Here is a 238,364-nt window from a genome sequence, read left to right on the forward strand (position 1 = left end):
TTATTAAAAATAAAATCTTTAATAAATTAATATTTTATATAATAAATTTTAAAAGATTTTTTAAAATAAAAATTAATATATTAAATTATATAATTAAAAAATAATTAAATTAATAAAATAATAATAAGAAATTATACTTTATTATATTCTTTTTAAAAAAATTAAATAAATTAAAGTTTAATTATTAAATTTATAATAAAAAATTAATAATTAATATTAAAATTTTTAATAAATTAAAATATTATTTAAATAATATTATAAAATTAATAAAAATTTATATAAATTATACAAACTTTATTATATTTATTATTAATAAAAAATTAAATAAATAATAAATATAATAATTAAAATTCTTATTAAAATTTAATTTTATTATTATTTATTAAAAAAATTTTAAAAATAAAAAGGTTAATATTTTAAATTAATAATTAAATTATTAATAAAATATATTATTAAAAATATATATAATTTCTATATATAATAAAAATAGAAATTTAATCTTATTTTAATATATTTAAATTATTTATAAAATATAATTTTATAAAGAATAAATTAAGAAATTTAAGGAATATATTTTTAAAAATATAATTTTCTTAAATTAAAATAAATTTAAATATTATTATAAAAAAATTAATATTTTTAAATAATATTAAAATAAATTTATTAAAAAACTTTATATATATTTTATTTATAAATATTAAAGAATTTTTAAAATTTAAAAATAAATTAATAAATAATTTAATTATAAAAGTTTTAAAAAATAAATAATTAAAATAATTAATAAATATAATTTTTATAATAAAATTAAAGTTATATAATATTAATTATATAAAAAATTATAATTTATATTATTTTTAAATAAAATTTAAAAAATAATTATATAAAATTTTATTATTAAATTATTATTATTTAAAGAATTATTAATTAAAGTTAAATATAATAATATATTAATAATTATTAATAAATTTATTAAATATATTTATTTCTTATTTTATAAAAAAATAAATAATATAAATAATTTAATATATAATTTTTTTTAAAATTTTTATTAATTAATATAAATTATTAAAAATAATTATTTTTAATTAAAATAAATTATTTATTATTAAATTTTAGAAATTCTTTATAATATAATTTAAAATTAAATATAAATTATTTATAATTTATTATTTATAAATTAATAAATAAATTAAATATATAAATTAAATATTAAAATAATATTTATAATATTATATTAATTATAAATAAAATAATTAAATATAATTATTACTTTTAATATAATTTATATATAATAATATAAATAATAAGATTATATATATATTACCTTTTAAAACGAATTATAACTTTAATTTTAATATTATTTAAATATTATTAAAAGGAAAATTAATATTAATAATAATTATTTAAATTATAAAATTAAAATAATTTTAAATATTATTATAAAAAGATTTTATTTTTCTTTAAAATTAAATAAAGAAATATATTAATAAAAAAAATATAAAGAGATTTATTTTAAAAAAAGAGGAAAAAATTTATTTTTTATAATAAAATATTAAAATTAAATAATTTAATAATAAATTAAACTTTAAAAAAGTTAAATTATTTAAAATTATAAAAATTATTTTAAAAATTAATTATCGATTATTATTATTTAAAATAATATAAATATATTTTATTTTTTATATTTTATTATTTAAATTAATATTAATAAATATTATAATTAAAATATAATTAAAAGTTAAAATAAATTAATATAAATATAAAATTAAAAAGATTTTTAATAATTTAAGAAATAAATTTAAATTTAATTAATAATAAAGGCTTTAACGGAATATTTAAATATATATTATTTTAATTAAAAAGAAAGTTAAAAAGTAATATTAAAGCTTTTTTTAAAATCGATTTAATTATAACTTTATAATAAATTTCCTTTTTAATTTCTTTATATTTTATATATTTAAATTTTCTAATATTATTAATATTATAATAAATTATTTATATTATTTTTTTAAATTAAAATTTCTTTTATTTTTTAAAATAAAGAATCCTTTCTTTTATAATTTAAAATTTATTTTTTAATTTTTAATATTATTCGATAATTTTTTATAATTTAATAGGAATAATATTTTAAATATTATAATAAAAACGACTTTAATAAATATATTCTATATAATAAAATAAATTTAATATTAAAACTTTATAATAAAAATATAATAATATAATAATAAAATATTATAAAATAATAAATAAAAAAGCGTTATATTATTTAATTTTTTTAAAATATAATTTATATTTTTTAATATAATTAAATATAATAAATATATATTATAATAAAAATAAATAAAAAAGGAAAGAATATATAGAAAAGTTTAAAAACCTTAATAAGAATTTTCTAAAGTATTTATATTATTAAATTATTTTAAAAATAAAGTAAATAAAAAAAGGGAAATAATATTATAATTTAATTTAATTATATAATTAAAACTTTATTTATAATATAAATTTATAATACTTTAAAATATATTTAAATTTAATAATAATTAAATCTATTAATTAATATTAATACTTTATTTATAATAATAAATTTATTAATAATAATTATTATTAATTAATATATTTAAAATAAAATAATAATAATAATATTAAATAATTAATAATAAATAATTAATATAAAATAAATAAATTAAATGAAATAATTATTAAAGATTATATAAAAATAAAATATAAATATATTAAATTATAAATATTTAATATAATTTAAAAGAGATTAAATATATTAAATTATAAATATTTAATATAATTTAGAAATTAATAAAGAAAAGATTAAATATATAAATTATAAATTTTTCTTATATATTTTATATAAATATTCTTTATTTTAATAATTAATTTAAATATTAATTTAATTTATTAATAAAGTATATTACTTTAATAAATTTATTATATTTTTATATTAAATTTTATAATTAAATTAAAATATTATTATTATATTAAAAAACCGGGTTTTTTATATATTTAAATATTTTCTTATTTTAATTAATATAAATTTAATATATTTATAAGGTTTCTTTTAAACCTTAATAGCTATTTATTATATTAAATAAATATTAATTAATATATATAATAATTTATATTAAAGCGTTATATTAAACCTTTATAATATAATAAGTAAAGTTTATATAATATTAAAGCTAATAGGATGTAATTTAAAATTTATTATTAAGCGACGTAATTATAAGCTGCGAATTACGTTTTTATAAATAATATTATAAATTTAATATTAAAGTGCTTATATAAATAATAAATTTAAAATAAACTTAAATTTAAGGGATATATATTTCTTTAAATTAATACTTTATATTTATTACACTTTAACTTTATATAAATAGATAGGAAAGAAATTAACTTCTTCTTTAATAATAATAAAATAAGTTTTTTATTTAATCTATTTTCTACTTTAAAAAGGTATATAATAATAAAGCCTTAATTATTAACTATATATAATAAAAATATTTTTATTTAAAATAAAGTATTATATATAATAATAATTTATAATTAATTTAATAATAAATTAATAACTTAAGCTTTATATTTTTTTTAAACTAATCCTTTTTATATTATTTAAAAATTATATAACTTTATATTTATATAATTATATTATTTTTATTTATAAATATAAAGTTATAAAATTAAATATTTTTTACCTATTAAATAAAATATAAAAGGATAAAATTAAAACTTAATAATAATTAAATATATATAATTAAATATTTTATTAAAAAGGCTTTAATTTTTATTAAAATAATTATATAAAATTTTAACTTTAAAGAGTTAAAGATAATATTTAAATATAAATTAAGATATATTTATATATTTTACCTTATAAGCTTAAAAGCTAATAAAGCCTTTAAATAACCCGATTTAATAACCTTTTTCTATTAACTAAGTATTTTAAGTTACGCCTTATAAGTATATATTAATAATATAAAGTAATAGACTTAATTAAACCTTAATAGAGTCTCCTTCGACGTTATTACCTACTTAACTTAAAGTCCGCCTTTCTTTTATAACCGCGAGTATTAAATATTACCGTTAAACTACCTTTCGTAACTAGTCCTTTAATCTTATACAAGGTACCGCTTAAGGAAAAGGATAGACTAATCTAGCCTTCCCTTAACTTCATATTCATGTATTAACCTACGGTAAAATCGAGTGCTAGTTGAACGTTACCATAGGCATCGACTATCGATTCTAATCGCATTTCCTTACCGTCGATAGAAAGTCAGGAACTCCAAGGCGTCGCAAAAGGCGGGGCAACGCCGGGTCCCCTACCTTTCGTATACACCTTATTTGGCCTCGGACACGGAACTGCAATTGCAACCTGCTTGGAATGTCGCTTAGTTCAAAATAGAACAGAGCTGTGAAGAGGCGCTGGGCAAGTTCGTCTATTACACCTCGCAAACCTAAGTCTCGAAGAACAAGGGATCCCACCAACGGCATCGAAGTAGTAACATCAAGAGAAATAGAGCCTTGCAGTTTGATATCAAGTCGATAATATCCATTCTCCCGAGGCGCCCTTCTTACTAGGCATGTGACGTCATTCCAAGTTCTGTACTGCGTAGGAAAGACAGGTACGCATAGGCAAGCCGTGGCAGCTAACTCGTGCGCCAACAAAAGAAATCGTAGGCGAGTCTTGACAGCCGCCCACCGTGACAGTAACCCCGCGGCACCTCAGTAACCATGTCCGATTCAGATAGAGAACCCGTGCCTAGGTTGACGACGTATTCTGGTGCGGCATGCGCCGTAAGCCTCGAGAATTCGGCAAGACCTATGATAGTAGGGTTGTTTCGCACAATACCGCCATCTTGAAGTACACCGGCTTTTGGTACATGATAAAGCGGGATGCTGAATGTAGGCGAGTCGTCTCGTCTTCCGGGTCTTGCGTTTCGTGCTCATAACTGCCATGTCCCCAGGGATAGTGTTGCAACCAAAATCCGGCTGCCAGTTCGAGGAAGAGCCGATCGTGCTCTGCTCAGGGAATCTGGACGAACTCGTCGTCTCTCCCAAGGCCGTCTAGGCACGATTGGTGTTATTGGGGAGGACTTCAGTGGGATGGCTAAGGTGACCATCCATGTGATGTTGAGAAAGATGAGCAATGCTGGCCCGCGCCTTCCGACGCTCCGCAGCCGCCTTCATCCAAGGTTGGCTTCCCAAATACTCTCGTGCCCTTCAAGGACGAGGGAGCCAGGGCGTCAAGTGGCTTGGCAGCGGAAAGAGATCCCCGTGTAGACCGTGACGATGGTACCTTGGGTGCTATCACTTAGCTTGCCCTGGCTGGGGGCCTACCGATGAAAGACATGTTCTCCAAGCCCAGGGGCTTAGGAACAGGAGCGCCACTGATGAAAAAAAGCCGGCGGAGGAGGCAAGATAGGATCATTCTGTCTAGAACCGAAAGAAAGTTGCGTCCAGTGAATCTCTATGTCATTGTCACTGGCATTCGCCATCATCAGTAAGCAAGATTGGGTTCTTGAAGCTGGCTCCTCTTGCGCTGCCTGTTGATGCTTTTGGCTTCATTGGCGACTCCACAACAGAGGTCAGCAAAAGCTTAGTATCACCGCTCATCTTCGCTCTGCGAGGAGTATCTGCGGCCCGAGAGATTACCTGTTACCGAGAAGCACGCCTTCTTTGTAATAGAATTCCACCACCATTGGCGCAAGGAGCTCTTGAATTATTCAACCACGAGTGAACTATCCGCTGTTCCGGAAGGCCCCTTTCTAAGGCGCCAGGTTGTCCCGCGCATTGGAATCGGCAACGCTGGAGACGTCGGCAATCGTTTCGTATCGCGATACTACCGGAGCATCCTGTTGCTGTTGATCGCAGTCTGCAGCTCGATGCTGTCAGATTTATCGATACAGCAGGGATCGGCCCAAAAATATCGCGACCCGTTATTGTTCTGCTTGTTCGGCACAAATCTTGATTTTTCCATATCCGGCCTTGTGCTGTCAAGTAGCTGGTGTATTCGCTAGGTTCGCACAGATGACCTCGTCTGAGCCCCGTGTGTGGGAAAGGATCGTGTAAGGAGGCGCATCGTTGGGAACGAGGTTGTCGGTCAGGCTGTACCGGCCAGCGTCGTCCAGCGTCGTCGCGTTGGAGTAGCCGCATCGTAGGGCACGGGCGCTACGCGACTCGGCGCATCATTGATGAATGATCGAGAACTTGACGTGTCTCGATCTTGCTTCAACCGATATCAACTTTTCCATCGTTGCGAGGAGCACCGATCAACCGGGCCTGCATCAGGTGCAGGTGCGGGGTATAGCTCAGCTGCAAGACAGGAAGGGCAAGTAGATGAAGGGCTGAGGTTCGTGCACATCCGCCGCCGTTCCGCTCTAGTATCAGGAAAATAGCCAGGCTTGCTTCCCAGCTAGCCTGCGGTTCGGCCCGCGTATCGAGTAGGATGGATTCCGGGGGGGAACCTATAACTGCCATTTTCGAGAAAAGAAAATGGCATGCTGCGGAGTCATGCATGGGCCATGCGGTCTCGTGGGGCCGTGCTACTTACACTAGCCAACAAAAGCCGTAGTAAGCGACAACTCCCATGAATTCAAGTCAGATCAGGGAGATTGCCCCAGATCGTCAGGAAAGCTCCAATGAGCCAAAGCTAAAGAAACTTGTTAAATCTTCAACCTACAATGCCGTACAGGACTTGCACGAAGACTGGTACGCTTGTGCATATGCCCCGTCCTAACCACCCAATACCCAGAAGATGAGAGTGACTACCCCATGAGCAGCTTGCAAGAACGGGCATCCACCATGCCTGCCTGCACAATCTAGTACCACCCGTATTGCTGTGTCACAAAAAGAGTACGCAATATTTGCCGTGATTGGAGTGTCCTTGCTAACCACGAAATTCGCGATAACGAGCAAACTACTCAACATCGGCGCTACTGCCGCATTGTACGCTGGCTAAGGAATTATAAGGGAATAGTCGATTGGCGGTTTTCTATGAGCAGAAACCCATCGCGCGTAGTTAAAAACAACCCCAGTAGGCGTCCCGCCCTAACCTTCCCTAAAGATGATGTCTAACTAGCGCTACGCCAGGTTTTAAACCCCCCGAAAAACAAACGATCGGCCAACGCCTGAGGGCGCGACGTGGCACTGGACACGGACACAGTGAGCCGACGGAAAATGATTGGTGGGCAACTGTCGAGCACAAGACAAACAACACATCAGCAGGTAACCAACATTGAAAAGTAGGTCGTACACAACGCTGGGTCTTTTCCGGCCTTGTCGTTCTGGGCCATGTCAATGGCCTTGGAACTCGACCATTTATACCACCCATTACGTCGATGTCCCTGGCTCCTCCTTCGCGCGTACACTTCAGTGCTGGACTTGGTAGTAACATCCTCATGAGCGCGAGTCGCCGCTCCGGACCGCATGCGCTCGATGACAAACACCATTCACACATTACTGACGTCGATTGACGGTGACCCGACGATAGACCGACCAAACAAACAGCAAATTGAGGCCGCCCGGGCATCGAGAAGTTATGTAAGTGTGGTGAGTGTGTATATATACGGTATAGCACACCCACCCATTTGAGATTTGCGAATAGAAAACAGGCTGGGTCAAATCCTACAGGCTTTTGCTTTACTTACAAGGACGACCTATAGCATCTTGTTTTACCCCTGCGACCTCCGTATTTACGGTTATTAATTAAGTAAAGTATAGTTTAATATTATCGTTTTATTAAAGAGGTAAAAACTTTATTATCCCTTTTTAAGAGAATTATTTATAAACTTTATAGAAATATATTATTAACTTTAATTTTTAAAAAAAAATATTTAACAAGTACTTTATATTCTTTATTAAACTCTTATTATAATTAAATTTAAAAACTATTTATTATAAAAATATTATTAAGAGTTATAATAACCTTATTTAATAATATATTTAAATTAATAAATTAATTTTATATATATATATTAAAAAACCTCTTTATATAAAATAAAGAAATTTATAATAATAAGTAAAAAAGTTTTATATTTAATTTTAATAAAGGCTTACCCTTAACTTTTTTAAAAAACAAGTTTAATAATTATATTATAAAAAAAGCCTTATTTAAATATTTACTTTTATTTCTATTTTTTTTATTAAAGCTAGTCCTTTATTTTAAATAAGTCGCTTTAATAAACTTTATTTATATTAAATATAATATTTTTTATATAGGATTTATTAAATATAGAAAATTAATAGTTTTAAAAACCTTTATTAAACGTTTAAATAAAATAGAAAAGAAAATATATATTTTTACTTTAATTAATTATATTACTTTATAAATTAATAGGATTATTATATAAATATATATAAAATAAACGTTAAATTTTTAAAAAGAAATATTTAATAAATTTATAAAAAAGAAATTTAATAAAATTAATATATTAATTATTAATAAAATTAATATAGTTAAAAACTTATATTTTAAAAGGTTAAATAAAATAATATAAAAGGTATATTATAATTTAAGCTTAATTATTTAAAAGGTATTTAAAGGTATTTAAATTATTATAATTAGAAACTTTTATTAATTATTATTAATTTAACCCTTTTAATATTATATAAAATATAATAAAAAACTTATTTAAAGTTATTATAAAAAGGAATTATTATATTTATACCTAATTGTTTATTATTTTATTTAATATAATAAGGATAAATAGGTATTTATTAATAATATATAAGAATAATACGATTTTATTTATATTAATTTTAAAATAATTTATTATTAAAATAATTTTATATTTATTTATATATTAAATAAATATTAAATCGATAAAGTATTTATTAAAAATAATATATAATTTTTAATAAATTACTTTTATAAAATATATTATATAATTAAACTTTTTATTATTTATAATAAAATTATATTAATAAATTAATAATAATTTAAAAAACTTAAAAGTATTAAATATATTTATTAAATTTATAATATATTTATATAATAAAAAAAGAAATATTTATTTTTAAATTATAAAGTTATTTAAAAAGTTATTAAATTTAATAGTTATTAACCCCTTTTAATTTTAAATAATTATTAATTTAATTAATATATTAAATTTAAAAAAAATATATTAATAATACTTTTAATAAATTTTAATTTACTTTTTAAATTTTATAATAATAATTAAAATATTATTTATAACTTTATAATATATAAAGAAAATAAATTACTTATTATATATAATAAATATAATTATATAAAAAAAAAAAAGATTAAATTTTATATTAAAAAATTTAATATTAAATTTAAAATATAACTTATTATTAAATTTTATAATAATATTTAATAAGTTATTTATATTAAATATTTTATAAATAAATTAAATAATAAAAAGTTATATTTATTATTATTATAAATATAAATTCCTTTAATATTAATTTAAATTATAATAATTTATTAAAAGTTTTTAAAATTAATTAAATTTATATAATATTATTTTAAATTAAAAGGCTTAAAGGGTTTAAAATTAAAGGAGATATTATAAGGTTAAAAATAAAAATAAAAAGGGATAAAAAGGTTTAATAGTTTTTAAAGAAATATTTTAATAATTAAATAAAATAAATAAATTAATTATTTTTTTCTTTATTTTTTTTATTTTTTTTAAATTTTTTTAATTTTTTTTTTATATTTTTAATTATAAAAATATATATATATAATTTTATTAAAATTTAATAATAAAGTTAAAAGAATAATTATTTTTAATTTAAAGTTTATTTTTATATCGCTTTTATATTAATAAAAAGCTTTATATTATATAAAAAAGGAATAAAAATTAATTTATATAAAAGTTAATTAAACTTTTATATTTAAATTAATTTTAATATATTAAATATTATAAAAGGGTTTATAAAATTATTCTTTTATTTTAAGATTTATTAAATTTATAATTAAATTATAATAATTATTAATTTAATATTTTAAATTAAAGTCTTTATATAATATATATTATAAATATTTTTTATTATATATAATTAAGTAATTTAAATATATTATTAAGGTATTAATAATATTTTTAATAATTTAAATATATTAATTATATAATAATTAATCGATTAAATTTAATATATAACGGTTATTATACTTTAAAAAAGTTATAAAGATTAATTATTATTAAATTTTAACGAGGAAATTTATATTAAATAATAAATATAATTAAATAGTTTATATAATAACGGTTATATCTTATTAATTAACGTTATATAATTAATATAAATTTTTATATTTATTTATAACTTAAATAATATATTATATTATTTATTATTAATATTAAATTAAATAAAATAATATAAATTTTTATTAATTAAAAAATAAAATAATATTATTTAAAAGTATATTATAATAAAGAAATTAAATTTAATTATTAATTTATAAATAATTAATTATTTAAAGTTTTAAATAATATAAAATATATTATATTATAACTTTATATTAATTATTAATTTATTAATAACTATATATATTTATTATAATTTTTTTTATTTTTTAATTTAATAATATTAATATTTACTTTAATAACTTAATTTATTACTTAATCCTTTTAATTTTAAATTAAAAAGAAAGTAAATTCTTTTTAAAGTTATTATTATTTTTATATTTATTATAATTAAATAACTATTTAAATAATATATTTAATTTAAAATAATATATAATTAAAAGAATATTTTAATAATATATATTTAATTAATAATATATAAAGTATATATAAAAAGAATTATAATATTAAATTTATATTATAATACTAGAATAAACCTAAATTCGAAAAGTTTTCAAAGCCTTTTTAAAGCTATATAATACTTATAGCTTACCCTTTTTAATTAAAAAAAAATAAATATAAATTTTATCCTATATAACTATTTAATAATAAACTTAATACTTAAACTATATTAAATAATCCTTATAATTCTTATACTTTTATTAATAATTTATTTATTAAAAATATTATTTTAAACTAAATTATCGATAAAAAAAAAAAAGAAAATAACCTATAATAAAACGTAAAATAACTTTAAAACTAATATTAAATTTATAAAAAAAAAATAATAAAACTTTATTAAATCCTTTTAAAAACTATTTTAAAAAAAAAATTATTAAATTAACTATTTTAAAATTTAATAAGAATAAAACGGCGATATAAAACCGTAATATTACTTAAATAATTAACGATTAATTAAAAGGAATATAAACGCTATTTAAATAAATTAAATAATTAAAAATATCTAACTTTATATTAACTACGAAAATATTATAACTAATTCCTCGATATATAAAACGTAAAAAAAATAATAAATATATAATATAAAAAGTTTTATAAAATCTTAAAAAAAATTCGCTAAATTTTAAAAATATAATCCTATTTATATTTAATTTATAATTAAACCCGATTTCTTTTAACGATTAATTAAAATTTATAAATAAAAATTTAAACTTAATTAAATTTATTAAATTTAATTATAAAATATTTAATATATATTTTATTTATATTAAATAAAATAATTAAATAAAAAAATTAAAAATAATTTTTAATAATTTTAAAAAATATTTCTAAAATATATATATAAAAATATTATATATATATAATTAAATAAATTACGATATTAAATAATAATATCGTTTAAAAAAAAATTTCGATATAAAAAAAGAAATAAACTTTAAAAAATTTATTAAAAATAAATAAAATTCGTTATTTATAAAATTATAAATAAAAAAATTATAATTATTACTTAATTAAAATATATTTAATAACGACCGAAATAAAACCTTATATATTTCTATTAATATTTAATTTCTTTAAAAGTTTAAATAAATCGATAAATCGATAAATAATAAGTTATATTTTTTTATAAAAAGTTATTAAAACTTTTATATAAAAAAATTATAAATTATTATAATTAATTATTAAAATATTATAATAATATAATTAATTTAATAATTTAATATTAAAAAATTTTATTTAAATTTTAATAAAAAAAAAAATAATTTTTAAAACCTTATAAATATTTAATTAAACGATAACGTAATAATTTTAATATAAATAAATTAAAATAATAATATAAATAAAAAAAAGATAAAAATTTTCGATATTATAAATATTAAAGAAATAAAAAAAAAAAAAAATTTAATAATAAATAAATAAAAAAAAGGTATAAATTTTTAAAAATTTTATTAAATTTCTTTAATATTATTTATTATAAATATTAAAAAAAAGGATATTATATAATTAATTATATAAAATCGACGTTTATATAATATATTATAAGAAAAATTAAAGGATTTTAATTAATAAAATAATTTTATTATTATTATTATTTTTCGTTAAAATTTTTAAAACCTTTTATATATTAATTTTTATTTATTTATTTTTTTTATATTTATTTTTATTTTTATTTATATTAATTTAAATATTTATTCAGATATTAATTTTATTAATTATATTTTTATATTAAAAATAAAATTTTAATTTATTTTTTTTAAATTAATTTTTATTATTTTTATTAATAAATTAAAAGTTTTTATATATAATATATATTAAATTAATTTTAATATTATTAATTTATAAAGTATTATTTATTATTTTTATAAACTTTATATTATAATAAATCGGAATTTTAAAAAAAATAAAACCCTTTTATTATTATTTTTTAAAATAATTAAAAAAATAAATATTATATTATATTTAAAAATAAATTAATAATAATTCGTATTAAATTTTATTTAAATTTAAATAATTAAACTTTATTTATTTAAATATATATTTTAAAAAGATATATTATATTTCGTAATAATTTTTATATTTAAAATAATTTTAAACTTTTTAAAAAAAAAGTTCGAAATAAAAAAAAGCTTTATATTATTTTATTTACGCGATTTTTAAATATTTTTTAATATTAAAAATTATTTTATTTTATTATTTAATATCGTAAATTATATTATTAATTTTATTCTTAATATTTAATTATTATATCGATTAATATATTTTTTTTTTATAAAGAATTATAAATATTAAAAGAATTTATTAAAACGATAAAATTAAAAAGGAAAATTTAAAAGTTTTAAAATTTTATAAAAACGTTAATATTTTTTATATTTAAAAAAAATAATTTAATATAAATAATAATAAATTATAAAAGCTTTAATAAAATTATTATAAAAAATTAATATATTTTCCTTTTTATTTTAAAGTTATTAAATAAAGTTTTTAAATTAAAAGTTTTTTTAAAAATTAATTTTAAAAATATATATTATTATATCCGAATTAAAAAAATAAAAAAATAAAAAATAATTTTTTATATTTAATATAATTATTATAAGTTTTTTATAATAATTATAAAATTAATTAATATTCCTATTATTTTTTAATATTATATTATTAAAATTTTAAAAAATTTAATAAATATAATATATATAATATATTTTAATAATATATTAATATATTTATTAAATAAAAAAATATATATAAAATATTTTTAAATAATAATAAAAAAACTTTTATAAATAAATTTATATATTAAAACTTTTAAATATTTATTCTTTTAAAAAAGTTTAAATTTTTTAAAGTATTATATTTTTATAAAAAGTATATTTATAAATATAATTTAAATAAATATAATATAAAAATAATTAAAGTTAAAATCTATTTATAATATTTAAATATTCTTAAAGTTTTATAATTTTTATCGACGCTTTATAAAAAAGTATTTTTATATTATTACTTTATTAATATAACTTTTAAAAAATAATAAAATTAAATAGAAATTAAAATAATTAATTTTTAATATTATTTTAAAATACGTATTTATATAATTAAAATAAACGTTTAAAGAAATATTATTTTTATTATATTTCGACTTTAAAAAATATATATAATTAAAAATAAATACCTTTTAATTTATTATAAATAAAATTTTATTATAAAAAAATTTAAAAAGTTATTAATACTTTATTATTTTTTTTTTTAAAAAAGTTTTTTAAAGTAGAATTAAATTATAATATATTTAATTAAAAAATATTTACGATTATATTATTATTTAAATATTAAAAATATTATTTTAAAAAGTTTAAATATTTTATTAAAATATTTATTAATTATTAAAATTTATAAAACTTTATAAAAATTAATTAATTAAATAATTATTATATATAATAATATATATACTTTATTTTATTTAATTTTATTATAAAATATTAATAAAAAAAAAAAACTTTATTAATAAACTTTTAAAACGTTTAAATTATACCTTTAAAAAAAAAAAAATTTAATATTATTATTTATATTATAAAAGAAATTAATTATTATTATAATATTTTTAAAAAATAAACTTTATATATTAATATAAATATTATATAAAATAAAACTAATAATAAAATAGTTAATATTAATTTAATAAGTTATTTATTAAAAAATTAAAAAATTAATTATATTAAAAGAAATTTATATAAAAGAAACTTTAAAAAATATTTAAATTTTAATAAAAAAAATATAGCGAATAAATAAATACGTTTAAAAAGTATAAAAAAATATTTTAAATAAAACCTTTTTAAAAAAAAGTTAAACTTTTTTTAAAACGAAAATATTTCTTTATTAAAAAAAGCTTTATATATTAAATTAAATAATATTAAAATTTTTATTATTATAAATATATTATAATAACTTTTATAATAATTATTTTAATATAAATTAAATTATTAATTTTTTAAAAAAAAAATTTTATTAATAAAATTTAAAATAAAACGTTAAAAAATATATTAATTATTATATAATATATTTAAAATCGAAAACGAAATATTATTAATTATATAATAAATTAATATTATTATTATAATTATTTCGCTTTAATAAAAAATAAGTTATAAATTTTATTATCGAATTACTAGAAACTTTTTTAAATTATAACTTAATAAATATTATATTAATAATTATAAATAAATTTTTTAAATTATCGTTTTTTTTTTTTTTTTTTATAAATATTAATATTATAAAATTAATAAAATTATTTTATATAAAAATTAAATATTAATTTAAAGCTTTAAAAAAAATCGTTTTTAATAAAAATTTTATATTTATTAATAAATTTTAATTAAAATTATATTATTATAATTAAATTAAATAAAAATATTTAATAATATTTTACTTTTAAATTAATAAATAAACGAAATAAATAAATTAAACCTTAAAAATATACTTATATTATTATATTACGAAATAATTAAAATTTTAATTTAACTTTTTATATATAACTTTTTTTATAATTAATTTAATAATTAATATTATTATAAAAATTTTTCCTTTTAAAATAATATATAAATATTAATTAAACTTTTATATATTTATTAAAAATAATTTTTAAAAAAAAAAAGTATTAATAATAAAAAATAAATTTTTAAAATTTTAAAAATTATAAAATAATATAAAAAAACGTTAATAAAAAGTTATAAAAACGTAAACGAAATATTATAATAACCGTTATTAATTTATAATATTTAAAATAAATTAAATAATAAATTTATTGATAAAAAACTTTAAAATTTAAAACCGAAAATTTACCTTAAAATTTATAAAATTTTTTAAAATTTTAAAACGTATCGATTTATTAATATATTAAATAACGTTATTAAAAAATTATTTTAAATTTTATAATATTTTTTTTATATAATTTTTAAAATAATAACGAATAATAATTATAAACTTATTATTTATATTAAAATTAAAATAAAATAAAAAATAAAAAATTAAAAAAATAAAAAATAAAATAATATATAATAAATAAATATATTATTTTATAAAATAAAAAAGTTAACTTATAAAATATAATTAATAAAAATCGGTAAATAATTTAATTAATATATTTAAAAAAGTTTTATAATTTAAAAAAAAATATTTAAAAAAATTATATAAAAAAAAAAAAAAGTAAGCTTTAAAAATTATAAAGTTAATAATATTTATTTATTAAATATAATAAAAAAAATTATAAAACTTTATAAAAAATTTTAAAAAAAATAATAAAAAAAAAACTAAAAATCGACCTAACTTTTATATATTTAATAAAATTTAAATTTATATATTTAAATAATAATTATATTTATATTTATATTTTTTAATTATAAATAAAATATAAATTTATTTAAAATAAAATAAAAAATAATTAAAAAATTTTAAAAAACTTTAAAAAAATAAAAATAAAAACCGCTTATTTATTATTAATATAAAATATTTATTAAAATAAATTATTATTATTATTAAATTAATTAATTAATTTATTATTATAATTATATTAAAATAATAACACGTTATTAAAATTTATATAAATAATAAACTTATTATTAATATTATATTATATTAAAAAACGACTTTAAATATTATAAATAAACTTAAAATTCGACGTAAATAAAAATATAAAAAAAAAAAATATAATTAAAATAATTAATTTTTATTTATATAATTTAAATATAAAAGTGTATATTATAAAACGTTAAAAACTTTTCGATTTTATTTTAAAAATTTTCTTATTTATTATTATTAAAATAATAAATTTTAATTATATTAAAAATAATTTTAATTTAACGGTAAACGATATTTTAAATAACTTAATTATTATTATTTTAATAAATATAAATTATAATAACTTTTTTATAATTTATATATTACTTTAAAATTTATAAATAAATTAATAAAAACGATTAAAAATAAAAAATAACTTATAAAAATTTAAAAAAAAAAAAACTATTTATTATATTAATAAAAAAATAAATAATATTTATTTTTAAATTAATTTTATAAATTAAAACTTTATTATAATAAATAAAAATATCGGTTTATAAAATTAAAAAAATATTAACGAATATTTTTAATAAATTTACGGAAAATATTACGAATTTTAATATTTTTTTTAATATTAAAAAAACCAAATTTTAAACAATAATTTTCTATAAAATAATAATAAAAAATAACTAAATATAAAAAAATATTACTAACTTATTTATAACTTTTAAAAAGTATATTATATTTATTATTAATATTAATAAATTAAAAATAAAAATAAATTTATTTAAAAACCTTATTAAAAAAAATATAATTACTTATAAATATAATAAAAATTTAAACTATAACATTAACGAACTAATATTAAAACTATATCAAATAAATAACGTAAAAAACGTATTTTACTTTAATATAAATCTTATTATTATTATAATAATTAAATATAAATACGAAATTATTTTTAAAAACGTCGTAATATAACGAATTAAATAAATATTAAAAATAATTAAAAAATAACTTTTTATTAAAATTAAATTTATATTTATATATTTAAATATTAATATAAAAATAATAAACATTTTTATACCCTATTATAACTATATTTAAATATTTTTTATAAAATTTTTAAACTTATTTCTTAACAACACAAACCGTTATAATATAACAACGAATAAAACTAAATATAATAATAATTTTATTATTATAAAAAAAAGAATTAATAATAATTTAAAAATAAAAAAAACGGAATTAAAAAAACTATAAAACTTAAAAAAAATAATAATAAAAATAAAATATTTTACGAAAATTTATATTATTATATAAAAAACTAAAATAAACTATAAATAAATCGTTTTAATTCTTTTATAAAAAAATTAAAGCGAAGTTTTTTAATAAAATATTCTTATAATAATATATTTTACAATTTTTATAAATTTAAAATTAATATTATTTAAAATTATAAAAAACCGCTATTTATAAAAAAAAAAAATAATTATTATAATATTAAAATAAGTTTAAACTTAAAAGGTTTTTAAAGCCTTTTTAAAGTTATATAATATTTATAACTTATCCTTTTTAATTAAAAAAGAATAAATATAAGTTTTATTTTATATAATTACTTAACAATAAACTTAATATTTAAACTATACTAAATAACTTTTATAATTTATTTAATATATATAATATAATAAATAATAATTATTATATATAATAAATTTATATTTTAAAATTTAATAATTATAATAAATTATTAAAAATTTAATAAAATTTAATAATTATATTAATTTTTAATATAATATATAATAAATATAATAATTTATATTATTTAATATAAAATATATATTAATAAATTATTAAATATTATTATAATATTTATAGAAATATAATATAAAGCGTATAATATATTAATAAATATAAATTAAAAGTTTTAAATTACTTAATAATAAAAGTTTATTAATTAATTTTATTATATAATTTAATTTATTTTCTTTATTTCTAAAGTTATTATTTAAAATTTAATAAGGTATTATTAATTTAACGATTTATATTAAATTATAATTCTATAAATATAATTATAGAATTAATTAATTAAATTATAAATAACGTTATTAAAATAATAATAGCCGTAATATTATAAATAACTTTATTTTATATATAAATATAAGTTAATTAATAATATAAATATTTAATAATTATTATAATGAATATTATAATAAATTATATTTTAAAATATATATTTATAAACCTTTATAACTTTTATAATACGTTTTAAAAAGTTAAAAATAAAGATTATTTATATTAATTTATTTTCTTTTAAAATTATTTTAATTATTTTACTTTATATATATAACTTTAACGAAACGTTATATAATTATCTTTTAATTATAAAGCTTTCGATATTTATTTCTAATATATAAATAACTATTAACCTCTTTAAGATATTAATATTAAGAGTAATAATATTAATAAAATTATTATTATATTACCTACCTTTTATTATTTCTTTAAATATCCTTATATTATATCTACCCTATATTTAAGATTATTTTAATATATTAATAATTTAAAAATAATATATTAAACCTATTAATATAATTATATAGCTTATTTTAATCCCTTTTTTTATTTTAAATAGTTTTTTTTAATTATTATATATTTAATTTTATTTATTAAAAGGGCTTTTATTATTATATAAACTATTAAGTAATTAATATAAAATAAACCTTTAATAACTTATTAAATTTATATTTAAAATTTAAATAATTTTATATATTATTATAAAGTTTTTATTAAAATTAAACTATATTATATTAATTAATGCCTTAATAATTAATATAAACGTAATATAAGTTATATATTTTTAAATAAAGTATAAAATAATATATTTTATTAAACCTATATCTTACTTAATTTTTTTAAAGATTTTAATTTAAAGCTTTTTAAAAAATAACATTTTATATTATATTTAAAGTTTTATAAGTAATAATATATAATATCTATAAAATTATTTATATTAAAAAAAGCGCTTATAATATATTATTAGTTTATAAATTTAAGTTAAATTAAAATATTTTCAATAAAGATAAGTCTTTTATTTCTTTTTAAATCTCTTTTAATATCTTTTTAAAAGGTGGACGCCTTAATAGTAAGGAGTGCCTCTTTTAATAAAGACCGGTCTTTAAATATATATTTAACTATTATTTTAAAAAACTTATTAATATTTATTATAATATAATGTTTTTAAAGTAATATTTTCTTTAATTTTATAAATATATTTATAATAATTAAATTAATAAAAGATAAATATTATTTTTTATAAAATCTATAAACTATAAGCTTATTATTATTATTAATATAATCTAAGATATTTTAAACTTAATAACTATTTAAATATATTAATATATAATTATAATTATTAAAGGAATTATTAAGGTATATAATTAAAGGTATAAACGTTAAAACTATAATATAAAGCTTTAAATAAAAGCTATTAATAAATTTATTTAAATAATATTTATTATAACGCCTTATTAATATTTTATAATAAAATGCTATAAAATATTAAAATAATTAATAAAAAATAATAATTATAAAATATATTAATTTATTATAATAAAGAATCTTTAATAAAGGGGTTAATAATAATAATATTATAATTTCTTTATAATCGTTATTTTTTTTATAAATAAAATTCCCGGTAATAGTATATAAAATAATTATATATATATAATCTATTATTAAACTTTAAAATATATAATTCTTAACTTAATAGTTTCTTTTTTCCTATTAAATTATAATGAGATAATTATTATAATATTTATAGTATATTCTTTAACTATTTTAATATATCGATAGCCTAATAACTTAGTAACGAAATATTAGGGGATATATGCATTTAATACTCTTTAGACGTAGCTATACCTATTAGTTATAGATGTTTCCATATAGTGACATATGCGGCTGGATGGCATATCTCTATGCAGCGAGGGTCCAGTCAAGGTAGTCCGCGTCACTGTGCCTGGCCACAAAGTCCCTATGCCGCTAGCAGGCCACTGGCGTCCGATTTTCGATTTATGTAGCGCATGCATTGCTATAGGCGGCCACTTGTACCCGCATTTATCGCCAAGTTCACGAATCTGTTGCACTTCCAACGCCCATGCAAGCTATACGAGAACGATTGCATAACTTGCTAGGATAGATTTCGCTAGTCCGAGAGATCTTACGCCTGGCTAACCGAGCTCTAGAATAGTCTGAGGCGGTTTACCCAGGGAGGTCAGCAGCAAGGCGACTCCAACCTTTTCTGGCTCCCAACAATGAGTGGCATGAAAGGTGGAGGGAATAGTATGAAGGCCGCATTTTCGAATATACCGGATGAGCCAGAAGGTTCCTCCTGAATAGAGACTTATTCACGTTGCCGGAGTTTGAGTTCAACGGGGATCCGAGGCGACAAGACCCGCTGACGGTATGGATCGAATGCCTGAACTACGAGTACACCTGCTCCAGCCGGAGATACGAGTGATACAAACGCTGAGGGAATTGGTACGATGCACGGAGGAAGAAGCTTGTGAACTCGGATGTGCCAAGGTCACACGAGATATTCAAATCCATATGGAGCGATGGGTCCTCGTTTGTGAAGAGGTCCAGGCTGAGAGAGCCGTGGAACCTGTGTGATCGGCCTTATTATTTGCATAGCAAAGCTGGACGCGGTCATGTCATCACTTGAACCCATCGAGGGGCAGAATAACCTGATCACCGACTACCCCACCTAACGGCACAGAATTACCGTGACGACAAGCGGAATGCAGAGCGTCGTACCAACCCGCAGCAATGGATTCGAGAATAAGCTTCCTTGGTCGAGGCCGAGTGAAAGCTTAGGAGTGACTCGGATATCAAATCTGACGAGGGGGGCAAATGCGGTGTCGACGAAGCGATGAAGAACAAGGGAAGAAAGCCCAATCAATACGAAAGCGCAACAGCTGTGACATACCCGACGACGGGTCGCCTTTGAAGCGTTGAAACAGGATGTTTACGCCGTGCTCCCCAGCACACCATCTAACGATGCTACTCCGTTAACGATGACCCCATATCTCCGTCGCAGCCCTCAGACTGCGGCCAGCCAAGGCCCATCACCCGGCAGCAAGCTGTAGCCAATACATGCCTAAGGCCATGCAAAAGGCCATAAGCACCAGCATCTCCTTTTCTACAAGGTCGCAACATCTATGAAGAGGCTTGACGAAAGGGAAGAGGTAGAAATTAGGCATCGGGTTTGGCATGCTAGAAGAAAGCAGATATCAGCCTGCAGTCGGACATGCCTCTGGTTTATATGTGTATGTCCCTGGTTAGCGTAGTAGAGAAGTAATTGAGAAGGTAACAGCCCTTTCGTGACGTCCATCGTCAATGTAGGCAGGGCACGGGTTGTGTAAGTGCGGCGTGGTTAAGTTTGGTTGGGCTATTGGGGAATCCTTCCTCCAGCCCCATATAAAGCGTAAGACGAGGCGGGCGTTGCCCGTTCGCCGCAGGGTATCGCAATCCGAATGATAAAGCGGACCCTGCCCTGTTCTACCTTCCTATATATTACCGCCTACAAACCGGCCAGGGTTAGCCGAAGTTTGGTGGCGAGGTCCTAGCAAGTCCTATAGCCGGGATCAGGACGCACCCGTAGTACCGGTTCCTGCACAATGGCTGCTAAGGTATATAATGCTCCTGCTATCTCAAGTAGCGTGGGAACTATAGCGCAGTTGTGCGTTCAGAGACTGGGTCGTTTTTAGATATATATCGATTACACTTACGGCTGCCCTCTCCTTTTTATCCCTAGCCCTGTCTACTCTTCATCTCCATTTGGTTTCTTAAAGATGGACCAGCTTAAAGAAGCAATAAACACTAGTCTTGGGAACATGGACAATAAAGCAGATGTATGCATGCAGGCTCCTAGTGGCTGGGTAGCTCTTGTTGTTCCAGAAAGCGAGTCGAGAATCTATAGCGACATGAAGATCGAAGAGGATGTGACAATGGCTATCGAACCGATGGATACTGGGGAAGAGGTGACAACGGAAATCGATCCCGACGCAGTCAGCGCTCAACTATATCTAACGACACCTCACCGACTTCACATTGGGCAGGATGCTTCGCCTCAACGATTCAATGGAGCGAAGAAGTGTCACAGATTGAATTATGCAACTAAAACAGGACCAACCGTAGTAGCAAGCCCAAAACAGCGTGCTAGATTGGCCAGCAAATCTCAGCCGGGGCGGCGGCGTTCGGAAAGGACGATGAAACAGCAAAAGTTATCGCAATTGCATCATCTCTCCGGGCTTGTAAAACCCAATCTGGAGGCCTACTTCACTGAGAATTTCGAGAAGGCCCTAAACGGCTGGATATCGTTGCTAGTAAAGACCGAAGTTCCCGGGAATATCATGAGTATCGATTCCCGTTTTCTCGGCGCGTTCAAGCTCTTGGATGGGGCCAGAACCGGCGAAGATAGCACACGCTCCAGGTTTGCTTATATCCGGTTACTATGCTTATTTGAGTCGCTTGAAAAGGTGGTTTCGCGCGATAGGCGAAATGGATGGCTCCTGGCCCGACATTCCGGTCGACATGACGCGGCTGTCGCCACTGATATATATATGCGCGCTCAAGACCAGCCCATCTCGAGGGGGGAGGTAAAGGAGCGTAAAAGAGTTGCTAGGTATTGGAGAATACTAGGAGAACCTTCGCCAATCTTGGTCATTATCTACTCGGAAGCAGCCGAGGCTATTGTGTAAGTGCAACCCGTTCAGTGTATACGGACTTGGTTGAATGCCGCATAGCAGGAGGTCGCCGACCAAGATCGATAAACAGAGTTTTGAAACCCTAGCCTCCAGCATCTTGCGCAGTGTACCTATCGAAATCGTCCAGGCGTCTCAGCGCCTCGCAGAAATAGCAGAATTGGCAGCCAGATCAAATCAACACTTTGATGCGCGGGACATAATTTCGCAAGTTAAGATAGACTTATTGATCGGAACGAAGTACGCTTCTGCGCAGCACACATTCGACAGTTAAAAATTTTTGGCGGTCAGAGACATCCAGCGGGGATAGCGGTGTCACATTCAGGGCATTGAGCAAGACTTTGGTGGTCGTCGCTTCAGGCGAGGACTTTGGTGGTCGCCCTAAGCCAGACTTCGGTGGTTGTGGTCGTACCAAGCCAGCCTTCAGTGGCCGCGTAGAGCCAGGACTTCGGTGGTAGAACCAGAACTTCGGTGGCACCAAGCCAGACTTCAGAGGCCGCATGGAGCCAGGTCTTCGGTGGGTAGAATCAGGACTTCGGTCGGTAGAACCAGAACTTCGGTGGTAGCGTGGAGCCAGGACATCGGTGGTCGCGTAGGAGTAGAACTTCAGTGGTCGCACCAAGCCAGGGTGTCGGTAGTCGCATGGAGCCGGGCTTTCGGTGGTAGCTCGGAGCCGCAATTTCGGTGGTCGTATGGAGGACAAGGCAGGTTTCAGGGCAGCTGTCATATCGCCCGTCCATTTGTAGGCGCTAGCAATAGCCGCCGGTATTGAGGCTAAGCATTGCTTCCATAATGCCGCTCGGACATTGAGACATTTGTGGTGAGGTGGCTTTTCATGGCCCTCATGGTACTGTAGGGCTGGATGTGTATTATGTCACCAGCTACGGTGACGGCCCCGTTCCCGTCGCCAATGGCACAACAGAGCCAGATAGAAATTGGGGAGAAGAGAGTAAAATCCATTCAGCACTGTATTCCGAACTTCTAATAAAGACCTATCAAAATCAGCAGTCTTCCAATAGAAACTCGCCTATTGAGTGTCATCTGCACAACGGTGCATGTTTTGATCAAGACGGGCGGCGTAATGCGGCTACATGATGGCTAAAGGACGTAAGTGGTTTTCGGTAGCACCGTGAAAACCTGGTTTCATGTGAGCGTAGGTATATCATGAAACATCATAGTTAAGATAGTGGCTCGTACATGGGCCACAACTTGTTTCTCGAGCTTATAATCGCAAGCATCGTGATTCGTGATTCACAGCGGTGACACCTACTTTAAAGCAAGATTGTCACATCGGACAGTAGTTTGTAATAGCAATCATCTTCCGAAGTTATGCAGTGTCCGGGTACCCTTGGTATTAGGGACACCTAATAGGCTTATCGACTTGGGAGTCTTACCGGTCGGGGTTAATGGCAGTGAGGCCTGTTCAGCTATGGAGCCCTCGAGATCAGAAAGCGCGTCACAACGCGCTATGGGCGGTTAAGGCGGGGGCGGGGCTGTCTAAGTCGTATTTGGCCCATGAAAAGCACGCGAGGCGAGCTATGAAAAGTCACCCCGCGGCCGCTTCCTGTTATTAAGGCCGAACCACGGAAGTACCTCGATGTGTATGCTCGGCCTCGACGGCTAGCCTCAATTACGGCGGCACTGGCCCCTCTCTGACGTACAGCAGCCGGCCATCCTGTGATCCGGTCATAGTAGACCGATTGAACTGGGAGCCCTTGCAGTCTCAAAGGCACGTTAATGGACAGTTCCAGAACGAATCGCATCAGAACAGAGGTCGTACGAGGACGTCTGGGCGCGCTCACGACGCTATAGAATCTGTGGAAAGCCTGGACATAATGGTCGTACCTGTCCGAATAAAGTAGAGGTATCCGGAGATGAGTATTCCGATTGAATTCAATAAATCATATGCGTTATTGTAGAATTAACTTATATCTTTTAGAGTATGAAGTAACGAAAGTGTTCAATTTGCTTGCGGAGTACGTTGTATGATTAGTGTTCTACCTCAACTATTCCAGTCTTTGCATGTCAACCAATTTCTGCGAGGAATCAATATCGTCCGACTTCCATAACGAAGTCACAGTCTTCCACTGCGTGTAAAATCTCAATCCGTCCTTGCCATAGAAGTTCAATGAGCCGCCTCCGGCGATAGACTTTTTGTTGCCAGTGAATGAAAACATCGGTAACGGCACGGGAATGGGAACATTGATCCCCAACTGCCCAGCCTGAAGCTCTTTCTGGAACTTTGAAGCTGCAGCGCCGGATCTAGTGAATACAGCAGCACCGTTGCCGTAGGGGTTATCGTTGATGAGCTTGATGGCTTCGTCGAGGCTGTCAACGCTTAAGCACACCAGCACTGGGCCAAAGATCTCCTCGGTGTAGCACTTCATGTGTGGCTTGACGTTGGTGATGATGGTCGGGCCAACCTGGACAAAACAGTTAGCTGAAGCTTAGCTCAAGAGTAAAGACAGACAAACTTACGAAGTTTCCGTTTGGGTATTTCGCAGGCTTATAACCTCTTCCGTCGAGGAGAATAGTGGCACCCTCTGCCTCGGCACTGGCGATGAGATCCTCGACCCTCTTCTGGCTTTCGGGTGTGATCAGAGGGCCGAGATCAGCTCCTGGTTCAAAGCCGCCATTTACCTGTAGATTCTTGGCGCGACCAACAAGATCATGCAGCCATTCCTTTGTCTCGCCAAGTGTCACAAGCGCACTCAATGCCATACATCGCTGGCCAGCAGCACCAAATGCAGCACCGGCGATACTGTTGAGCGCCAGGTTCTTGTTCGTGTCAGGCATGATTAGTGCGTGGTTTTTGGCCCCAAGATTAGCCTGAACCCTCTTCCCCACCGCTGAGCCTTTCTCATAGATGTACTCTCCAGCCTTGTTAGAGCCGACGAAGGAAATAGCCTTGATGGTAGGGTCGTTGATGATATAGTTGACTGCTCGCTTGCCACCATGGATGATATTGATTACACCATCTGGGAAACCAGCCTTCCTGCAGAGCTCTGCGATGATCATAGAAGCTCCAGGCGTCTTCTCTGAGGGCTTAAGAACGAGCGTGTTGCCGGTGATGGTTGCAATGGGAATAGACCAGAGGGGGATCATCGCCGGGAAGTTGAAGGGGCAGATCGAGGCGACGACACCCAGAGGTTCTCTGTACGAGCGAGTCTCCATGTCCTTTGCAACTTCTAGGACTTCCCCGGGAATCTGCGTGGTGATGCCGCAGGCGGTCTCAACTACTTGAAGACCACGAAGAACGTCGCCCTTGGCATCAGCAAGAGTCTTTCCCTGCTCAAGTGTGATCGAGGCCGCTAAGCGATCCATGTTTTCTCTAACCAAGCCGGCCAGTCTGAACATTATTTGCTGCTTCTTCAGAAGGCTGGTCGCCTTCCATGCAGGAAAGGCACGCTCGGCCGAATCAACGGCCTGCTGAAGCTCCTCATCGGTGCTTTCTGGGACCCGAGTGACCGGCTGATTTGTCGCGGGGTCCCTCAAGCTGATCCACTGTGACGCTGCAGAAGGGACGAAGGCATTGTCCAAGAAGTTAGTTGTGTCTGATGGCTTTGCGATCGGGTCGTGGCTTGTTATGTATCCAGCGTTGGAATCGATGACGGGTACTTTTCCTCCGAGCTGAGACGTCGTTGAGTAGAGCCTGCTGGTAGCTTGGTGTGCAGCCATTCTAGAGGACTGAGGTACCGTTTGGAGCAGAGGTCGTAAGGCAGTTTGGATGGGACGAAGTCGCAAACGTCTCAACGGTGCGGCCATGATGGCTCTTCAAGTCAGGGAGAAAACGAAGCTTTGTTAATGAAGAAATAATTATGAACCCTGGGCTGGTTTCAAGAGGAGTTACTTAAAGAAGATGGTCCGTGAATGAGTTCATAACCGAGAATAAATGGGAGGGCTAACGGATGTACGATACCCTCGGGCATCTGCTGCGCTCCGGTAACCCTTTCGCCCCTGACAGCTCTCTTTAAAGCCGCCAGAGATCCACCCAGCATAATGTGTCTTCTGCATTATTGTCGCGTGGTCTATGCCCTTGTCGCGTTTGCTCTCCGGACCGCCGGCGTATTGAGGGTCTCACAGGCAGCGGATGGAGAGGCCGGCCGGACCGTCTCCACCCAGCGTGCTGTCACTCACTTACACGACCTGGAGTCGGTGTCTGGATCTAGCTTGCCGCTAGTGGTCCTTCATTTATTCAAGAGGTCATTCTGAGCCGTAATTATAGCTCCTACGCTTCAGTTGTGACATATCCGTGAAGCCTTCATTCGCTTTCGTCTTCGGTTGGGTTTCTTACGTGTTGGGTTTTGCCAGTAATCATGCCCGCCTATAACTTTCTTCGACAGACCAGCCTTGTTGCAAGCCCTGTGCGGGCTCGACAGGGACTTCTCAATGCAAGCGGTCTAGCGCGTCATCAACAAGGAAGACGAGCCATGGCTTTCTCTACGGACAGAGCTAATACAATCGGCTTCATTGGCCTTGGTGCCATGGGCAACCATATGGTAAGCTACTGCGAACCCAGCCCATGCCGTACTCTATCTGACTTGACTGGGGTAGCTCAGCAACCTGATTTCAAGATACAAGCAGCCTGGCGTTGGAGCCGAGGTTGGCTTTGCCTTGTGCGATGTCGATCAGGCGGCGATGAAGAGTGTGGTCAAACGCCAAGGCGCAGAACACCCCAACGTACCTCTCGTGAGCTGCTCATGTAAGTATATACTGTGGTACAGTATCGCGTACGCATAGCTAAAGCATAGCCCTGCTGACGATTTCTAGCGCCACATGATGTAGCACAAAGAGCTTCCACCATTATCAGCATGGTACCTACCGGGAAGCACGTCCAGGAGGTCTACGTGGGCCAGGGAAAGAGTGTCCTGAATGCCCTTAAGTCCATGAGCCAGGATCAGCGCGCAGCGACCCTCTGCATCGACCAGTCCACTATCGAGCAGAGTGTCAGCAAGGCGGTCGCGTTACATTTGAGAGAAGTTGGCGCAGATCTGGTGGACGCTCCTGTCTCTGGAGGTAAGTGGAGTGCTTCAGTACGTTCATGACAATAAACTCACCGATGCACAGGTGTGGTAGGCGCAGAGAAGGGCACTCTGGCCATCATGGTCGGCGGATCCAAGTCCTCCTTCGATCGATCGCTCCCATGCCTCCAGTCCATGGCTCGCAAGGTAACATACTGCGGTGACCTTGGCGCGGGACTTGCCGCGAAGATTTCGAACAAGTACATTGCCCATCACTCACCGCCAATGATGCATTCACTAACCGCGCCATATTACGTAGCCTTCTTCTCGGTATTACGATGCTTGGCTTGAGGTAAGAGAAAGCATTAGCAGACCCTATACTGTTCTCAATCGACTGCTAAAATGCGTTAGCGAGGCCATGCTACTCGGTAAGAGGCTCGGCGTTGACCCTCAAGTGCTCGCCGACATTATTAACAACTCTACGGGGCGCTGCTGGTCTAGTGAGGTGGGTTCTCCGGCCATCTCTATGCACTTAACATTTCGGCATCCCTACTTTACGAAGATTTAACTAAAATATCTGGCTAGATCAATCACCCAGTCCCTGGTGTCGAAGTTGGGGATTCTAGCCCTCCAGCGCACCGGAATTATGAGGGCGGCTTTGTTACGAAGCTAGCTCACAAGGATCTTGCTCTCGCAGTTTCCGCCGCAGAAGAGGCCAATGTCCCTCTTGCTATGGGACGGTGCGTTGAGGAGACATACAGGCCATTGGCCACATCCAAGGAGTTTAGAGACCGGGACTTCAGTGTCGTCTACGAAGCCCTCGATTCCCTAAGCTCCTCAGCGCGAACCTCTAAGCGCTAGATCATAGACAAGGTTTCCCCTATTGTTCATGTAGCAATATATCCCGACCGAAGCTGGAAGACGATAACGATTGGTCTCGTTTCAGGATGAGAATTCTGCCGCCACCACGGAAGTCTCACTGGGCTCGATGAGTACTTAAGAGTCAAGTATGAACTTGAGGTGCTCTGCTATTTATGACCGAGATCCTCCGTCTTTGTGAAATGTCACTCGTAATTCGTCGTATTTACATTGGACAGCAAGGCATAGTCAATCGGGCCAAACAAATCAACCCATGAGTTAAGCATCGTGCCATCCGATGCCAGATCACTTATTATCACATCCTCGCCAAGCTGATTTGACATAGTATTGTAGTCAACCACTGCCCATATTGCCTCTTCCTCAGCGAGGGTAAAACTCAAAGATTGCGATAAACTATTCAGGTGGCTACCTGAAAAGTCGTTATAGACTATTCGTCGGAGTATCGACGCCTTTTGGGGAACGTTAGCAGCTAGGGTACCGCAAACCGTGAAGTCGGGCACATTACCATTGTTCTGACATTACTCCAGTGCTGACCAATAATATCCAAATACAGCAAGGCCTCTTCGAGCAGAATTTGGGCTTGTTCGGAGGCGATCGAATCGGCGTCATACGTCCGCAAAGCAATGATGGATCCCGCGACGGTTACTGCATAGCCGCTGGACGATGAGTGGAAGGAGCAGCCTGACTTGCGTGCCTCTCGGATGAGAGCCATCATCTGCTGCGCATGAAGCCAGGCCATGTTAGATGATCGCTGGATGAAGCTGATGGGTGCAAGGTTGCGGCATGTGTTGATGCGTCGCCGTAGTAGGAATGGATGATTGAGAAGACAATAACAGAGATGAAAGAGTGCTCGGGAGAAGATGATCGGCCCTGTCGACTGGCTATCCACTACACCTTCGGCCGAGATATGTGGTTCGAGCATTTCGCTCACTGGTCGCTGAATCTCCAAGTATGCTTCGAAATGCAGAAGGTCAGATTCGATGCCGGCAAAGTCAGAGCCAGGATCCCACGGGGGATGAGGGCCTCTGATGTTGAAGTCCTGGAGCACATATTGCGCGCACCGCCCTAGGACATGCGCAATAGCGATTACCTGAGCAAAAGGGCCTTGTCGTTGGGCCACTGAGAGCGTTCGATTCGTCATCTCATCCAAGGACTGCGTCTTTGCCCAAAGCCCATCCCTCCATATTGATTCGGCACACGGCAGCTGCACGTGGCACGACGCATCGACAATAGCTGGCGGTCGACCGCGCCCGCAGGAAACCAAGCGATCCAGGAGGTAGACTGACCAGAACACCCGTCGCCGTTCTTCCTGTTCCGCATATGAAAGATGTGTCGCGTTTTCCAGCATCAGCCCGCAGTCCTGCGCCATCCGGACAGCTAGGCCAACTTTGACCCAAGCTGAGCCATGGCGCAATCGACCAGCTATACAAGGAAAGATTATTAGGGACAGAAATCATGATAGTAAATCGTAGTTTGCGGAATCTCCGTACCTGTAAAGTCAAACAAACCCAACAAGGCAATGGTTTGGACTGCCGATACGTCTGCCGCCTTACCAACGGTGAAACAATCTGACACAATCAACTTCCAAGATCTGTTTGCATATTCGATAGACATCTTCAGCTCACGGCCGGTAAAGTACGGGTGCGAGCAGAACCGAACAGCAGTGGCCATCACAGCTAGGACTAGATGCCTCGGAATGTCCTGTTTGGACAAGCGTTGCCGGAAGTTCTGCTCGTGAAAGAACGAGTACGGCTGGTTTTGGCAGTAAGTGAAATAAGAATCAACAACTGCCATGAAGACTTCTTCTGGCAGTCCAAAGTCTCCCTTCATGGTGTCGCTATTCTGTGACTCTTCGAATCTGTTGCGTTGCTCTGAGGTTGGAAATTCTATCCCCGAACTGCCCTCGACCTGTCCAGAGGGCGCTGGTAATCCCATGCCAGCCTGGTCGCTACCATCCAATAACGAGACAAGGCATCTTTCGATCCTATTACAATGGTCAGTCAGTCTTATGATCCTGTGGCTACAAGGCCGTAACGCCTACCGTTGAAGACTCGATCCCATGTTTTCAATTTTGGCCTCGAGCGTCGTGATCTTATTCACGACATCTGCATTCTAGCGAAGCTGTAAGTCGAGGTGCTAATAAACGGCGCTAAGCATGCAACAAGATTTAGGTGATACATGCCTCTTTTCTACTTAATTCGCCGGTTTCCCTTGCCCGATCAGACTCCTGTTCGGTGAATCGACAAGGCGCTTGCTGCCTCACGGCCTGCGGACGAGAGGCCTCGACGGGATACACGCAGTCTTGTCCTGTTACGTTCATGATCGTCAAGTTTGGCATGATAGTTATTACTTACCGACGCTGAGCCTTTGACATTGTCCACAGACAGGTCGGTCGCCGGTACACCGGCATTTTTTCCGCCTTCTCGGATCAGTACACGACGGCCACAGCCACGACAGGGATCCCAATTGCGTACCGACATTGCAGGCATGCCTGGGCGATACGCTGCACCGGAAAGTAGCTTTCGACTTTGCTTCCCATTGCGGAATTAGGAACTGACACGGATGCTGGACTGTGGGATGGAGTCAGGGCCATACGCAGGGCTTGACTGAGACAGGCCAGGAGCCTTGGTCCGAAGAATCGACAGTAAAATGACTATTAAAGGCCTAGACATAGGGAAATAGCCTCGGCGGGGGGCGAGTTTACCTTACCACCCGGTGGAGTTGCTACAGATGTATAGCTTTGGCCGGACCGGACCCACACCAATCCACATCCCCTCCCTCAGGGTCGAGACCCCACAAACCAACCTGTCTTTTGCTTCCGTCAAAAGATTTCCTATGTTAGCTCGTCATACACATACACATAATGTTAGTGGCTTGTGCGATAGAAAAAGAAGAGGGACGGCGATACACCTTGCACCTGGATAACTCATATTCCCTTCAACTTCGTTCCCTTACAGACCTACTGAATTGCAATATCATTGTTCCCGACCAAGACGACCATCAGTTGGTGAGACGGGGATTGTCGAAATTACCACGGTAGAATTCTCGAAGTTTGTAGCCCATGCTGGGCGACACGGGGTCTCCCTCCTAGGCCTCGTGAAGCCATACGAGTCTTTACAAGCGCAAATATCCGAGCCCAGAGAACTGACTTAGCTTTCAATCTCACAGCAACGTTGCCACGATGCACGAGCGATCGCCCGCAATCATGAATCGCGAGGAAGTCAACCAGATGGCATTGAACTCATTTCCTGGCACGAGCCACGGTAATGTCGTTTGGCGGACGTTGTTTTCCAATCCGGATACTTCCTCAGACTCCATGTGCGCAGGCATCGCAACCTGTCCGCCCGACGGCATGCTCGCCCTTCATCAGCACACTCAGGCCGAGATGTACTACGTGCTTGCGGGGTCCGGCCAAGTGGTGATCGATGATGTCAGACATTATGTCACTGAGGGCAGCGTGCTTTGGATTCCCGGAGACATAATGCATGGCGTCTTCTGCGGCCCAGATGAAACGCTCAAGTGGCTCTACGTCTTTCCTGAGAGCCGATTTGAAAATATCAAATACCGGTTTCAAGTCGCATAGTATAGTCAGGTGCGCGTATATGAGGAGGTGCGCATTGAAGAACTGGAGACAACAGGTCTAGGGCAAGCCCGTATAATTCCATTTCAATATTATTACATGCAATCAAAGCGCGCACAATTACATTGCATCTACAATGGCAAGTCTTGGTAATTCTACATATCTATGGTAGGGGTTGCCACCTTTGGACCCCGAGTCATGGTGAGCTCAGTTTTAAGCTCGTTGATAGTGAAGGTGTTAGTCGCCTCATGATCCGCCAATGATGATGCTAATGCAAGGTATGCATTCTCAATTCCATCGCACATGGTGATCTATAGCTATGCATTCAGGGGGCATCCAATGCCTGTTTCGGCAACATGCCACACATCCTGCCATGGCCCGGCTCCCAGACGGACCGTCCCCATTCTTCTCCATGAGAGGTGGTCCTTCCCGCCGAACAACACGAGTTTAAGCTCGGTAACTGACACATCAAGCTCAAGCTCCTATTCGGGCTTATTTAACCCGCCTCTGGCTGCTTCTCGAGAGAAGGAAAAAGTTATTGTCCTTATTGACTAAACACTACGGGTTCCTATCACATTTTCTGTTCCTTTCGTGCGACGTCTAAAAACGGCAATGTCACGCATACTTTCCGGTCAGGACTTTTATGGTCCAGGGTCTTGGATCGACTTTGAGGCCCTTCCTGTACCTCAGGATGCACGCCGACTTCTCAGAATCCTCTCAGACGCGACGCCAGGTTTTACCCAAGATCAGGAGGTTCTAGACTCCGTGACGTTCATAGGTTCTCCTGAGACGGTCACGCCTGGCCCCTTGAAGTCATCCGCGATCGCTGGTGCTTTGCACGCCATGAGTGGCATAGTTGCCAACGAACTCCTTGCATTGAGAGACGGCCCGAGCGCCAGCCGGACTGTATCGGTTGACACAGATCATGCTGCATTTTGGCTGGGAAGCGTGGGAATGAGCAAGCGTAATGGGCAAACAGTCCGCGAACTTGCAAAAGCGGGCGAGCTGGCTTCTATCTTTCCTAAAGATCTCGAGGGCGACATCTTTGGTACTCCGCTCAGAGTACGTGCTACTGCGAACTACCAGACCAAGGACGACGGTGTTTGGTTTCAACTGCATGGGTCTCTAGGTGCAGACCTAGTGCTGCAGACGATGGGCATGGACGCATCACAACAGTGCGCTAGCACTGACGAAGCGTATAAACTTATTGCCGAGAATGTTCACAAGTTCGGAGCGCACGAGCTGGAAATGATGCACTTGGTTCAAGGCCTTTGCGGAAGTATCTGCTACACCCCGGCTGGGTGGGAGCAGACGCGGATGGCTAAAGACTTGTCCAAGCACCCCCTGATCAACTATAAGCAGCAGTCACACGCGATCCCTACACCAGCGATCCCTCTACCATTATCTGCTGATAAACGACCCTTGGCGGGCATCAAGGTTGTGGAACTTGTTCGCATCATTGCTGGCCCTGTGATCGGGACGACACTGGCAGCCCTGGGAGCGGACGTCATCCGCGTCAACTGCAGTCGACTCCCCGATTTCAATGTAAGCCCGCAGTACCTTCTTGCACAACCTGATTTTTCTTGCAGTATTTTTTCGTTGCCCACGCATTTGCTTCCCTCGTGAAGAAGAGAGTAATGAGGCTAACCACTTGTACCAGTCACTTCAACTCTCACTCAACGCCGGCGTTCGAACCATGGATGTTGATCTAGCAAAAGACGAAGAGTTCAAGCACTTGATTGAACTCATCAAAGACGCTGACGTCTTCGTTCAAGGCTACCGGCCTGGAGTAATTGCTCGAAAGGGCCTCAGTCTTCACAATCTTCTGGAGATGGCTGGCAAGAGAGGCAAGGGCATCGTATACGTGGAAGAGAATTGCTATGGCCCAGATGGACCTATGGCTGAGCGACCTGGATGGCAGCAAATTGCCGACGCCGCGTCTGGCTGCTCCTACGTTACGGGACGAAGCTTGAGCCATTCGGACGGAACATGTGTTCTGCCCGCTCTGCCTGTGCCGGATATGCTTACAGGATTGATCGGTGCTATTGGAGCAATGATGGCCATCAGGGATCGTGCGCGTCAAGGTGGTTCCTACCACGTATTCGCCTCTTTGATGGCCGCTGCAGCTCTTCATCTGAAGCCAGAGATCGGACTCTACTCCCCGAAGGTGGTGGAGGAGTGCAACCAAAAGTTCAAATGGGATAAGCTTGGCCCAGATCTCTTTGTACTCGAGCTATTGGATGTGGTGCTGAAGGGCTGGAGGCAAGCAATACCGAAATTGTCCGGGCAAGACTCGCCTTATATGTCCACCCTGAAGGGTGACTGGGGCGAATTCGAGGTGCTTAAGCCGGTTGTCCAACTGAGTGACCCAAAGACCTCACCGTGCTTTTCGTCAGCGCCTGAGCCTAATTGCTATCACAGCAGTGGTACGATTGCTTGGCAGTAAGTAGAATATATGTATGTATGTTGAAGCCTTTACCAAGAGTAGCCAACTTAAGCCGCGAAGCTAAGCCATGAATAGCGTTACCTCTATAACGTAGACAGGTGAATACGTGCAGGGTCGGGCCTAAGTTGCAACTGCATCGCCATAGTCCGTACTTTTTTTTTTTGCTTGACTACAAGTTTTTTAGTGTATTCCAAGTCGATTCTCAGGGGGCTTTTGGTATCAATAGCCATAGTGGTAAGGTGACGAGAGCGTACCTCAATGGCAGGCGAAGAGACAGCGAGGTAAGGGAGGCCGGGCTTTTATTACCTTTGGTTCTATAATTCTGGATCCTAGGGCTGCTTTGACCCTCTATCTCAATAACAAGTTTGCCCATCTGACGTCCAACTTCCATGTTATCAAAAAGACTATGAATTTCCCTGAGATTGTTCAGCCCCGAGTAGATTCTGCTAATGACTAGCCGTATCCCCTTGCGCTCCATAATTTTCACCATATCACGCAACTCTTGCCGAGATCCCGTCGTCGTCCCCTTCAATTCAGCGTTCATGAGAACAGCTGGTATGGTCCAGGTCATTTTTGGAGAGACGGTCATGCCGTAGTGATAGATGATACTACCTGGTTTGAGAAGCTTCACGGCCTTGCTCACAACATCGCCGCCAGCACCGTCGATGACAGTATCGATGAAGGGCTACGATGATGGAAGTTGCTGGCGAATATCGACTTCCCATTTCTCGGCTGCGTAGATGGTACCGCCTTGTGCACCTAAGTCCCGAGCTCGGTCAATCTGTTCCTGGCTACCAGAGGTAACAAAGACATTGGCGCCCATCGCTGCACCGAATTACAACGCTGAGAGAGCCACGCCACCTCCAATCCCATAAGGATATTCTGCTCCGGCTGGACACCAGCCTTAGTGATCCATGCTCGCCAGGCTGTGAGTTCGACAAGGGGGACAGCAGCTCCTTTAACGACAAGATAGATGCTTCGGAGCAAAAACAACTTCGTCCTGGTGAACGCAGACATAATCTTGCGCCGTTCTCACGTTGTAAAGACGGGTCGATCTAGTGATCGACCATTTGCTGCGGTTTTCAGGGCCTGCTAAATCAGATATGCAACTCCGCATGGGTGGCAAAAGTACATTTCCCCCGAAAAGAGACTGATTAAACACTCCTTTTCCGAGCTCAGTGATTACGCCATCACCATCTGATAGCATGTGGTGCTCAAGAGATATGGCGGGGTACTAATGATGCCTGACGAACAGGTCGCAATAGTCCAGCACCTTGAGTCGGACCAAAACCTCATGGTCTCCCGAGACAGGTCTCTTGGTCTCCCTCAGTTGTAGGCTGTCATGGGAATAATGTCAGAACTGGTCATTATGTTCTCCTACGGTCCTGGGCCGAGCTTACGGGTTGTATAGCTCACTTGGCTTGCCTTCCGCCTTGCCGACATGTAGGACGCGAGGCATAGCGCTCTCAATGATTTGTAAACCCCCCTGGACATTTGGTGGCAGTGCCCTGATTTCTGTCGTCTGGGGGGCGTGTGGGGTGCAGAGACTAAGCGTGGACGGCCGGACCGTACCCACTCCGCATCCTTTGATAGTTCAAGTGGGTACGTATGACGACCCAACCTACTTCTTTAAGCGATTTAACTTAATTAAGCTTCGTAAGTACGTTAGGCTAAGCTTTAACCTTCCCTTAATATTATTAAATAGCTTATTACTTTAATATAAAGATAACTGTTTTTCTATAGCTAATTAAATTAATATAAAAGTTTAATCGTTTTTATAATAATATAACTATATAGTTTTAATTACTTTTAATAAAAAAATATAAGTTCTTATAAAACTTAATTAATTTAAAATAAAATTAAAATTCCTTTAAATTCTATTATTTTAAATCGTTTAAATTACTTTAATTCTATATAAATTTAATAGTTAAAAAAGGATTTTAATAAATACTTTTCCTTAATATTAACATTAATTAAAAGTTAAATTAAATCGAATTTAAATATCCTTTTTTCTCGATTATATAATTCCTTTTAACCCTTTTAAATTTAACCTTTATTATAAAAATATATTTATTTAATTTATAAAATTTATAATTTAATAATAAAGACGTTATAAAAGTTATAAATAAAAAGCCTTTATAATTAATACTAACCTTAAATAATAATATTATTATATTACCGCTTTTTAAATTTAATAATATTAATATTAAATCTTATTTATTAAGTAATATTTAATTTAAAATAGAAATTAATTAAGTATTTAATAATTAATTATAACGATTAAACTTATTATAATAAAATAAAATAAAATCGAAACTTATAATTATAATAAAGTTTAAAAAACAGAAATAATTTCTAAATTTAATAGATTTAATAACTTAATTAATTAATATAAATAATATTTAATAATTTATAATATATATTTTAATATAAAAAATAAATAATATAATATTATATATTTAATAATAATTTAAACGATTCCTTTAAACTTTATAAATTTCTACCCCTTTTTATAAAATATAAGTTATTTAAAATATTAAATAAAAAGCTGTTAACCTTAATTATAATTAAATATTTATTAATATAATTAAAAAGGTTTTAAAAAAATTAAGGAAAAAAATAAACGTTATTATTTAAAAGAAGTTTTAAGATTAATTAAAATACTTATATAATTTAAAAAAAGTATTAAAAAAATATCGTAATTTAATCTCTTTTTTTTTATTAAGTAATAATAGCTTTATAAAAAACGCTTTATTATTTAACTTTAAATTAATATATAAGTTTTATATCGTTATAATTAATATTATTTATATATATAAAAAAAAGGCTTAACGTTAATAATTATAAATTACCTTTATAATATAAAAACCTTTATAACTTTATAATATAAAACTATTAATTTATTTTAATATAATATTATATTATAAAAATAAAAATATATTAATTAACGTTATATTTAAATTTTATTGTTTTTAATTAAAGGATATAATAATTAATAACCTATTTATAAAAGTCGATTATATTAATTTATTATATATATAATATTATAATTATTTAAAATCGAGTTTTATTTATTTTTTATATTATAACTTTAAATAATTAATTATATATACCTATTTATATAATATTATAACGTTTTAAAATTAAAAGAATAACTTATATATTTTTAAATATTTAATTAAATTATTTAAATTTAATATATTTTTATATCTTTATAATTATAATAGAAATAAATTCGTTTACTTTATTAAATAAAATTAATAAAAATTATTAAAAAAAAGTATAATAAGGATTTTATTAAACGACTATTATATATTATTTCGATATTATTAAAGTTAATAATTTATTAATATTAATATTAATTTATTTATTTAATTTATCTATTTATTTATATTATTTTATTTTTTAATAAATAAGAAAGTTTTAATATATTATCGTTAATTTTAATTCTTTATTATTATATTAATATTATATTATTAATATTTCGCTTTATTAATAATTAATAATAATTATTATTAATTAATAATATTTATTTATTATATTATTTAATAAAGTATATTTATTTTTAATCTTTATTATAAATTAATTATTATATTAATTTTAATTTTATTTAATTTATAATTCGATTTATAATTATTCCTTTAATATTATTTTTATTTTATTCTTATATATTATTATTTCTTTAATTATTATTTAACCTTTTTATTTTCGTTTTTATTAATTATTTTAATTAATTTATTTAACCTTTATATTTTTTTTTATATAATATTAATTAATTTTTTAATTTAAGCTTTTAATAATAAATTATAATAACTTATTATATATTTATATTTATCTTTATATTATATTTATTATAATAGTTATTAATTTAATTATTATTATTATTTTATTTATATTTCTTTTATTAAGAAAATATAATTAAAGATTTATAAACTTTAATTTCGTTATTACTTATTATTTAAATTTAATTTAATATAAGATCTTTTTATTTAATATTTATTATATAAATATTAAAAATTTAAATATTAATACTTTATTTATTTTTAATTTATCGTTTTTTATTAATAATTTATATTTATAATTTTTTAATTTTAATAATAAAGAATGTTTTAATTTATTACTTTTATATTTTATATTTAATATTAATATAAAATTAACGATATTTATAGGAAATTAAAAGAAAAAGTATTTTATAATAACTATTTAAATTTATTTAAATAAATTAATTTTATAAAATATATATTTTAAAAGTTAAAAAATAAAATATAAAGAAATAAAATATATTATATAAATTTTATTTATATTATTTTATAATAATAATTTAATTTTATAAATTATTTTTAATTTTATTTGTATATTATTAATTAATTTAATTAATTATAATATTATTCCTTAATTCTTTTATAATAATTATAATATTATTTAATTTAACTTTATAATTAATACATCTTTCTTTAACCTCGTTAATTATAATACTTTTAATTTTTAAAAGGATATATAAATAAAAACTTTAATTAAAGCTTTTTTTTATTTTTAATAAATTTAATATTTATTTAATATTTAAAATAATTAACTTTTTTATAAATATATTTATATTTATTATATTTTTATCCTTTCTTTATTAATTATTAATTTTAAAATCTATAATTTATTTAAATATATTAATTATATAACCCGTTCTTTTATAAGTTTTAAATCACTTATTTTAAAAATTATATTTTAAATATATTAAACTATAAATTTATTTAAAGCTTTTTAATAATTTATATTTCCTTTTATATCCTTATTTTTATTAATAATTAAAGGTTTATTTATAGGAATTCTTTAAGTATTTAAAATATATTAACGTTTATACTTTTTATTATTATTAATAATTAATTAATTTAATTATAATCTTTTAACCCCGATAATATTATTAATAGGGATTTTATTTCTTTTTTAATATATATTATAAAAACCTCTTAATTATAATATTTATATTATTAACTTTTAATATTATATTAATATAATTATTAATATTTACTTTTATTTATAAAATAAATAATATTTAATTTATTATTATCTTTATATTTAATATATATATTATTTACTTTTACTTTTTTAATTAATTACTTTTTATTAATTAAATAATAATCAATTAAATATAAATAGCCTTATTCTTTATTAATTTAACTCGCCTTTTTATAATTCTTTAAAAAAAAAAATAAGGTTAATTTCTATTAAACTTTTTATATTTAATAAAATAAATAATATAATAATATATAAAAAAAAGCTTTTATTATATAAATAACTTAATAAATTAAAAATAAAGTAATTAAAAATAAAGGATATATAAATAATATAACGATTTTAATTATAATTAAATCTTTAATTTAATTAAAAAAAAGTATTTTTAATAATTATTTTATTTTATCCTATAAAAAACGTTAATTTATTATTTATATTAAAAAGAAAATTTATATAAAATTTATTATTTTTTATATAATAAATTAAATTAAATAAATATATAAATTAATTAATTATATAATAATTAATTAATAATAAATCGATAATAATATATTTATTAAAAGATTATTTATTAATTTTAATTCGTTTTTTTAATTTTATTTTCCGTTTATTAATAACGACTTTTTCCTTTTAATTAATTAAATTAATCTACGATTTTATTATATTAACCTTTATTAAACTTATTTAAATATAATAAAAATTCTATAATTTTTAGAATTTTATTTCTATTTTATATATATATAAATATACCTTTTATTATTTAATAATTTTAATAACGGTTTTTATCGCTATATATTTTATATATAATATATAAGTTATATATATAAAAAATTATATATTATAATAATTTAAAATATATATTATTAAATATAATTTTAAATATTTTAAAATTAAATTTATTAAAAATAATATAATAATTATAAAAATAAAATTTTTTAAAAAATTAAAATTTAATTATTAATATAATAATATCGGCTTTATTAGAATTATTAAAGGCGTTTTTTATAAATATATATAATATAACGTCGTTATTATTATTAATATTTATTATAATATATATAAATAAATATTAAAATATAAATAGTATTATAAATATATAATAATATAAAAAGGATTAAAATTAAATAAAAAATAATAATATATATATATATATATAATAAAGAGAAAAGATAAATTATAAATTTTAAAGAATATATATTATAAAAATTTATACCTATTTTTAAAAACTTTCTTTAAAAATTTATATAAAATCGATATTTATATATATTAATTTTAAAAATTTTATTATTTAATATAAATAATTTTTAATAGATTTTAAATTTATATAATATAAATAAATAATTCCTTTTTTAATAATTAAATATAATATTATCGTAAATTTTAAATTTATTTTAAATTTTATATTATAAAGGATAATAAATAATTATAATTAAAAGTTATAATAAAAAAAGGGTTTAATATTTATTATTTATTATTATTAAAGGTTTAATTTTTTTAATTTTATTATTTAAAATATTTATTTATTTTAATATAAAGTTATTATTAATTTATATTATTATTTATTTATTTTATATTATTTATATTAATTATATATAATATATATTAAAAGAAAATTAAATAAATAATTACTTTATTTAAATTAAATTATTTTAATTTATTATTTAACATTAATTAATTTAAATTAATTTAATATACTTTTATTATTATTTATATTAAATTTTTTAAAATTTTTAGTTTTTTTTATTATTAATTTTAAATTAATATCCTTTTATTTATTTCTTAATAAAAGATTTATATTTTATTAATATTTTTTTTAATCTTTTTTATAATATATATATATTTTTTATTAAAAAGCTTTTTTAATTTCTTTAAAAACCGAATTATTATATTTAAAGGTTTATTTATATTTTAAATATAATATTTTATAAATATTTTTATAATTAAATTAAAAATTAAGGTATATAATTTTAAAAAAGGGTTAATAATTATTTTTATCGATTTTAATATAGGTTTAATATTTATATTAAAATATTAAAGTAATTAATTATAATATATTTAATCCTTAACATTAAATTATTTATTAAGATATATATTATATAAATATAATTTAATAAAAGATATAAATAATTTTATTTAATTATTATATAAAATCTATTATTTTTTAAATCTTTATAAATATTTTTAAATATATAATCTTTTATATATTTTTTATTATATATTTTAAAATTATAAATTATTAAAAGATATAATACTTATAACTTTATATAATTATTAAAAAATATAATAACTTTATACTTTTTATAATTTATAAAATTATTAATTTATAATTTTACTTTAAGATTTTTTATATATTTATATATAAATTTATAAAGATATATTATAATATTATATTTATTATTATAAATAGTTCTTTATTATAAATATAATTATAATAGAAATATTTTAATATCTTTATTTAAATTAAATTAATAGAAAGGTTTATAATATAATATATTAATATTTAATTTAATTTCTTTAATTATTAAATAACTTTAATAAATATATTTAAATAAGGATTATAAAATTTCCTTTTTATATAAACTTTAATCAAATCTTTATTAAATAGGAGTTAATATATATTAAATATTATATATAAATTAAATATAAATAAAATAATTAAACGATATATATTTAAATAAAATATTTATAAATAAAGAATTACTTTTAATTAATTAAATTATTATATATAAACCTTAATTAAATAAAATATTATATATATATATTATAGAATATAAATTATAAATAATAAAACTTTAATATTAAAATAAATAATTTTATAATAAAAAAAGTTTAAAATATAAAAGGATAAATTAAATTTAAATTAAAATAGAATTTAATAAAATAAATAAGTAATATACCTTAAACTTTAAATTAAATATTTATTAAATTAAAAAATATTAAAATAAATTAATAATTTTATTTCTTTAAATTTATTTAAAGTATTATTATTTATTTAATTAATCTTTATTTATAGATATTTATTATTAATATATATTTTAACTATTTAATTATAATCCTTTAATTCTATAATAATATTTAAATTAAATTAAATTAAGATTCTTAATTTAAAGGAAAAGAAATATATAATAAACATAGTTAAAATAAATAAAAAAAGGTATAATAAAATAAAAAAAGAATATAAGGAGAAGGATAATAATATATATTATAAAGTAAAAATAAAGGTAAAATAAAAGAAATAAAAAGGTATATATATAAGTTATTAAGTTTTTATTATTTTTATTATTATATAACTTAAATATAAAAAAGTTAAAAATATTAAAAATAAAAGAAATAATATATTTAATTATGTTATTTAAAAAAAAAACTTATCTTTATTATTTATAATTTATTTTTTATATTAATTTCTTAATTTTTTTAAAGTATATTAATTAATTATTTATTTTATAAATATATTTATTTTATATACGTTTATATTTTTTAACTTAGTTTTTAATATATTATAAATACTTCTTTTATTTAGTTTTTAAATTATAAATTAATTTAAACGTTACTTTTTCTAAATAATATTTATAAAGTATTTCTTAATAAAGGAAATTAATTTAATTAAAAAATATAATAGTTTAATTAAATTAGATTTAATTAAAGGTTTAAGAATTGAATATATAAAATAATAATAACGTTATTTTTAATAAGATTGTATTTTAAGCTTATTTTTATATATATTTTAAAGCTTTTAAGAATTTATTAAATAAAGGAATATATTATTATAAAAATTAAAGAAAGAAATTTAAATATAAATAATTCGAGTTATTTTTATTATTATATTTTTTAATTATATTTTATTATATATTATATTAATATTTAAAAATAATTATTATTAATAATTATATATTTAATTTTATATTAATTTTATTTTATAAATAGTTTAATTAATTTAATTTTAAAAAGTAATATTTTTATAATATTAAAGTATAATAAATATAATTTATTTTAATTTAAATTATATAATAATATAATATAAAATAAATAATTTTATAAATTTATTATAAAATAACTTTTATTTAAAGTAATAAAATAAGAAATTTTATATAATTTATTAAATTTAATATTTTTATTTAATATATAATTATAAATAAAATAGATAATATATATCTATAGGATTTTAATAAAGGATAAAAATTATAATAAAAAATAAAAAGCGTATTTAATAAAGTATTAATAATATAAATATAAATAAAATTTAATAAATTAAAATTTATAAATTATATTATTAAAGTTATTAAATAAATATTAATTAAATATTATTTTAATATTATTTAAAAAACCTCTTTAATTAAAGTTTAAATATAAAGGGTAAAGTTATAATTATTCTTTAAAATAAAGTAAATTTAAAAGGTTTTTATTATTATTAAATAAATATAAAGAAAGGGGTTAAATTTAAATTATATTATTTTAATTTAGAATTAAAGTTATTATAAATTAATTTATTATTTATAAGGTTAAGAATAATATAAATTTTTTTATTAATTTTAAATAATAACTTAATATTTAATATTAAATAACCTTTAATATTTTAATTATAATAATATAAAAAATATTAATTAACGTAGGGATTTATAATTATAAGGAAATAAATTATTCGTTATAAGAGAAATAATTTTTATTAAAGTATAAATATTATTATAAATTTAATTAAAAACCTTAATAAATTTAAATTATATTAAAAATTAATAAATAATAAAAGGAAGTAATAAAAAGATAAAGATAAATTAAAATAATAAATTATTTAATTATTTTTATTAAAGTAAGTAAATTAATTTAAATAATAATTAAGTTATAATAAGGTTATTAAATTATTTATAAATATTAATAAATTTATTAAAGGAATATAAAAATAATATATTAATATAAAAAGGATAAATATATAATATATATTTAATAAAAAAAGGTATATATTTAATAAGTTATAATAATAAGTTATTAAAGTAAATAACTTAAAAAAAAAGTAATTATTATTTTTTAAAAAAGAAACTATTTATATAATAAATATTTTTATAAATTCCTTATAATAATAATTATAAAAGGTTAACTTATATTATTAAAGAGAATATAATTATATAATAATTTATTAAAAAACTAAGGATATAATTTAAATTAAAAAAATATTATATATATTTATTAAGATAATTAATTAATTTAATTAATTATAATAGAAGTTTTTATTTTAAATTAAATAATAATTAATATATAATAAAAAAAGGATTAAATAAATTATAAAAAAGGTTTTTTAATTTAAAATATAATATTTTAAAATTAAAGTTAAATCTTATAATTAATAAGAAAAATTTATATTTAATCTTAATATAATAAAATATTAATTATAATTTTTTATATCCTTATTATAATTTTCTTATAATTATCTTTTTAATTAATATTTAACGATAAAACTTTATTTTATTTATAAAATTATTTTAACTTTATTTTTTAAATTCGCTATTATTAAATTTATTTAAATATCCAGAATATAATAATATAAACGGATTTAATGTAATTTTTAAAATAATTTATAATATATAATTTTACCCTTTTATATTTTTTATATTTATATTTAATAAGTTTATTAAATTATTTAATACGTTTTTTAATTTTTAAATATTAATTATTAAAATAGTTATTTGTTTAATAAATTAATAATATTAAAAGGTCTATTCTTTTTATATTATTTATTTATTATTAATATAATTAAAATATTAATTAAATCTTAAAAATAAAGGAAATAGATTTATTTTAAGTTTATCTTTAATTTTAAGATTTATTTAAAAGTTAATAAACGTTATAATTATAAATTACTTAATAAAAATAATAAATTAAATTTATTTCTATTTAATTATTTCCCTTTTATTATATAAAGTTATATATAAATTAATAATTTTAATATTTCATTAAATTCTTTTTTTATTATATAAATCGTTAAATTAATAATATATAATCTTAATTAATTTTATATATTTAGGAATAATTAAGTTAATAATTAATTCTTTATATTACTTTATTTCGCCCTTTTTTATTTACCTTTTAAAATCTTAAATTAAGCGATTATAAAAATAATATTTATAATATTCTTTTATAATTTATTTTTTATATTATAATTATTTTTATACGATTTATTTAATAAATTCCTTAATTTTAGTTTTATTTTTATAATTATTAAAATAATATTAATTTTATTTAAGTTTTATTTATTAAATTTTTAATTTATAAATTTTTAAATTAAGTAATAAATTAATTTATACTTTATAGAATATTATATTTTTTATAGCTTAAGGATCCCGGATTAAATTAATATATATAAAAAGTCGAAATAATTAAATTTTTAATTCTTTTTTTAAAAAGGCGTTTTATAAATAAAAATTAACGATTTAATTTAAATAAACGTTATTAAATATAAAAAACTTTAAATTATATTATATTATTTAATTACGTATAATATTTAATATATTTTTTATAAAAATAATAATTAATATAAAAATTAAACTTACTTTAAATAATATAAAATTATATCGTTTATTATATTTATTATACCTTTATATTTATTTTTAAATATTTATACTTTTTTAGAATTAACGTTAAAGTTTTATTAAATTATACGATTTTATAATATAATATAAAATATAATTTCGTTTTTAAAAAAGGTTTTATTTTAAAATATTTAATAAAAAAAAACGTTTTAAACTTTAATTCCTTCTATTATAATAATATATATTATTAACCGCTTAGAATTTTCTATTTAAAAATAAATTATATATTTATTAAATATTATATATTAAAAGTATAATTAAAAAACGTTAAAATTAAAAAGAATAAAATAAAGTAAAAAATTAATTTTTTAAAAAGAATAAAAAAAAATTATTTTAAATTTATTAATAAATAAAATATTAAATAATCGAATATAAATATATAATTATAATTTATTATTATATTCTTTATAATATATAAATTTAATAAATATCGCTAATATAATTTAATTATTAATAAAGTAATAAATAATTATTAAAAGGATATCTTTATAATAAAGCGCCTTTAATCGGCCGTATTTAATTATTTCTTTAAAGAATAAAATATAAAATTATTAAAAAATTTTATTTATAAGCTTTTTAATTTTTTAATTATTATTTTTTAGCTTAGCTTTAATTAATATAACGATTTTAATTTAAAAAAACTTATTAAAAAACCCGTTTTTAAAAACTTTCTTTTTATTATTTATTAACTCGATAAATTATATATTAACGTAATAAATAATTATATAATAATTATTAAAATTTAAATATTATTATTTAAAAAAAAATATTAATATTATAAATAATATTAAAAACGAAAATAATTTATAAAAAATCGATATTAAAGATCGATTTATTATCGATATTTAATATATATAAATTAAAATAAAGAATTAAAAAATAATCGTAATATTATTATAACGTTAATAAAATATTAATATTTAAAATTATAAATGTTTTATATTTTATAAAGTTTTTTAATATCGTTTTAATTAATATAATAATTAATAATAATCGTAAAAAATTATTAAAATTAATAAATATATTTTTCTAATATATTTTAAAATTTAATATTATATTTTTTATAAATTTATAAAAAAAATTTTTATATTATAATATAGTTTATAATTTTAATTATTACTTTTTAATATTCGATTTTTATATTAGTATAATATTTATTTAAAAAATTAATTACGGGGTATAAAAATAGAATAAATTTCGTTAATTTTATAAACCGCTTTTATTTTTTAAAAATACCGTTTATATTAATTTCGATTTTAGCGGCGTATTTTAATTTAATAAAATAAATATTTCCTATTTATTTTTAATATATAATATATTATTTAACTAATAACAATATTAACTTATTAACTTAGGTATTCCTTTTTTAATCGATAATATATTTAAAAAAAATCGCTATAATATTTAATTTATTATATTATTTTTAAAAGGCGATTAAATAGGATAAAAGGAAAAAAATTTAATTAAGGTAAATTATAAATTAGAAAGTTTTTTTAAAAATATATATAAAAGGGTGGGGACTTCGACTTTTTAAATAAAAAGGCTTAAAAATTATAAAAACAATAATATATTAAGGTATTTTATTAATAGATTTAAAGTATTTATATAATATTTAAAAATTATAAAATTAATTAAAAATTAAAAAAAAAGATAAAATTAATTAAAAACAGTTTTATAAAAAACGTTTATAAATAAAGATAATAAAACGAATAAATTACGGCCGATTTTAATAAAGGGAGCGCTAAGTTTATAATATAAGTAAATATATAGTATTTAATAAAGATTTAAGCTCGCGATATTAAGGCCGTTTAGAATAACGGGACGCGCCTACTTAATCCGGCGGTTAAAACACTACGTTTACGGTTTTATAAGTAAAATATATTAACCTCGGCTTTATATATTATAACCTTTTTAAATATATTAATTATAAAATTTAAAAGAATATTCTTTAAATATATTATTAAATAATAAGGGTTTAAAAATAGCTTTAATAAATAAGATTTTATTTTACATTAATATATATTTAAAAATATATAATATAAATTAAACTTTATTACTTTATTAATATATAATATTAATAAAATATATTATAAATTAATGAAACGTTTATTTAATAAGGTTAAAATATATTAATAGAATAAACGTTTATAAAGCTATATAATTAAATTATTAAAGGTAATATTTATAAAAAAGATATCGATTTCAACGTTTTAAAAATATTTTAAAAGAGCTTTTTATATTAATATCGCTTATAATTAATCCTTTTTAACGGGAACTTTAATACCCTTTATAAAAAGATTTTAATATATACAATCCTTCGACTTTATTAATATTAATTCCTATACCTTTATTTTTTTAATAAAGGCGTTATTTTTATATAAAATAGCGCTTTAATTTATATAGTTAATATTATTAAAATTTATTTTATTTATTATATTTTTCGTATTATAATATAACTTTTATATTTTTTTAATTTTAACCTTATTAAATATATATAAATATATATTAAAAAGGAGTTATATTAAGCTTATTCGAAAATATAATTCCTTTTAAATATGTTTAAAACATTTAAAAAAATTATTTAATAAATGATTAAAGTGTAAGAAAATATTAGCAATAATTATTTCCATTATTTTATTAATATAATATTAAATTATATTAAAAAGGTATAAAAAGCGGAAAAGTAATAGATTAATATATAATATAAATAATATATATTACCCTTTATTTATAAATTATATTATATCCTTTTCTTAGGAGGCTATATATTTAATATAATAATAAGGGTATTAAGGAATATAAATACGAATTATATTTATATTAGGACCCTGTTCAACAGTAATAAGGACATAACACCAGGCCCGAGAAGCTGAGGATAGGTACATGTAGTTTCTGCTTACGGTACCTCGAGTGGTGGCTTCTATTGATCGAATTTGGTCCAGCTGTGAATGCCTGCTCGACTTGTGCGTATATTATTGTTGACTCACAGCTCCTCATGTTCAGATACAAGAGCTGGGTATATCCCCGCATCTTTAAGACGCGTGCGCTCTTGAATAGAACTTATCTTTCCATGGTAATTGTGTGTCAACCTGCAAGTCTGTCGCGTTGACTTGGGATTTGGTAAAGTCCCATCACTTACAAACTCCCCTACGATCTGCGAGCTCCTTCTATTGGACCTAACGAAGCTGCGCAACTTCACTTGCAACTCTCGCTCTACCCTCCTTACAATCAAATACCCGCCTTCTGGTACTGGCAGAAGCTTTGCAACCAGGTACAAAGATGGCCGACATCGAACCGGCTCCAGCGTAAGTCAACTCGGTCACACAGAAACTTGTTTGTACTCATACGCCATCAGCTCGTCGCCGGCAGCTGCACCGCACTACGAAGTTAGTGGGGAGACGGAAAAAGGACGTCGAGGCTCGGTCGCCGTAGCCGATATTAACAAGAATGTCAACGCCAAGTAAGAAGATCCTGTTTCCCTATACGAACCAACTATAGGAGTACCACGTTCGTGGCTGATAGAATGGGCCAGGATCTCAAACCCCCTCGCTGGCGTCCCTCGAGGCGAACTACTGGCCAACGTCACCAAGCTTGCAGAGGAGCAGGGTCTGACCGAGCACCTCCACGTCCTCCGCCAGGGAGCCCTCGTCGCCCAAGATCCCGACAACTTTGAGGCCATTGATGGCGAGTACGCCCTGGACGAGACGCAGAAGGACGCTCTGCACCAAGAAATTCTCCACAAGTGGCGTGTACCGAAGCTGCTCTACCTCACCATCATCACTTGTTCCATCGGTGCCGCAGTCCAGGGATGGGATCAAGAAGGCAGCAATGGCGCGAATCTGAGCTTTCCTGCGGAATTCGGCATCGGCGGGGAGGATGATCGATCTGTTTTCTTGGTCGGGCTCATCAACTCGGCCCCCTATATTGGCTCCGCATTTATTGGATGCTGGATCTCGGATCCGTTGAACAACTACTTGGGCCGCAAGTGTGAGTTGTCCTCGGCTTTCCCAGCTACGAATGATTCTATTACTAACACTCTCCAGGGACCATCTTCCTGTCTGCAGTCATATGCTTGATCACGCCGATCGGTGGTGCAGTTACTCAGAATTGGGAGCAACTCTTAGTCACGAGACTTCTCCTGGGTATTGGTATGGGTTTCAAGGCCTCGACTGTCCCCATCTTCGCCGCCGAGAACAGCCCAGCAGCTATCAGAGGTGCTCTTGTTATGTGCTGGCAAATGTGGACTGCTTTCGGTATCTTCTTGGGAGTTTGCGCCAATCTTGCGGTTGGCAAAGTCCCCCACATTGCTTGGAGGTGTAAGTATCACATATCTTGAGAATTCGTATTTGGCTAATATCTCTCTACCTAGTGCAAATTGGGTCTGCGTTCATCCCGGCGATCCCACTGTGTGTCTTGATTCCCTTCTGCCCCGAGTCGCCGCGTTGGTTCATGAAGAAGAACCGATATAGGGATGCATACAGCTCACTTATCCGGCTGCGGAACAATCCCATCCAGGCCGCTCGTGATCTCAATTCCATCCACGCGCAGCTGATGGTTGAGCGCGAGGCCATTCATGGATCGAGCTACATCACTCGTTTCATTGAACTCTTCACGATCCCCCGCATACGACGTGCGACCTTGGCCTCATTCGTGGTTATGATCGCCCAGCAGATGTGCGGCATCAACATCATAGCGTTCTACTCATCCACCGTGTTCAAACAGGCTGGGACTGATGACTTTACTGCCTTGCTCGCTTCGTTCGGCTTCGGTCTGGTCAACTTTGTTTTTGCCTGGCCCGCCATCTGGACCATTGATACCTTTGGTCGTCGTTCGCTACTGCTATTCACCTTTCCGAACATGGCATGGTCCCTGCTCGCCGCTGGCCTCTGCAGTCTCATACCTGGCACTGGAGGCGCGCATCTTGGGCTGGTCGCCTTGTTCATCTATATCTTCGCTGCTTTCTACTCTCCTGGCGAAGGTCCGGTGCCTTTCACGTACAGTGCCGAAGTCTTCCCCTTGTCACACAGAGAAGTCGGCATGGCATGGGCTGTTGCCACTTGTCTGTTTTGGGCAGCTGTATTGTCCATCACCTTCCCGAAGATCCTTGCCTCGCTGGGCGTCGTTGTAAGTCTCAAACCCCGTCGTTTCAGTAGAACCAGGCGCCGTCCTTTTGTCTCGTCTTCTCCGTGTGTAACATTGCTAATGTACTGACTGCCTTTTGTTAGGGTGCCTTCTGTCTGTATGCGGGCTTCAATGTAGTGGCCTTCGTCATGATCTTCCTGTGGCTGCCCGAGACGAAGCAACGTACCCTCGAGGAACTCGACTATGTGTTTGCCGTGCCGACGAAGACTTTCATCCACTACAACACGACCAAATGGATTCCCTGGTTCATGAAGCGCTGGGTCTTCTTCCAAAAGGATGCCAAACTGGAGCCGCTCTACCACTTTGATCGCCCGAGCCACGGCTCTGATCTGTCGGACACCAAGGCCACTACCGATCATGCCGAGTCTGCTCCGGCCAACAATAAGAACGTCTCTACGCACGGCGAGGGCGATGAGAAGGCTACTACGGCCACTGGGGTGGATATCTAGACCCCCTATTTGTCGCCCTTTCTCTTCGGTCAGCATACATGTTCTGTGTTGTCGCTTTTGCAAACGTCAAAGAAGAAAGAAAAAGACAAGTTTAATGACAATTGAACCAGGCAGATTTATATCTGGAGTTCATTGTACAATTCATTGCAACCTGCGGGAAGCCTTTGGCAGCCTGCATATCTCCTAATATGCGGTGATCTCGAATGGCCTCGAGGAGATACTGTTTCGTTTCATCCTGATACCATCGTTTGCGTTCTGTAATACCCCCATCTCTTGTCTTCGTAGGGGTCTTCTATACAGGCGACCCAACTGTGACTCAATGACACCACTCGTAACTCGTGAAGCTTCTCCTTCGCTAAGACTGTGAACCTTTGGTGCAGGGAGCAAGCGATGCATTCCTGGCGTTAGGAGACGGGGCAAATACAGAAGCGTCCTGCCTGGTGGTGATTATATACGAGAGGTTCTGGGTAGCCATGATGCTGAGCTTCCGCAGAAGGTTGTGGGACTTGCCATACGTAGCCGACCCCATGGGGCAATGTAAGCTCGAAGGGAGTAGAAGTGATTCATGAGGTTCGGCTTTAGAAAGGATTGTCCACAGAATTGCAATGACGTGACAGTCCCCTTCATAACACACCGACCGTATCAAGACTTTTGCACAGGAATGGCTATAGGTGAGTAACCGTTATTGTAGATTGTCTGGCCACCGAAATGCTCAAACATAACCTCGTGTTGCCGGGGTCTTTTGGGATAGTTTATTGTTTCCGTTTGCAAAGATCCAGTTTGGCTGAACTTGGGTTAGGGAGAGGGAAATGGAGTTGATTGCCAAATCCTGCCTGCCAGAAAAAAAGCATATGTAAATCATCGTCCTTTGGATTCGCATCAGGCCTCGCTTCACCGCTGAAGGCAACGAGGGTTCTTCGGCCAAGAAAGAAATATCAGCTTCCGCAGTAGGAGGGGGCTCGTCGGCCAAGTGACACTAGCCCTCCACAGACATGAAGAGTTTTTGGAGATCTCGAAAATCTGGTGTTGTATTTGAGGATGATGACATGATGAAGTAGCTGTTCGTATTATAGCTGCTCGTCAACCCAACAGCCACAGATCCAAGCTGGAGCGATATCATAACGAGCCCCTGCATGACTGGATCTAGTCGACCCATCACGTTCACGTACGAGAATCGAGGTCATCATAGAAACATACATCAAGTTGGCTTAAAGTTGTCAATTCATATCCCAGAGCAAAACCCCTTACTTGCCAACTTCGCCAAACGACCCAAAAGCATTGCCTAAACATGAATACAACCATTGTATATATGGCAGGTCGCCTTTTTGCAATTCTGCTCTAGTACGCCCAAGTGAGCTAACAGGAGGTGATCGGATGTCAGACATGATCGTCATATCTTCATGGGGATGTTTGGAGACACAGTCAATATGGCCTGTGACAGCCTTTAGGCAGCAGCAGGCGTCTTGCCCTTGTCGGCGGCAGAGGCGTCCTCCTCTCCCTCCAGAGCGGGCATGTCGTCGTCATCCTCTTCGTCGTCGTCGTCCTCCTCCTCGCCCATGGGGTTGGCACCACCGCCGAGCTTGGAGAAGTCGATGCCTCCGAAGTCGCCACCACCGGCGCCTGTGTATAAGAGAAGTTGTCAGTATGCGAATTCGCAAAGCGTGTGGAATTCCACGGAATGTCAGGTTCGAGTGCGCAGTAGCGCGGGGTTTCACGTACCACCCATGCCGGGCATGCCACCCATGCCGCCGAAGTTGGAGAAGTCCTCCTCGGGAGCCTCGTTCTGCTCGTCCTCGTCAACCCACTTGTCGAAGTCGGTCTTGAGGAACTGCAGCTTCTTGGACTCCTTGAGCAGGCGCGGCCAGTACTCCTCCTTGAGCTCCTGCTTGCGCAGCTTGATCTCGATGTTGCGCGAGGTGTGGTTGATCTTGCTGTTCTCGACGTCGACCTCGCCGTAGAAGGCGAGCTCGAGGTGGTAGGTGGCCTTCTTAGTGTCGGACAGACCCTGGAAGTTCAGGCTGTCGGACTTGAGGTCCAGCTTGAGGTTCTCCTTCTTCACATCAGGGACGACAATGGTGAGGTAGATGAAGTTCTTCTCGGGATCCGTGTTGGATGAGCGCTGGGCCCAGAGGACTGTTGGGAGCAGAGATTGAGTCAGCCAAGTAAGAAAATTAGACGATCATGGCATGGCATTGTGGCAGTTGGGAGCTGCGAGTCAAGCAAGCTATGTGAGGCAGGCATGGATAGCTGCACTGAAGAGCAGCCAGAGCAGCACCAGCACCAGCACCAGCATCGTGGAGAGGGTGGGGGTTTGAGAGTGGCATGGCATGGCACGACTTACCTTTGGGAGTCAACATATCTTGAGACATTGTGACTGGGTGTGTAGGAGGAATAAGATCTGGGGTATCGTGTAGTGGAAGTGGGAAAAGGCGGAGGAGGGCAGATTGGCGCAGAAGAAAGATGCGACTTTGGAATAGGTATGTATGTTGGGGAATGAAGCTTGACGCAAAAGGTCAAGGTCGGAAACGAGGCCGTTGTAGAACAAGCGCGGGGCGAATCAGGGCGCAAATTGAGAAGGTCGTCACTGGGGGACGGGGGCTGGCACTGGCACTGGGCACTGGAAATGGCCTAGCTAAAAATACCTGTACCTCATGCAATCTAATCAACAATCAATTGAAAGGTGTGTATTGAAAGGAAGTTCAATCTATGGACTTTCAAGAGCAAGTAGTTTGGTAGGTAACCAAAACACGGGCAGCGCGGGGGGGGGAGAAGGTGCTTGAAACAGAAGGTGATCGAATCACTCGCTTTCTCTCTACGTCTCTCTGTCTCTATCTCCCGTCTCTTCCAATCAATCAATATTGCGGTCAGTCTCTGCACACTGCTGTGTGTCCTGCCAAAGTTTGTGAGGCTCTCGCTTTTTGCAGTTAGCTTCTGGAGGGGGTGCTTGCTGCTTGGCTGCAACTGCGGTTTGCAGGCCTATTGAGGGGTCCAATGGTCTTTTCCCCCCAAATCCGATCCGGGTCGACTTTCGTCACATAGAACTTCTCAGAAGGCCCAAGAAGACGCGGCGTGACAGGGCTGAGCGGGCCTCCAGGTGCCAGCGCCAGGGTATGCGGCTTATGTGATGCTCGTTCTCGCACCTCCTGGTCTTGAACCATGTACCATACTCCGTACCGAACATGCATATTTCAAACACCCACCCAACCAACAACGAGCAACTGGGACATGATCCTTCATGTTTGGATCTCAAGCTACATACATGATGTAGCTAGTATTTGAAGTGCTGAATCCCAAGCATGCATTTCTGTATATATGCACGCCCGTTTCTAGAATACATGTCGCATCGAGTGTTTGTACGATGGACGTTGCTGAAGGCTCAGTCTCGCAGTTCTGTTGCAGGTGGGCGTCAAGTTGCTTTGGTGATAATACTTCGTCATACCTAAGGTACATGTACTTACCTCTTGGCAACAAGAACACAGTCCGTTCACAAGCCAGCTTCTGTCAAAGAAAAAAAAGGCCAGCTCGCCAATAACTGCCAGGCGACAACAACATAGATTACTACCTGGACAGGCGTATCCTTCCCTACTTGCTTCACTTATACCTGAATTCACTGGCTGTTGTCTCTCAGTTGTCCTGTTGGATGATATATACGCACACAGATTGGAGAGAGACGAAGCCCCAGTGGCGGGGTAATGGTTCATGGCGAGGGTCCATCATTCGCTCATCGACGAAAGATGTGCCTGGACCTTAAGGTTATCTCTGCTGGTCGAACCGACCGCACTGGGCTCGCTGGGCCAGCCCTGGGCCAATGGCCGGTTATGAATAGGCCAGCCTTGGCACTTAACCAAGTACAGATAGGCAGCTAGGTTACCTAACATTTGATTGATTGATCTGGTACCCAACCAACCAAACGTCACACGTCAGTTGTCGCAGTCCCGAATACGCAATTGCCATCCGCATCCCGCATCCCGCATACTGTGCCTGATACCCAGCCCGCCCTATACTGATAGCCGTATCGCGACCGTCGCTGCCAGGCACACCCCGTTTGAGAGCGACAGACGAGACAGAGAGCCGCAGCGTCCCAGTTGAGCTCTCACACTTGTCTCTAGCCACCACCCTTCGTAACCCTCCTATTCTCGGGCTGCGCTGCGCAATTGCCGCAGCTGACTCTCCATCATGGAGAGTCTCAAGGCTTTGTTCGTGAAGCCGGACCCCAATGCCCAAGTACGCCGCCTCCCCTTCCTCTTCCATGGGGCAGCTGTGCCCCCCAAGCGAATCGCCGTCTAACGTCGATCTGGATAGATGCGCAAATGCAACGCTCTCATTCGCTCCAACATCCGCAAACTCGACCGCGACATCAACTCGGTGAAAGCCGCCGAGATCAAGACCAAAAATTACATAGTAGCCGCCGATCGACGCGGTCAACGGAATCCGAACCAGCAGAAGCAGGCCGCCAAGGAGGCTCGCGACTTCGCCCGGGAGCTGATCCGGGTGCGCAAGACGTCGGCGCGCCTGACCACGTCCAAGGCCCAGCTCAACAGCGTCCAGATGCAGGTCAACGAGGCCTTCGCCGTGCGCAAGATTGAGGGCTCCATCAAGGCCAGCGTCGGCATCATGAAGGACGTCAATCGCCTTATCCGCCTGCCCGAGCTGGCCGGCACCATGCAGGAGCTGAGCGTCGAGCTCATCAAGGCCGGCGTCATCGAGGACATGGTCAGCGACACGCTTCCCGAGGACGGCCTGTTCGAGGACGAGGAGGACGAGGCCGAGACCGAGGTTGACAAGGTGCTCGGCGAGATCCTGAAGGGGAAGATGGAGAAGACGGGCACGCTGCCCAGCGCCCCGATCGCGCAGGAGCCGGTGGCGGCCGAGGAGGAAGAGGAGGACCAGGAGGCCATGATGCAGATGAGGAACAGGCTCGAGGCTTTGAGGAGTTAGCCGCCCTATCTGCGCTGGATGGATACTTTGCTTGGGTTGGCGTTGGGGCGTTGTCTACTGGTCCTACTATCCTCGTATATTGGCCTATGTAAACGGAGTTTTGCGGCCCGGTGTTGGTCAAAACATCGTGTTCCTATCAAATCGGTATTTCCATACACAAAATTGTGAGGCAAAGAAGCATGCGCACGACCTTATTTTGACAACTAAACTCACCTTAACTGTCTCGCAGAGTCTGGGATCATTGAAGTCCAAGAGTGATTCACTTCGCATTTAACCCTCGATGTGTAGTGGGTTAAGCCCCTTGACCTCATACGGATATTACAAGTCCGCTGGAGCGGCAATCTATTATCTATTGACGTCGCATTATCTGCCATGATTGCCTGGAGAACAGAGTTGGTAACTGGGATGAAGCGAATGATGAACTCTTGGGGAACTTCTACATGGCAGCCAAGTACCCCTGGAGGTGAGCCAATAATGCCAGGGGACCAAGTTACCGAAAAAAGGTATGGTATATGAACAATCTATATACCAATTAATGGCCGGAAGCCGGCAGCCTATCTGTCTAGTAAGAATGGACGAGTTAACAAAAATACATCCCCAACTTCTCCTCAAATATTAAATATTCCCAGAATTTCATTCCCACTCGCTGCAGCTCTTTCGAGCTGCGGGGCATAGGAAATGCCTTTTTACAAAGCGACGACAGCCCCAGCGACTCCCATGGCAGCGGCAACCACCAAGTTGACAGCCCCCGTCTCGCGGGGCCACGCCGCGGCGGCCGCGTTGGCCGAACCACCCGTCCCCGTCGCGACCTCCTTGCGGCCGCAGCCGGAGGCCGAGAAGGTCGAGTAGGCGGCGAGGACCGAGTCGAGACTGCTGGTGGCGGCGGCGGGCAGCCCGGAGCCAGGGCACTTGGTGGCGAGGGAGACGAACTCGGCGCGGCGCGAGCTGAAGAAGTCGTAGTAGACGAGGTTGTAGGCGGTCCAGGCCGAGGTGGCCGTCGAGGCCACCGTCACGCCGCAGATGTCGGACAGCGTCGTCGCGGGCATCACGGCCGACTGCACGATGGAGCTCAGCAGCATCGGCGGCGTCGGCATCGCGTTCAGCAGCGACTGCTGCAGCGAGGAGCACTCGGTCGACTCCGGCGTCGCGCTGACGATGGTGGTGCCGTCGGTGGCGGTCGCCTGGCGGGCGACGACGGCGGCGGCGGGGGTGGCGGTCGCGTCGTCGGCCTGGCAGTCCTGGGCCACGGCGGCGTGGAGGACGGAGGCGAGGAGAAGGGCGGTCTGGTGGAAATGCATTTTGGCTTGAGGGTAGCGGCGTATATGAGAAAGTCTCAAGATTTTCTTTTCAGGTTCTCAGAGTTTGGTTTGAAGATTCGTGATTTGAGTGAAGTATTAATAGTGTTGTTATTGTTGAAAACCTGTGTAAGATGAGGATGGCTTCAACCCGAACCTGGCGGGTTCATCTCTCCTTTTATGTTCATTTGGCATTCTCATCAGCCGCGCCACCGGTATTCGCACGATGACGAAGCCAGGGATTTGCTACGGCAAAAGTATAGACGTGATAAGAATAGGCCAAGCGCTCGGGACCTGTCAGAACATTATAGTTCAGGGCTACTATAGTGGATCCGAGTATAGAATGTTCGTGGGCTAAGCCCCTATTTACGTGTTACTTGAAGCGTTCAAGGAACATTTCAGTCCCAAGACCTACCTTCGGTAGGTTTATAGTTTGATATTATCATAGACATGCCCGAACGACATTGCGACTTCCATGTTAGTAGGGGGCACTTGGACAGGTACCGCTTAGTCACTGCGTGATTAAGCTTCATCCTTCGCGATGACAGGATCTGTCGAGCCACGCAATGACGAGTAGGAGCGTCGTAGTAGCCACGCACCATCAAATATGTCAGGTCGCTAGATCTGGTCGAGAATCTTGATCCAAATTGCAGCTGATAAACTGTATCACCGCAATAACTCGAATCCTGCAGATCAGATGCCTCCTAGCAGATACCGTATCCTTGGCAGTGCATTGCGTGGACGCCACCTGCCATGGGCCTAACTTGGTACTTGGCATCGGTACCCAAAAGCGAAAGCCGTGTGATTGGCAATGTTATCTTCGTGTGCCAGGGATGAGAAGGAACTACTTCGTATGTGCTTTACCAAGCTGTCTTGGCTCACAAGGCTCTGTGCCAGCATCACAGAGTGATGATCCCTGAGCGACGGACAAGATGACCCTACAACATGTGCGGGGTGGCCCATCCGCGACGAAGAGGTTGCCCGGGACTTGGGAGTCGAGCGGTGACAGAGCTGGTTTGGTATTGTAGAAACCACTAGGCAGCCAGGGAATGATCATGAAGAGGTCGAGAATGATGAAATTGGTTAGACATGCGACAGTCCCTCCACCGTTAACTTCCTCTGTCGGGATGCAACGCCTTGGTCGTTCCATCTACTACCCATTTTTGTCCAGTTCCTTAAGCATGTCCCTTTTCAGTTGGTCATTCCTTATGACACACGTTTTATGTCACTATCATTATTATCATGCCTGAACTTCGTATTTTACAACAGGCGTCCCCGAATTTGACCTTGCCGCTTTGGCTCTGGCTCTCTCGTCCTTAAGGACTTCGTCAAGGACTCGCGTATAACTCCGGTTGACGTCCTCGGCTGCGTCCGATATATCCATGCGCCGCAACTGCGTTTCCAAGTCGGCCAACATCCAAGCCTGTCTGCCTCGCATGTCGGGATCCTGCATCGGGATCTTGGTCAGCTTGTCAGCCGCCGCCATCATCCCTGCGCGGTTGCTGCCGTCCGTCGACGTCTTGAAGCCGAGGTAGAGGTACCATTGCTCCAGGTGGGCGAACCGCTGCAGGGCTGCCGGCACCTGACCGGAGGCCCCGGCCTGCGCTCGTTTCTTCATGAAGTAGGCCATGGTCTGCTGCAAGCCGGCGTATATGGACGTCCAGCTCAGCCCTGGCCGTTTGTCAATGTCCCTTAGCACCGCGTGACACTTGGCTATGGCCGTTTGCCGGTCAATCAGGCCTTCGTCCGCAAGCGAGGTCAGGAGCCTGGATCGGAGCTGTAGGTTCTCCATCGCGAAATGAGTACAGTCTGGTCGGTGGCTGGCCATAGAATCGAGATAGGACATGATGAAATGCTGGGCGTACTCCTGTACTTGATTTGGATTCATACGTCGGATCTTGTCCATTACACGGCTCAGTGGATGGAAGTTGCCGTTTATGATCTTACATAGTTCGTGGATGTATCCAACCAGGGATTTGGCCAGGTCCGGATGATCGACAAACAAGCGGCATATGACGAGATACGTATAGATGAACAGACGTGGATCTTCATCTCTCAAGAACTGCTTGTACTGGTCCAGACATTGACCGAACTTCTGGAACGCTTGGGCAGTCTGGCCTCTCTGCAGCTCTGTGCGGATCTGGGCTAGAGAATTGTTCCAGAAAATGAGCCGGTAGGTGTAGTCGTAGTTTTTGACTGTGCCGCTGGTGTCCCACAGCCCTCCCTGGAACGAACCTGTGACCCAGTCCCTCAAGATCCACATGCACTCCTCGGGGAGACGAATGGCATCTGGCGTGGAGAGTATGCTTGGCTCGGGCGGTGGCGTTAACCGGGACACGGGACTGGCCATCCTGGCCACGCGTCCTGTGCCGGACGACGCCTTCAAGCCTGGACGTTTTGTCCGGCGTAGATAGGTCTTGACTCTGCGAGGGTCAACTTTCCGGCCTTCAATCAACACCTCTGGTGTAGATTTGGACTCCGGCTTGTGGCCTTGATCTTGCTGAAGGAGCTGCGAGACTTGCTCGTATCGAAGGTTCTTCTGCAGACCCCATCTCTTGAACCTGGCCTTATACATCTTTTTTCTTCCCTTTCAGGTCAGCTTGGGTGAGTACTTTGTAAGACCAAGGCCGTTCAGCACGGGAGACGTACGTTGCGAGGAAGCCATGCTTGTTGAGCATGCTATTCATCACCTTCTCTAGGGTCATGTCTTCGACCTCGTACAAGTGCGTGATGGTGCCCCGGTAGATATCCCAGTCGTCGCTCGACGCCCACCTGGGCGAGGCAATACTAGTAGACGGCTCTGGCGCGGACATGGTGGATCAACGTGTCGACCGCACCTTCCCCAGTTCCTCCAAGGTCCTCCTGGGTGGAGGAAGCCGGCTTGGGTATATATTGTGTGATTGGCCGCATTCGCCCTGGGAAGGCAGCGTGCTCTCGGGTATATCCTGCGGCTGAACGGGCAATGACGTTACAATGGCCGCCAAGCCCTTCCATTTAGACCCTGGAAGCTGAAAGGGCTGAGAATCGATATGGCAGCTCCACAAGCTTATATTGGTGCTGACTGCATGCAGAAAGCCGGGGGACGTGGCAGGACTCAAGGGTAAATCGTTCAGAAGATCTCCCCCCGCGACTCTGCAAAGGGGGAAGAGAAGGATGGAACAACTGACCCGCGCTTAAGATGCACAACCCTCAAGAAAGAAACTCGAGCCTTACTTCGGAAGTTGTTGACTCTGATCTGGGTGAGACAGGCAAACGTGGCTTGGACCCTTGTGTGAGCCCCGCGCCCGACCCCTGCAGGCTCTGGACTATATGATTGGTATCACCACGCACCAAGACGCCGTCTTCTCCCATCCCGCGCCTCATTCCGAGGGGCAATCGCTGCAGCCGGCCGAGATCTCGTGGGCGGGTACTGCTTTGTACCGCCAATCCATACGACCGTCACACAACCTTAGCTTCAATGGGCTTCGAGAAGAAAAGTCCATGATTAGTCTTCCGCTTAGTGCCCCAAGTAGTGCAAAACCCACCGTGTCATAGATTGCCTTGGGGGCTTGGCCAATCGAGGAAGAGAAACTAGGATATCTAGGGTAGGCTTCCAGACTTCCTCTCCAATGGAGCGGCTACTGCATTCTCCGCGACATCACAGTCCAGTGGCGGCTTGCCAAAAAACCTGATTCCGGTGCAGCTGTGTGAGTTGCCTGCAGTGGTCTGCCCGGCTTGCATACAGCCGGCCATGGGAGATGCTCGCAGCTGAAGGTTGCGAAGCGGACGCACAATGAATGTATCAAGCACGCTGCGTAAAACCACCCGACAGAGCTTTATACGTAATTTCCAGCGATCGGTTGCCGGCCGGGCTTAAGATATACTCGGGTATATCACCAAACTAAGTAAGTAGTCAACTATGTATCAAGGTGGTGCTAATGGGCCGGATTAACATAATGCGTTTTCAGCCACCGAAATAGATAGAAGAAGAAAAAACAGCCATGCCGCCTTTTGAATGTATGTAGGCTCACAGCATCATTGGGTACCTCGAAGTCCAATGAGACACCGCGGTACCGTCTCTAATATCAAACAGTCCCTGATGGAACTGACTGCCTAGTCAATGCCCTCTATGCTGCGCATCTTGAGAAAACCCTCTCTCTCTTTCTCGCGTCCATGGCTCCATTAAGCAGAAGTCATGCTTTGATCATCTCGGACTTCTGTCTCGGATTTGTGAGCGTTTAGTTCGCCTCTAGCCGCGGCCCCGCGTACTTAGCCTTAATCAACCAGCAGGACTTTGAAAAGCCTAGTTGGCCCCGAGGAAGCCGGACGTTCGCAAGTCACATACAGTAGCAGCGACGTACGGAGGAGAACTTTCCGTTTTCCAGACGAGAATTCGAATAGCGCTTTGCAAGATGATGTCAAGCTGTGGTTAGTGAAGCCCCTAAGCTCGCTAAATGTGCGGCACCGAGTGTTCGGGTCACATTGACAGGAGCACTGCCCCCGGCGCCCGGCTAGCAGCCATCAAGCCATTAACTCCTGTCTCCCTTTAACTCCTTACAGTACCCCCCTCGAGCCCTCTAGCTGAACGTGCTTTCGCGCGTTGGAGCTCTGTCCGGGACGGTGAAGAGTTGCGATCCTCTTCAGGAGTCACAGAGTCGCTGTAGGCACGAGCGCGAGGCCGCAATTCCGCGCGACTATTCCTTTCTCTCCACTCTGGGTTTCTTTTTTTATCGTGTCGTTTCCTCTTTTCTCGTATTGTAGGTGATATCTTATAAGCCTGCCCCTTCGGCCCCGTAGAAAGCTAGGACACGCCGGTAGTTCGCTAGCCGTTCGCAGGTAGTTCGCAGGCGGTTCGACTCCACTAACGCTCCCTACTGGGGCCCACGGCATTTCCCGGCAGAGATTTCTGGTGATCATGGCACAGTCGGATCTCTGTTGTAATTTCAGTGATAGCCTTACCTGCATGCAACAATTTGCTTCTGCATCAAGGACAATCAACGGCCAAGGCAGGGAGGACCCGACCCCCTGCGCCGCTGCCCCGTAGCAATCGGGATCCTACCCAGTCTATCTTATGGACTGTTAAGCATTTTCTTCCACACGGAAGAAATGGTCGGCTCTGGTCGAGCTCAGGACGGCTCCAGCGCCGTGGCATCCCGTTGAACCGAACCAACAATACAATACCTTCTTGGCCAACGCTACAACAGCCGATGGACGAGCGACCCTAGCGGTTAACTCATTATCTACCATGGTCAATCACCAGAGCTTTATTCAATAGCCAGGTGTGTTAGCTGGTTTTGTACCCATCCCACGCATACCCACGTTCTGCCCTGGTCTATACGAGGCCGCTAGCCGTGTAATAAGGCGAGCACATGGGCGGGTGCCGATCTTAGCTGAATGGACCCAGCCGTCATCTATGGGTGGTTCGGCATGACAACCCTGCAGGCATGGATCTGCCGGTACGAGCTGAATGGTGCAAGTTGGTAGTATTCGGAACTTTGCAGGGCGCAGACTCGGTAGTGGCCGCAGACCCCGACGTTTGTCGGAACCAGGGGCGTAGAGCAGGGCAGCTGGCACTGGAGATATATAGCAAAGAAATGCCCTCCTACTCAGGACTGTTTGCTTGCCTCACGCTCTTCACCATCATCACACTCGTTGCCCATCATGAAGACCTCTTCTAACCCCCTCGTTCAGTTCCTGTGCCTCGCCGTTCTCGGCTCCGCCCTGCCTACCACTTCCAGCGACTGGACCACCGAGACGTACGATGCCATCATCGTCGGTGCCGGTACTGCCGGTATCATCGTCGGCGACAGGCTGAGCGAGGCCGGCAAGAAGACCCTGCTTCTTGAGGTCGGAGGTGCTTCATACAGCATCGTCGGCGGCGAGGAGAAGCCGGCCTGGTTGGACGGAACCGGCCTTAGCAGAGTCGATGTTCCTGGCCTGTGTAAGTTTTGACAACATTAATAAGTCGCTGTCTGATATTGTCCACTGTGCTGACTCCTATTATAGACAGCACCATCTTCAGCAACCCCTCCGACGAACTGATCTGCCCCGCCGATGTCATCGGAGGCTACGGAGCTTGCACCGTCGGTGGTAACAGTGCCATCAACGCTGGCTTGTACTTCCAGCCCCCAGACTCCGATTGGGACGACTTCCATCCCGATGGCTGGAAGAGCGCCGATGTCAAGAATGCTACGCAGCGCCTGCTCGCTCGTCAGCCCTCGGTCACTCAATGCTCCACCGATGGCAAGTTCTATCTTGAGACCGCTTTCGACGCTGCCAAGGAGTGGATCGTCGATGGTGCTGGCTTCAAGAATGTCGATATCAACGGCGAGTACAACAACAAGGACAACGTCTTCGGACGTACCGAGTACAACTACATCGACGGCCAGCGTGGCGGTCCCACCCGGACCTACCTGCAGACCGCTCTGAAGCGTAGCAACTTCCGCCTCCAGACCGGTGTCCGCGTCAAGCACGTCAACCACGTTGCCGGCCTGGCCAGCAGTGTCACGGCCGTTGTCGACGGCAAGACCGTGGAGATCCCCGTCGCCACTGGAGGCCGTGTTGTCCTCTCTGCCGGTGCCATTGCCTCGCCCGGTCTCCTGATGCACTCTGGTATCGGCCCCGTCGATACTCTGGCCCGCCTGGCTGCCTCCGACATCTCGCCCTTCACCGCTGCCACCTGGATTCCTCAGCCTGCCGTCGGTGAAGGCTTGTTCGACAACCCCAACACCTTCATCCAGATGTCTAGCCCGACTGTTGATGCCGAGCTGTACAGCTATGAGTCTCCTTCCGAAGAAGACAAGGAGATGTACATCAAGTCTCGCAGCGGCACCTACGCTTTCGCCTCGCAGAGCTCCGTCTTCTGGGGCTTCATTGACCACGAGGATGGCACCAAGGGTGGCTGCCAGGGCACCATCGCCTCCACCGGACACGGCGAGTTCACCAACAACCACACCATCACCCTGAACATCTACGGTACCTCCGGCATGGCCACTCTCGGCCGCGTCATCCTCTCCGACGACGACAAGTTTGTCCCCGGCCCCAGCGACGGCATCTACTACAAGGACCCCCGCGATGCCAACGACATCGCCAAATTCATCCACAACATTTTCCAGGCCCTGCCCCCCTCGACGCCCGAGCAGCCCGCCAAGGAGGGCCTGACGCCCCTGAACATGAACCAGAACTGGACCGTCGCCGAGATCGAGAAGTACATCACGACGCCCTCGGACTACGCCGTCGGCGCCGTCAACCACTGGTCCAGCTCGTGCCGCATCGGCAGCTGCGTCGACGCCGACACCAAGGTCATCGGCACCCAGAACATCCACGTCATCGACGCGTCCATTGTCGCGCCCCTGACCGTCAACCCCCAGTTCGGCGCGATGGTCGCCGGCGAGAAGGGTGCCGAGAGAATGCTGGCTCTCATGAAGTAAACTGCTTGCTTCTGCCTATCTGTCCATCGCGGCGGAATAGTAATGTGTATATAATGTGACGAGTGGCTCGACGATGTTTGTTTGGATCAAAGGCTCCCCTGTATATAGAATTTGATACCCCTTCGATCTATGATAACTATAGTAATGAATTTGGATACATTCCTTTCTCATACCTTGATGAATTGCGCGATGGAGGGAACTTTTGCGATTGGTGAATCGATATGCATATGTTGTTGAAGTGGTTGATACCGGTGAAGATACTACTACGATAGGGATAGATCGACACCTCCATCTCAACAGGCAATTCTACCGTAATCCTCATCTTTTATTAGTTCGATTATCACTTCCAATTAGCGACAATGATGGCCGAGGGGGCTATACCCCGGCGGGAGTTATCCAAGGGAGCTTCCAGCAAACCGGGATCGCGACTTGCAGGACTTAACGGGCCTGTATGCGCTGTACAGAAGCACAAGGAGAGACACGGCTTCCGCAAGCCGGACACTTACAGAGGTGGGTCAACGAGAAGCTCTCGGCGGATCAGCCGCCACAGGCTCAAGGGGGCGCCGTCCAGGAGCCGCCGCGGTACGAGAAGCCTCTTCATGCCGCGGCGCCCCAGGCTTCCAGGGCAGTGCAGGTCGTAGGCGTGTTCGATACGGCGAAAAACCTCGGCATCCCCGACTTGATATGGATTCAGGGCAACTTGAAGTGGACCGAGAAATACCTGGGGATTCCGGATCCTGGGTTTCACAATGTCGCCCTTAGCCCCTGTGTGTCCACCTACCCTCCTACATACACACCTACCCCGACCGCATATTTGTATTGACCCTTTATGTAGACATTAGGCACGCATTCCACGCCCTTGCTTTAGACGGGCGGAAAGGCCCATTTTCTCCTATTCTGTCACATTTTCCTGCCGAGGTTGATCTCGCGGCCAGGCAGCCTGTTCCTTAGAGAGCGCATAGGGAGATCGCACAGGCATGGCAAGCTGTCCAGGCGGACAGGGACGCAGCGCCTGAGCAGGTCGCCGAAGCTTGGTCAGATATGATCGACTGCGAGATGTACGAGGAGCTCAAAGGGACCGACTCGGAGCTGTCTAAGATTTGGTTCGTTTGCTTCCCTGGCCCTCACATCGATGTGGGAGGTGACAGCGACGATCTGTTGAAGGAATGGAAAGGGGACTTTGAACGTGAGTAATACCCGAGCCAAAGCAAGCTCGATCGCCTGGATGTGCGTGAAAGTTGCGCCCTATCTCCAGCTCGACTTCGATCTCGACAGTCTGGCGGGAGCAGCGGTGGAAGACCGCTGCGACCTCATCGAGCCCCTGCTTGGCCACATCGCCCAGGGCGAGAAGGACTACGGTACTGGTTGGCTCACGCGCAAGGCTTGGGAGGCGCTCGAGTGAAGCGGGCTCAAGAAGGCGCAGCTGAAGCACGTTGCCAACAACGTCGCCAACAACGTCGTCCACGGCTGGGCCACGGGTCTGCTCATCGGGAGCTTCGGCGGTACGGCGGCGAGCGCCGGCGCCGTCAAACGCACGCCCGGGTGGTACGTCGAGTATAAGGAGAAGGGCAAGAGCCCCATCAGGCTCAGCGAGACTCACGAGATGATCCACCCCTCGGTAGAGTACCGCGGGAGGAAGAAGAAGACGACCACGCCTCCATACGACCCGGACGGGCTAAAGGGGTTCCAGTGCGACGTACGAAAGTCCGCCGACGAGAAGCGGTACGAGTGGACCAATACCAGCAGGAGCAAGGAGGTCGGCGACGGCGACGGCGTTGAGGTCTTGATCCTGGAGTATCTGATCAAGTCCGAAGGACGTCTGCTCTTGCTACGTAGCGATGCGAGACTCACTGGGACTGAAGGGCACGATCTTAGACTTCAAAGGCGAGATTGACAAGACCGTTGGTGCTAAGATTCTGAGGCGGACATCAGAGCAGCCGGCAAGAAAGGGCAGGTTGGATACGGGCACCATCATGGATTTGGGCTCTTGGGTTACGATAACATCACAAGACTGCATTATACACATTGTTCTAAAGCGTGGGCAATACAAGCAGACGGAAGGAACCATTCATTACCTATGACAACAAACATCGCTCGTCGCCTTACTGTTGCTGTGTCTACCTATTCGCTTTTTCGGCTTCACTGCCACTTGCAAAGTCTAGTACGTTACATCCAGAGAAAAACAATGTAATTCGTTTCGTCCAAGATAAAAAAATATGTATAGGGACAGGCATTGCGCGGGCTGGCACTGAGTACGTTCCGGAAACAGGGAAACGCCTGACAAGCTGTAAATAACCAGATTACTCAACACAAGACTAAGACCAGTAACTTTGAACCGACGTCAGGCTTCTTAGTGTGATGGTGTCTAACCCGAAGTGCCTCTTCTGTCTTGTGCTAGAGCTTACTAGGATAGGGAACGAGCGTAATAGGCAAGGTGCTATACATTTAGGCATAGTATATCCACCATTGATCGCCGTAGATGGAGGTTTGTCACCGGCCACCGGCGGTTCCGTAAGTACGCATCGCATAGAGAGAAATGTGGTGTTCAGGTAGTCCCAATTCGGTGAGACGGTACACAAAGCGAACAGCAGCAACCAATAGTTGTGATGCTGCGGCTGGTCGCCTAGAATGTCTTGCACGGGACAGTTCCTGCAAGCTGAGATCCATTTCAGTGGTTCTACAATATACATGTAGCCAAGACTGGCGATGCACAGCCGTCATAAAACTAGCGTGGAACCAGATCTGCTGTATAAATTAAGGAAAAAGAATGAATAAATGTACTAATGCTTAGAACGAACTCCTAATCAATTCGATCGGCCGCTCTCTCTCTCGCTGCATACTGCTGTCTTGAATGATCAGCGAATCGGTTCTTTGCGGTGGCGCTAGTAGTTATGATTTCTATGCGTTGTGCATTCGGGGCAGTGGGTGAAGGACCCCAGGATTCTGCCCAGGAGACAATCAATGGCCGTGTCTCGAACAGTCCAACAGTAGATAGCATCCATCACATCGAGGTCGATTCGGTGATTACTTGCACTAGCAGAATCTTATGTCTTGCAGTACAGCCTATCATGGAGCGCCATATGGTTTTGGTGTCTGGGTGGTGTTCGTGGTAAACAATGGTTCACTCACCGACAGATAGAACGTACGTTAAGCCGGATTGTTTACTTTGGGGAAGCATGTCACAAATCAGCTTCGAGGAAGTGACGTCGAGTCGCACTGATTGGGCCAAGTGCACGACTTTTCGGCCTGTTTCACCGTTTCCTTGGGGGAGGATAGCTGCCCGGTTGCCCTGGTGATTTGGAGGCGGGAAGGCGCCAGCTGGGATTGGGCAGGCCGCTCCAATGTTTTCCTTGACCTGCATGCACCATTTGCTGGATGTGCGGCCCAACCCAGTGAATCCCCGATGCAGGCAAAATCCTGGGTTAATGGATGGATTGATGGGCTAGACTGCTCTCCATCTTGTTGATCTCGCTCTCATATAGACCCCTCGGAGTATTACTAGGAGCTTGGACGGCAACCTTGCTCCCTTGACCTGACTTGACTCTTTTGCTCTTCCGACTGACTGACCCTCCAAGCAACCATCATCAAGCCGGGTCCTGGCTGGTTTGCGCTTCACCTCTGATTTTTTGATACCAATTTGATCTTTTGTGTTCTGTTTCAAGCTGCTGCTTGCTTACTTTGCTTTACTACTTTTGACCGTTTGTTTGGACTGTCCAGTAACCTAGGCGTGTGGGCACCCCAAGTGCTTGGTTCATTGTATGGTACCGAGCTACACCACGTACACGATATTCCACCAAGACACCGCATTCCTCTCCACAACCACGCCAGTTGCATTGCATCAACCGCCGCCAACATGCCTCCGGTCGAGCGCGATGCCCCCGCTGACCGGGTTGACCGGCCGCAGCATCTAAGACACCAATCGTCTGCCTCGTCGGACCAGATGCGAGGAGCTCTCATCCCAATGTATGTCATGTTTACTTGCTGCTGCTCTTACTACTCCCTTTGATCTACGATCTACCAATGCCTCTATTTCGTCGGCTCACACATCGCAGGTGGGATAGCTCAGATCCCGAGCGAGCGCCACCGCCTCTGCCCCTCAACCCACAATCGCCAACCGTCGGCGTCGGCACTTCTAGGATAGGCACGTCTGCGGCGATACAGTCGGCGCATGCCGCCTTGAATGAGAAGGCCCGCGAGAATGCCCTCGTCCCCACTATGAACAAGCGCATGACAATGAGCGGCGATATGTCTCCGGACAAGGCTTTTGTCGAGAAGGCACTGATCCCCAGAGGAAGCCCACACAAGCGAATGCAGTCTCTCCAGGCACCCACGGTCCGAGATCTTAGTCTGATGATCGAGGGTTCCAACAGACGTGATTCGGTCAGCTCTCTCAATCAGAGGAACCACTCGCCCGAGAAGAACAGCAGACCCGGAACGCCAGTCCGCGGACGAGAAAGCGAAAGGGCCGGCTCCGTTGATCGCGAGAGAGACGGCACTCCCACACCACTGCCTATCACCTTGACGCCAGTCATGCGCCAACAGATGAAGAGGGCGCCGTACAGTATCCTGGGCGAAAACACGCCTCCCCAGTCAGCTACAATGCTTGCACTGCAAAATATGCCTGCTGTCACCCAAAAAGATACACTACCCAGGGAGCTGCCCAGGGAACCTCAGAGGGAACCATACAGGGAGCCACACAGGGAGAAGGATGCCTTTATGCCAGAACCTTTAGCCCCAATCACCAATCACTCGACGCCTATGGCAAAGGTGACACCATCGATGGATAATCTATCCCAGCAAATCGTCACTCTGACGGGCATCGCTACGTCTTTGCAAAAGGAAATGACCACGCTTAGCAGGCGAAGCAGGGACAATGCAACGGACCTCATGAGCCTGAAAGAAGCCACACATGCACGAGACGAGGACATCCGAAAAAGCCTTCGTGAAATGGCCTCTGCCAAGAAAGCAGAGCAACGAAGCTCGCGGGACACCTACGGCGATACCCTGTACGTAGACCACAACAGGCCACATGGCAGCCCACCGCCATCCAAGAACGGGAACGGGAGACCTTTCTCTCTGCCTCGGATACCATCTCCTAATAGCTTTGCTGCTTCCATGAACGGCTCTACGCTAAGTATGAACTCGAGTGCCCCATCACTGGTTGATGATTCGCCGGCCACACTCGCCTTACTCGAGAAGATCATCCGAGAGATGGGCACCAGGGATGGACAGGACGGCATCGTGGGCCGACTGACCGAGCTGGCGGAAATGCTGCCAGGCTTGGCTTCATCTGCCAAGGTGGAAGAACTCATCCAACAACTCAGATCCACCTCCCAAGAGCTCTCACTCGTGCCAGCCGCCGGCCAAGGTGGCGGCGATGGCGGTAACTTCGGACGACCACGTAACTTCAGCTTCGATGAAGATGACGACGGATGTTCGCGCGAGCTGGACTGGAGTCAACAAAACGGGATGGCGCAGCGGGCCAATGCCCTGATACATGACAGGGAACACCATTCGCCTGCTGCCGCTCGTGCCCATGAGGTAGTCAACGAGGAGGTTATCAAGGTAATCCGCGGCGTTAAAGACAGTGTGGCCGCAGGTGGTGGCCTAACTGCCGAAGTCAAAGCTCTCGTTCGAGAACTTCGCGGCGAAGTCCTCGGTATGGGGCGGGACATAGGCCGGCGTCTTGACGAAGTCAGTACCAAGACCGCCGGGAAGGAGGAACCCGCCACCAAGATGCATATGGAGAGAATCGTCGATGAAGGTATCGAGCAGATGAAGCTTCATGTGAACGAACTTCTTAAAGAGCACCGCAGGGTTTCATCTGCATCCATGAAATCTATCGTCGACTACCAGGAGATCTACAATGCCCTGACTGCCGCTCTTCACGACGCAGACGCCAATAAGGAACAGCCGGATCTGTGCCGGGACGACGTTGTCAACGCGGTAAAAGATGCATGGGAAAATTACAAGCCAGACATTTCCGTCGAACAAATTGGCCTCGATCGCGACGAGATCCTTGTTTGCTTGAAGGAAGGCCTCGAGGAGTTTGCGCCGCAGCACGAAACACCAGAGGGTGTAACCAGAGAGGAAGTCTTCGACGCCGTTGTCGAGGGCTTGAAGCACTATTCTCCGCCAAAGGTCGAAACCCCAGCAGGCCTTTCACGCGATGAGATACTCGAGGCCGTTAGGGAATGTCTGGAGGAATTCGAATTCCCCGTGGCCCCATCCGCCATGAACGAGTTGACTCGAGACGATATGCTCGATGCTGTAAAGCAAGGCCTCAACTCTTTTGAATTCCCCAACAGCTCAAATGCGATTGTTCCTCATGGGGCCAACGTCGACAACAACGAGGTGATCGAGAGACTTCACGACATCATGCAGTGCATGCGCGAGGAGTTTAAAGCTGTATCCGAGGAAGCAAAACAGACCTCTGCCGCAAACGGCAGAGATACGGAACAAGTCCTGGATGCAACGAGGGATGGCATCGAACAGCTGCGAACCCACATGGAGGAGTATATCGATCGTGTTAGCTCTGGGAACAGCCAGGCAGCTCACATGGACAGTCTTCTCCACAGCCTAGACGGATTCCGCGGCGAAGTTGCAGAGCTTATTGCCAGATCCGAAGAAGGATCTAAGTCAGTCCTCACCGAAGAGATTGGGTCGCTTCGAGACGCTGTCAACTCGGTGCTTGTCCCCCATACACCTCCTTCCAACGACAATAGAGAGCTTCTGGAAGCAATGCGAGAAGGTCTCGAGCGAGTTCGCCAGGAGCTGTTGCGCCCTAACGCCGGGACCGCTGAAGTCCTGGATGCAATGCACGAGGGTTTCGGTGATCTCCGTGCCAGCGTTGAGCGGATGAGCAATAAGCCTGTCGATCTCACAGCCAATGACGAGATCCTTGACGCCCTGAAGAGCGGACTCGATGGTGTGAAGCAGGACATCATCCTTCTTCGGGAAGAGCAGCATCCGAATGACAGGGCCGTTGCCACAGTGGGCGATGCCAGCAATGCCATGGTTCCTGTTTCTGTAGATGCTCTCAAGCAAGACGATATTAAGAATCTTGAAGTCATGCTTACCCAACTACGGAGCAAGGTGGAAACCCTGGAACCTGCAGCACCGACGGAGAACCTCTCCAAGCAAGATTTAGCCGAGATGGAGGATATGATTCGCAATGTGCAGCAATCCGTCGTTGGAATAACCGAGAAGCAGGCACCTGAGAGCTTGTCCAAGGACGACTTGGCACATATGGAGAAACTCCTTCGCAGCCTTGAAGAAACGGTGATGACTGGGAGGAAGAGGGACCCTGACAACCCTGATGACACTGGAATCCCCATCAACGTCGACGACCCAGCATCGAAGGAAGATGTGCTGGCTATCGAGACTATTCTGCGCAACACCAAGGATCGAATCGAGGACCTCGTAGACGGCGAGCAGGCTGTCAGAAAGGATCACATCGACAACATCGAAACCCTCGTTCTCGAGACCAAAGAAGCGTGTGGCTCTATCACCGGCCAATTGGAGCTGATGTCTAAAAAGGAGGACATCGCGGCTGTGGAGTTACTGGTCACTCAACTCACGGCTGGCCTCGACGAGATGAAGGAACGCGCCGAAAAGTCTCTCGAAGACCCCGAGAAAGTAACCAAGACGGACGTCAACGCCATTGAAGCCGTCTGCTATGACGTCAAGACCATAATAGAGCAGATGGTGAAGTCAGACCTTGCCGCCTTGCCTACCAAGGAGGATTTGAAGCCCCTTGTGGACGTCACCAACGAAGTCAAAACCGTCCTGGACGCTCAGGTAGAGGCCAACGCCAACGCCTTCGAAGAACGTCAGGCCGAGATCGTTGGTGTCGGCGAGCGTGTGACTGAGGTCAAGACGTTCCTTGAGGAGTTCCAAGGTCTGATGAAGGGGAAACTCGAGAACGAGGGCAACGGTCTTGAAGCTTTGCAGAAGCTCCTTGACAACCTCAGCGAAACGATTGCATCGAGCACCGTTGCAGCTGATCTGAAGGAAATGCACGAGCTGATGAAGGCGGAGTTTGAAGAATCCAAGAACGGAGTCGTCGGGGCTAAGCTGGATTCGGATGAGAAGCTTCAGGCCACCAGCGATACTCTGAGCGGCAAGATCGACGAGAAAGTAGGAGAGTTGATCAGCAAATATGAGGACTTCGAACTTGTCATGGAAGACCGCACAAAGGCCGGGGAGGCTCGAGATGTAGAGCTCGAGGCCGCGGTCGTTGGGACAAAGGCCATCGCCGACGAGCTGAAGCTACTGGTCGACACTCTTGGCTCAACAGTCACCGACTCTATGGAAAAGATGGAGATGGCTTCCAAGACGGTGTTCGGCCGAGTGGATGACCTTGTCTCCAAGTCCGAAGAGAACCACACTGACGACAAGAACGAACACTCCCTGACGCGCGACCAGATCCATGCCGCCGTGGCTGCTGTCGAAGGATTGCAAGGTCAAGTTGTGGAATATCAGCCTCAGATTCTCGAGTCCATCAAAGACGTGCTTCTCATCGTGGGTCAGCACTACGACCATGCCAAGACGAGTTCGACAGAGATGCAAAAGCAGATCGAGGATGTCAAGGAGAAGGAAAACCAACTCCTATTGTTACCGCCGCCCGAGAAGTATGACGATTCGGAGATGCACTCGAAGCTTGACAAGCTGATCGATCATTCTCACGCTGCCGACAAAGCCTATACCCAGCTTGACACTCTCGACAAGGTACATGCGCAAGTACAGCGGACCGCATCCGACATCTCGAGCTTCTTGGAGACGCAGACTAAGCGGATAGAAGCCGACCATGAAGATCACGAGAAGCATCTTCAGGAGGCGGAGAAGAAGGTGCAGGAGATGAATATCAACCTCGCGGTGGTACAAGCCGAGAAGGAGCACGTTGAAGCCAATGTTAGCACTTTGCGGTCGGAAGAAGATCAGCTTCGTGAAAGCATCATGGCACTGAGGACGGAACAGGAACTCCTTCAGCGCCAAAAGACACGGTTGACGGCCGATGTGTCATCTCTCGAGACCGCGATGCATATTCGCCGCGAAGAACTTCAAGCTATGGAGACGAGGGCCGAGGGTCTTGAACGCCGGATTCTTGAAGGAGTTCTTGATCACTCGCGTGCACTCCTTCTGACCAAGGCGGGGACCAAAGGGCGTGATGCTATGTCTCGCAAGCGTGTTCCCGGTGCTAGATCCAGCCTGGCACCAGTCGATGCTGCCACGCTCAATGCCCAGCCTCAGTCAGCCCACCGCAAGGCCGTAAACATCGCAGTCAACGGCAACCGCCCCAATCCTGCCGGTGCAGCGCGGCGCATTCTCAGTCTCAGTCAGATCAACAACAACTTGACATCTGGCGGCATAAAGCGCAGTCAGAGCGTGCGCACTGGCAACGGACCCCTGCGTAAGAGCAGCTGGGGCGGTGGCCTGGGCAAGAAGTACGGTGACCTGGAAGGCGATAAGGAAAACGAAATCATCGATTCGGTTAGGGAGATCGACGAGCCATCGGACAACGAGGCCGATCCTGACGCCGTCGACGATGCCGCTAGCGAAGCAACGGCTGAGCCGAACGATGCTGACGAAGCTAGCGGCGCCGAGGATCTCGCTAGTGACTCCGGCACCCTCAGGAGATCCAGCCTCGGCACCACGGTCATCACAAGCACCGAGACTGACGGTGGCTATACTGATGACGGCTACACGGAGAGTATCGCCGATACGGATTCGATAGCGGACTCGTCGGTAGTAGGAAGCGAGAGCAATGGGCTGGTCGTATACGCAGCTTAAGCTGTAGGGGGAATGTGTACGGATTGATGATGATGGAAAGAGGGACGAAGAAGGAAATGTCGCTAATGTCTTGAGGATGAAGGGAAGAGGGGTAAGGCAGGCGACAACACCAGTTGCCTGTCGTACCTCACAGGTTGGTTTGGTTCGGGTTTCTTTGTAGATACACACTTTACGCGTTTCGTTTTTATTGTACAGGTCTAAGGGCCAACGGTCTTACGAATCATGATGAGAGTAGTAGTTACTTCGTACTGCAGATTCACACATGAAAATATAATTTTGCTACCAGTATCTTCTTCTTCTTATCCCTTGTCAGATGCTATGTGATAACTCTTAGATGATTTTTTGTTATGTAAAATGCCTAGTCAATGCCTCCCAAGGACGTATCAGATACGGCCTGAAAATAGTACCGAGTAGTGGCTCAGGGGCATGGTAGATCTTCTGTGTCGGCGCCTTGCCATTGAGAATGCGTTGGGTCATAAGAGCGAGCTGAGATGCAAATAAAGCACAATTTGCGATTTCAGGGGTATATATTGTAGAGTATGAGCAGACGACTACCTGGCCAGGCATAAACTCTGCCTGAGACTCGATTTATATATCACTTTTTCTACGGGTATCCCATTACAGTATAGCTCATTTGATCCTATGCTTCATACCAATGACCTCGGTTCCCATGAGCTCCCACAGGCACTCGGGCAGCTTGACGTGCATCTCGTTCTCGTCCCAGCCGTTCTCGAGGATGGCGGCGAGGACGCGGGGCACGGCCAGGGCGGTGCCGTTGACGGTCCAGGGGAAGGTCATCTTGCCGCCGGTCTTGACGCGGGTGGCGAGGCGGCGGGTCTGGTAGTCGGTGCAGATGCTGGCGCTGGTGACCTCGCCCCAGCCGTCGTTCTTCTGGCGGCGCGAGGGGAAGAAGGCCTCGATGTCGCACTTGCGGGCGGCCGAGGCGCCGAGGTCGGCCGAGGGCATCTCGAGGACGCGGCAGTGCAGGCCGAGCATCTCGAGGATCTCGGTCTGGATGTCGACGATCTCGTCAAAGAGCTCGGCCGTCGCCGAGGCGTTGGGCTCGGTCCAGGCGAACAGCTCGACCTTGTTGAACTCGTGCACGCGGTAGAGGCCCTTGGTGTCGACGCCGCGGGCGCCGGCCTCGGCGCGGTAGCAGCGCGAGACGGCGACGCGCTTCAGGGGCAGCTCCGCCTCCTCGAGCAGGGTGTCGGCCTTCATGCCGGCGAGGGGGATCTCGGCCGTACCCGCCAGCACCAGCTCGGGCTTGCCCCGGTCGCGGTCCGCGGCCGACTGCGCCAGGTTGTAGATCTGCGTCTCGCCGTGCTGGTCGCGGGGCTGGAAGCCGCAGGCCGCCGCGATGTGGCCGTACACAATGCTCGGCGGCGTCACCTGCTGCCAGCCGTGCTGCGTCGCCACCGCCAGCGCGAACTGGATCAGGGCCTGCTCGAGCCGCGCCCCTTGGTCCAGGAGGTAGTACCAGCCCCAGCCGGTGGACGTGGCGGCGCCAGCAAAGTCCAGGAGGCCCAGCTCGGAGCCGATGTGGACGTGGGAACGCCAGACCCGGTCCGACTCGGACGGCACCGGCTCCGGGTGGTCGTTGATGTAGGACAGAACCAGGGCCTCGTCGCCGCGGGGCGTGGAGTCGCTCGTGAGGTTGGGGATGGCGAGGGCCATGTCCTCGATCTCGCTGGTGAGGCGGTCCTCGGTCTGCTCGATGGTCGAGAGCTTCTCCTTCAGCTGTTTGGCCTCGGCCAGCAGCTCCTCCTTGGACATGCTTCTTAGGCGGTCGGTGGCCGGGTCCTCATCGCCCGTTGTCGAAGCCGAGTTGGCAATCTGTTTGCGCAGCAGGTTGCTGCGCTCGCGCAAGTGGCGGGCGTCCCTCTGCTGCTCCTGCCATTGCTGGTGCAGGATGTTGATCTGCGCCGGGTATGCGCTCTGGGCTTTGTAGTTGCGCTCGAGGCAATTTTGCTCGTAGAGGGTCGGGTTCTGGCGGATATGCTTGATGTCGATGCTCGGGCGGGGAGCGGTGGTCGGCCGACTAGAAGCGGGCTCTGCTGCTGTCGTCAGGCTGGAATTGATGGGGTTGGCACGGCGTTGGGCCGATGCATGGAAGAGGCGCGTTTGCGAAGGGCGAAAGCGACACCGCATGCAGACGAAAGAGGTCTGAGGCGGTCGCATTCTCAATACAAATGTGGCGGCAATTGCTAGAGACTGCAAGGAGGTCAGGTCAGACTCTGCTTCTTTATCTTTTTTATAAGGTTGGTTAAAGTTGAGACGAAGTTGCAAGCCGCGGCGGCGTCTTCATATTCCAGCTGCCCGAAATTTTGAGATCGCGGGAAGCTCAAGAATTACTTTCTTTCCACACACGCAGCTGGAGCTCTCCCCGCATTTTGGCAATTGACTGGGGTAGCGCTGCTTAGCCGTCCAGCCGGGAGTGGCACGTCTAATGAGTTGGTCACCAGTCACCAAACATCGTGCCATTCTCTGTCCATTTATGCTTTTCATTACGCTGCTGCTTCGAGTTAACCGAGGGTATCGTCGTACACATTGCATCAGTTCTACGAGCGCATGCAGTCCCACACTACGTATGTATGTCCTGCCAATGCCAGGCTACACAGTCCCCCAGACCCCCAGCGTCCAGCTGGTTGCTTGGTTGCCCTGACCCCTAATAAGGCCACCAGCTCCCATGCTCGTCCGCTGTTGCTTCTGCTGCGCCTGCACGTCCACCTCGCTCGGCCGACTGGCCCCATTGACGCCCTGCTGAAGCCATATGTCTCGTTCAAGTACAGCCAGCGCTGGCACTTTGAGCTGCGTTGCCATACTCGCGCCGCACCATGGCCCCAGTGAGTCAATCGCACGCAATGCACCCTGCACCGGTGCTCTGTAGTTCTTGTCCTGTCTGATGTGTTCTTCGACTTCGTCCACATCCACCGGGGCATGCGCCGGGTCCAAAGGCACCGCCTCCTCTCCAGAAGAGCCGGATGTGTCAGTTTGTTGTATGGTGGGTATTGGCCCTTCATTGGTTTGTCTGCCCGGATTGCGTTTGAGCTTGGGGTTGTTCCTGTACGCGTCGGCGCCCTTGCCTTGGATCGGATCCCACCCTTTTTCCTGGGCCAGGAGGGAGACCTCGTCAAAGATGCGGCCGCGAAGCCCAATGATGTTGGAGCACCCGCCGCCGAAAATGATGCGCGACATACACATGGCCCTCACATCCAAAGGCAGCTGGAGCAGAGCGCGGTATATCAGCAAATGGAGTGGAAGTTCATGGTCGTCGAAGCATGCTGGCGCATATCGAGTCTCGAAGAAGGCGGTTTCGCATGGTTCGGCCAATTGTGAAAAGGGAACCTCTATAGTCTTGCTAGGTTTGCACGAAGAAAGGTGGATCGAGATAGGGGTGGAATCCTCGGCAGGATCTACAGGGTCAGATTCGTCGGCCTCATGAAGAGTAGGCAGTCCTTCGGTGTCGCCCTGTTTCGGGGTTTTCTCTGACTTCTTGCACCAAAGCATACGCGTAGCGATTTCCTCACACTCTTCAAAGCTGATGATGTCCTTTGGCGAAGACTCGCCCTCTGTTTGCGATTCAGGGGTTCGACCTTGGACGGCATTCACCAAGAAGCTCCGGGTTTCCTCTAGCAGCTTCTTGCCGGCTCTGACGGTGCGCCATGTCTGTACTTCGCGAAACTCGTAGACTGCAGTGACTATTGTCTCGTTCCAGCCAATGTCGACCACCAATCCAGATCGCACACCAGCCGCAAATGCGGCCATGACCGGGGACGAGAGTAGAGATATGGTGGGGATCTGAAAGTTGCGGAAGAGCGTGCTGAGGCTGGACGACAGGAGAGGGAGCGGGACAGCAGGCGGCAGCACCAGCGATATCCGGCGCGGTTTCGAATCGATCAGGAGATAGCGGGTGAAGGCATCTCGCAAAACACGCTCGAGCCTGTCGCCCACGAGGCCCAAGTCTTGCCCCCTCACGTCGAGCTGCCAAAGCTCGTGGTCGCTTCCCCAGGCCTTGCCGGCTGTTCTCTTTCTCCAGTCATCCTCGTAACCAGGTTCCCAGGCTCGGTAGTCGCCGGCTCGTTTGTCGTGCTCAGCGTCGAAGGCCACGATGCGTTTGGGCGTGGAGTCGCCGGCAAAGCCAACACGCACTTTGCGGCAACCCAATTCGATGATGATGATTTCTTCTTCGGCGCGGGCACTAGAGGGCGACCCGAATACCGAGGTGGATAGTGGTCGTAGTGGGGTGTGAGGAGCGCCAGATATAGACTCTCTGCCTCCGGAGCGAATGTTAGACACGGACCGGTGGGCAAGAGTCGGTCTTGCATCGGCGTCGGAAGCCATGATGGTTGGGTTGGATTGTGTCAGCCGGGTGGGTAGCTGGTCGTTTTTGGCCTCACGTAGCGGGCATGACTGACTACATGCGGCTACTAATAGTTACACATCAGGAAATGAGTATGCAAACGCGCCGCGACAGGGCAATGCGCGGATGGGTTTGGATGGAGCTTGGCACTTGGGGATTAATTGAAGGTCAGTGGGTGTTGTTCCAATTGACAGGGTCTATGTACCTACCTCTACTGCAGCTAGTTCCCCCCGCCAACCTACGAGGGCAAAAGTCAATAATCAATGTCCCAATCCGACCATCCATCAATTGATGACCTCAGTCAGGCGTTCGAAACGTGCCGTAACGCTAGGAATCGATGAATTATCCACATACAACCAAGCCTTAGTAAATGAATAGCAACATCCAACATAGTACTTCAGCCGACTTGTCCTATGAGTAGCAGGCTGATGGGCAGAGCATCAGCTGGCTGATCAAGATGGGTATCAAGGGGTAAGTTCACACAAGCTGCAATAACTTTTGGCCGCGCCGTCTCTAACATGCCTCGCCCTTTTGTTCAGGATCTACAAGGAGATAGGCACTGGCGAGCGGATTTCGCTCACAAAGCTTGCCGTCGATCAGCTGGAGAAAACAGGCCGGCCACTACGGCTAGCTATTGACATCTCCATTTGGCAGTTCCAGGTCCAGGCCGCGCGAGGCGGCTCCAATCCGGCAGTTCGCACGCTGTTCTACCGCCTCCTGCGTCTTCTCAGCCTCTCCATCCACCCCATCTTCGTCTTCGATGGACCTAACAAGCCCGCCTTCAAGCGCAACAAGCGGTCCGGTCGAGGAGATGGCGTAGCAACCGCCATGGCCAAGCGCCTCATCCGCCTGTTTGGCTACCAAATTCACGATGCACCCGGAGAGGCCGAGGCCGAGTGCGCCCTGTTACAGCTACGCGGGATCGTGGACGCGGTTCTGAGCGAGGATGTCGACACCATCATGTTCGGCTGCACTAAGACCTGGAGGAACTGGAGTGCTGAGGGGACCAAAGGCAGCAAAACTCCCACCCACGTGTCCGTTTACGACACCCATCTGCTTCGACAGGGAGAATCGGGCCTGGACCGCGAGGGAATGGTGCTGGTGGCTCTAATGAGCGGCGGCGATTACATACCCGAGGGTATACCGGGGGCGGGAGTCAAGTTGGCGTGCGAGGCGGCCAGGGCCGGCTTTGGGAAATCCCTCTGTCTCTTGAAGAGATCCGACTCGGCCAAGCTCGCCGAATGGAGGGACGAACTTATCCATCAGTTGCGCACCAACGAGAGCAAATTCTTCCGCACGAAGCACAAGGCCCTCACGGTCCCCGAGGATTTCCCTAATATGGAAGTCCTCAGGTACTATACGCACCCCGTCGTATCCCCGTCAGCCAAGCTTGACCAACTACAGTCCCAGAAATGGGGCCGCTCGCTTAATGTGCTGGAGTTACGAGAATTCGTAGCCGAGACGTTCGACTGGACCTACAGGGCCGGGGCCATCAAGTTCATCCGCGTCCTTGCACCTGGCTTGCTTACTCGGAAGATTATGGATCTTGGCGAGAAACGCGAAGATCAGTCACTCGATGTGGAAAGCCTGGAAACGGCGGAAAATAGTCTGGTCAAATCGATCACGAAGAGTCGCGCTCACTTCAGCACAGATGCTACACCGGAGCTCAGGTTGAACTTTGTCCCGACTGATATTGTGGGTTACAATTTCGAGGAGGAACCCGAGGAGGAAATTCAGTCTGCTCGGGATGGGCTGGCTTTGAACAGCGACGATGAGTTCGAAGCCGTGGCCGATGAGGATGGCTCAGAAGGAGTATCGAAACCGAGCAGGAAACCGTACAGCCCAAATGATGTAGACGCTCTTTGGACACCAACGACTGTCGTTAAACTCGGTCTTTCGATCATGGCGGAGGATTGGGAGGGAGCCCAGAGAGCCAAGGAATCTCGAAAGAAGACGAAGGCGGCACCCAAGGCAAAGTCCAAAGCCGCCGGTACGCAAGCCGGTGCCCTAGACAGATACGTCAGGGTTACCAAAAGCAGCACAGCCACTCAGGTGACAAGTATGGAAGTATCAGAGAAGCCAGCGTCTACTACCAGGGGTCGCAGTCCTCTCGAAAGCCTTCCGACGCCTGGTACACAAAGAAAACCTTCGCCGCCGCCGCCTACCCAAAAACTGGCCAAATCTCAGAACCCGCGGCCACAAGCCACCGCCAGCAAGCAGCAGCCTAGGACCAAAAAGAAGGTCCAGGTTCAACCATCTCAACCGGATGCCTGCGTCAACCCCTGGACGATAGCCGGCTTACAGCATAGTCCCAAAGCCAGCAGAACTAAGAAGCCCACAGGCTATGTTGCTTCACCTGGTGAGGCTATATGCATAACTTCTAGCCCCATTGCTTCACCTCCATCGCCTGCTCGCCGTCCCCTGACGCAACAGGCCAGGGTCGCAAAGCCAGATTCTGCGGATCCTAGCACAAGCCTGCACAAGAGGCGGTCTATCTCTCCATTGAGCCCCTCTCCGCCAAGGACCGGCTTCCTTGAAAGACCGATGAGTCCAACTCCAAGGCCACGCCAGGACCGGAGGAAGCTTGCCAGGACCGAGTCGATGCCGGTCAGCCCTTCCGTGGCCCCTCCTAGTACCCGGAGCTCCACACAACGGCGGGGTGGGCTGGAGAGGGTCCAAAGTGATGTGTTGGCGGATCAGACAGCGCAATCCATAGATTCGGACGACGACGACGACGATGCTCTGCCGCCGCTTAGTAGTTTCTACGGCCGCGCTCGTCAAAACCCGATCGTACCACCACCACCGGCGCCACAAGCGGCAGAGGACCTCACCGTGCCACCTACTACATTATCGTTCGACACAACAACAAATACAACAACAAAAGCCCCAACGAGGCCGTCACGCACGACGACTGCCAGGAGAGAAACAAATAAAACAGCCAGCAAGCAGCAGCAAACCAGGTTAAACGACAGCATATTTGGTATGCGCACGACAAAGAAGGTGTATAAGCCGCGCAAGAGCAAGCCGGGCTACTTTCGGGAGATCGATGCGCCGATGGACGACGAGGCCGAACAGGGTCAGGAGTTGAGTTTGATTGACCTGACCAACGAACCTGACGACTAGTGCGATCGGATAGAGGATGGGCATCCTGTGTACAACATTGTGTGTGTGAAATTATTTGGCTAGGCGTAAGCGATGTTTGGTTTTGGGTTGGATAGGACGTAGGATATTACGAATACAGATGAAAGATACCCCTTAACAACAAAGCCTGAGACATTTAACGTGTGATGTACGCTGCGGCATAAGTTGGAGGATGAGCTTGTATTACCGAGTGAGGAAGACATACACACGTGGCTCGGTAATTTTAAGGGCAATTGCATAAGGCCATTTGATTTTCGAGTAGTAGTAGTAGCATATTTCTGTACTTATATGATGGGTATCCTGCGACAAGAAAGGAAAATGAAAACAGACAGTCCATCAAAACGCCAACCATTATATCCCCCTCCCCCTCTCTTCCCGTCGTATAGAAGGTTTTGGGCATATAGGTTGATGAACAAAGTAAACCGCGACAACGAGAGTAATTCCTCAGCCACCCCGCCGTTCGTTACACATCATGAAAGGTCGTCATAGTACATCAGCCAGCATACGATCATTTTCCGCCTCCGGCCCACTCCGTATGAGCGATCTCGCTCTTCCCCCTCCCTTCGACCCATTATTCCTCAGCGGCCCAAGGCAGATCACGCTCCACGACGCGGATGCAAGTCAAGTAACTCACGGGCGAGGCCGTCACCATACCTCCTGCTCCCGACCCGGGGCCGCCGTTGCCGTCTTTCATGCCACTTCCCGTATTGTTCAACTCGAGCTCAAGCCCCGTTCCCATGAGCGGGCGCACGAGCTCGCGCGCCGCCGACTTGAGCTCGTCGACGCGCTTCTCGAACCGGCGGAGGTTGTCGCGGCTGTAGAGGTCCGGCGTGAGCTTGAGAAAGCGCTTGCACTCGTCGTGCGTCAGGTACGAGGCGCCGCTCGCTGAGCCCAATGCGCGGTACGTCCGGCCCAGCGAGGCGAGCGTCGGCGGCGGCGGCGGGGCATGCGATGCCGGGACAACGGCGCGACTCGAGCTGTGACTGCTACTTCCGCCGTGATGGCTGCTGTGATGGCCTCGGCGTCCATCGGAGGACGATGCGGGCGGAGGGGGCGGCGGAGGGGCAGGAGAGGTGTTATCTGCGAGCCACTGGCGGAAAAAGCTCACGGCGAGCCAATCGAGATAAGAAGTCGAGGGCGTAACCCGCTCGCCGCGAGAGTTGGTCAGATTGAGACGGAACAGCCTGCCCTCAATGCGCGCAATGGTCTCTTCGAGTTCATCGACTTTGTCTTCGATGATGTCGAGGACGACCTCGGGGAACGCGCTGCGGATACTCCGCTCGCCTGCGGGCCATTGACCCACGACGTGGATCAGGGCCTCCTGGAAGATGATCTTGCTCCGACTCAGATAACCCAATCGCAGATACGAGACGGGATATTTTGCAACCTGCTTCCATAGCCGCGACTGAAATTGGAGCAAGTGATGGTCCACGCGCGGGCCACATACGGCCAAGGCGTCATATTGGTCGGCAAGGGTAAGTAGCGATTTGCACTGCACATAGGCGTCTGCAATGTTGATACCGTCCATTACTGGAGGGTAATTATAGAATATCCGGAAAAGATTGTCATAGTCGCGTAGAAGATCGGCGTCCGCTTGCGACAGCGGAGGTCCTTCGTCGGCCGATGGAGGGTAGTTCTGCGCATGCCGCTGATGATTGCTGCCGAGTGAAAGGTTTGCCACAGAGCGGAAGAAAGAGCTTGTCGAGTGCGTTGACGCCGATTGCGTATGCTTGTGTCGGCTTGATGATGTGTTCGCGATGGTGGCATCGCGCGCGCCAATATTCCCTGTACCACCACCGCCGCCGCCGAATATCGAGTTGCTAGGCGGCGGTGGCAATGCACGACTGCTGCTGCTGCTGTCCGCCTCTTTCTGCACAAGCATAGGGATGTCGTCGGGGCCCGCCCCTGGATCTAGCTCGTACCTCCATCGCTTCCTCGAACCCCCGGGCGAAGTCGCGCGCGGTCTTGCGACTTCGGCCGAGCTCCTGCCGCTACCCGTACCGCTCCCGAAACTGACGCTGACGCCGCTGTCCTCTCCAATCCTCGACAGGTCCCTCGTGGGCGGCGCTTCGGGCAACGCAGGCAGCACGCTGGCCTTGCTCCATTCGTGGCTGGTACTCGCTTCGAAGAAGCCCGAACAGCGTGTCAGGGTATGGCGGTGCAGGAGATAGCGGTTCTCCCTGCCGCCAGCGCGGATGACGATCTCGACGTCGCCCGAGTGGCTGAAGACCGGGAACTCATTCTGTGGTACGTAGGACGTCCCCCCGGCGTGGGATCGGTTGTATCGCTTGCTCCGGGACGAGACGTGAGGGCGCGAGGAGGTGCGCGCTGAGACGACGGACTGGGCGCCGCGGACGAGGGAATGGGACGGGTTCGAGTCAGGTTGCGACACCATGAATACAACTGTTCCTGGGATCGGTAGCTCCCGGGCTCTGTGCTATATACAAACGATTGGTAGTCGTTATTACAGCTGCTCCGTTTCCAACGCTTCTCGAAAACTGCCGGGCTTTATGTATCAAGCATAAAGTTCGGTAGCAGATGTCCGGCGATCGAATCTCTCAGGAGCGTTTGCGAGGCTAACTTGGAGTGGTGGTGGCTGAAGGCTCATTGACGATGGTATGATGGCAGAGGATTCCCGACCCGGAGAATTTCCCAAGCTTTTCGTAGAAAAAAGGCCCGTAGGTGAGTAAGTATATGATGTGCGGAATAATCCCGGGGTGATGGAACAACTACACGGCCCTCACGAACTGCTGTGACGTCCAAAAAGAAAGATATACCAAGGAAGCAGCAGACCGCCCTGGACGGGTCTCCGAATAAGATCGCTTTCTCTCGCTTGGACTGGGGAGGTAATCGGCACACGTCCAAGCTCGTGATTCGCGATTGACGGCAGGCTTGATTGACTTTCTGAGGCTGTGCGACCTTTCGCCACAAGGATGGAGGCCGGCTCACGTAAACAGGGGTGGTTGCAAGGTGTGTTGGGTATCAAGGAAGGCCAGGGCGAACGAGGCCTGCTATGTCACTCAATCGACGATGTTCAGTAGCGATGGGGACCTTCAGAGAAACAGATGAAAACGATCGTGAAATGTTTATCAAAATCGCAAGGTCGGAAATGCGTGCCTTGCCTTTCGAGGTGAGTGAATGCGGACAGCCTGCATACACCTAGTCTACTAAGGTACTGTTTCTTCCCCTCCCCCTTCCGCGCGAGCTTGCGAATAAGGTCCAAGTCGCGCAGCAACTCCGCGTTCCAGCTTGTTTACAAGTGCTCCAATTGAACGAAAGGCTACACACGAGCTTGAGAGTCCAAGCCTGTGTAACGGACAATACATGCGCAGTGAGTGCGTGCTGTTGCTGTTAGTCTAGCAGACTAACTGATGGAGCCGAGCCATTCGCATTCCTCGTTGCACGATTCCCAGCCAACCCCCAGCCAACCACTTTTTCGCCGGATGCAGATGCAGCGCCCCCCCAAAAACTTAAGACCAAGGCAGACACCATGGCGACAAGTGGGCCAGCCAGCCCGCGAGCCCCGGCTTCGGCTGGCCTGTCGATAAGCACGATAACACGCTTCATCCCCTCAGTTCAGCTGCTTTGGTCTCGAGCGAAGCGGAGTTCCAATCGTCGTAGGCCAGTTGTTTCTGCTCCTCAGGCCGGCTCGAAACCCCCTGGATCCTTGGTAATGGAGACGCATCGGAGGCCGTCTGCCCCCTCTCACTGTGTCTTTCTTTTGATTCTCCTCAGTTAGAGATTCTTTACAAGGAAGAGAAGCGATACCAGACCCCCACACGTGACTGGCGTTCTCACATTGCGAAGCAATATTCACGAATGAACTGACATGATGCATTGGGGAAAAAAAAAGAGACACGGCAAATGCAATGCCTTTTTTTTTTTTTTTTTTTTTTTTTTTTTTTTTTTTTTGGAAACCAGAGAGTACCCTAGTATCTTTGTTTGATAATGGCACGCAATGTTGCGCCCCCAACTCTACGTGGAATACGGGGTACTATTGCTTCGTATGCCTTGATGGCTGTTATTTTTCATGTCATGGAATTCTCTTCGACCTACTGTGATGTGTGGTACAACATATTCAAAGCAAAGGGCATCGCCCCCTTCCACTGTTTGTTAATAGCAGGGAATGAATTATCTCTCTCAGCGTTATGATAGCAAAATGTCGGCACTGGGCCAAGGAACGGCCGTACCTGATGCCGACTATTGAAATATTAGGTACCTCTCTTGGTTGAGAACCTGCCTCTTAATACTGTCACTTTGCTGGCAGTCGTAGACCGACACATGTGCCATATTTCCGACGTACTCACTTACCTGCCTCCAACTAAACCACAGCCAGCGTAACAAACATGACCATCAAGAAGATACTGTCATGCAACATCAACCGGGGTAGTATCGCTGTAAATGGCTTCACAGACAGTAAGTTTTGCAGTGCATTATCAAGAATAGGAAACTATTCGCCATTCCCATGCAGCTTGCCCTCAGCTTTGGGCTCTCATTAAATACAAGGGACATGCCAGGTCAGGTATTTATACGAGTTATGTCCATCGATTTTACAGCCCGGGCGAATATATAGGTATTCTTTCGATCCCAACCAAAGATGTGACCGTATTGCCCAAAGGCCCACATCAGGCAACAACCACGGCTTTGGGAAATGGTCACATAAAGAACAGTAAGAAGAATTCGATTCTTGATAAATAACCTTTTTTGATTGTTGCAACTGGACTATGCCATGTTGCTCATGAATATTCATACAGCTAGCAATACAGACCGTTTAGCCTTGAAAACAACGAATACCCGATCCCGGAATTTGGAAAACGCAAACAGCGACACCGTCTGTCGCCGAGATGACTTTGAAAAACGAAAACCGGAAATTCGTAGCAAGTCGAGAACTCCTGCCCAACCAGCCGCACCCAAGCGAAGCCCACCAGTACACCATATCAGAAATTGCATATTAAATAACCAAGCCCTCTAGACCGGCTGGCTTTAGCTCATGTCCATGTCGACGTCGAGCGCAGAAGCGGCCGCTGGCGTGGGTTGTGGGGTGCCAGCAGCTACCATGGGTGCAGTGCCTTCGAAGACTGGAGGAGAAGCCTTGAGATTGAGGAATGCCTGATTGAGATCCCTGCTAACAAGCTGGCCTTGGTGCAGGTCCTCCCCGAAGAGGAAGTAACCTTCCGAGGCCTCGACGAGATAAGATTGGAGACCTTTACTCTCGAGTTGTATATTGACATTGGTGATAGGGAAGTGGTTCTCGATGTATCGTGCCCAGCCACGGGAAGCGGCTTGAATGTGTTCGCTGTCGCTGATGCGACTCCCACCAATTCCAAGATGAAGAGTGAAGCTGTCAACGACAGTGTCGTGCGCGGGGTTCGAGCGATTGGAAGGCAAGTTGGTGGCAGGGATCGTGGTGTTGTTCATGTCCAGACGTTGCGACTTGGCGCTCCTCAATGATGGACGCGCTTGCTGGTTGATGGAGCGAGCTTCTTCGTTGCGGCGCAAGTCATCCTTGGCCGCCTTTTCTTCAAGCCACGTCCCAGATTGGCTTTCAGCATTCGCGACGTAGGTGGACGGCGATTTTATGAGAACCATTCCTTCGCCGTAAACCCATTCATCTTCGGGTTCTTTTACAGGCTCAATGGTCTCACGTTTGGCTTCCTCAATGTCAAGGTTGATAGCTGCTTCTTCTCTTGACCGCTTGCGGCCTGCGGTCTGGGCGAGCGATGGCCGCGCAGGAGGCTGAGCCCACGCAGAAGAAGCAGCTTTGAGGGGCATGGCTTGGCCGAGAGGTGAGGGCTGGTGAGGGAACATGGGCATGCCAAAATGGGATTGGTGGGCAGCGCTGGGGGGCATGGTGAGGACAGGAGACTGGGTACGTGAAAAGGAACCCATGGTGACCTGTGATAACTAGATGTCAGATGGAAAAGACAACAAGTGTGGTTAGATATTTCCTGAGGCCGAGGCGACCTTGAACTGTCGAGACAGATGGCGTGCTGGAACCCGTGTCGGTAGGCAGGCAGGACGCAGGTAGGTAGGACGCAGGGTAGATGTCAGTGAAGTATGGTGCTAGATAGGTCAACCCGATCTGGGAGGATTATATCAAAGACGGGTAGGTGGTGTCAATAAGAACCGCTGTGTCAAGATGGGAACAAGGACGATACAAGAAGGTAAGAGGCTGAGGGTCAGAGACGACGTTGGTGATGGGGGCGTAATGGAGGTGGTGATAGAAGGGATGTGGTGAGTTGGATGGGGGGGAGAGAGAAAGATGGATGGGAAGAAGTCGAAGAAAGAAGGAGGAAGTCTTAAAACAAGGATGCGGTTGCTATGGGAAGGCGTAGAGTGAAGTGGGAAGGAGGACTGGAGAGTGTGGGCATACAGATTGGACTGGGTGTGTGAGAAAGAGCGAGAGAGACAAGAAGTGCGATCCAGTGCAGTCAATGTGTGTGTGTTCGGTTCGGCTGATCACGTACAGAGCAAAGAGAGAGCGAGAGAGCTTGAGGTGAGGTGAGGTAGGGTCCTGTCCTCAAGCTTCTGCTCAAGCTGGGTAGGGGAGGTACCTGCCCAGGGTCTAGTGGTGGTAGGCCCGTCGTACCTTCTCGCCCGTTGACACTGCAAATGGATACATCGGTTGATCTTACCAGCCTCATTGTAGACTGGTCTCGTCTGGGGATGGGCTGAGATCCCGAAAAGACTCCATAATAAAGTCGTCATGTACATCCACACCATGCTAGACATGAAAAGTACTTTTGCTCTCTCCGGTCTGGTGATTGGCCGGGAAACAACCAGCGTCGCCGGGGTGGGGATCTCAGCTTCCGACTTGACTGTCTTTGGTAAAGAGGCGGCGATTGCCTGCATGTCGAATTGAGATGCTGGTCACTGCGGCGGTGCCGAAGAATGATTGGCTTGACCGAATGGCGTTTTGGCTACCCAGACAAACTACTGCGCCTTTCCCTCTTGGGCTCTAGCGCAAGTGCATACTATCACCCTGCAGGAAGATTTTAGTGGCTGTTGGCCGGATCAGAGTCGGATTTTAGGACTCCTGTCTTGACTCAAGGAGTAGTGGCGAGCAAGCGCATCCTGAAGCATGGAGGCTGCCTTTCTCGTGTCTCCTCAAATGGCAAAATGGCTTGTTCCGTCCAGTCGTCCCCGCCCACTAGACGGACCACTGACAAGTGCTTGAGCTGCAGTCTGGTCGTTTCTCGAAGGTTTGGAACTTGTAGTATTGCATGTTTCCCGTAACTGACACTGAACGCTCTGTCCGACCTCATAGTTACGTACTTTACGGTCAATCTATCAATGCAACCATGCTCCGTAATCATCTCGGCGCATTCATTTCACCGATACTGTACAAGTGACAGGACCACCGAGGGAGGACCTTGAAGTGGTCCACCTTTGTTATTGCTCTGCTCCGGCGGCTCCTAATTTTTTTTCTGTCGTAGCAGATCGCGACGCGGCTAACGCGAAGACGCGTTCTCATGTCGAGGATTGCTTAGTGGTACACCCTAAGAGTCCCAGACTATCTATCGTTAGCTGGGCGGTGCGGGCTGCTCACAAAATTTCGCATTTTCTCTTCAACGCACATACCTTTTCTATCATGGCCGTCGCGTACATCGGATCTCAGCGCAATGGCGTACCTGACTCCGTCCAAATAGTATATTGCTACGATGATAATTCTACAGGTTGCTGCACGCCACTGCGAATGTCTGGTGTCTCTGACCATGGTCTGTCCGGGGTACATCTGGTTGATTCAATCACCTGAACCTGCATTCCTCTGCCCCATATCGTCTTGCCCGTAATGCAATGCCTCGTTGCTGAACCGAGCAGAGTCGCCCGAATTCTCTGTTCCGCCAAATAGCCCACGGAACCCAGATGCAGACAAGCCAGACGGGCTCCGGGTCCTGCCGTAGTGCCTGCTGGAGTAGTGAGCGGCTCTCGACGTCACACGGGGAGCAGGAGCTGTATGTGACCCGTCCAATCGACTTCGATGTCGAGCTTCAGGCAAATTTCGCGGAGTCTGAGGTTGCAATGAAGCTGGGAGCGAGTCGTTGTATACCCGGACTCCTAGATCCGTGCCCATTGTCTCTTGGGAAGCACTTGGCCCTTGATCATCACGGTGCGTCTCCATTGCTGGTTGATGGGCCGAAGTCTGAGTAATGGGCCGCTCAGCTGACTCTACATCATGGTCCATGGTATTTAAGGGGGCATCTGAGCCATGTCCCGCCTACACCACCAATCAACTACTCCAACGAAGTATTAGGCTGTCGTTGGGAATACGGCTTACCGGAACTGAATTGTGCGTTTCGGTCTGAGCTACTCGAGGCGAAGAACGACTGAATGGCGTCATGGGACGATGATCTCTAGCCAGCTCTTCCGAGTTATCTAGTGGCTCTTGATTGAACATTCGCTGAAGCGCTGTTGTTAGTCTGGCAGTTCTATAGTGAAAAGTAGTAGGCGTACAAATGGAAGAGACAGCTCATCAGATGATGCCCTCGCACCTACAGGGAACGGCGGAAGCAGTCTCGTTGCACTTGGATTATGCTCTTGCCAGTCTCCCGAAAGGGATGAAGCACACGACGACGTGCTCTGTGAGCTTCCAGATGCCTCATACGATGTCGACATCTCTCCTGCAGGAACGAGAGTAAACTTAGGTGGCCTCCGCGGTGGCAGACTGAAGAGCTTAGGGGTGTCAGGCTGACAGTGTCCCTTCGGCGTCTCCATGTTACCTTGCTCGTCCGCGTCTTGGGGGTGTTTTGTTTGAGGAGTAGCAGTAAGTGGTTCATTGGCCACCGAACCATTAGGATCATGCGTGGTTGGAGATCGCCTAGTTCGAGGGTTGTTCCGGATAAGGTATCTCTTGAAGCGGCGATGGTGCTCGAAATCCTTGACCTCAGTCATGGTGACTGAGATTGATGTTGGTGGAAGTCGCAACATGGCCGCTCCTAGTAGAAGAGCACGCGTAGAGGAGGTTATCAACAGAATATTGGCGATTGGATTAGCATGCGGCCTCGTCGTGCGACACCGATGTCGTGGGGCTTCGAAGCCGACTACATTGAAGGTTGAAGATCGAATCTATTCTACATCACGTGTACAATTCCACGCATAGGTACTAACTGCTTGCTTCAAACGGCTGTCATCATTGGAAATTGATGTCGTAGTTGCAATTGCAATTGCATTTGCAGTTACAGGTGCAGGCGCTGGTGACTGCCTGATGCTTCACCGTGTTGCTCCTTCCATGTTCGCTATTGGGAATTGCCGCCATTGACTTGAATGGAACTGGCCAAGATATATCTTGGCGGAGCGACCCAAGGAATAAGGGTGTATGAGTACTTCGAGATAGGTATATATCAAATACCATTCTTAGGCACGCGGCGTAACTTGCCGCTGCATTCGCTTGTATTTTTGTTCGCATAGGATAAAGGCTTCGGTCCTCGCCCATATGAGCATATTTGGAAGCCAAGGTGAGTGTAATGTGTGCGTATCAATAATAAGGGGTGCAGATATAGGCAAGATAACATGTAGTATCCATCGCATGCCAACGCTTATTTGCACGTCACGTAGATGCGTGCCTATTGACTTTGGCTCCCCGTCACAGCATGAAAGAACGAAAACTCTTAATGTGGGTGGCTCTGATGAGACTTACTTATGCCGAGTAATCGAACTTGGATGTTGTTGAATGCTGGGTTTGTTCCTGCATCCTATGCCGAAGCATAGATGTAGATTAATGCAGATAATCATATGGGTTTCATCACCTTTTCAACCGTCTCCGCTCCATCATCATACGCACCCAGAACTGCCTGGCATCGGGTACCACAGACTTGTCGAAGGTGGTTGAAAAGAGCCAAGTTTGTGTGCGCATTGCGTACTCCATATTCCAGAATGGATATAGATGATATAAGATGGATACCGTCGTTGCATCGCCTGCTGCCAATCTGTCAGCTGGGGGCGTGGCTCGCTGGGCGCAGGTTAGAGCGAGTCTGTACGCCCTTGAGCCCTTCAATCCCTTGACCGACGGGCAGAAGACGGGAGCTAGCAGAGGGCCGGGCACCAATCAAAAGACCCCACTCGGCCCTCTCCAGTTCCCAGCTGGCGCAGTAGTGGGAGGATTTAATAGGGAGCGCTTGGGGTATTACCTAAAGCCCGGGAAGGCCAGGGAAAAAAAGAAAGGAGGCACATACATGAGCTGGTTAGGTCAATCAATCCCATCGTCCAAACCAGTGCTGTCTCATTTGAGTGCAGCGACCTCAGCATCCGGCGGGCAGTCGCCAATTTAGCAAAGAACGGTTGACCTCGTATTGGGACTATTGAGCTGCTGCTGGGTGGGCTATACCTTACATGTGGTCTAAACCAAATAAAGACGGTCAATCTTGGATTTGCTCGGAGAACCTCACCCTCGAGCTGTCCCTGCCCTGGGGCCTGGTCTCCTGGTGCTCCAGTGCTCCAGTTCCAGCCAGTCCCTGTCCCCGTCCCGGTCACTGCCAGATAATAGCACAGTGGGCAGCAGGCAAGATTGATATCGCACGTTATCGTATGCGTGCTGCACCCTGCACCCCGTGAATTTACTGCACTGTACCGTACTGACAACCTAACCTACCTTACCTTCTCTATCCCACTCAACCCGACTCGACTACCTTACTACACACGTGGGTGCATCTCTCGTACCTGACATCGCCAGGTACTGGCATTATTCTGTGTCTTCCCCCACCAGCTTCACTCGTTCCATCCTTCTGTCTTGTCGTCCGTCGTTTTCTTGTTCCTAATGCTCTCACTTCGACCGGCTCGGCACTGGATTACACCGCAACCGCACCACCACAGCCCATTGCGGTCCGCGGTTTCGCCCAGTCGAGCCACCCATTTTACGATTCACCACTGAAGCCCGGCGCACCGAAGCTATCGCGGCGACTCTCCCCTAAATAGTACTCGGCATCTTTTGCGACCAACTCGCCGCGGGTTCACCATCAGCCCGGGTTCACCATCAGCCCGCTCAGCCGGTGTTTTGGCAACCCTTGGATTCTCGTAGCCCAAACCACCCTCCATCAGGGCGGCTTTTTCTTTGATCGGGGCCTCTTCCACGCTTCGCCCAGACGCCGAAGGATTGCTTGTGGGTTGACTTTGGGTTCTGCTGTTCCATCCGCTTTGCTTGGGACAAAAGTCACAGACGGACAGCCACCGCGGATCTGCCCCAGCTCCCATCCCACAAGCTCGACACATTAGACTTTCTCATCAGCACTATCCTAGCTAATCAGACCACTCACCGCCATGAATAACGACCTAAGTCTCTCTCGAGCCCTTGGCGGCTTACGAATTGCGAACCCTGACGACGCCGAACCCGGTCCTCAAGAAGCTTTGGCTCAACATGATGAAGCTGTTCAACCTGCCATTTCCAGGCAGACGACCGCCAACAGTGTAGCCCAGCTACAAGGCCAAGGCTCGCAGAGTCCGATTCAACCCCAGACCCAGACCCAGACCGAGGCTCAGGAAAGCAGAAGCCAACCCGTCGAGCCCGGCCTCCCATATGCAGATTCCCAGGGGCAACTCCCGAACCCATATCCACAACACACGTCTCCGCCATATTCTGGTCCGTCTGCACGGCCTGGTTCCGGTATCTACACGGCTGCGGAGCGAGACCAAGCCGCCGACTCCTACAAAATACTACGGTCCGAGGCTTCTAGGACCTCCATGTATAATATGCCTACCAGACAAGATTCTCGGTCGAATCCTAACTATACCACGAATCCTGCTGCTATCCCTTCGAGGGAATCCAGCCATCGAGATCGGTCCTACAACCCGAACAGACCAGTTCCCCCGCCAGCAGGAGGTGGTCCATTGCCTCCTAGGAGAAGCTCAAGGGGGATGGGTGGGGGATATGCATCAATACCTGGCATTCCCACCGTCCCAGAGCCTCGAGGTCCAGTCCGACCCGACATATCCATGTCCAACAGCAGCGAGGACTGGAAAGACAGAGGCGCGGCGGTCAGCACTCGGAGAGAAATCGACGCAAATGGGAAAACGATTGTAAAGACTGTGAAAAAGGGGGTTCGTGACTTCTCATTTGGTCGCACCCTCGGCGAAGGATCGTACAGTACAGTCTACCTTGCTACCGATCGACAAACGCTCAAGGAATATGCCATCAAGGTTTTGGAGAAGAGGCATATTATCAAGGAGAAGAAGATCAAATACGTCAACATCGAGAAAGATACTCTGAACCGACTCACAGAGCATCCGGGCATCGTCCGTCTCTACTATACCTTTCAGGATGAGAATTCTCTCTACTATGTGTTGGATTTGTGCAACAGCGGAGAGCTCTTAGGTGTCCTCAAGAAGACGGGGACTTTTGATGTTGAATGTGCAAGGTTCTTCGGAGCACAGATCCTCGACTCCATCGAGTACATGCATTCTAGAGGTGTTATTCACCGTGACCTCAAGCCGGAGAATGTTCTACTCGACGACTCTATGCATGTCAAGATCACTGATTTTGGCACCGCTCGACTTCTTACTGATCCCCGGGCACCGCAGACTCCTGCTACTGCTGCTGCTAGGCCGGACGACCGCCCTGGCAGAGATAGGCCACAGGATGATACCAGAGCCGAGTCATTTGTTGGTACTGCTGAATACGTGAGCCCCGAACTGCTTCGTAATAAGAACGCTTGTAAGGCGAGTGATCTGTGGGCTTTCGGTTGCATCATCTACCAACTGCTGGCTGGGCGGCCGCCATTTAAAGGGGGCTCCGAATATCTGACTTTTCAGAAAATCGTGGAGCTTGACTACACGTTCCCTCCCGGGTTCCCTCCAGCTGCTCAAGACTTGATAGAGCGTCTTCTGGTTCTGGACCCTGAGAGACGACTTACCATCGAACATATCAAAAACCATGAATTCTTTGATGGCCAAACCTTTGGTAAGCAACTATGGAGGATGAAGGCTCCGCGCTTGCGTCCATATGCACCACCTCCACAAGAGCCTAAGATCATCAATCTCAATGGCGGCAACTCGCCTCAATCCGCGCCTCAATCACGACTGCTCCCAACCGGCAATAATGCAAATGGGTCAGTACGACCTCCCGGGCGTATAGTCACAGATATCCCTCCGCCATCGCAGCTGGATATTGAATGGTCTCCTGTCTTGAATCGCACGAACGAGAGGATATTGAGACTTGGCGACCTGTTGGTCATGTCGACGCCCATCCCGAACAGCCCCCACGCGAAGAGTGGCGGCGAACATGGAGAGGGGCATCGGAAATTTGCTCGCTTCTTTGGAGGAAGCACAACCAAGAAAAGGCAGCGACTTGTGATGATTACCTCGAGTGGCCGGGTCGTGCTGGCCCCGGCAGGCGGTGAGGAAAAGAAGTCTAAGCAAGAAATATCGCTTCTTGCGCCAGACTGCGCCTGGAGAACTCAGATTGATGCCAAGGGACAGACGGTCTGGTGTGTCGACTCGGTAAGTTCCCTCGACGAATGCATCTCATCTTGACACGATTATACTGACCTTAACCAGTACGGGATGCACTATACATTTGAGGAACCCAAAGCTGCGAACAGTCTGGATTCTTCCAGGCCCACTGCCGACGACTGGATCGAGAACTTGGAGCAGGCCAGAGACATGGCCGTATCGCTGAATCATACCAACAGCGACAACGGTTTTGGCGACATGTCGTCATCCATGTCTAGTCCGGCCAGTACATTCGGTGGCACTGGAGCTTTGAACTCTGAAGGCTTTGGCATCAGCGATAGGTCGCACCGGAATCACCTAAGCAAAAGCCAACTGAGCTTGGAGGACACCACGACAAGCAAGCGCAACCGTTTTAGCAAGCGTCAATCCAAGCAAGGGCTCGGTCCAGCATTCTAGGGTTGCTCAGAGATGGCGGTTCCTGCTGAACAGTACTGGCAGTGCCCGGATCGGGAGTCGCGGTTCCACTTCACTTTATTTTCTCATGTTCAGCGCAGGCGTAGCAGGTTCTGACAGCACTTTTGATAACCGGGGAGAAGACGCAAAATCTGACTAGCAGTAGTCTAGCAGATGCCACAGACACGGTATTAACAGTCGAGGTGTCTTCCGAAATCACTTCTTTACTGGGCTCGGAGGGTTTTTTCTTTCTTCTCTTGGTCACAACCCCTTCAATTGCATTTTAATCAACATAGGGCCTGCCTCTTGGAGGTTTGCAAGATAATTGCATTGACATCTGTCTTGATAGGACGGACGGAGCAAGACAAAACCTGTAGCGAAGACAGCATCTTCCTGTTTCCTTTTTAGTGGGGAGGCGACTGAGTAGAAGGGGGAGGAGTATGAAGACGTCTCCTGGGCCATGATGCCCAGGCCAGCATTGCATGTATATGGAGTATTCAGATAGGACGACCAGGCAGGCGTTGGCCCAAAACTTTTGCTCCATGGTTTCGGACTAGATGCGGGGCTGTAGGCATATCTACTTATTACATACCTACGGTACTTTCAGCCTATTCAAATATACACTACCTAATCACCTTTTTCTCTGCCTGCGATGGATGGTCATTGAACCCTGGGTTGGTTGGTACATTATTACTGGTGTTCAATGCCCTGGAACTGATATTGGGCACGGGCCACTAGAGAAGAGAAGAGGCCAGTAAAAGAGCCTCAAATACCCCCACTGTTTCCTCGTCCAGCCTCATTCTACGCTCTAGTCCAACTGCAGCCGCCAACAGCAAGTCGCGTTTGGCTGGGGCAGCGAGACGAGACGGACCAGTTCCCCAAAATTTCTCGATCGCGAACTTGACTTACAACCTCCGGACCAAGAGCCCATCGTCGCACCGGCCAGCACAACGCTACCCAACGCTACATACGCTACGGCATCCGGTCTCACCGGGCAGCGAACGAATCGATCATTCCCAATCCCCTCTTATTATATCCTGCCAATTGCCCAGGTCCTCCGTTGATGCTAGGCCGTCAAAATGCAGCCCGCTTATCGTCAGTTCCCGCAACAGCAAGTGCCACCGCGCACTCCTCACTCGTCCGGCCCACGACGTGGAGGCATCGGTATGTTGACTGCCCTATAATAATTCGCGTTTCTCCCTTGGTTTCGTAGTGGAATGCAGTAAATATCTCGGTCGGTTGTCGCCGCACGTGAGTTGGCAACACAAGGCACAACGGGGACAAATGGAAGAAGCCGGGTGTTGCGTCCGCGCCGCCAGTGCGGTCGTCCCGATTCGACACAAACACGCTATAATCCGCCTTTTGCTGGCTTTTATATGATGAGCATGTCGCGACCATTCCTCAGACCATACCCCACACAGAAATTCACGTCTCCACAGATCATTAGCCATCAACTAGTACCAGGGTACCAGCCTTGATCTTCTGGAATCCATCTTGTCCTGTCTTGTCTTTGTGCAGCTGCAGCTCCAACCCGACTTCTCTATCGCATCCCACCTCGTCTGACCAACCATCCACCGCTGCTTTCCCGAGCTTATTCGTGCTAACCGTCCGGTCATGGCAGGCCCTATGATGTCCTCGGGACCTCACCCCCAAGTTCCATTGACCCAGGCCCAGATGGCGCAACAACAGCAGGCCGCTGCTATGCAAGTCGAGATGGCCAAGCGACGAAGCCGGAAACCCACTGACAAAAACCTCCCCGACAATATCGACGAGTGTACCATCGGTGAAATGGGCGCCAAATACAGAGAACTGCGCGACTTCGAGCGGCGACTTGACGCGACCATGACGCGAAAGAGACTGGACATTGTAGATTCCGTCAACCGGAGCGTAAAGGTAGGCTGAGAACGCACGCCTGTCCAATTGGGGTCCTTTGCTAACGGGCGGCTGCTTAAAGCGATGGAAGACGCTGCGCGTTTGGGTTTCCAACACTGCGGAAGACCAGCAGTGGCAGAACAACGATCTCAACGTACCCGCTTTCGATTTCAGCTCAAATCTAGAACCCACCTATCGAATCAAAATCGAGGGTCGACTCCTGGATGATGACGACGATCTGGACAAGGAGGATGCTGGCGAAGAGGACGACGAAGATAAGATGGACGAAGACGGTGCTGATGCCAAGTCTAAGGCGACCAAGGCACCCAAGTATCGCTTCTCCCACTTCTTCAAGGCCCTGACGGTCGACTTTCCTGCGAATCGCAAGGGCATTGACCAGAGCATGGAGTGGAAAAAGCCAGAACGAACTGGTCCATCGACCAACCTCCCTGCATCTGCAGACTTCGATGAGTTGATCTTCAAGCGCAGCGGCGACGAGAACATGCACATCGTCATCAACTTGACTCGCCACGAAGACCCAGAACGCTACGCGGTTGAGCCCGCTCTGGCCGACATTGTCGACAAGACAGAAGCCACGCGGCAAGAAGTCGTCATGGCTGTATGGGACTACATCAAGTTCATGGGTCTGCAGGAGGATGAGGAGAAACGCAATTTCCGATGCGACGACCTTCTCAAGAAGGTACGGTGCTACTGCTGAACAGGCTGCTACCATGCTGAATTTTTACTGACTCGAGGACATCTAGGCTTTCAACATCGAGACGGGCTCCATTCCCCTTCTATACAACTACATTACGCCTCAGCTGAAGCCGCTGCCGGCCGTCAAACTCCCTTTCACCATTCGGGTGGACGAGGAGTTCCACAAGGACCCCAAGCCAACCATATATGACGTCCGAGTCGCGGTGGATGACCCCCTGAAGGAGAAGATGGTGACCTTCCTCAACAACCCAGGATACGCCAGCATGCTTAAGGAGGTTGCTCTGCTTGACGACCAACTCGCCACAATCGTGCAAGCTGTTCACGTGTCCAAGTCCAAGCATGCGTTCCTGTCTTCGTTAAGCGAAGACCCAGCTACATTTGTGAAAGACTGGCTCAGCTCCCAAAAACGCGATCTCGACATCATCATGGGCGAATCCATCAGGGGCAGCGGCGAACATGCCACAACGGGTGATGAGTGGAGGCAGGGTGGCAAAGACAGCGTCTGGAACACCATTAACGCTAAAGAATCAGTCACAATGTTGCTGGCGAAGCAACCACATGTGCCAAGGTAAAGGTTCGCATGTGGTTTGGTAAGGGGGGACTGCTTTGATGGTTTATCGTGGAAATTGGGGAGTTATCGGCGTGTTCAGTCCATGCTCAGTTGTATGTGCGTCAATCACGATATCCAAGAAGGCACGAGCATTTGGTTAGGACTTGTATTTGCTGTACTATTAATTATGAGAAGTTGTCCAGCCACTTCAGTAGAAAGAAATGCCTAGCAAAAGCATGAAGCTGCATAGTTGATGGATTAAAACCTGGTCCGCTAAACCTCTTGATACGGCCCTGACCATAGTATGCTGCCATGGACGATTTCGGTCCTTCCTGTCGCCGGCTACTTCATGAATTCGGCAGCCTGTTGCTTGTACTCCTCGCGCCAACGACTCAGTGGCAGCCTCCCATTGACGACATCGCCGGCGCTCCACGCCATGCGTTTCTTGTCCATCTCCTCGGTGACCTCGTTATCCGGGCATATGACCCAGAACTGCTTCTCGGCCATTTTCTTCTCGAGGTACTCGACCACATCCTCGGGCCACCATGGCGCATCGGGCTTTTTCTTCTCGTCGGCGGCCGCCCCAGCGGTCGTGGCAATAGTGTCGCGGCCCGCGCCCGGCTGACCGCCCGCCAGTCCCGTCCACGTCCAGCCGGGCACGAGCAGGTGTACCGAGACGGAAGGGTGGTCCGCCCGCAGGTCGTACGAGAGCTGCTCGGCCAACGACTTGACGGCCGCCTTGGACGCGTTGTACGCCGGATTCCCGGGAGGGTTGGTGATGCCTTGCTTGGAGCCCGTGATGATGATGGCGGAGTCCTCCTTGGACGACGACTTGATCAGAGGCAGGAGGTGGGTGATGCCGTAAACGACGCCGAAGATGTTGACGTTGAGGATCTTTTCGAAACCCTCGGGCGAGTCGAAGCTGTGCTTGGCGCCCGTGCCGGCGTTGAGGGCCAGGAGGTTGATCTTGCCCTCAAATTCTTTCTGGATCTTTTCCTGGAAGCCCGCCCAGTCCTTCGCCTGGCTCACGTCCATCTGGTAGGTGGCTGCCACGTCCGCGGGGACCTTGGCCAGCAGCTCGGCGTTCCAGTCGGCCACCAGTACCTTCATGCCGTACCCGGCGCATTTCCTGGCCAGCGCCAGGCCGATGCCGCTTGCGCCGCCGGTGATGACGGCCGTGTTACCGGCCTTGAAGATTGCTGATGACGACATGATTTGGAACGACTTATTCGGTAATAATGGAATTGGCAAGCTTTCCTCGCAGGGATCTGCTTTCAGTGTAGGTGTGTATTTGAAGCTTGTTCGGGCGGAGTAGAACGAGCCAGTATGATTAAGTAATTGAATAAGGGCGATTGAGCGTGCGGCAGGCCCATGCGAGAATAAACCGGCCAAGCCTCCCCAGGGATATAAGCAGGTCTACTAAACGCCTATTGTTCCAATCGTATTAGTTTATTCCACTGTTATTCCCTGGAGTAAGTGGAATAATCAAGACGCTTTATTCCTGCGGTCGCTTGGCGGTTCTTGAACAAGCTACACGGTCGGGTTTAAGCCGAATATAATCGCCGCAAAGGTTGGAGACTACTCCTCGTCTTCATGCAGTAGTCGTCACTTTTTGCGAGGAGCTGCCCCACTCGGCATGCAAAGGGGCTGGGGCTGGGTCTTGCAGGTATGACATACATACATACAGGAACCTAACGCAAGAAGTAGCAAGCGCAAACGCGTATATGGCTATATGTGTGTGCCCCCAGCTGGGTGTACTTCAGGTATATATGTATATGATCTTGATCACAAGCAACTTCATCTATGTTACATCTGGGGAATGGAGGACTGCAAATATCATCCATAGCTCTCAGCTTTTCATTATTCGTTAGACCTGCCGTAAACGCCTAGCTACATGCATCGTAATGATTTCGCCGTCGAGGCTGCCTTTGCAAGTCTACCGCATGCATTATATCATGCCAGCGGCCTCCCCTTACACTTCTGCCACGACAACTTTGGTAGCTGGTGACCATTGACGTGAACTCTGTAAGGAGGAAGCCCACGGGCTCCTGGGATCCATACTACAGATGGTGGTGTATCATAGAGGTAGCCTAGCAGCTACCGGCTTGTGGATGTCGATTAGGCGCCACCCTGGGGCATCTGTCTCGTCGGCGGGACGGGGTTTGGTGGCATATTTCGGATCTGCTTGATGAGGAACTCCCTTTCATCAATGAATTGTTCGTCATCTGTACGATCCTCCAAAAAGTGGCTTAGGAAATTCAGCAGCTTATCCCGGTTCATCAACAAGATCTTCTGGACTGCGACCGACTTATGAGGATTCGCAACAAAAACCTTGAAAACATGGAACCCCTCATATTGGACCATCTTCCTATCGTCGCGCAGTAGATTCATGCAGATTTTGAGATGTTCGCCGCGGTCTACGTAAGCCGTCATGACATTGTAGTTGGAACGGTCGAGTAATATCTCGCCGAGCAACTTGATGGACTGACGCTTCGTGACATAGCTATTTGATTGAACCAGAACATGGTTGTACCTGTCAAAGAATAGCTCGAAGTTGACAGCCAGGTAGCGCGGCACAAGATCCTTGTGTTTCGTCAAAAGTTCCTAGGCAATGCAGGTGATTAGTTGGACCAAGAAAAAGGGGCCGGGTGAGCTTACCCTGAATGTGGTGAATGCATCGGCAGCGACCTCGAATGAGCTTTTGTCAATCCAGTCGAAGAATCTCCAGAACACGCCACTGCCGCTCTGTGGCCGCTCTCTTTCGATGGCTGTCACCCCCTTTAGGCTCGAGCCAGGCTCCTCCCCATCGTCATAAAGTATAATGGCCGCCGCAGCTTCACTCTTGAGCACTTCCCGCAACACCGACCCGGCAGGCGTGGCGCTTTCCTTGTGCTCGTAGCCGCGACATAGTTCCAGCAAGACTTGCGGCTTGTTGTTGACCACGTAGCTCAGTGCGACGGGGTCGGTCTTGGGGGATGCGGTGGGTGGTCGGAAGCGAAAGACGTAGGAGAAGATGACCTGGGTGTCTTTCCGCGATTCGAAGGGCAAGCGCCACAGGTGCTGGGCGAGCAGCAGTAGCAGGTCCTCTTCTATCAGACCTTGCACCAGCTGGTATACCTGGTCAGGCGTGCTGTCGGACTCTAGCGCGGCAGCAACCAGTGTAAGCAACACTCCGTCACGGATTGGTCCTTAGAAGACAATTGACCGACCTGGTGTCCCTTGAAGTATGAGTTTCATCTGACTGAGCACCTTGGCCAGCTCCTCGGCCTATATAACACAGCCCCTGCATGTCAGCCCTGTAGTAGCCATTGAAACAAAGATTGTGGGTACAAAGGTGAACGGAACACCCACCTTGCCGGGGACTTCGAGCTTGAGGACATGCTCGCGAGCCTGCTTGGATAAGTCGAGTGTGTTGGTTCGAGTGCGCGCGCGGCCGAAGAGGAAGGACATGGTTGCGGAGGTTTATGCGGGAGCGCTTTGTGGGTGAGTTCCAGGCGGTGCCCAACCTTGATCTGCAGAGCGGTGGAGGGTGCAGGTAGACAGAGTCCAAGAAAGCCGACTCTTGAGCGACTAACACCACAGGGAAGAGGACAGGATCGCAGGCCAAGTCAGTCCCTGGGGCCAGGGGGGCATTAAGTCTTAGTTGCAGAAGAAACTATGCGGGAAATAGTAGAAAAGAGGCGACGCAGGCCCAAGCTAAGATCAAGCCTGGCAAATAGGTCCTGTTGCGTTGTTGCTGTTTATTTCAAGTTGTCTTGGGGGGGTGTTGTTATTTACTTTCGATTCAATTGATGGTAGGTAAGTTGAAACATGCACTTGCTGGGTAGCAGCGCGCAATAAGGCTCCGACTCTGCCAGTGACGGGTAATACTGGAAGTACAGTACCTAAACTTCTGGGGGTTAAACTGGGATATCGCTTATCGCCCGCCGTGGGGCACATCAACTGCCCTACATCAAGAGTGTCCGGTACTTCGAGTTGAGTGTCATGGCTACTGTAAATACATTGATTGATAAGTATTATGTAGTTCTCAACCTGGCTGTCGAGACCTCAAAGTCACTTTACTGTGTTTTTGAATCGGGTTCCTGTTATACAAGCGATTTTGGGCGGCTTCTTGCTATCAATTTGATGAATGATTGGATTTGATGTTGGTACATCGAGTGTAGCAAAGGTACTTGAGCGAGGGGCAACCCAACTACCCCGCCAGTGCATAAAAGTCCGAAAGGTGTTATACCAGTCATAGGCGGTTTGACTCACAATTTGTACCACCCCACCAAGGAATTTCGACGGGAAGGTGGGATGTACATAAAATCGTGCCCCTCGATTCACCATTCTTAGGCAGGCTTCCGATTCCACTCTGTGACAGGAATCACAATTACAACCCGAAGGCTCTCTGGTAGCTGCGATCATATTGGCCCCTTCGTCTGTTAGCTCCTGCCGGACGTTTCAATATGTCTATCGACTTCCCCAAGTCAGAGCTCGAGGTCATCCAGAAGTGGAGGGAGTGGGATGCTTTCCAGCGTCAGGTACGGCCGCCAGATCTGGCCAATGCGCACACGATGATATCGGAAACTGACCAGCGTGATCGTCTCTAGGTCGAATTGACCGAGGGAAAGCCTCGCTACACCTTCTACGATGGCCCGCCCTTCGCGACCGGTCTTCCGCATTATGGCCATCTTCTCGCCTCGACCATCAAGGACATCATCCCCAGGTATTGGTCGATGAAGGGCTTCCATGTCGAGAGACGTTTCGGTTGGGATACACACGGTCTGCCCATCGAACATGAAATCGATAAGAAGTTCGGCATCACCGGCAAGCAGGCCGTCATGGAGATGGGCTTGGAAAAGTACAATGCCGAGTGTCGCGCTATTGTGATGCGATACAGAGAGGAATGGCGTCACACCATTGAGCGTCTGGGTCGCTGGATCGACTTCGAAAACGACTACAAGGTGATTCTTGGCGCTGCACTTACATCGCGAGAGGGTAGCTAACATTTGCCCAGACAATGGACTTGACTTTCATGGAGACGGATTGGTGGGTCTTCAAGCAGCTCTTCGACAAGGGCTCGGTATACCAGGGCTACAAAGTCATGCCCTATTCCTGCGCTCTCACGACGGCTCTGTCGAACTTCGAGTCGAACCAGAACTACCAGGATGTGACGGATCCCGCAGTTGTCGTCTCTTTCCCTCTTCTGAGCGACCCCAAGACTCACCTCCTGGCGTGGACGACAACTCCGTGGACCCTGCCCACCCATCTGGGTCTTGCAGTGCATCCGGAATTTGAATACCTCAAAATCGCCGACGAGAAGTCTGGCAACAACTATATCATCATGGAAAAGCTGCTAAGCACCATTTACAAGGATCCCAAGAAGGCGAAATACACAGTATTGGAAAAGATCAAGGGCAAGGACATGTTGGGCTGGGAATACGAGCCTCTCTTTGATTATCTCAACGAAGAATTCAAGGGTATCGCATTCAAGGTCCTCAACGCAGATTATGTCACCGATGACAGTGGTACTGGTATTGTCCACCAGGCCCCTGCCTTTGGTGAAGACGATTACAACGTGGCCATTGCCGCCGGTATCATCAACGAAACGCGCCCGCCGCCAGATTTTCTTGATGAGAAGGGCGTATTCACCGAGAAGGCGAAGGAATTCGCTGGCTTGCACTGCAAGGAGGCGGACAAGCCCATCATCAAGCACCTGAAGGGTACTGGCAGGGTCGTGGCCGACTCCCAACTTAGGCATTCATACCCCTTGTGCTACCGATCCGATACGCCTCTGATCTACCGTGCCGTTCCATCTTGGTTTATCCGAATTCCCGAAATCATCCCTCAAATGCTGAAGAACATCGAAGGAACTCACTGGGTGCCCAACTTTGTGAAAGAGAACCGATTCGCCAACTGGATCAAGAATGCTCGTGATTGGAACGTCTCGCGCAACAGATACTGGGGAACGCCTCTGCCGGTCTGGATGAGCGATGATAAGGAGGAAATGATCTGCATTGGCAGCGTCGAGGAGCTCAAGCAGCTTAGTGGTTATGAGGGAGAGATCACGGACATCCACAGAGACAAGGTCGACCACATCACCATTCCTAGCAAGCAAGGCAGAGGAGACCTGAAGCGTGTCGAGGGTGTTTTTGACTGTTGGTTCGAGTCTGGAAGCATGCCTTACGCAAGCCAGCACTATCCCTTTGAGAACAAGGATAAGCTGAAGGATGGGTTCCCGGGCGACTTTATTGCCGAGGGTCTAGACCAGACGAGAGGCTGGTTCTATACACTGCTGGTGCTAGGTACTCACCTTTTTGGCGTCTCCCCCTTCAAGAACTGCGTCGTCAACGGCATGGTTCTTGCCGAGGACGGAAAGAAGATGTCCAAGAGACTCAAGAACTACCCGGATCCTAGCGCCATTTTCGAGAAGTACGGCTCTGACGCGCTTCGACTATACATGATTAACTCGCCAGTGGTTCGTGCAGAACCTCTGAGATTCAAGGAGTCAGGAGTCAAGGAGGTTGTACAGAAAGTCCTGCTTCCCCTCTGGAACAGTTACAAGTTCTTCGAGGGGCAGGTGGCACTCCTGAAGAAGGTCGAGAACATTGATTATCTCTTTGACCCGAAGATGGAGAGCTCAAACGCGAACGTTATGGATAAATGGATTCTTGCCAGTTGCCAGAGTCTGCTCCAGTTCGTTAACGAAGAGATGGCAGGTAAGACACATTATCCGGCGTGTTAGTAGACTTGGTTCGAGAGACTGACTTGGTTCATTTTTAGCCTATCGCCTCTACACTGTTGTTCCTCGACTACTGGAGCTTATTGATAATACCACGAACTGGTACATCCGGTTCAACCGAAAGCGTCTCAAGGGCGAGTACGGAGTAGACGACACCAAGCACGCGCTGAATACCCTCTTCGAGGTTTTGTTCACCCTGTGCCGAGGACTGGCCCCCTTCACGCCGTTCATCACAGAAACCATCTACTCCAAGCTCCTTCCTCACATCCCTAAGGATCTGCAAGCAAAGGACCCCCGCAGCGTGCATTTCCTCGAGTTCCCTGATGTCAGGCAAGAACTCTTCAACCCGGTCATTGAAAGGCAGGTCGGCCGAATGCAAAAGGTCATTGAGTTAGCTCGAGTGTCGAGAGAACGGAGGACCCTGGGACTGAAGACCCCACTGAAGACTCTCGTCGTCCTCCACCGCAGCCAAGAGTACCTTGATGATGTCAAGTCGCTGGAATCCTATATCACCGAGGAGCTCAACGTCCGTGATTTGGTATTGACCACGGACGAGGCCAAGTACAACGTCCAGTACAGTGTTCAGGCTGACTGGCCGGTGCTGGGTAAGAAGCTCAAGAAGGACATGGGCAAGGTCAAGAAGGCGCTGCCGAGCATCACAAGCGATCAAGTCCGACAGTACGCTGTCGACAAGTACATTGTGGTGGATGGCATCCGGCTAGAAGAGGGCGACTTGGTGGTCAAGCGAGGCCTAGCACAAGACGAGTCGAACAAGAACCTCGAGATCAACACGGACCAGGATGTCCTCACCATTCTCGATTCCGAGCTATACCCCGAGCTTGCTCAAGAGGGTCTTGCGCGAGAGGTTATCAACCGTGTACAGCGTCTTCGAAAGAAGGCTGGTCTCCAGCCCACCGATGATGTCAAGATGGAATACAAGATCATCTCCGACCCAGAAAACATCGGGCTGGCTGATGTCTTTACAGGCCAGACAAAGTCGATGGAGAAGGCGCTGCGTAGACCACTCGAGAAGCACGAGGCCACACAAGTAGAGGGTGAGGTTCCGGAGAAGAAGGAAGACGGCATCATCGCAGAGGAGGAACAAGAGGTACAAAAGGCTACCTTCTTGCTTAGGTTGTTGAAGATGTAAGGCATGGCCGTCTTCAATGCATACCTATATATGTAGATAGAGCTTTCGACATATGAACGATTATATTAAAAAAACGGCGGGAACGGAAAACAACTAGAACACAGGCCAGATGAAAGGCTTGAATATGTTGATATTGATGATTGAATTCTATTTCTTTTTTGAAGCGTTCTGGGACTAGGGTTAACCGGCAGGTCATTTTGGCCCGATCGTGGGAGGCTCACCAAATAGCAGTCCTTAAGCTTCATAAACTCGGCAACACACTTGTCCTTGTGTACCGAGTTGTAGTCGGCGACAATGCATTTACCATAGACAGCTGCCTGCCAAGATTTGAAGGTTAGGTGGAGTAATTGCGAAATTGTCAGACAAAGTGGACGATGGTCAAATGAATACACACCTCGGGAGAGCATTGGGAAACAGCTGCGGCAAACTTCTGGATAGGCCGTGTACGTGCGGGCATCGTAGCTTCGCTTATCACGAGAGTCGTTCTCCGATATGTGGTGTCCTTGTGTCTGAGAAAAGACTTGCACCTTGACGGCTAGAGGTAGTGAATGAAAGGGATGGGTGGTGACGGCGTTACTCTTGTGCTCCGGTTGGTAGTGTGTGCCTTACATTGATGCGTCAATACTTGATCCATCTCACTTAGTGGGGGCTGGCAGGCTGGCCTGGCACCTGGGGTTCAATTGCTGGATTGGACCTGAGCACTTCCCTGGGTTTAGTGGCGGTCCACTCGCTCTCAGCCGCTAAGTGGCATGTAATACGCGCTTCCAGTTGACTGCCGACGCGTTGTGCCAATAGAATATCCATTTGCTGCCCGATCTGCTTCCAACCACCAATAAACCTGGAAGCTTGCTACGACCATGATGCTGTCGCTTGCGACTGCTCTCTTCCCATTTTGAGCCCTACTACAACACGACTTATGACTGCTTAAAGCTGTCCAGCCAGAGCAGTCCAATGAGGAGGAGAATGCTCGCTGCACTAATCGCTACCTCTTCAACATGGCCAGTGGCTCTGACCCTGGCTCGCTCTCTACCATCCCTGAGATAAATAGCTCCGAGGAACAGAGTCAGCACTTCTTCGCCAATGGAACACCACACCACAACGCTCATGCGCCCGCAATGGTTGGGCCTGCGCCCCAAGACTTTCACGACAACGAGCTGCAACTCATCTTTGAAGTTGTTCAGCGAGCCGAGCAGTTACTTCCTGGCGCTGGCACGGCTGTAACCGCCTTGTACGCTGCCCACTCGGAGGTCTGCAATAAACAAGGGCTTAAGACTGAAGTCGACCAGCGGAAAGCCACGCTCTTTTTCAAGCTCGGGAGTCGCACCTATGCCGAGACACTTCGAGGATCGTTCGAGGAGTGGCTACGTCGCATGAACTGCACTATCCGATTCGACGACAATGGGGATTCAACAACCGATTCAGCTAGTGATACAAACGACGACGATTTCTCTTCTTCACGATCCGATCATCCAGACCTAGCCTACGATGCAGACGGCGCAACCGAGTCCGACGACGATGACGACACTAGTGATCGCCTAGACGTGGATGGTGAAACGGATGCGGAGGAGGGTGAGGGTGCGAATCCGCCTGGTGCTCAGGAACGTCACGTTGCGCGACCTGATGCGCCAGTCGGAGCTGAGAGTTTTCTTGAAAGAAGTGCAATTGCTTTCGAGAACCACCGCACCAAATTCGCCGCTGTCAGCAACATCCAGCAATGGCAGGCTCGATCATCCGGCCTGCAGATGCAGCTGGAAATGTTTCACGACGCGAGGGAGGCAGATTTCATCGACACGGCCGAAGATAGATTTCTGTACTGGAAAGACGCTGCTGCCGAGCTCGAAGAGGCCCCTGTCAGTCATATACCTTCGAACGTCTATTCAAAGCGCATTGAAACGATAGCATGTCGAACCTATGAAATACTGACTTCCAAGAAGATTCTGGCTCGGTGGCGGCGACAATGCGCCAAGCATCCACCTGAACCGCTTCCGGAACCCCCACCAGAAGAAGAGTCCGAGGAAGAAGTGGCAGGTGACTTGTACCTATCTAAGCTTGCGGTACGAGCTCACGAGACCCTCATGAAGTCTCGTGTGTTCACTCGGTGGTCTAACAGAGCATCCGAGGAAGAGGACAAAGCCCGCGTCGCCCTGCGGGCTCACGAGATGGGGCTCAAATCCAAAGCTTTTGGTGTACGGCCCAGGCTGGAGGTCTTAGCTCTAGCTTTGCAGCAACGAATACTATCAAACGACGGCTCAGATTCGCCCATTGAGTTGCCAGAGAGGCCGGCTTCAGCCCCGGTGGAATCGACCGCATCTCCACTGGGGTCGCCTCTCCCATTGCCCGCTCAGCTCGCAAAGAGTGATGAGGATTTACCTCGAGCCGTCGATGTGGTACAGGACGAGCCGGAGGAAGAAGACGAACGTACGATGCTCGCTAGGAGACATATTATGCGGATGCGCTTCTTCCGAGCCTGGGCAGAATATACACAGACGCACACCGAGAAGGTGAAGGGATATGTCATGCATGCTACTCTCGACTCGTGGCGTGGCACGTCTGGTGCATTGGATATAAGAGTATCCAGTCACGCTCATCAGCATGAGCAGGATAATGCCAGGATCACATTGCAGAAGTGGATCGCTGCCGCCTCGGAGTCTGCCGGCTTAAATGCACAAGCAGAGGAAATGGAGAAGCGAGCCCGGGTCGAAGGTGTCCTGAAGCCGTGGCTTGCCCAAGCTCGTGCAGGGCGCAGACTAGAAGCAAAGAAAGAGGGCGACTTCTGGCAATGGTATAACACACCTTTCCGTGATCTAGCCTTTGACAGAGCCGCTATTTTGTATTACGAAGACCGCAAGAAACGCGAAGCCATCTCAAAGTGGAGACTTGTGGCCGAGGAGGCGAGACGGAGAGGAGATATGCGACAAGATTGGGCATCCAAAGCTGATTACTACCGTGCCGCGACAACAACCCTACGCACCTGGAAAGCACAGGCTCGAGAGCACGCCGTTCAAGTATCGATGAAAGGAGACGCCTTCGACGCTTGGCGACAGCTCAGCGCTGGGGACCTCCCACAACAGCAACAAATGCAGTCGTTCGCCGAACGGGCCGACTTCTTCTACAAGATGACAGAGATACTCCCGGCCTGGCAAGCTGTTGCCGACGAAAACAGCAACAAGGAACAGCAGCTTGAAGAGTACAGCGAACGTGCGAATTTCTACTACAGGGCCCGCGATACGGTGCTTGTATGGAGGACCTTGGCCAAGAAGAGGCGGAAAGCGAGATTCAAGGAAGCCCATCTGGAGGTTCGGCGGAGAGTCAAAAGGGGCATGGGCGAATACTGCATCGCTCAGTGGCGAGATAAACTACAAACAAGTTTCGATCGCTACGAGTATATGAATGTAGCACTAGAAGATGCTGTTGCTGGTCGCGAGTATGTGGCAACTGCGGAAACGTTCGACACCTGGAGAAGACGAGCGCAGGAAAAGACACAACTGGGGTTGATGAGCAATGATACTATCAAGCAGCGAGCCATCGACACCTGGAGAGAACGGCATTTGACCATCCAAGATATGCAGTTTGAGGCCGGACAGTATCGGAAGAATCGGAGCACGGGCAAGGCCCTCCGAGTATGGAATCTCAACTCACTCCAGATCAGCAGCCGCAGGCATACAGTGGATAACATCCGAGAGAAGAGTGGCCGCCGATTACTTCGACAACGCTTTGAAGCATGGCACGGGAGTGCTGCGGCTAAGCCTGTGCCGAATCAGCCCCACGAGGGCGACGCGGATATTGTGGAGGATGCGCAGCAGCAGGCCGCGCGTCTCCAGCCAAAGAGTCTCCTATTCTCATCATGGCGAGCTACAGCGACAAGAGAGCCACCGTCTCGATTCCAAGATCTGCGGGGAGGAAGATGTGGCCGATGTGGCCGAGGATGAACTGAGCCTGGAGCCGGCGCCGGAGCCGGAAGTCGAGGCGGGCACGCCTTATGCTCCTACCCCGGGCAGGCCGCAGCTGTTGCTCGGCTCGTTTGGGAGACAACAGACCACTACTCCGCTCGCACCCGTGCCCAGTCGACAGGCGGCGTGGCCGGCGAGAGACTCGGTGCTGGGAGGGTCCGCGATCGAACTGAGGGCCAACCGTGCGGGTGGCCGGTCGAGACGGAATCTACGGGTGTCTTGGGCACAGTAAGAGCTTGAGTGTGTTGTACGGATTCGAATGGAGATGCTGTGATGTATAAAACCATCGGCGTAAGAGTAAGATTATGGGACAAGGATTAATGTGCATGAGTAGGCGTCGAAATATTTGATACCCCATTGGTTATAGGTGGTTATTAGTTGGTCAAACTGGGAGGAAGAATATTCTGTTTAGGGCTCTTTAATGCGGTGTTCATTACATTATTAACTTCCCTTCCATCTGCTGAAGAGCTATGTGATTTGCAGAAACTGGAGCTTGCTGCAAGCTGTTCAGGGGTAGTAGGATAGATAGTTCGAATCGACTTCGCCGTAGAGGGTGGGCCGGCTATAATTGAAGCCGAAAGCCGGCCTCTTCAAGCCGAAAGCCGAATTCCCACCCAGCCTCTATACATACCTATGCATCTGCAACGCCGCACACACTCTGTCCAGAAGAGCTTCGAAAAGTAACGAAACTCCTAATCTAATAACGGTTACACTTGTTCTCAATGGTTTCGCCTCATCAGCTATCATCCCCTCGGATCGCACCCCGGCGTAGGAATGGTAGGAAACAGGCGTGTGTGCCGTGTCATGAGAGGAAGGTGGCTTGCGACCATGTATTACCAGTCTGCCAAAGGTGTCGGGTGACGGGCGGAGCCGAGAAATGTGTGTATACACTCCCAGTAGAAACACCGTCCACTGCAGCGTCGGCTCAAAAACGCCGGCGGCTGTCTACGACGGCTTATAGTGAATCTATCACTACCAGGCCGACGTCGTCAACCCCTTTAACCGAGACCGGGTTACCTGGCCACTCTCCACCCGGGTACTTGGGCCCGACGAGCTTCATGCCTGTCTTTGAAGAGGCACAGACACATCTTCTGACGCCATCGCGGCCCGAGTCTGCGGTCCTGTCGGCTGACCCGTCGGATTTGCCGGCTTCGTCGGCTTCCAGCCACCCACGGGAATCGGAAGAGACTTTGAAACTGTGCCTCGAGGTTCTCTCGTGCATCCCGTCACGATCGACAAGCGAAATTTTGTTTGCAAGAAACATAAACCCGAATGATACTTGGCTCCCCGGTGGCCGCCTCCGGCTCGCCTCCTCGCTATACGAAGCGTTTGGCGCCACTCTCGAAGGCACGCGGCGCTATCCCCATCTACGCGAGATGGCCAGTACGCTGTGCTCCAACTCCAAGACTCGCTTTTTTGAGGACCAAGAGGACCCCGAGGAGTACATGGGCTCCTTCTGCGGCAGGCATATGCGCTGGGAAAGCCTCGGTATCCTCTTCACGTATTGGGCCTTCAGTGCCTCCTTGACGCGGGATGGTGATATGGACCCGATCGGGCAGGACTTTGTTACTGGACGTCAGCTGGTGCTTCGCTTCACCACCTGTGTTTCAAAGTGCATGGACATCTGCCGTAAACTATGCGCACCTCCCAATACACTGTTCGTCTTCGTATGCTTCCGGTATACGTTGTTAGAGTCCAACGTCTCAGGAGACGCAAGTGAGTGAACCGTGTTCTCAGGGGATGAAGGGTTTTAACGAGATGCTGACGATTGGCAAATAGGCCTGGAAACTTGGAGGGCTCACGCAGAGCTCGTGGCTCTAACAACGTTCCTTGGCCTGCATTGTATACCGAGGACCATGCCATACGAGCCGAGCGTTTCGTCGGAGATAAAGAGAAGGCTATTTGCCTGCATCTACAACATTGACATGGTGATATCTTCCTTCACCGGCCGACCACCCTTACTCAACGCTAGGCATGTGTCGACGCCGCTCCCGTTGGACATTGACGACGACATACTTCTAGGCGACAGGGCCCGTCTGCTAGAAGTTGCTAGGAGCCCCGAAATGTCGGACGAGAGGCACTTCTCTAATGGCAAGCTGAAGGGAGTGACGATTATGCGAGCCCGTGGCATGATGGCCTTCATCCGGAATGACATCCTGGATATTTCTTTGGGTCAGATGCACGGTGATGTTGCCGCCCCCCTTAGGTGAGTATCGGTTCAACATGTCCCTTTCTAAGCATGAGAGCCCATCAAGAACTAATCTATGGGTACTCTAAGCCAATTACGCCAACGGCAACTCGAGACATTCGCCAGCTTTCCCGAGGTGCTGGTTTTCCGTCTGGATGAACTCGAAGACACTGCACTCGACTCCGCCACAAGATACTCTAAGCTCCTGGTTCGCCTGGAGCATCTCCAGAACCTCTTCTTCATACAGCGGCTTTATGCCAAGCACGGCCAAAGCGATCGGTCAGAACTGCTGGCCGTTTCGTTTGAGATGGTATCCCTGACTATATATTTCTGGACGCATCGTGATTGGTTCAAGGGCATTCTGGGCGACTACGAGTGGCTAGTAAGTAGGGGGCATCAACTCTCTATCTTCTCGTCGTATGCTAATGTCAACTGCTCTTTAACTCAGGTGATGTCTTATGCTGCACCAGCCGGTGGCATATTGAGCATGGAGCTGCTGAGCCCGTCGCCGCCGCCGCCACTGGCCACTCCTCCGGTGGCGTCCTCCGCTGCCATGGATGTCACCGTACCGTCTCGTAATGATACCACCGGCGACAGAAGGACATCGTCCTCTCCTTTATCTGCCACCGCCGGCTCTTCCTTCCCCGCCAAGCCGCTGCCGAAGCGGTCGCAGATCATCCAGCAGCTGAGCCTGCTGGTCGGTTTCCTCGAGTGGATCCGGCCCTCGGCGCCCAACGGCGAGCTCTGCCAGACCGTCGCCCGCATCATCCGCCACATCCTCGACCAGACGCTCGACGGGCCGCCCCGGGGGGCCGGCCCGGACGATGCGGCGCCCCTGGTGGACTGGAACACGGTCGACTTTGCGACGGACGTCAGCAACTACTTCAATTTTGATCTGTTAGATACGTTCGATTGGTTATAATATTTCTATTTTATTTTAAAAAAAAGGGTTTTTTTTTTTAAAAATTTCTTATAAAAAAAAGAAAAAAATATTCTTAATATAAATATTATTATAAATACTTTTTAAAATATAAATATTTATAATTAAAAATTAATTTAAATATATACGGAAAATTAAGAACTTACCCTTAGGATATACGAGCTACCCTTATTCCTTTTCGCAGCTCGGATAGGGGTAGCTCGTATATTTCAGGGGCAGATCATATGGGACGATGTACCTGGACGCTTCGATCAGTAATTTGGCGAGGCTGTCTTTTGGCAAACGGCCTTAAAAATCCTCTCGGTAAGAGCTTGATGGGTTCATGATTGAGCGGCCTGCGTAAGGACGGACGCTTGAGTGCTAAGTAAGTAAGGGCGGGCGGCACTTGCCGAACAGCTGTCGTTCAATGCCATACCCACGGGCCCACTCCAGCCCCGGAAGTCGCGTTTTCCGGGGGCCCAAGTGGACGTCATGCTGCAGCAGAGCTTCGTTCAGATGACAGCTAAGGTTAACGCGACTGGAGCTATCGTTGGATGTGTGTTGCTGCCTTGCAGCGACTAATTAACCACACCTGCACTGGGAGGCCACCAAGAGCCGCAATTGAATTTTTGAGTTGTTGCATTACCCCATGACTTTTGATTGGCATTGGTATGTAGTTTGTTGTATATTGCATGCAATCTTGTTAATTCTGCCTGTCGCTTGTTGCAAGCAAGAAGCCGGTGCAGCTGTTATTGATCAGTTTCATCTTGCTATACGTACCCGAAACCCCTGTCCTGTCAGTCCTGTCGGCCGTGCATGTGGCAGCTAAACGAGCAAGCTCGCAACACACGTCGCAATCCGAGTAGCGGAATCCCCGAAACATCAACATCTCACCACCGTCACTCGACCTTTCAACCTCACCACAGCGCCGAAACCAACTCGCAGTGAACCTGTCGCTGAACCACACTACGGCGCTTAGTTACGACATATTTCGGCCGACTACTTCTACTCCTCGTGTCTTGCGAACCCTGCCCCGCGAACCCGTCGCGAAGAGGGCCACTACTTAGTCAACTTGCACGAAGCCAGCAATGTCCGCCCGGTGATCTTGGATGTTCAGAGCCGAGCATGAAGGCCGTCCTTCCAGGAAAGCCTGAGGCGAACTTTCAGGCGCTCTCGACGGGCTACTGGAAGGGCAACCGCGTCGTCGTCTACATTACTGGCAATGCCCTGACCATACTATCCGGCCCCGACGCCATTCTCCAAACCATATATGACGATGACGAGCGCAAGTTAGAAGCTGTCGCTTTCGACGAAGCATCGGGGAAAATAGCTGCCTGCACAGGCGCTACCGTCAGGGTCTACAAACCTTTAGAGTACAGCGATGATGCCCTCAAGGTTCGTTCGTCCTGGTGCTTGAGTATAATAATGCTTCCCCGCCAAACTAGACAGCGTGTATCTTACCAAAATGTGTTGTAGTGGTCTCTGCAGTCTTCATTCGACATTGAAGATGCCCCATCCAGTGCGACTCTATCTTGGGGCAGCTCTGAGGAGCTTCTGGTCGGCCGCAACTCCCTCTGGTTGTACGACACGTCTACAACGGATCCCGCACTTCACTGGAAATCCGACCTAGCCAACCCCGTGAAAGCTGCCTTTTTATCATACGACTCGGCGTACATTGCATCTATTGGACATCACGACCGCCTCGTCAAGATCTGGCGCCGACTAAATTTTGGTTCGGAGGAGGTACACTTCGAATTCAGCTACCTACCGCATCCTCGCGCAGTGACAAATATGCAATGGCGCAAGCCGTTCCATGTAGACCAAACCATTGAGAATGTTCTGTACACTTTTTGCGCCGACAACACCTTGCGCGTGTGGACTGGTGCTGAAGGCCTTAACCGGGAACCGCAACGCCTCTGGGGGAAGATTGATCTCGCAACAGCTATACAAGATGACGCCCTTCGAAACACCCCAGGCAACGAGATGCGCTGGGCCTTCATAATAAACCAGCGTGACCTGGCTGCCGCGACAGAAAGTGCAGTGCAGGAAAGGGCTAACGTGCAAGAGAAGGAAGATGTCCAACTACAATACCTCATATCTATCGCAAATAGGGACACTGAGATATGTGTGGTCCTCGATGGAAGGGGCAACATGGCGGCATATGCGCTCGAGAACATCAGCCATAAATCGAAGAGCGCGAACCACATCGACACTGTCGCACTCGTCAAATCTAGGGACTTTGATTTTATGGGAACAAATAAGAGTTTTCCCCATGTTGAGATCACCAGCTACTGCAACAGGTCGTCAAGTCATCTGTACGTGTTGCTGCACCAGTTTGATGGAAAAGTAGAGGTATATGAGAGCAATATAGCGGACTTGCTTGACCCTACCTTGAAGCCAGGCCGCCTGAGCCATCGCGCAACGTGGTCTGGCCATTCGGCTTCCATCAAGAAGATTGTGCGCAACTTCAGCGGGCGTGCCATTGTCTCGAGGACTGAAGAAGGTGAGAGTATGGTTTGGAGGCATGCCGTCAAGTCGAGCGATACGAAGCTCCTCCGTCAAGCCGTCATCCCAGAGAAGCGACACATCCACCGGATATGTCTTTTCCGCGGTGGTAGTTTTGTCGTGTTCCTACACCACGATGCGATTTGCCTGTGGGACTGTAGGCCGTCGGCTCCGGTTCTGCTCGCAGAGCAGAAGTACGAAGTCCCGGGCAAGCCACTCTGCATCTTGGTCCTTCCACGGCCTGATGTAGATGAGGTCTCTACCGCCCACATTGCGACTATCACCTCCGATCAACGAGGTGTCGTTTGGGAAGTAAAGCTACCACTTATGGACCAGGGGAAAGCACGAACCAATGGCCACAAAACGGAAGCGGCAACCATACGCGTGTTCTGCAATTTTAACCTGGACGACGCGGGCGATCTTGCCTACGTTCTCCCCGTGGACCCTGCTGGAGCCTCACCGGTCAGCTCCGGGTTTTTGGATGTGTTTGCCAAAGATGTAGCAGTCTCCTACACGCACTCTGGACGAGTCGAGTTCTGGACCGCGCGGGTAGACAGAAACCGCAGCCGGGTGGAGTGGCTTTCTACTGCGGCAATGGAAACCGGCATCAATGAGCCCGCATTGGTCAGTGGCAGCACTATGAAGAAAGGGGCACTGGTAAACACCAACCGGTCAGAGGTCACAATCTGGGATATCCGTGGTGCAAGGCTTGAATATGCACAGGATTTCGGGAGCCACAACACCATACAAGACCTCGATTGGACATCAACCCCCGATTCCCAGTCGATCCTGGCAGTTGGATTCACATACCGAGTCATCCTGCTTTCTCAGATGCGGTTTGACTATCTGAACAAGGGTCCTGCTTGGGCACAGGTACGAGAAATCAATCTCCGAGAACTCACCCCTCATCCCATCGGCGACTCGACCTGGCTGAGCGGCGGCGACTTGGTTATTGGCGCTGGCAACCAGCTGTTCGTATATGACCGCATGTTTGAGCCACCAAGCTCCATCGTCAACAACAGCCGCCTCCCAATGCGCAAGGGTGCGACCAGAGACCTTTTCGAGGTGGTCCAGAGGCTCAATGGACCACTACCCATCTTCCACCCTCAGTTTCTCAGTCAGTGTATGCTTACTGGGAAGAACGTTTTGGTGAAGCTCATCTTGTTATCGTTGAACCATACCCTGAAATACCATGCCGAGGGCGATATTATCGATGACTACTTGGGCCTCGACTTATCACATTTTTACCTCGGCGGCAATGTGAGTTTGACGGAAATGCATTGTACGTTATTGCTTACTGACCCAATCGTAGACCGATGACAACAACGAGTCTTCGCGCCTAATGGGGCAACTAGCCCTTGACGATAGTGAGGATTCGTTTACTGAGGATATCGCTCTCAGCATCTGCGAAAAGCTGCAGAAGATCCCCCTGCCACAGCTTTCAGGCCATGAGCAAATACAGTTGCTTGATATAGTGGAATGCCTCGGCTTAGTAGAGAAGCAGCGACGCTCGATGGATGAGAATGCAGCGCGTTTCATGCTCTTCTTCCGACAACATGCACTTCGGAAAGGTCGTACGAATGAGTACCATATGTCTTGGCGTGAAATCAACTGGGGCTATCATTCGACCAGTCAAGACATCTTGACTGACTTCGTCTCACGGCAGTACCACGGCTCCATGCTGTGGGAAAATGCAAGAGAGAGCGGCATCTTCATGTGGCTAACAGACGCTGCAGCTGTAGTAAGTCGTCCAAGAACCATCCGTGTTGGCTGAGCTAACAATTGAACAGAAAGCTCAATTCGAGATCGTGGCTCGTAACGAGTACACGAAGAGCGAGACCAAGAGCCCTGTCGACTGCACTCTTTTCTACCTTGCCTTGAAGAAGAAGACAGTTCTCCAGGGTCTCTGGCGTATGGCCTACGGAAACAGGGAACAGGCTGCCACCCAGAAGCTGCTGGCAAACAACTTCGAGGATCCCAAGTGGAAGACCACGGCATTGAAGAATGCCTACGCGCTACTTAGCAAGCGGCGATTTGGTGAGTTAGCCCGAGACCACTCACGCGTAGAGACTGTACATGCTTACACCCGGATAGAATATGCCGCGGCATTCTTCCTTCTTGCCGATCATCTGCAGGATGCCGTGAACGTTTGCTTGAATCAGATTAAGGATCTGCAGTTGGCCATTGCTATTGCCAGGGTCTACGAAGGGGACGACGGGCCAGTCATGAGGAGACTTTTGGAGAACGAAGTGCTCGCAGTGGCATCGCAAGAGGGTAACCGATGGCTTGCATCATGGGCCTTCTGGATGCTGAGACGGCGTGACATGGCTGTTCGGGCCTTAATTGTAAGCATACGGCGGAAGCCCGAGACAAGCGGGATAATGCATGCTAACCACGAGGACAGACTCCTGTTTTCACCTTGCTTGAGACACCGTCAACCCCAGACCTCAAGGCCAAGTCATTCTTGACTGACGACCCCGCCTTAATTGTGCTGTATAACCAGCTGAGACAGAAGACATTACAAACACTTCGGGGAGCGTCGAAGGTTACACCCAAAGTAGAATGGGACTTTGTCATCCACAATGCGCGGCTCTACGACCGCATGGGATGCGATTTGCTGGGCCTAGATCTCGTGCGCAACTGGGAGTTCTTGCGCACGCCAAAGGCACAGCCAGGACTGGGCGGCGAGATTGACCCGCGGAAGATGTTGCGTAGGAGCAGCTCGCTCGTGGTGGCGGATATGCCCCTGAGCCCCGTGGACATTGAAATGAAGACGGGCCACCACCCGACGAACAAGGTGCAGCAGACACCCACGGTATTCGAGGAGCCTGACGCGAGCAGTCTTTTGGATAGTTTCGGGTTCTGATTGATTACCCTGTCCATCGTCTCGTTGTTTACGCATTGCAGGCCGCGCGTGTCTCGTGTATTTCTAGGTGCGTGCTGCATTCTGCTTTCACTCGGGGGGGGCTCCGGGTAAGGATGAGAACTACTGGAGTTAAGGGGTTGTTGCCGACACCGTGAATAGCTTCGACTATTATTAAATATAGTACTTGTTTATAACGTATTCCTTTTTTCCACGACCTCGTAATGAACTTACACTTATCTATTACAATTTAATAACGAACTCATTTTAACTTTTAGAATAAAAAGATAGTTAGTCTAATGAGCCTTAGGTGGTGGCGTGCATTTTATTTCGACACGCGCGAGGGCTGGTGTCTTTTCTCTCTGAGCTTCCACCTGTGTAACCGTCGTACAACGGCGATCTGTATCTGCATTTGTGTCGATGGGAGAGTTACACCATCGAAGACAAGTTATAGATATATGTGCATACAGCCGTCATCGTTCCCGCCGTCGCACTAGCCAGCTCAGTTCCGATAGTTGGTTCAGGATACTGTAGGATGCGGGCGGGGAGCCTTTGCCGGGTGCCGGGTTGCACAGATATGTATGCTCAGCGGACGAAAGCGGGTTTTCTAGTTTCAATGTTTCGGGGGGTCGTCATTGGCGCTAGCTGGCATCATGTTGATCCTGGCCACCAGACCCTTCCTTACTCATGGGTGGAATGGATGATGCCTTATTAATCGTGTTTTGTATTAGCCGAAAAAGGGCCTGCCTTATCTGGATCAGCATTGGTATTGCAGTCAACCGTCCATCTCCGTCCTCCGATTGAACTACCTACTAATTTCAAATCCCGGGCCCGCTCTCTTCCCCCAAAGCAAAGAGCCGCACTTGGCACTCTTTATCTATACCTAACCTAGGGATCACGCGCTATCTATATCCATCTCTCCTTCATTCTCTCCTCTTTGCACTGTTCTTCTCTTACCGCTGAAACGAATACTTATTAGAACCTCATCTTTAAGCGATTGAACTCGTTTATATATAGATCGTGGTTTTTGCTTTCCCATTCCCATCCAAAAAGTAGAGATTTCGCCCAGCCTGTGAGGCAGGCTCCAGGGCGCCATGTCCTCCACGGCTGTTGCCTCGGAGCTTCCGCGCACGCCATCGGCTGCAACATCAGGGGACGACGTCACAGACCACGGCCACCACGATCATTCCCCGCCGCAGCAGACCATGAGGATGGCGACGGCACCCCCCGCCGCCCTCAGGGTGCTTCCCGAGGGTCGTCACTTCTCCGTCCGCGGCGTCGCCGTCGGCCTGGCGGTCGGCCTGGTCATCTGCTTCTCCAATATGTACTTCGGCCTGCAGAGCGGCTGGGTCTCGATGATGACTATGCCTGCCAGTCTTATGGGCTTCGGCATGTTCCGGGTTCTCGCGCCCTACCTGGAGTTCCCCTTCTCGCCCGTGGAGAACGTGCTCGTGCAATCCGTGGCGGGCGGTATGGCCATTATGCCCCTGGGCTGTGGTTTTGTCGGGGTGGTGAGTAGTCCCTCCCTCTTCCTTTGAATCTGTCCGAGGGGAGAATGCGCGGGTTTCCTCCTTGATCATTGGTCGTACGGAGCATGAATCGTTAATACGTGGCGGATTTATAGATGCCAGCTCTAAACTACCTACTCTCCGAAAAGGAGCAGGGACCTGTGTTTCTGCCCATGTGGAAGTTGGTCGTATGGTCTCTCGGTTTGTGCTATTTTGGCGTTGTATTTGCTGTGCCACTGTAAGTGATGCATTGCCAACACACACGCCAAAGAAGGGTAAAGATGTAATGACTAATAACACCCAGCCGGCGTCAAGTAATCATAAGAGAGCAGCTCAAGTTCCCAAGCGGTTTTAGTACCGCCGTGCTCATAGGGGTGCTGCATGGTCAAGGCCAGTCTCAGAACGGCGCTGCTTTGGACCCGTCAAAAGCAGCCACGTTCGGCAGCCTGGCCCTGGAGAACAGGCCCCTGGTAGAGAATGAAGATGTCAACGATGACGACGAAGTGAGAACGCTCGTCGACGGGGAATCTCAGATCAAGCCGGAGCAGAAGTACAGTTGGGGCGCTAACATCCGCTTACTGCTCATCTCATTCGGCATTTCTGGTGTCTATACGTTGCTCACTTACTTCTTCCCCATTCTTCGTAGTCTTCCCATCTTCGGTGCTCACGCTGCCACCACATGGCTCTGGGATCTCAATCCCAGCCTGGCGTATGTCGGCCAGGGCATTATCATGGGACCTGCCACTACGATTCATATGTTGATCGGTGCCATCGTGGGTTGGGGTATACTGTCGCCCATAGCGCACAACCGTGGCTGGGCACCGGGACCCATCAGTGACTGGGAGTCTGGCAGCAAAGGCTGGATTGTTTGGATTTCTCTAGCAATAATGCTCGCCGACTCCGTCATCAGCCTGGGTTATGTTGCTGCTCGGCCTATTTTCCAAAACGGGCCGGCTTTTGTTCGAGAGAGCATAGAGAGGTACAATCAGGGTGGTGTTCAAAACGTGCTCAGATCCAAGCGTCGAGGACCCCGTTACTCGGCGCTGAACTCGGACGAGGGAGATCCTCGTATCTCGACGGGCAGGAGAAGCTCAACATCAGAATTGCTTCCGAGTCCCAGGTTCCACGAGAACGACGATGAGCTACGAACCTGGGACGAAGATGACGCGCCTCCCGAGCAGCTGGTCGGGAGTAAGACCGTGAGTATCGGCCTCGTGGTTTCTATACTGGTATGTGTTGCCAGTATTCACATCACGTTTGGCGATTTGGTGCCACTCTACGCCAACATCATAGCCATCCTGATGGCGCTGGTCTTGAGCATCATGGGTGTGCGGGCGCTGGGCGAGACCGATCTCAACCCCGTCTCGGGCATATCAAAGTTGGCGCAGCTCTTTTTTGCCCTGATCATTCCTCAATCCAACAAGTCGAGCGTCCTAATCAACCTTGTTGCTGGCGCCGTATCGGAGGCCGGCGCGCTCCAGGCCGGCGATCTCATGCAAGACTTGAAAACCGGCCACCTGCTCGGTGCTGCACCGAAGGCGCAGTTTTGGGGCCAAGTCATCGGAGCGACGGTAGGTGCTGTTGTGAGCGCATTCATCTATCGATTGTATACGGCCGTGTACCAGGTGCCTGGCGAGCTGTTTGAGGTCCCTACAGCGTATGTTTGGATCTTCACGGCGCGCCTGGTGACGGGGCAGGGCTTACCGCCCATGGCAAGGGAATGGGCCATTGGGGCAGCTGTCGTATTCGGCTTCTTCACCATTCTGCGAACGAAAGGGATGGGCAAGTGGTGGCAGGTATACATCCCGGGAGGCATTGCTGTTGCTGTGGGTAAGTTAACAAACCACCCACCACCTCGACCCACCACGGTTGGCTGTGGGTGGGAGATGAAGTGCGCGCAACTGCTGACAATCGCATCTCAGGCATGTATAACGTCCCATCGTTTACACTGGCGAGGACCATCGGGGGTGTCTTGAGCTGGGTCTGGAGATCTCTGTTGAAGAAACAAGACACGCCCTTGATCGTCTTGGCTTCGGTAAGCTACCCTCATTACTGATCCTGCTCCGAGTACGACATACGAGCTGACACCGCGCTTTTAGGGTTTCATATTGGGAGAAGGATTCTTGAGTATTGTCAACTTGCTCTTACAGAGCGGCAAGGTAGCACATTTTTAGTTTCGGTATATATATTTAGCTCTATTTAAAGAGCTCCCTACCATCTTCGAAAGTTAATATCGAATAAGCTAGAACGCCCCGTACCTTTCGAAATAAAAAATATATATAATAAAATTATAATTTTCTTTTAAAAGTTTATAATAAATTTATTTTAATCGTTAAAAATTCTAAAAAGAAAAAATTAAAAAGAATATAATTTCTTTTTTTTTTTTTATAAAATAAAAATAAATATTTATTTTAATATAAAATAAGAAAGGGGCTAGTATCGACGAGAGAGGGAGTAGGGAGCAGCTGGTAACGGGTGTTACGGTCGTACCCTTCTAGGCGCGAGGCGCCTATCGCTAATATATACGAGATACTAGGAAGTGTATACTCAATCTTCAGGATCCGAGGGCACATCTCGATATCACAGCTTAATAGACAATACTATTATACCTATTGAATATTTGCCAAATTGCAATGCAACATGTAGTTCATCCGCAGTTAGAAGGCCGGATTGTACACACTTGGTCGAGAACCCCGCCAAATTACTCAGCCCCCACTTGGAGAATGTGTGATCGAGTTGAGGGGCTTGCATAGCAGTCGAATGATTATGACTGTTGAGAAGGTTTGACATTTGGTACTTAAGAGCATCTTTTCCGCCGTGAACAGACTGTGAAGCCAATCCGACAATCAAAACTCAACTGTACAGGACTCTTATTACCTAGCATCTCCCGAGCCAGCCCCAAGGAATTCAACATGTTGATCACGGAGAGCCATGTGGACGTGCAGACGAAGGCGGACGGAAAGGAGTCTTCCATGAGTGAGAACAGACCCCCACGTCTATATCCATGGTGACTTAGTGCCTGACCTGAATAGGAATCTTCCTCTTCCACCCAACTGTCCCGCAATACCCCAACGCGTAAGGCCTCCCATGTTGTTCGAATTATGGGCCAGTCATCGCTAACTTGAGTCCAGTCGATTCCCTGGTGTTGCGCTGTTCAGCGAGATTTACCAAGGTACGTACAATAGCCGCTACATACTAGCTCTACATGTGATGCTCATTGTTTCGCAGTGACCGGACCTGTTGCAAGGTTTGCCCGTCAGATTGCCGGCCAGGGCTACATCGTTGCTGCGCCGTCGTCGTACCATGACTTTACCGGCCCCGAGCCGCTGGCCTACGATGGGCCGGGTACAGATGCAGGCAACGAATGGAAGGTGAAGAAGACGCTCCAGTCGTACGACGAGGACTCTCGCAGGACCGTCGACACCCTCCTGGGCCTCCCCACCTGCACCGGGCGCATCGGTGTTACGGGTATGTGTCTTGGCGGTCACCTGGCTCTGCGTGCTGCTGTAAGTTGGCCCATCTGAGTACCTACTCATATTATACCAGTGGGAGAAATCTACATGTATCTAACACCCGGGATAGCTTGACCCACGCGTGAACGCCTGCGTCACCTACTTCGCCACGGATGTCCACAGCCGCACGCTGGGCCCCTACGACGCCGCCAACACCTCGTCCGAGGCCCCGGCCAACAGCAACCACACCATCGACCTCCTGCACAAGACCAAGGCCGAGACAGCCCTGATCTTCGGCATCAAGGACACGCACGTGCCCGACGCGGGGCGGGACCTGATCCGGCAGAAGCTGCGCGAGCACGGCGTCGTGTTCAGCTTCTACGAGTTCGCCTGGGCGCAGCACGCCTTCATCCGCGACGAGCTCAGCAAGGGTCGCTACGACCCGGCCATCACCAAGGTCTGCTTCGAGGTCCTGCTCGAGCTGTTCGGGCGCGCGCTCAAGACGGACTTGGGCGACAAGGACAACAAGCCGGAGAAGCTGGAGCACGTGTGCTAAGCCATTGGAAGCCATAAACGACGAATGCCGGGTTCGGTCGAGCTGGGAGATGGCATTGTACATTCCAGACCATTGTGGCTCTGAACGCAGACAAGGATGCCAAAGACAATTTTGGGGCTACAATAAGGCATAGATGACGGTTGAGAAGAGAATCAAAAGGGATCGACGAAGTGCGTACTCATCTAGCATATATAACAGGCAATTGACCAAATGGAGCACCCCTAACTTGCATGCTGAGGGCATTCGTGATGATCCCATTGAATGGAGCCAAATGTGATTCTTTGTCATGTACTTTGGTACATGCAGCTATGCCCATAAGGTTGACCACCTGCAGGGTAGGACAAAGTTCTGCTTGTACTCCGTATTAGTAGCATCATTGAATGGAACATCAAAGCTGGCCAGTCCAGCCTCACTTCAGTATTTGTCATGTCCAATGGTTACGCCAAAGGGTTACTCCAGATTGCCTATGTACTATAATTCACTGATTATTCCAGTGATTTTAACATCCAATGGAATAAACAGACTTCCCAATTGTGACTGCTTGCACATGCCCCGTAGAATAAACGGTGGTTGGTGGCATCCATGGATCTACCAATGGACAGAGCGTTGAGGATACTTGACCAACATAATGTCCCAGCGGCCGACCCAGCTGTGGGCAAGTGGGTGTGAGTACTCGGAAGCTTGGACCACCAAAGCTGGCAGCATCGTCTAATCTCACCGTTTGTTTCATCACCGGGTTGACAGAGCAAGAGATCTACTACTAGAAGCGTTCATGTCACTCATTTCACTATGGACAGCAGAAGAGACCTGTGGAATGCACAAATGCCCGCGCCATCATCCGGCATCCGGGAGGCCCCATTCGAATGACCCGGGTGCCTGGGGCAACGGGATCTGAAAATTTTCAGTGGCAATCCAAGGCACAATTTGTGCTAGGTTACCTGCTAGCACCGAATGGCTTGAGGCTGTAAGGCTGCCAAATGGAACAGCGAGGTTGGAAAAAGATCAAAATGACATAGCACCATGATGTAATGTGGACTGCGGGGTACAAAGTGAAAGGGCCCAGGGCCCATAGTAAAATAAATCTGGAAGCATCTTGGACCTCTAGGACCTCAGCGTCAGTAGGCAAATGGCATGACTGTCAGTGACCAAAAAATAATAATCAAGGAACCCAAGGTGCAAAGTAAGGGAAAAAATCTGCTTGGGGGCTTGGGTAGCGGCTGTACCTGAAAACAGAGCTCTTTTTGGGGCCACCGAATTTGGTAGATGCTCCCAGACCTCGCATGAATGCCTGAGTCGTCGCGCGAACCTCCAGGCTGTTGCTAGACGGAAAGCCATAGAACCTTCTCGAGAACTCATGGTGGGGCACTCACTCCCATAAGTAGGTAGGCAAAGAATTCCTCCCACTGCTCTCGATCTTCATTCTACATTCTCATCTTCCCTCTACACACACATTATTTTCCCAGAGAAAGCTTTTTTGTTTCTCTTCTCCCACACATTAGTCCTTGCCCATTAAATAGGACCTTACTTCACCACTCCCACGAAGTAAACCCCCCACCTCCACACCCGCATCCTACACACACAACCCACATCAACACACAACCGCCAACATGGTCGCTGCTGTCGGTATCGATCTGGGCACCACCTACTCTTGCGTGGGTGTCTTCAGAGACGATCGCATTGAAATCATTGCCAATGACCAAGGTAACCGCACAACACCCTCCTTCGTGGCCTTCACGGACACGGAGCGTCTCATCGGAGATGCCGCCAAGAACCAGGTCGCCATGAACCCCCAGAACACAGTCTTCGACGCCAAGCGTCTGATTGGTCGCAAGTTCGCCGACCAGGAGGTCCAGGCCGATATGAAGCACTTCCCCTTCAAGGTCATCGACAAGGCCGGCAAGCCCGTCGTCGAGGTCGAGTACAAGGGCGAGACCAAGAACTTCACGCCCGAGGAGATTTCTTCCATGATCCTCATCAAGATGCGCGAGACGGCTGAGGCCTACCTCGGTGGCACCGTCAACAACGCTGTCATTACCGTCCCCGCCTACTTCAACGACTCTCAGCGTCAGGCCACCAAGGACGCCGGTCTCATCTCGGGCCTGAACGTCCTCCGCATTATCAACGAGCCTACCGCCGCTGCCATTGCCTACGGTCTCGACAAGAAGGTTGAGGGTGAGCGCAACGTCCTCATCTTCGATCTTGGTGGTGGTACCTTCGATGTCTCTCTCCTCACCATTGAGGAAGGTATCTTCGAGGTCAAGTCCACTGCCGGTGATACTCACTTGGGTGGTGAGGACTTCGACAACCGTCTCGTCAACCACTTCGTTAATGAGTATGTACCCTTTACTCCTTGATATCATCACAGCACATGCTAACATGTCTTTTCTTTAGGTTCAAGCGTAAAAATAAGAAAGTTCGTGCCAAGTTTCCTTGCTGTTTCTTCCCTATGTATCCCCCTCCCCTTGCTCCTCCTCGGTAGGTATCGGGTAAGTTATGGTTCAACGGTTCAAGGTCGATCACGACATCATTCTCCATTTGGTTGCCGTCCATCATGACTCTAAACTGTGTGGCATTGCGACGTGGGCGGACTGCATGATTTGCAGGACATCTACTGGCCATCTTCCAACCTGGAACACTTCTTCCCCCCTCCCAGACAGCAGATTTCTCCCAGACAGCAGATTTCTCCAAGACGACACATTTCGGGTCTTGCGCAGATTTCCTCTCCAGCAGAACTCAGGTCTCCAGCAGAACTCAGGTCTTCCGCAGATTTCTTCTCCAGAACTCAGCTCCCCAGCAGAACTCGGCTCTTCCGCAGACTTCTTCTCCAGAACTCAGCTCCCCAGCAGAACTCGGCTCTTCCGCAGACTTCCTCACACTCTGCAAATCCTCTGGCAGACCTTCCATTCTGGCATGCGTCAATTCCTGCACCTTCCACAGAACACACTTTTTGGATTGAACGCCGTCCAATTTCTCCCCAACCAAACCTGTTGAGGACCCACTATGAGTCACAATGGTGCGGTCTCCGCCTTCAGCCAGGAAGTCACAGGAAGTCACCCCGCACCAGACCAGCTTTTTCGCCCTCAGTCAGGAAGCCACCCCCAACTCCACCCACTCTGAGATCGCCTTTCTCAGGAATCGACACATACCTTCCTATCATGTCTGGACTTTTCTCAAGTCAGGAACGGATTTCCAGGAAGTCACTGGCAGCAATGGACGACATAAATAACCACAAGCTTGGGCTCAGCTCCTCTCACCCTCCTGGCCCATCAGTCTGGAAACACCATCCTCCAGAGTCACGATGCCCCCAGCGCCAGCCACTCCGCGCTCTGTCACCATCCCAGACTCTGCCGCTGCATCTCCAATCTCTCCTGTCACCATTCCAGACTCCACTGCTGCCAGTCCAGTCTCTACTGTTGCTGCCAGTCCTGAGATTTCCTTGGACTCCGAGATTGTCATTCCGGACTCCACCGCTGTCAGTCCAGCCTCTTCTGTCGCTGCCGGTTCTGAGAACACCCCAGACAACCTCATTCCTGAGTTTTCCCTGAACTTCATTGCTCCAGACACTGCTGTCCCCGAGACTACCTCTGATGCTGTCGCTGCTTCCGCTGGTCCTGCAGCTATTCCAGAGATTATTCCTGAGATCCCTGAGATCCCTGCTATCCCAGAGATTATTCCTGATCCTTCCTCTGCTGCTGCCGCTGCTTCCGCAGCTATTCGAGGCATCTTTCCTCAGCTCTCCTCTGCTATCCGAGATGTTCCTGAGAATTCCCCAGACGCTGGTCCATCAGTTGCTCCAGATGCAGTTACTCAATATTTCATCAATCTGTGCTGGTCTCTCCTCCAGACAGATAGCTGGCTTAACCCACATTACCTGTCGCTGTATCCTTCTCTGGAACGCCTTAGTCGGGTATTCCAGCTGGCCAACTTCACCTTCTGCTGTCCATTTTTGGACGCCGTCCATTCAGACAAGCCACCAACCCTGGACTGGATCCTCTCTCTTCCTGACGACGTCCCCAAGAATGTCTGGGGTATCTACCTGCTCATCCTCTACAAACCTGCTCTCGGATGGATTCCCCTCCTGTATTGCGGCTCAGGAACTGCTCGTCACCGAGGAGTCCGGGTTCGATTTGAGGATCACGACAAACTCAAGAACGCTCCAAGATTTGTCCGGAAAGCTGTGGAAGAACATGGCTACTACATTGCCCACAAGCGACTCCTCTGCCACTGTCCGATTCCGTCTGCTGGAGATGGTGTCCTCATCAAGTCTCTTGTGCTTCTGCTCGAGGCTGCATTCAGCTGCGCACTATAGGCTATGCGTTCGAAAGCAGACTACGGGTTCGGAGACAACTGTCCATGGCCCAAGGACTCATTCGAATGGGGTGGGCTCTGTTCACACAATTCTCTCCTGGAAGGCGTCAAATTCGATGATCAGAAGACGCTCTCCCGGGAAGAACTCGAGCAAATGGACGCTGCTCGTCTGGAGAAGAACCGCGTCTACCAGTCTGTCTACCAGAAGAACCTCCGAGAACAGGCAACCCCTCAGTTCAAGGAAGCTCAGCGGATCAAGAATGCCAAACACGCCCCCAAGACTCGCGCCAATCAGTTGGACGCTGTCCAAAGCAAGAAGCACCACTGCTCTGTCTGCAAAGTTCCCTGTCGTGACGCTGCCACATTGCGTCGCCACAACAAGACTGCCCGGCATCTCAGGAACTGTCGAAACCTCAGAGCACCCACAATCCCTGAGTCCCAGTACGAAGCTCAGGAACAAAAGATCCATTACTGCAAGATCTGTGACGTCTCTGCTCTCTGCCTCAGCTCTCCGGAAGCACAACAAGTGTCCTGCCCACATCCGGACGGCCAATGGTGACCCTGAGTTTTTCGTCTGCGAGCCATGCGGACTCCAGTACAAGCACCCGAAGAATTTCCAGAAGCATCTGGACAGCGTCATCCACCGTCAGAACTCAGAGAACCTTGAACCGGAGGATGCTTCCATGGACCTGGAGGATGTTTCCAAATGTTCCAAGTTTTCTTTGCCATGTAGATTAGTTCAGCAGTTACTAACCAGTTTCTATAGGATCTGTCCGGCAACGCCCGTGGTCTCCGCCGTCTCCGCACTGCTTGCGAGCGTGCCAAGCGTACCCTCTCTTCGTCTGCCCAGACCTCTATTGAGATCGACTCCCTGTTCGAGGGTATCGACTTCTACACCTCCATCACTCGTGCTCGTTTCGAGGAGCTGTGCCAGGATCTCTTCCGATCCACCCTTCAGCCCGTCGACCGTGTCCTTGCCGACGCTAAGATCGACAAGTCCCAGGTCCACGAGATCGTTCTCGTCGGTGGTTCCACCCGTATCCCCCGTGTCCAGAAGCTCATCACCGACTACTTCAACGGCAAGGAGCCCAACAAGTCCATCAACCCTGATGAGGCTGTTGCCTACGGTGCTGCTGTCCAGGCTGCTATCCTTAGCGGTGATACCAGCTCTAAGTCCACCAATGAGATTCTGCTGCTCGACGTTGCGCCATTGTCTCTCGGTATCGAGACTGCCGGTGGTATGATGACCAAGCTCATTCCCCGCAACACCACTATCCCCACCAAGAAGTCCGAGGTTTTCTCCACCTTCTCCGACAACCAGCCCGGTGTCCTGATCCAGGTCTACGAGGGTGAGCGCCAGCGCACCAAGGACAACAACCTGATGGGCAAGTTCGAGCTCACTGGTATCCCCCCCGCTCCCCGCGGTGTTCCCCAGATTGAGGTCACCTTCGATCTTGATGCCAACGGTATCATGAACGTCTCTGCTCTCGAGAAGGGTACTGGCAAGTCCAACAAGATTGTCATCACCAACGACAAGGGTCGCCTCTCTAAGGAGGAAATCGAGCGTATGTTGGCTGAGGCCGAGAAATACAAGGAGGAAGACGACTTGGAGGCCGCAAGAATTGGTGCCAAGAACGGTCTCGAGTCTTACGCTTACTCTCTCCGCAACACTCTCTCCGACTCTAAGGTCGACGAGAAGCTTGACGCTGCCGACAAGGAGACTCTCAAGGCTGAGATTGACAAGGCCGTTGCCTGGCTCGACGAGAGCCAAGCTGCCTCTCGCGAGGAGTACGAGGAGAAGCAGAAGGAGCTTGAGGGAATCGCCAACCCCATCATGATGAAGTTCTACGGTGGAGCTGGTGGCCCCGGTATGCCCGGTGGTATGCCCGGCGGTGCTCCTGGTGGCGCTGCCCCCGGTGCCGGTGGTGATGACGGTCCCACCGTTGAGGAGGTCGACTAAATTGTCAACTTCCCCAAAACATAATACCCTTCTTTCTTCGTTACGGCGTTCACGGGTGTCCTTGACACAATTGAGAGGTAGTCTGGGACAGGGGTTTGCACTAGATTTCCTACATAATGATGTTCAGGGCAAAAGTTTGAGGTTTCACGATTGCATGGATGTACTTTAGGTAGCAATCATCCGACGATTCAATGACGAATAGTTCATAATACTCTCTTTTTTCCCTGTGTGAATTAATGATTATGATGATTAGCACTGTTTCCTGTGACTTGGATAAATGATTCTCTCTTGGCCTACTTTTTGTGCCTTAATTACTCATGTGTGGATAGCTACTTCGCGCTACCATACGGTAATGGCAGTAGTAATGTGTGTTCAGTGGAATAACCATACTTCCTAGAAGTCTGCCGTTGAGTACACCAGAAGTTCCCCGAATCATGTCCAGGCATCATTACCTATGCACAAACTTACGACTGGGAAGTGGAATAACCGTCTGAGACGGAGTTTTGCTTAGTCCATGGAATAACCAGCGTCTTTATCAAAGGTCCACAGCCAACCCTCATGACAGCCTAGAATATTTTGGTGGTCCTATTGAAGCATTTTGGTTATGCCATGGGTTAAACTGCAGGTTGGCTAGTTCATGCCAGTCCTATCCAGTGGCCGCTATGGCTTCGTTGCTCATTTTCCCACTCTGGCCTTCGGCGGTTGCTTTCGTTCACGATGGTCTGTGGAAAGGCAGCATCACGGTGAGACGGGGAGCAATTGTAGTAGTATCACAAAATCTTTTTGGGACCTTACCACAGTCATGCTACGCAGAGTTTGACGTTTGGGTTTACTAGCATGAATAATGGAGATACGTGGTTGTAGCATTATTCGTGAATTGTTTTTACGTTGCTTATGGCATAGACACCCGACCACATGAACCGCCTCCGATCTGCTGGCATCACCGAGTCTGCTGTTCCTCCTTGGCCAGAGCCTCTTGCACCGCGCGGCGATTCTCGATCTCCTTGACGCGCCACTCCTCGTCGCTGATGGTGGGGTCCTCGTACCGTTGGCGGAAGGCCGAGTCGTAGGGGACCTTTTCGTCGCGGCTCTCCCAGACGTCGGCGCTGCTGGGGCGGCCGGGGCGGTACTTGTTCCACTCGCGGCGGCGGTAGTGGTCGCGGATGGCCTCCTCGTGGCGGGGGCCCGACGAGGTGCGGTTGCGCATGCAGAACCAGAAGTCGTCCCAGTGCTCGCTGCACGTCCGCACCGTGCCCGCGCGGTAGATGCTGTGGAACTGGCTGCCGACGCCCTGGCAGTAGAAGGCCGCATCGAAGGCCTGCCGGCACGACATGGTCGTCGGGAGGAGCGACTCGGAGAGCGGGTCGAGCGGCGGCGGGCGCTCCGGGTCGTCAGCTTGCGCGGTATTAGTAGGGGTCGCGCTCACGTCTCTCGTGCTAGTGGGTGTGTCATTCAAAGGGGAGAAGGGAGAGTGGGATGACAGGTGGTCGGACGGGGTGGCGGACGATTGTGAGGTCGATGAGCCTCCCCAGATGGAGCTCCAGAGCGACGACGACGACGTTGATTGCGCGGAGTCGGCGGTCTTGGGCGCATCGGTGGCGGCCGGTCGCGATGGCTCGGCGGGTCTGCTACTGCTACTGTTGCTGCCGCTGCCAAACTCTCTTTGGACCTGGGCCATGAACTTGGCTATCTCCGGATCGCCATAATCGTTCTCGGGCTGCTGCGCGGGAGATGGGGTGGCGGCGGCGGACGTCTTCGTCTTGTCGTGTATTGAAGCCTTTGACGGCTCAGGAGATGCCCATAACCAACCCATTGTGAATGCAGTGCTGTAGAATAGATTCAATGGTTTGTATGTGTGGTTTGCGAAGCCTCGAAGTTTGGATATTTAGGTAGATATCAAACAGTTTGCGGGAGCTGGGCAAGATGAACCACGGGTAGGATCGAGCGGGGGGGAGGGAAGGATCCGTGGGGTAATTGGCTCTCAAGGTAAGGTCTCGTCACCATCACACCACCAAACCAGCGCAGACTCGCAGTATGCAGTGACCACGGGAATGTCGATGGTGCAGCGGTGCCTCGTGACTGTGATACGCAGACAGCAAGCCGATGCCTGGGCCAATGGGGAGTATTTCTCCAAATCCGTTTCCTGCGCCAACCTTTGCAATTTGAGGCTGCCCAAAATTGTACCGGCACGGACGGATAATCATTAATACACTAATTGTACATAGGCAGCTGGGGGAAGCGAGGCCTGGGCGTTGACATATAATGAGCGTTGATGACGTTTTCAAGTGTATGAACTCTCTGAATAAGTGAACTATTCCGCCGCCTATCTATCTATCAGCGATCGCAATCGCTGCGGGCATAATTATTTACTCTAGAGAACTATCGTGTGGCTGGTGATGTGGCTTTCATAACAGTTATGTGGCGTACAGCCATAAGCTCACACTCCTCGAAATAGGTATGGTAGCTCCATCTATAGTAATAGTACCAAAGTCGCCAAGCCTTATATAAAAGAAAAACGTTTACTGACTCAATTCGGCGCCAAAGGGGGCCCGTGCTGCGCCGCCCGAAGCCGTACGCGCGCGTAGGTAGCCGTACGGCGTGGAGGAGGGAGTTGGGAGTGGTATCGACGAGGGAGACGACGAGGGAGAGAGAGAGAGAGAGAGTTCTAGCTAGCGACGGTAGGGCGTACACTAGACGGCGTACTACACTAGAGTGCGTCCTCGCGAGGGGATAGCTTCGGTATGCGGTATAGGAAAAGGGCTGGCGTCGACGAAGAGGGAGTAGCTGGTAAGGGGCTGGCGTGGGCAAGGGGTCGGTCGGCGTTAACGGGGGCAGCTGTTGACAGGTGCGGGCGTAGACGGTTGTACCTTTCCCTACGACGTTTCGATCATGTGAGTCATTTCGGGGGCCTTTGCGGAGTGTAATATAGGTAGCCAGCAACGGGAGAGAGTACTACATATTCAGGAGAGTGTCAGGAAAGAGTGTCAGGAGAGAGTCGGGAGGGAGTGTTAGGAGGGAGTGCCAGGAGGGAGTACTAGCTAGCAAAGTCTTGGCGACGGAAAGGAAGTCTTTCCTTGGCGACGGAGAGGGAGTCTTTCCTTGGCGATAGAAAGGAGTCCTTCCTAATCAGAAAGGAGCATTTCTTAGACGGAATAGAGTCTTTCCTAACTGGGAGAGTATTATATAGGAAAGGGATCTCGAGGAAAGGGGTCGCTATTAAAGAAAGGAAATAATTTAATATTAATAGAAATAATATAGTAAGAAACTTTTAAGAATATTTTAAGAAATTTTAAAATTGGAATTCGTTTAAAACTTATTTTTAATTCGTTTAAAACTCGATTTAAATTCGTTTAAAACTTATTTTTAACTCGTTATAAACTTATTTTATAATCTTTCTTTTAAAAAATAATATAAAAAAAATTAATTTTAAAACGTACGAGAATAGGATCCTATCTATTTCAGCAGGCCCGACCGAGTAAAAATATAATCCTTAAGGTCCTGTGGTTGCTGGTACTTATTCACCCCTTCCTCTAGTGTGATGGATAGACACTCCCCTCCTCCTACCTCTGGTGTAATGAAAGGACTTCCTCCTCCCCTTAGTGCTTCCCGGAAGCTTTCCCCTTTTACGCTTCCCCCTCAGTGACGAGCTGGACCTGGATCCAGCTTGACCCGTAGATATCATACCTAGCAGAGCTAGAACCGTCGATCTGGTACCTCACATCCTTTTGTGGGAGCTGACGGCTGGAAGTGGGACATGCTCCGGTACAGAAGCATGACTCCCTCCTGGATTGATGGCTGAATCTTCTGACTGGTCTCCGGTCTCTGGCGGCTGCTCCTGACCAGCCTTTTGTTCCTTCCATGCTATCGCAGTCCGTTCAGCCGGCACCTGCACCTCCCCGCCAAAGCTCTGTCTGAAGAGACCGAATTCAGCTCTCACTTTCTCTCAGGCTGGAACCGACGGCTCATCTCCTGGGCCTGCCGACAAGAGATTGAAATAGCAGAACTCGTTTACGGCTAGAGCTGAGGAAAAGAAACCCACTGACACATCGTCTTCTAGCAAGAAGACTAAGACTCATACCAAGAGACTTCGTGAGCGTATTACTTAGACAGATCTATTGTTTCCATTATAATTAAATGCATCAATTGAGAAGGGTATATAAACTATACGTATACCAACCACCACCAGCCTCTTACCCCTTTATCGTAACGCATGCAAGGGATTCTGCAGAGCCGCATCCTGGAACCATTTTCATCCTCCAGAAACCGAACCAAGTGCTCAGGCCTTCTTTAGTACTGGTTGGTCAGTACCTTCTTCAAGCCAGACGACTCCTTGTCATAGCTCTCAATCTTGGCCTGACTCGCCTGCAGCTTGGACAGGAGGTACTTGACTCGTCCCGCCGCCTCAGCAGGCTGCCTGGGCAGCCCACCCAACAGCGCCAGCTCGTTCTCGACCTTCTCGATGGTGCGGCCCTCGATCTTGGACAGCTCGGCCAGGACGACCAAGTCCATCTTGGCGGTCAAGACGGAATCCTGGGTCAGCTGCGTGAAGGCGGCCTGGTGGACCGGCTTTCCGGCCGTGATCTTGTGGGGGCGACCGTTGAGGTTCTTGACCGTGATCAGCTCAGCATTGGAGAGACCCTCGAGGGCTGCCTCGCCGTCGGTGGCGAAGGTATCCGAGAGCAGCACCTCATGGTAACGCAAGCTGTCTTCAGCAGCAAGGGCCTTGATCAAGTACCAGGCTTGTTGGACCGTCCAGTGTCTGGTCTCGTCAGACTTGCTGCCTCCGGGCAGGAGGAACATCTTCAGGACCTCGGAGGCGGTCTGGTCGCGAATCTCAGCAACTGCCTGCTTAGGGGTCTGGCCAGCTCTCAGGCGCCGGGCCAGGAACTCGAGGTCAGTCAAGCGGCCGCCCAACGTTCCAATACAGCCGTCCAGTTCCTTCATATTGACTTGTTTCTTTGGTTTCGCTGCCTTCTCGACTGGTTCATCGGCGTCGTCCTCAATCACAGTAACAGGCTCGTCATCACCCTCCAGGTGGCTGACAACGAAGCTCTTGGCGACTTCCGGAGAGAGGTCACCAAGAGACACTTGACGGAAGACACGATCCGGAAGGGACTTAGACAGGGATTTCGAATAGGAGCTATCGTTTGTCAGGAAAACGACGTGTGCAACGTTGGACTGGACTAGAGCAGCAGCCCATTCGGCAATTTTGTCGTAAACAATGGCGTTGCCTTCGCTCTTGTGTAGGAAGTTGTCGATGACAATGACTGCCCTCTTCTCCGGGTGACTCTCGAGGTAGGCATCGACCGGAAGCTGGTGGTCAATATCGGTCTTCTTGCGGCCGGAAACATCAAGCTCGCTTAACGCCGATGCTGCCGTGGCCAAGATCTTCTGAAGCTGGGATTCGAGTGTCTCGGAGAAGCCGGCCTTGACACCCGTGGTGCTTTGTACTGCCAGATCGATCAAGCTGCTTATGTTGTTGGCCCAGGAGAAAATCGGGCGGTATCCAACTTGAGCTGCCATCTGCTTGATTGTTGCAGATTCCCCTCTGGCCTCCACGATTGGCTTGCAATCAAGGACCAGAACGTTGCCCCGGCCCTTCAGAACTTGTTCAGTTACAAGTTCCTTCTTTCCGGAGCCACGGGGTCCTTGGACGACGATGAAGGTCTCGGCCGTTTCCATCAGCCACTTTTGGATCTGCTCGATCAGATCTTTACGGTGGCTCCAAACAGCGTTGAGCCCAGCTTGATCGGATTTCTGCCGCCTGAATGTGAAGATGTCCGAGGTCTGTCGACGGATCCATCGATATAACTTGCTATTGCTTAGACGGAAGGTCCTCTGCACGTGGGCCTTGACAAAGAAGTTGCGGATCGGGTCAAAGATGACGACGGTCACACCGGTCAGGAGAGCGACAAGGATGGGGAACACAATACGTGGGTGGTTCGACATCCAGCTCCAGTACTGGTGGCCTTTTGCCCGTTCCTCATATGACATGCGAAGCTTGGTCCCGGCCTTGCCTCCTCCACTTTCAGACGAGACGACAAACCCATGCAAGCAGTTGCGTGCCATGATGGCGTCCCGTACCAAGGCGAAGTCAACGTACGCAAACCTCGGAACAACCTTGGAGTCAAAAGGCTGCGACGTGATTTCGGCGATTTTGCCATATCGACGGAAGATGCTGTAGAGGTCCTCTTGCGAGAGTTCGACAGCTTCTTCTCCAGGCATTTTGGGCACGAACTCCACTCGAAGCCTCGAATAGGGGAACCGGTGCAGGTCCTCGAGCCAGGGAACTCCCTTCACAAGGCCGGCGTGAACGCCCCTGAAGGGGCTGAACAACGGTCGGATCGGGCGTTCTTGAAGACCCTTGGAAATACTTGCAGCAATTTCCTTGGGGTCAACGTTTGCTGGGTGGGAGAACTTGACGAAAGCGCCGCCATCTTTCAGCCTAGGTAAAATCTCGTTGACCTCCATGTTCTCGGAGCGAGGTAAGGCACGCTTGACTGTGTTGATGGGGTCCATGATGCCGAGGCTCGAGGTGTGTGAGCGCTTCAGCAGCTCCGACAAATCTCTGTCGGGGCTTTGCCATGGCGTCCGCAGAAGACCGGTGAGCTTCAGGGGAAAGATGGTATCGACCCATAGTATAGACTCGTTTGACTCTGCGGCAATATGGCCCGTCTTCTCGTCGCCCGTAGCCGTAGATGCAGTGCTTTCCCATGCTCTTTGGACATGGACCCGTCTCAAGGGCAGCCTTGAGGCTGGCCGGGTGAAAGATCGATTGAAGCACCTCATGGCGGCGAAGTAGCTTCGGCCGGAAGAACAAGCATAGGGAGGCACTGCTGCAAAACAACACTGTTAGAGGTGTGTAACAGCAGGAGCGGGAAGCCTATGCCTTTTAATTGCGTGACACAGCTGAGCTCCAGCTAGGTCGAAGCTAACGAGGTCAGCTCATCCCACCAGCCCGCATGAGGTCATAACCCGTGTGCGTACCTAACTTGCTAACCTAACCTACCTAATGCACCTCCTAAACCGACCTAGGCTACCTACCTGTGTCTATATGCCAGGCCCCTGCGAGAATAAACCGGCCAAGCCTCCCCAGGAATAAGCAGGTCTACGGAGTACTGAACGCCTATTATTCCAATCGTATTAGTTTATTCCACTGTTATTCCCTGGAGTAAGTGGAATAATCAAGACGGTTTATTCCTGCGGTCGCTTGACGCCACACAGCTACTGTGGAAGCCACACTCACTTTATGTTAGTCCATTTCGAATTGTTCCTACATTAATTATCTTTTGCCATCGGCAGCAAATGTGCCCCCACACAGGCCCCCTAATTCAACAAACATAAGACGGTTCGCGGGACAGCTGTGGACAGCAGTAAGGAGGCAATGCCTGGAATATCACCATAGACGTCGGGGTCAGGAGTCACAGTAGAAATCTGCAGTTGACCATGAAACAAATTTATATGAAAACTGCCCAGGCCGTACGCAGCGCAAATACGCCGTTTGGTATCATCACGCATACATGTAATATAAATATCCCTGAAACGCCCTGGTTTTCTCAACCCACGCCGCCTGTAGCCCCTAAGCCCGCAAGTTTGTATAGCTCAGTGGTGATTGGTCATCACATCATGGACATGGTCGCCTCCTCTCCTTCCGGTGCTACAAACATCTCACAGCCCTGGGCAAAAAAGATGCGCGCAGGCTTCTCCGTGTGGTTCTCAATGGCGTACTGATTGCCTATAGATCAAAACCAGATTAGTACGGATTCGTCAAAAGAAAACCAGAATATGCATGTCTTACCTCTGGGAACAAAAAACTGCCCGCCCTTTCCGATACGGAATTCCGTTCCTGCAAGCTTGACCACTACACTGCCATAATGTACGAAGAAGACCATCTGCATCTTACGCGCGTTCTTGGGTTTCTTCTCTGAGTGGGGAGGCAGGTCAACCAAACCAGACCCGAAGAATGGTAGGGTCAGAGTCTTCGCAAACTGGAAGGAGGCGCCCTTGATATCCTTCATCTGGACTGCCGTCTCGGATATCGCCACCTCTTCATCGTACACCTCGACTTCCTCCTCGCCCTCAGGCGGTTCCGCCTCGTACTCGGGGCGCCAGGCAATGCACTCGCCTACTATATGGCCAGGGTCGTCTTCCCAGTCAGAGCGATCTTCCTCCTCTTCAATGTCCTCAACCGTAGTCTGGCGTTTCGGCCTACCCCGCGCACCGGTACCAGGCCTACCGCGACGCTTGGCTTTGGGCTCGTCTGGTCCGGCCTCCATCCTGACGACCGACTTGATGGTTGCCAACTTGATATGCCGACCTCCTTTGTCTGGCACTAAATCTTCGTTGTCGGTATCGTACTCGTAGCGCTCCCCCTTCCAAAACTCTAGCGGTTTTGCTGAGATTCTCCCCGAGCGCGTAGTACTGATATTGCCTTCGCCCAGGCCTTCGCGTCTCAAAATTTGCAAGCCCCTTGATTTCGGCATCGGGGCGCGAGGAATGACAGCAGGAGAAGCAGGGCCAACACCGGACGATTTGCGCTTCCGACCAGGCTTGCCCTTGGCTTGAGGCTTCGGCTCTTCGGACTTGACTGCCTTTTCTTTCTCCTTTCGCGCCTTCTTGTTTCCACGCTCGGCAGCGTTGGCAACTTGGGGTTCGTCGTCATCGCTGCGTCGCTTGGATGCCTTGGTAACCGGCTCCTGTGTCTTGCCCACGGAATCTCGTTTTGGTCGACCTCGTTGCTTCTTGGCAGGCGCTTCACTAGGCTCAGCTCTAGGTGCCTCGAGCTGAGATGAATCGGCCTCCTTGTTCTTAGGTTTGCGTCCACGTTTCTTGGGCTCTGGCTTTTCTTGTTCAACAGAGACTTCCTCCATCGGCTCCTCTTCCTCTTCGTCCTGCTGTTGTCCTGATTCATCTTCCATTTCGAGTTCCTCGGGTGCAGGAGGCTCCAGGTCAACGTCGTCATCGCCCATGCCGAGGACTTCCATAGGTTCCTCTTCGTCCTCTTCTTCTTCGTCCTCCTCTTCTTGCTCTTCATCCTCGTCATCATCCTCTTCCTGCACAGGCTCCGGCTGCTTCTTGGGACGATTGCGTCTTGGGAAGTCATCCTCATCATCTGAAATAGGAAGTCTGTTTGCCGTTTTGCCGCTCTGAGACCCCGCGCTCTTAGCCTTCAAGTTCCCATTGGTAGGGGGTTGTAGAGTTGGATCGGCAGAGAAATTCAAGCGGCGCTTAACCGACTTGCTGGTGGGACTCTCTGCGCGATCGTCCACGACAGAGCCCCGCGTAGGTGATGATCCAGGCGCTACGTGTGTATTGTGCCTGGCAGGTGAGTTCAGGTGCGTCTTGACCGGCGATCGAGCTCTGGGAATGGAGAGGCGGCCCTTAGCCGGATTCCTCATGCGAGCCACGGTTGCGGGCCCCAGTTGAGACTCTGCGAATTCATGTTAACCTCCGTGCATTGTGCTTTTGTAATTGGACAGCCATGGTGCATACCATCGTCAATCTCCATGTCCTGCTCTTCGTCCGATGGGTCCTCGTACTGCCCATTTGCAGCGCCATTTGTCTTTTTCGCAGGCCCATCTCCCTTGTCGGGCGACGAGAAGAGGTTGTCGACAGGTTCCATGCCATATTCGTCGCGCTCGCCAGTGTCTACCAAGGTGACACCGGTTTTCCTGTCGCAAAAGCATTAGTCGCCAATCTCTAGAATCACGGAGAAAGGGCGATGCTCGGCATACCTTCCTCTAACGCCGAGCTCAAAGATCTGGCCTTCATTTTGGGAGGCTTGGTTGCGCCGTTGCGACGAAGCTTGTCGCGGCGCCATCGCGGTGGTGGGTTATCGTGTCGATTTGGAATTTGCCTGGTTGTTAACAGCAAGTATTGAGTGAAAATTTGCCAATTGATCGCATCCAGTTCGGCGAACCTAAACTCATTGGGCGTATTCACTTTTGTTCACGCAGCTTGACGCGTGAATGGTGCGACCGGTGTGAATCCAAAGAGTTGGTTGCGGGTTTGGTGGGGACATTGGAATCAATTGTTTATTCCATCGCTGCTTCTGGGATAGGTTGCTAAGGTCGCTCTCTGTAAGGTGGCAGGCACCTCGGGACTCAGCACCCAAGCACCGCACCTACCACACAGCACAGGGATGGGGTCGATGGGGGGTGGTCCTACAGGGACAAGAGGGCAGAAGTGACATCAAATAGATACTGGAATAACCAGGCCAATTGCCTCTGTTTAAAGTACTCAATTGGAATAATCAGTAGTAATAAACGGCTGAGGTATGCATATTATATTTAATTACGCGAGTATAATAATCGATTACTCCTATACTATTATTGTATCTATTACCAGCTGTCGGGAGAAGCCTGGCTGTTTGGTTAGTCCTGTGTCATGTTGATGTCCCTACTGAAGAGGGGGGCATGGCGAAGACGCTAAAGGGCCTGAGAATCGAGGTAGGAGCTTTCATTCTTGATGGTCTTAGCCCGCCCATGATGGCCTAATTAGCAGTGTCTTGGGGAGCTTGACGCGCCTGTGCTCCCCCAAAACGCGTCCAGCTACACCGGGAGAGGTCCCCTGTCTTCCGTCTTCCGTTGCTAGTGAAACCAAACCACTTTACGCGACCATCCACGCGATTTTGCAGGTTGCTTTTTATATCACATATCACTATTCCATTTTCAAGACGTCAATTGGGTTTGCGGCCGAGACCTCTGATTTTGACTATTCGATCTCTTTGACTACTTATACTCAGAGTATCGGGTAATGTTAATTCTATTGCTCTAGATCTACCATAATCACCACAGCATCTAGCCCAGCATGGAAGACTCCCCGATGGCCGACGATGCCAACATCGAACTCGAGACCCCCGCCTCCGACGTCTTCTTGCCGCCCTCCGTACACCCCGAGACTCTGCACACCGGCGAATCCTACACACATTTCTCCCCGGTGCCCGACTCTCTGAAGCCGACCAAGGGATCCGAACTGGGCGAGGCCTGCTGCCTGGGCGTCGACGAGGCCGGGCGCGGCCCCGTCCTGGGCCCCATGGTCTACGGCGTCTTCTACCTGCCGCTGCCGCTGTCGGACCCGCTCCTCAAGACGACGCACCACTTCGACGACTCCAAAGTGCTGACCCCCGCGGTGCGCTCCTCACTGATGGAGACGCTGTGCACCCCGGGCACGGTCCTGAACCAGTCGTGCGGCTGGGCCGTCTCGAACCTGAGCGCGCGGGACATCGGCGCCAACATGCTGCGGCCGGCGGCCATGTACAACCTGAACGCGCAGGCCATGGACGCCACCATCGCCCTCATCGAGGGGGTGCTAGCGCGGGGCGTCAACGTGCAGGAGATATACGTCGACACCATCGGCCAGCCGGCCGCCTACCAGAAGAGGCTCGAGCGCGTCTTCCCCACCGTCAAGATCACCGTCGCCAAGAAGGCCGACAGCCTGTACCCGTGCGTCAGCGCCGCCAGTGTCTGCGCCAAGGTCACGCGCGACGCGGCGCTCGAGGTGCTCTACGAGGCGCGGGATCCCGCCCGCAGGGAGCAGCAACAGCAGGCAGGCGATGGAGAGGAGGAGCAGCAAAAGCCAGAGGGTATGTCGTGGGGGTCAGGGTATCCTTCCGATGCCCGGTGCACGGCCTGGTTAAAACAGAACATGCATCCTTTGTTCGGTTGGGGCCCCGAATGCAGGTTCAGTTGGGGCACGGCGAAGGATATGTTAGAGAGCAAAGGTGGAGTCAAGGTAGAGTGGCCGCTCGACGAGGATGAGGGAACAAGTCGTATGACCGATTTCTTCGTCGAGGGCAACCGGGAAAAGGACTCTGACGAGCTGGGAACCTGGTTTGGCACACCAGCCGGGCTCGAGGCATTCTGATCCATGTACTACCGAGGGGCCCAATCACTCAGTCGGTGATGTGCTAAGAAAACCCAAGTTAAGAGGATGGAGACTTTTGTATTATACCTAGACCCTGCCACGACCTTTAATGAACTTATATGCATTATATCCTGCGCCTTCTGTTTCGCCCTTTTCCCCCACGTGGCCGCCATCAAATCTCGTCGTCATCATCCATCGACTTGGAGCTCTTCTTCCTGCCACGGCTGTCCAAAGTGTCCATGCTGACAGAGTCGCTGTCGCGACCGCGTGCCGGCATAGAGATGGCCTGGCGGGTCGTCTCGTTGCTCTCAATGAACTCGCGGAGCTTCTGCTTACCAATGTCAATGCCCTGGCCCCAAGCAGCATTGCTCACCTGCATCATGGGGCCAAGCAAGTTGAAGATGTAGGCGACATACGTGCCACCCGCGATGACGATGAGTAGCAGAAACAGCACAGGGTTTCGAAGGACTAGTAAATATTAGCAGCCGTGTCTTTGAGCCTGTTGGAAGCAATCCTGAATGGGCAAGACCTACCTGTAAGCAACTCATTCCACCCAAGAGCCAGTAGAACTCCGTAGAAGTACAACGGGACCTGGGAAACGCCGCCAATGGCACTACGCTTAGCCTCGACGTAGACGCCATCGGCAGTCTTCTTGAAACGGACGACGAGGTCCTGGCGCTTGCCCTCGCTCAGGACGGTCATCTCCTCCTCGAGGCTCTTGCCATCCTCTTCATCGACACCTCCAATAGGGGTAAGGTCGTCCTCGTCCTCAGGCTCGGCGCCTGGAGGCTGATGTCCGATGAACTCTGGCAGGGCCGGAGGCCCAAAAGTTGAGGAGAGCTTGAACTTTGACAGAAGAGGAATAAGTGTCAAAGTTGACTCTCGCGCCTTGGTATAGATACCCTCGATGTCGTCGGCAGGTCGCCATATGCGAGGAACTCCTGCGTCGTCGTATCGGAACTTATCCTCGAAGTTCTCTCGGAGCTTGAGCAGGATGTTGCCTTCCATCACTTCTTCCTCAATCTTGTCCCGCAGGGCGATCCAGCTCTTCCTTCTTAGGCGCCACAAGCCAACGTCAACTTCTTCCTGGCTGGCCTCGAAACTCTTGGCCCTTTCGCTGAATCGGACCTCTGCTTCCTTGACAATTGACTCGAACGATTTCCAAATCCGATCCCACAAATCCTTTTCCGTCGGTGGTTTCTCGCCTTCTTCGGGAGCACCAGAGCCGGCTCGGCCAGAGCCAAGCTTGTTGAATTCTAGACCAACCGAGTCGCCGAGCCGGGATTTGACCCAGCGCTCCACCCGTGTTGCCAAGCGGCGCATCTCCTCCTTTCGGAGCTTGGCGCTAACATCGTCCAGGTCCTTTTCGAAAAGCAAGTACTGTGACTTGAAGTTGGTCCAGGGCACGCCTTGGATAGCCAAGCTCTGGGCCTCTGTCCTGTAATCCTCGAGGACCTTGGTCTTCTCGGCGTCGACAATATCTGCGAATTCGTAGGCGCCGCCTGACTTTTGGCCAGCTTTGACAGCGCCGGAGACAGCATCACTGAACGAAGTCACACCCGACTTATGCGCAGCTGAAAGCTGGCCATGGTAGAGTGTTTTCAGTCGCTGGTCGATCTTGGTCTCCAGCTCGGTCTGCTTGCGCTTGAAAACGCCCTTGTGGTATCGGCTTGCGGAGACCTCGAAGGTCTTCAAGGCCTTTCCACGCGTAGCGCTTCCCGTAGCGCCCAGGTTCGGCAGAACAAAAGGCTGGCCAATACGAGCTGACTCGGCTTGCTTCTCCTCCATGGGGGCAATTACCTCGTCAAAAGCCACGAGGCATTCTCTGGAGATTTCGTCGCAGCGGAACTGCGCCAGCAACTCTTGCTGGGTTGGCAGATCCAGATCTTTGTTGTTGACAATCTGATCCCAGATGCCCTCGGCGTAGACGGAGAAGCCATCGGCAGGGATGCGCCGGTGGTACTCGGGCAAGAAAACCCCGCCCTCGAGCTCATGTTCGCCGTGCTCGGTCTGGTTTTTCCCGCTTCGGCTTCCCGAAATGAATCTTTGGCCCAGTCTGTCAACCTCAGACACAAACTTCTCCGGCTGCAGGATCTTGTGGGGCAGAGCGGAGAAGGCGAAGTCGAAGTAATCCTCTATTCTCGATTTCTCGAGGCCCTGGGGCTTCGAGATAGTGTCCCAGAGCTTGCTCAAATCCTGGACGAGGGTGTTTCGGAGGTTTGATAGCGGCGTGTTGCCAATGTGGTCACGGATGACGAAAAACAGGAGAGATCTCGGTGTCGATTGCTTATCCTTGAGGAAAAGCTGCAGGTTCACCTCGAAGACCGTCTTCAAAAGGCCCATGTTGGCACCCTGGTACAAGCCAACCTGGTGTTCCCATATGTTCACAATGAGGACTTCACTGGTGGCCAACGCAAATAGGGCGCTCTTCCTCTCGAAATCTTGGTCTTCACCTCGCTCGCGGCCATCGGTTCCCTCGACGTCCATGACCATGATGTTCTCGGCCATGGAGCCCTTCTTGTTTTTGGACATCCATATTCCCTTAGTCGTCTGGCGTCGCTCTGTCTCGGACATGACATTGAACTCGGTTCCGAAGAGGTGGTTCAGCAGGGTGGACTTTCCGGTCGACTGGGAGCCGAACACGGAGATGAGGTGGTAGTTGAAGCCCGCATCGGCGACATTGGTGCCCTCGAGATATTTGTTCAGAGAGGTGCTGCGAGGAAGACGAGGGTTAGGATGCTAGAGGCTCTGCAAAGTGTCCCGTAGCGGATGTGGGGGGTTAGCTTACTTGTATTCCTTGTCGCCGTCGATAACTTGGATGCCGTGCTCGTAGTGAGCATCGGAGGGCTCATCGCCCACGGAGGCGAAGTGGCCGTTCATGTTAAGTCGATTGGAGTACAAGCAACAAGAAGAAAGGTGATGCAATTTACTATAAAAGACTTGTTATGCAGGTGGGCAAGACTTATGCCATCGCGGCAGCAACGTACGGATGGGCAAGAGGAGGGGATGCTGGGTAGTGGGCTTTTGGAATGGACAGGATGACCAAATCACACGATAGATAGCTTTATTGTTGAGTGTGTGTACAGTATGCTGTTATGTACGTACATGTAGTCGAAATGACAGACATGTGGGCATTGTCCAGCAGACCCCGGTAAGCCAACCAACTTATTGGCCTAAGCAATTGTAGCCACCAAATGTCCGCAACCAATTGGAAAAAAGCTGGAAGAGCACGACTGATGAGCTCTTTGTGATGGGCAGATTACAGATTACTGGCCAGATGCAGCTGGAGGGTGCGCTAAGCTTCTTTGGGCTTAGCCACCTATCTACGGCTGTCCCAATCCCATTGCCAGGTCAAATTCGTCTCGCTGTTACGGTCCCTCTGTCCCAGCAGTGCCAGCCTAGGAAGCCCAGCGCACTTACACACGTTTCCCCCTTACATCCCTACCTCCCTACCTTGCAAATGCACTGACGTACTACCGCACATCTGTCCTCCACACAATCAAAAGAAACGCTTTCCCTTCCCGTGCCTGTCTCACAACCTGCATGCGGCTTAACTGACAACCAGCCAAAGCCAGCAATGGCGCAGCCAGAGGAAGAAGATGGATGCGATTGAACAATTACACATGGATTGCAGGGCAGTGCCTGACGAACTATAAATGCTAAACGTATTACATGAATTTCTACGTGTCCGTCCAACGTCTATGCAATACACCTCTTGCCTCTCCCAACAGGGCCCATCATTGAGCTGGGGGCAGGAAAGCCTCCTACTTCATACAGTGGCTGCTCATGGTTTCCCCCTTGGCTTTATGCGGCCAGCCTATTCAATTGCACGCCACCGATCCACGATTACGTATCTTCTGCCATCGGGGAGTCGCTTGTCGCAAGACCGGCACACCACGATAGCCTGAGAATATGGAGTTTCCTTTTCCAGAAACAACATTTGGATGAGCAGCGGATGGGGTGGTCATGGGGTAGGCCCAATGGAAACAGCAGGTGAATCCCCATGGATGGTCTCGCCTCCGTCATGGTGGACCCTTGTCACAGGCCCATACATTGCGCTGAAGCGATCGAAGCAGCCCAGACCAGACGTCGGAGGGTCGGCTAACAGGTGATTTTTCCCACCCTAATGGCCCAAGTACATAAAATCGTCCAACCGTCTCCTGCCGTCTCGGTTACGGGACTTGGTGATTTCCCGTCTTCTCCTTTTTCTCTTTGCGTGTAATTTCACACTGCCATTGCTATATTTTGGAAGATCAGCAGCAACAGCATGGCAGCGGTTGGCTCTGTTTCCATTTGTTATTGCCTGCCTTTATTGTCTTGATTTGCCCTCCCTGCTTTCCACCAGAAAATGTCCAGCGTCGAAGATGGTAATCTTACCGATTCCGAAAAAAAGCGGACTGCCTCCGAACTCAGCGCTGATGCTGCAAGTTACGGATCCCCGACCCACGGGAAGCATTCTGACCTGCTGCTCTTCGACGAAGTGCCCGAATGGGCCAGAGACAACAAGTTCGTTCGAGGAGGCTACCGCCCGGAGTCGGGATCGGTCAAGAAATGTGTTCAGAGCTGGTTCTACTTGCACAACGAATTGGTCAACATTCACTCGCATCTAATCCCAGCGGTCCTGCTTTTTCTGGGCGAGCTGTACCTCATTGCGCCATTGCCGTTCCGGTACGGCCATGTTAGTCTAGGGGATTACCTCATCATTGCCTTCTTTCTGCTCTCGACAACGATCTGTTTCGGGCTTTCGGCCATGTACCACACGCTCATGAACCACTCCCACCGGGTCGAGGCGCAGTGCCTGAAGCTTGACTTCTTGGGCATCATTGTACTCATCATGGGCGCCTTCTTCTCGAGTATATATTGCACTTTCTGGTGCGAGCCGGATTTGCGCCAGATATATTGGGGAACGGTACGCGGCCCCTTCAGTCCCCCCTTCCCTGCATTTCGTTGCATCCTGGTCTTGGGTCATAACAGCTGACACACATCGCAATTGGCAGGTTGGAGGACTGGGCGCAATATCCATTATCGTATTAATGCATCCGAAGCTTCAAGGGCCTAGGTGGCGTACGTTGCGGTTGCTCACGTTCGTATGCACTGGCTTGGGTGGCATTGCTCCCTTCGTCCATGGTGGTATTAGGTTTGGCTTCACCCAGATGGCCTTGCAGTCTGGCTTGCCGTATTACATGACTGAGGGCGTATTATTTTTGATGAGTGCTCTCATCTACGGAGTGAGTTATAGGAAACCCCCCCTCTCCACGCTACCGAACTTGCTTGTACGCCCGATTTTCTAACTTGTAGGAGACGCGATTCCCCGAGAAATTCTGGCCGGGGCGATTCGACATCTTCGGATCCTCTCACCAGATATTCCACTTGATCGTAGTGGCGGCCACGGTGTTCCACCTTGCCGGTGTAATGACGGCACTTGACTACAACTACAATAGCCGACTGTGCTCTACGCGTTGATGGACGGGAGCTGGGCGTTGGAGTCTCGGGCCGAATAGATAAGACCTAAATCATTTTTTATTGGCGAGTTGTTATGGATGCACGTCAGACGCAGTTCATAACCCTGTGGCGAGTGACTTGTCCCTCCAATGCAGTGTGACGTTCCATGCTGGTGGTTGTTACCCTGGTGCTACAAACCCCTCCTAGCAACTGTGTTCCAATTGCATCTCAGCCTCCGGGATTTTATTACCGCATCTTCGAATTCGATATTGGCGGTATGACAAGCTACACCTCAGTCGTAACATATATAAAAGTAACACTTTGCAATATTTGATGTTGTCTGTTCTAGGCTGCAAATACTGGGAATACCAAATGGTGACACCACATATAGGCACTCCTCCAGCTAACTTCAACTCCTGATATGTAGGTGGGCATAACGAGTATACGTACCCCCCGCATAGTGGAAGCTTCGACATGACGGGAGATAACCCCCGCAGAACTGGGTCACCTCTGGGTGCATCTGTCAATGCTCAATGCGTGGGTGACTTTTAATACGCAGCCCAGGTCTGCGGCAACGCCCCATTGCTGCTCGGCCAGCTCACTGAGCCCTAGGTGGAGATCACATACCCTTGGCCGTCTACGAACGTGTAATCCCACTGTCTAGGTTCCGGGTCATTTACCAGGTCGAGGTACAATCTGGCATGCGCCGCACCGTCCACAGGGATCGTCGGGCCACCGTCCGGCTGGCGCTGGTCCACGTAGTAAAATCTAAGCCACCCAGTCGGTTTCTTTGGGTCAGAAAGTGATGCTTCATATAAAAGTAAAATGGGGAGATAGATACGCGAAAGGTTTCACCGCGTGTCATGTTTTGGTGGTGGCGAAAGGACATATAAGTAAACATACTTGTAGCCCATGTTCTTGTATGAAACACTGGCGTTCTGGATCATATGCGCCGCAGCCAAACCTGCCCATCCCGAAGCAGAGAACGCCGGGCAGGGCGCCGGTGTTGGGCTTGTTGCCCGTCATGATGAACGTGCTTCCCGGGCCCGTCTTCCGGAACCCCTTGATGGCCTCGCGGGCAGCTGCGTACGTGCTTTTGGCGCTGACTGCCATAGTCCTCTAGGCCTTGTCGGGGTCTAGGGCAAAGGGGTCCTCTGGCTCAGTGGCAAAGCGATGCGCGGATATTCTGTGTTATTCTATAATGCAAATAAGGCAAAGGGCGATTCGCATATGCATGAAGACATGATTGCAGCCAGAAGAAATACACACGTCATGTAGGTTTATAAAACACATGTATCTATGGACCACATCTGTGTTGAGTTCTGACAATGTTTACCATTATAAACGACTACCTCCAGCGGCCTCAGACAGACTGTCACTTCTTCAAATAATGCCTGCACGATATCCGGCATGGCGGCATCGAAGACGAAGTGCCGGGACGATGACTGGTCTTCTCATGCCGTCCGAGATGCTATGGCAATACTGTAGCCCGCGTTTTGGAAAGTTCTGGCCGTAGAGAGGCCGATTCCCGGGTCGGCACCGATGATCAACACAGTTCACATGGTTCGGTATTACAGTCTTTGAGATAGAGAAGATACTTCAGCAGAAGAGAGTTTATACGGAAGGCTGACACGCATACTCACTACATATATAGACAGACCGTAGCCTTGACGAGGCTTCTCCTATCTTGAAACCCGCGGTGCGAAGTATCCAAGTTCGACATACTACAAATCAATACGACCTGTCTTTGGCAAGCTGACCAACCAACCTCTTACCGAGATGACTTCAGATCGTACGCACACAAATGGGGCACTAACTCGACGTTAGGTAATGTATCCCAAGAGAACCTTCCACATGTGATCATCTCCCGAATTAGTATTGCATGAACGATTAATCATACAACAGCTACATTGCCATATCCCAGACTTTTGAACCAGAACTGGGATCCCAACTTAAATGTGACGGTGTACTTATGGGACTTGACTTCCGGAGGTCGTGATGCTGTCAAGGTAAGCATATATGATCAACAGCGACCCGTTTCCCCGACGTTCCATGCAGTAACCTGGATGCCGATATTCACGGCTTCTCATGAATCGCAGTATCTTCAATATGTTAAGTTGATGCAAGGGGTTTGTCGTAGTCCTGCATTGGCCATGATGTCACTAGATGACAGGACTCGGATCTCAAATCAGTAGCAACGGTATTCTATTGAATGGAAGTCAGCATATAACTTCCGAAATAGATAGCTTAAATTCGAGATGTCCGCGCTTCTACTTTTAAAAGATACATTTTCCAAATATCAATAGCAAGCGAAGTAGACAAAGGAAGCAGGGAGAAGCAATGCCTTGCCCCGGTGCGGAGCGGCCTTAGTAGCTCTCTCAGGACCCCCACATCGGTGCTGCAATCGGGATGATGTGGCAGTTGTCATTCTTAGGTAACCGGCACCAACCGCAAACGACTTGACCTACCTGCAATATCACCACTCACCTACTTCGACCTTACCAAAAACTCCTCCTCCTATATCTCTGCCACTCCCTTCAAGCCTCTGGCAACGCAAGAGTCCTGGTGCGCCTCGACACACGCACACGCGAATTTACCAGAGAGACACATCCCACATCATGACAGAAACAGTGCAACCCCCGGAAGACGCCGCAGCAGCTCGCGCGGCCGAACAGACACGTCTGCGCAAAGAACGCCGCGAAGCCAAGATCAGAGCCGGCGGCACGGCAAGATTGAACAAGATCACTGGACTGGGAGGTGGTTTGCAACGAGGTACGCAATCAACGAAAAACATGGGCCGGCGCAGCTTGTTTTTTTTTCTTTGGCCCTAGCTAATAAACCACACCCCCAATAGATCCCGAACCCCAAGCAGCACCTGCGACTCAGCCTGCCGCTACCACCACGACACAAGCAACAAGCACGCCGGCAGCTACCACCGCGTCTGCGGCTTCCACTAAGCACGACGACCCCGAAGAAGTCGACATATCACAACACTACTATGCGCCGCGCACGTCCGGCCGCGAGCCTTCGCTGGGCGACGCGCCCGCCATGTCCGAGTCGCAGCTCCGCCAGATGATGCTGGGTTTCGAGCGGGCCGCGCCCCCAGGCATCGGCACCCCGCCGTCGCACAACCCGTTCGTGGACCCCTCGACGGCGGGAACACCGACGGGCATGCCGCAAATGCCCCCCGGAATGGAGGGCATGGAGAACGACCCGATGATGCAGATGCTGCAGAAGATGATGGCCGGCGGTGGGGCGCCAGGCGGCGCCGGTGGAGCCAACCCGTTCGCTGGGACCAGCATAGAATCGCTCTTGGGCGGCCTCGGCGGCATGGGCGGTGCGGGCGACCCCAACATGCAGCAGGCGGCGCAGGCCGTGGCCGATAAGACAGCCAACATCTGGCGCATCATCCACGCCGTCTTCGCGCTGGGCCTGGGCGTCTACGTGGCGCTCTCGACGACCTTCACCGGGCTCAAGAGCGAGCGCGACCTGCGCGCCCTCAACATCGAGTCCGACGCCGACGAGGACCTGCGGCGGTCGGCCTCGGTCTTCTTCTACGTCTTCTCGTCCGTCGAGGCCGTCCTGCTCACGAGCCGCTACTTCCTCGACAAGAACCGCAGCCTGCCCACGGGCATCCTCCACACCCTCGTGGGGTTCCTCCCGTCGCCGCTGAGCAGCACCATCCGGCACGGGTTGCGGTACGGACAGATGTTCAGCACGGTGCGCAACGACGCCCTGGTCTGCGTGTTTGTGCTGGGGGTGTGCTGCTGGCTGAGGTCGTAGGCGTGGGCGAGGAGATACGGTGGGACCCGGCAGGCGGATGGGCAGACAGACTATGACTGAACGACTGGTATGGATCTGTATTATGAGACAAGAATCGCTGTGCTGCGCACAACTCCACGATTCGCCGTATATCTCGACACTAGCTGATGTACTTCGCGTAACCATTCAACTATTCGGTACGCATAATGAAGATCCAACGGTGATCGGGGCATGACTAAGGAAAATCCAGGTGGCCTTCTGAAAAATAATTATTAAACAAAACATCAACACGCGTTCGTGTTGTTAGATCATGAGCAGTCTATTATACAATAATTCTTGCCAAGCAGCCGTTGTCTATCCGTTCCCCTTGACCTCACTTACACACATCCATATATGCCCATATATCTACAGGGAAAATACAAACCACATAGAAAAGAAGATCCAATACTGTCAATGACAACCGTACCTAGCCGGCTCAGGGTTTTAGTACCGTGTTCAGAACACTGCCAAACATGCCCCTGACCCGCTCCGGGTTCTCCAGGGCGCATGCGAAGACGGTGGCCGTGCTGGCGGCAAACACCAACGTCTCGCGCCACTGCTTGTCGAGCGGGTAACGCCGCGGGAGCAGCGTGGCCAGGGCGCGCGGCGCAACGAAGAGGGCCATGTCCTTGCGGCGACCGGGGTTCTCGAGGAGGATGCTCCAGCCGCAGGCGAAGCAGCCCGTGCCGACGCAGAGGCCGCCGTCGATCCGGTCGCGGGCCGCCGCGTCCTTGCCCAGGAGGTGGGGGCCGACCCGGGTCCGGGCGAGGCAGACGCCGTAGTAGAAGAAGGTGATGAAGGCGCCCAGGAAGGCTGACGACCGTGCCGCCGACAGCAGGGCGTACTTGAGCTTGCGGAAGCTCGGCTTCCGCGCCACCAGGAGCAGGTTCAGGGGTAGGTACGTGAACATGGACCAGCGGAAGGACCGGCCGAAACGCGACAGGGCGTGGTACTCGCAGGACGGGCCGCACCCCATGTGCACGACCTCGCAGGGAAACGGGACGGCCACGGCCGGGTCTCCCCACTGCAAGGGCCACTTGTAGTCCCGGCACATGCCTTGGATCAGTGGTGCCTGGCCCGTATCTTCTCCGTAACGCAGTTCTCTTGTGCGGCACCGTTGGAGGGCTTGGATGAGGCGCTTGTCTACAGAAGCGGCGGAACTTATCCATTTGTTGTAAGCCCGCGGTAATCTGGATGGGTAGTAAAACCACGACCACATGATCAAGGCGCACGAAACAGCAAACATGGACGGATCAGCCAGCCTTGAGGCTGCTATCTCAATCTGATCATCTGTGAGTTGGTATCCCAAGACGGGCCTCAAGGTATCGGGGGTACTTACACTGGTCCATTGCTTGTCTGCAACTCTTCGCGTCCGCCTTTGAGCCCATAGCTCGCCGATGATCACATCAAGTGCTCGGCAGAATGCGAATAGTGATAGATCCAATGTTCTCCCAGCATACTTGATCGTCGTGGGCGCAGTGTCTAAGTTGCTATCTTTTTCTGCAGGAACCGTCTCTGTAAAAGCTTGGCTTGCCTTAGACTGCAGGAGTTTGAGGCTGAAACATGCCGCAGTGAAGCTTGCTAGCCATCGCGATAGCCTACAGAGCAGTCAGTACAAGTGGCAGATGCATATCATCTAGTAGAGCACAAAGTTGCAATCCCAAAGACATCTGTGAGGAATACTATAACGCACCGTTTGCGAGCAGCAACAGAAAGTGAGCCTGGTATACGAAAGCAGAGCCTCCGGAGTAGGATCTAGCACATAAAGTCAGCGACCAAGCTAATGAGTGACTACAATAAGCCACAATGATGTAAACAAGTCTTCGCCAGTAAGCAGCTTGAACCGTGAGTTTCGCCTACCTCTAAAAGTGTACTTCCGCCAACAAGAGTTGCGCAGAAGGCAGGGAAGCGCTGGGGATCCAGGCCGGCTCGAAGAATGCGTTGCAAGGATACCACAGGACATTCGCGCGGGGGTTGCAGCGCGCCTTTATCCGGACCACCCCTGCTTTTCTTGGGGGTAACCTGCTGTAGAACCAAGGCGAAGAGCCTCGGTACAACCGTGGACGCGTAGCCCAGAGCATAGGCGCGTACAAGTGGCCTCAGGGGAGGGGGAATAGACCTGTCCCATTTCTGCGGATCTCCTCTGGCGGGCCGAGGTTGTAGTGAAGATGTCATCGCCGCAACGTGACACTCAATACACCGGGTGATGAAAGTAGAAAAGAACGTCGTAGAGGGAGTGACTGTTTCGCATGGCCCGAACAATTGCACAGCATCGATGAGGTATGTAGGCAGGCAGTGGCCGTGCCCAAATCTTGCAAGCAGAAATCCGCGGATGTCTCATCAAGAGTGACCCTGGTCTTTCTCCAGACACGAAAATCCGGGGCAGGGACTAAAAAGAAAGCTAAGACCGACCGAATGTCGATGGTCTACTCTACAGTAGAAGCCAAGGCCGAAGCAGCGGCCAAGAGAACCAGAGGCCGGCAATTCGCAACGATTGCCGGGCGGAGGGGCAGTTGGTTTTGCCAAGGCTTAAGTAAGTATGTCGAATGAAGATGCATCGACTAGACATGCCTTACTTGCAGCAGCAGAGAAGGATGCTTGCTTGTGTGCGCGCCCGAGATCAGGCGGCTTGACTAACCGAGCTATGCGCTAGTAGTAGATAGAAGAAGGGGGGTGCTGGGATCTGGGTATGCCGCCAAGTGACTGCTATCGTTGGAATAGATTGGCTCCGATACGTACGAGAGGCTCCTATACGGTAATCGGGGCCGAGCCGCAATCCTGAAGCTGCATGAGGATCAATGCACACATAACATGTGCACGCAACCCACTCCGGAAAGCCTGCCGACAGTGGGCAGAGACGGCGGAGTACGATCGGATGATACGGGGGAGGAGACTACAGCCAACAACGGGGACGGCTTTACTGACCAAAGAATGCGACTCGCAACTTCGGTATCTATAGGGATCGCAGCCAGTCGACACTCCTATGGTTTCTGTATATAGAACTGCACAACAACACTCATGCGGTTGAGCCTCAAACCCCCGACGCAGTCACAGAGGGTGAACTTGAAAGAGCGAAAGATACAGAGAGGGCGAGAGAGAGAGAGAGAAAGGAGCTGGGAGCTGGTTGCGTGCGGTACGTGTAGCAGCCTCCAAATGAAGCTAAGGGCAATGTTGACGTGTTTGCGTGGCTGTACAAATATGTACGCATAAGTGAGAAGAAGCTACCTGTAGGTATGCAGCACCGGACGCGTGTGGTGACCCCCCAGGAAAACACGATAGATAGTTCTTCTCTCGTCGAAGAAGCCGGTCAGCCACTTGGCGTCGCTGGCCTCATTCTAGTGTGATGATGGAATGACTACATAGCTTGAGGTGTGTGCGCTTTTAGATGGGCATCCAGATCCAGTCAGTGCATAGGCATTAATTACTTCAGGTACATGCACCTAACATGAGGCTCGCCTGATGGATTGGGACGGGCAACGAGCAACGAGCAAAGTGTGAGGACGTGATGATTTTGACATGTGAAAACAGGTGGGCCCAAGAGCAGCTAGCAGCTAGGTCACTTTCGAGCATTGAGACTCAGACCACCTATTAGGTATGGTACGGGATTCGTTAGGCCACCGGACACTTGACCTCTTCGAGTAGGTGAGCCAGTAAATAATACCTGGCACCTAGTGCTCGCCTGTTACCAACATATCTCATATTCTAGGTAATAGGAATCTACGTGTATCCGATGCTAAACTAGCTCTCAAGACGCATACATACATACTTAGGTGGACTGCATACCTACACTGAGGAGTGGTCCTATATTTTACATCTCTGGCTTAAAAGCGTGAACGAGCCTGACCAGTGCGGTGGAGGCTTTCCAACCCCAGAGTCCCAGACAGTTCGCTGGGGGTGTGTACTACGGGCGGGATCTATGCCTCTTCGGGTATCTTTGTCCCTGCTGATCAGCGTTTGGGTGATAAATGCTCGCGTGTTGTTACCACCCACGCAGAAGGGCAACAGGAGAAAAACATGAGACGAGTGCTCTTTACAAGGCTAGGTAACGAACTCGAGGGACATGTCGCCAATTGTGATTTGTTGGCAATACATCTTTAGCTAAGCAAGCAGTCATCTCAGAAGATACTGCGGAAGTTGAAATCTATAATGGGATCAGAGTTAAGATGGGTGGGCAGAATGTCTGTACCCATATCCACCCAGCAGCCAGCCTACAACTTGTACCTGTATGGTCTGGGACCCATCAACCAACGATCAAAACTCTCTCTCGAAATCAGCGACGCAAGTCGATTGACAAGCGTATGCCTGATGTACGCTCTCTGCCTAGCTAACACGTAATGTGAGCCAGACACAGCAATGTATAACCAAGAAGAGCAGTACATTAAATATACATACATCATGAGGCAGATGTAATGATATAGCAGACTAGCAGCCATCTACGACTAGTCCCGGCGAGGCAGGACGAAAAGAGTTCCCACTGCCCAATAGGATGTGGCTTGATTGTTGAGCTGCAAGGCAAGTGCGCCAGCGCGGAGTAGCAGGGGTCTTGTCGGTTTTCTCCAGCGAATGACCTCGAGCGCCCGGAGGAGCATTTCGTTCAGTTCCCTTTGGATCTGCAAGAACTGGAGAGGTCCCGTCGCTCTGTTTTTTCCTCTCGGCCAACTTCCCACGCTTTTCCTGCACTTCGCTTCCAAGTACCCGTCCTGATATACCTAGCTTTGCATCCAAGACCCGGTCCGCCGCACCGCGACCCTGCCCTCTACGCCCTTTGCAAAGGAAAATACCCTTATACCCTACCATGACTTGCGCCGCCGGGGGTGGGATCACTGCCGTCCGTTGCTGCTGCTGCTGCTGCTGCATGTCATAATACGGCTGACTCTCTGTATACTACACACATACATACACACTTACACACTTCCGGCTTACCTGCTACGGCTCCAACTCCTTCTCCTGCACCCGTCCAAACCACCCCATCCGCCCAATAGGGCACGGCGACATCCTACTTCCTCCGAATCCCCAATTTCCTCAACCCCAAATGTACTTGGGCGCTTTCGCTCGGTTCTGGTTTGATCATCATCTTTCTTGGAGTACCTTTCCCGCGACTCTTGGGATATTATGCTAGGGCCATGACGATGTTTGGTACAGCTATGCGCAACGACCCTATACGCCCTCTGCCGCAACTGTCCCGATACTGAGAGCAAATACCCGTAATAACAACCACTTCAAGCCAAGTCGACACCTCTATACACCCCTCCGAGTCGCTCCTAGGAACAGGAGCCCTTGCAACGCGTCCCGGCCTCGACCTTCCTTCACGCGAGATATACTTTCCTAAGGTAGCACCTAAACCACTGCGACGGAGCGAGCATACGCACGAGCACATGCCATTCTCGCCCGCTACTCCGCGCTCAAACTTCGACTACATCGCACCTTGCCAAACAACCGCTGGGCAGGATCTGGCAGCACTGTTCGCCGCCGGCGATCCCTTGCAGCCCACTGCCCTCCTGCCTCTGGCCGGCCCGCTATCCATAACGAGCCCCCTTCGCCAGAGTCGACATCTGGTAGATTCTTGACCAGCAGTTGAATCTACCCCTCAGGCGACCGCCAACTGCTCTCGCGTCTCTGCCGCTTGCGCTTGCACGACGAGTCTTTTTCGACCTTTTACGCCGAGAAGAAGCACCCATGCTAGCAATACAGCGTCCCAGGATGGGTTCGTCGCAGCCGCCTGACGGCGTAGCGCCGTTTGGATGTACGTGGTGCCTTCGCAAATATGTTTTTTTTTTTTTTTAGGAAACAACGTCGGTATGCTAACACGGTCCAGACTCATTTTCGCCCTCGACCGATGACAACTTATTTCTTCAACCCCCGGAGCCTGCGCCCGGAGAGCCACTGCTTAGCTATGAGGATGATCGTCAGATGCGCAACTTCTTCAACCAAATAGAAGCCAACCAGTACAGTGGCTCAGCGTTCGGTGAAGGTCTCGCGTTCGGTGACTCGTGGACTGATCTGCCACCACAGTTCATGGGCTCCGCAACGACGTATGGACAACAACCGGCTCACCATACCATGTCTTCTGTGATAGACTTTGCCGACCTCGAAGGCTTCCCTGATGTCTACGAGTTCACAGCATCCAGCCTTATGGCCCCGCCGCCTCCACCAAATCCACCGCCACCGCAACGACAGGCACCTCACCCACCGCTGCACTCGTCGATCGAGCATAGCACGCCTGCTGACGCTGCCGCTGTTCTAACCGCCCTCCACAATGGCCACCCTGGAAGGCCAAACAGCATCAGTCATGGTCACATGCTCCCGTCGCAACCCATGGGACCCCCACCGAGCCACCCAGTCGCGCAACACCGGAGTCACTTCAACCCTGAGCGATCCGGCCCGATGCACTCGGTCCCGATTTCGACCACAGTGGGACATATGCCAGAGCAGCATGGTGATCATATGTTCACTAGCCTGACGTTTAGTAGTCCGCATATCCACAGCAACCAGAGGACCGTTCAAATACCAGAGGACGTGCAATGGGGCTCGGATACCAGCTTTGGTAGGGGGCACTCCTTTGTACCAGCATCGGAAAGAGAGACCGCGCCGGCACTCGAGAGCGAGCGCCTCAAGTACGTCAAGTGCCTATCACTTAACAGCACATCAAATACGCGTCCTTCAAGTCCAGCGGTGAACGGTGAATCGAGCGCTGATGGCATGCGCAATGGCCATATGAACGGCGTGACAAAGGAACCTGAGGTGTTGCCCCGAAAACGACGGAAGAGCAAAGTGAACGACGACGTCGCCGACGAGGACGCAGAAGACCCATCTACTGCTCCCACAAAGGCACCGGCAAGAAAGCGGAAATCCAAGATTGACCTCAGTAAGGCGGAGGACACGTCTTTGGCGGACGACACCCCGGGCAAGCGGCGCAAGTCCAACGCTAATGGCCCCAAACCTGCACGGGAAAACCTGTCCGAAGAGCAAAAGCGTAGTAATCATATCAGAAGCGAACAGAAGAGACGTACGCTGATAAAAGAGGGATTTGACGACCTCCAGGAGATCGTTCCAAATCTGAAAAACGGCGGTTATAGTAAGAGCGCAATGCTGCAGCTAGCAGGAGAGTGGCTCGACGATATACTGAAAGAGAACGAGCTGTTATCTAGCTAGCAAGGCTAGCATCTGCAGATCATGATGATATGCGCCTATATTCACTTACGATGACGAGGACGGAAAGAGGAAAAGCTTGAGCGGGAACTAAACCCAGGTATAGGAGTTTACCAGGCTGGATTTGATACATGGAATTGGCGTCACCCGGAGCATATCGAATTTATAGGGGTGGCCGTATCCATTTTTTCATACCCCTTGAGGATATTACGGCGGCGCCTTCCTGCTTTGTTTTTGATACCTTTGTGCCCCGGATAGGGGCCTGAGAGCATGAGACAGTCTGCTCCAGCGAATACTTTATCCATTTTCTTGCAATTGATGAACGGATGGAAATGAAGGGAAGATGCACAGCACAAGGGAGAAGAGAGAGAGAGAGAGAGAGAGAGAGAGAGTCCCACTCCGACCCCCAACCCCCCCTGAACTGATTGCATTTGTATGTTTTTGTCCTTTTGTGGCGCTGCGCTGCAGCAATACATACCACTTGCACTAATAAATGAATGCTCTCGTGTCCGTTTGTGGTTTCGGAGAGGACTCGGTCGTTTTTGCTTTGTTATTCAATATTGATGTTTCAAGATATCCCCCCAGCTGTGTAAGAAAGAGGTGGAAGAGGAAGAAGAGTCCAGGCAGGTCGCAAAGGCATGCGATGCTGCTATGTGGAAGGAACATGGGAAGGCTGAAATGGAATGTGTGTGTGTTTGGTGACCTTAGACCTGGTCGGTCAAAAGCAAAGACAACATGTATATAGCCTAATTAAGCAAATACAAGCCAACAATCCCTTTGGCATTGCAAGCCTGGCCTCGTGGCTTTCCTTTGATTACTGTGTTCTATGCTTGTCACTTCAGCCACCCAGGGCGTGGAATCGCCGGTGTGCCTTCACGGCAAATTCTGGGATGCGCTGGCCGCACTCAGGACATATGCGGCCATCACCCTCGTCGTCGTCGTCGTCATTTTCATCTTCTTCATCCCAGGCCACCACCATACCTTCTGCCTCGCCTTCTTCCATTGGGCAGTCGTGGTCAGCTTTGTCATTGGCTACGCCTTCCACAATTCCTGTTTGGCCCTGAGGTGCCATAACTGTACTGTTTTCACATGAATTGATGAGCTCGCTTAACAAGTTCTGCTTGGAGGAGACTCGAGCTTGCTCGTTGTCGACGCTGTATACTGTGAATTCCTTCAGCTTGGCATCCTGGGTCTTGAACATCTTGGAGATATCCCGGCCGCCGCCGATGCTTCCGTCTTCGTTACCTGTGGCCACCATGTTGGTCACGCAAATGTTGATAAGCGCCAGGTTCCAGTTCTGACGTTCACTATGGAGACGTCGAAAGAGTGGCAGAATGGACTCGTTAACAAGCCGCTCAGCTACGTGTTCGATGCCGTCCTTGAGGCTGAACACAAACGTGGGCAACGGAGAACTCCGCGAACTGCGACTATAGTAGTTATCCCGCGGGGGAACCTGCTGGCTACCGTCCGTGACGCCCGGCCTGGCCTTCACACGTGTCGACAAACGTAGCGTCTTGGGGTACGCGAGCCACTTCTGAGAATGGGGGGCGCCCGGCCCCGAGGTGGTACTTTCACCGGCCGACGGGCGGGTGCTGTCATCATCCGCCACCACGAGGTCTACGCGCATTCGCCGGATCAGGGAGCGACATAGCGCATGCAATTCCCGCATCAATTCGGCCTGCGTGTTCAATGCCTTGGTCACGTACGTGTCTTCGATGCTGATCTGCGTCGGGATGTCACTCGCCTCCTTGACCTCGGCGTTGTCGACGCCGTGGAGCATGTTCCAGACCCTGTCGCCAATGCCACGCTCCACGCCGGGGCCACCGAGGATCTTCTCGAGGAGGCCGGGGGACATGCCGGGATGCGCGAGCACCTCGCGCGTGGTGATCTTCGCAGCATGCTCGTGATCGTGAGGGACGGCTTCGGTGGGCCGCTGAAGGACGTGGCTCTCCACCAGCTGCGAGGTCTTGGATCCCATGCCGGGGATCTTACGTATCGGCCATCCGTCCATGAACGCTAGGGCGTCCCCATCGTGGAGATTGAGCAGCGTCGTCTGGTTCTTGGGTTTATTTTTGGTGCCTGCTAGCTTGGCCAGCACTTTGTTGGTAGATACGCCGCAGGTGGAGGTATACCCAAAATCCTCCTCCAGCTTGTGTCGTAAATAGCCGGCCAGGTGCGAAGCCAGTAGTAAGCGTGCATACGACGAATTCCCGGGCGTAGCACCATCGTCACCTGGGCGTTCTGCAGGTATCGTGCAGCCGAAACAGGCGCTCGCATCGAAGCCAAAGCCCTTTTCGGGGTCCTGCTCCGACAGCTGGAAGAAGGAGTGCGCAAGCGCGTTTGGGTTCAGCAGCGGCGCATTGTAGTCGACGATGTCGGTGACATCCAGGAACACCTCGTCCAGGCCCAGCCGCTCGACTTTCCGGTTCCACGAGTGCGAGCGCAGGAAGGACCAGAGCCGTTTGGACGCGTCGCGGAACCGCGTGAGATCTTCGCCATTCCGCAGCACCAGCTCGGGGCAAATCTTCTCCGCCTCGGAGATCAGCATCAGCTTCTTGACGCCCTTCGCGCGAGCAACATAGTTACACGTGGCCAATATGCTTTTTTGCTTGATGCCAAGCGGCAGTGCCCTTAGTGCCGGGGTTTCATTTTCAAAAACACTTGCGTAGAAGCAATCGTAGTCCTGGCAGAGTAGATCGATATATCCGGATTAGGCATGAGATGACCAGGTAATGGGATCTAAGTGCGCCGCGGGTGTGGACTAGCTTACGAAGTGCAATATGATTCTGTCATCCTTGGTGGAGGGGATCTTGGGTGTTCTGGGGGCTTGTCTAATCAGTAATGGATTCGTCATCTTGCGCCATGCTCGGCCGAAACGAAGGCTTCTCTTCGATCAGCCATGGGATTGCGGGTAGCCAGTGGTAATCTGAGCGGGTATGCGCAGTAGTATCACGACCCGAAGCTATAAGATGACTCCATTCGAGTAAGCGGTACCCAGAGTATGCTGAATACGTAAAGTCCGAAAATAAACTGCGAGCAGCAAGAGTAAACAGCAGTCTGTGCTTTGGAGCTAGTGCGAAGGCAGCATGAAAATAGTACATAAAAAGCACCTACCTTATGGATACATACCGAGTACTGCGGCAGGCACCTTACTGCCCTTAGGATATTTTCTTGAACTATACAACCGCGAACGGTTCAAGAAACGCCAGGCGCCTGCATTTGTAGTGTGCAGTCTGTTTGATATCTGTCATTTTCTCCTCTTTGTTCATCCGAAGACACTTGCCTCCCGAAGCACCACAATAATCTAGAATAATGCGATACACATAGTAGTACCTACACTTGGACCACAGGACGATCATGTTCATTCCAGACCATCGAGGCGATAGGTATATTTATATTTGGCTTCAAATGATGGATCGGGCGATCCCGTGCCTACTTTTATTGCTGACGGCCAACTGGCAAACCGACGGGAGTCGCTGGTCGGCTCTCGGGCTCTGGTCGGGTAGGGAAAAGTACCACTTGGCATGGATGGGTTTTCCTTATTCCTTCCAGAGGTACATACCTAATGTACATACCTTACCTTGAAAAGTCGGTAAGTGGGCTATCACCAAAATAGCAACACTTTGGCCAAAGCCCCACAGGTCCGATGAGAGTCAGTCTCTCTTGCGCACCAGGCCGGCTAACGACCAAGACACCAAACAATATACAATCCAGAAATAGATGGAGCGCAGATTCGTGTTATAGATTACTACACGTTTTACATTAACCTACCCGACCCACGGCGACTCAATAAATCGGGGCCCGGGCACTTCGGACACTTGAGACACTCTTCGTGATGCTTCGTCTTCAGGGTGGTTCCCTAGCGGAAAGTCATGGCACCGCAGAAAACATGCTTAACCTGGGCTCCCTCTGTCGGGCCAAATATCGCCTGCGCGTTCCTTTCCTATTCCTGCTGCGGCTCCGAGCTTTGTTTGCCTGCGGTCGTACTGCGAGTCGTCAGGTCTGTGGCTCAAGCTCCCTGCCATCCGTATGACTGGGATGGGGCCCCATATATCCAATGTATTATTCGTGATCCAGCGCCTCAAAGGATGCTCACATGGACATCTCCTTACTCCGATGGCGATACACGCCCTCAACCCCTCCACCATCCATTCTGGTCTCCCACATATTGTCCCATTTTGATGGAGTAACAGACGCCACGAAGCCCAGACAAACATCGCCATCCTCGTCGTCCTTAGTAGTACGGCTTGGACTAATCAATGGCTTAAGCTCGTGTGTGCGGGGAACCAGGAAGTCCTCGTTGGGTCGCTTAGACATCAGACAAGCCCGCCAAAATAGACGCCGAAAGGATCGAGCAGCAGCCAAGACCCAAGAGGCGGTCGGTCCCAACAGGTCGTATGCGCGTTGAGACCAGGGTTAGCCGACTTTGGCATGCTGCTGATTTGCTTACTTGGGCAAGGATCCGGGCTATAGGCCAGGGTCCCTCGGCGCTTGTGCTTCGGGCCACCATCCTCTCACCCCCCATCAGAATTAAACTAGTCAACCCTCCAGATGGGCGAACCTATGTTTTATGTACACCAACTCATTGCTTTAAGTGCTTAAAACCCCGAAAAAAAATCTTATAAATATCAGAATTAACTGCTTAATTTATTAACGATTTTTTCTAAATTTTTCCTATTTTTGTGGTCGAATTAGGTAGTAAATTCGTTGCTTTGCTGTTTTGAGCTGTATGGGAGGGTTGACTAGTTTAATTCTGATGCCTGTAGCCTCTACTGCACCCCTGCTCGCTTTTTATAGCCAACCAAACGGTTGGACGGCCTCCCAGCTTGCATGCCCGGCTTACCAGCAACTGGCCTGGCCCCGGTCATTCTGGAGTCTTAGTCCCAATATTCGATGTGACAGAACATATCATGCCATCCCTTCGTTTCCTTCCCCACCTGTCTTTGCGCGTTTACGGTGTTCCTTCACGTTGCATCACGCATTAGCCCCCCTTGCTTACCAGGCGCTTGTCGTTGACCTGGCCCAGACTCTCCTGCCCTACCACCCCCTCATCTGGCCGTCATCTGCCTCCTCCGTCCCTTCGATCCGCATCCCATCACGTCCATTTTATATAGCTGCTGTTCCCCGTCCTTCTGCGGCTCAAGTGCATTCACTACTGCTCCTACTCCGTACTTCCTTCCGTTTTTGGTACATCCCGGCCGGCTGGGAGGTTACCCGAAAGAGTCCTCGTCTGTTGGTGCCACGGGCCGAGAAGCAACCCGCAACCCATCTAATTTATTTCCATCGTTTATATCTCACCATCATGGAAGGCACCAGCACGGCCAAGAGGCCTCGTCTGTCTCTCCAGACTAAACCCGCACCAGGGTCGACGGCCCGGAATGTGAGAGGCAGCAGTCTGGGTAAATCGGACCCGAAATCACCGACGTCATTTAACACCCTGTCCAACGTGTACGTGACGGCCATCGAGAGATCTACGCCGGTCCAGTCAACACCGTTGACGGCCATCAATCTCAGCGAAGCCCTGAAACTTCAGACAGGACCCGAGAGTGCGAGAGACCCTCACCAGCGGATACAAACGCCATATACGGCAATGTATCCAGATACGCCGCTGACGGCCAACCCCATGTCTCCTACAATTCCCATGGAGATGGCCTTTCCCAGTGCTATGACGGCAACGCCGCCGCTTTCGGCGGGCTCCGTGGACCCTTCGGGGCCCAAGGTGTTTTCTTTTGCGCCAAAGGATACTTGGGGCCAAACGGCTCCGTCCTCGCCAAACCAGAGCAGGCGGAGGATACCTACAGCCCTGCATGGGTTTGGCTTGAAAGCGCCATATACACACCCGCGAGGAATCCACAGTATATTACGTAACTCACCATTACCCCCGTCGAGTGCGAGGACACCAGTCTCGCCGAGGCGGCAGTCGCTCCGATTACAAGAGAAAGCGGCCCGGCGCGTGGGCTATGAAAGCCCTCTGACGCAAACAATCACGACAGAGAAGTACACCAAGTCCCACATCGACCTGCTCGTGGAAGAGGCGTCCCCCTTTTCGGCGTCTCCCATCACAGAGGATGCGGAGATGGCATTGGATCTCACTATGGCTTACTCGGGCGACGAGACACGCGATGGGGGACAGACCCCCGGTCCCTTTGAGGAAATGCGGAGGCGCATGGCGGGGCTCGGGACCGAGACCCCGATCTCTTCGCCTGGTCCTAGCGGGATCAAGAAGCGCAAGAGAAAGGAGAAGAAGCGTAGATGGGTATGGACCATTGGCCAAGAGGAGGAGGGCGACGAGGAGGGAGGGGCCATGGCGGCGGTGAGGGCCGCAGGGGTCACGACCCCCAAAATCGCACTGCCCGTCAAGAAGCATCGCCTCTCTGAGCCGCTGACTGCGGTCAAGGTCAGCATCGAGGCCTCGGAGTCCGAGAGCGACGCGGCGCGGCCAGACGTGGAGATGTCAGACGTCAGCAGCATCTCCTCGGTTAGCCGAGCCACCACACCGCATAGTGTAGTGGACCTGGACCTGAAGACTCCGACGGTCCCGGCCGCCGGACCGGCGCATCCCACCATCATTACAAAGGACAACCGGCTCGGGTCTGTGGACCTCATCAACCCCGAGACAGGTTCGAGGAGGGACACGCCCATCCCGCCTGACCTGGTAACAAATTGATTTGAACATAAAGGCAAATTGCACAGTAGCATGTTGCATGTTTCATTCAAAGGCTGCATGATTTGGACTTGAGGATTGGACATGGATTGATTTTACATGCATGTCGCAAGGCATTAGCGAAGCAAGGGACGGCGTTGTCATGTTGTTTGATACCATGGGGGCGGGTGGTCAAAATGTACATTGTTCTTATAACGAAGTCAGACGAGGAATATGATGACGATGAATACGAAAACGTACCATCCACGAGACGCGAGTATAGGCCCTACCCACGGCTTCGAGCCAAGTAGGTGGATCGTCTTCTATCAGGGCTAGACCCCCAATGTATATTGCGCATATGCTCTCATTTGACAGGGTAGGATGTACGGTAGCTAAAAGAGCTGAAATTACCCTTCCAGAGCGGTGTCGGCAGCCCGCATTCTTCGAGATTAGGTAGAGTGTATGTACACTGTCTTCAACCGTGATACGTAAGTAGAAGTTACCTTATATACTGCGAGCATTCTATATGATGAACAATTACTCAAAAGGGACACATTGCTATTCTTAGACAATTGTACTTATTCATTCCCTGTTGAGAACGTATGGTCAATGCATGGTATGATTTGAGGCGTGTGCATTCATCCTCCTATCTCGAGGAGCGCGCGAGGGAACGCCAATGACGCAAGTCTAGATCCTTGTCGTAGATCGGCTCCGTGAGACAAGGGAGGGGATGCTTAGCCGTCGCACCGATCCACCTAGCTTCCACTGACAGGACCAAAGCTCAGCTCGAGATATGGAGGTAGGTAAGTATGAAAGTACCGAGATACATAGGTAGTATTCTGATTATGCCAAGTGGTACGGTGGACAGGAAATCAACGGTTTGCTGGCTGTTCGCTCATTATATTTGCTTTTCTCTGCTTCGCTGGACGGCTGTTTGCTTGTAGGAGATATATGGTTGTGTCATCGAAAACCTGCTTCGAGGCTACTGCGAGGGGGGATGTGGCAGCAATCAGCCGATCGCCCTTCTGAAGAGGCCCCTCTAGCCCCCTAATCTACTGCCTAATCAGCGTGCCAAGTGCCCTGGAGCTTCTGGGCGACGTGGGGTAATTCCTTTTCAGCTATTGTCTACCCTAAAGTTTCTAGGCGAAGGTACCCACCTGTGCAAGCTTGTTTCTTCGCTTTCCCCCTTGTTCTCCAGCTTTCAACTGTCCAGTTGCTTGGTCTCGTTCATCTAGCCCCGAACACCACACCTACGTCATACATCGAAATTGCTGAAAGACAAGTACGCGTTCGATTGACTGACGATGATGCAACAGCCCGCCCAACCTGGCACGGCAGCAGTCAACCTGCCTAGCCTCTCTTTCCTGTTGCTCGAGGCGAAGAGAAACTAGATACATATACATAGATAGACCACCCAAAACCCCCTTGCCTTATACCCCTCTTAATATACACCATCTACGGAGTCCATTTTCGCTCCTACTCCCACACGAGTGTCGTAGAGCTGCCAGTTGTGAGCGGAGTGCTGCTATAGTCGTGCACCTTTTTCATTCTTTTTATCAGCAAAGAAACCGATTGACGTTTCAATTGCGTAGAATTAATAGGTACGTACAGTTTGTATACTTAGTCATTAAATTGACTCGTGCTCAACTAACATAGTGATTGCGATTCAAGGGATATCTCTTGTGCGACAACACAATCTGAAGAAGACGACCCCGCCGTCTTCACTGGGAAGACTCATACTAGATTCTTCGCAACAACACCCAGCTGATTGTTCTCTCTCGCTGGGATTCCACTTTCATCAGCGCTCGTCATGGAGAACGAGACCCAGCAGCACAAGCCGGGAGGGCACTACTCCGGCCGCAACCGCATACCGAATATTCATGAGTTCGTCGCCTCTCTCGATCGCGACAAGAGGGAACGAGATGCTCTAATCGAAGCCGGCAAGACCCCAGACGCAGGCGTCACTGACCACAAGCCCCCGGTAAAAAAGCCCAAGGGCCGGATTGTGACAGACCCCGTGACTGGGAAGGAGGTCGAGATCACCGATGTCGAGACGGACTTCATGAAGGCCGTGGACGACCCACTGGTAAGCCGGACCCGCACATCCCACGTTCTCCCCCAGCCTCTATGAGTTGCATTTTGCTTACATGATCCCACCCTTAAGCTCTCTGTCCCGAACGCGAACCTTGACAAGGATACGACGGTCAAGACAGAAGCAACACAGTCTGGCGAGGAGTACAGAGAAGCCCAGGATGTCACAGCCCCGCCGGACCCAGTGGCCACGGGTGCCACCTCAGACGTCCCGATTCATGGAGAGAAGACGAACATTTTGTTTCACCCGACGCCGAGCGTCACCTACGATCCTATGTACGCCATTATTGAGCAGCGGGCGACCATCCTTTGCGCGGGGATTTTCTTTGGCATCGTCTTGATCGGCAAATTCTTCGGAGGCAGACTTTTGGGTCTGATCACCTTGGGCATGGTCGTTTCCTCTGGTGTCTTCCTATGGATGAAGGACCTGGTCAGGCAAGGCCGGGATATCGAGTGGTCGAGCGAACAGAAGCGCGGCGAGTTCGCCACCGCCAACTTGATTCCTGAGTCAGTTGAGTGGATGAACACGCTTCTCGGCGTTGTCTGGGGCCTCATCAACCCCGAAATGTTCTCGGGGGTAGCCGATACTCTCGAGGATGTCATGCAAGCGTCCGTCCCCGGCATCATCGAGAACGTCAAGGTCGCCGACATTTCGCAGGGAAACAACCCCATCAGAATCCTCAGCCTGCGCGCCCTTCCCGATGCCCACATGAAGGATATCAGGGATGAGATGCACAAGAACAACGAGAAGATCAAGGACCCCCAGGAGCTGGCTGCTGACGAGGAGGGCGGTGACTACTACAACCTGGAATGCTCTTTCGCCTATCATGCGAAGCCCAAGTCCAGCGGCAACTCTACCAACCCCCAGAACATGGGCATGCAATTGATCTTCTACTTGGGTATGAGAGGGTTATTTGGTGTCCCTCTGCCTATTTGTAAGCGAACCGCAACCACCCACTACAAGTAACTATGCTGACAAGAAAACAGGGGTCGAACTTATTGGCCTGGTAGGAACGGTGCGACTGAGACTGCAAATGACTCCTGAGCCCCCGTTTCTTAAGGCTGTCACATTCACCTTGATGGGTGTTCCCAAGGTCCAGGCTGGTTGTGTTCCCATGATTGAGCGAGGAGTCAACATCCTCAACTTGCCCGTGATCTCAAACTTCGTCAACTGGGCTGTCAAGACGGCTTGCAGCATGTACGTCGCCCCCAAGAGCATGACTCTTGACCTGGGCAAGATGCTCCAAGGCGATGACATCCAGAAGGAGACCAACGCCATGGGAGTTGTATTCGTCCGGATTCACAAGGCCACAGGGCTGTCGAAACAGGATGCCCGAGGCTCCGAGGGTGGCGGCTCCGATCCGTACGTGACCGTCAGCTTCTCCAAGTTTGGGAAGCCCATGTACTGCACTCGTGTCATCCAAGACGATCTGAACCCTGTTTTTGAGGAGACCTGTGCCCTCATGATCACGACAGACCTCATCAAGGCTAACGAGCAGCTCTCCATGGAACTCTGGGACTCGGATCGGTCGTCTGCCGATGATGTTGTGGGCAAGGTCGAGCTGTCGATGCAAAAACTGATCCAGCACCCGGGTAAGATGTACTCGCAGATCTCGAAGCTGCGCGGTGTCAAGGCTGACAGCGAGATGCCCGGTGAGCTGCACTGGGAGGTCGGCTACTTTGGCAAGACCCAGTTCCGTGCGGCTCTGCGTACGGACGGTAAGGATCACAGCCTGCCCGCCGAGCTCCGCGACAAGAAGGAGCTGCAGGACGAGAAGGGCGCCATCGACACGGCGCAAGAGGACGCCGTCATCCACACGCCTCCGGATCCTCTCTGGCCCTCGGGCATCCTCTCCGTTGTCGTTCACCAGATCGTCAACCTCGAGCTCGCCAACGTCAAGGGATCCGAGGGCGGCAAGCGAAAGGGCGGCAAGGAGTACGAGCCAGCCCAGGACGCCGGAGAGATCAAGGAGGAGTCGAGCAAGAAGCTGCCGAGCCCTTACTGCACGGTCTTGCTGAACGATGAGCTGGTCTACAAGACACGAACCAAGGTTGTTTCCTCCAAGCCCATCTTCAACGCGGGTACGGAGCGCTTTGTCCGGGACTGGAAGTCCGCTATTGTCACCGTCACGGTTCGCGACTCACGGAACCGCCAGCATGACCCCATCTTGGGTGTTGTGCCATTGAAGCTCACCGATGTGTTGCAGACAGCCAGCCAGGTAGGTTGATGCCCACATTATCATTGAAACCTACGAAATTGTACTAACATGTGTCAGTCGACCCGTTGGTACCCCCTGGACGGTGGAGTAGGCTTTGGCCGTATTCGAATCTCGCTCTTGTTCCGCTCTGTCGAACTGAAGCTGCCGCCGCCCCAGCTTGGATGGGAGGTTGGCACCTTCGAGTTCACCTCGAATCAGATCACTTCCACCTTCCTTGACAAGGGCAAGATTAAGCTCCGACTCCGGACCGGTGGAAGCTCAGGAACGATCAAGAGAGAGCAGTGCAACATTGAGGGCGAGACCATGAGGTGGGACATCACCGGCGACGACAAGAACCTCAGACCTAGACTTCCGGTTCGCCACCGCTACCGCTCGCCAATCTTCTTTGAATTCCACTCCAGCGGCCGACGCAATGTCGATGTCTTCGCGGCCCTGTGGCTTTCGCAGATTGTCGACAGTGAGGATCAGCAGTTCGATATTCCCATCTTCCGCTGCAACAACGGTGTGCGCTTGTCGCAGAACTTCATCACCGAGGAGAACTTCAAGTCCATCCCCGACCTCAGGTTGGAGGTGGTTGGTCGCCTCCGCTTCAGCGGCAAGTTCAAGGCCGGTACCGATCGCGACCATCTCCGATTCGTCAGCGACAACGACTCGCGGGAGACCATTGAGACCTGGGAGGCTTGCTATGCCGAGGGTGTCCGAGAGGAGGCGGTGTCTAAGGAACTCCCTCCGGTCATCCAGAAGTTGCACGACGATTCTCTGACCCAGGGCCGCGACGTCTTGGCCAATGCTTCTGAGGAGGAGAAGCGAAAATGGCTCGCCAAGGACGGCACGGATTGGAGCGGCGCCTTCGGGAAGGACCCGAGCCAGTTCATGAGCGGCCAGGCCGGCGACCCCGAGGAGGACGATGAAGTCGAGGACGTGTACGAGGACGACGACTCCAGCCACGGCGACCCCATGTCGCCGACCCGCGTCCGCCACGAGAACACGGACCTGGGCATCGCCGATGGCGAGACGGACGGGGCGGCCCACGAGGACTTGGCTGGCCACCGCCGGAACTCTTCGTCCCAGTACGGCGCCGGAAGCCACCCGCGGTCGAGCGCCGACGGAGGCGAGGGGTCCGAGGTGACGCGGACGACGACGAACCGCACAGGCCAGACGAGCAGCTCGGGTCACAGCCGCAAGAGCAGCGGCAGCAAGAACCCCGTCACCGCCTACAAGGAGTACCGCAGCAAGAGTCGCGACCTGCACCGCCAGCACCGCGGCCTCATGCAGTGGCGCCCTATGCGCAACCTCCAGTTCGCCAAGGATGAGGCCAAGTACGCCGTCCGCCGCGTCACCAAGCTCGGGGCCCTGGACGGGCGCGAGCCGGATGTCGAGACGGAGGTGTAAAGGGGCCTGAGTTTATTTTCTAATAATCAGGGGGGTGGCGAAAGGGAGGAGGGAGAAAACGATACCCGGATTTAAGCGGGAGATTGTTCTGTGTGACCCCGTCTCGTTTCTTTGGGGTTTTTGCTGCACCGTTGCTTTCCTTTGTTTGGACTAGTCGAGAAGGATGGAGAGAAGATATATCGAGTAGTAATCCTTGTAAATGTAATATGGATGGAAATGGGTTCGAGCAGACACGAGAAATGCAGTATGAGTTACGAATAATTATATCAATATTCAACCTAAGCCAAACCTCTATACCATGAATTCTGAGTTACGATTTACAAGCATCTTGGTTCCTATCAGACCAATTTCAATTATGGCACATGCATATCGTTAAGCTTGTATAGTCGTGTTTTTTTGTTTTATTGCTTGAATATTGTCTTTAGGATATAATATTGTCCTTTTGATAATGAATTTTTGTCATTTTCATCTTGTACAAAACGTGCTGGACCGTCCTTCTACTACCCAGACTACGTCCGATACGTATGCAATATTCTACACTTTGTCGTACATGGCAGGTAGTGCCCGTCCCTGTCCGTGGCTGTTTTGGATTCGCAAAACCGGCTGGCTACAAGTGAGACGGGGACGACCTCTCTTGACCAAGGTTCCGTATCTCCTCGTTTCGCCACTTGACCACCCCAGCACGCAGCAACTGCCGTCTCTTTACTTGTGACTGCTTACTTGCTTACTACTGGTTGGCCAGGCGAATGGCCTCGGCCTCCTCGCGGGCGCGGGCCAGCAGGCGCTCCTCGGCGCGCTTGTCGTCGATGTACTTCTTCATGATGGAGCGGTCGATGGCGGCGCGCTCCTTGAGATCCTCGGCCTGGCGCATCTCGTTCTCCTCGTCGGGGCTGGGTCGCAGCACCGTGGCGCCCGTCTTTTGCAGGAACTCTTGCAGGATCGCGTCCGAGTGCTGGTGCTTCATCTCGATGGTCACGACCCGCTCGCCCTCCGGGGGGGCGGCGCGGGGCATTCGTTGGTCGTGCTCGAGTGCGGCTGTTGCGCCAGGGGCGTTATGTGGTTGACTTTGGCGGCGGCGGAGCCTGTTGGTGTCGGGGCAGCGGCCGCGGCCTGGCGGAAGTAGATGGATAGGGTGGCTGGGCCGGCGTTATTTGAGGATCGGTTGATGATCATAGGCACCGCCGGGTTCCAAAATTTGAGTCGTGGTAGGCATGTTTTCCAGAATTTCCTAATTTCATGCCTTCATCAGAATGCTGCCTCTTCTGTTTCCCGCAAGACCAAAGCCGAGTCGTTCATACCTGGGTCCCATGTGTCCATCATTCCACCGTAAAGCGAAGTCCATATGTAATCTGGAGATCTCCGGAGGGAGTATCGCTGCGCCGGGGCCATGCCGTAAGTTCAGCAGCTGTCATCGACGTCAATACGTATTCGTCCGCGTGTGCTACCGGTGGTTCTTTCGGGCGAAAATTACCTTCTGCAGGGAAGAGTTAGCCAGCTACTTCTTTGGGACATGCGGTTGCAGGGACGACTTACGGTCTTTAATATGTTCATACGCTTTCCCGGGTTCACCATCTTGACTGAATTGGAGCAATGATGCTCCTCTCAAACAGTAGATAAGTGGCAGTTGGGCAGCTTGAGCATGTAGCTATGTCACTGTCGCATGGGGTTGATGATGTACAGTCGCAAATCGATAAATTTCCAAGCTCTCCAATTGAATACGGCCCGAGCATTGATCCTGCAGTGGCTTCCTGTGTACCGTTCTAGGGGATTTAGCGCTGAAGCCAGCGCTGGGATTGGCGCATTACCCCCCTGTTAGCTCCGAGCCCCAGAACTCCAGCGCATCTTATCGCTGCCGATAACACTTTTGAACCCAGAAATTTTGGGAGCTTCGCATCGACTTCCTCAAGAGGCATCGACATCATCTTGCAACCCCAAGTCTGGGCAGTATAAGCAAAGATGCACCGTGCCATATCTACAAAATGGCTCGGGTCTTCTCTGAGGACTGCTGAGAGATCCAGTTCCCTTCAGATACCCATATTTTTGTGCCCAGCTTTTGGAAACCGACATAATCATACCCTGTCTCGACCCCGAACAACGTTACCAACCCGCCTTCCGTCGTGGAGGACCCCACGGCGAAGCCTCCAGACACAAGCTGAGCCTACCGATAGCGCCTTGATTGAGCCCTCCGAGGTCTCTGAGTCCGACCCTGTGCCCATCAGGGATCTACCTACCCAATGTACAGGATGCGGCGCATTGTCGCAAACTTTCGCATCGGACCAACCTGGTTACTATGACGTGGGCAGAAAAGCTGTGCGATGGTACTTGGGTTTGGAGAAGTCAAGGAGCAAGAGAGCTATCAAAGACCGCGAGGAAGAGGGAGTGTTTCAAGATGTCCTCCAGAAGTTTGACGAGGCCGAGATAGAGAAGCTTGGCTTGGACGTGGAGGACATTGCTCCTACTTTAGCAGCCCAGCCAGAAGTCGAACGTATGATACCGCCCCTGAACTGGCTTCTCGAAACTCGTGATTGACACTCTTGATCGTAGCTCAGGAAAGACCCCTGAAAGTGCCACTATGCGACCGCTGCCATAATCTGATGCACCACCAAACCGGAAACTCCATTTTTCACCCTACCATGGACTCGATCCGAGATACGCTTGCCGAGTCCCCTTACAAGTATAATCATGTATATCACGTTCTTGATGCCGCCGACTTCCCCATGTCTATCTTACCTCAGATTCATCAGCTCCTAGATCTCATGCCCTTGCGAACAAAGAATCGTCGTGCCAAGACTGGCAAGTTCTTCCACAACCAGAAAACGGAGATGAGCTTCATCATCACCAGGTCAGACCTTCTCGCGCCCACCAAGCCCCAAGTCGACAGACTGGTACCGTATCTGCGAGAAGTGCTGCGAGATGCTCTGGGAAGGGCAGGAAGAGAGCTTCGCCTTGGCAACGTTCGCTGTGTTAGCGCCAGAAGGAGCTGGTGGACCAAGGAGCTCAAAGAAGATATCTGGAAGCGGGGTGGTGCCGGCTGGATGGTTGGCAAGGCCAATGTCGGCAAGAGCCAGTTATTCGAGGCCGTCTTTCCCAAGGGGCGGATGGATTGGGACCCAACTCGCCACCAGATCTCGATCGACATGTATGGGAAGGAGGTCACGAAAACAGACCCGACATCTACGGAAGCAGGAGGCTCCGAGGAGTCGGTGTCTGATTTGGGCGCCAAAATGGAGGACCAAGACATCGACGAGCTTTCTCTGCTTCCTCCGGCTGCACCGGAGAGCCAGTACCCGGCAATGCCCTTGGTCTCCGATCTTCCGGGAACCACAGCGTCGCCTATCCGTGTGCCGTTTGGAAACGGACGTGGAGAACTCATTGATTTACCCGGAGTGGAGAGAACAGCGCTTGAGAAGTATGTCAAGCCAGAATATCGCTCATCACTAGTCATGCGATCTCGCATTGTGCCAGAGCAAATGGTCGTCAAGCAGGGCAAATCGATTCTCCTCGGCGGCCTCATTCGAATCACACCTCGTGTTCCCGGGCCAATTGTTCTGTCATACGCATTTACTCCCATCGAGCCACACTTGACCGCCACTGAAAAGGCGGACGAACTCCAGCGGCAAGTCAGCGAGTTGAATGTCGACACTATCACAGCGCCGGGTACTGGTGAAAAGATCAAGTTAGCTGGCTCATACCCGCTCAAATGGGACGTGACCAAGGAACGGTCTGGCCCCATCACGAGGAGGGATGCCGTTGGTTTGAAGGTCGACCGCCTGCCCTACCGTGTCCTGGCGGCAGACATCCTCATTGAAGGAGTCGGTTGGGTCGAAGTAGTTGCGCAAGTGCGAAAGAAGGATCTCTACAGCAGACCAGCAGCAGCTGAAGAAGACTTATCGCGTATGGAGTCATCCTCATCCTCATCTCAATCCCAGGAAGAAGCCGACGCAGAAGCAGAGCCGGAAACTACAAAAGCGCTGTCTGCGCTAGAAAGGCTGGAAGCCATCGCGGAGGATCCGAGCAAAAAGAAGAAGACCTATGTGCCACCCCGTGTTGCAGCTGTTCCTATCAAGGCAGATGACGAACCAAACTGGCCCATTGTTGACGTCTACAGCCCAGAAGGCAGATTTATTGGATGCCGCAAGCCTTTGAATGGGTGGCTGCTGAACAAGCCTCTGGTAACGGCAGCCCAGCAGAGGAAGAGACCTCGAAAGAGCATGAAGGGGCAAAAGAAGCTGGAGAAGAGCATCCGACGAGTGCAAACGGACTGATGAAACGATATATCGCAACTCCTGTACCACAACCAAAAATAAGAAATATGACTGTAATGAGCTGTATGTTTTAACGTGTAGAGCAAGGAACGCCGATCAATTAGAGAAGAAGGGGTTGGTTTTCAGATGCATCTGAACACCCACTAAGCTTGGCGATTAGCTCCTGCCGATCTTGATCCGTCCAGTCTCTCAGGACCCTTGCCAAGCCCCCCACCTGCCTCTAAATCCAGCCCCGAAGACCAAACAATGACGCGGGGCAAAAATAGCAAGACAATTCACCCCGCGGTATCGATTAGATAAACTGTGCATCGCATACATACTCGGGAATTGTTTACTAAGTCGTTCTGTTGAGCAACACACTGTCACTGCAACGCTCGTGTCTGCATCTCTCTATTCGATTCATTTCATTAATAAGCCTCCTGAACAGCCCTCGCATACCTTGCTCGAGAGTTACATAAGCACCCGCAGGAGCCGTACAGACTTCGGGCCCGCCCATTGAGGGAGATTCCCCAGACCGAAAAAGAGAAACATACCTAACAACCACCAAAACATGTCGAGTTCAAATTCACACTCCCACCAACAACAACAGCGCCCCGGCGGCGGCGGTGGTGGTAACAATAGCGAACGCGCCCCAGGAACCGCCTCGCAGACCGTCACCATAGACTCGACAGCGCCCCCCTCGGAACCCATCCTGCGCCTGCGCGGCGGGCCCAGCACCACCAGCGACCGCGGCCCCCGCGTGCAGTGGGCCGAGGGCACCGTCGACAACGAAGGGCTGGGCCGCAAGAGCAGCAAAGTATGCTGCATCTACCACAAGCCGCGGGCGGTGGGGGAGAGCAGCAGCGAGGACGACTCGTCCTCTTCTTCGTCGTCCTCGGATTCGGAGTCCGATTCGGGGGATCGCCGGGGCGACGCGGACCGGGCGGGCAAGGGGAAGAAGAACCGGGGCCACAAGCACGATGAGCACGACCACGACCACGGCGACGGGGCGGGCAACTGCGGCGACGGCCGGCACCAGAGACGCGGTAATAGGAAGGCGACGAGGCGGCCAAGTCCAAATGCATACGAAAAGCAACCCAAGCCCAAACCGAAATCCCAAGAAGGCGGCGGCGGCCCCAGTGGCTCGTAAAACATAAACACAGCGTTACAGAGGCATGAGGGCTTCAAGTCACATTTCACACGTTTTTGGGGTCTTTGCCAACCAGCGTTAGGAGTAGCGGGCGGAGGCGGACGAGCATACGATATAGCCGAGTTTACAAGCGGAAAGACCGTGTTTTCTAGAGTTGGTCAACCAGACCCACGCGCAGCAGGGAGGCACGCGTAGGTATTGCTGTATGATGGGCTGTGGTGCTGGTGGAAAACAACTCGTTGATTCATTATACCCCCTGCAGTTATGAATTGATGAACATCCAATTAGTAAAGCATCATGGCAATGCACACATACAGTGAGAAGAATGACCCGCGGCCAGTAGTGAGGAGTCAACGTTGCACAGCCAATACGAGGCTCGATATACCATTAAAAGTATAACCAGACATTACTCCTAAACGCTACGCTGTCTAAATCCCTGCTTCTCAAAGGACGGCGGCGTCATTTGGGTTTTTTGCTCTTCCTCATCTACCATCGCCCAGTCAATACAACCGGCCCTGTTTCTGTTCAAATAATTTGACCGCCTCTGCTCTCTCTCTATATGCTCCGCGACTTTGGAAGCGCCTGTATTGCAGATCTCCTGTGTCTCCCTCCCTCCAGTAGACAGCCGGCACCCCATCTACCCTCTACCTTTACCCACTCGATCCGGCGTAGTCCCCCGTCAGTTCCACGGCGGGAAGAGAGTATCTGGGCTGCGAAGAGCGAATGAAACAAGAAAGCCTTGGAGAATATCAACCTTTGTTGCGCGCGCTCCCCTTCAACCCGACTCCGGGGTGTTGAAAATGATACGCGTCCGGATCTCCCTCTTTTCCTGTCTTATGCACACACAGACCGTGATGGCGAGTGATAAATGTAAACATTACATCGGGATCGTCTTTTAGAATTTTCGCCTTGACTGGAACAGCCAAATAAAATCATCGTACATCTATGTCTCTTGCATCAAGTGGTATAGCACACCAGCCTCTCCCTCCCCTCTCTACGTATGGCCCGGCCAGTTGGGGCCATTGCAATCAACTTCGCTGTTGCCGTAGTAATAGTAGTACAAGATACGGTTCGTCCAAAGCAGCTAAAAACAAATGACCGGTGAGACCCAGAATTGAGATGCTTTGCGAAGTATGGAGTGCATGGGAGATGGGCCTGCTGTTGATCTTTTCAATTCATCGAACGCAGCGCTCTGGTTGCATCTTCAAGAGCCGTTGGGCGATACTGGTGATATGGGACCCCCCATCATCATGCTGGGGACTTGTTTCCTTATCAAGCCCCTCTTGCGCTGTTCAGGTCGCGGAACACCCTCAATAGCCCGGGGCTCCTTCATCAAGGACCGGTCTAGTTTACTGGGTATCCGTGTTGTAATGGCCCTATAGTCGCCAGAAAATTTGGCATTGGGCAGCGGCACAGAAGCGGTCCTCCAGATGTGATCGTTCGTATCGCTCAAGTAGCTTTGGGGCTTGCCGTTTCTGGACGGTCCTTGCATCCCTGGAATCGAGTGGGAAAGCCCGTGGGATGCCCTAATGGTGGAAAGCCTCGACAGTCCTGTTGCGAGTCCCTTGTTGCCCCTGGCCTTCTTTGCCAGGATGATTTCATCAAAGAGACGGACGGCGGGATTCGTAGCCGGGTTGAGTTCTCGTTCATGGATGAACTCGTTAAAAACTAGCGCAATGTCAGTGGCGGAGTCCTCGTAGGAGGTCGGGAGGGTACACAATGCTTACGCTGTGTTTCTTTCATCATTCTACCATACTCTTGTTGGTCATACGGCATGCTCTTGATGAAACCATTCATGTCGAAGGCGTACAGCTGACCGGAATTTCGTTGGTCCTTGCTTGGCCGGCCCAGGTATTTTCGATACGTGTAGAGGAGGCTGGCTTGACAGCGTACGAAGGCTGCTCGAACCTTGTCGGCGTGGAAGGCAGCCGGGCAGACGAGCGAGACACAGCCTAGGCAACGTCCATGGGATACCGCAGTGCATCCCTGGCATTTATAAATTCCATCGCCTTCCGCACGCTCGTCACAAATCGAGCATTGCGACGTGCTATCCTGGAGATTGAAATCGAAACAATGGCCCTCGACCCACACAATGGTTTCGGTATCATGAACAGGCTGCACCAGCATATTCGGCATGATGGTCGAGGCTGCAATGGTCGACTGCGCATAGGTTGAAGGGGCATAACCGCCATACGAAGACTTGGAGTCCACTGAAATAGCCGAGATGGAGAGATTTGCCTGGTGCCCGTTCAAAAACGGCATGTTAGGTCGATGTGTGGGAGGTTGCCCAAACGAGGAGCTTCTACGTGCCTTTTCCTCGACATTTCCAGCAGATCGTTTCTCCTTCAATGTTGCCGCAAGTGCGAATCCAGAATCGCTCCGGGAGATAGGCGTCGTGGGCATCGCGGGAAAGTTGACCGATACCGGTGACACCGAGTTAGGAGGGCTCGTCTTATTGGACTTGCTGGTTACCGGGCGCTCAGGGGCAACTGGCTTGGTATGACTGAATGCGTTGAACAAAGGTGCCTTGGGGGTTTCCGTTGAGTTGGGCTCTGCAAAGGTCGAAGAGTTCTGCGCAACCCACTTCCCTAACGTGCTGGGAGGGGCTCTTTCATCAAAGATGGCAGCATTCTCCGCTGAGAACGCATCGTATGGGAACGACTCCATCGCATAAGGCGGCGGTCCGGTGGTGACACCGTAGCGGAGACTGTGAGGAGCTGCTACCTGCAGAAGAGACATCAACTTGCGCCGGATCTGTTTCGGCAGCCGGTGAGGTTGAGAGGTCGCATCGATGGTGTCTCTGTCCAAATCTACCAGGACATAGTCATCTTCGGGAAGCTCAATATTGTCGTACCTCCTTTCAATGCCCACTATGTAAGGGCACGGTGCATCCAGGGCAGATAACAGCCGGGCCGGGAGAACTGGGATGAAGATACTCGCCCACTGCATCGGATACAGCAGGTTGGCAAGGGCGTGACAAGCAAGATGCAACATCGCTGTGTGCGAGCTGAGGAAGATGATGCGCGATTCGGACATAGTATACTCGAACAGCGCCACAATGTTCTCCAGAGACAGTGATCTGAAAAGGGCGTAGATGTCTGTGCTTCGAGACTGGGGGAGTTCGTTCTCAGCCTCCTTTCGCGCATATAACCGAAGCTCGCGCACCCCTATTTCGACCTGGGTCTTGGATCCCAGTGGGCTAAAGGCCTCAGCACACAGGTTGATAATATAGCGCTCGAGAGGTTGCCATCTACCAACTCGCGGAGAAGTAGCCGGTACGCGTAGCAGAGCACCGTCCGACATGGGGACGATGACTGCTCTCAGCCAATCTTTCCAGAAAGTGAGTCTACTGAGATCTCTCCCAAGTATACCAAACGCGCGCGGGGTCCACAGACCACTTTCGCCCGCTGTCAAGCCGTCGATTTTGGAAGCAGCACCGTGCCTCAGAGGCCTCAGCATTTCCGTCATCAAGCTGATTTTCTCCTCGACTGAACTGATCTGCTCATCCAGAGTGTCCCGGGCGGCAGACCCGGACGGGATGGTGGGCAATTTGGCGAGCAATTGGGAGAGATGGGCCCTTTCAGCTGCCAGTCGTGCGCCCAGGCTCGCGGCGAGTTCTCGCTCTTCCTCTGTCATGTGGTTCTGTCTCCACTGCTCGCATCTTCTCTCGATGTCTTCCGCAATGTCGGCCGGCACCGCTGTCCAGACGATGACGGTGATGCCGTATATCTTAGAATTGTCATCCGACGTCATTGCAAATCCATGCCAGGTTGACCGTGGCCGTTCATCGGAGGAGACAATTTGTATATCGTTCGGGAAGGCAAACATGGGTACGTAGTCTGGGAATTTGCCTCTTCTAGTTAGCTCCTCCGTCGCATCGCGAGGAGGATACCGGTCAAGCAATTCGGGCTCGAAGCGTCGTTTTAGAGGGTGCATGTCCGGGTCCAGATTGAGCGGCTCGGGCGGCGGTATTACGGAATTGTAGTTACTTAGTCGCTTCGTGGTGCGGATGGAAGCTGCAGTATCACATGGTAAGAATTGGTTGATCGCAGAGGGGAGAAAGGGGGTTCATACCAGCTTTCGGCACCAACGGCTGTTTGCGCACACTGTTCATATCCTTGAAGCTGATACCGCGCCGTATGCTTCCTCGAATACTTCCGCGAATGTTCTTCAGGGGGCTCATCCTCCCATTGGCATCCGCCTTGATTCGCTCGGTTCTTGGGTTAACCATAGGTGGGCGTGAATGCGTCTTGGCGCCGGCACTGAAGCTAAGATCTTCGAGGAAATTCTCCCTCTCGGCTGCGAACTTGAAGAGGGCTTTATCGAAATCGAAATCTCCCAAGAAGTTCGTAAATCCATCATTGCTGGCGGCCCCAGGAGTTGGATTGGGGCGGATCGTGGCGCTGCTCCTATTACTCCTCGTGTTCCCATCCACCTCTTCTAGAGTGTGTATCGATGATTTCGAAAGTCGGTTGCCCGAGTTCTGCCTCGAATGGCGAGCGGTAAGTTTCGGGGGTGGGCTTCCGATACTGTCGCGGTCGGGGCTTTCGTCTTCTTCTGGCTCGCCATCTTCGGTGATTGTCGAGTCTACCTGAGTGGGCGCGGAAACTGGTGGGAGGAAATCTTGGTATGAGATCGTCTCTATGCCTGCAATCCAAAAGTAGTCGGCAAGCGGAGCCGGAGCGTTGCCCTCCATAGCATGTCAAGTTAGGGGGAGAGTCAGCTCCCTCTCTGCTCTAGGAATAACACCGCCAGTCAAAGTTGGCCAGGTAAATGAGCGACGGTCAATACAGAGGCATTCGAGAACGTCGTTTGGTCTCCGGGCCTTTTTTTTTTTTTTTTTTTTTTTTTTTTGGTCTCTTGTTCTTCTTCCAGCAACTGCGGACTGGCAATTGACCTTTTTGGGTGTCACTCGCAGCAGAAACCGTGGGATGTTTCAGGGTGGGTAGTCGAGAGAGCCCAAGGACCTTTCCTTGGGCGAGTATTTCTTTGTTGCCCAAAAAAAAAAAAAAAAAACCGAGAGTTGGGTGACTGTCGTTCTGTTGTAAAACCCTCGGACGAGGCAGGTGAGGAGCAATCAAGTGCAGAGGATAAGATCGTCAAGCCCGATGCAACCAAGTGGGCATCTGGCAAAATGCGGTGCAATAGAGGGGGAACAGGACTCGTCTCGTGTTGTGTCCTTGCCGTGGGCGATAGGTCGACCAAGCGCAGTCGGAAAAAGAGGACGAGTTTGCGGTTTGTCGAGTATGATGGTCGCGAAGAGGAGGTTTGTTACTTTTCGGCAGTCACAAGATATGTTACAGCTAAAAGGGACCTCTATCTCGGTGTTTTTGCTTGCCCTGTCTCGTTTTGTTTGCAGTTTTGCACAAGGGGGGGTGAGGTCTGGGAAATCAAGTACTCAAGTACTTTTCCACGTTCTCATGCGGCTGTGATGCACGCCCAGCTTTAGCCTGCATCCATTCAGGAGCGGTTATGTTTTTTTAATCCCCTTTGCGGTGGTGCCGTCGTTGGGGCCCTCGAACAGCCGGCCTGGTCGATTGGACAGCAGCCGTCAGGAACGTTGGTATCCAAGAAAAGGGAGTTTGCGTTGCGCATGCGCCGATACGACGTCCTGGGTTGCAAATACAATGATCAAATCAAAGCGGTAGGGTCTGGAATCATGTATTGAAGTAGGAGCGTCAACCTGCAAGTTTGGGGGTTGCTTGGGGAGGGAGTGCAAGTCGGGTCGAGTCGAGAGTGGGAGTATCGACTTCGGGGAGGTTGTTGTCAAGCGAAATCAGTCCACACACACCACCAGCACCTCCTTTGGCAGGTAGGGGGGCACCGGTACAGTACATTTACTACAGTATTACTTGCTACCTACCACATCAAAAAACACCACCACTTTTGAACGAACATGGATTGCGAACCAACCCAAAGCCCGCCAGCCCATGCGCATAGTAGTGCTACCGAGGGATGTGGTGGGCAGGTGGATAATTTGTGAGTCGATAGCCTGAACGGACAACCCAGCCAAGTTGATAGAGGAGGTGGAGCGGGTAGCGGTCGACTTGATGCGGCTTTCATCTTTTCATCCCATTCCCATCCTTGAGTGGCATGGGTTGGCCTGGGATGGCCTGGGATGGCCTGGGACCCCTGCACCCTTGCTTTTAGTTGGGCTCTGCTAGTGCAACCTTGCACCCAGACTCACTTTTTAGCTGCATCGTGAACGTGAATTGGGTTGCGCTGGTGCTTTTCCAATACCCGGTAAGTGCATCATGATTAGCCATGTATGTTGGTAGGTACTGTCAATATTTCACATTTGCTCGTACTTTACCTTGGCTACAGTCAGTCAGTCAGCACCCCCTGGTGCCTGGGTATTTGGATGTATGTGAAGTATGCAGTCAGGAATGCGCCTACTTAACATCGAGATGGTGACTTGGATGGGGACAGGCTCAAGCGCATACACGCAGATTGCTGCACAGATATTGGACGTTAGAGAGGGTTCTTGTCCACTGTACCTGCGGAGGGGACGAAATCTGTCTCGGATTTCATTGTGATCCATATCATGCATACAATCTACACGTACGTTTCCCTGTGTGATGTGGATAGATGGAGAAGCTGGTGGACAACCAAAGCGCATTCTACCGATAGGCGGCACGCCCGAACTTTAGGCGTGCCCTGAGAAGTCGGGACGTTTTGGACCGCGAGGGCATCGGCCGACAAATCGGAGGGCATAGAGCTTCTTCCACCCTTTCTGCTACTTGAGGTATGTATGGCTCTGTCAGATGTTGTGCAACCTCAAAGAAACAACAAGTCAGTCCAAAGGGATGAACAGCACGAGAAAATGCAACCCATCAGGCCTTCCGCCCATCCAGCCCCTGGGAGGGAGTAACTGAAGGGCAGTTGAACGGTTGGGGGGGGCTTTCGCGCTAGCAGTTTAGTAGGAGACCACCATCCATCCTAGGTACTCCCATTAGGTAGATTTAATCGGTACCTTTTTTTTTCTTCTCTCCTCCTCCCCCCTGACCCCCCTGAACAACGGAGAACGGGGTTGGGTCTACTGAGCCCCGTGTCCAATGCTACCTGCGTGCCTGTGGCCCTACCTAGATTAAAACGTAGAGTGCCAATTTTGTCACTAAAAGTTAGGAGAAATCCCCCCGTTGTCGATCTGGCTGCTCGACAACGCCGCTGCTTCAGCGCTTTCCCAGGAAAACCAGTAGCGTCAGCGCTGGGTTACGTTCGGTCGTCGGCACAGAACATTAGTCGGCACAGCTACTGTGTGTAATAGCGAGGAGACTGCAACGGAAAATTGGCCCCAGGCCTGGTCTAAGAAGTATGTACTTGCCTACCTAGGATAGGATGGTAGGAAGTAGGTAGGTGCATATATGGTGAATGAAGACAGGCACACACACACACACACACACACACACACACACACACACACGACCGAGATGAAGAAGCGCAGAGAGCCCAATTGAGCACTGCTTACTGCCCATAGTCCACGAATGGGATGGGTATGGGTGTGTAATGGATGGAAAGAAAGACAGAAACATATGACACTGCATGCCCTCCGCGCACGTTGGTTGGCTGGCGCCATGGCGTTTTTCCCTATCGGGTAATAATTGAGCCAAGTCGACTATGTACATAATATCTGTGCCTGACAGTTATGATTCAGCCTCCAAACGAGCACCAAATCAAAATATCCGATGCGCCACCCATCCGTCCGCCCAACCCATTCCCCTGTCCTGTCCCCTGTGCGCGTGCGCGCGCGGGTGCATGTGTTTACAACGTAGGCTAGGCGTGTCGTCGTAATTCAGGATCCTACATACATACATGTCAATATGACTGTCTGTCTGGACGCCGACGTGGGTTTGCTTCCTTAATCGGTGGCCTACATACCTACACACCTATCCGTACATACCAATGGATCTCACGGGCACCAATTCATACAGAAATGCATACAAGATGTACATCCATACTGTACGTACAGCACAAACGCAACGCGCTGCACCCTCTTCTCATCCCGGAGGAAGGAATTCTCGTATTTTGGGCCGCCCCGGAGAGACACCTCTTTTCAGCCCTTGTTCCTGGCGATTCCCTATCAGGCCGGCCATGGGTGCTGGGCACTGGGGTCCGCCTGAAGGGCCCCGAGTGGGGATGGCTACAGTCCAAGTGGACGTCCATCCTTCACCATCGTCAAGAGCCAGCCAGCATCTGTCAGGAAATCTAAATCGGTATCTCAGGGATGGCGCTCAGGCCACGATCGAGCAAGAACCTGCTGCTGCTGCTGCTGCTGCTGCACTCGTAATCTGTGAAGTTTGGGGTGTCTCTTTTTGTTCCCAAGTTTGTATTCAATGCAATGTTTGTATGTATGCATGTGTGTGATATGACATGTATGCACTCAGTTTATTTTCCCGTCTGTCAGTCTTATATTTCAGCGTGCTGCTCCCAAGCCCATCAGCAGCAGCAGTGCCCAGACTGCCAGAGTGACTAGGCTAATCCAAGTAAGCACGCCACTGCAGATACCCCTGGCTAGCAACCGCTCTTGTATGTTTCAGATGTTCTTCTCCTCCCTGAACCACTCCAACAAGCTAGGCAATCCACGTACTGCGAGCCCAATCTGGCGACTCGCAGATCAAGATATGTATGTGATTGTCGACCAAGAAGCGGCGTGTATTGCATCTGATCTCTCCGTAATAAACATGCTATGCTGGGGGCAGTAAGATAATCACAAGGGAAAGAAAGCGGTGAGTATGGAGCTCCGGTCCAAGCAGTAGCGTAACCAACACCATCGGCAGAACCGGTTCTGAGGTATGACGGTCCGGACATCGGCAACCAGAGAAAACCTCCAATCGAACACCTGTGGTTCTGTTATGGCTACATACCCAAATAAAGTAGCCAGGGGTAAAAGTTTATCTTCCCCTGGGCAGAGACTTCGGGCAGCGATCAGGAACAGATGCCAAATGCCACCGGCAACTGGGCAGAATGAAAGCAATGGCTCCAATGGGAGAACGGCTATAATTCTGCATTGCTATCCAATACAGCCTGCGCGGGTTAAAGTGACGTATTGCGCCTCGTAGATCCCAACGACCCCTACACTGCTATGTAGGGGCATAAAAGGTCCGTGGGCGGGTCAAAGAGCGCCTGAGCTTTTTTACATACTACTTACTAGTAAGGTTATACAAACCTGGGCGAGGGGGCGGAGATCCGCAGCTGCAGGTGATAATGGGCGATCTGCGGCTTGTTGGTAGTAGTATGTAATGTAGATACTACGATGCCCAATACATGTCTGCCCCTGAAAGCATTTGCGCCCCGTTCTGCAGGTCAATAGGAGCCTGGAGGGGGAGAGACTCCTCCGTATAGAAAATTGGTTACTGGATCTGGATTCGATCAGCATGTTTGCTCGCCAAGCAATGCGAAGACGGATCCAACGGAAGCATGGAGCACGCGACCTATCACTTTCATCAATTGCTACTGCTACAGCCGGCCACATGCTGTGGCAGGCCATGGGATAGGCATTGGGCATAAGCATCAGGAACCACGATAACGGGCCGGCATGATCAACCAGTGTCCAAGGGGGGGAGGTCAATCTTGTTCTGCTCATGCCGCGGGTGCATAGCGCGCCACGTCGCGTCTGTCTAAGCCACCCTCACGCGATAGATTAATCTAGATCGATGTATAAAATCCCAATGTGTAACCAGCAGGCTGACAGGTAGGGGGATGGTCGAGCAGGGCTATCCCCGGCTGCGTCACGTCAACCTGCTTGGTGGAACGGGCAAAATGATCCATCGACAATTACAATGCGCCTACCCTGCCGGCAGACACGTGATACCCCCAAATAGCAAATATCCTCAGTCAAAGGGTGAAGAAGCCGTATGGGCTTTTGGTGCCCCACGACCCAATTGCCTTGCTGTATGGTAGACCCCCTTCGTGAAGTCCGGGGATCCATCATCACAAGTCACCAAACAGAGAGGTCCTACCTATGACCAAGTACTACGTCCGTCTTACAAGTATAGATTATGTGCAACGATGGCGCTCTGGATGATGCCACCGCCTGTATATTCTTTCCTGAATGATAAGAGGTCCAGGATTCATTAAGTGTTCGCCGTCACTTCCCGTGCTTCAGGTGCTTGGTAGAAATAAAAAGAAGGGAAGCTGAAACGCGTTCTAGGTTATGTAGGCACCCCCGAGTCATGGCAAACAGGGCCCCGTCCATCCATCATGCCTGCATTGCAACTACATATGTACAATTTTTCTTACCGATCCCCCAACGGCTGCTAGGTAGTATCTCGACCCGACGCGGTTGTTGTTGTTGTTGTTGTTTGGGAGCTTTTCCCGGCTAACCGAATACTGAGTCAGTCGCAGTCCTGTGTTCCCCGTCATGACGTGTAAGCCACGTTTGTTCCTTAACGCACCCGTGCTAAGGGTTACAGCGTCGTGGATGTGCAACGCAGGTACGCGGGCTGCAACACCCCCAACACGACTTCGAGCCAAGATTTCCGGCTACGACTGACTCTCGTCTGGCCTGGTAGCCAATGAGAAGAAGAGAGCACGCCCGAGCTGAACGGGGCTGGCCCCCCCTGGACTGCCTTTCGAGCTCTCTCCTTCAAGGTTTGGTCCGGTCCAAGCCACCCCGTTTGGATCTGCAAGTGCCTTTCGATACCAATGATATCCTTGCTTAGCTGGGAATGATAACATGGACGCGTTCCACCGTTTCGGTCCCGATGAGATGGTGCGGCTCGACTCTGCGAGATGCAAAGAACGACGACGGGGCGAGCCGGCAGGTGTAGAGATTCCCTAGGCAATCAGATGCCGGAAGCGGGTCTTCTTGTTCTCCTCCCCTCCTTCTTTCCTGCTCTTTCTCTTTCCAGCCGTCAAGCTCAGCCGAGGCGCGTTCGAGATGGACGTTTATGGTTATGGCCCGGTCCGATTCCCCTTGGAAAGCCTCAGCTGAGATACAGCAAACTCAAAATCCTGTCACTTGACTTGGGATGAATCCCGGTGCGATGGCCCCGGCAGGACTGAGTTCAAGCCGTCTGCCTCGGAGAAATACATCAATCTACCAGTCAAATACGTAAAATACTAGGGCGCAGCGACGTTGTGTAAAGTATGAGCGCCTTGACACTCCTGGAAACCAATGGGCATGTGCAAGAAATGCAGGGATGGGTGAGGAGTGAATACTTGAGCAAAAATAGAGGGAGGGAAAGGGGGACTGTGGATTCGGCGGCATCAAATCATATCTGGTCTGATAGTCTTGCAATACGCCCTTGAACAGGCAGTTGATACACGTCCATCTTGGAGAATCCAACCACATGTGACTACGAAACTAAACATGAAATAAGCATAACCAGATAAACAGTATCCGATACTACGGAAGGGCCATCTACGGTCGAATTGCCAAGGCGTAAAAGTTCCGCGGAGAGTGGCGTACATATCTATCAGGCCTCATCTCTTGGCATCAGTCGATCGTATAGATAGATAGACACATGTATATAGCGTGTATTACCCATCTCCTATTTTGTACACCTGGGCCTTCGAATAGTTCGTGTATGTAGTCTGATATGGCAATTGAGAGTGGTTGCTAATATGTTTTCTTTGGCGTATACTCATGTCAAGGGGTACTGTTCTGGCTGTCACTTGTAAATTCAGAGTCCTCAGGGCAGTCTCTGGCTTCACGCCCGACAAGTCCCTAAGACTGGAGACCTCCAGGCGCAATCTTCATGCAATGGGTACAATCTTCTCTTGGTTGTCACTGGTAAATAGGGGGGTATCTTTTGAACGGTCGCCAGCTTCTCGTGTGACACGTAGGTCCTTTAGGAGATACTCTCTCCATTATTTCGTATTCCTGGCGCCCAGCTTGCCCGTCGACAAGAAACCCCGATTGCCCATCTCTGTCCTCCAGCCGATACCCAGCATCCCAAACACGACCCGCCCGTCGCCGTCCTCGACCACCGCGCTCTTGCCGTCCTCCTCGACGACGAAACACACCTGCTCGACCTCGCCAGGGTGCAGCACGGGCCGGAGGCTCTCGCTCACGATCCAGTTCGCGTCGCGGTAGCGCAGTCCCGTCTCCAGGTTCAGGACCACCCTCTCGAGCTGCATGGCGTCCTCGCTGCAGTTCTCCAGCTGGGCCTCCATGATCCAGCGCCGCTTCTGCCTTTGCTGCCGCTTTTCCTCGTCGGCCTGCTTGGAGCCCTTCTTCGTAGTAGTCGTGTTGTTGTAGGGCAGCGGACCCACCTTGGTCCGCACGATCAGCGACCCCTTGCAGACGAACTGGTACAGCTTGCGGAACGTCCGCGTGCGCCCGCTCGTCTCCGTCGCCTCGTAGTAGCTGACCGTGACCGCGAGTACGTGGTTCCCCTCCTCTTTCAGGTCGAAGTTCACGATCTTCTGTAGCGTCTGGCCCGGTTCGAGATCTACGCCGCCCGCGCCTGCTGTATCTGTTGCTCCTGTTTCTTGTGTTGATGGTTTGTCGTCGTCATTTTCCGGCCCCAAGTGGAGCTTTTGCACTGACGCTGACCCGGGAGTCTTCATCTCTGCCTCAATCTTGACATCTCTAATTGACTTCTTTTGGGATGGTGCCTTCGCTGGTTGCGCTGTCGCAGGCGGCTCGGGTGGGATATCTTGGTTCGCGCATAATGTACAGCTGAAGGTCTCGCCTACGTAAGCCGACCCGAACGAGGGCGGGAGGTTGAGAATTGGTGCGAGCAAGAAGGGATCCGGGTTCGTCCCGGAGGTTGACCGGTAGGCGAGGGAGGCGGGCACCAGGTCGTCTGCTGCAGCGCCCGTGGTTGACTGTAGTTCCGAGGGCGCGGCTAGAGTGTGTTGCGCCACCAGCGACGGCCTCGATAGCCTATACGTTTCATCATGTTAACTAGGATATCATCGTGTCGCGACAGAGTCTCTCAATGAAGCTATACCGGAGTACTTTGAGAGAGACCGAATGCGGTTCCTTGACTGGGTCCATTGACGGATAGCGTTGGTGGCTCATTCTGGCAGGACTCTGCGGATCCCTTCCAAGGACCCCGTAAGATATTAAATTCACTGCAGTCCAATCTCGGTGTGCTCGAAAAGCCGGGTCTTGTAATTGCTTGAGTTTCACGGACCAGAATGATCTATGATATCCAGTAGGCAAGTAATGGGAGCTTTATCGATAAGCGACTTGTCTAACGTCAGGACGCTCACTGGGCCGGGAGATATGGTGGGGTTGTCTGTTGTCTACGCTTCGGCGTTCCCCGGTGACGACGGAGGCACGCTTCACCCTTTACATTGCAGTAAGAGAGTCGACTAGGTACAGGTAATTCCAGACAATTCACGATCATCATATCAGCCCAGCTACGCCATTACTTGGACATTGCTTCTCTTTGGTGAAGCAACCATGGCTTCGCGTTGTGCCCAAAGTGGAATATGCCAATGTTTAGTTACATGCATGCATCTGGAATTTGAGAGTTGCCTTGATCAATCTTTATACATATTACTTCATGTATGTTATTCCTGGTGGGTATGCATCCTTGTCTTTGCTCCAAATGAAAAACAACGCTGTAAACCCAGAAACCGTTTCTAGTCCTGTGTATGTGAACGCCAAACCCATGCTGTGGACAATTTGCTACTAGAACCGCACACGTGCGCCTATTCCCCTTCCGATATACCAAAGAGACTCCTTCCAGTTCCCTAAACGAACGTCAACATTGGCGCGCGCATCTAATTTCAAATTGCCGCCCAGTGCCTTCCGTACCGCGTCGTAACCAACTGAACCAACTGACCACTGAACTGGCAGCCTGGGCGTAGTCGACTGGCCGGGTGGTGCTTCAAAAGGTAAGTCACGTACAATGCGACCGATTTCCTCCGTATGGTTGTAGAAGGCGGTAGCATTGACGTAGTCGATGTATATTGTGTTGAACTTCAACGGCGAGGCCAATGTGAAAGTCGCCGTCGAAGAGAAGAAATGAAAAGTTGCGTCTCGAATAAAATGTGATCTTTCCTCCTCAGTCCCTCCCGGCAATTCAAGTTTTGGGGCCGCCAAAGTCAGGTTGAGCCGAGAAAGACCTTCGCAGAGGATCGGTTGGCCTGGTATACTCTTGCGATGTGCTTTGACGGTGATGCTCGTATTGAATCCAGAAAGATACTGGGAAACCAGATCTCGGCCAATCTGATGACCGCTTTCCCCACTCCTTGAGGGGTTCCATGTTGCCGTAACTAAAATATCAGTATTGTCTCCTTTTACAATCTCTACATTCTCGACGGTTGCGTCTGCGAGGACGGTATCGTTATGTAAGACATGGATATTGACATAAGGTACGCTCGCTGTGTACGGCGTAGGATTGGTCACGTTCACCAATGCCTGAAGGGTAATCGATGTAGACGTGGTGTCCAAAATTCTCAATGAGCGAACCTTGGGGGTAAGGTCCCCCGTCCAGTCCTTTCCATTCGACAGTGCTGAAAGACGGTTAGCTTACGTCGAACTTGCGAGAACAATGCGAGGGAAATATGGCTTGTCCTAACAGACATACCACCCAAATAGAGCGACTAACAGGCTTAAGATAATGAAGACGGACGTTTTACTGGTATCATGCCCTCAGCTGGCACCTCCTTAAGGACCATTTGACCCAACGAAGTTTCGACTTTCACGTCTACCGCGGCCTTGACAGTCAACTGAATGGCCTTCCTGCCGAAAAGCAGCTGCTGGACCACGTCGCCAAAGGCAGTACCGTTTGTGACGTGGAGTGGCGCCTCATTGATTCGAGAGGCAATCTTCAAAGACGCTTCATGCTTCTTGTCTGCCTCCACTCGAGTGGAGTTTGCGTCCTGCCATTTCTTCAGGTCGAGCACGCCAAGCTTGTCTTTCTTGTAATACACATCGGCAAGAGCGCGGACCTTGGTGACGTTGATGCCGAAGTTCATTTCCGATGGGAGACCAGCAGTGACCAGGATGTTGCCTGAAACCGTTGGGTCCGAAGCAGGGTCGTCCGGGTCGGCGAAGGGATCGGGCATTGTGAAATGCACATCTGACATCGAGAAATTCCTGATCAACCCATCTAGGCTCTTGCCTGGGAACGCCACAGGAAGGGTGACGCTCGAGAGTAACTCGGCAACCCACCGAGGCGTGCTACCATCGGGCCTGCTACTGCCACGCACATAAAAAGTGGCAGGTTCTCCTTGCATGTACTGCCTGAGTAAAATGTCTAGTGGGGAAGATCTTGAGTTGGGGCAGTCGCGTGTCAGCGACTCTGGAAGTTCACGTATGATCCCATGGACATCCGCTTGGACGTCGGAGCGAGGCTTTACAAACATCTCGCTGGTCACTGCATCGGCAATGACAATGAGATCATCCGTGTCGCAACCCGGAACGAGAATCTCGAAAGCGAGCTCGGGCACATCGAGCTTGACCGGGTACTCGTTATGAGCGACTATAGTTACCTCGGCCAACATGGACTGCTTGTCTCCAGGGCCAGGCACATCTTTTACATTGAGACGAGTGATATTGTATTGAGGCATCGCGGGTATTTTCTTGGCTGTAAATTAATTAGTGGATGCTCATCGAGATACGTGCAAGTACAAATTTAAGCATCCTAGAAGAAGACTTTCTTCCCCAGGTAAAAGGATGAGAAGGAGCGGTAGAGAGATTGACCTTCAAAGACCAGAGATTCCGCCACACTGTGCGTCCCAAGAGGTAAAAGGCCGGACTTGAGAGCAAGTTCTGCCTTTCCCCGGAGACGCACCTTATCCAGCCTGCCTTCCAGCCACTCGTTCGCGATGGATCGAATACCCTCCATGTTGCCCGGCACGATCTCGGTGACGAAATCGAAATCCGTCACATCGCCATCCTTGAGATGAATAACCAACGGAGGGATAGCAGCTGTTCCTAGCAGCAAATCCTCGTAGTCCGGGAGCGTTACGACGATGGTGGTTTCCTCGGTCCCTAGCTGATTGGCAACCCACGTGGCGGCCTTTCCCACCCTTCGTACATGGTCATTTGCGACCCTTGCTCCATCTAAGCGGAATGTGGCCTGTATTCTTGCCCTCAAGCCATCGGCGGTAATGGATTCGAGCGAGAGACTGGTAGGCTCAACAACGGCGGCTTGTTTGGCGTATTCCTGCACCGCATCCGGTACAACGTATGCTAAAGCGATGATGGCGATGACCATGAGGCCCAGAACCCCCATGGCAATAAACGAAGGCCATCTTCGTGTCGACTTCGTCTTGTGTGAGTGTATTGAGGAGCCATCGCTCAAATGCGACCGTACAGAGGCGCCGTCATGATTCGGCTCGTCGTTATCTCCATCGTATCGTGGGGTGTCGGTTGTGCTGGAGAGCAAAGGAGTTGTCTCTCCAGAGTTGTTGCCTAGCGACTTGCCCTTGGCGGCTGTTGCTGTAGATAGCAACGGTGATGTTTCGCCGCTAGCCATTGTTCGTTTGAACAAGAAAGCGTGAAGCGTCGCGGGGTCAACGGGTGGATGGTTGCGCAAACACAATAAAGCGAGTTCGATTGTGGTACGACGTAAAGGCAATGGTTTATAGCACTGTTTGCATCCTAGTAGTACCGTGGAGCAGGATGTTCCATCAACCAGTGACAGTATAATTGAAGGAGCAGAATGGCATGTAGTAGATGAGGATTGATGATGGGAAACAGAAGGAAACAAGGTTGGGCTGGCAATGCGATCCTCCGACTAAAAGTAGCGACAACTCGTCATCACTTGGGCCAGCCAGTGCCAGCCTAGCTTCACTGTTCCTGTCAGCTGAGACAGAAGGGGACCCTTGAAAGCCTGGCAGCGGCAGGTACGATTCAAACGCCGGGGCATTTAAGGCTCCAACTATCCCCTGAAATGGAATGGTGTTATCTGGGGAACCAGCCTAGAATGGACATACGATTCGCAGTGTCGATCACACTCACTTCCCATCAATTGGTAAAATCCTCAATAGAATAACATACATAGGCACTTTTTTGCGTGTGACAGACACTTGGCTTGGTCAATACACTTGAAAGAGTTTTCCAACCTCTGTTCCCTGTCATGAACTGGCAGATCCGAAATGCGCGAAAGGGCTGTGATTGTGTACCAGTTCGGACGGTTACCTCTTCACGACCAGGCGACCATGTCCGGGCTAGCCTGCCGGGGGTCTAGGGTGCTTTTTCCCGGCAGCCAGCTGTGATCGCCGGTTACGGAGAGCAGCCAGCTGCAGGTGAATGAATTTACATTCGAGTCGCTAATTCCCTGCACGTTTTATGAGGTGACTCAAATTGACTCGAAGTGCACATGTCGGCCTAACACTGGAGCTAAATCAGTGACAGCACGTTACTTAAAACTAAAGTGGTCTTCTTTCCATCTTTGCCATCCATCGTGGATCTGAGTCAGTGCCCTTCGGTCGTGCCTAACCTGCAATTGAGCTTCTCACTTATACAGCGTGAGCAAGGCAAGTGTCTTTCCAGAGCACACTATAAGCCACGTTAGTACCGGGGACGCAACACATCGAAGAAGTATTGGTCTATTCTACAACATGATGTTACGACCTAGAGTGATTAGCTTGCTCAAGACGGGCGCCCGGGGCTTCCATACCACTCTCAGCCCCCGGACCCGTCATCTCATGACCATTGGTGATCTGAGCAAGGAAGAGTTCACACAATTGGTTCGAAATGCGGCTTCCCACAAGAAGGCTGTCAAGTCGGGCAACTCACCGCAGGCATTGAGCAGCGGGCTTTTGGGCAAGACTGTGGCCATGATGTTCAGCAAGCGAAGTACCAGAACCAGAGTCTCCACGGAAGCTGCCGTGGCGATCATGGGCGGCCATCCCTATGTTCCTGGGAAAAGATGACATTCAGCTCGGAGTGAGTAGTTCTGTGTCTTGAGTGCAACATATAATACTAATCAAGGATAGGTCAATGAGTCCCTGTACGACACCTCCAAGATCATTTCCTCAATGACTTCTTGCATGGTTGCCAGAGTGGGACCTCACTCAGATGTCACTGGCTTGACAGAAGGCTCGACTGTTCCTGTCATCAATGCCTTGTCGAACGACTTCCACCCGCTACAGACCATTGCTGATTTCCTGACCATCCACGAGGCGTTTCCGCCATCACCGGGCAGCTCCGACCTCGTTCGGTCTGGCCTGAAGATTGCGTGGGTCGGAGATTCCAACAACGTTCTTTTCGATCTGGCCATTGCCTCTATGAAGCTAGGAGTCCAGATTGCCGTTGCCTCTCCAACTGGTTACACAATCCCCAAGGACATGGAAAAGTTCATCCGCTCACAAGCTGAAGGCGTTGATCGCCCGGGCCAGCTGAATCTCCACACCAAGCCAGCGGATGCCATCAAGGACGCCGATATACTTGTGACGGATACCTGGGTTTCTATGGGCCAAGAAGAAGAAACGAAGAAGCGTCTCCAAGCGTTTGAGGGCTTCCAGATCACGAACGAGTTGGCTGCCAAGGGAGGAGCTAAAGAGGGTTGGAAGTTCATGCACTGCTTGCCTAGACATCAGGAGGAGGTTGATGATGCTGTTTTCTACGGACCCCAATCCTTGGTCTTCCCAGAAGGTGAGAACCGGCTGTGGGCAGCTGTTGCAGCGCTCGAGGCGTTCGTTGTTAACAAGGGCCGGATATTATAAGCAATCGACTCTTGCGATGGAAGGAAAATTTGGCTTGGGATGCTTTTACATTTTGGGGATAATCTTATTAATGAAGATGTGCTGCCAGCCAGTCTTTACCAGCACCAGTGACAAGCTACGTACGTAAAGTGGAGTAATCATTCGCCATTTGCCCCTATCGTCGTCAGCCGGTTATCCAGTTGTTCCACGGTCAATTGGTCCATGGTTACCTGAACAATCTAGCCAAGCTATTCCATCACTTACCAACTATCCTGTTGACTACCGCCAAATAAAATATCGAATACCATATCATGACTCAACAGAAATAAAACGTCATTCAGTTGGCAAGGAATGTGATTCAGACGGCCGAGAAAGTAATGTAAACAAATATTATGGAAAACAATGCGACTGCCGATTGATAAATATCTAGTGACTACAAGTGATGTTCCCCTTTCTTTAGTTTTAAACCGGCCAATAACGCCACAACCGAATATACAAAACTCGTTACTTAACCAGGGGGCAGCTGGCTAGCATCAACAACGTCATCGGCTTCCATTACAACACCGTCCTCATCCGGACCATGCAGAGGGGATCGAGGAAGGGCCATCAATCCGGTTCTAGTCGACTCCAGGATGCCGAAGGGTGCGATAAGCTTGAGGAACGAGTCAATTCGGCCGGGTTTGGCAGACCTGGGCGCGATTGTTAGTCTTGTGCTCAGAAGACGATATGCGCATTTTGTCACTTACAACTCCACAATGCAGCTGTTTGTGCTGATGTCTAGCACCTTCCCCTTGAACTGATGGGTGAAATACGTGATGGACTTCAGGTGCTCATGCTTGTGGCGCAGCGCTTGACTGGCTGCCAACTTGCTTGGGTGGAAATCGTTCGAGACGTCCCCCAGTGTACGCCCTTGCTGTGCCTGTGCGGCCTGGCTAGACGGCTCTGATGGCTCGTCCTGTGTGATTTCTCGGTGGTGCGCGAGAAGCTCCTCAAAGTACTCGGGCCCCAGGATGTTGATCTTAGCTAACAGAAGCTCGCGCTGCACGAGGGCGGCATTGGTGTAGTCCAGGACGGCCCAGACAGGCACCAGGTCCTCCAATTGGCGACGCGCTTGCTCGACAATACCATCTTGACCGGTAAGGACGATGGTCATGCGAGACAGGTCGGGGACTTCGGTGTTGCAGACGACCAGGGAGTCGATGTTGAAGCCACGGGCTGCCAGAATACCGGAAACACGCGAGAGCACACCAGGCTCGTTGAGAACCAAGCAGTTCAGGACATGGCGCTTTGGGGGCGTCGTCGACGGGTTGGGGGTCTCGTAGAGGATGTTGGAGACAGCAGCCTGGGCAGACCAGGCTGAAGGGGTGTCATTGCTCGGGAGAGGCGCCGAACGGCGACGCATGGCCTTGTAGGCAATGGCCGAGGTTGAGCTACTGCCCCATCGTCGCATGGAGATTGTTGCCGTTGCTGTGGTGGCCTTTGCTACAGCCTTTGAGGTGGCCTGGAACAAAGTACGGGATGCCATTTTTTCCTGATCGACCCGTGTGAGCCTTTGGATCAGAATTGGCTATCCTGTTTATTTCAGAAACGAGGGAAATAGGTACGGATTAACGTTGACTCAAGGACCAAAATTTCGTTTGACCGCACGGCGCGGGAGCTACCCATTCAACGCTTGCGATACCGGAACTAACAAGCTCGAGTCTAATACAAATCCGGACTCACGTTGTACCGGCCTCTGGAATAGTTGATCAAACACGGCGTGAATACAGTGGTAGTACCAATGACAGAAGAGAGTACTCATTTACATATGGTGCAGACTATTGCTTATGGGAGATTATGTGAAGCGTACTCATCGTGGCTAACTTTGTCATTATTTGTATCGGTCAATTCTAGTCCAACGTCAACTCGACGTACATCGATGATAACGAAAAAAGCTACCAGGCGACTGACAGTGTTATCCCACATTCTTGAAGCTTACAGGCCATTGATTGATTGGACGGACATGTAAGCGGAAAGTGGGGGTTTTCCTACCTAACCGTGCTAGTAGCGCTGCAACCTTTTTGGCAAAGGCAGCAGCGCAAGCACCTCTCTTGTCAATAGCTTCAGTGGTTTCGCATATCCCGGCTTAGCACGTCGGAAAATTTCCCATTCCACACCAACACACCAACGAGGCTGACCACATCGCGAGCGTGCCGTCCTTAACCTCCCATCACTAAACATCAATCGCTGCATTTTCATACACAACACAAATACAATTATGGAGGACTCCGAGCGGCGCGTGAAGCGCTCGCGTTTCGACCAGACAGAGCCTGAGCCTCGGCGATCTCGTTTCGATCGACGTTCGCGCTCTCCTCCTGCAAGGAAAGCCGACGCTGGCCCCGGTCGGGATCGCAGCCCCCTCAGCCGGGGCCCCGAGGGCGATGGCGCCGATACGAAACGCAGCTCTGCTGTAGATGCTGCCGCAGCTGCAGGTTGGTGTTTTTTCCTTCCTTCTCTCCCCAAAACGCCGCCCAGTCGTCGCATGTTGTGTCTTCTGCTAACCTTTTGTCGCCAGCTGCTGCCGCTGCCAAGATCAACGCATCGATTCAAGCGAAGAAAGGCATCCAGCATGTCGATGTGCCACCCATCAAGTCAACGTCGTCCGAGTCGCCTGGTCCGAAAGCCACACCTGCCAACATCAACGGGGAGATATATGTCGCCGATGGTGACTACATCAAGGACATCGAGGTCAATGACCTGCGTAATCGTTACCTTTTAACTAAGGGCTCAACACAGAAAATGGTAAATATTCTTGGTCATTTCACCACTGATCTCTTCAGGACCTTTCCTCTGTGTCGGCATCCTCTATGAGGATAGCCGATTGCGTACCTCTCTTGTTTACCGTGGCCGGGTGCGAACAAGATTGCTCACATAAAAGCACACTAGCTCGCCCACGACTCCCCTCTGTGGCACCTGCTGACCTCACCTGCTTGATATAGATTAAAGACGAGACCGGAGCTGGTATGAACTGCCCAAACTCCCTTACCTAAATTGTGTACAGAACTCAGATTGACTTTGTGAAAGATGTCACTACCCGCGGAAACTACTATCCGGACAAGAGCATGGCTACAGCTGCTGTAAGCAACCTTGGCACAGACTAACTAGTACCGCGGATAGCTAATGTTTTGCCAGAACCCTCCGCTCTACCTTCACGTTACGAGTACTTCCAAAACCGGCTTGGACGAGGCTATTGCCAAGATCGAAGAAATGATGAAGCAAGAGCTGCCTAACCTTGTCGATGAGCGACGATTCCGTCGCCGAGACCAAGAACAGGTTGAGCGCGATGAATTCGGCCGGCGCAAGTGGCCCGAGGCCAAGATTCCCATTAACCTTGAACCCATCCCGGGCTTTAACTTGCGTGCTCAGGTGGTTGGATCTGGCGGTTCGTACGTGAAGCATATCCAGCAGGAGACGGGCTGCAGAGTTCAGATCAAGGGGCGTGGCTCAGGCTACCTTGAGGCTGCTACTAATCGCGAAAGTGACGAGGATATGTACCTCCATGTTACGTGAGTTCATCGCCATCTTGTGGCAATTTTCAGAACCGGTTGCTAATGTTGTTCTAGTGGCCCGGACCCTAAGATGGTTGAGAAAGCCAAAGAGCTCTGCGAAGACTTACTAGAAAACGTCAAGGAGCAGTACGAAGACTTCAAGACACGCCCACCGCGCCAGCACTATGGTGGACATGGCCACGGTAATCACGGCGGCCATGGCGGCCACGGTGGCTACAACAACCACGGAAGATCCGACAACCGCAATGATTCTTACGGCGGCGGCTATAACAATTACAGGGACTCGCCTGCTCGTGGCGGCGGTGGCGGCGGCGGTAACGGCGGTGGCAACTCTGCTTCTCCTGCCCCTGGAAGTGCAGCTACCCCATCTAACGCAACAGACGCATATGCGCAACAATATGCGCAGTACTACGGTGGGCAGGATCCGTATGCCCCGTATGGAGGTTACGCAGCGTAAGTCCAAATCAAACACACCGCATGCCTTGGAACATGACGAACTGACGGACGGAACAGTTACATGCAGTACTATCAACAATACTATGCGGCAGCCCAGGCCCAGCAGCAAGGATCGCCTGCACCTCCTCCGGGTGCGCCTGCTGAGGCACCTCCGCCGCCACCTAGCGAGGCACCTCCTCCGCCCCCGCCTCCTTCTGGCTCGCCCCCTGGCGTCGGTGTAAGTGTGAACCCATTCCCAGATTGCATATAGTGTAGGCCGGGTCTAACGTGTTAAACCAGATCCCCCTCCTCCCGGACTCTAGGTAGTGGATGACGATTCTGTTTGAGGTAGAAAGGCTGACTCACAGTTTCGTCGACGACTGGCGGTACAAAGTTGAACAGGAGCGCAGAGCGTGGAAAAGTATATTTGTATTGCGAAGACGTGGTGCTGAAATAATCAAGACTGACTTTCCCAGCTCTATTTCGTTTAGTATACTGTGTAGGTAACACATATGTGAGCTGACAAGTGACAGGCTCTTTTAGAATGGTCCTTCAGCGCATGCATTTTCTCCGTGATGGTAAGTTGGGATATTGATGTTAACAGCCTGATAGTGTAGGAAGCATCACATCATATCCCTGCTTCACCTCAACGTGGTCGCATCAAACAAACCCGATTGTGCTGAACTACCAGACTGGGTGGCGCGGAGACTCCGTATCGGACTGGTTTTCCGATGCCCTCGGGGCGAAAGAAAGAATTGCCGGCCATGTCATCCCCCGTTGCTCGGCCGCTATGTCTGAAGCGTCAGCCTTGTAGTCAACTCGGATTTTATCCAATCCTTCTGTATGGCTTGGTCAGGTCCAGCCAACACTTAAGGCAGGTGTTCCTTGAAGATAACTTCAAATGCTCTTGATTTATGCAAAGTGTAGGCTGTCGGACATGCTTGACCATGTCAACATCTTCCGTGTGCGGAGAAGGCTCGGAATTCGAAGCCACAGGGGCAGACGCTGCCAGATTGATGAAAGTAGCAGTTTGCCAGAGATTACTGTGTTTCAACATCTATTCATTACGCATATCTACTCGGGCATAGAAGATATGGAGTTTCTCAAGAAGCTAGGTAGCGTTTAACATAGAAAAACAATATTCCATCTACACCCTTAGGCGAATGACGTCGAAGTGGGAGTGAGTGAGACCTCCAGAATTCCGGGGTCCAGTTGGACCCGCTGTTTAAACTAATTGGACTACCTACAGGCAATCAATTACAGCTCAAGCTCACTCACTCACTCACCGAGCCTCCAGCAAAGAAGCATTTGCTGTACATGCATACTTCTATCCCGACGTCAAAATAGAACCTCTTTGAGACCATCTAGATATCGTTCGAGTGTACGCACAAACGTGTACCTACAATGGCCAGCAAGCCTACCGTTTCGTTCTTTGACCCTATAGAGTCGCCCACACAAGCACCGCGCCCCGGTGGCCGCCGCCAACCCAGCAATCGATCAAATCGACCCCAACAGACCAAGGGAAAAAAGCGACGAGACAGCAATGGCCACGATGACAACAACAGCAAAATGAATATGCTGGGAGCAAAATACTCTCCCTACGCGCGGCCACGCCGGTCCAAGCGGTTGGTTGTCGTCTGGATGGCCGTCTTCGTCTTCATCCTCGTCGTCACGTACTACCTCAACCGGCGACAGCGTGCGATGAATCTGGTGGCGGAGCCGCTCGCCGAAGGCATACTCATGCACGATGAAGGCGACCAGGTCGGCGGCCGCATCGGCGTTTCGGAGGCGCTGCGGAACAAGGTCCGGCCGCCCAAGGCACCGCCTGTTTTTTATGATGAGCAATGAGCCCAGCTTAGACAACAGAGTGCTGCCTAGGTAGACTGGCTGGGTTGTCGGTGTGGTTTCTGTGGATGGATGGGAGCTTTGGTCTGTCGTTCGACATAACAGTGGGTCTTTTCCCTTGTTGTTGTTGTCTACAGTGAGGGAACAAGCGAAACAGGGCTAATGGGAGGTAAAGGTGTATATGTATGTATGTATGCTATGTACTTACCACGGGCATGCGTTGCATTGAGTGGCTGCAAGAGATGATGCAGCTTACATGGTGTTTCTGGCGTTTCATGGGTTTAGGGGCGGTTTATAGTCATGTATTATGAGCATAAGGGGCCACCGCAACGAACGAGCAGCATTTCTGTCTTTCGCGTGTGGTCGTAATCGTCAATTCTTCTTCTACCACTACTACTCCATGATTGTCAAGTTTCCTCACTCTGGATTCTTCAGCACTCCTTCGTCTTCCCGCCACTTAAATCGCACTCGCCGGCAGCAGCGGCAGCAGCACCCACATGTCTGCTTGCCTCGTTCCCACCCCTAGAAGCGAAAGTACCAGGTAAGCCTTACAAGATGCACAAAAGTCCGCTCTTGAAAGCCAAATCGACTCGGTCATGGAGGTCGTCGACCATCTTCCCGTGGCGCTCTTTCTTCTTATCCGCCTCCTCCTTGTCGATGGCCTTCTGGGTTTCCGCCTTCTCAGTATTTCCCTCGTGTTCTGGCTTGTCGCTCTGGGGTTGACTAGACATTGGGGCCTGCTTCTCGGCTGGGCTTGACGGAGAAGCGTTGGAGGCAGAAGCGGAGGGGCTGCGGGAACCTTGGCCTGAGGAAGACATCTTGATTGGTGAGACTGTGTGTGTTCACGGTGTGTTGTTTTGTGTTGTGTTTGTTTGATGCGAGAGAGTTTGTAGTTGCTGGACTCGTTTTGGTTGTGGATGGTTGGTTGCAAGGTCTCTTGTGAGGCGCCGTCCCTGCCTCTTTCATATCAGAAAATATGAGTGTAGCCTATCGACGGTTATTCAATTCAAATGGTAGTGCTCAGAAATACATTCACTGCGTTCGTTGGGATAACCTGACGTCTATAATCAGATGATTTGTTAGCTTCGTCCTTTGTCATTCAAGCCTACTACCTAGGGCGGGTGTATGATGAATATACCAGTCAATAGGCAATTCAAAACAAACAGACTTGTTCCGTTCATGCTATCCTGGGGCACTCAGTCTTATTTTCAAAGAGAATAGCGACACATCTAGAATAACTTCCGGACTGCCACCAGAAACCAGGCTGGGTGCCTGATCGTCGGCCGTATAAAGAACGAATGGGTATAACAATTGCTCAACTATGCTACGCTCTCACGTCTCACATCCATCCCACTCTCTCGACTAAGTAAACTTTTCCGAGCCCCCTACCGCCGCACCACCCGGTGCACCATAGGTTGGCGATGCGTCGCCACCCGCCTTTGAAGCAGAGCGAGAATGGCTCCCGCCAGCGCCACCGGCCGCGCCCGCCGCCGTGGCCGCTGCCGACTCGCTGAGGCCGTTCTGCATGTCCCAGACGCGCAGGGCCGTCATGACGGCCATGAGCGACCAGCGCGCGCCCATCTCGCCCGTGGCGCCGCTGCCGAGGAACTTGAACTTGGCGACCTTGCTGGTGCTCCAGCCCGAGACCTCGGCGAAGACGGCCACGAGCTCCTTGCCGTCGCTCGACGCGCCGGCGTCGCGGGCCCGGCGCGTCCCGCCCACGCCGTCGGCCTCGCTGTGGATGCGCACGAGCTTCCAGCCGCTGTTGATCTTGTCGAGCTGCTTCACCTCGTTGCCGCGCGACTTGCGCCACTCGAACCGCTCGCGGGTCCACTGCTTGGCCGCCTCGTCGTCGCCCTTCTTGTCATTGCTCCCGCCGGCAGCACCGTCGTCATCGCCGGCGCCGGTGATGGCGCCGAGGGCGCCCCGCTGGACCTCGAGGGAGAAGGCGTAGCCCGCGCCCGAGAGGGTCACGTGGTTCTCGAGGGGCTCCTCGGTGGTGGGGCGGCCGAAGTTGGGCAGGGCGGGCAGGGTGATGAGGGAGGCCCTGCCGGTGAACTTGTTGGCAAAGCTCTCCTGGCCGGGCTCCTTGTCGGCCGAGGCGAGGGCGGGCGCCCCCGAGTCGGGCCCGTTGTGGAGCACGAGGCTCGGGTTGCCAGAGATGCCCGAGTGGATGGTTAGCGTGTAGAGGGGCTCCGAGTCGTGCTCGCCGAGCGTGTAGACGAGCGACCGCCCAGACTTGGACTTTTTGTGGTACAGGTTGAAGGCCGCCGGGAATGGGTGGTAGGGCGCCGTGGCCGTGGGCTGCAGTTGGGGGGCAGCGGCAGAAATCGCCGACGAAGGGCGCGGTGATGCCTCATTGCCCTTCCCTTCTGTGTAGGGGGGAGGAGGGGCTTCCTCGTTCCCCGCAGACTCGGCTTCCTCTGGGCGTCCCATGGCAAGAATTGAGGGTCAAATATGATGAGCTTTGTAGAGATGAATGTGTAATCGGAAGAACAGGAAGAGAAACAACTGGTGACACCGAGATGTGTACAAACAAGCACGTGCCTCGAAGAGACAAAGCAGGGAAATAGGCGCGCAAGTTGCCGGTAGGTAGTCGACGGTTTATGCAGTCGGGCAGGTTAGTTCCTGAAAAATCAAGCTAAGGCAGGTAGGTATGTAAAGTGAAGTAGGAGGAGCCCAACCCTTGGCGCGGTTGTACTTGTAGGTAACCCACTGTCCAATTCCATCTCCAACCTGCAAGATATGCGGCGTAACCCACCAAGACTTGACCGATTTAGACCTATGGCGTGTTCATCTCGCATCATTTCGAGTGGGGGAGGCAGGCTTAGTGGAGTCCCCAGTATTCACACTCACCAGTGGTTATGCATTCGATTGGATTTCTTCGTCCTCGCACACTCTCGAGAGCACTTGCGAAGTAATACACTACGTACATAATTACCCTTACCTTTTTTTGAATGACAGTATCAAGTATTCACGGGCAGAGCTGTGGAGAAGTCCCTGGCGCAGGCATGAGTTTTGGATGCGGGTAGAACGACGACCGGAAGCATGGCTTCATGCTTCGTCGTAAGGGAGAAAAGGGGGGATGGCAAGGAAAGGAGAAAGAGAAATAGAAATGAAAAAGTGTGGTCGTCATGACACAGGTCACACAAGTGGAAAGCTTCAGGATCTTCACAATGATCGATGTCAGCATTGAGTAAGAACAGTCAGAATAAGAATACAGTTAAGGGATATGCACCTTTTGAGAACTCCCCGGCGAAGCTATTGCAAGCGCACACCCGCCTCCTTCCGCTTCTTCGTCTGCTGAGCCGCGGCCGAGCTCATGCCCACGTTCTGGCTGGAGTCGAGGACGCTTTGAGATTCGCGGCGCTTCTCATCCTCAATCTTCTTCAAGTACTTGTCCGTCTTGCCCTTGCCGCTGCCCTTGCCGTGGAACTGATGACTCAAGTGCTTGAATGCCTCCTTCTGGTCCAAGGAGCGGCCGTGGTCATCATGGTATTTCAGCTGCACATTAGGCTTGTACCCCTTATTGAATAACTCGGCCATCTGTCTGGCCGTCTGCTGGTCGCGCATGTTGTTCTGCTGACGAGCCCAGTCCTCCTTCTCACGTGCCGACATACGGTCCAACCTGCCGCTGGTACGATCACGCTCGCGCTGACTCCGTGCGTCGTGCTCGATAATCTGTTCGCGCCGCTTTTTTTCAGCCAAGAATTGTTGTTGGTGACGGAGGGTGTCGTTTAGCTCGGACGAGTTGCTGTCCTTTATCAGGTTACGTTCTCTCAACAGCTGCAAAGCGGCACCAATGCCACTACCGCTGCCGATCGTCTTCTCTTCATCGACACCTGGAACGTGATCTTCGGCGGCGGCAGACGTCTCCCTCTGGCGGGATTCAACTTCATCTCTATCCTCCATAGGCTTGTCTTCGTCGGACTCAGCCTCCATAGCGGTGACTGCCTCTGGGTTCGGTGTCTTCGGTTTTCGTTGCTTCCGGTCTTCGATATCTTCTTTGTTCAAGCCAGAGATGAATTCAGAAGTCTCGTCGATAACAAGACCGCCCTGGTTTTCGCTCTGCTCATCCTTGTCTGGTCCCGGTGTCTCGGACTCTTCCTTTAATTGCCGTGCGAGATCTTCTGGGCGAACACGCTTACGTTTCTTCAGCGCCTCTCTCCTTTGCTTGGTTAGAGTAGCTTGGAGATCCTCGTCATCGGCTAATGATGTGTCTTCGACCTTCCGCTTTCTTCCAAAGGAAACAGCAACAGAGTCGATGTCCATAGACTGATCCTCTACTTCGGGAGCCGTAGGGATAATATCGTCCTCGTCAACAGGACGTTGCCTCGCAGACTTCTTCTTCTTCTTCGGCTTTTTCACTTTAACCTGCGATATGTCCAAGTAATCCGAAGCGGGCTGCTCATCTTTGAAGATATCTAGGTTGATTTGTTGCGGCTTGCGATCCTGCGACTGGCCTTCTGCCACTTGTGCTTGATAACTGGTGCCCTGAGCGTCGAGGGTAAATCTCTTGGCCTTTTTGCCATTGATCTCCTCGTCGTAGTGCGCCAGGATACTGGTTTCGCCCTCCTCATCAGCAGCGAGAGGGTCGTAAACCGCCTTCTTCTTCTTCATATCCAAGCGTGCAGAAAGCTTCTCACGGTCTCGGAGGTCAATGTTCTCCAGTTCGTCGCCTTCGTCCTCGTCTCCAATAACGTTGGAGTCTTTGAGAGTCAGGACTTGCTCGTCGCCATCTTCGAACGCAGAGATTTCGTGCGCGACACGGACACCGGCCAGATCCTTGGACTCGTACTTGACTTGGGCGGCAGCGGCGGCTTCGGCGGCGGCCATCTCCTCTTCGAGTTTGCGCGCCTTTTCTATCCGCTTTTGTCGCTTCTTCTGGGTCATCAGCCAGGACTTTGCGTCGACTCCTTCGCCCTCGTCGGCTTCGCCCAGCCCTTTGCCCTCGAGCTGCTCAGCCCGTTTTGCCGCATCGCGCGCCTTCTTGATGGCAGCGGCCTTCTCTTCGCGTCGCTTCTTAGCCGCTTCGGCATCTTGTATCTTCTTGAAGTTGTCGTAGGCAGCCGCCTCTCGAGTTTCCAGGGTGCTTCCTGGCTCCTCTTCCTCATCGCCAGAGGCGGTCTCTTCCTTGAACTGCGGACCAGCCGCGCCCGGGACTGGTAAGAGTGGCAAGCCCTGCTCCGCGCGCAGACGGTTGAACTCGGCGATCTCTGCGGGATCCATATCCAGACGCGAAGTGATAACGATGGATTTGCAGGATGAAGAAGAGGAAATAAAAAAAAACCGATGGTATAGCCTGCCTGGTGATGAATGTGGTCGGTATTGTCGCAAGTCGATGGTCAATCTCGTTGTCGTCTCCAACCGCGATTTGACAACAAGTTACATTGCAACAGCACAACAGATTAGAGACAGCAGCCTGGTCTTTGTCTCCAGCCATTTGACGTCCGCTACCAACCCTTTCAATTTAGAGCGGGGCCGACCTGCCTAATAGATCAATTGGAAGCTTCTGCACCTTGCACGGTACTCAAAATTCTTAGTCACCGGACCCACTTCCGATCGTTTCCAGTGGTTCAAATACTACTTCTCCCAATTCCTACGTATGAATTTTTTCTTTTCTCTCTCATCACAAAACAAAAATCCGGATCTGTGCCTGACGGTCCTCTGGTCGTGTTCGCACGACTCAGGGTCGATTGTCTCGCAGTTCGTATAACAGATGGAGCCATCACGCTTTTCAATGATGTCAATTTCCTTACGACAGATCCCAGATGAAACAGGCCTTCTCACGCAATGGTTCGCTCGCAAGGGCTTGAGCCGGAGCAGAGAGGTGCTGCAGGCGCTATATTCCACCCCTTTACCGACGGGTCATTGATCCATGAGGCCGAAGGAAAACCATGGCATTGCCTACATTCTTATCAAGTAGTACTACCGTAGAAGGTTCAGTATCATGTAATTTCTGCACCGAGGCAGCAAGCCAGTCTCCCGAGGTCAGCGAACACCGCGAGGCTGCGCAAGGTCATGACGATCAGCATGCAGGGATGACTTCTCGTTGTTACCCTGAAAAACTCAGTTTGTCAGCTGCACACTGGTCTTCGACCCATTGTTCAGCGCCACTCTGTATTGTGATTGAAGCAAACGACGTTCATGATACTCTATGCTTATGTTGCAATTGGTTTTCAATGGCCAGCACCGCGTCTGGTATGTGCGGAATAGGCCCGAGTCGCGGCAGCCAGGTTGGATTGATGGCGATTTCAATGCGTGCTCCCTGGCCCCGTGCCTTCCACAAAAAATCTAGAAGACACGATGTGATGCTGCCTGCGCAGAAGGTTGCCCAAATCTCCGCGATGCACATGGTTAATCAAACCTTCGGCTTCCTTGCCATCGACATGTGGCCTTCCTCGTCTGTGGCGGACACATACTCATTTGCAGTGCTCGACGTATCTGTATACCTAAGATACTTCTTCATGTATTATGTACCTACCTACGCAGGTATACAGCACGACATGTTGAAGTGTTCATCCTCAGATGGAGTGCTGGCCTTGCAGAACGATTACAGAGGGCTATGTTCAATGAAGTTATATTATACCTAATATATACCCATCACGAACATCCCACGCTCAGTTTAGTCATCCTATGGGTGGGTCGGCATGTGATGCCATTGGGAAGTCGAAAACTTGAGAATGGCTGTATCACTGTGGGCAAGAGCTAGCGGATAAGTCGTAAGTTTCATAGTGACACTCCCGCCAGTCCCGCACTTGCCGGTTGGCCCCGTGCAATGGAGAGTCGGACGGAGTGTGTGAGCTGCAAGTGTGAAGTGAGGTGAGGTGTGGTGACCGACGCGTACCTTGACTGAGACATCCAAACCTTATGTTGTTGAATGTGGTCTGGGCTCCGGAATTACGGTAACAGCTCCTTTATTGATTTCCTTCGATCCCTGATTCTATGCCTCTCGGTATCTTGCCTCTTGCCTAGGCGAGCTGTGCCTGCCGTGTACCTGTGTAGTCTCCCTGCAAGGGCATCAGGGAAGCTGCCATGGAACCAGGCAGAATCAGCAGCTAATGTGCAAACTTTCGATGTTGCAATGTCGACCAAAGGGTATTAAGGCGAGTGAATCTGGACAACAAATCGCCGTTTAGTAGACTTTAGGAAGGCGCGGGTGGCCAGACTGTGGGGTTTGGTTGAAGGCAGGTAGCAGGTGGCAGGTAGTGGTTGCAGCCCCCTTACGCGGTTTCCCCGCAACAACTCTCCACATCGTCAAGCGTTGTTAATCCGGGGTCGACTTCTTCATTGGGATATGCCGTATGCAGGACACCTTCAACCTGGAGCCACGTTCCCTTCCGGCCCGACTTGCATTGCGCGTGACCGCTCAAGATATTAACAGCTTGTACGACACTCCGACTACAACTCCGCCGTTATAGCCTCAAGGCCCGAGTGCGTACTAGCAGAAAGGACGCCAGGGGGGATAGCATCATTGTTCATCACGACACCATCAGCTTGCTTGATACCCTCGAACTCCCCCACTACGCCCAGAACGTCTGTCCAACTACCCAATACGGTAAGGACGGTGGCCTCAGCTCTGCTGTTGCAAAGGCCGAGAGACGCTCGGCTAGCTTACGCAGAGTCGGCCCTTTCCTCTCTACACGGAGTGACAGTATTCAGTGACGCCAAGGCATAGCGTCGAACTTTGCCTTCTCGCGATGCTTGGTTGAGTGAAGGAGTTCGACTATATAAACCGCGATGGATCTGGCACAAGGAGGGCTTTTTGCTGTCTCAGCAAGCAGCAACACCTCCTTCTTCGAGCCCATCATGCATCCCTTCAGCTCCCTTCTTCTGCTAGGCACACTTGCCTTCAATGCAGTTACCGGCCGTCCGAACTCCTTGTTGAGCGAGCGTGCAGTCGTCAAGAGAGATGTTGATTCTTTCTTGGCTACCGAAGTGCCTTATGCTCTCAACCAAGTTAAGTGTAACATTGCCTCTGGATGTAATGCCGGAGGAGTCGGCTCGGGCCTGGTCATTGCATCTCCTTCCAAGTCTGACCCTGACTGTACGTCTTGATATCGCCCCTTTCAGCTTCTTTATAATGGCAATGTGCTGATATAGCTATAGATTTCTACCACTGGACCAGAGATGCTGCCCTGGTCTTCAAGGCGGTCGTCGACAGATTCGTCGACAGCTACGATGCCGACTTGCAGACACTGATCCAAAACTGTATGAAGAACCAAGTCCTTTCCTTGTTGCTCCCGTTACCCCAATGCCAGTCGCTCTTGAATGATGACTTTTGTGCTTCTGGTATGCCAGTATGCCGGACACTCAAATAACTGACCGATGGAATAGACATCACATCGCAGGCACGCTTGCAAACCGTTTCGAACCCTTCCGGAAATTTCTACGATGGCAGCGGACTTGGTGAACCTAAGTTCAACGCTGACGGGAGTCAGTTCACCGGCTCATGGGGTCGTCCACAGCGCGACGGCCCTCCGCTCCGTGCTCTCACCATGATAACTTATTCCAAGTGGTTGGTCAACAACGGCTATCAGTCCACAGCTAAAGATCTGGTCTGGCCCGTCATCCAAAATGATCTCGCCTACACAGCCCAATACTGGAACCAGACTGGATTCGATCTGTGGGAGGAGGTCCAAGGAAGTTCGTTTTTCACTATCGCGGCTTCACACAGGGCCTTGGTCGAGGGAAGCAACTTGGCCAAGACTCTTGGAACCTCTTGCAGTTACTGCGATTCCATTGCACCCCAGGTCCTTTGCTTCCAGCAGAGCTTCTGGTCTTCATCCGGCAATTACGCCTTGGCCAACATCAATGTTAACAACGGCAGATCTGGCAAGGACACCAACGTATTTGTGTCGACCAACCAGGGGTTCGACCCTTCATTGGGCTGTGATGCCACATCGTTCCAACCCTGCAGCGATCGTGCCCTTGCCAGTCACAAGGTTGTTGTTGACTCTTTCCGCTCGATTTACAGCATCAACTCAGACATCGGCAAGGGTCAGGCTATTGCTGTTGGTCGCTACCCCGAAGACACTTATTATAATGGGAACCCGTAAGTTCCATTCAACCTTTCTTGCAGCTGCCCTATACTAACATGGCACGAGATGGTATTTACACACCTTAGGCGCGGCTGAGCAGCTCTACAACGCGCTGTATGTTTGGAAGAGCCAAGGTTCTATTACTGTCACTTCCACCTCCTTGCCCTTCTTCCAGGATTTGTCAAGTTCTGTATCGACTGGAACCTACGCTTCGGATACAGCAACTTACAAGACGATTTACGATGCGGTCATGGCATATGCTGACGGGTTTGTCAACAATGTTGCAAAGTACGTTGGGGCAAACGGCGCTCTTGCAGAACAGTACGACCGCAACAATGGTAACCCGTTGTCTGCTCGGGACCTGACTTGGAGCTACGCTTCTGTTCTTACCGTAGCAGCTCGCCGAGCTGGCGTGATTCCACTGGGCTGGGCCGAGACCAACGTTGCTGCAACTTCGGTGCCTGGAAGCTGCTATGCCACATCCGCCATTGGGGCCTACTCTGCAGCGCCTACGAATCCCTTCCCAGCTAGCCAAACGCCCGGAAGCGGGCAGCCCACCGTCCCTACCTCCACGCGCACGACCAGCCCCCCGGCCCCGACCACTACCAGCTGTACACCGGCAACTTCTGTGGCTGTCAGCTTCAACGAGCGAAAAGTGTCCTCACTTGGTCAGACAGTGAAAATCGTCGGCAACATCCCCGCACTTGGAAACTGGGATACCAACAAGGCTGTTGCCTTGAGCGCCTCCGGATACACCTCCAACAATCCCGTATGGTCTGTTTCCATTACTTTTGCAGCTGGCCAATCCATGCAATACAAGTACATTGTGGTCAATACCGACGGATCAGTAACCTGGGAGGCCGACCCAAACCATGCCTACACCGTTCCCACGGGATGTGCAACTCAGACAACCAAATCCGACTCCTGGCAGTAGAGTTGCCGGTAGGCTATCAGCAAGCCTACAGACGGGTTTAGTACATCCCGGTCGCGAAACCGGAGCTGAAAACCCGTATATCCTTACGCCTAGCTGGTGCCTGATCTTTGGACGGACAAATGCATGGTTATGTAATTTCTCATAGGGCTTGTATCAATGTCAGTTGGTAAGGTCGTAAAAGTGGAATGGGCTGCATCCCATAGCCTGTATCAGGGAGGGAGTAAACATAGGCTTGATGGGTATTGGTGATGAAGACGGATAACAAGTGGTATAGCAATGTAATCGAGCTCTCTTGTTTATTGTAGTGGTCTCAAGTACCTTTTTGCAGACCCTTTGCCATAGCCAAATAAATCAAGATGTCCGGATCACATACAAATATGACTCTGATTTGTTGTGAGGGCGAATCAGTAGGCGCCAAATACCTAACTTCCATTCCCGAAGCCCTCCAGCTGCTCTAATAAGGTGTTCACAGTCCATTCAAAAGTCGTCTCCATATCCACATCCAAGCCTCGACCCTGCTGCGCCAGTATCTTCTTTTCCTTCAGCACGGCTCCATCTAACTCTCCTTCCACATCCCCCTTCTCGAACAGCCAGGCGTGCGATTCGGCGTAGTTGGGCCACACGACCTTGTCGACATAGTCCGGGGGGTCCTTCCAGAAGCCCTCGAGCGTCACGTAGCCGTCTCGGGCCTCGCGCCGCTGCGTCGCCTTGGCCTTGCTGACAAGCAGGAACATCTTGACGTCGAGCTGGTCCATGACCTCCTGCATCTCGCGCGAGTACAGCAGGAAACCGTCGAGCAAGCAGATTTTGAGTCCTTCCCCGCCTTGCTGCTGCGATTGGACGAGCACGTCGTGGCCCGGCTGGCCCGGTTGCGTCCAGGCTTCCACCTTTTTCCGCATCTCGTCCCTCTTGGCATCGGATACGGGGCACTGGCCTACCGAGTTCTTGTCCTCCTTGGAATCGACGAAGGGCTGTCGTCGCTATAGGTTAGTAGTGCAATCATGATGAAGGGGGCAGGAGCGACGACGACGACGACAACAACAACACCATTCCAACAACGCGATGGTTAGAGAAGAGAGAGGTAAGGACGACCTTTGTGCCGTGATCGGTGCGGGACGTGTGTTTCTGGTTCTGGATGAGACTAACCGGGAAGGTGGCGTTCTGCCGGATGTAGGCCAGCGCCTTGGCCATGCCGGGGATGTCGATGGCGGCGGCGCAGTCCCAATCCAGGAGGCCGTCTCGCGTAGGGAGCCTGCGATTGGGGGGTTTATTTGTATGAGTACATACTCTCAATGGTGTACAAGAAAAGGCCGCCGGCCGGCCCCCTCCTCTTTTGACCCCCTCACCCCAACTGAGGAATTTGGAGAAGAAAAAGCCGCAGTGCAAGAAGATGGAAGAATGATACCGAGCAACTTACTCGGACTCGGCTTTGTAGAAGTCATCTTCATGTAAGATGAAGGTGCTGGGGAAGATGTCGCGGAGCAGGCGAGCCAGGGTCGTCTTGCCGCTGGACGATGCCCCGCTGATGCCAACAATGACGGCTTTTCTCCCCGCCATGCCTGATGCTCCGAAAGTGGCTGCCGAACCAGCAGAAGTGTGTCTAATGCAGGATCTAGATGAACGGAAGTGTTGCCAGGCAAACGATATATGTTTTCGGGCTCACTCGTGATTTCCCGTAGTAATGATGCGGGACGACGGCGAGGGTCTTATCAGATCGATCCGGCAGGTGCTATTTTAGCGAGTGCGACCCACTTAACCACTTACGGCCGCTCGCTGCCCGGCACATTCCATGCAAGAGCAGGCCACCCCAGATGCGAGAGGATCCTTCTCGGGAGATCAGCACGGGAAGATATAAGCCGCATTTGATCCGTTTCTGACTCCTCCGAATTGATGTGACAAGTCAATAGTCTAGTAACCAAGCTTGGCTTGGGAAAATATACTGCCTTCACCTGGGCAGTAAACTTCCCTGGGGTTGCCAGCGAGATAGTAATATCCCGAAGTTCAACAGCCACTGCATGGATATACTGGGAATATCAATCATTGGAACCCCCTTTGTATTTGTAATCTAAATATACCGTTGTCCTTGATCCCTATTTGGCCCCCATGACATGCACAGTTTTATCTACCAAAAGCAGCACCATTCTCCACCAACATAATATATAATAAACCGCAGAACGCTCAACCTATAAGATACCATTACTCCTTGCCATACTTCGCGATCAGCTTCTTCATGATGGACAAGGCCCCGCCCCGATAGCCTCCTCCGAACATAGCCCAGTGATTGAGGTGGTGGTATCTGTTTTCAGGGTTGAGTATCACCAGTGCGGACATAATTAGCCAGAAAGGACAGGTAGGTTACTTACAGTTCATACAACTTAACCCGGTCCTCCCACTCCTCCTTGGGCTCGGCCTTGGGCACAATCTTCAGGTACTCGTTCCAGAACGACGGCCCGAACCCGCCAAACATCTTCATGTCGCCGATCTCGTACTCGGAGTGACCGTAGACCGCCGAGGCGTCGAACACGACCTCCTCGGCCCCGCCCCGACCCGCGAGCCGGCCGCGGCCGTGGTTACCGCTCCAGAGGTCGCCGTGGATGACGACGGGCGTCACGCCCTGGAGGTGGTCGTCGCCCAGCAGGCGCGGCACCACGACGCTGGCCGTCTTCTCGACCGCGACGCTGACCTCGGCGTCCTTGCCGTTGGCCGCGACCCCGGCCTTGAGGATGCCGCGCAGCCGGTTGTCGGCGTAGAACTCGGCCCACGACGCCTTCCACGAGTTGTCCTGCGGCGTGGAGCCGCAGCACGTCGTCACGGGGAACCCGAACATGGGCTTGTCGTAGCCCTCGGGGATGGGCGCCGGCGTCGTGTGCAGCTTGCCCAGTTTCTGCGCCAGCGACTTGCCCGAGCCGCCGGGGGCGGACGACCCGAGCTCGAGGAAGTCGGTCGCCATGAAGAAGCGGTTGGGGTCGTCCTTGAGGGCGCCGTGGGCGTGGGACCGGGGGCAGAAGTCGGGGACGGCGTCGGCGATGACGTTGAGGGACGCGTGCTCGCCCGCGAACATGAGCTCAGCCTCGGGGCCCGTGCCCGTCTTGACGAAGTAGGTCTTCACGTCGTCCTTTCCATCGCCGTCTGCTGCACCGCCGCGAGAGGTGAGCTTGAAGGTAGAGGAGAAGCCCGAGCCTCCATGCGACGTGATTTGGGTGACTGCTGGGTCAAGAGCCAGAGCCTCAAGGAGAGCGGGATCAACGCCGGCACCCATATCTGTGCCCAAACTTGCAATGCGGTCGTCCTGCGGTACGGGCAAAGAATCGGTTTCGCTGTTAGTATCTTCTGGGAATTCCGGAGGCCTGAAGAATTGCAGAGGGGAGAGGGAAATAGAAAAAAGAGGGAGAAAACTCACATGTGAATCTAGAGATACTTACGGTGGGCAAATGCTATAGAGTATGACGAAGTGTTCGACACTAAATGGTAGAACACACAATAAAAAAGAGGGTAGCTGTCTCGTTTCTTTTTGCTTCCTTTTTCTTCGCCCCTTCTTCTCCGAGTGAGGCTGAAAACAGAAAGTTCGGAGGATTTCAATAGAACGGACAGATCTAGATAGATTAGGTAGAAGCTAGCTCGATATTGATTGCTGCGGAACGGAAAGGGCAATTGGACGGAATAGGCTGATAAGGGGGATTCGTTCGATGGCGGGACGGCACGATAATCGTATGTATTCTGGTATCAGAATTTGTGGGAATTGATGCAACTCTGCGTTGCACCCGCCTCGAAACCTGCCGGCAATTGGGGGACTGACAGAAAGCTGGTCGTGAAACGAAGTGACGTAAACTTGCGTGATTGTTTCGTCGGAGCTGTCTCCGGTATTTTAGCGGATCGGGGTCGGCGTGTCGGACTTGCGCCGTTGGCAGCAGCAGCGATCGAAAGGTTCATCCTCTCCAGAACTAGGTATCTCTTTCCCGGGCACCGGGTCTGACCATCGCCACCTCATTTTGTGGGCTCGCATGAGTCCGAAGGAAATTTTGCGCGATAAGGCTGGTTGCCGATTGAAAATAGACTCATAAAAAAAAAACACCTATCAGCGTCTAGGTACCCTCCTACATAGAAAGCCCTCGTCCCAAAGACGACTTGCTGCTATATTTGCTGCATCGCAGTTCGCTGTTATATGCTCCAAACTCCTAATATCCAGACCAGTCCTTGCGCCGTGCAAATCCCAATTGCCAGCCCATGTTGTAATCCCATCGAAAGAACGCCAAACGACTCGCTCGAAATAGACAGCCCCAATAGCGGTGATTGCCGTTTATTTTTCGGCGAGGCGGAGTGGGACGGCATCCGACGCCGTGCTCTCGATGCTGAGCCGCCGCCTTTGCCAGACCTTGGGGGCATCTTTCCTTTCATACCAGTGTTTCCTCGAGTCAGGCGCCTGTGGCTTGGCGACCTTCGGCTTTGGCTGGTCAAGTGTCAGTAGCGTGCTCGTCTTAATGCTCTCGTGGTGTGGATGCCCTCTTACAGGAGGGTGGCCGATGCCTTCCCAGCACAGCGTACACGGGCAAATGGGGGGCGACATGGTAAGGTGTGATATAGCGTTATATTGTAGCAACTCGTCTCGGTGAAATATTGCGACTAATAATTAGGTCAAAACAAACAAACAAACAAACAATTGGAGACCTTTCCGATGACGCTGGCTACTTGCCTTATATATATATATATATATATATATGCGTCGAGGGGTCTGGTTACTCACGTCTATCCAAGGCTATCCGCGCGACTCTTTGTGACGACGGAGATGTTTCGGACTTCGGTGGGTGTGTAATAAGTCTTGATCGCACGATAAAGATGCGGCGAGCCACAAGATGGCCGGCAGTGCGCCTGAACGACCACGATGCCAAGGGAGACTGTACTAAAAGGCCTCAACGGTTCAGGGTGACTAGGACGATAGGAGGTTCATGCGATGCATGTTCTGTCTATCAGTCCCCATAGAATATAGTGGCCAAGGGGGGTTGCCAAGGCGGTGTTTATATAGACCGTCGTCGAGGTCATGATCGCCAGTAAGGCTGCCCGACACAGCGTACAGTCCTGCAGCCACCATGAATACATGGCAGGATTCTACTCAGAAATGCCGCTTTGAGGGGCTTTGACTGGGGGTTGGAGCTGAGTGTGTGTGTGTGTGTGTCGGCGTTGATGAGCTTCCAACGTGCATGCTGAAAGTTACTGACTCAGGCAAATAATTCGCGACCCCAATCACACGCTGTCATCCTCAGCTGCGATCGAAAAGACAATGCGTATGAGTAGGCAGTTGAGAAATCGACATTCAATGATTGCTCGCCTGCCCAAGCTCTGCCAATTTTAGGGCTTGCCAGTCATGATGCCAAGGACAGGCGGGAGCAGCCTGGCCAATGGGAGCGGATCATCGACCCCCTACCCCAACGACATATCCATGAGGAGTGCCTCCCAAAATAGAATAGTTAATGGGACACCAGCCTTATTATTTGAGCCTGGCGAGTGCTTAGCAGTCCGCACGGTGGGTAGCATCGTGGTACCCATCATGCAGCGGTCTCATTATCACCAACCGCATTGTGCGTTGGATGATGAACAACTCCAAATAACGATACGGGGAGGGTTACACCGGCAGGCAACCTCTCCCTCCCGCAATGCATGCACGCTTGACAAGCGGGGGATTCAGCCAACATACCACAACACACCATTCCGGGGATGCAGCTATCGACCACCGCAGCAAGCAAGGCTGAGCACCCGTCATGTCGCACAGAAGAGAAGCCGAGTATAGCATCGTGGGTTAGCTAGTGGGGGCCAGAGGGACTTTATTGCCATAATATATTGCTTACGGCGGGAGCCTTGCCCTGATGATGTAGACTACAGCTTTGGGTGGAAAGGACTCAACTTGGGGGCTGCTCGTATACGGTACATCCATCATCTTCTTTGCATCATGGCACCCAGAGGGGGTATGATTGACTTCAAGCATCAAGCAATATATTGTAGAAGCATCCAATCAGGGAATCTCTGCGTAAGCAAACCCCTGGCTAGTTTTCGGTACATTATACATATGGATCAGGATTAGTGAGAGTTTCTGTAGCAGATATCTCAGCCTTATGGCAGTTTCATATTACATGCCGTAATGAGAGTAAATGCAGATGTTGGAGCATAGTCCAGGCTCTCGGCAGCTTTCAAAAGACGGCATCTCTCTTGCGCACGCATATGATGCGCTTACGGGCCGTACTGGGCGAGACCCCCAAGCACTGTTCGTCGAGCTCCGGGGTTGGATGGTACTAGACACTGCGCGCGTCCACGGGGATAGAGCGATTTCGGCAACAATGGTTTTGTGTGCATTGTGGTAAGATGTCGCTCCTGCAGATAGATGTAGTTGAAATTGCGCATCATGGGGAGAGCAAACGGGGGGTCTAGGCAGACCAACAAACGAACGCTGTATTGAGAGTTGATTCTTACTTGGTAGAACCATCTCGAGGAAGGTGACGGATAAAACCCAAGGCACCATACGAACAATATCTAGCTTAGAAAGAGACTGCTTGAGTATATGCGCATTAGATATCTGAATAAAAGGTATTTGATCAAGATGCCCAACTGAGTGACTTCACGAGATATCTGGAACCATTTGGAGCCACGACGCCTGAGTGCGTGGAGAACCCAGAAAGCCTTCATCCATATGCCTGCATCGTACTGAAGCATCGATTGGTATACTGATGAATTGAAGAATTAATGGATCGTACTAACAATCGGTGGCCTTCTACTTGTAATCGCTCATACATACAGGTCTTGCAATAATCGTTGAATCAAGAACGTCTGGGAGTTGGTTGCGGTTGCGGTTGCTCTTGCTCGGAATAAATTGATTCAACCACAATCCCACTGGCAACAACAATTCGTATTCCATCTGAGCAGGTGCTCTTCTCTTGCTTGCCCATATTCTCTCTCTCATCTGGTGTTTTTGTGACCTCGCAAACCTCTCTCTCCCTCTCCTTCCCAACTCACTGTCAAACCAAGCACACACACACAAGCCTCTTTCTCCTTCCTCAAGGACCCCTTCTTCTGCAGGCAGAGGAGGGCAAAAAAAGCGCAGCAAGAGCAAACCAATACTCTCTCCCGCAAAATCCACCATCAGAAACAGTGAATAATACCCACTCTCCCCCCAGCAACTGATCTCTTCATCCACCATGGCCCACCAGCAGCAGCAACAACTCTCGACCACCTCCTCCGCGACTGCCTACCAGGACGAATGGCCCGTCTACCCTCAACTCAAGTGGGGACACGAGCTGTGCCCGAGCCCCCAGCGGCGCCCCTTCGCCTCCTTCCGCAACTGCCGCCAGCCCATCCCGCCTCCGCGAAGGAAGTCGGCCGCTGAGCGAGCCCACGAGGTCCAAGAGCAGGCGTGGGTGGACCGCCAGATCTACATCACCAACCTACCCGGCCGCCATCGGTCCTCGGTCGTCTTCGGGTCGGAGTCAGAGTCGGAGTCGGGATCAGATCAGGAGGAGACACAGGTGGTGGAGGAGCAGCCGTCCCGCCATCTAGAAAGCATGGTCACCAAATCCCTCATGAACACCCGGAATCTGGTCCTGGAGGGCATGGACGTTATCGTGATGCTGCTCAACTGGTTCTACCATTTTGTCATCGTCTTGGCCATCGTCCTCCTCTTGGCCTCCGCGCTCCAAGACCCTTCGCGATACTTCTTCAAAAGACTCATGTTATTGTTCGTGGACGACCCCGAGCCCGAGGAGTTCTACTACGTGTCAGTACAGAATTACCGGAGTTGGTCAGTGGCGCAGCCATGCTAGGGTGCAGGAAAGGAGCGAGAGTTGGAGACGATCGAAGGATAGAATCGTTGCAACCATGCGGTGTATGAAGCACACTCTTGCCCGTACACATAGGAGGAATCGGGTTGTCAGATGAGAAAAGGGCAGTTTGGTCACGGATAAAATATCAGGAGACAGAGATACCCCCACTAAACCATTGGAAAGTGACGACGAGTATCAGGGTATTCAATACAATTCATCGAGCACAACTGTAATTAGGAAAATCCAGATGCGATGCAATCGACCATTGGCCGCCCAACTCTATTTCCCCAGCCATCCTATCGCACAACCGAGTATGGGTCTGAAAAAGTTAGTACAGTATGGGTCCCAGTCTATTCCATCCTCAAGTTTAGATACCCAGAGTGAACTCAACGCCGACATCGATATCACGTGCTGTGTCCCATATTAGCATAATTCTTGTTTGAGCGGATATGGATCGGCAAACTTACCCATCTTCACGACCTTGGACAGCTGCACGGCCCGCTCAGCGGCGCTTTGGAGATCATCGATGGAGAAGATCTTCATGCCAGACTCCTCGATGAGCTTGTGTGCCTGGTCAACGTTGGTTCCTTGCAGACGAGCAATGATGGGGATCTTGAGGTCCAGGGCCTTGACAGTGTTAATGAGACCGTGAGCAATGGCATCGCATCGCACAATACCACCGAAGATGTTGACGAAGACAGCGGAGACCTTGGCATCGCTAGTGATGAGCTCGAAAGCCTCCTTGATGGCAGCAGGGGTGGCACCGCCACCAACATCCAGGAAGTTAGCGGGCTGGCCGCCGTTCAGCTTGATGATATCCATGGTGGCCATGGCAAGACCGGCACCGTTGACGAGGCAGCCAATGTCGCCGTCGAGCTTGATGAAGTTCAGGCCGGACTCGGCAGCTCGGACCTCGTCGGCGTCCTCCTGGGTAGGGTCTCTCCACTCGAAGACCTCCTTCTGGCGGAAGTCAGCGTTGTCGTCGAAACCGAACTTGGCGTCCATGCACAGGACCTGGTGGTCCGAGGTCTCGGACAGGGGGTTGATCTCGATTTGGGTAGCATCCTTCTCGAGGAAGATCTGGTACAGCTTCTGGATGGTGTCCTTGGCATCCTCGACGCACTGCTCGCTGAAGCCCAGCTTGGTAGCAATGTCACGGGCCATCTCGTTGGTGACTCCGGTGTTGATATCAATGTAGGTGGTGTTGATGGCCTCGGGGTTCTCCTTGGCAACACCCTCAATGTCCATACCACCCTGGGACGAGGACACGATGACGGGACTCTGGGAGGCACGGTCCATGAGGATGGCCAGGTAGAACTCGCGGCGGGCGAACTTGCGCTCGCAGACGTAGACGGAATTGCAGAGGCGGCCAGCCGCTCCGGTCTGCTTGGTGATCAGCTTGTGGCCGATCATCTGGTCGGCGAACATCTTGGCCTCGGTGGGCGAGTAGATGACGCGGACACCTCCCTTCAGGCCGTTGTCGAAGCTACCCTTTCCACGGCCACCAGCCAGGACCTGGGCCTTGATGACCATGTCGTCGTTACCGATGTCCTTGGCAATCTGCTCGGCCTCGGCGGCGGAGGTGGCGTTGGAGCCCTTGGGGACACCGACGCCATACTGTAGCGGGGGGAACAAAGTTAGGAGGATGCGCTTGAGGTAGTTGGGGGCTATGTTCAATGTCTCCGTACCTGTCGCAGGAGGTCGGCCGAGCGCCACTCGTGTATGCTCAGATTCCGTCGTTGCTGCTGGGCGATGCCGGGGAATCTAGCAGTCGAAGCCTGGGGCTATAGGAAGAGAGAGAAGGTAGATTAGCAATTGGCCAGATCGAGCGAGCCCCCAATCGGGGAGTGGTGGTGCGGGATGCTATGCATAGATAAGAGAGGCGTACCTTGACGGATCGAAGAGCTGTGGCAGCTCCACGGCTGCGGGCGAGCTTGAACATTTTTCAGGGTATGAAGCTGTGCTTCGCGAACAGACAAAAATATTAGGGGATGGAAGAAAGAGGAATTGGGATGGCAGTGAGGAAGAGGGTGGGGAACAACGACGTCGCCGTAGTTGTGATTTTTTCTGGAGGTTGAATCTGATAGTAGCTCGTGATTGGATTTGACTGCACTACGCTGCACTATGCTATCATCTGCTAGTCGGGCTGTCGAGAAAATTGCTGGTGCTGGTGCTGGTGCTGGTACAGGTGCCCCGTGTTTTGTTTGAGCTATTTGCTATATCGGGATTAACCGGTCAGCCACGAGGACTATTCGATTGGCCTGCGCGGGCAGCCCAGCTTTGCTGCTGCTGCAAGCACTGCAGGCCTGCAACCTTCCACTTCCAAGCTTTCCTTTCCTCCAGCCCAGCCAAACGCTTGAGCCGAGCCGCTAAAAACGACTGGGTTGGTAACGCCTGCCAGAGCCCGTCGGGTCGGGCGCATCCAAAGGAAGAAACTTTCACCGGTTACCGTTCTGGATCTATTTCCGCTAGCCCGTTGCAGTCAAGTGCCCCCGAGGTCCCCCAACTGTCGCGGGGCAATGGGTGATGGGGTTATCTCAGATTCGTCACAACTTCGTATTGTTACATAGCCGTCGGGTACTGGGAACACTACTTACTGTAGTAAACTCGGTAATATCCAGCCAGGTAGGTAGATCTCAGAATCGTATCAATCCACCAACAGTCCAGGCGAACTACCTACCTACACAATACTTGACTTGTTTTTGCAACCCCGAAGCCATTCAGTAAGTATACTGAATCAGACGGATGCGGTTGTTATGCTTTCCATCTACCTGATTACTACTTTGAAGTAACAGTAGTATCTACCACCACCTATTTATTGACCGTTGGCTTGGGGGTAACACCGGTGCATAACCAACTACACGTATAACCTGGCACTATGTTCCAACAGCCCGTGTTCCAGTCGCGTGTTCTGCGATTGTGCAGTTAATTCACTCTTTTGGATCTTCCCTGCCTTGCTTCTTGCGGAAACGGCCCAATTGCATGGCCAAGATTCCTGTGTCGTCATCCCTCGAGACAAGGATCACTGTCCCAAGCATGCAGGCTTGTTGATCTCGGCATTGATGATAGCCTCCGCGGGCGACCGACTCTGCGTAGATGGGATGTTTTATAGTCAACTGGGTATTGATATATAAATGACTGTTTGATACGTCTTTCATCTAGAAAAGAGAAGGTGCATCTACCTCGTTTCCCAAAAGACTGCGACTTGCTCCATATTGAGTCCATTTCCGAAGTAGCCGCGCCGTAGCAATACGACGCAGAGATACCAAGCTACACAACACCAACCCAGGAACAACGTATGCCAACCGCTGGCTGAGCACCAATACAGCCTACCATGTTCAGCTCACTCATCCGGCCCAGCGCCGCCACGTTTGGGTATCTATCAGCCAGTATAATCCTGCTTCTAGTCGTCTGGTACGCAACAGTGCAGGTACAGAGAAGCCTGCGGATCCGGCGACTAGGTGGCGGTCGTGCTCTCAATGTGGCCCCGAACTTTGTATCCGGTCAGTCTCCCCTCTCTAGAACAACGTGATATTGGACCCCTATCTAACATGGTAACCAGTTTGGAGGATGTTTAGTGAGCTCGGTCAAGCCTACGAGGAGAACAGGATGCTGGACTTCTACACGCGACTCTACGGCAATCAGAACGTCGTGGAATTCGAAGTTCCTCCGTCCAACCGGATCCTCGCCACAAGAGACCCGGACCACATCAAGACCATATTGACTACCAAGTTCGCCGAATTTGGAAAGGGGCCAGGTTTCCATGAGCAATGGAAGGCGTTCTTGTAAGGCTTTAGACACTTGCATGCTGCTTCGCTCATCGATAGGCCCTAGCTAACCGCGTTGTGTCTTCCAGAGGAGATAGCATCTTCACCACGGACGGGAATTTGTGGCATGGAAGCCGCTCTCTCATCCGTCCCATGTTCCTGAAAGACAGAGTCAGCGACCTCGCCAAGATTGAGCGCGGCGTACAGGCTTTCATGGCCCAGTTGCCGAGCTCTGGACAAACGGTGCAGTTGATGGGGCTGCTCTATCGAGCGACGCTGGACATAACTACCGAGTTCCTTTTGGGCCGCAGCGCTGGCAGCCTCGAGAAGTGAGCACCCAGATCAGAGACTCCCTCTTGCGCACTGGTGACTCACAAGCATAACAGCCCAAAGGTGGCTTTCCTCCAGGCATTTGACAAGGTCCAAAGTGTTCAAATGCGTATAGCAATTATGTCGTAAGTCGATTTCTATGGATGATGCCCTAACCTCGCTTTATCAACTAGGCGCCTGACAGATTTTGCTAGCCCCTTCGATATCTTCGTAGGTCGCAAGGAGTACAATTGTGGGATAAAGACTTTGGAGTCTTTCATTATGCCTTTCGTCGAGAAGACTCTGTCTTTGTCGGTCGAGGAACTTGAAGAGATCAGCAAGTCAGATCGGGATTTCACGTTCCTCCACGGCCTGGCCAGCTTCACACGGGACCCGAAGGTGATCCGGGATCAGATCATGGCAGTCCTGCTCGCCGGGCGGGATACCACCGCCGGCACATTGTCCTGGGCATTCTGTGCGTCCCCTCCCTCTATGTTCCAATCACCATGTGATGCTCCTTACGGCTTGCAAAGCCCCCAAAAACTCACAGTCGGTGCTTTCCGTCCGCGACAGCAGCTGCTCACATATACTCGGTGATACAGATGAACTAGCGGCATATCCAGACAAATGGGCGCGGCTCCGCGAAGAAGTCTTGTCGACGGTCGGGCCTCACAAAGCTCCTACGTACGATGACCTGAAGAACTTACGCTACATGCGCTACACGCTCCAGGAAACTCTGCGTCTCTATCCAGCCGTGCCCTACAACCAGCGGTCCGCATTGCAAGTCAGTACCCCTTAGTGTTCTATTGCCCACCCCCGATGGCTACCACCTCAATGCCACTCTTGAGTTGACCTGAGCTTGCAGCCTATGCTAACGCTGGTTCGCCGAATAGGACACCACCTTACCTGGAGGACCGGGCAGGCCAGACATTGTGGTGTTGAAGGGCGACGTTGTAGGATACAGTCCCTACGTCATGCAGCGGCGGCGGGATCTCTACCCTCCAGTCACGGCCGAGTTCGCAGACCCCTTAATTTTTAATCCGGAGCGGTGGTACAACTGGCAGCCTAAGTCTTGGGAGTTCCTACCCTTCAACGGCGGCCCCAGGATCGTAAGTGATTCTCCTGGTCTACTACACCATTCTCTCTCCCCTTTTTTTGCCACACACCTTTATATGGGTATACTGACGGGAATATCTACTTGCTGAAGTGTGTTGGACAAAACTTTGCCATGACGGAGATGGCTTACTTCTGTACGTTATGCCTATGACCAAACCATTGCCACCCTCCGATCTCCATCCTCCCCTCCAACTTTCGAAACCAGGCTCGGCAGATCGAGTAGCTGCAGTTGGCTAACGTAAGATATGCAGTGGTCCGCATCTTGCAGAGATACGAACGGCTAGAATATCGCGGGGATTGGGAAGCACAACTTCACCAAGCCGATATCGTTGGGCGGCCCTCACTGGGCGTCCCCGTCGCCCTGTTCGAGGCCGGAGAAGGCCATGCGTGATGACGAAGCATACGGACTGCCGTGGCACCCAGGTCTCCCCCCCTCCCCCTATATTGGTGTGAATAGTATGAAACAGACTAGACGGCGCTATCTTGTCCTCCTACCTCTCTGTTCCTCCGTCGTCCGAAATGTGAGGCCATTTAACTACTGCCGATGTGCATGCATGTATGCATATTTTGCAAAAACTTCCATCCGCGCCAACGCAACGCCCAACTGCAGTGTCGCTGGTGTTCTACAGCATGACTTGAAGGAGAAGTATAATTGGCAATCCTGAAGGAAGGCCTCGCATTGTCCAATCATCGCCCATGCATCATGCTTCACGGAAACAGGCCTCATCAGCTGATCGGCAGCAGTGCAGGGCGCGGTGACAACGAAAGGATTTTTTTTTTTTCTTTGCCTGCTTGCCTGGCAAGCAGGCTGGCGCTGCCGCTGGCCAACCAGTGTTTTCTTGATGGACCGAAAACGGCAATCCGCTCATTTGCCTGCAACGAGGAGGCAACAGATAAGAGAGGAGAAAGTGGTTTGGGCGCTTCTGGACTCTCTCTCCCCCCTCCCCCTCCCTCCCCTCCCCTACTCCTCCACGCCCCTCCTGTTGCTGTTGTGCGACCCGAGCGACTTGGCCTCCCTCGATGGTGCCGAGCAAGAGAGAGAATTACTTGTCCCCTCACCCCCCCTCCTGCCTCCCCCCTGGTCCTGTATTCCAACCCCGAAAACACCAATGATACAGCACTTTGGTTGGTGTACGGTTGGCAACCGGATAAGAAAAAAACGAGAGCTGCATCCCCTGCTACCACTTGCTGCGCCGCCCAGAAGCAGAGGACCTGTCATTTTACCGCAAACCCCCCTCCTGAGTACCCTCCACGATGTCAAAATAAAACGCTTCTGCGCCACGGCGGGCGATTGCGTGAAAACCATGACGATGCGTCTATGTAAGTGCTATATTAATTTCCTCGGTGTGCCGAGGCCTCGTCTGGCAGGTTACCGGTCATTTCTAGCAATGCAAACATGTAGCTAGCCCATCCAACATCATCATCATCATCATCCATGCTCCCTCGATGCGTGCTCTGAATCCTGAATCCTTCCTGGCTAAGAAAAAAAATCGCAAGCACGATAACAAGTATCGGGCATATTGCACGTGGTGAGACGTCGTATTTCTCGTAAGCAGTAAGACAGACCTAGCTAGGGCCTCTCTCGGCGGTCTCCGCTTCCTGTCAGATCGCCTGCTCACGGCGAAGTCCAGTCTCAAGGTGTGAGTAAGCGGACAAGGCAAGACTTTGCGGCACCAACCACGGAATAACTAATCACTCCTCCTGAATCAGTCACGCAAATTTCGAGAGCCTCTCGAGTCTCAGTCAGTCACGGTCAGGCGGAATGGGCGTCACGCGCCCCTAATGGACCGCAGCACAAATCTCGCTTGGCGTCGGCCCAGCAAGAGCGGCTTTATCTAAGACCTTGTCGCCCATCATTGTGTGATTACTTTACCTTCAGGTGTTCCCAGCTTCGGCTGCCCACAGACTGTACCAGTGCCGTCCGCATGTACTATTTCGGCATTGGTAATTAGCTGTTATAAACAAGGATTGTTTTTGAGCATAAGAGTGTTTTGTTTCATAAGGACCCATGATGATCTGACCCCGGCCCTGGTCAGCCCTGACATGATGTTCAACTAGCGAGCCTGGCGGCTTGTAATCGAGTCCGGGATCCTTGCGAGAGAGAATCAGGGGTTGATCCTTTCGGACACAACAGCAGCAGCATCAATCGCATCCCATCCCAGCTGGCGCCGACAAACCCAACCCCGGGGGGTCGTGGGAAAGCTGAAAAAAGCAACATCGAGTGAAGAAGCCCCCGAAGAGCCAGACCCCATGGGCGTTCTGAGATGGCGTTATTCCACGTTGAACCAGCCAGACGCCTGCCCAGCCCCGGCCCAGCCAAGCCAAGCCCAGGAGGATGGGACACGCATTACCGCCCATGTGGTTGTCCCTCTCGGTTGCAGGGGTTGGTGGTTCATATCCAGCAAGCCACCCAACTTAGGTCGACCAATTTCTGGGAAAGACATAAGCCGAAGGAAGTGGGAAGAAGAAGCAAGGGGCAGATAGCTAATTGCGGAGAGTAGTGAATCTCCGAAGCGAGGGTTGACGTGTAGGAAGCAGTTGTTTGTTTTGTGATGCAAGTGTTTCACCCGCACCCGCAAAGACATCGTGCCGTCCGTACCATCCTGCTGGGAGCGAGCGAGTAGTAGTAGTGGTAGTAGTCCGCAAATGTTCCCACAGCGTAGCATCACCGCACATGCGGTCGGTAGCAAACAAGCCCAAAGCGAAGACGTCAATTTTGTGATGAGCAGTGCTGCTACTACCGTACCAAACCAGCTGTCAGGTGGAAAACGCCTCCGTGTGTGGCCGGGCTGGGCCAATCACACGTCCTGAAAAAGTTCCGGGAGGCAAGGCAACACAAAAGTTCGATGCTGCAGTCACCCGCATGGACGAGAGGTCACCGAAAAGTACCACGGAGGCCGAATCTAAGCGTGTGTGATGTGTTTCCCTCCCGACAACGTAGGAGTTATACCCTATCAGCAGCATGTTGCTGTTGACTTCTCAGCTGGCTTCCGACAGCCACGACATGAGATTTCGGTGTCCGCGAGCCCTTTCCCGAAGCGACCGCTGCCTTTTCTTTTTCCTGACGCCTTTCCAGGCGAGCGGCATGAAGATTCTCCCATTTTCACCCGGTCAGAGTAAAAGTAAGTAGGTGACTCCTTTTCCTTCCAGGTTCTAGCGCGTGGAATTTGTTTGTTGCCCCTCCTGTTCTCACAAAAACAAAGAAAGGATGCCCAGTCGAGATATGGGTTGCGAACTAGAGCAAGGTACAGTCCATGTTAAGCCAATAGATTTGTCGCTGCCGTCTTTCATCTCGACACCCAAGAGAGCAGCGGCAGAGTGGTGGCCGCCGGAACATCCATAACATAGTGCTTATCTTGCTGACTGGCAGAGGGTATGGTGTGTGTGCAATATAATATGTTGGTTCTTATCTTTTGGGTTTGGACACATAATGCATAACGCTTGAAGCTGAGTGGGCGGGTGAGCTGCTTTCCAGAAGGGGCCAGCTGCATTCGATAGGACCAGCCCAGGGCTGTGCCACCATCCAATGAGCAAGGGACAAATGCCGTAAGCACTTTCATTTCGGACAGGTCTGGGCTTTTGCCTCTGCTCTGCTGTAGTGTAACGGACCGAGACAGTAGGAGTCTGCGATTTGCGCTCGACTTGACAGTTGCTGGCTTGTGTATCATGACGAGTCGGGTTTGGCCAGGCCTCCCCAACTCCAACCTACCTCAACCATGGTTGAGCAGATCGCATAGTGCTTACTTACTCGTGGTTCGCTTGAGCGGGTACTGACGAATGCGGAAATGGGCTCGTTAGCCAGCAGTCATCCTTAGAGTATGATGCCTTTGTGAATGAAGGCTTTCCTATCTTGGGATGTCTCCGCTGTATAGTTGCTCAGATATCAAGTCGCATTGGAAATGGACCTCTAATTGGTCCATCTCGGCCTCCAGCTCCGGGCCAATGCGAGACTTGCTTCTGCCCAGGTACAGTACTAGATAAGAACGCGAAGCAATGAACCTTACGGTAGATGCTGTCAGTATCCGTGTCCAGTTTGCCTTGTCCAAGGAGAGGCGTTGCTCTAATGAGCCGCCGCTGAAGACAGCCATGATGATGTTCATCAGCTGCACTAGGCCGAGCCTGGCACGCACGGCCTGGGCGGCTGAGCTGTCTGCCCCAGTAGTAGTCTGGGGCAGCTGTAGTTAGTGAGCTGTAATCGTAGTAGTGGCCTGTAGTGTAGGTAGATCAGCCAACCTTGATGGTACTTACAATTTCTCCCTTAAAAGATTATTATTTTTTTAAATTAGACGTATTTATCGATTAATAACAATAAATAATAAATAACTTTTTTAACGCTATATCTAGCCTCGGTATAAATAGTATATCAATAAAGTTTTTTTATAATATTTTAAGTAATTAATTTCCTTTTTAAATATTATTTATAAGGTTTTAATAAAAATAAAAAGTTAATTTATTTTAAGGTTAATTTAATATACTTTTTTATTAAATAACGTTTTTATATAATTATCGATTAATTATTTTTTTAAGCTATTTTTTCTTATATTAACATTATTACTATATTAATATATATTCCTTTTATATATATTAATACCTATTTCTTACTTTCTTTTTACTTTTCTTTATTTTCCTTTACTTATTTTACTATAATTCGAACCTTTTTAATTTATTAAAATATCCTTATTAATATCGGTAATAATAAAGGCTTTAACGCCCGGTCGTATTAAGTTAATAATATTATTATTTTTAATATTTTTTACTATTTAATACTTTAATAAAAATTATTATTTAATTACCCCTCTTTTATTTTAATTCTTTATTTTAAAAAATAAATAATTTTAAATTATAAACTTATTAATTAACTCGATAATAAAATTATTTAAAACGTTAACCTAATTTTTTACCCTTTAATTTTAAAAAACCGGCCTTAATTAATTTAATATAATAATAACTTTAATAAATTAATATTCAATACTTTTAATTAATTTAATAAATATTAATTTAAAATTCAAGTTTAATTAATTTATTACCCCTTTATCTAACCTTTTCGAACCGTTCCAAATCCTTCCCTTTTATTCGATGCCTCACCCTTACCTTTTAATATTTAATAGTTACGATATTAACTTTTCTAACCTTTTTAACGTTAAATAAAAATATATATAATTATAAACCCGATTAAAAATTTAATAATAAATCCGTAAAAATATTATTTATCGATAAAAGTTATTTTCTAATAATATTATTATATATTCTTAAGTTTATAAAATTATTTTAAAAGAAAAGGTTTAAATTAAAATATTATATTAATTTATTAATTTTTTATATAATAAAATTATCGATAAATTAAGCTTTATAAATCGGTAAATTTAATATATTATATTAATTAATATTAAATTTATTTATTTTAATGGCGATAGGAATAGTATATTTAAAATATTATAAAAGGAAATTATTATAAATTAATTTAAAAATATAACTTTATTTAAACGTTTTTTATTTTAAAATATTTTAAATAATTATATATTTAATTTTTTTTTTTATAATAAACGTTTAATAATATATATTTTTTTTAAAATAAAGTTTTTTTATATTTTTTAATTATATTATATTAAATTAAATATTAAATATTACCGTAAACGCTTTAAATTTATATAAATATATATTAATATAATTATCGATAATTAAAAAAGGGTTATATTTATCAATAAAAGTTAAATTAATAATATTATTAATAATTAAAAAAATATTATTTTTTTTTTAATAAAAAAAGTGTTTTAATTTTTAATAAAATTAAATATAAATAATATAATTAAATATTTTAAAATTTTATTATTAAAAAGAATACCGATTTATTAATTATATAAAAAAAAATATAAAATATTATTATTTTTATTATTTATTAATAATATATTTTATTATTATTTTTAAATTTTATTAAAAAATATTTTTAATATTAATTTATTTAAAATAACGCGCCAGCTTATAAATCGATATTAATAAAAGCTTAGATTATTATTTATTTCTTTTTTAGCCGGTTTATCGATTTTTTTTTTTAAAAGTTTCGATATAAATATTATTAAAAACTTTTAGTTTAAAATAAAAAAAGATATCGAAAACCGTTATTTTTACGGTATCGGTAATAAAGCTTTTATATATAAAATTTAAAGTATTTTTAATAATACCGGATATAATTTTTTTTTTTAAATTAATTCGTTCAATACTTATATAATTTTAATTTATAATTATTAAAAGTAATACGTTAATTAAATATTAATTATATTATTTTCGATTAAAATTAAATTTTAATATAATTTCGATTAAATTAAAATTTTTATATATTATTATATAAATTAATAATAATTAATTTTTAAAATATTAAAAAATATCGTAAGAATTAACTTATTTATTTTATTTATTAATTTAATACGTTTAAAATTAATTTTATTAATTACTTATTTATTTTAAAAAAGTTTAAAAACGTTATAAAATCGATTAATATATAATTACTTTATTTAATTTAAAAGAATTTAAAAACGTTATAAAAGAGGTTAATATATAATATAGTATAATTATTTAAGTATATATTATGGCTAATTTATTTAATATTTATACGTTTAATATAATTTTATTAATAAAACATAAAATATTTATAAGGGTTCGAAATTAACAAACTTTCAAAAGGGAAAGTGTACATAGTGTGGAGAAAACGTGGTCAGGTGCAGCCCTCTGGTGTTCAGTCTGGCTGTGCTATTTTCTTCTTTTCTGTTTCAGTCATCGATGATAGCATACATATCCATGCGTCGTGTCGTAGTGCGCATATAGATCGTTTCTTTTTCTTTGCCCGGGTCAAGAGATTATGTAGCGCAAGCGAGAACCCCACGATGCCTTCCTGCGCCCAACCAGCATCCAACAGGGTGTTTGTGTCCACGCGATGTATGCACGTACTTTGCTGACTTACACTACCCACACAACGTCCAGGGGTGTCCAGAATGCGGGGTTGGAGATGACGACGGCCATTCGTCCAGCCGTTCCCAGCGACAGACTAATTTCCTGGGCAGGCTTGCTGCTAGCTGCATGAGCCACCAATATTTCTTTCCTCCTCTCAGAGTCATGAGTCGCTGCAACCGACCCTGGCGCTGAATTACATATGGTCAGGTGCCGATGCACACGCATGCAGTAAGTATGTAATTCACAGAATGGTTATCTGGAATTTGGTTTGTTATGGGGGTCCGTGGAAGGCGAGGGCATGCGAAGAAGCAAGACATGCCATACCCCTTCGTAGCACAGTGCCCGAGAGAAGCCAAGCTCGAATACGGCTCGGACTTCCCATGAGATATGTCTTGCGTGCTTGGCTGATTGGAGAGGAGAGACAGAACAAGATCCGCCTGGACGGATCGACCGTTGCCCGAAAAAGAATTGCACTCGGGAAGTGAACCAATCAGATAGGCGAGCATGGCCTTGCGCCTAAATCTCACCAAGTTCAAAGCGTACAGTAGGCAGTCCCAGGGTTGGTTTTTTTCCAAATACTAGGGCGGGAACTATTGGCGGCTGACTGTGCTATCAAACGACGACCTATTTTCTGAGGCGTACTGTATTTTTGCTGTTTCAGTGACAGAAACGGTAGCTGGCGCGTGGCTATGGTGCCGAACGTGGTTGGTGGTTGGTCTCTCCCGGATAGCTCTTACATGTTGGAGGACTTTCTGGAGTCAGAAATTGCAGCTAATTGCTTGGCAACTCCGCCGGCAAGGGACCATTTGTAGACGCAGACAAATACACATGTGTGCAGCATAATGAAACTGCGAGGGATCGGAGACCTGCAGGATGGTTTTTGGATATGAGCTAATGCTAGATAGATCCAAGCAGTAACAAAAACTTTGATTGTTCGTAACCTCTGCGTGTCAGGTCGGGTCAGATCAGGGGTAAGATACTCGGCCGGCTCGGCGACGAAGGGCAAGTAACTCCGATTTTCGCGAGGCCCTCTCGGGGCTTGAAGTAAATCGAGAAATCCTCCGCCGCCCGTTCGTGTCCCTGGCAGGGCTTTCTTGGCTGTCGTGCAGCCGCAACCCCTCTGGCGCGAGAAACCTTGTTTGGCAACCAGGTTACATAGTCCCGGGGGCTCGGCGAGGGGAATTACGACTCCATTTCCTTCTTGGGAATCTCGTATATGTATTAACGTGGTATCGACGGTTCCTCTGTTTCTTGATTGCTATAACCACTGCCAGCCAAGCGCAATGTCCCGGGCCAGAACGGAGACCGTTTATACTTGCCTGGGGTTCAACGGGAAGCCAAGCCCCAAGTCACCTTGTTGGCGAGGCCTCGCTGTTGATAAGTGATTGCAATGATCGTCCGCCATCTCGAAAATAGCTAGTAGGGTTACCAGGGGCCCTTACAAGTCTACGAGGCTCGAACTGGCATACATACACGTATGTACAATACGGACCCCTTGACATGTAATTCCAACTGAATAGATGCACGCCTCTTCACCTGGACAAAATTCCTGGCCTGCATGCAGTATCTGAAGGGGTGAGGGCTAACCGTACCATCAACACCAAACCCTTTTCAGCACACCACCATCATGATAATATGTGGCACTGCTGCAAGCACTTCTAACTGCATGAACTGCTGGTGGCGAATTGCATCCTCTTACACGCTCCGTGTGCCTTGAAGCTCCTCGATCCGGATCATATCTCGCATGTAAAAGCGCATTCGTACATATATCCGGCATATCCAAATATCAAACCTCATAATATCCTATCAATGTGAATTCAATATTGCGACCATATGATGAGGTCGTCGGTGGTATCCTTGGCAGATGCGCCATTGAACTAATAAAGCACGCACTGACAGCAATCAAGGATGCGTAGTGGAGAGAGAGAGAGAGAGCGATACCACCTTGGACAAGAGACCAGGCAAGCGGCTGCAGGAATAAACCGTACTTTTCTCCATTGACAGGACCTGTCTTGATTATTCCACTTACTCCAGGTTACAACAGTGGAATAAACGTATTGATGAGACTTGACCGGTTCATTCTCGCAGGGGCTTGCAGGCTGCCAGGGGAGGCAATCAAACATTTGAACATCGCTTCATCCTCATCTATTTTAGAAGGGTCACTTGTACGTGCTAGCAGGTAGCCCGCCGCCGGTAAGTAGCTTAGCTAGCTCGCCGGTAGCGAGAAGAAGTGACTCATGACGTGGGAAGATTTGCGGCGCGAATGAGTCGGGCAGCGCGGTGAATCACGGAACGTGCATGCTATGGCAGATACCGATAGGCACTGCGCTCTACCTACGTGATGAATGCCCTCTTGCATCGGGCTCCAGCAGAATGCCGACGGTCCCTATCCGACCCGACCTAACTCGGATCGTTGCGGGCGCTGACTATGTATAGACCATGACCAACCAATCCCAATTTGCACGGTGCCGGAGTAAGTAATCGTTGTTGAGTCATCTCGAGACCATCCTCACAGTGTATATTGGCAAGGGTAGGTTGCTCCGCGATAGGTGTCTTACGGGCAGCACTCCCCAGAGTAGGCATAGCATCGTCGTGGCCCTGTCCCGAGGATTCGGTTTTGCTTTGAGACGCAGTCCGAGCATGAGACACCTCGTCCCGAGAATCTGGCTTTCGAGGTCTGATCTAGGCAGACTATTGTTAGGTATGCCGTAGATAGACAAAAATGGCTGGGTGTAATAACAAACGAAAAAGAAAAAAGAGAGCAGATGTCGTCGGGCGATGCCTATCAAGGTCGCCGACTCAGCTCACTGACTCGCTGTGTGTCTCGAGGGATCAACCCTGAAAAGAAAGCAACGGGCCAAAGACACCCCGCTGGGAACCCGATTGAGTGGACTGGGCTACGGGCCGCCTATGGGTGAGCCTGTCCAGAGTACCCTTCCCCCTCGGACCTCAAGCCCAACAATGTTAGTTGCAAAAATGGCGTCTCCCTTGCAGTCCTACCGTACCGTCAAGTGTGTACACCTCCCGTCGTAGCGAGGATCCGATGGTCGGGATATGTGCACTCAACATATCTGTGCGAGTCACCCAAAAGATTGGGTTTCCATGCGCTCGCCATCTTGATCAATCCATGTCGATATCGCCGTCGAATGCCGTTCCATTGGCACCTGCCCCATCGTTGCTGTGCCGCCGGCCGATAGCATATCGCTGCCTTCGGAGATTCAGGGATGGTGTTATTTTCCCGCACAGGTAATTGGAGGGGTTGTATTGATCGCATCACCAACTAAGCTGGGCGCGATGAGATATGGCTCGGCACTATGGATATTACTACTCAATGAGGCACCGATGACGTTCAACGCCCATGATAGGCCGTTGCGCACTCTACGTAGACAGTCAACATGTGCAATCGATACAGGTGGGGAAGAGTGCCTGCCCATGCATCCTCCTGCGAGTGCGCCAGCTCCAGTGGTCTCGCTCGCGGTAACGTCGCAGAGACTGGAGACACGTACGTCTTGTCCTGTCTTTCTTGAGATGGGATTAATGGATTGGTGATGGGATTTTGGCGTCTATCCGTTTGGGCTACATAATCGCCGGCCCTAGCGACCTTTAGATGCCTGTCTAATGTGAGAAGGGTTCGTTGCCGATAACACCATATGCACCTACGTAGTAGTCCACCCTAACCAAGCAAGCCGCGACCTTGCACACCATGGCATATAGTAGATGATGCTATTGTTTATACCCGGGGCTTTCGGGGACGGATACGTTGCTGTCGCCATTACCGCAAACATAGTCGCAAACAAAGGCGCAAACAAAAGTCGCAAACAGAGTACAGTGACCGCATCGCGTGCGAGTCTCCGCCGTTGCCGTCATCTTGCACTTGCGAAGAGTCAAAGACGATACCGCCGCTTAGGATGTGAGGTCAAATACCCACCAGAGGTCCGTCGACTGGCGCGCTATTCGGCAGTATTGTTGCTGTTTCAGTGGAGAGCGCCTATCATTCTCTCATTGTCGGGTGCGATGGAGAACTGCCTTAGGTACACGGGGTTGGGCTGCAGGAGGACATCATGTAAGGTGTTTGGGTGTGTAAGTCCCACCCAGCCGAGAGCAAAACTGCTACTATATTCGCTCATCAACCAAACGTCGCGTCTCATATTTGGAGCTGCTTGATCCTCAGCTGCCCCGAGATCTGGCCAAGCCGGAACCCCTCATTGGCTACGGCGTTACCTTTGAGGGGGGAGCTTTGATAGTCCGAGTTTGCGAGTATCATTCATTCATCGCATACGTAGGCGCACGCTCGCGTCCCCTCCCGGTTGCTGCCCAGCTGCCAGCCCTCTGTCTCATGTAGTTTTCAGTACCCGCGACAGCCCCAGGTCGTCTGCTTCTTTGACATCACCCGTACCACACACTACCCACCGTCCTCTAGGCTGGGGATAACGGATCGGCTCTTTCGCCGAGGTCCTATTGGCACTACCAGAAGAAATCAAAAGGTGATGCCCACCACCCCTTCCTGGGAAGCTAGCCCGCTAGTGTTTGATGGAATCATCCCACGATGATGTTGCTTGTGCGGGTTTACGTGGGAAGAAGGGTAGGCAGGTAGGGAAGCGTCATTTGAAGCCGAAGGATCCAGGGTCCTGCATAGATATCCGTCGACCTGCTCCTGGAATCACGCCTCCGTAGGCTACGCAGGGCGCGCCTGCGCCCCTCTCACAGCCCACCACATTGTTCACTAGCCTCCGCAGTATGCACACTCCGCAATGCATCGCTCCTTCCTATCCGATGATCATGGGAGTGTGATTGGAACAAGTGGTCAGGTGGCAATGGGGAGAGAACCAACCCCAGCAGCAGCAGTTGGTGGTAGTGGCAGTGGTAGTACAGGAGTTCGGGCAAATGTGCGCGCGAGTGTGTGTGTGTGTGTGTGAGTGTGTGAGTGCGTGTGGCTCACCATCCATACAGATTGTCCACAGGGTGGCAGTCTTTTGTATGTGCGTGTAGATATGCTTCATCAACGGCTTGGCAAGGAAGCAGGCTAGTGAGCCATGCTTCATGCAAGCTATCGTTGGTGTGAAGAGATAGGCCTAGTACGCAACTGAGGTTAGCGGGTGATGGGTGGTTTGAAGATTGCATCTCGCGAAGCAGAAAGAGGAGAGCATCTCGGCGTGTATGCCGGCGGAATCGAATCGGGCATGGTGGTTTACAGGCTGGCCATCATCATCTACTAACATGCTAGCGCTGCCGATGCAAAAAGTGGGGAAACGAACCGCAACAGAGTCCGGGGTGACAGGCACCAGTGCTTTCTTTTCCGTTGTCCACCTCCCGTCCGTCCACACACACACACACACATACGCATACATCCTCTCCTACATACATGCAACAGGCATCGTCGGGTTGCACAGGGTGTCGTCATCCCTGCCATTGGACCAAGGGAAGAGAAGGCCACACGCACTTTGCATATGTACATACAGTCTCCTCTCTCTCTTTCTCTGCTTGGGGCAATCCGGAAGAGGCCTCACCAATCATGACGAGCCTTGTTGGTCCTCCGCGCACCTCCATTGGTGCCTCGGTGCTAAGGACCAGAGGCCCCCAATGTAAGGTACAGCTCGAAGGACACAGCAGTCACACAGTACGCAGTTCAAGAGGCAGGCAGAGGACTCCCTCCGGTTCCCTTCGCCCATGCAGTGATGGAGCCCGGCGGAGAAGCAGCAACACTGCTCTAGCCTCTCACAATGGCATCATGAAGGAACATGGAAAAACGTGACGGGATGCTGCTTCCATGTGATGTGCCGGTATCTCAGATGGGTGGAGAAACTTTAAGGTTGCTAGATACTGTTGGTAGATAGGTAGATAGATAGATAGACGATTCCATGGTTATCTTTTCGACGTTCGCCTCCCAAGACAGGGGATTATAGGTTCAGTCATGTTGTCCGCGATCATCACGGGCAGTGCTTGGGCGACTCGA

The 238,364-nt window shown here is 47.3% G+C and overlaps 66 protein-coding genes across 66 annotated transcripts; 33 read left to right on the forward strand and 33 right to left on the reverse strand.

The window, feature by feature from the left end:
* Positions 1–22,168: 22,168 nt before the first annotated feature.
* On the forward strand, positions 22,169–23,077 carry PG985_009006 (uncharacterized protein; the record flags this gene model as incomplete). Its single annotated transcript, XM_066828774.1, has 1 exon — positions 22,169–23,077. One exon carries the CDS (start codon positions 22,169–22,171, stop codon positions 23,075–23,077), a length of 909 nt encoding a protein of 302 aa, XP_066683686.1.
* Positions 23,078–25,086: 2,009 nt separating this feature from the next.
* Positions 25,087–26,758, reverse strand: PG985_009007 (Aldehyde/histidinol dehydrogenase; the record flags this gene model as incomplete). The annotated part of the gene is made up of 2 exons (XM_066828775.1): positions 25,087–25,503; positions 25,559–26,758. The coding sequence occupies 2 exons, from the start codon at positions 26,756–26,758 to the stop codon at positions 25,087–25,089; spliced, it is 1,617 nt and encodes a 538-aa protein (XP_066683687.1).
* Positions 26,759–27,396: 638 nt separating this feature from the next.
* On the forward strand, positions 27,397–28,902 carry PG985_009008 (3-hydroxyisobutyrate dehydrogenase mitochondrial precursor; the record flags this gene model as incomplete). The annotated part of the gene is made up of 7 exons (XM_066828776.1): positions 27,397–27,579; positions 27,635–27,782; positions 27,851–28,096; positions 28,148–28,301; positions 28,361–28,393; positions 28,453–28,546; positions 28,627–28,902. 7 exons carry the CDS (start codon positions 27,397–27,399, stop codon positions 28,900–28,902), a joined length of 1,134 nt encoding a protein of 377 aa, XP_066683688.1.
* Positions 28,903–29,389: 487 nt separating this feature from the next.
* On the reverse strand, positions 29,390–31,400 carry PG985_009009 (uncharacterized protein; the record flags this gene model as incomplete). Its single annotated transcript, XM_066828777.1, has 4 exons — positions 29,390–30,342; positions 30,411–30,904; positions 30,962–31,032; positions 31,275–31,400. 4 exons carry the CDS (start codon positions 31,398–31,400, stop codon positions 29,390–29,392), a joined length of 1,644 nt encoding a protein of 547 aa, XP_066683689.1.
* Positions 31,401–32,101: 701 nt separating this feature from the next.
* PG985_009010 (uncharacterized protein) lies at positions 32,102–32,503 on the forward strand (the record flags this gene model as incomplete). Its single annotated transcript, XM_066828778.1, has 1 exon — positions 32,102–32,503. The coding sequence occupies one exon, from the start codon at positions 32,102–32,104 to the stop codon at positions 32,501–32,503; it is 402 nt and encodes a 133-aa protein (XP_066683690.1).
* A 609-nt stretch (positions 32,504–33,112) lies between these two features.
* PG985_009011 (uncharacterized protein) lies at positions 33,113–34,946 on the forward strand (the record flags this gene model as incomplete). The annotated part of the gene is made up of 2 exons (XM_066828779.1): positions 33,113–34,045; positions 34,161–34,946. 2 exons carry the CDS (start codon positions 33,113–33,115, stop codon positions 34,944–34,946), a joined length of 1,719 nt encoding a protein of 572 aa, XP_066683691.1.
* A 14,864-nt stretch (positions 34,947–49,810) lies between these two features.
* PG985_009012 (uncharacterized protein) lies at positions 49,811–52,122 on the forward strand (the record flags this gene model as incomplete). The annotated part of the gene is made up of 6 exons (XM_066828780.1): positions 49,811–49,836; positions 49,887–49,991; positions 50,064–50,518; positions 50,575–50,847; positions 50,901–51,655; positions 51,757–52,122. The coding sequence occupies 6 exons, from the start codon at positions 49,811–49,813 to the stop codon at positions 52,120–52,122; spliced, it is 1,980 nt and encodes a 659-aa protein (XP_066683692.1).
* A 1,444-nt stretch (positions 52,123–53,566) lies between these two features.
* On the reverse strand, positions 53,567–54,491 carry PG985_009013 (uncharacterized protein; the record flags this gene model as incomplete). The annotated part of the gene is made up of 3 exons (XM_066828781.1): positions 53,567–53,742; positions 53,842–54,255; positions 54,464–54,491. The coding sequence occupies 3 exons, from the start codon at positions 54,489–54,491 to the stop codon at positions 53,567–53,569; spliced, it is 618 nt and encodes a 205-aa protein (XP_066683693.1).
* A 1,807-nt stretch (positions 54,492–56,298) lies between these two features.
* Positions 56,299–57,060, forward strand: PG985_009014 (Snf7 family protein; the record flags this gene model as incomplete). Its single annotated transcript, XM_066828782.1, has 2 exons — positions 56,299–56,346; positions 56,425–57,060. 2 exons carry the CDS (start codon positions 56,299–56,301, stop codon positions 57,058–57,060), a joined length of 684 nt encoding a protein of 227 aa, XP_066683694.1.
* A 686-nt stretch (positions 57,061–57,746) lies between these two features.
* On the reverse strand, positions 57,747–58,358 carry PG985_009015 (uncharacterized protein; the record flags this gene model as incomplete). Its single annotated transcript, XM_066828783.1, has 1 exon — positions 57,747–58,358. The coding sequence occupies one exon, from the start codon at positions 58,356–58,358 to the stop codon at positions 57,747–57,749; it is 612 nt and encodes a 203-aa protein (XP_066683695.1).
* Positions 58,359–59,595: 1,237 nt separating this feature from the next.
* Positions 59,596–61,168, reverse strand: PG985_009016 (uncharacterized protein; the record flags this gene model as incomplete). Its single annotated transcript, XM_066828784.1, has 2 exons — positions 59,596–60,937; positions 61,005–61,168. 2 exons carry the CDS (start codon positions 61,166–61,168, stop codon positions 59,596–59,598), a joined length of 1,506 nt encoding a protein of 501 aa, XP_066683696.1.
* Positions 61,169–63,995: 2,827 nt separating this feature from the next.
* On the forward strand, positions 63,996–65,764 carry PG985_009017 (FAD/NAD(P)-binding domain-containing protein; the record flags this gene model as incomplete). Its single annotated transcript, XM_066828785.1, has 2 exons — positions 63,996–64,275; positions 64,341–65,764. The coding sequence occupies 2 exons, from the start codon at positions 63,996–63,998 to the stop codon at positions 65,762–65,764; spliced, it is 1,704 nt and encodes a 567-aa protein (XP_066683697.1).
* Positions 65,765–66,123: 359 nt separating this feature from the next.
* Positions 66,124–67,658, forward strand: PG985_009018 (uncharacterized protein; the record flags this gene model as incomplete). Its single annotated transcript, XM_066828786.1, has 5 exons — positions 66,124–66,213; positions 66,273–66,533; positions 66,740–66,950; positions 67,020–67,122; positions 67,169–67,658. 5 exons carry the CDS (start codon positions 66,124–66,126, stop codon positions 67,656–67,658), a joined length of 1,155 nt encoding a protein of 384 aa, XP_066683698.1.
* A 1,959-nt stretch (positions 67,659–69,617) lies between these two features.
* Positions 69,618–75,556, forward strand: PG985_009019 (uncharacterized protein; the record flags this gene model as incomplete). The annotated part of the gene is made up of 2 exons (XM_066828787.1): positions 69,618–69,727; positions 69,817–75,556. 2 exons carry the CDS (start codon positions 69,618–69,620, stop codon positions 75,554–75,556), a joined length of 5,850 nt encoding a protein of 1,949 aa, XP_066683699.1.
* Positions 75,557–76,186: 630 nt separating this feature from the next.
* PG985_009020 (seryl-tRNA protein) lies at positions 76,187–77,737 on the reverse strand (the record flags this gene model as incomplete). Its single annotated transcript, XM_066828788.1, has 1 exon — positions 76,187–77,737. One exon carries the CDS (start codon positions 77,735–77,737, stop codon positions 76,187–76,189), a length of 1,551 nt encoding a protein of 516 aa, XP_066683700.1.
* Positions 77,738–78,169: 432 nt separating this feature from the next.
* PG985_009021 (uncharacterized protein) lies at positions 78,170–79,900 on the reverse strand (the record flags this gene model as incomplete). Its single annotated transcript, XM_066828789.1, has 1 exon — positions 78,170–79,900. The coding sequence occupies one exon, from the start codon at positions 79,898–79,900 to the stop codon at positions 78,170–78,172; it is 1,731 nt and encodes a 576-aa protein (XP_066683701.1).
* Positions 79,901–80,376: 476 nt separating this feature from the next.
* Positions 80,377–83,042, forward strand: PG985_009022 (uncharacterized protein; the record flags this gene model as incomplete). Its single annotated transcript, XM_066828790.1, has 2 exons — positions 80,377–80,390; positions 80,459–83,042. The coding sequence occupies 2 exons, from the start codon at positions 80,377–80,379 to the stop codon at positions 83,040–83,042; spliced, it is 2,598 nt and encodes an 865-aa protein (XP_066683702.1).
* Positions 83,043–83,631: 589 nt separating this feature from the next.
* PG985_009023 (uncharacterized protein) lies at positions 83,632–85,455 on the reverse strand (the record flags this gene model as incomplete). Its single annotated transcript, XM_066828791.1, has 1 exon — positions 83,632–85,455. The coding sequence occupies one exon, from the start codon at positions 85,453–85,455 to the stop codon at positions 83,632–83,634; it is 1,824 nt and encodes a 607-aa protein (XP_066683703.1).
* A 2,588-nt stretch (positions 85,456–88,043) lies between these two features.
* Positions 88,044–88,949, reverse strand: PG985_009024 (uncharacterized protein; the record flags this gene model as incomplete). Its single annotated transcript, XM_066828792.1, has 1 exon — positions 88,044–88,949. One exon carries the CDS (start codon positions 88,947–88,949, stop codon positions 88,044–88,046), a length of 906 nt encoding a protein of 301 aa, XP_066683704.1.
* Positions 88,950–90,804: 1,855 nt separating this feature from the next.
* Positions 90,805–91,952, reverse strand: PG985_009025 (uncharacterized protein; the record flags this gene model as incomplete). The annotated part of the gene is made up of 3 exons (XM_066828793.1): positions 90,805–91,278; positions 91,339–91,461; positions 91,515–91,952. 3 exons carry the CDS (start codon positions 91,950–91,952, stop codon positions 90,805–90,807), a joined length of 1,035 nt encoding a protein of 344 aa, XP_066683705.1.
* Positions 91,953–94,313: 2,361 nt separating this feature from the next.
* Positions 94,314–96,896, forward strand: PG985_009026 (uncharacterized protein; the record flags this gene model as incomplete). Its single annotated transcript, XM_066828794.1, has 2 exons — positions 94,314–96,488; positions 96,546–96,896. 2 exons carry the CDS (start codon positions 94,314–94,316, stop codon positions 96,894–96,896), a joined length of 2,526 nt encoding a protein of 841 aa, XP_066683706.1.
* Positions 96,897–97,972: 1,076 nt separating this feature from the next.
* Positions 97,973–100,054, forward strand: PG985_009027 (uncharacterized protein; the record flags this gene model as incomplete). Its single annotated transcript, XM_066828795.1, has 4 exons — positions 97,973–98,057; positions 98,515–98,786; positions 98,857–99,465; positions 99,530–100,054. The coding sequence occupies 4 exons, from the start codon at positions 97,973–97,975 to the stop codon at positions 100,052–100,054; spliced, it is 1,491 nt and encodes a 496-aa protein (XP_066683707.1).
* Positions 100,055–100,374: 320 nt separating this feature from the next.
* Positions 100,375–101,244, reverse strand: PG985_009028 (short chain dehydrogenase/reductase- variant; the record flags this gene model as incomplete). Its single annotated transcript, XM_066828796.1, has 1 exon — positions 100,375–101,244. One exon carries the CDS (start codon positions 101,242–101,244, stop codon positions 100,375–100,377), a length of 870 nt encoding a protein of 289 aa, XP_066683708.1.
* A 906-nt stretch (positions 101,245–102,150) lies between these two features.
* Positions 102,151–103,482, reverse strand: PG985_009029 (conidiophore development protein hymA; the record flags this gene model as incomplete). Its single annotated transcript, XM_066828797.1, has 4 exons — positions 102,151–102,636; positions 102,691–103,172; positions 103,242–103,299; positions 103,384–103,482. The coding sequence occupies 4 exons, from the start codon at positions 103,480–103,482 to the stop codon at positions 102,151–102,153; spliced, it is 1,125 nt and encodes a 374-aa protein (XP_066683709.1).
* A 998-nt stretch (positions 103,483–104,480) lies between these two features.
* On the forward strand, positions 104,481–107,906 carry PG985_009030 (isoleucyl-tRNA synthetase; the record flags this gene model as incomplete). Its single annotated transcript, XM_066828798.1, has 4 exons — positions 104,481–104,555; positions 104,625–104,978; positions 105,032–106,733; positions 106,798–107,906. 4 exons carry the CDS (start codon positions 104,481–104,483, stop codon positions 107,904–107,906), a joined length of 3,240 nt encoding a protein of 1,079 aa, XP_066683710.1.
* A 93-nt stretch (positions 107,907–107,999) lies between these two features.
* On the reverse strand, positions 108,000–108,363 carry PG985_009031 (uncharacterized protein; the record flags this gene model as incomplete). The annotated part of the gene is made up of 3 exons (XM_066828799.1): positions 108,000–108,053; positions 108,092–108,223; positions 108,301–108,363. 3 exons carry the CDS (start codon positions 108,361–108,363, stop codon positions 108,000–108,002), a joined length of 249 nt encoding a protein of 82 aa, XP_066683711.1.
* Positions 108,364–108,901: 538 nt separating this feature from the next.
* PG985_009032 (Sfi1-domain-containing protein) lies at positions 108,902–112,088 on the forward strand (the record flags this gene model as incomplete). The annotated part of the gene is made up of 2 exons (XM_066828800.1): positions 108,902–111,330; positions 111,476–112,088. 2 exons carry the CDS (start codon positions 108,902–108,904, stop codon positions 112,086–112,088), a joined length of 3,042 nt encoding a protein of 1,013 aa, XP_066683712.1.
* An 826-nt stretch (positions 112,089–112,914) lies between these two features.
* PG985_009033 (N-terminal binuclear Zn cluster-containing protein) lies at positions 112,915–114,966 on the forward strand (the record flags this gene model as incomplete). Its single annotated transcript, XM_066828801.1, has 3 exons — positions 112,915–113,572; positions 113,636–114,062; positions 114,135–114,966. The coding sequence occupies 3 exons, from the start codon at positions 112,915–112,917 to the stop codon at positions 114,964–114,966; spliced, it is 1,917 nt and encodes a 638-aa protein (XP_066683713.1).
* Positions 114,967–116,088: 1,122 nt separating this feature from the next.
* On the forward strand, positions 116,089–120,334 carry PG985_009034 (RAVE protein 1 C terminal-domain-containing protein; the record flags this gene model as incomplete). The annotated part of the gene is made up of 6 exons (XM_066828802.1): positions 116,089–116,358; positions 116,440–118,728; positions 118,781–119,209; positions 119,259–119,505; positions 119,563–119,813; positions 119,873–120,334. 6 exons carry the CDS (start codon positions 116,089–116,091, stop codon positions 120,332–120,334), a joined length of 3,948 nt encoding a protein of 1,315 aa, XP_066683714.1.
* A 1,091-nt stretch (positions 120,335–121,425) lies between these two features.
* Positions 121,426–124,013, forward strand: PG985_009035 (uncharacterized protein; the record flags this gene model as incomplete). Its single annotated transcript, XM_066828803.1, has 5 exons — positions 121,426–121,842; positions 121,956–122,077; positions 122,144–123,669; positions 123,762–123,874; positions 123,939–124,013. 5 exons carry the CDS (start codon positions 121,426–121,428, stop codon positions 124,011–124,013), a joined length of 2,253 nt encoding a protein of 750 aa, XP_066683715.1.
* A 738-nt stretch (positions 124,014–124,751) lies between these two features.
* Positions 124,752–125,847, forward strand: PG985_009036 (Alpha/Beta hydrolase protein; the record flags this gene model as incomplete). The annotated part of the gene is made up of 5 exons (XM_066828804.1): positions 124,752–124,815; positions 124,872–124,914; positions 124,971–125,011; positions 125,068–125,345; positions 125,422–125,847. The coding sequence occupies 5 exons, from the start codon at positions 124,752–124,754 to the stop codon at positions 125,845–125,847; spliced, it is 852 nt and encodes a 283-aa protein (XP_066683716.1).
* A 1,607-nt stretch (positions 125,848–127,454) lies between these two features.
* On the forward strand, positions 127,455–132,115 carry PG985_009037 (heat shock 70 kDa protein 2; the record flags this gene model as incomplete). The annotated part of the gene is made up of 3 exons (XM_066828805.1): positions 127,455–128,179; positions 128,239–128,260; positions 130,922–132,115. The coding sequence occupies 3 exons, from the start codon at positions 127,455–127,457 to the stop codon at positions 132,113–132,115; spliced, it is 1,941 nt and encodes a 646-aa protein (XP_066683717.1).
* Positions 132,116–133,055: 940 nt separating this feature from the next.
* PG985_009038 (uncharacterized protein) lies at positions 133,056–133,928 on the reverse strand (the record flags this gene model as incomplete). Its single annotated transcript, XM_066828806.1, has 1 exon — positions 133,056–133,928. One exon carries the CDS (start codon positions 133,926–133,928, stop codon positions 133,056–133,058), a length of 873 nt encoding a protein of 290 aa, XP_066683718.1.
* Positions 133,929–136,402: 2,474 nt separating this feature from the next.
* PG985_009039 (Mitochondrial escape protein 2) lies at positions 136,403–138,904 on the reverse strand (the record flags this gene model as incomplete). Its single annotated transcript, XM_066828807.1, has 1 exon — positions 136,403–138,904. One exon carries the CDS (start codon positions 138,902–138,904, stop codon positions 136,403–136,405), a length of 2,502 nt encoding a protein of 833 aa, XP_066683719.1.
* An 830-nt stretch (positions 138,905–139,734) lies between these two features.
* Positions 139,735–141,935, reverse strand: PG985_009040 (Mif2/CENP-C like-domain-containing protein; the record flags this gene model as incomplete). Its single annotated transcript, XM_066828808.1, has 4 exons — positions 139,735–139,850; positions 139,914–141,545; positions 141,608–141,786; positions 141,850–141,935. 4 exons carry the CDS (start codon positions 141,933–141,935, stop codon positions 139,735–139,737), a joined length of 2,013 nt encoding a protein of 670 aa, XP_066683720.1.
* A 989-nt stretch (positions 141,936–142,924) lies between these two features.
* PG985_009041 (ribonuclease HII) lies at positions 142,925–143,980 on the forward strand (the record flags this gene model as incomplete). Its single annotated transcript, XM_066828809.1, has 1 exon — positions 142,925–143,980. One exon carries the CDS (start codon positions 142,925–142,927, stop codon positions 143,978–143,980), a length of 1,056 nt encoding a protein of 351 aa, XP_066683721.1.
* Positions 143,981–144,152: 172 nt separating this feature from the next.
* PG985_009042 (uncharacterized protein) lies at positions 144,153–146,860 on the reverse strand (the record flags this gene model as incomplete). The annotated part of the gene is made up of 3 exons (XM_066828810.1): positions 144,153–144,448; positions 144,514–146,693; positions 146,769–146,860. 3 exons carry the CDS (start codon positions 146,858–146,860, stop codon positions 144,153–144,155), a joined length of 2,568 nt encoding a protein of 855 aa, XP_066683722.1.
* Positions 146,861–148,328: 1,468 nt separating this feature from the next.
* PG985_009043 (uncharacterized protein) lies at positions 148,329–149,443 on the forward strand (the record flags this gene model as incomplete). The annotated part of the gene is made up of 3 exons (XM_066828811.1): positions 148,329–148,889; positions 148,978–149,208; positions 149,279–149,443. The coding sequence occupies 3 exons, from the start codon at positions 148,329–148,331 to the stop codon at positions 149,441–149,443; spliced, it is 957 nt and encodes a 318-aa protein (XP_066683723.1).
* A 587-nt stretch (positions 149,444–150,030) lies between these two features.
* PG985_009044 (short-chain dehydrogenase) lies at positions 150,031–150,535 on the reverse strand (the record flags this gene model as incomplete). Its single annotated transcript, XM_066828812.1, has 2 exons — positions 150,031–150,210; positions 150,326–150,535. The coding sequence occupies 2 exons, from the start codon at positions 150,533–150,535 to the stop codon at positions 150,031–150,033; spliced, it is 390 nt and encodes a 129-aa protein (XP_066683724.1).
* A 1,505-nt stretch (positions 150,536–152,040) lies between these two features.
* PG985_009045 (uncharacterized protein) lies at positions 152,041–153,205 on the forward strand (the record flags this gene model as incomplete). The annotated part of the gene is made up of 2 exons (XM_066828813.1): positions 152,041–152,194; positions 152,277–153,205. The coding sequence occupies 2 exons, from the start codon at positions 152,041–152,043 to the stop codon at positions 153,203–153,205; spliced, it is 1,083 nt and encodes a 360-aa protein (XP_066683725.1).
* Positions 153,206–153,659: 454 nt separating this feature from the next.
* On the reverse strand, positions 153,660–155,398 carry PG985_009046 (uncharacterized protein; the record flags this gene model as incomplete). The annotated part of the gene is made up of 4 exons (XM_066828814.1): positions 153,660–154,505; positions 154,563–154,821; positions 154,917–154,978; positions 155,084–155,398. The coding sequence occupies 4 exons, from the start codon at positions 155,396–155,398 to the stop codon at positions 153,660–153,662; spliced, it is 1,482 nt and encodes a 493-aa protein (XP_066683726.1).
* Positions 155,399–158,923: 3,525 nt separating this feature from the next.
* PG985_009047 (uncharacterized protein) lies at positions 158,924–160,375 on the forward strand (the record flags this gene model as incomplete). Its single annotated transcript, XM_066828815.1, has 2 exons — positions 158,924–158,966; positions 159,039–160,375. The coding sequence occupies 2 exons, from the start codon at positions 158,924–158,926 to the stop codon at positions 160,373–160,375; spliced, it is 1,380 nt and encodes a 459-aa protein (XP_066683727.1).
* Positions 160,376–161,210: 835 nt separating this feature from the next.
* Positions 161,211–163,226, reverse strand: PG985_009048 (uncharacterized protein; the record flags this gene model as incomplete). The annotated part of the gene is made up of 2 exons (XM_066828816.1): positions 161,211–163,055; positions 163,143–163,226. The coding sequence occupies 2 exons, from the start codon at positions 163,224–163,226 to the stop codon at positions 161,211–161,213; spliced, it is 1,929 nt and encodes a 642-aa protein (XP_066683728.1).
* A 2,448-nt stretch (positions 163,227–165,674) lies between these two features.
* PG985_009049 (uncharacterized protein) lies at positions 165,675–167,039 on the forward strand (the record flags this gene model as incomplete). Its single annotated transcript, XM_066828817.1, has 1 exon — positions 165,675–167,039. One exon carries the CDS (start codon positions 165,675–165,677, stop codon positions 167,037–167,039), a length of 1,365 nt encoding a protein of 454 aa, XP_066683729.1.
* A 1,786-nt stretch (positions 167,040–168,825) lies between these two features.
* On the forward strand, positions 168,826–172,717 carry PG985_009050 (uncharacterized protein; the record flags this gene model as incomplete). Its single annotated transcript, XM_066828818.1, has 4 exons — positions 168,826–169,101; positions 169,180–170,041; positions 170,094–171,325; positions 171,383–172,717. The coding sequence occupies 4 exons, from the start codon at positions 168,826–168,828 to the stop codon at positions 172,715–172,717; spliced, it is 3,705 nt and encodes a 1,234-aa protein (XP_066683730.1).
* Positions 172,718–173,444: 727 nt separating this feature from the next.
* Positions 173,445–173,681, reverse strand: PG985_009051 (uncharacterized protein; the record flags this gene model as incomplete). Its single annotated transcript, XM_066828819.1, has 1 exon — positions 173,445–173,681. The coding sequence occupies one exon, from the start codon at positions 173,679–173,681 to the stop codon at positions 173,445–173,447; it is 237 nt and encodes a 78-aa protein (XP_066683731.1).
* An 8-nt stretch (positions 173,682–173,689) lies between these two features.
* On the reverse strand, positions 173,690–174,289 carry PG985_009052 (mitochondrial 54S ribosomal protein mL61; the record flags this gene model as incomplete). Its single annotated transcript, XM_066828820.1, has 4 exons — positions 173,690–173,945; positions 174,016–174,122; positions 174,189–174,191; positions 174,251–174,289. 4 exons carry the CDS (start codon positions 174,287–174,289, stop codon positions 173,690–173,692), a joined length of 405 nt encoding a protein of 134 aa, XP_066683732.1.
* Positions 174,290–174,673: 384 nt separating this feature from the next.
* Positions 174,674–176,982, forward strand: PG985_009053 (uncharacterized protein; the record flags this gene model as incomplete). The annotated part of the gene is made up of 2 exons (XM_066828821.1): positions 174,674–175,202; positions 175,262–176,982. The coding sequence occupies 2 exons, from the start codon at positions 174,674–174,676 to the stop codon at positions 176,980–176,982; spliced, it is 2,250 nt and encodes a 749-aa protein (XP_066683733.1).
* A 550-nt stretch (positions 176,983–177,532) lies between these two features.
* On the forward strand, positions 177,533–178,111 carry PG985_009054 (uncharacterized protein; the record flags this gene model as incomplete). Its single annotated transcript, XM_066828822.1, has 1 exon — positions 177,533–178,111. The coding sequence occupies one exon, from the start codon at positions 177,533–177,535 to the stop codon at positions 178,109–178,111; it is 579 nt and encodes a 192-aa protein (XP_066683734.1).
* Positions 178,112–179,315: 1,204 nt separating this feature from the next.
* On the reverse strand, positions 179,316–182,807 carry PG985_009055 (DENN domain-containing protein; the record flags this gene model as incomplete). The annotated part of the gene is made up of 3 exons (XM_066828823.1): positions 179,316–179,779; positions 179,839–182,127; positions 182,186–182,807. The coding sequence occupies 3 exons, from the start codon at positions 182,805–182,807 to the stop codon at positions 179,316–179,318; spliced, it is 3,375 nt and encodes a 1,124-aa protein (XP_066683735.1).
* A 7,115-nt stretch (positions 182,808–189,922) lies between these two features.
* Positions 189,923–191,081, reverse strand: PG985_009056 (uncharacterized protein; the record flags this gene model as incomplete). Its single annotated transcript, XM_066828824.1, has 2 exons — positions 189,923–190,943; positions 191,011–191,081. The coding sequence occupies 2 exons, from the start codon at positions 191,079–191,081 to the stop codon at positions 189,923–189,925; spliced, it is 1,092 nt and encodes a 363-aa protein (XP_066683736.1).
* Positions 191,082–191,699: 618 nt separating this feature from the next.
* PG985_009057 (uncharacterized protein) lies at positions 191,700–194,496 on the reverse strand (the record flags this gene model as incomplete). Its single annotated transcript, XM_066828825.1, has 3 exons — positions 191,700–192,526; positions 192,646–193,602; positions 193,719–194,496. 3 exons carry the CDS (start codon positions 194,494–194,496, stop codon positions 191,700–191,702), a joined length of 2,562 nt encoding a protein of 853 aa, XP_066683737.1.
* Positions 194,497–195,583: 1,087 nt separating this feature from the next.
* On the forward strand, positions 195,584–196,690 carry PG985_009058 (ornithine carbamoyl transferase; the record flags this gene model as incomplete). Its single annotated transcript, XM_066828826.1, has 2 exons — positions 195,584–195,880; positions 195,962–196,690. 2 exons carry the CDS (start codon positions 195,584–195,586, stop codon positions 196,688–196,690), a joined length of 1,026 nt encoding a protein of 341 aa, XP_066683738.1.
* A 487-nt stretch (positions 196,691–197,177) lies between these two features.
* On the reverse strand, positions 197,178–198,194 carry PG985_009059 (small regulatory subunit of acetolactate synthase; the record flags this gene model as incomplete). Its single annotated transcript, XM_066828827.1, has 2 exons — positions 197,178–197,358; positions 197,416–198,194. 2 exons carry the CDS (start codon positions 198,192–198,194, stop codon positions 197,178–197,180), a joined length of 960 nt encoding a protein of 319 aa, XP_066683739.1.
* Positions 198,195–198,926: 732 nt separating this feature from the next.
* PG985_009060 (KH domain-containing protein- variant) lies at positions 198,927–200,979 on the forward strand (the record flags this gene model as incomplete). The annotated part of the gene is made up of 8 exons (XM_066828828.1): positions 198,927–199,140; positions 199,224–199,450; positions 199,489–199,559; positions 199,710–199,785; positions 199,841–200,214; positions 200,272–200,670; positions 200,731–200,890; positions 200,953–200,979. 8 exons carry the CDS (start codon positions 198,927–198,929, stop codon positions 200,977–200,979), a joined length of 1,548 nt encoding a protein of 515 aa, XP_066683740.1.
* Positions 200,980–202,056: 1,077 nt separating this feature from the next.
* PG985_009061 (uncharacterized protein) lies at positions 202,057–202,500 on the forward strand (the record flags this gene model as incomplete). The annotated part of the gene is made up of 1 exon (XM_066828829.1): positions 202,057–202,500. One exon carries the CDS (start codon positions 202,057–202,059, stop codon positions 202,498–202,500), a length of 444 nt encoding a protein of 147 aa, XP_066683741.1.
* A 428-nt stretch (positions 202,501–202,928) lies between these two features.
* Positions 202,929–203,315, reverse strand: PG985_009062 (uncharacterized protein; the record flags this gene model as incomplete). The annotated part of the gene is made up of 2 exons (XM_066828830.1): positions 202,929–202,998; positions 203,050–203,315. The coding sequence occupies 2 exons, from the start codon at positions 203,313–203,315 to the stop codon at positions 202,929–202,931; spliced, it is 336 nt and encodes a 111-aa protein (XP_066683742.1).
* Positions 203,316–203,859: 544 nt separating this feature from the next.
* Positions 203,860–204,933, reverse strand: PG985_009063 (uncharacterized protein; the record flags this gene model as incomplete). The annotated part of the gene is made up of 1 exon (XM_066828831.1): positions 203,860–204,933. The coding sequence occupies one exon, from the start codon at positions 204,931–204,933 to the stop codon at positions 203,860–203,862; it is 1,074 nt and encodes a 357-aa protein (XP_066683743.1).
* An 825-nt stretch (positions 204,934–205,758) lies between these two features.
* Positions 205,759–207,726, reverse strand: PG985_009064 (uncharacterized protein; the record flags this gene model as incomplete). The annotated part of the gene is made up of 1 exon (XM_066828832.1): positions 205,759–207,726. One exon carries the CDS (start codon positions 207,724–207,726, stop codon positions 205,759–205,761), a length of 1,968 nt encoding a protein of 655 aa, XP_066683744.1.
* Positions 207,727–210,306: 2,580 nt separating this feature from the next.
* Positions 210,307–212,472, forward strand: PG985_009065 (glucoamylase; the record flags this gene model as incomplete). Its single annotated transcript, XM_066828833.1, has 4 exons — positions 210,307–210,544; positions 210,607–210,789; positions 210,835–211,552; positions 211,605–212,472. 4 exons carry the CDS (start codon positions 210,307–210,309, stop codon positions 212,470–212,472), a joined length of 2,007 nt encoding a protein of 668 aa, XP_066683745.1.
* Positions 212,473–212,894: 422 nt separating this feature from the next.
* On the reverse strand, positions 212,895–214,029 carry PG985_009066 (uncharacterized protein; the record flags this gene model as incomplete). The annotated part of the gene is made up of 3 exons (XM_066828834.1): positions 212,895–213,443; positions 213,619–213,724; positions 213,890–214,029. The coding sequence occupies 3 exons, from the start codon at positions 214,027–214,029 to the stop codon at positions 212,895–212,897; spliced, it is 795 nt and encodes a 264-aa protein (XP_066683746.1).
* Positions 214,030–214,668: 639 nt separating this feature from the next.
* PG985_009067 (fructosamine-3-kinase) lies at positions 214,669–215,731 on the reverse strand (the record flags this gene model as incomplete). The annotated part of the gene is made up of 2 exons (XM_066828835.1): positions 214,669–214,768; positions 214,836–215,731. 2 exons carry the CDS (start codon positions 215,729–215,731, stop codon positions 214,669–214,671), a joined length of 996 nt encoding a protein of 331 aa, XP_066683747.1.
* Positions 215,732–216,769: 1,038 nt separating this feature from the next.
* On the reverse strand, positions 216,770–217,036 carry PG985_009068 (uncharacterized protein; the record flags this gene model as incomplete). The annotated part of the gene is made up of 2 exons (XM_066828836.1): positions 216,770–216,919; positions 216,980–217,036. The coding sequence occupies 2 exons, from the start codon at positions 217,034–217,036 to the stop codon at positions 216,770–216,772; spliced, it is 207 nt and encodes a 68-aa protein (XP_066683748.1).
* Positions 217,037–219,653: 2,617 nt separating this feature from the next.
* Positions 219,654–220,274, forward strand: PG985_009069 (uncharacterized protein; the record flags this gene model as incomplete). Its single annotated transcript, XM_066828837.1, has 1 exon — positions 219,654–220,274. One exon carries the CDS (start codon positions 219,654–219,656, stop codon positions 220,272–220,274), a length of 621 nt encoding a protein of 206 aa, XP_066683749.1.
* Positions 220,275–220,641: 367 nt separating this feature from the next.
* PG985_009070 (succinate--CoA ligase beta chain) lies at positions 220,642–222,216 on the reverse strand (the record flags this gene model as incomplete). The annotated part of the gene is made up of 4 exons (XM_066828838.1): positions 220,642–220,685; positions 220,742–221,891; positions 221,963–222,058; positions 222,163–222,216. 4 exons carry the CDS (start codon positions 222,214–222,216, stop codon positions 220,642–220,644), a joined length of 1,344 nt encoding a protein of 447 aa, XP_066683750.1.
* Positions 222,217–223,608: 1,392 nt separating this feature from the next.
* PG985_009071 (cytochrome P450) lies at positions 223,609–225,857 on the forward strand (the record flags this gene model as incomplete). The annotated part of the gene is made up of 9 exons (XM_066828839.1): positions 223,609–223,777; positions 223,837–224,059; positions 224,131–224,370; positions 224,428–224,496; positions 224,545–224,912; positions 224,953–225,134; positions 225,244–225,459; positions 225,558–225,600; positions 225,718–225,857. 9 exons carry the CDS (start codon positions 223,609–223,611, stop codon positions 225,855–225,857), a joined length of 1,650 nt encoding a protein of 549 aa, XP_066683751.1.
* Positions 225,858–238,364: the final 12,507 nt, after the last annotated feature.

The sequence above is a fragment of the Apiospora marii genome (assembly GCF_038362585.1).
Source record: "Apiospora marii strain CBS 49790 chromosome Unknown utg000005l_segment0_segment0, whole genome shotgun sequence".
NCBI classification, from domain to species: Eukaryota; Fungi; Ascomycota; class Sordariomycetes; order Amphisphaeriales; family Apiosporaceae; genus Apiospora; species Apiospora marii.